Source organism: Polyodon spathula, chromosome 16, assembly GCF_017654505.1.
Source record: "Polyodon spathula isolate WHYD16114869_AA chromosome 16, ASM1765450v1, whole genome shotgun sequence".
NCBI lineage: Eukaryota > Metazoa > Chordata > Actinopteri > Acipenseriformes > Polyodontidae > Polyodon > Polyodon spathula.
In genome coordinates, this window is record NC_054549.1 from 32907177 (window position 1) to 33136852 (window position 229676).

General features: G+C 35.6%; 5 protein-coding genes and 1 long non-coding RNA gene across 25 annotated transcripts; 2 read left to right on the forward strand and 4 right to left on the reverse strand.

Moving 5' to 3' along the window:
- Window positions 1-5654: 5654 nt before the first annotated feature.
- Window positions 5655-9173, reverse strand: LOC121328419. Its single transcript, XR_005951684.1, has 4 exons — window positions 8973-9173; window positions 6297-6427; window positions 6063-6219; window positions 5655-5936 (listed from the first exon to the last, which is right to left on the reverse strand). It is a non-coding gene; the product is annotated as an uncharacterized LOC121328419 (long non-coding RNA).
- A 1492-nt stretch (window positions 9174-10665) lies between these two features.
- Window positions 10666-13190, reverse strand: LOC121328393 (sentan-like). The gene is made up of 4 exons (XM_041273028.1): window positions 13140-13190; window positions 12544-12578; window positions 11775-11914; window positions 10666-10824 (listed from the first exon to the last, which is right to left on the reverse strand). The coding sequence occupies exons 1-4, from the start codon at window positions 13148-13150 to the stop codon at window positions 10666-10668; spliced, it is 345 nt and encodes a 114-aa protein (XP_041128962.1). The 5' UTR covers window positions 13151-13190.
- Window positions 13191-19892: 6702 nt separating this feature from the next.
- Window positions 19893-64218, reverse strand: LOC121328471 (synaptoporin-like). The gene is made up of 7 exons (XM_041273154.1): window positions 64085-64218; window positions 63896-63961; window positions 31255-31379; window positions 26510-26708; window positions 24759-24812; window positions 24002-24163; window positions 19893-21641 (listed from the first exon to the last, which is right to left on the reverse strand). Exons 1-7 carry the CDS (start codon window positions 64100-64102, stop codon window positions 21351-21353), a joined length of 915 nt encoding a protein of 304 aa, XP_041129088.1. The 5' UTR covers window positions 64103-64218; the 3' UTR covers window positions 19893-21350.
- Window positions 64219-78633: 14415 nt separating this feature from the next.
- On the reverse strand, window positions 78634-99420 carry LOC121329382 (nicotinamide phosphoribosyltransferase-like). The gene is made up of 11 exons (XM_041274962.1): window positions 98722-99420; window positions 94853-94988; window positions 94425-94528; window positions 94011-94139; window positions 93226-93384; window positions 86283-86413; window positions 84279-84504; window positions 83569-83688; window positions 83250-83390; window positions 82517-82642; window positions 78634-82198 (listed from the first exon to the last, which is right to left on the reverse strand). The coding sequence occupies exons 1-11, from the start codon at window positions 98767-98769 to the stop codon at window positions 82040-82042; spliced, it is 1479 nt and encodes a 492-aa protein (XP_041130896.1). The 5' UTR covers window positions 98770-99420; the 3' UTR covers window positions 78634-82039.
- A 3723-nt stretch (window positions 99421-103143) lies between these two features.
- On the forward strand, window positions 103144-204072 carry LOC121329030 (calcium-dependent secretion activator 1-like). 20 transcript variants are annotated; one of them, XM_041274243.1, is made up of 32 exons: window positions 103144-104073; window positions 121942-122055; window positions 124480-124812; window positions 140036-140116; window positions 140843-141079; window positions 141931-142052; window positions 148808-148919; window positions 151253-151392; window positions 152261-152327; window positions 154608-154716; window positions 156408-156620; window positions 158808-158819; window positions 162745-162881; window positions 163429-163616; window positions 167715-167816; window positions 168270-168333; window positions 169059-169182; window positions 171596-171664; window positions 178620-178726; window positions 179562-179570; window positions 181240-181396; window positions 182902-183043; window positions 184663-184797; window positions 187603-187758; window positions 188471-188618; window positions 189545-189619; window positions 190252-190335; window positions 190767-190799; window positions 192045-192152; window positions 194579-194626; window positions 201946-202050; window positions 202793-204072. In XM_041274243.1, exons 1-32 carry the CDS (start codon window positions 103744-103746, stop codon window positions 202973-202975), a joined length of 4044 nt encoding a protein of 1347 aa, XP_041130177.1. In that variant the 5' UTR covers window positions 103144-103743; the 3' UTR covers window positions 202976-204072. The 20 variants fall into 20 exon arrangements, with proteins under 20 accessions (XP_041130177.1, XP_041130181.1, XP_041130178.1 ...); XM_041274247.1 differs by having other exon boundaries at window positions 192045-192116; XM_041274250.1 differs by lacking the exon at window positions 171596-171664 and adding an exon at window positions 172482-172499 and having other exon boundaries at window positions 103145-104073.
- A 10279-nt stretch (window positions 204073-214351) lies between these two features.
- Window positions 214352-216907, forward strand: LOC121329336 (fez family zinc finger protein 2-like). Its single transcript, XM_041274894.1, has 4 exons — window positions 214352-215412; window positions 215612-215746; window positions 215885-216017; window positions 216653-216907. The coding sequence occupies exons 1-4, from the start codon at window positions 214543-214545 to the stop codon at window positions 216895-216897; spliced, it is 1383 nt and encodes a 460-aa protein (XP_041130828.1). The 5' UTR covers window positions 214352-214542; the 3' UTR covers window positions 216898-216907.
- The last annotated feature ends 12769 nt before the right edge of the window (window positions 216908-229676 follow it).

Consider the following 229676-nt stretch of genomic DNA (forward strand, 5'->3'; position numbering starts at 1 on the left):
ATTAACAATTGTATGTCATAAATGTACACCTGACAGTGGCGTAATACTATAGATTAAATCATGAAATATTAAATTTAAGCCTTTTTGTATATTTTGCTACACTCCTGAAATTAACACCTCCTTCACTTGCATAATAGTATTGCAACGGGTTAAGGGAAACTTTTCTACCTAATGTAAAAGTTGCATGTTAGCTTGACCATAGCAATACCATATCTAACTCAGACACGGAAACCTGTGTCCTAACAGGAATGTTTTTTTTTTTTTTTTCCTCTCCTGAAATACAGTACAGTGTAATGCATGTGAGGATATTGCAAGCAGACCTGGGAAAACTAGAAAATAAATTACAACAACATGGCACAAAAAAAAAAACTGAAATGCCAGCTAAATATTTTGTTACATCCTCATTGTTAAAAAAACAAAAAACAAACAGGCATTTTAAAATTGCTTGTATAAAGCTACATTTGCTGAAAGCATTTAACATCACTAATACAGAATTGCACCCTGAAAAATTTCATATAGTTTATAGAGTTTCACACTATAATAACACTTAAAGAAAAAACCCAGTGTGCAGCTAATTAACCATGGCAGTGGGTACTTAGGAAATAGACAACTGAAAGCTGCATGATGAAAAAATATATTGCTTTACTTGATGAAATCGAAAATGAACCCGACTCACTAAAGCTTGTCACAGTTTGAAACATTTGTCAACACTAAGAGTTAAATAAAAAGTAGTTTACTTAGTTTAGACCAATTCAATAGAGTGGGTAGATCAGTGAGTTATGTTGGCAGACAATAAGCCATCATATGTCTTTTTATATACAGTAATATAAAGGTAGTTTTAGATAAGCTAAATCCACCAATGAATAAAAGGACACCATATATGTGTTGCATATTTCAAATAAATAACATGCTCTAGTTGGTTGATATGTGTTGTCTTATAGCACACTACAAGATTGGGAAAGTAACAGACTTGTAGAATAACCAATAGGAACGCAGTTTATTTAGCAGTCCTGGATCAATCCCATCACCGAAATGATAGAATTGATAACAAGTCTGGTTGTGGAGGCTTGAATAAATAAAAAAATGTTGCTGATGTGAGCACTAAACAAAACCATTTCTGCAACAGTCTTAAGCACATAACAGGCCAATGCATTTTGAATACACATAGATTGTAAAATTGTCAATTGACAGATTGTCATTGTTTATTTACTGTACTAGGAATTTACCAGTGCAAAGATACTTCCAAAAACCGAGCTGTAGCGAGACAACAAGAACCATTTAAATCGAACAATTCTTGTCAGTTACTTCCACAATTTCTGTTGGCCTTTTTCCAAGTTTAATGGAAGGTGCTTTTAAGACCACAAGTGGCACATAGGGTTATAAGGTTGTCAAACAGTCAATCCCACTTAGCAACTAAAAATCTTTTTAAGAGTCCACTTTTGCAGGCATTAAGTACATACTGTAGAAATGTTGTGTCATTTTGCTAAAACTAAAATTTCAATAAAGAGCCTCTCAGGGAAGAGACATCCCCCATTAGGCAGATCTTTAAATATAAAAAAGAAGAAAAAAGGTATACAGAACTGTTTCCTAAGCAGTCACTGAATACCTGCTATGCATTTAAAAAAACCTTTAAGTTCATATCATTTTTATTTTCACTGCTTAATGATCAAATCAAATAAAACCCCTAATAATATCTTGTTCTGTGCATTTGTCCCTGAGCATGATTGCAACTACACCAGAAAATGATGAAAAACCTGCGTGCATTCCAAACACATACAAATCCTTTATTTTCAACAATCATAGTTGGCACAAACATCAGTGCATTTAGACTAAGCTATAAGGACCTAGACTGCAGATAATGCATTTAGCTTTGAAATTGGATCAGGTAGGTGTTTAGCTGCTCATACTTTGTGTTTAGCTGCTCAGGCATTTTTGAACAAGGGTTTTTTTTTTTCTAATAGAGCTCCTACTAATAATTGATTTCTTCTAATGTTTGAATGATACCCATGCAAAAAGATTAATTCCTCTTATTCTTACTGTGAAAGGGTAACATCGCAGCAAGTCTGTTTGTCACCAGGGTGTAGATTCAAAGTCAGGAAGCTGCTATTAAAGCCAAAGCACAGATTTATTTATTTACCAAGTAAACAGTTCAATCTAAACACAAGCGCTAAACAAATTAATCATGGCCTTCCCTAAAGGTTTCCATAGATTCTACAAACTACTCCAATAAACAAAGGATTTGGCCTTCCTTTTATGCCATGTGGCTGGGACTTGATTAATGATCAAGACCCAGCCACATTCCACATGTGTATTTGGCAGGGATGGAATTAACCGTACCCCTGCCAAACTTAAATTCAAAATAATAAATCTTTATTCAAACAGAAACCAGACGGCCCTTTATTTACACTGGCACACTTCATAACAAACCATGTATGGCATTAATATGCCCATTTGGTGGCCATATAGGTTCACCTACAGTCTCTCATCTTCACTGTTAGTCTAGTGAAGGAAGAAGTAAAAAGACCTCAAAGTAAAAAGAAATGTACATTTTTGCACAGTAAATTGCCCTAATACTGACAACCACATGCTACTTTAATCACGAGTCTCAAATATAAAATATTCTGACTGAAAATCACATTCAACAATCAAAACCCATTAAAAGGGTCTTCATAACCCAACGACATCGCCCCAAAACAACCATCAATAATGTGCCAAAATGAGGTATTTATCCAGCACCCCTTCCCAAGCTGTGCTAAAGTACATGATATTGAAATGCTGTTCTTTTAATTGCCAAAAATTATTACTTCCTGACTTTTCATAAACACGTTTTTTGATGATCGGATTGCAATTATTGCACATTGTCTTCTTGTCCTCAGTGAGGAATTGAATGATTATCCTGCCTGCCCATTTGTAGCGCACAGCAATTTCAAGTAATTTGTTCACCCTAAATTGAACCTGCTTGGGCGAATGGTTAAGGAATTGAAATAATAGACCTTACCACTGGACCTCACTAAAAACTACACTTTCAGTGCACAATTATCCTAGTTAAACTTGATTGCAATCAGCAATTAGTGCGTTACTGACTGAGTAAATCATGGCCCCTTTATTCCCAAGCCACAGTTCAGAGTGAATATATTTCCTATTTTAAATACAAAGATCGAGAAGGTGATGTTGGTGACAGTAAGAAACATTTGTACTATGTATTAAGTACTAGTTATAAGGTATTCAACAGTATAAAACCAGCTGTTAAAATCTGTTTTTAAAGAGTAAGATTTTTTTTAAAACATGTTTGTTTTTAATTTCCTGTATGCGGAACTCATTACTAGATATTCCTACACTGTTCCAGAGCCCTAGAAAAAGATAGTATGGGATTATGTTCTTGGACCCAATATGTGCATATGCATCTACAGTACACATTATCTGTGTGTTGAAGGACAAAATTCGTTTTGACTGGCATAACAAGACCATTTATACTTGCAAATAAAGATAGCAGAAGCTCATTGCATTCTTTACACTGCCCCCCACAGACTTGTTATAAATCAGAATGCTCTAAAAATCATTTGTTCACCAGAATGAATAGAAATGTATCTATAATGCATACATACATGGTCATGATTTGTTTTATTTAGGTACAGGAAAGAGGTGACATTTAATTTGAAATCAGGAGCAAGACGGTGAAAAGCAGGTGCCAAAGGTATCAAAAGCACAAGAGTACATTTTAAGGATATCGATCCCCTACAAAGAAACCTCCGTCGGAAAAACCTTCTCCATTATCATCCATCTTAAAGAATTCAAGCAACCAGATATGTAGACAGGCTTACTGTGTTTACACTTGTAAAGTAGCTACAGGAGCCAAAACTGTTGACTATTTCTGATAAAATTGTTGACTAGTTCAACGATATTGATTGCTTTTCAAAGAATTTCAGAGGATGAGTATAACAAATGGGTAAGTATACCAAATTGTGGAAGAGGCTCAGATTTTAATACAATGCAGGCCTTAGTGTTTACGTGATATGTTTCTTAGTTACAAATTACAGGCCTAATAACCTAAGGGTTACTTTCACAGCAATCTCAAAGATTTGCTATTGACAAAAAGAGCCAAGTTAAAACTAGACCCCGTTCTTCGAGCAGACAAACGTTTCATCTTGGGCTTTCTTCAGTGTACTAGTCCAAACATTTGTCTGCCTGACCTAGTTTTCTACACAGTAGTTTTACCTCAGTGTTTTGAAGTTATGGATGTTCTCCTTTTAAAGAAAAAGCAAGCAAAAAAAAAAAAAGACTTTGGTAAATATTTGAATCTCATCTCATGTTTAATGTATTTTGCTGTTAATTTTCAAATTAAAATAAAAAAGTGGTTGCTAGGGAAGGTTTTTAGGAATCTGGATGATTGGAAGTCTTATAATACTGTGTTTACATGTTAATAGAACAATTTTATAATTACGTTTGAACTAAATAGTTAATGGCAGCAACATATCAATTAAGGCAGAGTCATTTAAATATTGAAACAGTAATTGCACAAAAAAAAACCCACAAGCAGTTCATTTTGTGACATCCTTTATTAAGCTGCAGATTGACTAATAGGCTCCTCATTGTCTGCAAATGGATTATGCACATTATGTTTTTTAATGGACATATTCTAAATACAATATGTGTTGTTTTTATGCAATTTCCTCAAGTGCATTGAACATTTGTTGTTATCTTTATTTACTGTATAAACATTACAATGATATTACTTTGTTACTTCTGGGAAGAGTGCCACAAACACCCATACCATTATTTTTTGCATATTGTTAAAGGTTGCCTCAAGAATGTGAGGTGAAAACTCAATGTGAGAGTGGAAAATGTTAAATGTTTTCACAGATCATTTTTTGCTTTTTTCATTCCATTGTAAATTCACCTGGCAGCATTAGGTTGTGACGATATAAGAGACAAGGACACAGTACAGTCTGTTGTTCAACAAAGTTTACAAACATTAATATTAACAAAACTATATATATATATTATATATATATCTATAATATATATATATATATAATATATATATATAGTTCGTTAACTGTAATTAACTGAAACTATTTGCTGATTACTAATTTATTTATATTTATTTAATTTTATTTAAACTAGGTAATATGAGTCTATTTTAATATCAGTTACTAAAATTGTGACAAGTTGTGACTTTTTTTTTTTTGAAGAATATATAATTACACAGTATAACATCAAACACCAAAACTGCTGAAGAAGGACAAAGACAATTCAAAAGGAGTAGGTGATCACCATACTTTCTACATAGGAACTCAATATTTGAAGGCCAAAGAATATACTGGAAATAAAACCACTGAGGATACCAATAGCTGAGCTCTAACTGAAGCAGATACAACAAAAGTCTTGATCGCCAAGATACCATGGTAGAACAAACTAGACTACCAAACCTAGTTACTGTGCTTGATTTAAAGAAAGCGGCTATACATTTTATTGTGTCCAACACGTTGTACGATTGTCAAAACATTTCCTTCAATATTTGAGCTGATGTTTCACAATGTGTGGACGTCTGCCTAGCACATTGATAACAAATATATATATATATATATATATATATATATATATATATATAATATCAATGAAGTGAAATTTACTCCATTGTACCTAATCTGGTTATGTCACATTAACATAGTTAATAACTAATGTAATACGTAATTATTGGAGGTTTTAATTACTACGTCTACTGTATAGATTTAAATAATTCTTTTGTTTTTAGTTTTTTTTTTAACGTACAGTCAGCTGTTTTTGGTCTCGACTGAGCGCACAACTGCCATATCTACTGCAACAGCAAATTTGGAAAGAAATGACATAAATTCTTTGAAGCCCACTTTCCCGTCTTCATCTGTGTCCAGCATCCTCAGAATGTCTGCTGAACCTTTTCTGTTACTTTGAAAGCACTGCAAAAAAAAAAAAAAAAAAAAAACCCCACAAAAAAATCAGATAGTTCTCCTAACTTTAGTAACTGTATTTATATATTAAAATGTCTCTTCCTAGTTTTTCCTATATGAAATGTTAAGTAATACCTTGTATAGTGTGGGCATTTCTGCCCTGACTAGATCCTTTAGCTCTCTGCTTTCAAGACACAGTGGGTTTCCTTCTCTGCCAGCATACTTTTGAAAAGTCTTTATTAGTACAGCCATGGATTTTTCTGTTGCTGTCTTTATCTTCAGTTTAGTATTTCTGCAACATAGCAAATGTCAGCATGTGTATATTACAACCAACCTGTATGCATGCTCGTCTTTTTTAGGGTGAATTACCTTTTTTCTGTTAACAAAGCTCGTACGTAGCTGTCCCACTTGGTGGTAGTATTTTCATTTATGAAAGTTATAAACTCTTCAAAATCAACTTCTCCGTCCCTGTTTGTGTCTATGGAGGCCAGAGCGTCATCCTGTACCATAAAAACAAATTACATTTGAGACAGCGAACGACAGACAGAAACAACATATCTTTATAAATCCTAATTTAAGATTATATTTTACATTAACCAAAAGAATAACAAAATATATTTCAATAATATTATAAATCTTGCAATAAACATCTTTGCAGAAAAAGGGCTTCAAATTAATGCCCTACGGCTTGTAATAATGAAGCATTAGCTTGCATTGACTAATGGTGACTCTGGTTCAGATTTGTTACAAAGATCTGGAAAAAAAAAAAATACAGTAATATTTTATTTGTAATCCAGTATTTGTTCTATTTTCCGGGCTTACCCATTCTTAACGACATGTGGTGCATATGTCAGATATTGACAGAATCATAATTGTTTTTTGTTGTATGATTTGTAGTAATCACGTTTTTGATCTTTACATTTGGCTACTCTTTGACAACTACTTTATGGGTACCATTCATTTTATACATTTTTTTCTTTATCAACAAATGTATTTCAAGCTTGAATATATGTTATATTTTATTGCCTAATTTAGTATGACAAGTGCTTATTTGGACTGATAAAACCCCAATAGATTCACAGCCTCATGACAAGCATATACAGCAAAAATTGTTGCTAAGCTAAGAGTTGGGAATTGGAACAAATAATTATTAGCTTTCTACTTGGCTGGCCTGCAGGCATATATGATCTCAGACAATGGTTATAGCATAATAATAATAATAATAATAATAATAATAATAATAATAATAATATATAATAATAATAATAATAATAATAATAATAATAATAATAATAATAACTTAGGAGACAATAAACAGTTGACTTTAGTATTTTAAAGCAAAGTGTTTTTTAATTAAGCTATGTTTGTGGACCAGCTTAACCAGTGCCAAGTCTCCTGAGTCAGTACAACCAGAATCAATCTGGCCAATATTGGAATTTCCTTTAGGAAGGTAAAAAACAAAATGTGTTGAATGTGAAAACTATTTTAGTATTTCTTTACTGCAATTTAAGAGGATATTTGTGGCAAATGACCGGAAAGACAACAAAGTCTAGAAATACATAAAGCACAGAGGAGTTTACATATTTAAAAAAAAAAAAAAAAAAAAGCCTGATGTAATTCGTATTGACTTGTCTAATCTGTGAACTGCCTGTCAGATGTTTGGAAGTGGAGCCTATACAATAATTCAGTAATTGATCATTTCCTTTACTACAGCAAGAGTCTGCTGGTAGACTAATATCACTTGAATTTATCACATATGTGGGACTTTCAAATGGTTTCATTCCCCATTAATTTTCATTCAGTCTAGCCCAGGTAGACTCTTATCCATGCCTCAGAAGTGACGGAGTATTGCTTGTTAGGGACTCAACTAGCTTGAGCATATACCTTGTCGAAGTTCAATTCTACTGAAGAAACCCTGTGTTTAATATATGAGAGGCAGTGGAAAACATTTTTTGTTATATATCTCATTACCAGTGCACTTTAAATCCCCAGGTCTAGCTCTGCTTAACTTTTACTAGAGGATGAGCACATGCCACAGACTGGCATTTCTGCTTGCAGCATCATTCTTCTGGGTGGTTACAAGTTCGATAAGTTAGCTATAAAAGGACAATTAATTTGTTGTTTTAGCTTTTTACATTGGCTTCACTGTTTATTGTCTAAACGTTGTGTTACACGTGAGTTGTGGTATTAGATTTGCCTCTGTTTAGATCAATAAAAAAGATCTCTGAGTGCTGCCTGGCTACTCCTAACCCAAGTTGCAATGGATTGGTTTTAGAAACCTCTCCTTGATAAATGTTGCTGGCAAAATTATTTATTGCCTATTTGAAAAGTGATTTTAGAAAATGTCTGAGTCATGCAAATGTTTCAAAACTTAAATTTTTCAAGCATATAAAATGATATAAAAATAAAAGGTAAAACATACTCAATGAACCTCTATTTTGAAGTGTGTCACATATTCTTAATTTCCTTTACAGTATGACACCACTTTGGAAAGGAGAATGCTAAACAAAATAATTGTCACAATGAAAGCTCCTTGTTAGATCACAACCAGTGACTCACTCCATTTGAAATGCATTGATTTAAGGTTTAGAAACTAACAACTGACTGTGGGAATATCTCACATATCTTATTACGAATAATGATATTGCAAAAGCACACCACCTTCTACCCAATGTGCAATTTACACAGCTGGAACACTGATTTTTCAAAATAACAATGAAACGATTAATATATTCAAATGGTGACTCATTGGAACACGGAAATAAGTGCATTTGAAGTCAAGTATCTGCTTAATAAATGATAGCCGAAGAGCGCCACTTATGTATGTTTATACATGTGGTAACCTGGTCTCTTGTGGTGCCTTTTTCACATTCAATATTGCAATAACTTGTGATTGAACTGTTTTGAAAATCCCCACCTTTAATCCTTAAGTTGAAACCCCAGAAACGTGTATCTGTGACCATAAGGTTGAATTGAAACATTTTCTCTAAAGACTATGAAGTGCATGTTGCATTTAAAGTCACTTGTCTCCAATGCATTTCTTACCTGTACAATGGAAGGCAGCTCTTGCTGAAGTAAGGTTGTGAGCTCCTTCTAGTTCAGTTTAAGGGCATCCCCCTCTTTGCCAGAATACTTGTAAAATGTTTCAAGAAGGTTGTAGACAGCCAGCTTAACATTAGCCATGATCTAATATGCTTCAAATTAATACTGAATCATTCAATTGATACATAGAGCTGTGTTCCTTTACTTGGCTGTTGTAGAGTAATAAGGAAGTACATTATAATTCTCTGTTGCCATGTTAACCACAAAGACTGTATAAAGCCAAACATTGCACAACAATGTAGCATGGAGGCTACTGTATTATCAAATGCATACTCTTTTATTTGTACATACTAATCTAGCGATTAATAGATTTTCCACCTAGAATTCTGATATTGTCTGTGTATAATGAATCACTGGACATTTAGGCAATACAATACCAATTGAAATATTGAATAGTACAAACTGATTTTTTTAGCAAGGTTATTTACGTTGCCTTGACTGCCTTAGTTCATGCTTGAAACAAGAGATTCATCTTTTGGGCTAAATCAATTGTAATCAGTCAATAAATATCAGTTGATAGATTTTATTTATTTATTTACTTGTATAATAAAAGTGTCTGCCAAATAAACAACAATAATAATAATAATAATAATAGCATTGTATAAAGAATGCATACTACTTGATGTTTAAATAACTTGACTTGTTGCCAGGTAAAAACAGGTTTGTTACACAATACAGAACCTTGAGAATGTAATGAGGTTTTAAGAGTAAAGTGTTTGATGTTGGTAACACTTTTGAAAACCTTGTTTGTAAGAATAGCAATGAGTTGCCTTGTCACACCTGAGTCTGAAGTCTATGAGATAGCAAGTGGACAAAGTTTGATTATGAGACTTAAACAACAGAAACACACTCCTTTTATTCTTAGGTCTTTTTAATCCTTCTAGATACTCTAAAATCAGACAGCAGGGCATGTCTATTTAGAAACTACAGTGGTATTTTTATTGTATACATTTTAAAATGTTTAATTTCTTCCTACTCATCACATGAAAACAAAGCAGATATTATACACATTCAATTAATGTTATTTATGCACCTGAATTATTCTGAGATGGTTTTATTAATCTTACACAAAGTTGACTGGAGTTTTTGCACACCAACATGCCGGTGACATGTGAGGTCGGAAAATAGGGATTTTATTAGGCTTTACAAAGAATGTACATAAGCAATAGAAAGAAAAAAGAGCACAGACTGCAAGGGCAAGAAAATGCCTTTTTGTATGCAGATCATCTTTTTCTATCGATTTCTTATCCTGTCACATCAGTGGGATACATAACCATCTGCTGAATAACCTCATTTGCTTTATTCATTACAATAAACTGCACATTCAATTAGAATTATGCACCACAAGTTTTCATATATATATATATATATATTGCCTGTGGAGAAATTATGTGCACTCACTGTATCTTACAATTTTACAATTTACATTTATATATCATCATTTATAACACGTCAGTTTACTGTTCAATAAATGATTTAAATTATATTTTATCATTATACAGTATTTTATATTATTTTCAACAAATCCTTCAACCTCCCAACCACCCCCCCACCCACCCAAACCACAAAAAAAATTTACAAAGTTACAAAGCCCAAACAAGCCAACAGCTTCATCTGAACATTAACTGAAACGTATTTACTTGTTGGTTTGCATATCTTGAATATCTTGTATAACATCTGACATGATTGTCAGGCTCATTACCAAGACCATGAAGTCTTCTAGATCCATTTTATTCTCTTTCTCTACTTCAAGATCAGCGAAGATTTCTTTGTATTTTGGTTTCGTCTCTTGTCCCTGTCAAACACACTCGTGTTCAGAACGATTTGAAAAGACCCCTTGTTCATTTGTTATTCATTTGAATAGATTCTGTGACATTGGCACAGCTTCTAAATGAGCACAACACAGAGAGGATTATAGAGGGGGATGCTGGGACTGTTCTAAACAGAGAATGGTCAACTCATACCATCGCCTAGTGTTAGGTTGATTTAGGAGGTACTGTCTTGAAAAGAAGATGTTAATCCTTAGTATTATAAACCCCAGGGCACTTCAAGCGTTTCTTCATATTGCATTTTAGTTGAGAAATCCCCTGAATCACTCCAAACCCTACCCTAGCTATATTAATTCTTAAGTGTCCAACTCATATGAATGGAGACCCAACATGAAGAAAAGATGCTGCATCAGTGTTTGTTACCAGGTAAGCGTTGTCCAGTTTATTTTGGAAAATTTGGGTTCATGTCTGTATCCCATAATATTCATTACGTACTATATGACGTTCAATTGTATATGTTATGTTTTTTTTTCTGTTTCATCTTAGTGTGTGATATACAAATCATTAAACGGAGGACATTAAAATATAGGTGTATGCTATAAACAGGAGACAAATGGGATACATGAGATGAATCATTGCAGCATTCTTTCAATATTGTGTATTTTTTATGTTTTTTTTTTTTCCTGATGTCATTTGATTTCCATAGACACTGCCTTTAATCTGTTTGTTTTCTTTTATTATGTCAGAAAGTGAGAGCTGCTCTGTATTTGCTATTCATAGAATTCCTTTAAGGTTATAAAATCATCAACACTCCCTGTGTATAAATAATAAATACACTGAAATCCTTTTATGTTAGGTGTTATTCTAGTACAGTACATTGAAAGCCCTGCCTAAAGGTGATACAATCATTTTTAAATACCATAATCTTTTGTGAATAGCCATAACGATCATTTATGTTAAGTGATACAGGTCTTACCCTTGTGAAAATCTGAAATTGTGTCAATAATAAATCTTTAGCTCCTGCTTTGCTCAGTTTGCCATCTGGTCCAGCAGAGTTATAAAATACCAGTGCTGCTGTTGCAGTCGCCATTTCTAGATCTGAGGCTTTTCCAAAAGCTGAAAAAAAACCAGAAAAACAAACAGGAAAATGATCTAATCCTAACCATATTAGCAGTGGTACAGGATTAGAGCTAACAAAATAATTCCAGAAGCTCAATTTATAGTACACATATAAAACATATCTGGTACTACAGTAAGTTTAATAAATCTCTGTTTGTCAGGCTTTTTTCAGATAATATTACACTTCCTTGGTCATATTACTTAGAAGGACACATTTGCACACCTTCAACAGCTTCTTTCCTGTCATTATCCAACTTTAAACCAGTAACAAACCTAAACCTCTAGCATTAAATGACCTAGGGAGTACAAGTGTAACAGATTTCCTGAGAGGCGGCATGTAAACAGAGAACTTTCTTCAACCAGATGTCATGTTTTAAATTGAAAATACACGTTTGCCACAATATGTGTTTCTTTCAAAACTGCACATTTGAGACCTATGTCTCCTGTTGAGAAGTATTTGTTAGCAACAATAACTTTAAGACAGGTAGATGCTTATTCAACGCCTCAGTCATTGGAAAAAATAACTAAAAACAAATCTACCCAGTCTGTTAGTTGGTAGATGATAGCTTAGTTCAGGTGATTATAAATATAAGCTTATTGATATTGGAAATAGAGACATGCTTTACCTTTGACAGAAGCAAGCTGCTTGGAAATTGGTAAGCTGTGTAGATGATAAGAACAACATTATTTTATTGTAAGAGCAGCACATGGAATTCACTTGAATTTTGACTTGTATTTTCATATACAGCTATTTTCTGTGCCTGGTATGAAGAAGAAATGTTGTCTGTAATCAACAATATAGTTTACTAGGGATATATAATTAATCTGACAGCAACGTATCCAGTATTTATTGCTGCATACAGACACTGAAGGTACTTTATTTTCACAGCTGCGTGAAATCCTTAGATGTTACACCTCCTGTCCCGAAACATACAATTATGCACTGTATAGAACTGCTTAAAATTATTATATTTACATGAGGTACATATCTGAAAATGTTCTCCTTCACACAGCTTTCAAAACTCACACCATGATGTGCTGTGAAACAACTATACTGGTAAACTGGCCACAGTACTACAGTGAATATATATTATTGTACTATTGTTTCTGTATGAAACTATTTGCAACTTTATAGAATCAAATTTAAATCATTTACAGTATGTGCACTTGCAAAAAATCAATTAATTTTGTGATGTATTTACTATTTCTTAGAAAAACTCACGTCTTAGGCATTTTCAGTGAAGACGATCGAGCGTCCTGTTATAGGAAGCTAGGACTTGTTTATTTGTGGAGTGTTTTTCTTTCTCAGAGCTTGAAGCAGCCCCACAAATCATTAACCTGCCATTTAGTTACCCAAAGTCACTTAGCAACATGTTTTAATAAACTTTTCAGAGAGGCTGCTGCTAACATTCAAACAGAGCCATGTTTGCACTGCACACAGCAATCAATCTGAACAGAGAAAGACTTGATTATCCCCAGGCAACAAACCAACTCTATTCTTTTCAAGCAGAAACACAGCTGTATTTCTGTCACATTATCTCTTAAACATAAACAGAGATATGTTTATCAACTATTTATTGTATTACCATTAGCATAACTACTGGATACGCAATAGTGCAAAAGTTATACATGTTAAAAGAAACTTAATAACTTAAACATAATGGAATGTTTAAATACTGTTCATGAACCCTTGTCACATGCCACAGTGCGATGAACTAACTATATAATAGTAATACAAACACTGAACTACAAGTTAATGAAGTGTGCCACAGCAAGGATATGTAATAAGGGATCATCAGGTATAAAGAGTCCTTTCCTGGCTCACACATTCGTGACTAAGTACTGAATAATAAAACTCATTCAAAGACGTAATAGTCTGCAACAAATTGGGTGTCAAAGTGCCATCAAAAATCACGAAAACCCTGACAAAAGCATAATCTTTATTTTATTGACATTCCATCATCAAAATGAACATGATGAGGAAAGATGAGTAATGATAATCTACACAAATGTTCTACGATTGAGCGGGCATGCATGCCTACTGGGTTGACTGATTCAACATGGCTTTGAATATTGGTTCTGTCCTTCACTCTCAGTGGAGCCAATTCTGTTTCCATCTCATCAATTAGCTCAGCTGTGTAATATTATGTTTCAATCAAAGAGTGGGTAGCTCTATGTGTTCTATGTTAATCCCACTGTTGTGTAAAGGAGAAGCAAATGGCATCTCTGACATGAAAGGCTTTGATAGTAATTGCTTGCAGTCAACATAAAAAAAGACATTAATAATGCTCTTTAAAAAGACAATTAACATAAACAATGAATTGACACAACATTACAATAATATAAAATATTCAACAAGGGTATCTCTCTGAGGGAAACATACTTAGAAATATAAATGCAACCTTCACATCTGTGTTAGGGAGTCAGGCCTGCAATGTAGTTCACCATATGGGAATACCAATAAAAACATCTGGGTTTTAAAAATGGTTCAAATGAGGTTATCTAAATACCTAATGGCTGTTTATTTAGGTACACATTAGGCGAAGCTGACTGCGGTGGATACTGTATACATTTCAGTTTATTCAAACAGTTACCATTCTTCAAACGAATAAGCCCTGCATGAAGTCCAGTGTCTTTGTATCCTGCAAATGCTTTTTTTTTTTTTTAAAACACTTATTTTCATCTAATTAGTGATTGATCAATAACGCAACTGATTCACAGTGCACAATTCAAAAGGCTTCAAAAGGCTTCCTTCCTTTCATTTTCAACCTATTGCATGAAGAAGTTGGTTATAGAATACAAATATGAAATGAAAGACACTGGCACCAAGTCACTGATGGTCTCTGCTTTAGTGACACTAATAAAATAATATATATGTAATATATTGTAATCATTGTTTATGCTGGCACTACATACAAGTGTCCTTAATGTTTCTACATTTGTTTTGCTTTGTGGTTGACATATTTTCAACTGATATAAATGTTATTCATATTAACAACCTTAAAATTGTTTTGACACAAAGGGGAGCATTCCCACAATGAGACTTTTACAGTGTATTGATTTGCACGGCAATAAAAGCTTCTGACAGATTGATACAGGACTCCTATTCATGGCTTCTTGGAAATCCTGGCTCCTGGCATGGAAGTGCTGGGAGCAGCAGATTGCAACAGGTTAAAATATGCAAATGATCTGGTTTATTTACTGTAATTTGTTTTATAAATTACTATCAGCAAAAATAGTGCTCATGATTCTGGGCCATCATTTCTACAGTAATTATTTACTCCAGATCACTTGGGCAGACAAAACCTAATTAGCATTCAAATTAGTAACATCAATTTTCATTTGTATTTCAGTATTCCAAAAAAATTTAAGTATGTGCATGGCAGCATTGACAATATTAAGCCCAGAATTGACTTTGCTGAAGTTTCACCTTGTGCTGCTTTCCCTAGACATTACTCTACCCTGTGATCATATCTGTGCTTTAAGATGTAATTAAAATAAGCCATTTCCAGTTTTGAGCAGAATGTATTTCCTTCTTGTAAGGTTTACTCTGCACTTCACCGTTCTACTTGAACAATTGCTACTTGCAGACTGCATGCTATGAATATTAATGTCACCCCACAATTTAATGTAAATTACCTCACTATAATTGTTTAGCACAAAAGAGCACATAAATCTAAAACTCAGGTAATGATCTATCTATCTATCTATCTATCTATCTATCTATCTATCTATCTATCTATCTATCTATCTGTCTATCTATCTATCTGTCTGTCTGTCTGTCTGTCTGTCTGGCTGGCTGGCTGTCTCTCTGTCTGTCTGTCTGTCTGTCTATCTATCTATTCAGAGTTAAAGCTGTGAGACTCTTAAATTACAATCACACCTTACCTCGCTTTATCGTGTTTCCACGAGAAACCTGTATCATCTGAAAATGTAGCATTGTTTTTTGGATGTGTATTGTATATTGTGAATTCTGTTATAATTCAACTAGTTGTGGTATAATATTTTTGTTAGAAATGAACTAGTACAGGAATATCCATCAGGAAAAGTATTTCTTAATAAGGCATGGTGGTATAGGATTAAAGTTCATCTTATTCACTGGGAGCTCAATTTATGCTACACTTCCTGGAGCTTGTTTTGGGTTTCAGCACTTTCATGGATTTACTGATTGCAGTGTTTCTCTCCGGGCCAATTTTGCTTATTGTTTGTTAAAGGAGGGCACATCAGCAATGAAGAAAGCACTTGGACAAACACAGGGGAATTCAGTTCAACTTTCATTATGTATCCATTAAAGCCGGTAAACTAACCACAAGATTTTACAGAGCAGAGAATATATGTACAAAAATTGTATAATTAGGGTCTAGTCCTGTTATAGAAGCTGATGTGCCAATGAGAGGAATTGACAGTACCACATCCATTATGTCAATATTATTCTCAAACAAGGTGTGGTTGGTACACATTTGCAAAATATTGGTAATAATGAGCAAACTTCCAATCACACTCCCAGTCAGGCTGCTCCACACAAAGAGATATACAGTGCATATGAACATGGCATATGTACTGTAATACTTTTTCAATAACTATAGGGTGCATTGACTGTATATGGAGATAACAAGACAAAGTGAAGGCTATTACTCTAGCAACAGAGACAGCTTTCTTCAAGTACACACAAAGCATCCTCCAATTAAAGCAGTTTATTGAAACCGTCCTATGTTTGTGTAATTGCAGGATAACAGTATTTGAATCCCAATCAAAAATTCCACTTGTCATAAGTGTGTGATATCTTTAGCACAATACCTATCCTTTTGGTAAAATATAAGTTTGACGATGGTTTTATTTGTGGACAACTGTTTCATTACTGAATGCATGTCTACATTTCTATATTTAAATTCCTGTAACTAAGAAATGTAACCATTCAACGTCTTTGATCCTGTGCACTTCGACTGTATGTGTAAAATACTCCAAACTGCCCCAGTACTGGTTGGATAGTAATCCACAGTATACAAGATATTACTTTGTATAGCATAGAAAGTTGAGTTAGTTAGTTAGTGGATAATATTTGCTGCCCTTTATGTTGAGTACTATAACAGGATAAACATAATCTATTTACAATGACTATATTCCAGTGCAAGGAACTAGTTTTGTGCTCTTATATTTCTGAGTGAATGCATGGCAAGCATAGCAATTGGTTTTCCAGCTGTGGTGTTAGCTAGCTGGAAAAGAAAAAGCTAAATGTCTCAGTCGTTGGACCTAAATTTTATAGCCTCTTTCTTTAACACCAGAGAGCATTTCCCATTTGATCTCCAGTCACTATGGTTACCGCTATATGAGATGTCAGTAATATGGATGAAAGGGCCAGCACAGATAACTACCTAGAATAGATAGTAAAATATGTACCCTTTCAGCTAGGGCTTTATTACCCCTTGCATAAAATATCAGTGTATTACTAGTGGGTATTTCTTCATAATGCCATTGTTATGACAATGCAATTACATTTACTGTGGTACCGGTCAACAAATGATAGCTGCCACGATGGTTCCAATGCCATTGCAACTCATTTAGTTACAGTGGTATTTGACTGATAAACTGCCCAGGACCTGATGGTAGGACAGGACAGAGAGCTTTGTCACATGTAAACTGCAATCCAATAGATATGAATGAAAGTAGCTCAACAAAATGACAAAACAAATATATTGTGTGTGTATATATATATATATATATATATATATATATATATATATATATATATATATATATACACATAGTTATATATTTGTTTTGTCATTTTGTTGAGCTACTTTCATTCATATCTATTGGATATATATATATATATATATATATATATATATAGTATATGTATTTAACTATTTTTAAAAAATGTAGTTGTCGCCTATTTTTTTTATTATCATTTTCTCCCAATTTAGAATAGCCAATTATTTTTAGGCTCAGCTCACCACTACCAGCCAAGCGCTGACTCGGGAGCAGCGAAGACGAAATCACGCTGTCCTCCGAAGCGTGTGCAGTCAGCCGAACGATTCTTTTCACACTGCAGACCCACCATGCAGCCATCTCAGAGCCTCAACTTACAGGCAAGCTCGCAGGCGCCTGGCCAGACTACAGGGGTCGCTGGTGCACAGTGAGCCGAGGACACCCTGGCTGACCTAAGCCCTTATAAGTACTTGGCTTATAAGTCTATTAAATGAGCTTTTTGGCACGTTCACAAGTTTATAATGATTTAAAGAAGCGCTGGCTGAATTGTCTTACTGGATAGTTGATGCCAATTATAGGTAACTGAAGGCTAAGTTGAAGACTATTATAACACCATGTGCTATTTTCAACGTATTCTCATTGGCTTCACAAGGGTCATGCATTCTCTCAGTTTTCATAGTGGCTATTTCTATTTCTAAAAAAAAAGTTTTGCAATTGTGTGTCAAAAAAGATCCATCAAGCACTGCTAATGGGGAAATAGAGGAGCAAGAAATAATTTGCAGGCTGCGTGGTGCATTTAACAGAATAATCTTTGCATTGGGGGCTGGTGGCAGAGCATGGCACCCTTGTAAGATATTTACTGCTGCCTTTCCCTGATCAGGATCGTGCCACATGGGTCGAAAGGGAGATTTCATTTGTTTTACTAGTGTGCTCAGTTAAAACCGTATTCCGAAAATGAAATGTACAATGTGCTCATTGTGGAGTGGTTAGGCTCATTACATTGTTGCTGTATAGGTTCATTGCAATGCTACACAAAACATTTAGAAGAACTAGTCCACGTTTTTTGTAAAATTATTTTGTATTAATGTTGCAATTGAAAATTAGCTTCTAGCATTATTGCAGAGGGTAAGTACACAGTGTCCCCTTTTAAATATATTATGTGACTAGAGTATAAATCCATATCCATTTTGACTGATTTAAATACCAACTTTACTTGCATTCATAAAGTATGCCATAAACGCATGTACTGACATTACGCTGAAAATGCCAGACACAAAACAATTACCAATGTGCATGATCTATTACAACCACATAGAATTCTGGTCCAGCTCGTCATATTTAAAAATGCCATTAAGCAGCTGATTATTGACAGAGTCATTTACTTCATGTAAATGTCAACCACAATGACAATGGTCACACCAGTCTGAGATATTGATCTTTATAAGAAGAAAATGGGTGCTGCATACATTATGTTAAACTGGTTACAAATGTGTGAGCCCTCAAAAAAATGAAAGGCAGCCATAATGTGACCTTTATAATACAAAACAGCACAATACCACAATTATTTATTTATTTATTTTTAATTTAGAATACCCAATTATCCCCCATCATTTAGAATGGCCAATTATTTTTCCCTTCACCACACAGCTCAGGAGAACCGAAGATTCAGTGGGCATCCTATGATCTCACAATCAAGCTAGTTTCCTCTTTTACACCCAGGATCATCAAAAAGACTGATATACTGCATTCCAGTAGAGTGGTATTGGTACTGTGCTGTATGTGATCTTAGTCCTTAATGCACAGCACCTGACACAATACCTGAATAGAACCATACAGTTACATATAAAGCTGCATTGTTATAGCAAATGTCACCCCCATTTTATGAGGGATTGGGATTTCATGGGGAGCATCACATTGGTGTGTTAGAGAGGCAGCATTGTTAGGGGCTGTTTCTCCTCACTGCTACAGACACTTGCAGATCTGGCCTTTGTCTTCCAGGAACAATATCTTGCTGACATGTGCTGTAAAGGTGTAAAAAGGCAATCAGCATGGTAGTGGGATCAGGGGAAGGCCATTGACCACTCATGAGAGCTTGTAAAATGTATTATATGTTCAGTGTTTGAGGATATTTTTATGGAGCCTTTTGGAATTATAGTTAATGTACCGGTAGTCATAATACACTGTATTAGAAACAGAAGACAAACCCATTGAACACAATGTTAATATTGGTTGATTTTAAAGAGGAATGCATTATTATTATAGTATGCAAGGTTTATGCAACAACTTTATTAAACATATTTTAAAAGCATACTGATATACAATCTTATTCAGGTACAGCTGATCACATTATAATGCAACACTGAGTTTAGAGCAAATACAACAATCGTATATACCTCAACCAACAAATGCAGTTACTGCACTAACTCACGTCACATGCTTTGGAAGTCAAGAACAAGGTTCACAATTAAGAGAATGTCAAGTTACACTTCTATTCAAACTTACATGTTGTTTTGTTAAAGAAATATGTGATTAATGAATGTATATCAACCTAATTTACAGGTCTGCATATCTTTTAATTTTGATAATATGATTCAACTTACTGTTATTCAAAATCTATAGGTATTATGGGATGTTGGGTGTTTACTATTTAAACACATGTATTTATAAGATTTTCAACACATACCCAGTGTTCCACTCCTCCCTTTTTCATATTTGTGCTTTCAATTCTGAATTATGGCAGTTTAAGCAGCATATTCTAAACATGTGTACTTACTAAAATCCTATGAAAGTACAAAATAAAAGGAATGCTCCTTGTACTATAACCACTAACATCTAATTAGTCACAAAACACCAACAATAAATAACTATTGTTTATGGACAGTTATCAGTGTGCATTATTAATAGTGTAATATCACCAGGATATAAATAAATAAATAAATAAATAAAAAACTTTAAAGTAAGTACAAGAAAATATAATTAGATATTACAAAAAAAAAAGCTAAAACACATCTTAAACAAATAAGAGCTCAAAGACTAAATATTAGATACTTTAGGTATGCGTTGAATAAATTTAATTAAATCCTGCTTGCACTGCTGCTGTAAAATTACTCAAAATGTGCACACACGCACAGCAGATATATAACTTGCAATGTACAATATCATGCACTTTTTCAACACAATAATAATAATAATAATAATAATAATAATAATAATAATAATAATAATAATAATAATAATATGATCCAATAATGTTACAAATGACCACGATTTCTTTCACAAACAGTTCAAAAATACTTTCTGTCAAGATCTGTGGCATAGCATATCACAGAAACAAATACTTACAAACAGCTATAACCACTGGAATACAACATACCAAAAAAAAAAGACGAGAGAGAGAGAAAGAAAGAAGGAGAGCGGGGAGAGAGGGGGGAAGAGAGCGAGAGCGAGAGAGAGAGAGAGAGAACTACGATAACATTACTTTTACAATACCTACAATGTTAACTTTTTAACTTTTGGTTTCACTCCCCAGATAATATCATTGTACCTCTCGCTACCTACAAGCAAGATATGCTGCAGTTTGGAAACAAGAACCACTGCCTTTCTGACACTAGACTACTGACAACAGAGGAAAACACTCCTCATATTGTTGTCTAATTTAGACGTCAACTGATTATCATTTGCCCTCTTAAACTTTGTATCTTAAAATTCAGTATAGATGTTACATCTAATTAGCAAAGGAGGTAGGCTCGTTTGGGGCATACCCTACCTGGCCATAGCCTCCCATTTGGCCATAGTTTGACTGCTGACCGAAGTCTCCTGGTGGATTGGTACCACCAGACTGGCCAATGTTTTCTTGCTCATATCTGCCTTGGTTGTAGGATTGCTGGTTATAGCCACTCGGTTTCTTTTCTGTGGTACTTGTAGGATACCTCTGGGTGGAAGAATGCCATCCAGTCTCCTTGAATACAAACCAAATGTTTCCAGCCCATAGAACAAAGTTTAAAAATCCAAAGACCTGGAAAGAAAACAATAGCAAACACAAGTTATTAATGAGTAAAAAAATAGGCAAATACCTCAGAAATTCCATTGTTACTGTACCTTAATTAAGATAGTTAATCATTTCTTTATCATGTTTTAACTCCCATACAGTAATACAAACCTGTTTATGAAGCACTGTCTGTTGTAATAACACATATTAATAATACTGTCAAGCAAAAGCCCCCTAAAAAAAACTATTAAGGGTGTATTGAGGAATTTCTGTCTGGATTTCGTGCTGCACAGAAAAAGTTGTAAATGATTTGCTGATAAGCTCTGACTTGGGCTTTCCATCAGTTTTAATTCTCCTAGATTTAAGTGCTGCCATCGACACTGTAGACCACTCCATCTTATTGAATCAGCTCAAATACACAGTGGGACTGTCTGGCCTGGTTTCAATCTTATCTATCTGATAGGTATCAATTCTTCTCAATTGGGGAGGAGAAATAAGCACTGACTGCAGTTGACTGCGGTGTTCCACAGGGCTCTATTCTAGGTCCCTTGCTATTTTCAATATATATGCTACCTTTGGGCGACATTATACGAAGACATAGAGTGAACTTCCACTGCTATGAGGATGATACCCAGCTGTACCTGTCTTTAAAGCCAGGAAGTACTTCTGCTGGGGTGTTGCCAGTTGCTTGCCTTGCTTATATCAAGTGCTGGATGTCTCAGACTGTTAATGTTGAATCCTAATAAAACAGAAGTTATGATTGTGGGTACTTGGAATCAACTATATAATGTGGGACAGTATGAGTTTGACCCTAGCAGTCTCTGATCAAAACTTAATCTTGAAATGAAAAACGTGGGGGTCATCTTTGATCCTGATCTATCATATTAGGGAAGTTACTAAAGTATCTTTTTATCATTTGAGAAACATAGCCAAACTTAGACCAATCATTTCCTTATCCGCCACTGAAAGACTTATGCATGCCTTTATTTCATCTAGAATTGATTACTGTAATGCACTCCTCTCTGGTATTCCAAAACAAGTGGTGTCCCGCCTACTGCTCATTCAGAATACCGTCACTAGAATTCTGACTAAAACTAGGAATGATGAACATATTACCCCTGTTCTAGCTTCCTTACACTGGCTCCCTGTACAACATAGAATTGCTTTTAAGATTTTACTATTAACCTATAATGCCCTGAAAGGATTAGCACCTAGCTATTTGCAGGAGCTACTGACTGCATACCTTCCGAATCGCACTCTGAGATCACAGGAAGCGGGACTGCTGGTTATTCCTAGGGTCAATAGAACAAACATGGGAGGTAGGGCTTTTTCTTTCAGAGCTCCTAAACTATGGAAGGCTCTGCCTTCGTTTGTCAGGGAAGCTGGGATAGTTACAATATTTAAGTCGAGACTGAAAACATATTTTAATAAAATGGCATTTTTATCTTAGGGGGTTTTAACGTAACTTATTTCCTACTCGATCTTATTTTTTAACCTGTTATTTGAATATGTTTTTATTTGTAGCAGATAGAGTGTGTGGGAACTTTTATTTTAATGTACTGTGTTTTTTGTTGTGTACAGTGCTTTGTCATACTTCGGTATGAAATACGCTATATAAATATAATAAATAAATAAATCAATAGATTTCCGCATACAGTATAGTACTCCTATACCCACTTATTGTACATGTTATACAGTATATTAGAATTATCACTCATATTCATCCAGCTGACACAAATCTAAACTCTGGCAGGGAGTCAGGTCAACACCATGGTCATGTTACTGTATTGAGTTTTTGTGTCTCAATCAGTTTTTATGACTATTGCATTAAATTACGCTGAACTTCAAATAGCTATGGTCTGCAAAAAATAGGTACCCAGCACAGCTTTAAACATAAGCAGCTAATACAGCTATGGTGGGTAGATTGTGTAATAATTGAAAACTGCAAGAGGCAATCTTCTTAAACTCCAGAGCCACCACTGCTGTGCTGTAATCTCACATATAATGGGAAAAAAATTGTACTACAACCACAAAAATGATTTCATTTAATAATTCCAAAAGGTGGCAGAAAACCTTGTATCCACCCCTGTGGTGATGTACATTCACCGCCTTAGAAGATAAAACATAAAAAAAAGCAAAGCAAAATGTGTAAGAACAATTCTTAGGTCATTATAAACTACTAGAATGTAATATTTAATCACATTCTGTCACAAAATGTTGTCTCATTGTCATTGGTGCTCAACAATGTGTACATTGCAAATGAAGCAAAAGGCTTTGTTTTTTTTTTTTTTGTTAATTAAGACCTTCTAGCTTAAAACACATGGAAAGGAATTATCTGAAAAACCCAAGCAACTGAGAACGTTTCAGTGATTTTACTTCATACTTACAACAGATGTGTTTAAACTTGCCCACACAGGTTTACGGAGAGGAAGGCATTTGTTGGACTGCACCTTACATGCAGATATTAACAAAAGCACCTCATCAGGGTCTGTGGCGGTCTTCACATCCGACAGACCCTTCGCCCAGGCAGACGAGTTCAAAAAAAATAACTAGTTTATTATAAATAAACAAAAATAAAGTGCACAAGGGCAAAATAACAGATACTTAAACACAAATAAAGCAAAAACAAACTCACAAAAATAAAGTTTCCAGGCTGGGCAATGCTTTCACTGGATTTAGAAAATTCAAAAATCACAACCCTGCTTCCTCAGCTCCCTTCTCCCAAATGATAAGCTGAGGCCTCCTTTTATATCAGGTGGTTGGGCGCTGATTGATCGTTAATCAACCCAATCAACTAATCACCCCCAGCCACCTGAATATAATAAACCCAGGCAGGCAGGGGAAGTTAACCCCATCCCTGCCAATTTATAGGGCAGAGCTTTGCTCTGCCACACAACTCCACCCATGTACAACGTACACCTGCCGCAATCGGCCAACTCCCCCTTCCCCCCCCCCCCCCCCCCCCCTCCTCCCCCCAAGAGTCCAATTATGTCCCTTGGTGGGCTGTTATGGTGGGTGGTGGTTGGGCGGCGTTGATGTCGGATCCCCAAGCCTTCTTTGGTTGAGGGGCCCCCGAATCTCCAAGGTAGCACGGCGACGGCGGCCCGTCTCCCTCTGGTGGCGGAGAAGAGTGCCGCCGGGTACCGAGGGCTGGTGGCTGAGCCACATGAACGAGAACGCCACTGTCACAATGAAATCCTGTTGAGGTGTGAGAAAACACAGCTGATTCACTGAGAACTAATGATCTATATAACTTTTAAAAGACTTTTCTACACTAAATTTCCACTCCAATAAGACCAATTTATTTATTTTTTTACCACAACATACTTTGTAGATTGTATGTGGAATACCTAGTATAGTTCAATTGTTAATTAAAGAACTATTGGCTTTTTATTGTATGCCTATTCTTTGTTTTCTTTGAGAAATCACACTTTCCACTGATGCAAGGGACTTGCAGGAGTGTTGATTATTGGGGTGACTGTTCACTCAGACATATTCTAAATATCCTGCCAACTGATAAAATACAGTAGTCTCTCAAGGCAAGTAAAGGTGGTCTGTTCAGGTCTTCTTCTTCAAAACACTTTCATTTACTTCATAAGCATTTCATGACAAGAGACTCTCCAGGAAAGTCACTTTGGCACCATGCTGATTTTCAAAATTATTAACATCAAGTTGTGTCATTTCTCAGGACATCGAATAGTTCATGAAACATGCCATCAGTCAATTCTGCAGTATGCCACGACAGCCCACCTAAAACTCATTTAACTAGTGGTTCCTTTTGGCAAAAAAAAAAAAAAAAAATTCTGAGCACGATTTAATTTTGTGCTTTTCGTTTTATATACTGAATGCTATATTATTTTCAAACTCGGCATACTGTACTGTCCTTACTAGATGGAAACATTAACAAAAGCCTGGTTTAACATAGCATAGCATACAATATAACAAAGACCTGTAAGGGCAATGGGCAGTGGACACGTCATCATACTGTTCTAATGCGAAGTGATATTAATTTCATTAACACTACATGTTCTATGACTTTTTCACTCATAAAAGGAGGCATTTTAGCATAAACAACAGAGATTAAGATGGATGGCCAAGCAGCCTCAGGGAGGCGTCACAGTGTGAGTCTGCATCACTTGTCAGCCTGCCAGCAGGATGTCTACCATTAAAATGAGCCACAATCACCGACTAGAAACAGCTAATTTATTTTCACAAAGCAACTCTCACCCACTCATTCCAGTAGATTGTTAAAGGGAAATGCAACTGATTCATGCAAGCATGAACTACTTATGTGCAAAACCCAGACAAAAATACCTGCAATTCATTGTTAAGCTGACCATGAATTCTCTGCAAACAGATGTGTTGAAATCAAGCAAATTAGGGCATTATCGAGTACACTGATAACATATGTGTACTGAATTGATACAAACACTGTTTGCTAACAAGAACACAATTAAGATCCACTGATACTAATTCATAAATCAGAAATATTGCAATGTATTAACGAATAGCTGAGACATTCTATTACAGAATCATGCACTGTGAAATAGGCCAGTTATGCTTGTATTGATCCACCATTCAATCTAAAACATCAAACATGTTTACACCTGAACTGTGATCCTGGTGTGCTGCAGGAAGAGACTGTGCCTGTTACTGCTTTACTTGGCAAGACACCAACATCAGCCAGTTGTTCTGCATCACTGCTATCGGACTGCTGTCAGAATTCCTAATATCTGTGAGCATTGGGTGAATCATATGCACTTATAAAGGCAGAGCAAAAACAAATACTGCAAATCAGGAATTTGTAATTTAGAACCTCACATTTGATAAAGAGTGGCATTTCACAACCGACTGAAAACACTTATTAAAAATTATTAAAAATTAACATTGCTTACAATAAGGGGCCCCCTGTTGTTCTCTCGGTACTTGTTCTGGTAAAAAATGTACACGACAGTGGCCCCCAATGAGTATAAGAAAGCAAAGACTGCAATAGTAACGAAGAACTCAGCCGAAGAAGAATAGTCTCCTATCAGGAACAGTCTCTCTCGTCTTTTACCATCGCACGTAGGGGCATCAAAATACACCTGGTGCAACCTGAAACGAAAACCAAAATCATAATTTGTTATTACATACTTTTTTTTTATTCAGCATTTCTGGCAATTTTCGTGGCGAGTGTCATGATGTTACATCAAGAAACAAAATATTGTTTGCAAGGCCATTTCAATGTAACTGCACTTGATTTGGCTTACCCAGTTATTACCCTGTAATCTGAAAGTGCTAGCAGTATTTTATAGAGAAGGCACATTAAAAGGTATCAGGGAGGCTGCTGTACTTGCAGACCAACATGAGGGGGCTGCTCGATGGGATATAATTAAAAATGAAGAAAATGATTAAGGTCAAATAATGATATATGACAGATAATTCATGTTTGGCGAATACAAATTAGGTAAAGTAAAGGGGTAAAGATACTAAGCTTGTATTAAAGGTATTGTCAACGCAGTATTGTTGCTCTGTTAGACTTACAAACCAAAGCACCAAAAAAAATCAGAGTTTGCTGAGAATTTTATGTGAAATCGATTGAAAAATAAGCAGTCACAAGCAATAGGCTTTTCACCCTGCTCTATAAAACCTTTGTGACCATTACAGCCTGTACTAATGATACAGTAAGTTCTGTTCTTTCTGATCAATGATGAATGGCATAAACGCATCATGCTGAGCAGACAAGTGATCTTCTACAGATCACTTTTAATGCAGAGGCAAACTTACACTGCACAAATCAAATAGTAGATGTAGCCCTGGCAGCTACACGTCCCTTATGGAATGATTTTGTTTTGGTCTAAATTTATGAGAAAACCCTGCCTCTTACCTGGAATGCATTATTTCATATTAAAATTATGCTGGGAAACCACTTAGTGAAAATGTTCCCACACTGCTAAACGACTCCCGTAACAGAAGGGAAATTCAGTTGAAGTAATTTTTCCTTTTTTTTTTTTTTAACTAGAAAAATCCCCCAAAACTATTATTGTTCCTGTCCTACATAGAAAAGGAATATAAAAGGGATATCATTTTCCCCTTTAACAACTGGGAAGGGAAACCAGGTGCTCAAGAATAGTTAAGCTGACAAAAAGTCAGGTTTGTGAGGATACAAAGTAGAACAAAGACAGTTCTAGGCAGTTCATTTAGGCTTGTGTCAGTATCCTCGCTGCCATTAATGCTAACCTGCTAGCGGGAACCAAAACCAAATAGACTTTATTAAGTGCTGGAATCTTAACGGAAGATTGATTGTTCCCGTGGTGACTGTTAGAATTAAGCATGTAAATACTACTTCAAGGTCTTGATAGCAGTTTAATTGGTTCAATTAAACAATTTAGAAAAGGAATACAACAAAGACCAGAAGTGGAAGGACCAACTGTGGCCAGACACTCCTGCATTAAACAAATAACTCAAATCACATCAGGCTAGAATAGTTTTGTTTATAAAATAAGGTCTAAGACTCCCCAGTCTGTGACCCCTTACTGCAGATAAGTTATTAGTAGTATCATAGACTTTCACTTAATGTTCTTCATGTAGATGTGAGACAAACGTTGCGGTTTCTTTTAAGAGTACCATTAAGGGAATGTTTTGAAAAGGGATCAACAAGTTCTGCTTTTCTTCTAATGGGCATTATTAGTCTACACTTGCTTACTGGGTGCTTTTCTGTGAAATGATTAAGTATACTGCAAATAGATTTCAATGAACAGCTGAAGTAGCCAGCCAATTGATTTGCTAAACTAGGACAAGACACTCGCAGTCTGTTCTGAGCCACTTGCAATATGACCCTGGCCAGTTCCATTTTTTTGGCTGCCATTCCGAGAATGGCCAGGTGGTTAACAGAATACTTGGCAGCATTAGTCCATCAGACTGCAAGCGAGCAGATGCCTTTTCTGATTTTGGAAATGATAATGTTCCAAGCTGCAGTATATAATATATTACCAGTTCCATTTAGAAAACCACAATATAAATGAATGCCCTTATACAGTAAATGTCTAATATATTATAAGGATAAATTAAATAAGTGTCAACTATACCACATGTTCTTCACTGTATGGTATATGAGTCTGATTTGTTCTTTAATGTATATCTGGTTGAATTTATGCATCATGTTAACGGAGACAGGTTTACTGCAGTACTGTACCACTGTTTGTTTTAAATCGTGTTGCACACAATGCTGCCGATGTTTATAAGGCAGTGCCGCTGACCAAAGCTCCCTCTGCATGTTAAGCAGTTTTGCAAGTCTGACAAAACTAACCACCCATACAGATCTCCTTCCTGCATAATAATCATCTGTTTAACTGTATCTTTTTTAACACAAAAATACATTATTCAAAACTTTTCCATAATAGAACATATTGCTCTCCACTTCAAAAGACAATATGTTTTTTTGTGTGTGTATATATATATATATATATATATATATATATATATATATATATATATATATATATATACCTATATATATATAAGAAAATGTACGCATGAGAGAAGGCCGTTCAGCTCATCTCTGCTTGTGTGGTTCCTTGTACAGTTACTGTTGAGTTGGGTTTTAAAGGATCCAAGTGATTCACATTCAACAACATGACCAGTTAACCCATTCCATACCCTCACCACTCTATGTGAAGTGTCTCCTTCCCTCTATCCTAAGACTATCTTCAAGTTCTAACTGTGTCCTCTGGTCCTCTGTGCTGCTTAAAGCATTGTTAAGGATTAAAGTGCCACTTTACATTTGCTGACATTAAATTCCATTTATCACACATCTGCCCAAGCTCATTACTAAAAGTTAAATTAAACTTCTTGCAATAGAATTATGCTGTTTATATGGTTAAAATCGAAATGTTCTCCTGAAGAAAAGACATACTGAACAGTGTGTGATTACTTATAAACCGTTTGCAGCTCACCCTGCAAATAGGTCAAGATATTAAGAAATAAAAAAAAAGCCACATTTGTGCCCCTGTCCTGCTGGTCTTATTTACAGAGCCTATAGAAAGTCTACATCCCCTTGAACTTTTTTCACATTATGTTGTGTCACTGCCTCAGAGTTTCGTGCATTTAAATGAGGATATGTTTCCACTTCTCTACACACCATACTCCACACTGTTAAGGGGAAAAAAGTTATATAATAAAAATACAAAACTGAAAGATCATAATTGGATAAGTCATCTGTCAGTCCCCTCCGTCCCCGCCCCCCCCAGTTAATACTTGGTGGAAGCACTTTCTATAGGCACTGTACATGTGAGAGAACACAACATTAATGTTGTTCATGGTGCTTTACTTTAGCTATTTTAGGGCTAATTGAATGCTAACTCCACATTTAACAATTTTTGTTAATTTACCGGTGTGTTCTGGAGGTGCCCTACTATGGAAGTAAAGTTGCTCACTTTGATCAATTTCTAAACTTTAATGTAATGTTCTGTTTTAACCAATTAAATTATGTTGTTAGAGTAAACATGCAAATATGTAATTCTTTTTTTTTTGTTCAGTTTCAGAGCTTTATTAGGGGGGATTTATTCAATAATTACTGCTTTTAAAACTGCAAATGTCAGGATTAACAATAACAGAAATAAGTCTCTCTGAAGTATTAAAGGTGCATTGCACATACAGCTTCTGTAAACTGTTAAAATGATCTGTACTCTGGATTCAGAATGTCAGTCACAGGAATTCCCAGTTACCTTACCCTTTCTCATTTTAAATATATTCCACAGAGAAAAAAAGTCAATTAAGCTCTGAATTTAGATTTAAATCCCACAATGCACATTAATTGTGCAATTATGGCAAAGTTCCAATGGTCACATGTCTGTTAGTGACATTTATATTGGCCACTATTAGTAGCTCCGACCATCTTAATGCAACTCTTACCCTCATGGGGCTGTAATAGTTTGTCTTTAATACAATGCAATACACAGGTGTTACAATGAAGAATGCACTGTAAATGTGAGGTCAGTATTTACACATGTGTGAATTGCAATTCTCTCAAGAACAGGAAAAGCATGACAGTTCCCCTTCAAGGAATTAACACCATCGGAACCTGTTGAATAACACACTCCCTTCTAGGACTGGCTATCTTCTTGATGAATTGGTACCTCCTTGGCAACAGATCTAGGTGTGTCAAGTGGGAATAAATGTTCTAAGAATCTCCTTTTCAAAGCAAGAAGCAGTGTTTTTCAAATTGAAATCTCTTGTACGGACTTGTTAGCTGTTATAAATGTAACAAGTGCAGAGTTAAGTAATGTCTGCTAAGAAATAAATAATAATACTACTACGACTACAACTACTACTACTAATAATACTATAAGTGCATATGCATTACAGCAGGGTGTCTGGTTAGCTCATCATCAGGCACTGAGCTTTAAAAGGATTATTTGGAGCTCTAATACCATATTATTTCTAATGTAAAATTATACAAAATGGAAGCCTCAAGTGTTTGAGGGATATACTACTGTATGTATTTCACATTTAAAAAGGGTTAATATATACATTGTCATTGTGTTACCTGTTTCTAAAAGCAAGAAAACAGACGAGGCTGAAATCGATTTCAGCATTTAATTCACTGCAAGCATTAGTATGATACAAGATGGTGTAAAAACATTAAGGCCCACTGTCTTACCTGAAAGGGTAAGCAAACTCTATCCCAACATTTAGGTCGCTGTCTGTCTTGTTCTGACAGTCTACACTGATTTTCAGTTGTCCAGAATAACCACCACATGTTGCAAATGCAAAAATTGCAAAAAGCTGTAATAAAACAGAAACAAAATTAGTTACTAGTTATAAATAATTTACAGGGTTTTCCTCAGAACTGTATAATATTACCACGATAACGTTTTATAAGTATTTATACAATATGTTCTGCTCATAACAAGTATAATATAGGCTCAGTAAATTCATCTTATGGGCAATGTTCTGTGCAATTCACAACACTGACGTAGGTATGAATTTACAATTGAATCTGAAGTTATACGTGTTCTCATGAAGCTGAAGAACGTGTTTTTTTGTTCCACTGTTAAAAATCAAACACATAACACAGCAAAAGTAGCTGCCAGACTGAACTGCTGTATCCTTTATACAGCATGGTGTCAATAATCCATTGATTTTAGCAGAAGAGTCCTGGTCCCCACATCAACACCTCCAGAATCTAGCAGTCAGCAGTGCTAACTTTCATCTGTCTTGCTACTGAATGACAGGCTCAAAGAGAGCTTGCCTTGATCACACCCCCACAACTGTGCATCCAGGAGTCTAAAGACATTTTGCTTTGTCATTTTTCTCTCTTTTTTTCCTTGGACAATTTGCATTTTTACAAGGCCAAATTGATCACAGCAATAAGTCCAAGACACATTTCTGTTTGATAAACCAACTCATTTTGGGGATTTAATGTTAGAAAAAACATATATTTTATTTTTATTTTGCGCTAAGTTGGAAAAATAACAGTGTCATCAAATGATCACCACAATATGGATCACACAAAAAATATATTCAATTTACTCTAACGTGAACAGCAAAATAAGTCTGTTGCCACTTTCACTGAGGTAGCTATTTCACATCTGCAGATATATTGATGCCGTGGACTGAAAAATAGGATCTGTGAAATAGGACATTCTTTAAATGTTTTATCATGGATATTTGAACACTGGGTCTTCTCTGGGTGGTTATTACAAGATTCTAAAGATCCTAAGGGCATCTTCCAGACAGAACTGAGTGAGACTCCCTTGCATTGCTGATCAATGACTGTGAAACTGAAGATATCTCAGAGAGGGTATGTGCAGCATCAGATATTTTTACAGAAGCACAGCATGTCAAGGGTATAGAAACTGTGGTAAAACAAAAGTCTGAGTTGGGGGTCAAACAAGTGATTCCATTAATCTGTCTACTTTATCATTGACCACTACTGCTTTTGTACAGCAAGCAATACTAGAGAAACCACACTTACCAATACTACAGGATCTGTGTCAACCTCTATCAGTACTAATATGGGATAGTTGGAGGATATTCACATGCATATTTCAACTCCTAGTATAGTCTCAAAAGTGTCTCAAAATTCAAAAATGCTCAAGAGAAAATCCATCACTTTTATGACAATCCAATTTAACAATAAACATTCCTGCTGTGGCACATGATGTTGAAAGAGTCAATTTATTTGAAGGAAACATTAATAAATAAACTTTCTGCTGGCCATCCCTAAATCTTTCTGAAAATCTGAAGAGTAACTTTTCTTCCAAATTAATTGGGGTTTGCAAGGAAATCTTTACCCTGAGGAGGCTGCTCTGAAGTTTTTTGTAGCTGGAAACCAGCTCTATTCAAAGAGACACATCAATTAAAGCCCTGAGATGTCTTTGTAATCAATGCATCTCCTTCAGGAAATGTTATCAGGCTTCAGATAAAAGTTGCTTTTCAGATTTTTCCAGGTGAGAAACAGAAAGACACCATTGCAAATGGATTGTGAGTCATTAAGACAGCAGTCACGGCTCAATTGGAAGAACAGTGGTCGCACGCACACACTGTAATCATCTTTGGAAGAATGACTGGACAAACTGTCATTGATTAATGTGAGAAGCCCGACACCCTAGAATTCACATTGTGAACATTTACTGCAATAAACATGTAATGAGAAGGCAGAACTGTCTCACAGACAGTCAATCAAGATTGGTAATAAAATCCTGACATTTAGCTTTATGTATTATAAAGCCAAAATTAATTATTATAAAGTGGTATGCTGAATGTAATTACGACACAATACGTACCAATAAGATTCATGTGAGCAATATCCATGATCTATGGAAAGACTGTTCAGACGTTTATTCTAAACTTATTGTAACCTTTCTCGGAAAAGCATCTCCATGTGTGACTCAGAACCAAATTTAATGTGACTGATATTTGATCATACCGTATAAGGTCGCTATTAAAGAGATAAGTGACCTTAATTAACACATAGAGAACTAAGATAACTAATCTCCTAACACTATAATTGTTGTTACTATTTTAAGCTATATGGTTTATGCACATATTAAATATATCATGTGAAACCTCTTCATAGCTTGGGGCATTGTTAAATAAGGCGATTTTTTTTGGCATAAATGCAAATCCCAGTCATTCATTTATTGCAGGAGATGAGGAGACGTATAGCACCCCAGCCTTTCTGTTTGCCTTCAGTTTCCTTCATTTATCTGTAGGCCATTAGGTGGTTAATGTGTGCTTTTCTGCCACCTATAATACAGGTCATTAAAAAAGTGAATGATTTATATACTGCAATCTAAACCAAAATACTGCAGCTCTTGGTCACAAGAAACAAACCTGCAAATGAGCAGCTGCTTTGGTAAATTGATCTTGACACCTTAATATCAGACGAGCACATCAGTACCAGTATCTGTACCAATAACCCTTTCGCTCTGTTGAAATCTAAGTCTGTAACAGATCAAAACAGATAGCTTGAAATTACTGCACTGCAGAAATAAGAATTCCTTAAGAGAATGATTCTTCCCAAGCACCTTCTCTCTCATCCATTTTCTGCTTCAGAGGATTTTAGCAATGTGATACAGTTTTGTTCTACACCACATAAGACAGGTGATCCATTCTGCTGTGATCGTGTGTTATAGAAATTCCATTAAAGTAACTGTTTTTGACAGTTCAACTATACATGTGGCAAGCTGCTCTTACTGAACAGGCAATGAATCTCAGAGTATTAGCATTTTTTTGCACAAGACATCCAGTTCAATTAAAACGCTCTGAGAAACAAATAAAATGTACTGGGTTTAACTGAAGACAAGGCATGCCTGTTAAAGCTACTGTATTACTGGTATTAAAGTTAATGCCTACTTGATTTCTTGTGGTGTTGGCTAGAGGGAGATAAAGACACAGAGAGCATGAGGGTTTGAAATAATAATCAGGAGTTATATACATAAACAGTTTTATTCTTTTTCTTAATTCTTTATGTAATCCTTAAAATTAACTACATGGATATTTTCAGTATGTGTGATTATATTAACAAAGTTGGACTAAAATGTACTACATTAATGCCAATTCTATTTATATTTATCTAAATATGCCTCTCTAACAGGAACAAGGCTTAGAAACACGCTGGATTTTCACCATGTGTTCAACTTCCATGGAATGTGAAATAAAATAACAACGGTGCTAACTGTCATTCCAATGGTGCTGAATAATCTCTTTTCCACCTTCTCTCAAATTAAATGCAGTGCAGCAAGCGATTATCAGGTTACTATGTTTAAGAGACAGGGATGTTAAAGGAGTTTCTGAAATTGTGGACACCAAAATATTAATCATTTTTATCATACAAACCAAAATTAAAACTTGTACATTACTCAAAATTAAAATGCAACAGATGGCAATATCCAAGGGTCCTTTCACACATGGTGTTTTTTTTTTTTGTTGCTGTTTTTTGTTTTTGTTAATGGATATTAAAAAAAAATTGATATTGTGCATTCTAACTGTATTAATCGCAATAGAACAAAAGTATAATGTATCGAACACATGATTGTCTCAAAGTTCCAAAGTGCTACTAAAATCTGTGATTTGCCACATTAATAATCAGCATACCATTTTGGAATCCATATTGCAATATAGGTAATATGGGTTAGTCCATTGATTTGCACACTTGTATAGTCAATTTAAATCATTACATTAAAAATAAAACATTGAACAGTTATTTACTATTGATTGTTCAATTATTCTAATATATCTCCCAATTAAAAGTTAGCAAATAAGAATTTACCTAGAAAACATCAAATAATGGATCAATTCCCTTATACCCCCAAATGCCACTGAGAAAAGGATAAAGAATCAGATCATTAGTGTTCTTCATGCTCGCCATACAGTACAGTGTACCCAAAAATTATCTGAAAAACATTCAAATGTGGCCCATCTTTATATATGTTTTGTCCAATAAAATAACTGAAAAACATACTCAGCTAAGAAAATCTAATTTACATAACATTTTGAGATTCGTCATTTTATTATCTGTGTATATCTTGCATTTTTCAGCACATCCTTCACAAATTCCAATTTTTTTTTTCTTGTTATGACAGATAACATTAAAAAACAAAACATACAAAGTAGGCTGTGAATATTGTTTTTTTTTTTTCTGATATCGGTTACTGAAATGTTGCCGTGGGTTTGTTTATTAAATAGCTGTGATGGCTGTAATTTTATCGATATGACAAAGGTTACAGTTCTGATTGCCATGTCACGGACATGCCTTTACTTGATGAAATGTTCCCAATTTGCAACTTGCATTCAACATCTTGAAGGAGTCCCATGATCCCCTAACCGAGCCAACTGCCTCTTTACATTCAGGAGCTTTACAGCAGATGTCAGCAAGCTACCGCCCCCTGGAGGACAAAGACCAGCAGTGCAGGTCTCTGTTTTTAGCTCACTGTGTGTCTGGCCACTCCCTGCCTGTTTTGCCTCCCTAACATGAATCCCCAGCAAAGATCATCAACTTTGCACAGTCAGGTCACAGATCCCCTGACTGCATGACTCACCCTGCTCAGTACTCAGGGACCCCACAGCAGTATACTATATACATTTTTGTATCTCCAGACTGCAAAGCCATGATCTTGTAATATTTACTAAAGACTCCTCCTCCCTTACCTTTTCATCTAAACCCGTTTTCACACCTAATGCATACGCTCTCCTTCTCTACCTATTTTGACAGGATTATTACTAATACTACAGTAAGAGGTATGGTTACCATATCAACTTTATTATTCACTGAATATGACCTGAAGGTACACTCTAAAAGGTGCCAATCAGTTTAATTTAAACAACATGCATTCTGTGAGAACAATGGTTTAATTGTATGTTGCAATTCAGCTGTATAATGCATTTTGTGTCATATTAGGTCAATTTTGATGTAAAAAAAACCAACAACAAAACAAGCAGATACATTAAATACTATGACGTTCCTTTCTGATCTGAAAGGGTCAAGACCATTTAGTCATGAAATACCACAATATAAACTAAATAATTGCATAAAAAAACCCAACAAAAATAGGAAAACCAAAGTAAAGCATGAAAGCCATGATTTCTCATAAGCAGTCATACTGGGTGCATTAGATGAGCAGTGCCAAACAAAACTAACAGCATCCCGGTAACACGATTCCTCCCAACATTTATTAAAAGGATACAGCACTAACAATGTACAGTCTTTAATTAAACATCCCATCACCCAAGATACCTGCTGGAAGGATACATTTCAAGTGCTTCTGATACTGCCCACTCATAATTCACACCCGGCTGTGTAAAATAAAGCAATTTCCAACACACGATTCCGCTTGTCAGTAGAGCGTGTTTAATTGACATAAATTGGCTTGTGGAGGCATGTTTTAAATTGGCTGATCTGGCCCCCATGTTTCCAGGGTTCATAGTCTTGCACATCTTTGTTTGGCAGCTTTTTAATATAGGAGTCAAGAATCCCTGACAAAACTCTGGACTTGACTGAAGGCTGCTCTATCCAGGGTCGTAGTTAGGAGGTGTCAGTCAGGGACCATCTTTGGGGGAAGAGCTAACCAGGGGAACCTAAGGGGTGCTTATCTCTGAGAGCAGAGCACACAGGAGTGAGATTATATATATATATATATATATATATATATATATATATATATATATATATATATATATATATAAAGCTATCCTAGTGCCAAAACTTGCATGTAATTTTCTGTTTAAAAGTTAATCGTCAAGAAGAAAATCAAATACGTGCTATTTTATCAGAGATCTGGTTCTAAGAGAGCTCCTTTTTGTCTATACATCACCTCCAGCTACAGAATCCTGCAGACGGGTAAATGTGATTCATAAAATGGACTTGACATTGATTTAAACACTTGAAAAGAAATACTGTAACTATCATATTTGCTCAGTGGGTTAATGCAGTACTAGTCTTATACATTTGGTGCCAAGGGTTTGATTCTGGATTTGGGCACAAGAGAAGTGGGTTTGATAATTCCAATTTCAAATAACCTTCTCATATGATTTGTCAGAATTGGGAAACTCTGCTAAGCATGAATGGCAGGGATGATTGATCCTTGTAGGGTTTTCTAGAGATCTGAACAGACAGGAGCAAGCAGTCTTGACTTAAGTTATGTGCGGAAGAAATTGTATTCAGGGATGCTTATATTGTAGTTACTAGGCAAAATGATTTACTGGAATTCCAGTACAGTTTAGGCAGGGTGGCATTAAGAACAGATGCAGTTGGCAAGCGATACATATGTGTTTTAAAAAGTTTGTGAATGTGTTAATTAACAAATCGGTATGTAACATTGATTTTAAAATATTCAAGCAGTCAATATGTGTATTTCATTATTGAATAATCATGCTAATGTAATTTCGGAAATTATGTTGATTTACTAAATCATTTTAATATCTTAACGAGCACTGCTTCTTGCGACTATTTCTTTTGTTTGCGTGGGAATTTAAAAGTAGAAGCAAATGAAATTTTACAGCTTGAGTGCAAGCCTGAGATTGACAGACCCCGGCTGCGACGTCGACAATACAGAGTGAGGGTGTACAGGACCAGGGTTCATTTCTTAGATTTAACAGATGACGATCTATAAACTCGATTGCATCTGGAGAGGGCAGCTATTGTCGACCTCTGTCAGACTGCGGAAGGATCTTGAATTGCCTATAAAAAGGGGCCGTGCTGAACACCCGCAATATGAAGGTGCTGGCAGCATTGTCCTTCTATGTCCACTTAATCAGGAGCAGTTACAAAATATTAAAAGGGAGTTTTATGACATTGCTGGATTTCCCAGAGTAATGGGAGCCATCGATTGCATACACGTTGCACTCAAATCACTGTACCACCACGCATATACATATGTGAACAGGAAGGGGTTCAATTCACTAACCCTGCAGGTGATTTGTGATGCATCCTGTAACATCTGGAACGTATATGCAGATTTCCCTGGCTCCTGTCATGACTTATATTTTGACACAATCCGCTGTGTTTAATCTAATACACCAGATGGCATATTAGTAGGTCAGTCTTATCAGACTACCTAGATAATTCAATATTTGTAGTGATAGAAAATATTTTAGAGTTTTTATACAGGTTATGAATGAGATTTATTCACTTGCTTTAATAATTTGTAACTTTATGGAACACATGTTGTATTGCTAACATGTTATACCGTTATATGCATCCAGTGTAATGTTAGTACAGTGCTACCACGTTATAACGCGACCTGTTATAGTGCAGAATCAGCTGTAACACGGTAAGGTTGTGGCTCCCATTTCTCCCAAAAATAATACAATCTTGGTATGGAAAACAGCATACTAGATATTACAATAATGCTTCCTTAACATTTTCATGACAATATAATTGAATTGACTCTGCAGAATAGAACAGGACTGAACAATATCCAGTGCTTTTTATGTGTTTCCTTACAGGTGATTGCGGATTTGGAATGTGTCCTTGGCTTTTAACACCTGTATCTAATCCACACATGAATGAAGAACAGGCGTACAATAGGGTACACAGGTCCACTAGGAATGTGATCGTGTGGACCTTTGGTTTTCTATAAATTAAGTTTCAGTGCCTCAAAAAATCAGGGGGTGTGCTTCAATAGAACCCCCAAACTGTGGCTAGGATTTTCGTAGTTTGTTGTATCCTACACAACATGGCGACCAGCGAATGCTTGAGGCACTGGAGCAAAGAGTCACAGACAAAATTCATTCAAAATGATTAGAGGAATTCACCAAACAATTATAAACAAATTGTGTATTGGGTTAGGATGTTCTATTGAAATTTTAAAAGCTTAATAAATATATAATGAAGTGTTACACAATTGGTATACATGTATAATAACTAATATAACTACAAACACAAATGGCACTTGAAACGTATTTATTTATAGCCTACAATCGTACATACTAAAATACATACAAAAGTAGATTCAAAATACCCCCCCAGCACTTCATAGTCTCTCCAAGTTAATGCAAAACGACCCCATTTCTTTTACCATTTCTACATTAGTGCTGACATGATCAAAGGGAAAGCTGCTCTAAAAAATAAAATCCAAAGATCTTTATGGCTTATTACAAAGTGGTAGCCTACTAATGCACCACTTGTAAGGTATTGAAAAAAAACAAGCAAATTGAAGAAAAAAGACTTTGAACACACATCAAAAGCTGAACAGTCGTTTTGACGCATAAGGACAACAAAATCATAATCTCTATACCATTTCTGTAATGGAAATGGTGGTAAAGTATTAACAGTTCTATTATACACAATACATTCTATTACTCTCTGCTGCTCCTGCAGCAATTTATAGAATTCAGGACAGAGTTTATTACCCATCGCTACTTCATTTTTAGTTCATCGTGCACACTCATTGATTTCTTATGAATAAATAACTTGAACAAAGTATCGTCCTGGAGTCTTCAATGGTAATTCAGCCATCATAAACAAATATATGAAGAAATCACTTAATAGGAAGAAGGGAATGTAATATTTAAAAACTTGCAGTCAAATCAAATATGTGGCACCAGTGCAAAGCAGTATATAAATTCGCTTAATGGCAAAGTAGCTAAATCCATTATTTAAACAGCCTTTGGATAATTACATATTTACCATTTTAAACATGCAGACAAGACATAACTTGGAAACTAATATCATTTTAACAAGGTTTTTTTTCCCCCATCAAGCTTACAATGGCATTAAAGCACTACAATAATCACATTACCGTCTTTGAAAAAAATATATCAACAATAAGCAACCAAGAATTTAAGTGGTTACATGCAGGGATTCAAAGAAAAGCAATAGTATTAAAAAAGTGATTTTAAAATTCACAGCAAAATATTGCATTAGTTTAGCTCAAGCTGTGCCAGAATACAGCAGTCTCTGGATTAACTAAGACTTGTTTTTTTTTTATTATTATGGTTATGGGCAGATGCTATGGACTATTTAGCACTTATTGTGGATGAGATGGAACACGAATTGTCATATAGAAGGGCAGCAATATTAGCCAATCAATTTGAGATCAGTGTCATCTAATCAGTATGTTCTGAAAGACGAAACATTCTGTGGAAAATGAGAGAAGAGAATAAGGTGCTGTAAAAAAAATGTTGGGATTGTTTAACCCAGCCATGACAAAATTAATGTGGAGTATGGAACAGTGAATTGCAATGCCTACAGCACTGCCAGCTGAGAAGCCCAGTGGGTACTTACACTGACATTCTCAGATGCATTCATGATGAATAACCATGAAAAACAAAGCTTCTATTATCAATGCACTAATTCAAAGACACTTTTATTATTTAAATTGGCAACAGAAGATGGACATTATGAAGTCCACATGTAAAACAAAAAGACATGTCATAAAAGAAATGCATCTTTAGAAAGACTGTGGTATGGAAGCAATGGGGGGGGGGGTGTTGGATGTAGCTAGGGGTATTGCTTTTTAATAACAGAGTCTCAACTATAGCAAACCTATATTAAATTTGAATATTTTTCCTAAGTATTGTTTATATTGCTGCAACATGTAAAAGGAATGAGGAATTCAAAACATATTTAAACCAAGGTAATGACCACAACACTGAACATGATAAATGTATTTACAGTATAGCTTAACAGATTAGCGAGTTAATGGAAACAGACACTCCTGGGGGAAAAAAAGCTCTGCAAAAGGAGAAAACTTAACATAACTAATAATATGTCAAAGTGAGCACTGCAGAGACTAGAACAGCTTCCAATACTTCAGTGCTGTCTTTAAATATTTAATTTCCAGTGAATGCAGCACAAGTAGAATGATGATACATTCTGGTGAGCAACTAATGCTTTAAAAGCTTTTTGCAAACACATCAATAAATACCATATTTACTGTAGGACCTTTGCAGAATAAAAATAAAAAATACAGCATTTATAAACTACACACCAGTGTACTGTAACTACAGAAGTGTATCCAAGACATAATGACCAACAGAACACAAAAGCAATCTACAAATAGTCATATTACAGTCAGTATATATATTGCTACTTAAGAATAAAAATACATTAAAAAAATAAATAAAAAAAAGCCTTACCGGAGCAAATATCACCATACACATTTAAAAAAGAATGTATAATCCAACTTCACTCCACAGAAGAACAGCAACAGCTTGCTCATACTAATAAAAAAAGATGTCCTAAAGATGCCGAGACAGCGCAGAATTGTGTGCTTCAGGTCGTTCCCCCCCCCCCCCTTTTTATGAAGTAAATAAAGAAGCAAGAAATCAATGCTAAGAGAAAGTGAGATGATACACCTATCAGGCAGCAGCCTTAGCCTTATTTGCTGAGGGACAGCGAAGCAGTCATATTAGAGCACACTAACTACAAGCAATTTCAACAGGAGAACCACAGACTCTTCCCACAGTGGGAAGGCCTACAGTATTCTCTATCATACTTTCGGAAACCTCAGCCCACTAACAGCTTGCAGCACAGATGAAAAGATTTCAGGTAATGCTAATTATCCCCTGCAGCACAATCATGCGTGAAACTTATTTGTTCATATGGATCCCTTGAAAACAGTTAATATCACTTCACCACTGTAACAAGGCACAGAAGCAACACTCCAATTCTACTGTATAGTACTGTATTTTTACATTTAAGACAGTTTATCATTGAAAATTGGATATACTTCAATACAGACGTAAGTTAATATCTATTGCATGCACTTCGTACACAAGTATTTGACTGTGAGGGTCTACTTCCTTTTGCTTTCAGTGAAACAATTTGTATTCAACGTGATGTCATGAATATTCTGTTGTGATGACCCTCATATTCCCACAACCCCCTAAATCTACCAGGTTTATGCATTCACTGCTAACTGCAAAAGGTATTATCTTCTTACTAAAACTGCTTACTGGAATACTGTAAAAGTATACCTGTATCTTCAGTGATATTACCTTAACAAACATAAACGCTTCAGTGGTGCAGTGCACACAAAGGTGTGTCGTCACAAGTTTGATTTTCATGGAATATTAATACACTGCTCTAAGATAATAGGGCTGCTGTTCTAAATTTTCCTGAACATTTCAGTCATCCTTGACAGATAAAATACTGAAAGCTACAAAGGATTATGACTCACATGGGTAGCGAGCCTCAGGAACACAACACATCTGAGGGGGCAACACACGTTTCAATAGTCATCATTGTACTGAAAGAACTGTATATTCTCAAATTGAGATATAACAGCGGTATTATCATTCACCGTGGTACACAATGCTTTGCAACCCTAAACCCAGTATGACCACCACTTAATGAACTGTTTCCATCTCCGTAGCTTCTGGGTATTTGACCTTTCCTTAGTCTACAGTTCTGTAAATTGCCAAAGCTATAATATGTGAGGGAATAATTTTGTCGTTTGAAATCTTGTCCAATAGGAACTGGAACTGAAGACTGGTAAAACCTACTTAATTTGCAGATTATTCCATGGAAAAGGAATTGATGTGCTGGACTTGGAAATATTTGTGTAGTTCAGTTTATTTTACTATAAACAAGTTTGTGTTCTAAAAGAATAAAAACATTTACATGCCACTAAAAGTTACTCTTGGTTAGTATGCAATGGCAGTTGACCGTAAAGAAAATATCATGCTAGCAGCATTATGTGTCATGTTTTTTTGTTTTTTTACTATAGGTTGTCAAGAACAGTTGGCTATTGGAATTTGTACGTGGCAAAATGGCAAAGAACTTTCCATAAGACAGACAAGATTGTTCCTTGTGCTGCAATCTGTTCAGTTATATAATGTGTCCTGGTGTAACCACGTTCTAAATATAGCCAACTGTTACGATGTGGGTGAGCTGCTTCTGATGTGGTTTGGGGATATGCATGCTCAACTTTAAGGCTGACATTTCCTGAGGTGCAGTCATTATCTTGAAGTGTGGACATCGAAGCAAGCCACAAGCCAATTGCTTTTATGATCACGCAAGACCAGATACAGTGTTGGTTGAAGAGTACTTGCATCTTTCTCTGTATATATGAGTTTGTGTTCATAATAATAACAATATTGCATCATTGGCAGCCTTGATGGTATTTACAGAAAGCTGTCAATTATAAAGGAAGCATGTTGTGTGTTTTTTTAAAAAAGATTTTTCAAAGAACAACATTTAACAGAATAAAAACAGACCACATACTATTCAACAAAATATACAGAAATGCATCAAATGTGTACCAGCATTTCCTTTACTTGTTGCTCTCCGGGTTCAATAAAACATATCACATCGACATAAACAAAGACCACTAGCTGTCACAGTTCTCCAATGGTATAGATGTATATGAGGGATGCAGGTTTGCAGTGCTAAATCCTACTGAAAACAAAACTACCGTTTCCTATTCACCAAACTGGCTGTCCAGCTGTTAATACAGGAAGCAAGTGGAATGTTAATTAGATGTCAGCACTAATTACAGTGATTATGTCTTTTTAATAGACATTGGAGACATGGTGATGGCTAATCTATAATGTGACAGGAATTAAGTAAAAAAAAAAAAAAAAAAAAACTAAAAAAAGGTTGACAATAACCAAGTTCATGTTGATAAGGGACGTTCCATGAGGATTATTGTAAAGACTGCAGTACAGTTTGATTCTTCACACATTTCTAAAGCAGTTACCTGTAGAAAAGATCACGTTTATCCCATAGCTTGATATTTCTTAGTGTCTGCCCAGTAGTCTTGTACAATATTTTAATTTGTCCCATTTTAGGGAGTGAGTGAAACTTGAAAACAATGTAATTCCTTATATATTAGTATACTAAACCTGTTGAATGAAACATAGTTTTTCACTACATGAATTAAGCACTTTAATTGTTCTCTGTAGTTGGGTGCATGTGACGAATGCTGCCTAACAGAAGCATTTTTTGGCACTTTGTATTGGGATGCGAAGCAACCAATCGGATTGCTGAACTTCCAGTTAACAGGGATTTGTAGATCTATAGGAAAGTAACAACAACAATCATATTCAGTTAATATAGCACGTTACAGCAGTGCCATCTCAGTGCACTTTACTTCAGGAAAAGGCCAGACAACAAAAAAAAAAGGTTTGCAGTTTTGTCACAGTCATGGAGTCACTAATGGCAGCACAGGGAATCCCACAGCCTTGGTACGCAGAAGCTAAAAGCCTTCTAGGAGAGGGTTTGATGCTAGCAATTAGTCAAAAGTGAGAGAAGGATGTTTTACAGGCTTGCCAAACGTGAGCCTCAAAGTGCAGCGCTTAGGCCAAAGGTGATCTGGACAACTAAAGATAAACAAACACAGTGGATGAAATCACTTCCCCTTTAAGTACTATTCTGGTATACATGCTGTTTCAACTAGATACCTTTGGAAATGGAGTATGAAGAAGTACAAAATCTGAATGTTATATATCTGCACAAACCTGAAGGTATGAAAAACATTGTTTTATTTTCAACCCTGTGAGGGACAGGTTGACATAAATATTAATGTTGATAGCCTTGGGTACACGTATGAAAACCAGAACCAAGGTATTGAGAAATACTGAAGTGCTGAGTAACAGAATAAGAAGAAAAAGCAGTAACCTTGTGTGGGAGGCTTGAAAAAGAACAAAAACCAAAGCAAAAAAGAAACTTAACATGAATTCAAATATTGGTAACATTTTCTTTGGCAGTATTTTGAGCAAGTACTCACATATTTAAGTTGATATTTTTAATAAACAGTCAACAGATATGCAACCACAAGATATCTGTCTAATTATGTACCTACATATATGTATAATTATGCACTCATACAGTTTATATTCTACTTAAATAACTTAATTTGACCATTTCTTTGCAGTATCATTGTCAACGTCTAGGAAGTGAAAATCTGATTGTTTGTCTTGGGTTAAAGCCCTAAAGTGTTCAAACTAAATTTCTCCACAGGACATAAAAAAAACTGGAGCATGTATCAACTACATGATGTGAAGGTGTGAAAAAGAATGAATTCCAGGCGTTCCTTTGCCAGTCCAACTTCTCAAACAGAACAGCAGAGAACAGTTTTATTCAGGTACATATCAACTGACTTCACAACCACTTTACAATCCAAGACTCCCAGCTGATGACAAGAATTACTGACACAATACATATTGACAGATATATAACAATAGACTAATAAAATGGCACCCAAGTAATTCTGGTTTTCATTTTGTCATGAATGTAGCAAAGGGGTACATTAATTAAAATAGCATCCTTTGTCTACCAGGGTTTTCAAAACCATAATTTTAACAAACCATTATATTTAAAACATCAACAAGGAGTAATATTACTTAAGCAAAGATTCATGTCATGTTATATAAGAAACAATGTACACCCAGCTGTGCATAATAAGACTGTAATTCTATCAAGGGTTTCAGGTGATATATAAACCACGAGAGCACTAGCTAAAAGCGCTAACTAAGACTGCTTGTGTTATTCTGCTCTTCCACACAGTTTTACCTGTCTTCTACCGATAAAACTTAAATCTGTTGTTTATTTGGTATTGTCTGTGTTTTGATGTATTCATGTACTGGTGGTAGAGTTTGCTTTTAAAAATTGAGGTTAGCTTGTTATTATTATGAGTAACTTAATATTGTTGAAAACGTTCTTCATAATGCACTTAGAGTTGCATTATTGATGGCTTATAAGGAATCTTAAACTAAAGTGTTTAATGCTTTGTTTAAATGGGAAAATATTCTCTCCAAATGAAGCCAGTGGTGTTGTTGTGCATTGTATGTATGTTAGATTCCCCATGCTTGTAAATTATTAAATATAGTCTAACACATGGCCCAATGCCAAGTTGTCTATGGTAACCTAGAAACCACTGATAAAAGCAATGTATATGTCAACCGTCAGTAGATATAATACTGTCTCCTCCAGACACAAGTGTGCTAGTTTTTTTCCAATTATACCCACTTATTTTCATCATCCTAAATTAAGACAGTTGAATTGTGTGGCACTGTAAGGAGATGAATACATGTGTTTCTATGGTGGTTATAGAATTATGCAGTTGGTATGCTTTATTGGACATATTTACTTCTCATTTATGTGTCTCCATGCAACTTTGTTAAACTCTCACCCTCAAAATTACCATTAGCAAGTTGCTCTTTAACACGCTTCTTCACAATTGTTATGACAATGCTAGAGAATGAGGAATGAGGTTTATACACCATCGATGCTGACATTGGCAAAAAGTACAGAAATATGTCAACACATTGTCACGGGCGACCGAGGGCCCACACACAAACTGACAGTTGCTTATGTTGATGTGATTCTGAGCCTGAAACCACTGCTTAATTTGTTTGCATGAAGTTTTCTAGTATTCCCAATCTTTGTTTACTCAAAATACAAATCGTTTATCTCTGTATGTTCATGTACGTTAAAATGTAAATTACATCAACTACACGTTTAAGCAGACATTTCATAGGTATAAATATACATGTTTAAGAGACTTAAAACCTTCAGGAAATCTCTTATTTACCACAACATCTTGGCAGATGCAGAACTGATCATACATAATAGTTTATCATAGTTTCACTCTTAGGATTGCTTTTTTTTTTGTTTTTTTTCATTATTTCTCTTGGGAATGTTATTTCCCTTGAGTGATTGTTTATTTAGTCATTCAATGATTTTACAGCTTAATTAATTCATTGTTGTTATAATACCATTTTGCTGAATTCCTTATACTTTTTAGCAGTTTTTTAATGATGATTTTACATGACATTTTTTTTTTTTCCCCTGCAGCTAGATAATATGAATTGTAGCTCAATTTGTTGCCTGTGATTGAACTGCATATAGTACTACTACATTGTGACCTTGTCTAGGTTTCCAGCTAGTTTTTGATTTTCACACTCTGTTAACACAGACCCACCACTGTATTCTGTTTTAGCACACAAGCAAGCCGCTGATCTTTATCGCAGCTGATCCTGTCAGACACCTTCAAAGAAGCACGCAAACAATCGAGTGGACACAACTGGGTCAACACAACACAAACTTTTAAAACAATAAAAAAAAAAAAAAAAAAAAAAAAAAAAAAAAACCCACACAGGGTGGGAACACTGTGATAGGTTAGCAGCTGGAAAGTGTACAGCACAGGTTTTTATTAGACAAAAACCTGTGTTACTGCTGTAATTCTCAGAATACAACTCATACGGTGTATTACACAGCGGCTTTGGGCTACTATGTGTACCAACCCTATAAAAAAAAAACATAGCATAATACACTGCTCTAAACAAATCAGAGATGGGTAAAATAACTGTTCTAACATCCTGTATTAAGATCATGCCTAACGCCCCCCTTGAGTCATTATAGTCTACACCTACCTTGCCTGGTATTGAATATGCATACAGGAAATGTGTGTGTGTGTCGATGAGTGCATGTATACACTTACAAAGTGTAAAACAGTTCATACTACAAAGATTACGGTAACCCATGTATCACAGGTGTAAACTAACGAATAAGCCCCATTATGCAGTCACAACAAACTACTTAACCTCCCAGAGTGCTGTAAGAGGAATAATCGCAGGGAAGTACAAACCTGCAAGGCTAGAAGATGTTCATATTGGGTGAACAGCATCAGATTAGTGTCACCGGTGAGCATAGGGGAATTGAGTTGATTAATTACCCCTTGTTTAATTTTAGGACTTAAAAATCTCCTTCATCTAGCCAAGGAACACACTTAAAACTGAAAACTGAACTGGAACCAAAATAAACAGTAGAACCGTCAAGGAAGGGGCAATGGTAGTGTCTATTTGTCTTTTTAAAGTTTGTGCTAAAAAGCAATTCTTTTTTATTTATTTTTTGTATATCAGTTTCTTCAAGTTAATTAGACAGCATTTAAGGGGTTTCCATGACTACACACCTGCTTGCTGCTGCAGGTGAGAGAGACAGCAATTCATTGAATCACTAGCCTGGAAGAGGTGGCTATGGTGATAGAATCTTTTCAGCTGGAATATTGAATCCGAGGGAGAAAAGGATTGGTTGATGTGAATCTACAGTTTTATGTCAGTCAACAAGGCTACAATTTGCTACATAAACATTCATAATTAATGTTCTTTTTATTTTTGTTTTCAGGTGTAAAACAACAGGAGGCAAAACACACTACTGGTACATACAAACAAAAATGTACAGCTATGTATGAGGTTACAAAATACATACTGCTATCAGTTTAAAATGTATCAAGTGTGACTCTGTATTGTATACTTTATATAACTACAGTACTCATAAAAAAGTCCTAAATAGCTAGACTTGCTAAAAACTCAGCTTCAGAAATGGATGCTAGTTGGAGAAACGTTCAGTTTAATGGGCAACGTACGGCTAATGTCTGCGAAGCAAACGCTGTCATTTTTAAAAGATATAAATTGGTATTTTTATTAAAATCACATCTAAAACCACGAAATCCAGCACCCAGTAAAACTGTAATCACGGTGAGCTTGTTTATCAACGTCAAGCTTGATCATGGGAGAATAATGAGAATGGTATTATGCAGCATAATGATTGACAGAAAAAAAAATCTCCATATATTAAAAGCTGTACAGCATAGAGTGTCTGATAATATATATTCAGCCCAGGGATTATGACCATCAAGGTGGCTCTATGAATCATTCAGTAAATTCTGAATATCTCAGGGGTAATTTACCCAAACCAAAACATGAACTGGAAAATGCACCAATTGTCATGGTGTATAATAACATTGTAATACACAGCGCATTTCTTCGTGATGTGAACTAAATATGCAAAACTAATGTTGTCAAAAGCTTATTTAATTGTATTTTAGTGAAGTGGGGATTCACAAAACCTTTTGTAGCACCAATTGTTCTGAAAACCAGCTAATGTCACACAAACTAAAGACTGCCCTAAGATCTTTTGAATAAACATCTGAGTTGTTGTCTTTTCTCAGAAGACAATAGAAACTGTGGAGTAAATGGTTTATGAATTTCCCCTAAAAGTGGTGTATGTATTTTATGTTTTGTTTTTGTTTGTTTTTTTAGTTAAGTGTACTGCAACTCACACAGCATGTGATGTACTTATGAAATCCATGGCTTCCAACTGTGCACTCTATAGTGACATAGCAGTTACCAGTGCTGTTCTCCAGATAGGTCTGTTACCAGAAGATGAACTGGAATAATGTGTAAGGGCTCATTTAAACACATACATTATACCAAACTCTATATACTATATTCTTCAAATCTGGTTGCTTTTTGGAGTTTGCGACAGTCCCTTTCTCTCCACCAGATTTCACCCAGAATAATCGTCAGGATTTTGACAAGGTGAAAATAGAGGCAAACTCTTTCCATGTCTCAATATTTTTGGGCCAAGGTATGTACCAATTATAAGGAAGGGCTGACAGTGTTTCTGGCTTGGCACCTGTAATGCAGTGGAATGGAGAACAGCACAAAAAAAAGCCCTTTAAAAACACTTCAAGAATAGCGTTAGTTGAGCTGCTTTGACAGTACTGGGACTGAACAGCCTTCCTCATTCTATTCAAATCAGGTGACAAAATGACCTTTCAACTTTGCAAGCCCCAGTTAATAAAAAATAAAAGTCACACATATGTGCGTGTCTCGAGTGAAACTTATGCTCGGATATAAAGAAATAATACTAAAATGGTCATGTGATCGTTGTATAACAGGTCCTTGTTCTATGTATTTGATAAAACAAGATTACTCAGTAAAGACATTAATGTGTCTGCTTGAAAAAAAATAACAACACTTTTTTAAAAGGCTTCATAACTGATTACATAGCCATGTTCTCGATAGCTGTATATACAGCCTCTCATGTTCCACTCCATTTTCCAATAAGGACAATCAATAGCCTTGCTTTCAAAACATTTTGGCTTCAAAAATAGGATAGGTTTCTTTCTAGATGTATTGATTCATTTTCTAAAATGTATTTAAAAAAAGGCAGTTTTGAACCTTACCGTATCTGTTGATGTATTTAAGGTTCAATCATCAAATTATTATTTTTTTTTTTTTTTACAATACTGAAATTCTAATACTCTGGAATCTAATGCTGGGAGATTTATAAGAGGCAATGACATTTCCTGTTAGCCATCTATACTTGTATAACATAAAGTGACCCTAATGTTATATTTATATTTAAAAAGACATTTATCAAAATATTCAACTTTTCCTAGGCATGAACTGGAAATCTATGTGTCATTGTCATTTTAATAGAAAGCTTGCAAGGTATTCACTGGGTAATCTACAAGCCTATTACCAGCAGTTCTAATTAAACTAAGGAGTATATAACCCTATTGCACAAAGTCAGCCTTGTCGTGCTTTTGAATTACCACCTCCTCCCCAACCACTCCCAGACTCGTCCTGAGGGGTCGGGGTATACGATGCTCCTCTGCCTAATTATTTTTGTTCACCAGGATGAACAGTTTGTATAGATTTTTTATATTGTTTAATAAAGGTGGTTATTTAACACAAGAATGTCCTGACTGAAAACCAGCAGTTAATGAACTACAGTGTAAGAAATAACTGATTGGATTGCGCAGCATATTTTAAGAAAATAATTTTGCCCTTCAAATGACTAAAAAACTCTGCAGGACTCTGAAACACTTTTCTTTCATCATTATACATTTGTTTTTAACAGTGTCATTTCTGTTTTCTTGCACATTTAGTTTACATTACAAATACATATTTATTGTTTAAAGGTGTAGTACAATTCGTATTAGCAAAAATATGTTTTCTCAATAAATGTACAGGTTAAGATATTTAAATCCACATTAATATAAACAAAAGGCAAGGACAGGTCTATTTGCCAGTTTCTTATTTGCAAAAAAAACACACACACACACACACACACACACACACACACACACACACACACACACATATATATAGCATATGAGTGGGGGGGGGAGGTACTAAAACTATAAGAGCAAAATGTATTCCAACATACTTCCTTTCCTGAAGAGAAGCTGCATTTCGGAAATAAATGGACCGTGCAGAGACTTGGGCTCGACTCACTAGTTAAATTATAGCGTGTCGGAGCTGTAACCTTTTAAATTGTCAGTTTAAAACTTTTAGATAGTTATTTAGTAGACAATAATAGAACGAATAAACCCTGTCAGATGTATAACCACCTGGCAGGATAATTACAGGGAACCCTTTCCAAGAGAAACTATGGATGTGATGTGGAAGGTTACATAAAAAGAAAAAAAAAATCAGATGGAGACACCCTCCATTTATCAGCATGATATCCTGTCAGGAAGCAAGTGGCATGCTATTTACTGTCACACTGAGCAACAATATGCTTAATTAGCCTTTAATAGATTTTAGCATAAAATTACTGTGGATCTCTAGTGTGATCTTTAGAAAAGGCACTATGAAATCCTTCAGTTGATATAAAACTAAGCTGGAATTAATAGCAGGTTCATGCACTTTGTTTATGACTTTTAAATTGCTTTTTGAAATAGAATAGTAAATTTCCAGGGAAAAACATTTTTAAAAATGCAAAAGATCACCGGTGGAATAGTTTGCCTGAAGAAGTTATTTTTACTAACATCTTGGCGATACCTGGTGGCCAAACTAATGCTACCTTTACTTTTATTCTAATGATGGTAACCGTTCACTTTTTTTTTTTTTTTTTTTTTTTAAGGGTGTTTATGTAGCAGGGCGGAGTCTGGGTGCGAACCAATGACCCTGTACACCACAAGCATCTTAACCACAATGCAAAAGAGCGAGGCTCGTCTACATTCATGGTTTTAGAGCTTTTAACCTCATCCCATCTCACCGAAGGGACAAAGCCTGTAACGGCAGAGTATCACACAACACTGCCTGTTACATTCACTTAAAAAACAAATTTTTAAATCTTCAACTAAAGGATGCCTGCCTTAAAAAGGTTGTTAGATTCCAATAATGTATCTGCACTGAAGACTTTGACTTTAACCCCAGCTGATGGGTTATATAAAGTGATATATTACGGACACTAAGATTGACCTATTTAAAACCTTCTGGTCAATAATCCAGAGTACAGAGAACGCTCACAGGGATTGCTCATTAAAAATATTTGACCAGCAAGGATTGTTAATCTTTACTGACAATACACTGTGGTGACAGAGTCAACACACACATTCCCTTTTCCAGAACTTGTGTCCATGCTGTTTCTTGCTATGGTTGCTGTTTTCCATAGAAAAGAAACTGGTTTCGAGGATACCCACACACTAAGGATAAAATCAAACGAACAAATATCAAATAGGAACAATATTTATTTTTCCTTATTACTAAGCAATGTGGTTCCAGATACTCAATCAATCATCTGGCTGTTTAAATGGACAGGTAAGGTTAATGTAATGAATATTTAATGTCATAACTTGCTCAACAATGGCACCGGCGTTTGTGTCCAATACTGCTCCCACTGTAACGAACTGATACTGTTAGTAATCTGGCTATAGACAGACAACACCTGTCTGAAATGGTTGAGGGTTAAGAAGGTAAAAAGAAATTCGACAAACTGAAAAAGTTAACAAGCTGCCAGGACAAGACGCAGCTGACAGTCACAGTAGCAGAGAATCCACAGTAACCACTTTTTTAGATGGAATGCCCAGAGACAGTCCAGGGCAATTATCCAGTGATGTACAGTATAGGTTGATCAAATCAACACCTTCGTTTATTAACAATTCTCCATAAAAGAAGAAGCAGAACACATTTTGACATAAATGTCAGCCTTAAAGCTTTATCGTGCCGTGTTTACTCCTTGTAATGAAGGTGTGGTGAAAAGACTGGTGAAGTGTCTAATCAGTGGTGTGTAGGTTTAGTGTGAAGTGGTGAACAAAGTGGTACAAACAAAGGCTTTTACAGGGATTGTGAGGAAGTTACTGCACTAACGAGAGGTAAGAAAAGGTTAGCAGTAACACCTCATTAGAAACCTCACAGATTGTCTCACCCAGTCAGGTTTAGGGTCGTAATCCCACATGTGGATGCACTCTAAAGCTAACTATATAATAATGAAAATCGCTTTTAAACAGCAACACATTTCCCCTAATAATCTTTGGCTCAATTATTAATACACCCCATTAAGAACTGCTGTAACATATTAAATGTATTCCTTAATCATTTTGACAGCTTTTCCTGTTATGTTTCTTAATTCTGAGTTGTAAATTACTGCTATGAAAATGTAATGCAAGAGCAGCAAGATTAATAGGGGAACAATTAGCTCCAATAATTACGGTTCTAGGAGCAAACATTTAGAGCTTCCATTTAATGATCCAACCAAATTTAAAGCTGCACAGTTCAATTGTACATGAAATGATAATGCCTGTAAACTATGCTTCAATTAGTTCAGTCAAACCTGGTTTGCAATAAGATATTTTTACATTACCCAAAAATAGATCTTTTTTATAAATTACATTTTTAAGATGCTGTTGCTTATACTGTTGTCTGTAGTGCAGGAATAATAATAACAAAAATGTTTAACAGATATCATTCCGCATGTGGGTTTTAGGTAGAACAATTGTTATGCTATACCTTTAACATAAGTAATAATTAATTCTACTTACATTACTGAAACATAGCAAAACATTTTTTTATACATAAAAATATCAGCATCAATAATAATATCGTTACCATGACAACCTTTAAAAGAGGCTCTTGCGAATACATTAACAGCCTACAGTGTGAAGCGGTACTAAAATGCATGTTTCAGCTGAATAACACAGGTGCCCTCTGCTGTGCAAAACAGTAATTACTATTGCCACATTCAATTTCTGCACTGAACAAACCTGTCCTTCAAGAACAATAAACAGTACAGCTGGCCTACTTAATATTTTTTTATAATGGAAAATGGTCTTTTTGCATGTTGCAATACACTGGCTTTAGAGTGGTCATATACCATCGTATGAGACAGGATGAACTGTACAAATTACCTTTATGTAACAGAACAGCAGGAATATACACTTTGTTAGCAAATGGAAGTTTATTTCATATATACCTTTACTCTAAATGGTTAGAAGTTGTTTGTTGATTGCTCTCAGCGCATGACACAACTGTTACAACACAAAAACACACTTTAATGTTCTGGAATCAGATGATTTGATTGGACGAGAGGGTAGGTTACCATATGACTCTATGTACACTTGGACAGTTCAAGCTTTACAACTCACATCGCAATGCATTCTGGTACGTTTCATCTGCGTACCTTTCACAGCAGGACTACACTTACCAGAAGGTATAGGGGTGTGCTGAAAAGACTGGACTGTCCTAAACTGTCCTAGTGTAGATGGAGTAATATGGTAACCCTATGAGAGGGGCTTGTATGAAAAATGTTCTTAGTGGTACCAAAGATATGACACCACTTTCATTAACATTTGAAAATCCTGTCCTATATACAAAATAAATAAATAAATAAATAATACAATCGTATGCAAAACCTGTTAGGCACAGCATGCTATAGAAATATGTCCCTGCAAGTTTATTCACATTCCATAAGGAATACTCAACATGAAAAAGTTGCATATAAAGCTAAACAGTTAAAGGATACAGCAAATACATGAGCTGTATGTTGTTATAACAATAAAATGGCAGAATGATGTTTTCACACACTTGGGGCCAGTTGTACTGAAGGGATCCGATCCTGGATCCCATTTTTTTGTATCTTGTTAGTATAACCAGATCCCAGTGGCATTACAATGAGTAAAACAGCCTCTTTGTGCTTCTGTTTGCAAGCTGATCAAGCTGTGAAACAGCACGGAGAGCCCTGTTAAGTACAAAATAAGAGTCAACATGTATATACTGTCTTATTTCCTATCCTGAACAAATATCTTTACTGTTTAAAATTCTTCCTGCCCTGTTAATCTCAAGCAAATCACCAAATTCCACACCCTATAACTCAGTCTCAATGTCTTAGTGGACCCTTCAAATAACAATCGCTCACTTTTAGTTATCTCCAAATTGAATGACTGAGGGCAAGACAGCGATGGGTAGAAAAACGGTTTACAGGCTGATAAAAGTATTTCAGCTCATTTATTTCTCAAATGCGATTCAAACATGCTTATCTCATCACAGCATATAATTAAGCCTGCAGCTAATTTCCAGTTACAGACTATAGAAGATATGAGCTTTCTCCTTTGAATTGAACTTTGCTGATGAATCAACCTAAACTGCTTTTACAATAGTACAATTAAATATTTTCTAGAAAGAAAAAAAAGAGTAGACGGCAGAAATTGTTCAATGTGCTTTGTATTCAGTTGTATTCAGTCTAAGGCCTTCACACGGTTTTATACCTGAAATCTTAACAGACCCTTTTTTACGACTACACAGAAATTTGAAAGACATTGTCCAATCTTAAATTGCTGAACAAAATGTGCCAGTAAAAATTAATAATCAATGTCATCCTCATTCTGGCAAACGGTTGAAAGTTATGGATAGAATAACCTGTCAAACGAGTGTTGTTCCTGTTTGTTGGGCGTCTCTCAGCAAATAATAATAATTAGCGTTTTACAAGAAACATGTCAGCCTGCTCTATGCACCAATTCAAATGCAATATTCTCGATAATGATGTTTGTTTAGCTGGTGTTATTTTACTTTTTTATTTTCCTCTGTAACACATATTCGAGTAAAACGTGTTGCACCAAGGCAATTTAAAACAACGGATATAAAAATAAACTATTAATATACATTACAATAATAAAACGGTGGAACAGTACATGGCCATCTGATAGAATGTGCACAGTGTAACTTAAATGCAGCTCTCCCTACACTTACACTAGGCTGTAAGCTGCACATGAGTTTAAATACTTATCGATCATGGCTGCCTGAGCTTCGTTTTTTTGTGAGCATGAAATAACTGTAAAAAATTAGTTGTACTTGTAAAATGAGTTGCACTTGTATATTTGGATACACATTCTTTTTTTACAACTATACATAATATATTTTACAGGTACACTTTTTTTACGCATTTTTTAAAGTATTTTTGACAGTTACTGTATTTCACTCCGTAGTTAACTCAAAACTGTAATGACCTGTGTTTAAAACCACTACACTGAACAAATAAAATATGTGTTTATGGTCCACATCCCCAAACCTTTAAAATTACTTAAAAGCTCCAACATTGTGGCTAACTGTAATTCAGGAGTAAAATGACAAACAAATGACCGCACAGTTGCCTGGTTAGGAAAAACAGACTTGTTTGTTGATGTTCCATTTTAAGACATGTGTAGCAGTAGTTTATGATGATTAAGCCCTGCAGGTAAAAATGACAATAAAAAACTTCTGTGAAAAAACAATCTTTTGCGAGGCCATCAGAGGACTCACAAAATTGCACAGAATTCATCACATTTGACATGGACTCAATACTCCTAACCTATCACAGTTTCACAAGTACTTTAAAGCCAGGTAATTAAATAAGTTTCAAAACTTCATGTTGTAAAGCGAGGCCTTATTTTCCACTGTGCTAAGCTAACTTTTATTATATTTAGTAAGAACAAAAATTATTATATATTACCACTTCATGGAATTATACATGTTTCAAATGAAGGCACACTTTAAAAACACCAAAGGACAATGTGAAAACCAGCTAATTATGTGCAGAATTATAATGTCTGTCAATTAATAAAAGTAAACACTTGATGCAGCACGCTGTTCTGTAGAAACGTTCTGTCCCTCAACCACCAAGTCATCTGGATGGATTAACAGAAGGTTCTCAGTTAGCCTCTCCTTCTGTGTTCAAGACTGCACAAATTGTTTTACAAGCAACATCCACAGTATGTGCAATCAGTTAATATTTCTGCCAGAATGCTGCCAGCCATTTCACAGCGACCCCATTATTCAAAACACAATGAAAACAGCTGTGACAGGCAAAGATACCAACACTGATTCATGGGTACAATAAAAAGGGTGAATTATGATGATTTGCAGAACACAACTGTGTATGGCTTAATTGATTAATCTGCAACAGGAAATCAATAGGAACCATAGTATTCAGTAACAGGTGCAATGCCAAACTCTGTAATTAAGTTAATGAATGGTTTACAAAGCTTCCGTTATCAGAGCAACAAACAATCCTTATACTGTATAAACAATCCCTGTACACAAGACTACAGAGTTTACGGAATAGAGTTATGATGGTGTCAGACCAATCAAAATGCCAAGATGTACAAACCACTGTATTTATTGTGAATTCAATATCTCTGTTGTGTACATTCATTAAGCAACTAACATAAGAAAAAAATATCAATTTAGTTTAAATATCTGTCCACAGAAGCACAGTATGAATGTAATACCTTTCTTCATATATAAGACTTACAATAATTAGATAGACTGTAAAACCTGATTTGAAATGTTCTGTTATTACTTTATTTACAGTGAGCATAGGAGCACACGTCATTCTAAACTGACCTCTCATGCCTCAAGCCTATTTTCTATATTATAAGTTTTTGCAGAAAATACTATTTTTTGGTTTTATTTTTATTCTCTACTAAGCACACTTAAAATACTCATAAATGGAAAAGAAAAAAATCTGAACATTAGGAAGTTACACAAGACTAGTGATCACTGAACAACATCATAGCTTTTAAACATTATGTTCGACCCATTATCAAATAGCCTTCCACAGGAAAAACCATGTCCCCAGTCCTTGCTTATTCCTGCAGTATTGTTTTGTGCTGAATTCCCCTAGATGAATATGTTCTGGAACTTACCGGTCCTGATAAAACAAAAGCAGATGACATTTGTATTCCTGTGTGTACAGTAATTAGAGAATTATCTTCTGCTTGTTTATCTCCTCTTCCAGATGCAGGAAAGCTGTGCTCAGATGAAAGCTTTCCCTGGATGCATGAAAAGTGCTGTAAAGCATGGGTTACACAACGGCTACAGGGCATCATTTCAACATACAAGATTAGTAGGCTCCATTTTAACAAGAGGAAACATTACTTCTGTAATATACTATACATCGGGGGACACAAATATTACAAATATCACATCATTAAAAAGTTCCTGTTCATGATCAATGCTTTTAAGAGTTTCATATACGTGTGGAATGTGTGATGAATATAGGTTCATTTTTACATATTTATCTATAATAAAATCATGTATAAATTCACCTTTGGTCTTTACAGTTTATAGGTGGTTGGAAATTGATGGATTAAAACAACTACAGAAGTGTATTGTATTATATATGAGCTCTCTTGTTCTCTTTTTTGTACAGCGCTCTGGGATGTTGTGGTATAGAGGGTGCTATTTTTAAAAAATTGTATTGTATTGTATTGTGTTGTAGCATAACATAACATAACATAATTATATCTCTGAATTTCTTCAGAGCAACCCTGTAAAATACAAAAAGATAAATGCTTCTTTTCCAGAAACTGACACTTGATAAATTAATTCTCCAGCATTAAGCCTTGTCTGAAGAATGCACTGTTAAAATTGAGAAAGAAGGAAAAAAAAAAGAATTACATTTCCAATGGAGTGTGCACTGGTGAGGATTAGACATTGTGGGAGATACAATAGGCAATTCATCTATCACTGTCATTTGAAACCATCAAATGAAATAAATAAATAAATAAATGAGACATAATTTTAAGTCTAATCATCTTTTTTATAGGGAAGGGACTTAATTGTAGTCGTGTACTGCCACAGCTCAATGCTGTTTGATTACATGAGCCTCAACCCTAAACCAAAAGGACTGTCCGCTTAATGGCAAGGGGGCAGTCCAGTTCCCCTTGCTTATTTGATCCACTTTTTAACACAGGCTGCCAATTGTGTCAAATAGCATGCCATACCTGTGATGTACTGTAGATCCCAAGACTAGAATTGCGCCTAATGAGACTCAATTCTGTGTTCACCACTTCGCTCAGATGTCCTCCTTCTACACTATCTTACCATGCCAAACGACAATCACTACACTACACTGCAATAACTTTGCTGTTTTGCACAGGGATAGAGCAGTGCTAATGTACACAGTCAAGACATCACACATCATTTCTTCTCCAGGTGGAAAGTTATGTTTTATGATTAACACATTATATGGTTGGTTATCTGTATTTAGGGTTGTTCTAAATGCATTAATTGCTAGTTTAAATTTCGGAATGCAATGCAAATTTATGATAGCTCAATACACGCTGTACAGTCAAAGACCACTAACTAAAGTATATATCCACTGTACATAAAACTAGCTTCATTTATTAAGTATGAAGCCATTTTTTTTTAGATTTTATCAATACTTTAAATACAATCACATTATGAATGTAGGTCCTGATGAGCTACTCTGTAGGATCGATTTCAGTCTGACCAAAGGCCAATACAGATCGCCCTGTGGGCTCAACAAGGCCGTGCACTGGGATCTCAACCAGCATGCTCCTGATCCCACAGTCCTTGACAAGCTACTTTTTAATTATGTAACCGACTGTAATGTTGCTACTCTTCAATAGCAAGGTAATTAAACATTATTCTCCTTCAAAGACCCTCGGCATCAATTATATGCTTTAGTCCCTAAATTCTCTAAAAAGATTAAGAGGAACAAGGCCTTTTTATGAAAAGAGTGAATTGCTTCTATCTCTTAACCCATGAGTTTTCTTACTGAGAACAGTTTTACAGTATATGGTCAGACATACGCCACAGAACTGCCTGCCACTTTCTGATTAACACTTTCAGTCCTTATCTTAGCGCTGTATGTTAATATCACATTGGAGCCTCACGGCTTGACAAATATAATTCAGGACTGAACGGGTTAAATAACAACACAGACAGAAAGAATACAATCACAACTACAGTTGTCAAAGTAATAACTGAATGTGTAGCTTTATTTATACAAACTTATAGTAAATAAATAAATAAATAAAATAAAATTAAAAAAAAAAAACATGAGTTGCCATGCAGCCTTTGCTTTTGTGCCACCTGCATTTTCTATTTATAACTGCCTCCTGACCTAGATGGTTGGCTGATTTACTTTCTTGCTGGTCTTCGGTGTATTTGTTCCATGTTCACAGAGGTGGTTTGTTGTTGTTTTTTATTATTATTATTATTATTATTTTAAGATAGCCTTGACTACTGGTGGATAATGTGTTAGTCTGCATAGAAAACACAGCAAGGGAATTACATTCTTAGTAAGATACCAGAATATTTTAAGAAAAATTAAAGATCGCTGCATGTTTGCAGCCCGTAGCCTTTATTTCCAAGGAATTCTGTGCTGGAACAGGGCTTGCTTGTTTTTACCCAACAGCAGGAAGTCTGTTATACTGCATGATTGAAATTAGAAGTTATATCCAGGTCAGAGGGTGTCTGACCACCGTAGGCTATAACATGCTCAATTCCATAAATTATACACATTTAAACAGAGAATATTTTAAGTAACATATTCTGTATTTACAAAATCTGAATTTCAAATCACCACCTGTGCTGTCTTAGTTCAGACTGTTAATGAGCATTACTCTTTAATATGTCTAACTAAATCATTTCTATTTAGAATTGTGACTTGCAGCTGCTAAATTTTAAGATTGACTTATCTTTAAAACATGCTAATTGGCTTTGGTACTGCTCCAGACAGCATAAACTAACATCTCTGCAAGCTTCACCAACCATTAGCTGGCAGAAAATCTCAACTTATTTTGATAACAGAGGTTTTACCTAAGGGGTTTCCATGGTGACATGATCAGGTGACCCATAAGTAGCCCAACCCCTGCCCTCCAGTTACTGTCACCCACCGGGACTGACCGCAGTATTAAAAGGATGCTTTATTTATAAAGGAACTCAGTATAACACAACAGGTTACAACAGATAACATACAAATCACAACCTAATTAGGAAATGCCATGAGTGTCTACAGATATTGTAGCTGAGCAATGAACCTGGCTAGTTTTGGAAATATTTTATATTCAATAGACTGCATGTTTGATCTGTTTTTAGTGCTTCATAGGCTTCTAAAAGTTTTCTTACAGTAGCAGGTAACATTGATTACAAGCCATTATGCTTGTGACCTAACACATTTCTTTTGGACTGCTAATATTAAGTTACATCCTTACACTTCAATGCTTTTTTCCATGGACTTTGCTTTAAACTGACACAGAATTGCAATCCTAAATCCACCTTCATGCATGCACTGATACACATGAGGGGGGAAACAGTGGTGACAAGATCTAATTAAAGGCAATCCATTAGCAGCTTAAATGTAGAACACTGTGCTTCAACTATGAAACAGTTTTAGTGAAATATAATATTGTATATGGACTTCCAAGCAAGCACAGCAAAAGCACTTGTGACTGACTGTGTTTTAGACATCCCATATTTGAGCTTATGTGATCTAAAGTAGGATCAGCTATATATATATATATATATATATATATATATATATATATATATATATATATATATATATATATAACTATATATATATATAACTTTGTCTAGCCAGAATCAATTATTTGTGATATTAGTACTTACTGATTTTTAACCTTCAAGGTTTCAACAAGAACACATTCAATGTAGTGGACACTTAAGTTCAAATGTCTATTCAAAATGGCCCTTTTTGAACTGAGATAATTCATTGAAATCCTACAGAACATAGAGTAGCATGTGCAAACAATTACAGTGTGGCATAATTAAAAGTGTACATGGGATTAGTAAAACAAAACTTTTTCCAATATTAATTTGAAATTATCCCAGGAATCGATGCCATATTTCGTTATGCTTGAAGTAACCTATAATTACATGCATAGATTACCTACACTGTAAAGAGACATTCTAAGACTAAAGACAGAAAATAAACGAAATCGAAAAATTAAGGTAAATTAAACTAAAAGCTTCTTATTCACACAACAATATAACAAGCACGTTAATGGAAGAATCCCAAGAGTGCTACTAAAGAAAGGGTCCGTGGGAGCACTGTCAGCTTTATTGAACTGATGCAAATTACATGACGGAAAAACCAGAAGATCACAAGTTCCGCTTCACTGAAAGACCATGGAGTGTTGCCCACACTGAACAGAAAGAAGACTTGACAGCAGCACCGCAAGGGCTTTGAAACGTGCTGCATTTCATGCTTGCAATACTCATCTTGGGGTTCGGGTCTTAAAGTTAAGCTAACCCCAAAGCCTGATTGTCTAATGTGAGTATGAAAAGGAGGCTAGTGCATCTAAAACTGAAAGAATAAAAATGCAGTTAGTTTGCCTGTTTGATCACAACTGTTTTTGGTTTACAAATAAACAAAAGCTACACACTGCAGTCTTTTTTTTTCATAAAAGACTGACTGGCTTTCTAAAGCCGCTGCATACTATAGGGCAATTATGTGCCAAACACGTGATTCGACTGGATGTTTTCTAACTGATAAGCCTTTCACTTTCCAGAGGGCACATGGAGTAGAATGTGGAAAGATTAATTTTCCCCAGAGAAGTTATCTTTTTTCATAAATTCTTAAGAAACTGAATGCAGTACATATTAGCTGTAATGACTAAACACGTCTGTATTAGAAAACCAGCAACAACTTTTTGATGTATATACATTATTTTCAGCAAAACACACCATATTTAAAATATATGTATTTAACACATATGATGAAATAATGAGATACGCTTAGAAGCTTTAATAACTTTGCTATTACATAATAATTTAATACTAAAAAGTATAACTTCTTCATAAGCGGCACAGGATAACACATTATGATAACTGTCAGCCCAATCAGTTGATTTAGGTTTAATCAGATCTAACAGTCTAATACCTACACACCGCTGCCAAGCTCTGGGGCACTTAGGGGCGCTCATGGCATAACTGTCATATTTTGCAACAGAAGCTTTACTATATAAACAACACACATTCTCTCTCTCACACACACACACACACACACACAAACTCCACCAGACCCGATTTGACTGAACCGTTGACCTGAACCTAAAAGCACCCCTGTCATGTTGTAAAAACCCTTTAAAAGTATATAGGTTTAGCTCAGAATTAATTACATAAAATTAATTACATTACAACATCTGATCACAAAACAGATTCTTCAAGCATAGATTCAAGTAATTTGGGCATTTTTGTTTACACTATGAGTAACTCAAGCCTAAACAGTAACTAAACATTCCAAGAAAAAGCATGACTTTCTACACCCACATACAAGGAGCGGTTCTGTATATTTTGCAAGTTAAAAAAAACAAAAAACATTTGCGCATTTGCACATACTAGTGTTTACGCATGCATATTTACACACATTGATCATGACTGCAAGGTAATATAACCACGTTCAAACAATATCAACACTATAATTGTTTACAAACAAGAAGCAGTTTTACATTTAAAAGTGTTGGCTTTCTGGCTACATGCATGAAAAAACACAAGCAAACCACGTTTCTCCAAGACGTTGCACTTACCCATTCTAAAATCCGCAGAAATCCAAGAGGCTCCTTCACCACACGAAATGTACCAGTAGACACAAGCTAAAAGGATTTCAAAATAATTAATAAATAAAGTGTTTATGGAATTTTGTTTTTTTTTTAGACTTTTTAAAATCAGGATTCCAATACTTCAATAAAACTAAAGACAACAGCATGAATTCCTACCTGGTTGGCGGTATCCATTTCTAAAGATCTTAAATATTTTCTTGCAATAGTAGAAAAAGAACGGTCACTACATGCCAAACTAAACCCAGCTGATGATCCTGTCTCCAGCAGAAACAGACGACTCTCAGAGCAAAGCTCTGTACGGAAACAGCCGATTCCACATAGTCGGGATAAAATCTTTTTTAAAAAATCATCACGGAGACAGACTGCTATTGGCTGTCCGAAGATGAACGACATATGGAGCTTTTTGCTATTGGGTATCATCGATATCGCTACACAGTTTATTGCTGTTTGCTGTAAACTGAAACGTGAGGCAGATGAAAGAAGTGTTAGAACAGTTCTGGTATTTCAAGCCTCAGATAAAATGCATTTTTATTTATTTATTTATAAACAAAACAAATCAAAACCAAGACAGAAAGTATTGTACCACTTCACGATCGGGCCAGGTTCACGACATTGCTATCTGTGAGGTTCAGCAATTGTTTGAAATGTTCATTTTCCACTACTATAATGAGAAGCTAAAGGAATGCGTTATATTAATGTGTGCCCTGCCTAACCATTTTCCGTTTTCTATGAAAAACATTAGCTAAGTATCATTTCCCCGTCCACCTTGTACATCTATTAACAAAACAACGGTGTTCCCTATTTCATTTGTAGGGTTTCAAGATCTTGCCATTGCAATGCATCTTTATGTGTAATGACGTGACAAGTCTAATCACCCATATACAGTAATATCATAACTTTTTTTTTTTTATAAAGATGCCACTTTAAATGTTGCCAAAAGATAGCGTTTAATTGTGATATGTTGCACTAAAAACCTGAAAAAATAATGAAACCCAAAATGCAAATAAAATTATTCTTATTACTAATTTGTCATTTAGCAGACGCTTTTATTCAAAGCGACTTACAGAGGCTAGGGGATGAACTATGCATCTTACAGAGCCTCTTACAGTAGGACCCACATCCGAAGTGAAGAATACGCATTATGAAACAAATCATTTATTATACAATATTTTTGGAATTCATTTTTGATATGAGCACGGGTTTCTGGAATTATAAATTATGCTGGCTTTAACACCACATCAATCTTGGCGCATCACACAGGGCGAGACAATCCATAGGGCCTGGGACTTCACACTAAAGCATAGCGCCGATACCACTATACAAGAGAGCCGGCACTTTTGCAAAGAGCGTATATCGGGCTTATGTCTTTTGAATGTGATTATGCCACCTACCAGCCATGCTGCAGCCTTCCCCCGTCCACCCTACACTATGTAGATACAATGTGTTACTTGTATGATATGAGTTGGCATATGCTCAGAACAATTCACATTTCAGTGTTTTATATTTTCATTGATACAAAGTACCTTATTTCAGGATGATATTATAAATCAACCTGGTGATCTGACTAAATTTAAGAACTACATTTTTATTGTGTCTCACATATGGAATCCAATCATTGGTGTCTTGGTTGATTTCTCTACTGTATTGTGTGTTCAGTTTAAAAGAACACAGGCAGTTCTGGTAGGCATTTTATTTATGCTTGTATAAATACATATTTTATGTAGTTGGTATTTAATATACTGTAGCATTAATGACCACAGACAGCAGCCAACTACTATAATGAAACTGTGTGATACAGATCTGAGACAGGTTCATAAACAGGCCATACAGATTGGTGTTTCAATAAGCCTGTCTGTATGTTTGTTCTTGCAGCGGAAGCTTGATCAGTGCTACTGATCTTTCTCAATGCAGCAGCAGTGATTTCATTTGAAGTACTGTAGCCTGTGACGGTGAACAGCATGCCTTTTCCCAATCCTCTTATGAAATGACAGCTGCTGTCCTGTTAGCTGTGGTAGAGTGCAAAATACAGTGTTTCTGGTCCCCTCTTTTTTGCAGATGACCATGCATACTTGTGCTTGTAGAACACGTTTATTTAAAGTATTTATAATACAATCATGGAACTGAAATAAGTAATATAAAAAAAGCTGCATCTCTCCCTGTTGCAAGGCAGGTTCAGTCATGAAGGGCAGGGCAGCAAATGTGATTGATTTTGATAGAAGGATGGTTTTCACGAAGAGCATGTATTTCTATATGAGCACACAAGCAACTGTTCACTTTTGTTTTCTAAACAGTGAATATATCCAATAGGAGCCTGTGTTAATCCAAGTGGGCTGCACTGTTTGAAAAACCCATTTTCTCATTGAATTGTATACTTCTCCCCCAGATGGAAATCTTTCCTTATAAATGTTATGCTGTACATTCAGGTATTTTAATAACATCGACCTGGTTTAATAGCAGTTGCCTGTTACAGGTTTTAAAACATATGTATGATATTAAATTTATATCAGCTGTATGATTTATACATTATTTTGTCATGCATAATACTATTTATCCAATAATCTTAACCTGAATCTCCACTGAGTGTGACAGGTAACAAATTATCCAGAAGATGGCGCCACAGGTCATTCTCTAATTAAAAAGACATCTCAAAATATATTCATCCCTTTGTTTGAAAAAAAAATATATAAACCCTGTTCTAGTATTAAACACTGTACTGTAGTTTTTATCAAATGCAAATTGTCAGTATTATATAATTTGCTTGCTTGTTAAAAAATAAATAAATCTTTGTTTTCAGTTTGATTGCGGAGCATTCATTGTTCCAGGCAAAGTCACAAACGATGACAGTCATGCCCTAATTCCACTAGTGCAATGTTCAGCAGTAAAACCCCACTCAGAGTGTTAAATCTGATACAATTTCACAGGGCTTCAGAACCCATAATAGAAAATAAACACTATGCTATTAAATAAAACAAGTTATGTCAACACAAAAACATTATGCAATGCAGAGGGAGAAAATACTGTAAATGTTTTCAAGATACTAAATACTCAGGTTCTGCATTGTAAATGATTGAAATGCTTGCCCTTCACCTCAAAACCTCTATTGTAAAGGATTCTGACCCTTAAAAAAAAATTAGTCATTGAATATCAAATTGCATCCCCAGTTGTGTGTGTATATATATATATATATATATATATATATATATATATATATATATATATATATATATATATATATATATATATATATATATATATAGCTGCTCTGTTTGCTATTGCTGCCCCCCCTCCCCAAGCGCAGTGGAGGCTGAACAATTTGTCATCTAATTAGCCAGCTGAAGCATAACAAAGTGAGTGGGACTGTAAATTCTCTTCCGGCAAAACAATTGCAAACAAGGAAAGCTTCCTGTGCCTGCTAAAGTGATGACAATTGGAATACAAATAAGCGAAAACAAGGTTTACAGCCGGGCTCCCCTACCCCCAACACCAGCCAGTCTCTCATTAAATTACATAGATAAACAAATACTCTTCCAACATTGCATCTATTAAACATATCAATAAAATAAAATTGCACATTGAAGTCGCTCTGGAAATATATATGTGGTGCCTCCATACAGTATACATATATATTCTCATGAAAAGGGCACAGATTTTATTAGATTTTAAATATATGTAGTGCTTTACATCAAAAACAAGTACAGACTATTATGGATAAAGCTTTGACAATTATAAATAGCCAAACTGTCACTGATTTAGTGGTTGCAAAAATTGTTCAAAGCTTTTCAAATTGTCCATCAGAACGGTGTCAGCGTGCTGCATGAAAAATAAAAATCTGTACAAAGACAAAAAAAACAACAACATGCAGTGTTGACACTGGATCTTGACTCTTGACGAATGCACACATTGGGACAGGTCTGTATCCAAAGTCCATAAAAGGAATGACAGCTGTTTCTATCCAGGATATAACCGTTCAATGCAGATAGAGATCAAAGTTTGCTGTCTAATTTCAGCACCGGACAGCTCCCTTGGTTTATGACAACTTTGGATTTCATCCATTGTCATTCTTAGTATCAATGCTGGCTCAAGTGTAAGAGATATATAGCAGTATATTACTTAAAAATACTGTACATAGGAATGTGCCCAGTACATTCCTATCTGATTTCATCTGGTTCCAGATTGATTTAAATTGGTGTCTGGCTACCACTGTATGTCTGTCAGGATTCAACTCTTCTGAATTTTATATATATATTGGCAATTTATAGCTTTGATTATTGATGCACCCTGTATAAGACTTGTTTTTACACACTATAACTTACACATACAAAATGTGAAATAATGAAAACTGAAGAACCAATATGCTATGCAGTACAGTTAATGTACAATTTACTGTCAACATTGCCTAAACGTGAATTCTCCAAATTTGTTAATCCTCCATTAGGAAGTAATATACTGTAGCTATCAGGTTTATAGAGACATTGTTGCAAATGTCCTGACTGCTTCTCACCCATACTTTGGATGAGATGTAAAACAAACTGAGGTCCTATTGTAAATGAATCTGCAGCAGCAGTTATGATGCACAGTTCAACCCCTAGTCTCTGCAAGTCACTTTGGATAAACGAGTTTGCTAAATGACTATTCATAATAATAGTGAATTGATCCTCTCTGAAACAATGCTTCTAGTGCTCTGTGTGTTTATCAGATATACCAGCAGGTGCCCAAGTGAATCACTGTGAGAAATTGCAAAGGCCTGCAGGGTAAAGTCAACCCTGAACAGTGTGGCTGCGATCAACAGAAGGAACTAAATACAACAAGCTGGATTCAAATGTATTTGTGAGAAATTGAAATGCATTTATGTTAGGGTGTCATGGTGGTGTAGTGGTTAGTGCTGCTGCCTCACAGCTCCAGGGTCCTGGGTTTGAATCTGGCTTAGGGGGTCTGTCTGTGTTGAGTTTGCATGTTCTTCCTTGTTCACATGGGTTTTCTCCAGGTATTCTGTTTTCCTCCCACAGTCCAAAGTTATTAACAGTCAGGTTAACTGGTCACTCTAAATTGCCCTCGGTGTGAGAGTGTGTGGTGCCCTGTGATGGATTGGTGTTTCACCCATGGTGTTGTCCTGCCTTGCGCTCTGCATATGCCTGGTTAAGCTGTGACTCTGTAAAGGATTAAGCGGTTATTGATAGTGGATGAATAATACACATACTTTGCAACCTTAAATAAATATAACAATTACTAATTTATGATATTTTGATAAGAATCAAGTGGCTGATTTAAGGACATGTGGAAAGTGCAAAAAAATCTGTGTTTTGCAAACCCGAACCGTTTTGAATGGGCATAAAGTGGAACTAAAAAAAATACAGTTTTTAGCGGCCACAAAAAATATGGTGTGTGTAGAATTGTTTTCACATGGGTGTTATGCACCCACTATCAAATTAGTACTTTGCCATCAGTAATACATTTAAATGATATTGAAATGTATTCACATGAAGAAAAGAGCATGGAATTTGGTGGGAAATCTGGAATACTAAGCGGGCGCAAACATTATAATGAGATGTAAGAATTTTGCCTTGCACTTGGGCAATTGCTGACACTCCAGAAACTTTGCACCTCCTCTTACAGGTGCAAACCATTGTAGAAGTCAATAATTAAGAGCTGTATAAAACCACACACCTTCAGAGACCTGTCATTGGCCTCAGGATGGCTGTTGTGTTAAACTTTCTGATGCGGTGACGCTTGGCTCTTGTTGAGGACAGGCAGGAAAACCTTTAGAGGAGAAGGACAAGATGGAGAAGACCCCGCATATTCAAAACCAGGGTCACTTTGTTTGGGATCCCAGAGGATGCGGCGATAAGAAGTTATCATCTCATTCCGCACGTCATCCTAGACCGAATAATTGAATTTCACCTTTTCATCGCCTGGCTGACTGTCCTCATGGTAACACCAACAGCATTGACTTTCTTCACTATAGAGGATCATATGTCCTCTTTGGTAACATAACTGATGTTGGCTGAGGCTTTTCCAAATAACTCAATTTCATGCTGAGTGATCTCAGCCATAAGGACTCTCAGCTCTCCTCAGAAAACGTTTCTTTTCTGTGTGCCAAGAGGACTGTGCTGCCCTTCTTCTGACATATTTTCTTTGTTTGGTTTGATTTTTGTGCTCCACTAATCCCATACAGTATCTACTGCTCTCTGTACTCCTAACCCACCTCACCTCTGGGCTGTATGTGTGTCTGCTAAATAGCCCGATGAACAGGCGGCTCTCATTGCGACCCTCATTATCAAGCTCCTAATTTATGCCTGTTGAGTCATTTGCATTGCTCTTAAGCTTACATAGGACAGTGCAAAACAATTCCCTGGCTGCTAGGTAACTTGGATTTTACAGCTGCAATTGTTTGCACTTCAGCCCCCAAGGCTCTTCCCTTCCCAGGGCAGAATCTTCTTGATTTTTAATGTTGTAGTGTTTTAGATGCTGCTACTTCACCTGATAAACTATTCTACTCTTCCATACCGCAACTTTTATATCTTGTTGAGGTTATATTTTTGTGCAGTAATTATACATTTTTATAGAAATATATATTCAAAAAGACCTGTCATAAACATACAAATAATTAAATAACAGCAAAGTGACTTAATTCTCTATCAGCACTAATCTTAGGGTAGTTTTAACACAGGACTCAAGGCCTTTGTTGCCATAGCAACTGCATCTTCTGATTGAATGAACTCATCTGATGAGGCAAACCAGAGACGTGGAACACTTACATGATGTGCACAGTAAACCAGAAGAGATGTGTAGATCTAAAATATACAGACAGCTACAATGAACTAAAACCTTTAAAAATGTTACAGTGCTACTTAAAGGTGCTGTTACAGAGAGCAAAAAGAGACCATGCAAATGTGTTTGTTCACACATTAACAAATCCGGGTCAGGTTCAAGCACATCAAGTTAATTTCCATTTAAATGCAAATACATTTGCACTTGCACTTGCATTTAAATGTGAGCAAGAAAAATAAACCCCATTTGCTCTGTAGTCAGTTTGAAAAGTATTTGTACTAGACAGAATGCATTTGAATAATCTATCAAATGCGTTTAGCAGGTGTTACTATTTTACCAACTCCAAGTGCAGTTAATGATACAGCTATTAGTGACACATTGTTAAGGTAATCACAGGGTTAATTGAGAACCTACAAGTGTTTGAAGTCATTTCAGAACACTTAACTAATTACATGAGGCGTATGATTGAAGGAGTTTGTTATAGCATGGAGTAGTTTGAATTGCTAGAGAACAGCTTTCATGAAGGCAACTATTGCTGAGGACTTTCAGTAATTATTTTGACAAATGCATTTACTGTTTAGTCTCAATTGCATAGCATGTATGTTTATATGAAACTGAGGTGCAAGTATTTTCATTTGCATATGTAAGGTTTGTAAGTGTTGCTGTATTTGCATTTAAATGCGCTTGAACCCAACTCTGGTGCTAACAGTACAGGTATCTATGCAGTTTTTATTTTAAGACACTAGGTGGCATCCATATGACATTTGCCACACAAATTCATTTTCAAGATCATTTTGAACTTCATTAGAAGCACACACTTCAAAATACTGCACATGTAATTCAATATATGAAATACATCAAATAATTAATCCGGTAAGTGCATAGTTATATAGTTCATGACACCATAACAAAGAGGATATGGCAGTTTGGAAATCTACCCTACTTACCATACAAAGCAATGGGTGAGCAAGATTGATACTCCATACAAAGCAATGGATGAGCAAGCTTGATACTTACAAGGGCAACTACACAATGGCCTAACATTTTGATTTCTGAAATATTTACAGCAAATTGTGTTAGAAAGCAATGAGAAATACACTCTCTTTATAGAAACTTTCTTTATAAGAGGTTGCAGCACTGCATATACTCTAGATAGATTTACTAAAATGCACTGTGATATAACATTTGAAAGTCATAGCAATGTATAGGACAACTTATATGTAATATATGTGTGTGTGTGTGTGTGTGTGTGTGTGTGTGTGTGTGTGTGTGTGTGTGTGTGTGTAAAACATGACAAAAAGAAACAAATATAGTTAAGTACAGCTTCAGATGTTCATCTATAGAGACGAGTAGGTAGGGCTGACAGAGTTGAAAGGTTGCATTGTCATATGTGGAGCAACACAACCCAGACCCCCTCAGAAAGATTGCCAACACCATAAACTAGTAAAGGATATATAAGAAAAGCAAAAAAGAACATTTGCAGCTACTTACTCTTTAATTACGATTTCAAAGAGCAAAATCCTAGTTCACTGCAAAATGTCTGTACAAATTGACCAGTATAATTATAAAAAAACAAACCCTGGGTATTTAGCATGCCAGTCACTTAACGGCATGTGCTTCAGATAAAGTCTATCCTCAGGCTCTCTGGAAAGCTGACTGTTTTTCTAACAAGCAAAGTTACTTCTTCTCCTACAAGGGCAAAATGAATATCCAATCTGAACAGGCAACTATGTTTCAGTTTGACTTCTGCCATGACTCGATGAGCAGAAAAGAGAAAACATATAAAAAGCTGAAGCCCAAAGCTTCACTGAGCCAGTGCTGTTTTTCTAAAACGCAAAAGAAGACATCAGCAGAAACTTCCTCACATAAACCAAAGGAACTTTCATAGCTCTACTTTCTTTATCTCAAGCAGCCCCTACCAACAAACAATTCCTTTCCAGAATAGTTATCTGCAGAACTATTTAACGAGATCAACATTACAGGACCTGATCTGCCAGTGATTTTATTCAACTGCTTGTTCCTAGGGTACCAACAGTTTTTGATAGTCACTCATTTCAGTGTGCAGCAGCAGATGACTGGAATGAGTTTCAACACAAATTAAAATTAGAACAATTCATAACTGAGGTTGCCTGTAGCCGTTGGGTGGACTCACTGCCGACTGACATCTGTGCCTGCTAGGTTGCTGCTGTGTTTTCTGTTTTATGATTGAGTATGTGTTATTTTTTTTACTCCTTATTTATTATGTCATATGTTGTTTGCTGTGGTGATGCGAGCCTCCTGCCAGGTCGTCATTGTAAATGAGAATTTGTTCTCAACTGACTCATCTGCATAACACAGGTTTTGATGGATTGCCTTACCACACAGGAAGTGATGAAGAACCAGGAAGCACAAGAATCTACATTGTTTTATACTTTCTGAATATTATTAATTATAGACGAAAAAACAATCCATGCATCATGCAGTCATATATTTCTTGACACTGGATGGCGCAAATTTTTCATGCTTGCTATTGGAAGCTATAATATACTTTAATGTCTAATTGAGCACTACTCTTCATCAACAAGTGCATTGCTTGTCAAACAAGGTAAAGAGAATATATCTAAGCTGCAGTAGTCCTTACCATACACTGAACACGTCCTCATGATTAATGGATTGCCACTGCCCGGCTTCATATTCACGACAATATCAGATTTATAAAAAGCAGCAAAGAAGGCAGCAGCCTGACTGAGCCCTATTATCTAGTGTTTTTATATAGGTTTCGAGTGGCTTTCCGAGACACTGTGCTTCACATCCCCCATTCCAAGTCAGTTTATGGCGTTCAGGGGGGTGTGCGTCCCTCGGGCTACAGCAGGCTTGCAATATCTTTGTCAAGAAAAGGGAAGGTTTGACAAGTGGAGTCGATGGAAGTTCCTTCCCCATCATCTGCTCACTACAGTGATCTGTTGGTAACACTGCTTTCGACAGCTGCAGCAGAAAATAGGTTTGCTTATTTATTTTTTCACACAGTAAAATGTCATGACACAATCGAGCACAGACAATGAGCTCAAGTGATGTTAAACACGCTGGTGACGTTCCTTCATCCTGGACTGGATTTGTGAATTTAGAAAGGGACGCATAAGATTAAAAGGTCATTTAAAATAATAACTCTCACTCTAGCAATCTCCTTGTTGACAACTACAATATTGTATGATTTACTGTACCGAAAATGCTGTTAATAAATCAATTGATATATATATATATATATATATATATATATATATATATATATATGTGTGTGTGTGTGTGTGTGTGTGTGTGTGTGTGTGTGTGTGTGTGTGTGTGTGTGTGTATATATATATATATATATATATATATATATATATATAAAAAATACATTAAACCCCCCCCCCCCAAAAAAAAGTATATTCTGCAAAAGCCGACTCCATGCCTGTGAGTTGCTAAATTACAAATCCTACAAAGTGTGCAATACAATAACATGAACAGACAATTACAGACAATCATGGAGGCCATGTTTAAAATGACAATCGTTTTTCTCAGATTAAAACATAGTGTACTGTAAAAAAAAAAAAAAAGTTATTTTAAAAAATGTAAATGTGTACTTGCTGCTTAGATGATTTAAGGTAGTGTAAAAAGGATTTTCATGTTTCATTGTGTTTGAGAGATTTCAAGGTGACCGAAGTCGTGCGTGCCTGTTAATGATTTAGAAAAAATCCCCTTGAGGGAGAAATTAATCTTCCTGGGCACTTCACAGACAGACCACTGATTGGCTGGCTTGTCCTGGGTCTCAGTATGAGAAAAAAAAAAAAACAATCACAAGCATAGATATGTCAAAGTCTGCTCTAGAGCTGTGCTCATACAAAATAGATTCATCTAACCTCAGCAGGATACCAAAGATTACCAAAGATTATCTGTCTGCACTAATAATACAAATCGCATATAAATATATTTAGCTTCAAATATTCTCCCAAATGTTTAACTCTGATTTTTTTTTTTAATTGAGCTTGCTTCTAACCATTAAATGAACTGTTTACATTTTCTAAACATTAAACAATAGTCTGTTTCCTAACTGATCAATAACCCTTTGCTGGGGTTGCATTGGCCTTCTGGCCTTCAGTAGGCACTGGGCCCTGTTTGGATTAATGATGCATTCAGTATTGATTTGAACTGGTATACTATTTCATTAAAATAACCCAACTTTGAAATGATGACTGGCATTGTACTGTTACAGTAATATTTGAAGTTTCTCCAGTTGCTATCTGGATGCATTTCGTTACATAGAGTAGGGTTGCAGTTCTGACTACTGGGATCCAGACCAGCTGGAGTCTTTTGTAATGATCAGTTTTAAAGGTCAGTTCCTCATTTATGAAATGAGCATTAAAAACTGTGTGAAAAACATTCTTATATCATATTGAATCCTAGATCATTAAGATGTATGTTAAATCAATGACTTGCATCATAAGCAATCATTACTCCAATATAACCCAACAGCTTCATTAGTCCAACAACATGAGTAAAGGAATGCAATGAACTTACTATATGGTATCTGCTTGGGGGTTGTGTGGGAGGTGTTTTGGCTATATACGATTTTACAAATATTGGTCTGTGAACCATGAAATGGAAACACTTTGATTCCAAACTATGTGCGGGTATATCGGAAGCGAGTACTGAATCAAGCCAGGCTATACTTCAACTCGTCATGCACTCTTGAGCTTAGCCACAGTATCAATCTACCCCAATGTAATCCGAAAAAGTGATAGTGACAGTGCCCACCCACCAAGGAAAGCTAGAACTAATCATATCTGAAACTCCTCCACACTCTCCCTCTTATCGTGAATATGTGACACTAGTAAGTTAAGATCTGTTTTTGCTAAAACAGAATGGAATTTTCTATTTTTCTCATTAAAAAAATATTTGATTTACATTAGCATGGTCAGTAGGGTTGAATTCCTCCAGAACGATGAATACTGAAACATTACAATTCTGGCTGTACTGGCTGCTAGTTTATATGTTATGCAGTACATTTCTTTATCAAATCACGTATGCCTAACACAGTATGTGAGGTTGCATGTTTGCAGTGAGATTTACATATTGATCCAGTGGCCAGTGGACATGTCATGACCATTAGAAAAGGCTTCGCTGTTCTAAAAAAGGACCAGGTCTTCTTTAATACAACACTTTATCAAAGTCTATCAGATCGCTTGTATATGTTATGTATTGCAGTAGTTTATAACAGGAATACAAATGCAAATTGAACAGTTAATAGATTTTAAATATGCGGTCCGATTAGCTATCCATTGTACTGCATAAGAAACTGGACGTACTTCAGATGGTTCAATTTAGAATACAGGACTCTAGCAAGGCCTAACCTCACAATAACATATTGAACACTTATTCAGAATGCTATTTGGAATTGTCTTTAAATTAACCATTGGAGAATCTGCATAACCGGACGGATTGGGTTATTAATTTCAGCAATTATCAATTTTTGGAGCTGTAATTGTATTTCCGCAAATGACAAGGGAGACATTACAGAATTGGAACCGGGGCTGGAGTCTGACTAATGTATTGCAATGAATTTCACAGCTACAAAACACCCCAGCGCCCTCTAGTGGAATGTCTCATTTTAAAATACCTATCCTCCGCTTGCACCAGCTGCAGCACCCATATTTCACACAGGGTGGAACAAATGCTATTAAGCTTTTGCTTTATCTTCCGATTCATGAAAATTACACAAAATTACATAATGCATTAGGGGATTAAAATCATGAAAACCATGAATACAAGTATAAGAATTTGTGTCTTAACCTAATACAGGAATAATGGTATTTTATGTTAATTGTATGCAGTGACCAAAATAAATTGGGTTGCTTTTTATGCTGTCCCTCAATGATATCTACTGTTTTGCAACATAAAGCCTAAAGGAAAATAATTGACAACTAATTAAATGCTTGTTGCAGTACTAAACACCCCCCCCCCCAAAAAAAAAAAAACAAAAAAAACATATGTCCTATAACTAGAAAAGCCACAAAGTTCTAATAAAAATATGGTTGGTGTATAATATTCTATATACAACATTGTATATTAACAGCACAGTATTTCAAACCTTAAAGTGCAATGCCTTTTACAAACACATGAGGGCGCCCTCTTATTATGCAAAGCCATGTGACTTGCTGCAGCATTATTACTGCTTTTTTACACAGATGCTGGTGATGCTGTTTCCAGGAGATTGCAACCCACCACACACTGGTTTATTTGCTGTATTTGTAAACGGGTTGTGTGAAAGAGACACACTGGTCAAAAGACACAAAATGATTTGTGGAGAACGCCTGTGGTGCTGAATGACTTCATAGTTGATTTATTTTGTCTGTTCTAGCCACCGTATCCCCAAAACACGTGATCACTATTAGATTGATTGACTGGCATCCCTGAAAATGGTCCAGTACCAATTAAAATTTGCCTAAAAAACTCAAATTGCCTAAATCCAGTCAACATGGTTATGTCTAATTTGCAGCTTAATATCAGAATGGTACTGTTTTGCATTGTTACTGCAAATTATCTAAATCTTTTGTTTTTTTTTTCTCTATAGAAAATTGATTCTTAACAAGATATGTGTTAATCAGTTCCAATATCTGCAAGCAAAATACATGCATACATACATGATGTATAGAAAGGCAAATCTTTTCTTTCTCCACAGGAGGTTCTATACAGGGTATACCAAACCAGTTGTACAATTTTGCTTCAGTGGCCCTCGGCCAAGTTCTTTTCAGGACTTAAAGGAAATAATTCCTTCTGGGGTTGTTCCCTGGGCGATACCTTACAAGCCCTGTACAAAAGGGACTGCCAAGTGCACTGACACAGACACACAATATAGAAAATAGAGGGCTCTATGAACACCACACTTCTTTCTGTACGCGTTTTATAACAACAGACATGATACCATAGGCACAAAATCTGTTCTGGGTCCCAAAATAATCTCTCAGTATTAAATTACTCAGGTATATCTGCAACATGAAACCTTGAATGAAAACCTGACATGAAACCTTTGAATTTGAGTACAAGGACTACAGCCTTTATTCTATATAGAACAGTCGACAAAGGGGAATATTGGGATGTCAATATGCTTAACGATGGTGCATTCTGGGATCTGGGACTTAACCTTGGCTAAAGGTGTTTTTTTTTTTTTTTCCTCCAGTTCCTCATGTCTAAATGTAAGTTTCTAGTAGTTTTCTATTTTATTTTTTATTTTGAGCGTGACGCCAAGAAAAGGGTCAGGACATGTTGTAAAATAATTTGTCAGTGGAAAGCAACAGGTGCCGAGTGACTCCCTGCCTTCCAGACAAGGCCGGGGTGTGCATGAAAAGGCCACAAGCTATTTTAAGCTGCTGGGCAAACCCAGAAGATAAATTAAGTCAAAGCCTAGTTTGAAAATGTTTTAATCCAACTCGGTTCTTTCAGCTGGACAACCCATAATCTACATTGCTTGTCACAGACACTGGGTGTTGGAGATAACCACATTGCAAATACAATGCTATGTAAATCAAAACGGTTCACTTCTAAAGTAGAAGCAAGTATGGGTATTTCACAGAAACAATTAAATACATATTCTAAACCCATCCATTGAAACTTTCTTCTAATGATTCTAACAGGTCCCCAAACGTGTAAGATGAATAAAAAAAATATGTAGGAGTTGTCAACAGATCTAAAGGGAACCATTTCTACCAAATTAAAAAGGTTGAGCTTTAACTGAGTGCCTCACATTCCCACAACACTTTATAATTAGTTAATTTTTTGTCAAACTTTAGTGATATAAAGCGGGGTCAAGGACTTGACTATAAACCATTAATACAATCAATTTCAATTTTAAAAACACGCAACTTAAAAACAGTCATATACCACTAGTAACACAACATTAAACAAGGCACTTCATTAAGCTGTTGGTATCATAATTTATTTATTTTTTTATGAGATGAACATGTAAATGGGTTAAAAGCACTAGAGAACTTTTGAAAATTGCATAAGCTTTATTTCACCCTTTTTCACAATCCCAATACAAAATAAATATTTATTCTGTAAAATCAAAAAATAAAATGATATTGTCTTTAGAAACAGCATGCTACATCATAGATACATTGCATTTAAAAACATTAGTTCTTTACAGATATAAAATAGTATTGTAGCCAATTTCAATTTTGTTTTCAATAATCATCAATATACAATAGTAAAATACAATGTGTTAATAGGTGTTTGAACATACTAGTAGTTCACTGCAAAGTTGTAAATAGGCTGAAAATACTTCAACTGAGAAAAGAAAAAAAAACAAACACTATACTTTAGAACTATATTAAAATGACATTTAAAAAGAAGTCTGTTACAGTATAAGGATGGCAGTGCTCTCTAAAACTGAAACAAGCACTCTATTCAGCAATATTATGGCTATTCGATTAAAAAAGAAAAAAAAAAAACCCTGAAACACTGTGCTTGAAGCCGTTCTACAGACACTTTTCAATGACCAGCACTTGATTTCCCCACTATCGTCCTCAGGTGAACACGATAACAGCAAGAGCAAAGACCCAGCTTACCTGAATGCTAAAGAACTTGACACAAGTCACTGAAAAGTCTGGAAGAATCAGCTATATATTTGCATCATATTTGTTAGCTGTATATAGTTATACTGTAAATACTGAAATAATCCATTATAGCCCATCAGCTAACTATTTACTAGCAGGTGGTACATCGTTGTCACTTGGGGTATATCCACACTTGCTGTGGCATACAGCTGCATCTTGGAGCTGGCACAAAACAAGCCACTGCAAACGCAATGATGCAAAAAAACAACTAAACATATCGCTTAGTTAATGAACTATTTTCAATAACCAGTAAATACAGACTCCTGGTTTAACAAGGCTGAATCAAAAGATACAAACCCTCAAAACACACAGTTTTATAGCTGCTTATTCTGTCTTTAATTAACCACATGATCTGCACATACAGTATACCTGTAGGCATCAACAGCATAATTATTGCATTACTGCTTTCACCACGTCTTGTTCTGTGCCAGGGTTAAAATCCACCCCTATGGCTATATAATCTACATGATTGCCCAAAGCCAGGCGACTTTTATACTAGCCCTGTACTTCCTTCTTTGACCAAAATGGCCAAGAAATGAATAAAAAGCATATTTACATTAGAATGTAAATATAAGACACTATTACAGCTATTTAACAAATAGTTTTTCAGTCCAGGTATCTCAAAATTCCTGGTATTTAGTAAAATCCCTGATAATAAATGTAAAACGTTTTTTTTTTTTTTTTGATTGATCACACAATAAATAAGACAAAAACAAACAAACAATGTTATATTCTTATACACATTACTGCTCAAATGTAAATCACTCAGAGTCAAAAAGCCATATCCATTTCATAAACTCCAAAGGCATTAACACGCAAGTAAATACACCAGAATACAGAAAGACAGAAGCTAACAGATACATCAAGAGCCTGAACAGACCCTAGGTTACAGTGGTCACCATAATCAACGGCTATCTAACGACTATTAAACAAATATGTAATGTATGGACTGTTTAATGTGCACTCAAACTCCACATGCTTCTTCTTCACTGCTTTACTTCTCTGCACATCAAAAGTTCTTCAAATAATTCACCACCTTCAGTTCTTCAGACTACCAGCAGGGGATTTTCAAAAGCCAACTGCCAGCCCTGCTTAACACAATGAAGATGCTGTATATTGTGCTCAGAAAAAATAACTTCAAAACTAAGCTACAAAGACAGTCCACTTTCAAGTAACATCTGAGTTCTGTCCTCTTCACTTGGAGCCCTTATTTAAAATGTAAGAAACAGGACCGGATTCAGGTATAGGACACTCAAGCATGCAAAAGGCTACCCTTCTGTCACAGTAGAGGGCTTGGGGAAATCTGTCTTCAGTTAAAGAAAAACCTGAATCCAGTGGATTATTTTTCAAGTGCGAAATATTTTAGTGGATTTGTATAAAAGAGCAATTTGAAGAGACGCACGTTAACATACCAAGAATCAAATACATATTAGGATCCCTCAAAGATGGGATTTTCTTTTTAAGCAGGTGACATGCATACGGTTTCTCTATGATGTGTTGTAGAATATAGAAGGTGAAGCGTGTGCTCTGATTGGCTGAAAGATCCTGAGCAGTGTATAATTCACAGATATATTGAAAAACATACAATCAACCCCCCACAAACCTACATATTTAAGAAAGAGCAAGACCTATTAATTTCACAACTAAAATATAGAACAGCAGCATATAAAAAAGATACATTTCATTATTGATCTAATTTAAAAATACAGAAGCTGCTGCACAACGTGTCTCAACCAAAACAGAAATATGGCTTTCCTGTACAAAATATTACATTTAATCAGTGAGCAGAATTCTTTACTATAGATTTATAAAGTCGAAATCCTATACTGTACCTTAAAATACACACTTTCCAAATTCCAGGAGGAGCAATTAAAAGGCAACATGGCCAGTGTGTGTGGTTTTATGACTGCTTGCTCAGTTATTTGATTTGATTACAGCATTTGCCTTCAAATATTTAGTTAGTACTTTATACTAAAAAACTCATTTATGCCTGAAATAAAAATCTACAGCTTCATTAAAAAGTACAGCAATGCTATAATTCTGATTTAATACTGACAAAACAACTTCTTAGATGGAACAAGGCCTGTTTGGTGTTTTTAATAGTTTTAGCTGTTTGTTAAAACTGGACAACTGAAAGTGATAAATGCTTAATAGGATTGTTATGGGCTATTTATATGAATAGTCACCTACTGTGTGGAATGTAGTTATTCCACAAACGAGGCTGGCCGAATAACTGAAGGGGCAAGTGTGTTGTTATCCAACCTGCAGCGCTGAATACAAAAAAGTTATTCCATCTAGACCTTATTAATAGAAATGCATGTAGAATACAATGAAACTCAACAAAACCCCAGAAAGAGGAATCCTAATGTTATCATGTCAATTGCCCATATTTCTGGAGTATGTCAGTCGGTCTCTCTCACACACATTATAAATTATCAGATCAAAGCCTGAGGTACACCAGTTAAGCACACTTCAGTAAAAACTATACTTTGAAATACAAATCTAGACTGTGATAGTGTAAACAACATGTTCTGATGAATACATGGGATTGGGTTTAGAACAGATAAATGAATTATCCTCAACGTCAGAACAGCTGTCCTACAAAGTAATCAAGTATGCATATAGATTTCGCCCCCATTGAAACAGAATAGTGTATTTCATTGGTCCCTACCAGAAATATGTCAGATATAATGTTAAAATGTGCATCTGCACATGTTCAGTGCATCCCGTTCATTATACATTCCCTATTCAAAGCATCTTCATTATGCTGCAGCTTTGCCAAGTCCTCCTCCCATAACCTGGCATTCTTTCGGATTTCTTCCAGCGAGTATTCTTGAACAATGGTCCCGTTTTCAAAAACCGTGACCAACATGTCCTTGTGAGAAAGAGAAACAAAAGGCAGTTTTTGAAACAATCTAAACGCATAATTGATTTTTTTCTTTTTTGTAAATAAATAAATAAATAAATAAGATAACTTGGCAACAGTTCGGTGACTAATATGCATTGTACTGAATCTGCAAACTGCAGATTTAAACCTATTCATTGAAAGGCATGAAATACCATATAGATACACTAAAAGGATTTTGTCTCTGCCAGGTGCACGCCATTGGAAAAGCCCACTGATGTCCCTGGTCTCAGATCACTATAACTCATTTAAAAAGTTACCAACCATGTAAATGTTTAATAACTTTACCTCCTCAGGCTTTCCATTCCCTCGCTCTATGGTTTCTATAAACCAATTTGAGTTTCTCCTTAAAGATAGTTGACCTCTCTTTGAACCTTTGGATGGGTCAGTGGCTGGCTGCTTATACACATCCATCTGGTAAGAAATAAACAGCTATATAAAATCAATAGGTTCATGCTGTAGCAACAGCAGAGTTTAACAGATCAAGCACTGGATCTTTGCTATTAGCAAGTTTTCCACGTTAGACATGCAAGCTATTTCTACTCATCTGAGTAGTAAAGCAGAATAGCCCATGAGCCTTGCTACAAGGGCCACCTAGATTAGACATAGCAATGTATGGCCATGAAATTCTAATTGCTAAAATGCACTGGGATGGACATCAAGCCAGTAATAAGCTGAAAACATGCTCATGTTGAAGTCAAAGCCGGTTACTATCAAGGGTTAAACATGTATAATAAAGGAGGTTAAGAAACAGAATCCTTCTGGAAAAAAAAAAAAAAAAAAAAAAAGATTTTTATGGTTGTGTTTTTTACCCTAAATTCTCTAAAGTTCAGAACACAATATTTGCATTATTTATGGTAGGTGCTGTTTTACTATATCAGGCTGCGTTTGAGGCTTGTGAATAAATCTTCCCTTCAACTTACTATCAAAAACCAAACTTTTTGGAATGTCTCTCTTAAACCAAAGTATTAAGGCAGCTGCCTATCCAACATATCTATTGGTATTCAACTTGAAATATTACCCCTTTTCCTTTGGTTTCAACATAGCTGCATTTAAAGGCGCAGTTCAGGGTGTCCCTGTTGATCTTCTGTAACAGAGCGCTGCCACAGCCAAAGATGAGATTTTCTGCACTCCAGCCCTCATCTTTCAGTTTTTTCAGAATCTGCATGGGTAAAACATTAAGGTTTATTTATTTTTGTCATAACTGGTTGTTGGATATTGGTGTAATGGTCATAGAGCTCCCCCATTACTTTTGGATCTTAGGTCTTCTGGTAGCTATCACACTAAACGAGAAGCAAAATGTGTGGATGAAAGATGCTTTATAAAGAGAACCTACACACCTTTTCAATGGAGTGAATATCTATTCCATCTCCTTGTATGATTCGGATGCAAGAGGGAAGCAGTTTGTAGCCAACTGAATTCAGTGAACTTCCAAAGGACTCTTCCAAAATCCTTAACACCTGAGTGCGGAACAACAAAAGCTACTACAATATTCAAAGCCTTCGGCTATAGTGCAAAATCATACCATTTCCAAAGGAATACAAAAAACTCCTGCATATCAAGTAACATTTTATGTGCATTTGAGTCCTTAAACTATCTGATCTGCCCCCCCCCCCCCCCCCCCCCCCCCCCCCCCCCCCCCCCCCCCCCCCCCCCAAAAGCACTGGAGCCAAAAGTATTACAGATCAATTTGCAGTGTCATAACATTACGGTCAGGAGAACTAATTAAGGCAATTATATACTGTGATACGTTGTGATGTTTTCCTGGGTACCAAGACAGCCAGGAAACCTGCTGCAGAATATGCTCAAAGAAGGCTGATTCCTTCCACTGCTGAAAAACAACACCTGCAAGCCGGGGTGATCAATTATGAAGGAAACTTCTTTGGGCTGGAAACCACCGTTTCAGCAAAAAGTGAGACGCGATCATACATTCTGTTGCCTGAAGCATGGAATGACTGAAATTAGCTGGAAAATGACTCATAAAGAGCTGAATGCCTTCAATAGCTGCTGAAAAGGAGAGTAATTGATCTGCATTTTACCCAGTCCTTACCTCAATAACAGTCTCTTGTGGATCCCCCGAATCCGGTCTAATAACCACCGTTGAGCCTTCGTTCCGCTCCATGACACGCTCCTTCAGCTTGTCCCCCCAGATGTGTTTGCAGGCCTTGAAAATGTCATAACTGTCACTGACAATGGAGATGGGACCGGAAGGGAATTGTTCCAGCAAATATTCAAAGGCTTCCTCCTCCCGGTTTCTGCCCCATGAGATGATGGTGCTGCAAGAGGAACACATGGTAAATAAATGCTTCAGAGGACTGTTCTGGGTGGTTTCACAGACTCTGATTAGCGCTACCTTACCAAAAACAACATCACAATAGTGCTAATCCAAGTCTGTGAAACCAAGTGTATATTTTCTGTATTCTCAATGGAAACACTGATGCTAAACCCTCTTCTGAAAAGATATCAGTTTTGTTTCCAAATACGATGGAAGGATTGGCAAGAATTTGTCATCTCCGAGGATTTTATTAGTCATTTTTATTCTTTCGCATGATTCCTTCAAAGCAAGTCTATAAATACCATAGTTCTTCGAATTTAAGACGCCCTCGAAACCTGTTCATGTACAGTAAAATACAGCAACACCATCATAGAAGGCATCACGTGTAAAAGAATATACCATATTCCTTAGAATTTAAGATGCAGCCCAAATTTCCCACCCTCAATTTGAGGAAAACATAAAACATCCATAAATATGCATTTACAAAGGCACCTCAACTGTCCATATAGAGGCAGTTTGCGGCCGTCTGCTATCACACAGAGCATTACAGTTATGAGCTGCTTCTCATTACCAGTTGTGATTACTCACACCTGTTTTTCTCTCTTTTTGTGAACTGTGATATCGCTTGGCATGTCGAATACAGGGGTCTGACCAGCATTTCCGATCTGTCCAAGCTGTTCCTGTTTGTTAGAACAGAACCTAATAATAAAATGCTGAAACTGTAAAAGCTTCTCTTCTAATTCCTCAGGAAGCTAATGACACTTCTTTGAAAATGGCTGCCTGTACATTTTTGTTCGTCTTTAATCGGCTGCCAGTCACAATGCTGTTTGTGTACTCGGGTTGTCACGTCTTTTGTTGCCGATTTTAATACACACATCTCTATACTCAAATTTAAGATTGCCCACATGGCAAAAATAAACATCAAAATCAGTCAAGACATTTGCCACATATTCTTCAACAGATTGTAACAGCTGGTGAGATGTATTTTGTACCAGCTGTTTCCCCTTTAAAGCAGGTACCCTCATTTAAACTTCAGATTTGATCATTAGTCAGGTTGCTGCTCAGGTGATAAAATTGTGCTGTTGTTGGCTTGGAAATCATGGCTTCTAATGATGCCAGATGGTGGCAGACAACGATTTTTTGATTGAAGTCCAAAACATCAGAGCTGTTCAAATGTTAGAATCACAAGTGAAGCTGTTCAATTCGGTGTGATCCACTCCGTTTCCAGATTCTGGACACCTTATCAAACTCCAGGTTTGTACACTAGACATCCTGGACAAATCCGTGGAAGACCAACCACACCACCCAATGGCCAATATCCACCCAATATGGCACTGAGGAATCGACTGTCCCCTTACACATGGGCTCAGTATCCACTTCTGGACACTAAAAGCGACTAAAAGTGAGGCCAAGAAGACTAGCTAGCTATTCAATTGACCCCACAACATGGAAGAGTCTACCAATTATTCCCTTGAGCTCCAAAACTAGCAGTTCCATCACTGGGCACCTGTTTTGGCGACTGATGAATCACGATTTCACCTGGCCTTCAATGACAGACATGCTTGAGCCGGAAGAGCAAGAGGAGAATGGTATGCACCATTAACATCATTGAATAGTACAGTTTTGGAGGGGGACTCACTTCTATTGCGTGAGGAGGCAAATGAATTGGAGGTTGCACAGATGTTATTGTCTTCTAAAGGGTGGATTTACAGGATTTTCAGACACGGCACTGCTTGGTTGCATACACACTTTAAATGAACCGATCCAATGGTTCTTTACCTGTGTTCTGCTGCTGGGATTGAGAAACCCGCCATGGGGCAGCTGTAGTACTGCTGAGCCATAAGGAGACCTGCCACTGTGTCCGTGCTGCAGAAATTGAGAAGATGGGCTGCACCACCCAGGGCAGCGGACTGCGAAGAGAGAAAAAAAAACAATTTACCACAAAAAGTAGAGCGTGTTTGAAATGAATTCAAAATCATCACTCACATTCTTAATCAACATAATACTATTTATCCTCCACAATTCCTTACTTAAAAATGGAAAAAAATGACAGTAATCAAATGTAAAAATAAATTATTATTATTAATAATAATAATAATAATAATAATAATAATAATAATAATAATAATAATAATAATAATAATAATAATGCAATTCACCTTTTTTCACATTCTAATATGGAAGACACAATACTCATAAATAAACTCTGGTCCTTTCCTATTCAGTCGTGTTTCAAAGGTCACACTCCTTTAGATGCATAAGCATGTCTCCATGCTGGCCCTCTGCCTACCTACGGTAAGCTTTTTAAAAGGTGAAAGCAAGGCATTAACCAGACTTTGAAAACAACAAGTGCACTTTAAATTACTGATCCACTAAAGCAGCTGAAACTTCATCCATTTGTGCTAATGTTAATCTCTGACCAATGAGAGGAAAATATTCTTGAGTTTGTGTGTGTGCGTGCATGCGTGCGTGTGCGCACGTGTGTGTGCATGCGTTCTTGAGCTGATGGATTGTGGATTAATGCAATGAAAAACTTTGATTACTTTACTCCTTTATTAGTCATAGTGATTTTTTTCCAATTCAGGTTAACATTTTTACTCTTTTAAAACTGCATTAGAAAACATTTTGATTTGTTAATTTCAATTTGTGTGTGTGTGTGTGTGTGTGTGTGTGTGTGTGTGTGTGTGTGTGTGTGTGTGTATGTATGTATGTATATATATATACACACACACACACACACACAAGTTGTTTTTAGCAAACAGTATATTTGGTCAACATCAACAGTTACCTAGGTTAAACATGAAAATGTAAGCAATAAGAAATACAGCAAAATGTTGTCGTCCTTCCCCATTCAGACTTTGTATGGGAATATGCCAACTGATGCCACAAACATCTATTTAAAATGAGTTTCTTGGTTTAACAAAGTAGCTTTGTGAAATAATGTACACAGTCTGTCAGTGTCTGCTGTGCTGACTTAACTGAAAGGAACAATTTATTTTCTAAATTCCATAAAAGTCACTTTGTATACCTTAATAAATAACAAGGAAAAAAAGAACAACTATTGAGCTAACAATAATTCAAATGTGGCATTTTTAACCACACTGGGAAGAACCAAATAGTTTTTTATCAGACCAGAATAACAGAAAAAACAAAGATACTGTAATATCCTGTTGATGTCTTAAAGCACAATGTCAGATTAATAACATGGTATTTTGTACAGCTTGTACTTCAGAAGCCAATCTGCCATTTGTAGTCACACACACAGTAGGACCAGGCTTTATATTTTATTTTAAATGGACACACAAAAACACTTTAAGCTTTATTCAAAAGGCCTGAGACAGTACAATGTACATTTCATGAAATTCAATTATAACTGTCTGAGAATATCATGAATAAAAAGTATTCTGTGTTAAATGAACCTGCTATTCCAATCATCAAAGATTGCAAACAGCCAGGCAAGTTAATGTCCATCTCGGGACCTCATGCTTATAAATTAGACATTTATCAAAATGACAGGTATGTGTTCTAACACTAGAGATTTCCCCCTCTGACTCTTTGTTAATACTTCTAGCAGTGCATTTATATTACAGCCAGCAAATTGTTTCTGCAGCCATGGAGGCGCTATTTTAATAATCAAAACAGTGGTGGAGGGGGGCTCCCGAGTGGCACATCCAGCAAAGGCGCTCCGCGTGGAGTGCAGGATGCACCCTATAGCTTGGACAGCAAGTGTTTGTCTTCGCCACTCCCAAGTTAACACAGGCTGTAACGGTGAGCTGAGCCTAAATCCAGTTTGACATTCCAAAATGGGAGAAAAACAGGGTAAAACTAACTAAAAATAAAAAAAGTTGCCAAATGTTAGCAAGTATGCAGATACTGTAGCATTACCAAGCACTGCTGCCTCCTGAGATTTTGCTGGGCAGAAGGCAGTGGGAACATCTGGTGCATCAGAGCACACTGACTTCCTGTCAGATTCAAAGTCATCTTTATTATGGTAACAGTTGGCATGACACTTACATTCTGAGCCAGTACCAGTTGCATAGACGAGACGCTTTGATTAAACCTTTGATTAAAAATACCTGACTGGATATCTAATGTAACAGGGGTCTACAAGATAAGCAGAGGAAACAAATCACACAAATCAATAAAATAGTATTTTGCAAACACCAGAGAATATTTACTGTACAGTCACTCAAGCTGTTGGGTATTTGCTTCTGTTCGGCTTATCTCTGAATTTGAATTTCTATGTTTATATTCATTGTTTATGGCACTTACTCCACAAACTGTCATTAAAATCAACCAGTTGCTTCCCCAAAGATAAGAATTTGCTGGCAGTGACATGCTTTGACCATAAAGACACTGCTCGTGAAACGACCCAACAAATAAAAGACTAACAGACTACCTGCAAGTAAGACAAACACCTATGGTAATGCAGTATAATTAAATCTGGGGGTGTTATGCATTCAAGATGTACAAACACCAGTTAGCAGTATGCAGAGAGACCCATGAGAAAGAACCCATGACTGATTAATTTATATAGGCTCTATGTGCTTTCTCTGTTAAACAGTCCATTCAAAACTACATACTGTAAAACTATTTGACTAGAATTAAACTAGAATCACCATAATAGTAAAGCAATTGCAGTCATTTCTCAATCAGTGTTAAAGTCCATGAACTTTCAAAAGGTTAAAGCTTAAATGAGAACGTCAATGACATGCTAAAAATAAATCCTACCCTCACACTTGAGACCAGCTAGGCACAAGACTACAGTACAGTACAGTGATATTCCTTCTCACAGAAAAATGACATTCTAGAACAGGGCTGTCAACCCAATGACATTCTAGCTAAATTCTGTACAGTACAGCTCACTGAGCTCTAAGATACAATTCTTTTGATGTAGACTTCTACTATCCAATTTAATGCTGCTGGTTGATTAGTTCAGGGAAAAAAACAAAAACAAAAAAAAAAACCCACAAGGAAAATATATTTAGATCTTATTATCCAGAAGTGTTGAAAAGGAAATCATGAGCTGAATTAAACAGAAAGTAGGTCTAAAACTACATGGTGCACCACCCCTTTAGAAGCACAGATGGATTACAAATATTCATCACATGATATTAACTGAAATTATACAGGTTCTTGCTGTGTTTTAATAGAGGGTACCACCCCCAAAGTATGCACAAAGTTCATTACATTTTAAATGTAAAGAAAATTCAAATCAATTTCCAACACAGTCAGAGCACTAGAACTATAGTAACAAACAACCTGGCATTACACGATTAACAAGGCTGGAAATATACTTCAATTTTCTAGCATGCCATTTCTAAGAGGCTGTACGAACTGATCTGTTTTTGTTGATTACAGGATGACTTTCTACTCCTGAAGGGACTGCATTCCATTCTTTGCACTGCTGTTGAAAATTTATGAGAAATATATATATATATATATATATATATATATATATATATATATATATATATATATATATATATATATATATATATACACACACACACACACACACACACACACACACACACACTCTAGATACAGATACAATTACAGTACAGTATTTAGCCTAAATAATCAAAACACACCGTATTTCATTTGAGACCATGTGACACATGAGGCCAGCTGCTGAAAAAACAGATTTTTCTTGAGCTCCAATGGGGAATGCACCATTTTAATACAATGACATCTGAGTCATAGACCATGTCACTGAAGAAAAGGTCACCTACACTACAGCTCGCTGCTGATACCTCACAACTCATTGATCAAGTGAAGGACATTGCACATCACACGCACAAGCACGCACGCACGCACAAATCAATTCAACACAGTATAAATTAGGCACAGTTAGACAAAGCTATTATACTGCTCAGAATGCAAGCAGAAACAGCATAGCAGCAGGGGCAGGAGGAGAGGGCATAGCGCCTGTGTGTGTCCCTTTATTTTACAGCAAGATGTTACACTGTGTAACACGTTAAAGTAACATGATATCCCAGGAGTAATGAATACGTTGTGTAGGCCTTACTTTACCCCAGTGTATTAACTACAAAACAAAGGATGCCAAATAACAGTTCAAGTTCAACGTTATTTTGTTTATTACCGAAATAATTAGTACATAACACTGAAACCGCATTTTATTTATTTTTTACTTTTTTAACCCTTCTTTGCCATTTCTTCACAGTAAACAGTGGCCATCGACACGTTTTCATAAAGTAATAACATGAGGTTTACTTGTGCCTTTTTGTAGCTGAACAAGCAAACGAAAACTGAAATTGAACTTTAAACACTTCAAACAAAACAAATGTGTAAATGCGTAAGGTGAAGGGGGAAGAAAAAACACCAGACTGGTTCTCGTTTATTACATTCCACAGAACAGAAAGTCACAACATAATATATATATATATATATATATATATATATATATATATATATATATATATCACTACACAACATTTCCAGCAAGTTGGGCACTGTTTAAGAGAGGCATTTCAGAAAATCTTTCTGATCTAGACTTTTGATAACAGTTAAGCATTATCAGTATTTTATTTTTATATTGTGAAAAAATGAATAGTGCAAATAATCAACAAGCTATTTGTAAAGTAAAACAAAACATCCACAAAGAATCCTCTCCTGCATGCTGTATGAACTTTTTATTTACCAGCCCCTCACAGGGGTTGCTCAGTTACAGACAGTTGATGACAACAACAACTACTAAAATTATCAGCTTTTAGTCACTCGACTTTTTTTAAAAGCCCATTTTTGGGGTACTTGGTAGACATTTAAATCACGCTGAGTTTCTAACTGCAGCGACCAAGGATATACACCAGCTGCCTTATTCATGACAACCTTATTTATCTTTTCCTAGAACTGCTTGTCTTGAGCAGACAGGCGTGAGGTCTGAACTGAAGGTGTCTGGTTTTGTAAAATTGTCAACTTAAATCAAAACAAAAGCAATCTGCTGTAGTTATTTAGCAAGAGAAGAATAACATATTGGCCTAACCAATATTATATTAGGTGCCTGGAACCACAGGCAATTAATAATGCATGTTTGTATATAACAGATTTATTAGCATAGTCATCTTGTGCATGGTTAATAATATTGTATACTCAGTGGCAGGCATGTTTCTGAGGCGTTGTGGCAGAAATTCAAATGTAAATACACATTAAAAATATTTAATATTACTTTCTATTGATTCCCAGTTGGCAGTTTATGACGAATTCCACCCATTTTCCAATGATTTATACAGCTATGATCAGTACTGAAATAACAACTGAAATACCGTATGAATATACAAATTAACATGTTCAATGTATTCCCTGGGGTGATAGTTTTTTATTGCCATGCTATTGCTGAAAAAGAACAAATTAGGCCCATTAGTCTCATTGTTATTACTATAATTGCTGTGATTATAGCAGATTACTTCTTCAAACAGAATACTGAAAATTCTAACATTTACTAGGGGTGTGACTGGCTAAACCATCTCTTTAAAGTCAGGTAAGAATTTTTCTGTTCAGAGTTTTCAGCACATACCTCTTTCTGGACGAAGATAAAGAGCACCACAAGAAGTGCACTGCGCTCCATATTAAACAGCACACTTCTGACAGGTGGCATATTGTCTATGTTACGTTAGGATTTTACTGGAGACTGCAAACAGCATAAACAGGAAAAGGTAACAATTATTTTGCTCTTTATTGTGTGTCTCCCCCATTATCCTTTTTGTCAATAACAAAACAGAAAATACGATTTTTTTCCCCCCCCAACTAAAAGTTTATCCCTCATCTCCACGAAGAATCATTCAATGCCAAATACCTAAAATGTTGATTATTTCCTCACCACAACAAAGCCTGCTATACACACACACATATACACACAATATTTTACAGGAAAGCAATCCAGAGTGTTCTTTTACTATGCTGCCTCTGCAGTTTACGGTCACTGATATATAGTGGCAAACCAGGGCACAAACTAATAAATACTAAAACAGGACAGATTTCCAATTTAGCCTTCTAGCTGAGACACAGAATAAAAGCAATTCACAGAGATAAGAATGCTGCTGCCTGGTAACTCCCTTGTGTTTGCGAAAAAGTATGTTTCACCCAAGAAAATAAATTAATAATTACATCTGTTGATTCATATTCCCAAACCAGTCTTATAACTGTACAGTACTTGGCAAGGCCATGGTCAATCTGCAAGCGACAGTTTGGGGGGGGGGGTGACACATAACAGAATGAACAACTAGAAAAGACTAAAACCAACATAAAGAAACGAAAGTGAATGCGTCCCTGCTAAGCTGCCAGTATGAACAACAAATACATGATAATAGCTTTACCCATCTGACTTCGGAATGTAATCAATATTTAATCAAATACAATTCAAAAAATATGGATTAACATCTTTTAAGAAATTGTTGTTGGTTTGAACTGAAAAGACAGTGCAGCTGATTCAGTACTAGCATTAATTCAATACAGCAATCACAGTTGATTTTTTTTTTTTTTTTTTTAAAAGGATCGACTGTATTATACCTTGAAGGTTAATGATGTACCGTACAGTGCCTACGTTGCCTCAAAAGTAGTTTTTTTATTAAAATATATTTCACTTGAACACTGTCTTATGAACAATGAACACTGGCAGGGCTGCAGTTGTTGGCCTTTGAATGGACTTATTAAGTCAGGATTTTGGTATCATTGTTGCAGTCACAATGAAGCACATCCTTACCTCTTGAGAAGAAACACCCCTGTAGCCAAAATCATGTAGTTTATACTCCAGCCCGTCCAGGCTTCCTGAAGTCACCTTCAAATACTTTGCCAAGATCTTTTTAAACTCCCAAGAAATGGTTGCCACAGTGATGGGATACCACATCTGGACTAACATAGTCTGTAAAGCAACAAAAGAAAACTCCAGGTTGCATGGCACAACAAAAGCATACTGAACCTGGTATGGCCATATACATAAAAGGAAGCTTATAGATATATATATATATATATATATATATATATATATATATATATATATATATATATATATATATATATGACACACACACACACATTTACAAATACACTAAATATGTATATTTAGAATGTTTACAATTTATAATTTAGCACTCTGAGTATAACTGGCATTATGTAGATTAGTGTAGCTTAAAGTCTTTCAACCTCATAAAACATTTTAATTGTAATGCACACTAAAACAGGTACACTTTCCACGACAAAAAAAGGTCATAATTCATAACTGCATAGTCATTCAACTCTGAATGATAAAAACACCTTAAATAGGAGAAAATAATATCCATTTTCTGCACATCTCTAGTGGTCTAAAAAGAGGTTTATTCAGTTTATCAGATTATATGATTGAGTGTTTAAGACATGGCTGAACAGTTTCAACATTATTACATTAAAAAAAAAAAAAAAAAAGATCAATAAGAGACCAATCAAGCCACCGCCACTGCTTCACTGTCACCTGTGCCATGTCAGTGTGAGAAACAGAGAGAACTGACAAACCTCAATATAGTTGGTGAGCCAGTAGAATTCAGGGTCTGTGTTCTCCACTGTGAAGAGGACGTTCCCACGGGGAATGATCCTTCCTTCAGGAATGGCTTTGATACGGATTGGAAGGCGACCATCGTGTTTCTTACACACAAAAACAGAAGAAAGTCAATTTAGTCCCATAAGGTTCTTGGGAAAAAACACAACACAAATGGAGAGCATTTTCAAACCAGGCTGGTCTCCAAAATGTTTCTCACCTGATATATGAATACGTACTGTAGCTAATAAACAGCAAATGCCCAAATACTACTTACAGTACCTCAAACAGTATCTAATAAGTATAATTTTCTGCTATGTTGTAATATTTCTTACATCACAATCTTTACACATTCACAAGCATGGCTGGTTAAAAAAAAAAAAAGTTTCTACCTCTAGAATTCGTCTCCAGCCTTCTTCGTCAAAAATGGATTGTTTAAAATGCAACTGATAAATCAGTTTCGCCTGCTGAATCTTTTCTTCTGTTACAACCTGGCCTACAGGAGAGACAAATCAATCGATATTAACAGAGGAGAGGCAACAATCCTGGGCAGCCACTGAAGTGTGGATCATTGAGTGTAAGCTATATGAAAATGGCTGTGAATAGTCACGTATAAATGTAGTCGTCTCGAGACTAATCTATGAGCAGAATGATAGGGACTCTAAAATGTACAGAACACACCTTCACTTCACATAATCTGTGTTTTTTATAACCAGAGAGCTAAATTAACTTGAGGTTTAGAATGTGTTTTTTGTTTGTTTTTTTTTAAATGCTGCAATGTTCAAACCCTCTGCTAATGTCTCTGGTGCTGTAACTATACCTGAAAGATACTTCTTCAGAAGATACTGCAGGCCGAAAAACACAACCTCTTTGAACCGGTCTCCTTTTCTTCTGCGGCACTCAAAGTAAGAATACACTTTACTGATGTCTGGAGGGTACTGCTTGTAATGTGTGATCTGAAATGAAACAAAACACGCAGTCAACAAACAGCACGGTGGACAGAAACAAAACACCTCCTGGAACACACAGAAGTTCATTGTTAGATTAGAAAACGTCACATCAAACTGATGTTTTAGGTTAATTTTAATGTGACTTGTACACCATTGTTTCAGAGGAGAATGCAACGTTGTTTGTATATTTTGTAGGTGGCAGTACATCCTGATATACAAGTCACTCTATGATACAAATCACGAAATACAGGACTTACTTGATGGGCTACTTTGTAATGGACAATATGATAGAGCAGTCTGGGAAAGGGTAGGGTTGTGGCCAAGGCTGGTAAATGTCAGGAACTAGACCCAGAGGTGGACAACTGCAGTTTAAGCGCAGATGCACATTTTTATTAACTAAAACAAACAAAAGATTTAAACAAACACACCCAAGCTGTGCTGACACGGTGTGCAGGAGGAGAACACAGCCTGCTGCTCTCAGCCTTTCCTCGAAACTAACCATTCTTGAACAAAGGATAATTTGCCTCTTCAATACCATGTGGCTGTGGCTTATGACATATACTTTATTTAGAGGCATACAATATGCTGTTGTGCCTTTATTCATGTATCACAATACACATCTTATAAAGAAAAATCAACATTCATCAATACACAATTCATCACTTCACCATCTACCATTACAGTTATTGACTTCAAGGACCATTCCATTACCAGCTACTGTAGAAGGGAACATCTTACTGGTCAGATACCAAGACATTTCTAGTTACCTGAGGACTGTGCAATGCACCTGCTAACCCACAACATTCTTGAATCTACAGTATAAAAAAAGACATCTTGTTTACGGTAAAGCGCTCCAGCTTCCTTGCTAGAGGAAAAGGTGTGGTTAGTTTTAATTTAAATCTCAAGGTCACAGAACTGACAGATAACAAGGCATCAGATGGGGAAGCTGGCACAGACAGAATGGTTTAACATAGACATGAACTGGACATATATCAGGGTTGGACTTGTTAGACTTTGTACTGACATTGCAAAAAGGGGGCATAGTAGTACTGTACATATTTCTTGCATTATATAGTTATAACTAAAGCTGAGGCAATGCGTAAAAGGTTTGAGCAATGGAAAGATTTTATTTTTTTATTACATTTGGAATCAGCAATTATTTTTTGCATTAAGTGCCGAGCTTCTCTGCTCCTGTCAGGTATGACTCTCTGAACCTGCATGTGATTGAGTTCACCTTCTCCCACCTGCCCCGCCCCCTGGGAGTGTTTACTGATTGGACTGCATCTGTGCAGGAGTCTTCAAAGTAACAGAGCGTAAAGAGCGTTCTGCTAGAATTACAAATACTGTATCAACCGAGCTACAGTGCCTTCCGATGCTTGCCAATTATTTTCTAAAGTACGACGGCAAGAAAGAAAAGTAAAGAAAGTAATGTTTGGGATACTCCGGTAACACAGTTAATTTGCATTTAATGAGATGGCACCCTGCAAAACTTCAAACAGAATCTGCATGTATTCATCTGGACGACCCCCGAGCAAAAAGAAAAACATTGTTTCAAAGCTTGTGTCGTTGGTCTGACGAATGAAGCATCCCAGCAACGTCAGACCCTGGTGAACATGTATTCAGTAATGCTGGGCAGATTGTAAGCAAGTGCCAGTCATTGCTTAAATTCAAACAAAATGTGGACACAATTAAAAACAACTACACTCTTGTTACTAAACTCCTGTGGACATTGATAACTTTTTTTTAATTAGTTTTTTTCTCTTGATTGGTTGTTACTCTGACATGTATTTTAACAATTTTCTTTTTTTTTTTTTGGATTTTGCTTTGAATCCCAACTGGTACAAACCAACATGAATAAGGTATAAAATTGTGTGTGTGTGTGTGTGTGTGTGTGTGTGTATATGTTGTAATTACTATATGCATGAACTGATGTGATCCATTTAACATGCAGAATAGTTTTTAAAGTATTACTAGCAATACTGCACAATACTGCGCTGTTTTTTTAGCATTGACTAATCGATGCATCATCTGTTTTGGAGAACGATATATCGATAGTGAAATTTTAGGCATTGCCCCAGCCCCCAGCTACATACCATGTCATTATTAATATATCCACACTGCTGTCTCTTGTTTCATTATTACAGTAAGCCTTTCTCATTATTTAAAAAGGTAATTATAACATATACTTTACTGTACAGTAGCATCCCCTTCTAAAATAAGAGGTATACTGCACATTTATATTTTGAAGACTGGATCTCCCTAAGGTAATTTACACAGTTTGAGATGATGAGTTCTGCTGGTATGCAGTTTGTGTTATCTGTAGAAAGTGTTAATGGTTGTGGCTGCTGAAACTCCTGCTGTAGCCCTTTGGCTTAAAAAATTGCAGTAAGGTTGACCGTAATGCGTACAGGAGGAGATGCAAATGAAATAGTGCCAACTGTTGGAAACAAATTCAGACACCCCTTTACTCCCTCTAACATCTCTCATCCCCACACCTTCTACATGACACTGCTCTGTATTATCTATAGACTCTCTCCCGCCTCCTTTAGGTTATCCAAGTATTCTGTTTGTACAGTCACTGTTTCCCTCAACCACTGAATCAAAAACCTTCAAAAAACAAAATGAAATTACTGTACTGGCTGAACTAGATCTACCTGTTAAAAGGTGTCAATTTTGTAACCACCTCTACCCCACTAGTCAACAGAAAGTCAATGTAAAGATAAGTACTATACCAAGACAGGACACCGATTGTCACAGAGAATCATATATTAAATGCCACTAGCACCAACATAATGAATCACTTTACAGCAGAGTATGCAGATTTTACACCACTAAAAGAGTATTCTGATTATCTTCAGTATACTGGGTAATGTTTGCAAATTATTGGTGCTTCAAAAACAAGAATGGAAAAAAAACAATGTGATTTACAGCTTTCATCAATCAGCCTAAACTACTTTTGTTAATTCGATTACCCTTTGCTTTTACTGTTGCAGTCTTGACTGATCAATGGGATCAATACTGCCTACATTTCCATGCCATTACGACATAATTGGTAACACTGTGACTATATGATTACAAGCGGCAGCAACTGTGAAAAACAGCAACACAGCTGGCTATCACACTACATCTCATGCCCAACTCCCACCCATGTGCACGCACACAAGCTCTATGCGACAGTTGATCATTCTCACTAGCACACTGAATCCAAAAATTAAATCTATTTAGGTGTGGTATGAAATATTTCCCAAAATTTCAGATTCCTTTAATATATATTGGTCACTAAAACGAAACTCAGTGACGCAATGCTAATATGGATCCAAAGTTTCGTTTTCTTTACATAAGACTCCCACTAAAGAATAACGGGAAGGGCACTAGTCTGGTGGTAACTTGCAGCCTCAGTCTGTACCTGCTGAAAATATCCCTTGTTTTGTAACACATGCCGTGCCGTTATCATAACCTCTATCTACAGGTAGTGGATATACACTGGTAACTTCTTTCTTATGATCCCTCCCCCTTATGTACGTATCGTACAGCTTAACAAACAGCAAAAAGTACTGACTCTAGAATGACTGACCGGTCTATATTTTCACATAAACATACCAATATTCAATATTCTGCTGCTAAGGAAAGTACACAAACAATCCAGTAATTATTCAGCTTTTGGTTTGCTGTACAGCTGAACGAATGCCGTGGTCGGCACATAAGATTCACATTGCAATGGAAATTAATTCTAATTTACCTTGTAGGAGTCAGTCGCCAGCAGGAAATTAAAGTCATAAGCAGCCATGTTTTTCTTTTAGATTTGAATACCGTTAAACGTCTCTTCTGCGCTGCGATTTTTTATGTTTTTAATAAGGAAAGTTTAACTTGTGCTGAGTTGAGTCGACAATTTCCTACAGCACAAGCCACGTCCCAAACGTCAGAGCTGAAGGAGAGGAGGAATACTTTTACCATTGGTATGTGCTGGTTGTACAGTAGTTACTGTGAGGAGACAGAGACTATTTTGAAAGAGTGAATGCTGAGTTTCGTTTCTCTGTAAACTCTCCAGCTCAGAGAAAACCACGTGTTTTGAATTAAGTTCAATGTACTAATGCCAGGAAAATACGTGTTAGAACTACTTTACAGTATGCAAAGTGTAAATTGTTATATAAGTAATATGTAATGCGTGTGGAAGAGCTGGTTAAAAACAGTTCATTTTATCGATGGTCACATGACTAAATTAGGCAATTTCTGAAAATAAAAAAGCAATGAATTTATAGAAATCACACACATATTATATTATGTACACCCACCCTTTGCTTCCTTTACAGCTGGCAGTTTTGTTTTGTATTTTGAAACCATTTCCTGGCATATTTCCTGAGATAGTTTTGCCCATTTGCAACAAATACAGCTTTGAGTTCTGCAATCAATGTTGGTTTCCTTTTTGCAATAGCAGCCTTCAAGTCAATCCACAACATCTGGTAGTGTCTCCTTTTTTTTTTTTTTTAGTTTTATCACTGCCATTTTGAGATCGTTGCTGCGCTCTATAGTTTTAACCATTAACCAATTGTGTTCTCATTTTTTTAACTACCCAAATCCTTTTGTCTGCAACTATATATATACTGAGTGAAATAGATCGTATTACTTGTTGTATCCGAAGCATAAGTACAGAGAAACATCACCTGTAATTGACAAACCCAGTACTGGAAGACTCAAAAAGCTGTCTAACAAGGATGAGCAATACTTGAAGATAATATCCTTAAAGAATAGAAAGAAGACAAGCGTTGAATTGACAACAGAACTGGCAGAAGACACAGGTCATTGTCCATCCATCAGCAGTCCAAAGCACCTTTGACCATTGTTCCATAGTCCAATTTTTGTGTTCTTGTGCATATTTTAGCCTTTTAGCCTTGTTCCCCTTTCTTAACAGAGGTATTCTTACTGCAACACATCCTTTAAGTCCTGATTTCAAGAATGACCTTCGTACTGTTGATCTAATGGACAACGACACCTGTGGTACTGACATGTATTAACATGATCATCTCGGTTTGCATGTGCATCACACCATGAGGATGAATTCATACAGTATCACTGCATAATTGATTATTTAGAGGGATTATGGTTAAGTTATAAATGCTCTTCACAAAACCATTCACTCCAAAGGCTCGCAAAATGGATCATTGTGGAACACTACTAAATGATACTTTAAAACATGAATGGTGTCACCATCAATACCAGAACCCCAACTTATAAGAATGTAAAAAAGAAGTTCTAAATCATATGTTGACAATAAATGTATTGATGTCAAAGTGGCCAATGAATGGATTACAAAGTAACTGCTGGAAGCTGTACCCTTCTCAGTTAAATTAAGTACTTACCACTTGCTGCAGAGCGGCACTGTTTGAAAATGGGCAGATCAATTACACCTTTGACACGAGCATTTCCTTACTGATTGAGTTTTGATGATATTTTTAGAGTGATATTTAGCACTGGCACTTGAGTTTCAGTTTGCTTGCTGTCATCCTCATGAGATCGGATTAAAAAAAAAAAAAAAAAAAAAAAAAAAAAAAAAAATTACAAAATGACTCAGTGGGCTCCCGAGTGGTACATCCATAAAGGCGCCACCCACGGAGTGCAGGATGTGCCCTATAGTCTGGACGTCGCAGGTTCGAGTCCAGGCTGTTCCACTGTCGACCGTGGACAGGAGCTCCCAGGGGGCAGTGCACAATTGGCTAAGCACTGCCGGGGGGGAGGGTTTAGGTCGTCCAGGGTGCCCTCGGCTCACTGTGCATCAGTGACCCCTATATTTTGGCTTGGCGCCTGCTGGCTTGCCTGTAAGCTGCCCAGAGCTGCATTGTCCTCCAACAATGTAGCTCTGGGTTGGCTACATGGCGTGCCTGCAGAGTGAAAAGAAGTGGTCGGCTGACAGCACACGCTTCGAGGACAGCATGTGTTCGTCTTCGATGCTCCCGAGTCAGCGCAAAGGTGGTAGTGGTGGACTGAATCTAAATACTATTGGACATTTCAAATTGGGAGAAAAATGGGGTAAAATTAAATGGTAAAAACTAAATTTATAAAAAAATTAAAAAATTTTAAAAAGTGACTCAGCAGCACTGAAGATGAAAACATTATTCAATGCTTGTTGTGTATGGTCATCTTATTTATGGTCACTCTATTTAAGGATATTAAGAACCATAACTCAGAGTCTGCAATGTTTGCATCAGATTAGTTGTAATTATCCAGTGTTTGCATCTTATTGGGTGTGATTTTAAATATCCAAATTTTCTAAACATCAAAGTTTGGTTGTGAGGCTCGGAGACAAGCCTTGGCTTTAATAAAGTGCAATCATCTGACTTTATTATAAATTCTGTACTTTACTCACCTGTACTAAATCTTATCCTGCCATTGAGCCAGTTAATCTCAGCAATGAAAAGGATAACAGACCACGACTTCCAGGGAAAGAGAATCAAGGCCAAGAGAGTATTCTGTGTTTCTGTTTTTCTGTTAGTACACGTGTCGAATTCAATTTGTTAATAAATAAAAAAGTAGACCCATTTCTTGGCTCTGTTATTCTTTGAAACACAAATTCACTAACTCATATCAAACCTCCAACATCTCATGAACCTCTACATTCTCAATTCCATCTCCCCGTTTTCATTCAAAACAAATGTGTAACATTCATTTTCAAGCCTGGATCTCCTACTGGTTGCTCTATTTACACAAATATGACTATTGTAACGAACTGACATCCAGCCCATTGAACTGAATGGAAAGTCAAGGGATGGACACAAACCACATACAGTTCAAAGACAGATGCCACTTATCTCTTAAAAAGCAAGCTCTGTAGTCAAGAGACAAGTATGTGTCTTATGTGTCAGTATTATTAACTCATTACACTATGTTATGTACAAAACCAACATCATTCTCTTCCCATTTCACAAAAAAAAAAAAAACAATAGCAAGACTCACAACCAAACCGACAAACCTTCATTTGGACTCAGGTTTGTTCCATTTGAGGTCCCATAGACCCTGAAAGCAGATTGTTTCTACTTATATTTCTCAAACTCTAATTACCAAATCAAATGAACACAACACTCCACTCCTCAATATAAAACCCACCAACTTTAAATTTTTCTGACAGATCATTCTTTTGAAAGCTAACATCCATCTTGAATAATTTGCCACTAAATCTCAATACAGAACAAATGATTTTAACTATGGCGTTTTGTAACTGTATTCCAACGTACTGCACCTGCCCCTATAACCCTCCTTACTCACCATCCTGAGTCTCATCCTGTCTGGCTCCTCTATCCTCCTTCTCCTTTAATGTCTAAATCCTGCTCAGCTCTACTCCTTGCCATTTTCCGTGGCTCAACTGTTCTTTGTCAATCTGCAAAAGCCCCCTATCCCTATTCCTATGTATAAAGTGTTATGCTTTGGCCATTTTAAATTGGTTTAATATATATGCTCTGTTGCTATGCTGAACAAAAACCCACTTTACAGCAGCTGCTTCAAGCTGTGTAGGACAGCGGGAGGATATATCTGCAGTTGTCCTTGCTGACTGATGTAAATCTGTTCCACCTCTATAAAATAAATATTTGATGTGATTATATTTGCACTTCTAGCTATAGTATGTAAGTGTTTTACTATGTCTAACTGTTTATTATCCAATGCAATTAATAAAACACCTACACAAACACCTGATAAAGTTTGCCAATATATCTAAAAACTATAAGAATTATTGAAAAATGGAATGTGATCAAGTGGCCAACATATTATGACTGCCTCAGTGAGGCTGCCCCATCTAACTGGGTCTGGACTTTGATTAAACAGTTTATTATTATTATTATTATTATTATTATTATTATTATTATTATTATTATTATTATTATTATTATTATTTCAAAAGCTTAAAACCTTGCCAAATAATTTAAATTACAATACGAACAGTGCCAAGTAACTGTTTCATATAGTCCCAATAATGCCAATATAAGCAAGACAGCATTGTCGTTTTAAATTCTTCTGAAACGTGGAGATTACTGGATATATATTGGAAAAACAAATACTGACATGTTGCAGGTGTCCCCTTAGAAAAGACGTCTGCTGTCTAATTGTTCTGTTTTTTTAGTGACGTATTATTGACAGTAACACGTATAGTGATTAGCCCTGCGACGATTCAATAGGCCTTTGGATCTGAATTTGTGCTCCAGCACTGTGGTCAGCTCCCAACACGTCCCACATTTCAAACGCGCAGTACCGCAAATGAATCAAAGAGCAGGAAGTGGCCATCGACCGCTTTGAACTGACAGATCCCAGCAGGAAGCAGAGCTAGTCAATGGATGAGCCTCGATCCTGAAAATCTTTTACTCATCCAACATCCCTTCCCATCCATAATACCTTGTTTTTCAAATCCCCGACGGTGAGTGGAGAGTTAAAATATATAAAGCACGTAAGCAGCAGCAATCGCTTTTGGTTGGGGGAGGTTGCCTTGCCTGTACTTGCAAACAGCTACACCGGCCGCTTTCAACGTCAGGCGTCCTGTTAAATTGTATCGTTGTAGCATTTCTGACGCTGAATTGATCTGCTTGGGTTTGGCTTTCAACAGCAGGATTGGTTTGGGCTTTTGAGTTACAGAAATTGAAACACTATCATTGGACTTTCATGGGCTGTTGCATCGCTAATTCTATTGTCTGCCGACATCTCTGATATTAATACCAGTTCCATCGGTTTCTGTGCGATTTTTCGTTTCATTTGGGCTCACTAGCTACTACAGTAAAGCAAAATGTTGGATCCATCGTCCAGCGAAGAGGAATCTGAGGATGTCGTGGAAGAAGAAAGCAAAGAGGTCATGGCACCTCAGGCTCGGCTTTCCCCGAGCCGGACCAGCGAGAGCTCCGGCGGGCTGCAGCCCAGCAGCCGGAGCAGCAGTGTCCGCCCGTCCAGCCCCAGTCCGTCCGTGGTCAGCGAGAAGGAGAAGGAAGAGATGGAGAAATTGCAGAAAGAGGAGGAGGAACGAAAGAAGAAGCTGCAGCTGTACGTCTTTGTGATGAGATGCATTGCCTATCCTTTCAATGCAAAACAGCCAACAGACATGGCGAGGAGACAGCAAAAGGTAAGGGGAGTTACAGTAAACGGTAAACATACCTTTTAGCATACAAAAGACAAGCGCATTCAGCTACTGTTTGAGGAAGTTCAAATGCATTCAACAGTAATAATAATAAGAAGAAGAATAAGAAGAATAAGAATAAAAAGAATAATAAACATTATCCCCCAGCCCCATTTTAAATTTAGGCTGTAGCAAAACCCGCAACATGTTTTAATTCAAAACATAAGTCTACAGTGGATGAAACAACCCCTGTTCATGATATTTAAAAAAATCAGGTTGACAAACGTTTTCATATGCATTTTAATTTAACAGTTGAATAGCAATGTAAAACACCCAAATAAAATGTAACTAGTAAAACGACAAATACAATCATTTTAAGAGAAGTAACCTGCAGGTAACACGCACACCGGTATAAGAAGACCGATGGAACAGTTGTGCTTTTGTGTCACAAAGGGGTTAGTTATATTTTACTGTGTACTCAAGTAAAGCAAGCAAAAAAAAAAAAAAAAAGAAAAAAAAAAAACGTTTATAAATTCCAGTTGTTTATCGGAAATAATGTAGCTGTGGTGCTGTCAATAAACCCTGCGGTGTAGTTCGCTTTTGTTAATCAGCTGATGTAAGAATTAAGCCAGCATAAAGCAGAGTCATGGCCGTAGATACTATTATCAAAGTGGTGTGATTTAAAATGTGGATTTCAGATACACTGCACGGTTACCTACAAATCATATCAAGAACAAACAAACAAACTAAACAAAGCAGCAACAACAACAGAATATTGTAACGAAATGTATTTTTTTCAATTTAACTTTTTCCAAATCTAAAATCGCCATATTGCGCATTTGGACATAATATTGTGAAGGGGGAAAAAAAAAAAAAAAGCTTATTTATCCAATATTAATCATACGTCTGAGGAATCAAACGAGTCATTCGAGAAAAGTAGCTGTCTGCAGCGTATTTTTTGTTCAGCCAAAATAATCTTTAAATAAAAGGAAAGCCCCATGGTACGGTTTTATTGTAATAAACCTTCATTCACCGCTGCGTTTTGCAATCGTTCCGTAAGGTGGCACTACATTGAATACAGCACATATTTCAATATGGCTTATGGTTCTTTAAACGACGTCTTTACGTGATGTATTTAAAGGTGTGGAGGTCATTAAAGGGATTTTGTAATGTATACAAATTACTTATCTGTGTCATTTTTTGTAGGCCCTCTTTTCAAGGATCACTGAACTGCACGCATTCAGAACAGCATACATGATGGTCACATATGGTGACCGATGATATATATATATATATATATATATATATATATATATATATATATATATATATATATATATATATATATATATATATATATATATATATACCTTAACACATGCTAAAATAAACACAATATAAGTTTATTACAACACAATAAAAAAGCGTGCACTGTTCTATTTAACCCACTGAGATGTTGACGATGCTTTTTCGGTTATACATAGTCATAATGAGGCTCATTGTATAAGATCTATTTTTGCTAATAGGTGTATCATTATGATTTATATTATAGCGAATGTAATGTAATACAGTGTGATACACTCTACCTGTCGTTGATAACATGATCTGATAACATCTTATGCCAAACACGTTGAGGCGTCCTTAATACGTTTTAATAGTGTTATGGGCAATCTGGGCAAAATCATTCAAGTGATCAAAAAATATTACACCTCACATCTGACCTGCTGAGCTAAAATCTATTCACGGCGAACGCATCTTGGCTGTTCAGATCATGTAACGACCAGTGATTGTTCGTAACATTTTAAAGATGAAAAAAATCCCAGATACAACGTTCGATTTTTTTTTTATTTTTTATAAATAACATAAAACTTTATTTTGTGGTGTTTCAGAGGAATCACATTTTAGATCATTTTGACAGGTCTGACTATTCGTTTGAGAGAGCAGCTTTTTATTAGGCGGCTCCCGATTTTCCTACAGTGTTAAATAAAGGGAAATTAAAAAATAATAATTAATAATATAATAATAATAAATAACTTTCAGCCATGGTAGATAATACCTCAGTGTAAGGTGTGAGTGATGAATAGGTTCATGATAGAGAAGAAATGCACTCAGGGCTTGTCCTTATGGAAAATAGCTATGCACACATACCCACACCCTGCATATACAGAACTGCATACATTTACATCCCCTTCAGTGTAACATAATCAGGCATGTATCATTTTAATAATCCTGTATATACCATTTTTTATATAGGTGTCTCATGATTATTCAATATACTGTCTACTGTCTAAATAAACCATCAGTAGACCTCTAAAGAACATGTTGGATATTGTATTGCCTCCGAATCATACTGTGCTTTCTATTGCCTAAGATTTCTGGCATTCTTGATTGTGGCTAATATGGCTAAACATTGTGTATCAATTGTATCATTGTGTGTCCTAATAATTATGTAGTCCTTAACACCTAATATCACATGTGCAATAAATATTACAGCAGGAAAACTATTGATTCAAACAATGAAAGGGAGGTGGTAGAGTTGAACACATGACTGCTACATTTATTATAGGTTAGGGTTAAATGTTTGTCAAAGTATGCCTACAAATCATTTGATTGTGTGTTCTTGAGTACTCGAGGCTTAGGCAGATGGTATATGATCGTATTTCTTGCAATGCAATTTGTTTTATTGCTTTTCTGTAAGCAGTCAGGGTTTAACAGTGCTGTTTCAGGAACTGAACAGAACTGCTATTCCATCCAACATCTAGATTATCTCTTAAACTAGATCTATACTTTAATGTTAGGCTATTTAGTGTAAAATGCTGACATCATCAGAGAAAAGCAAGTGTGGTGTCAAGGATATTTTTACCAATACTTGCCAATTTTTCATCTGCTCTATAAATATGTATTTTCTTTTCTATTAACAAATAAGTGAAACAGGGAAACCAAAGATACACCTTCACTTATCCACCAGTTATCAACTCTTTAGCTGTGGAGAGCTCAAATTTCTAAATATTCATAATATTCAAATGCATTTAAGGTTATTTCATGAAGCTCTAAGGGAATATAAATGATTGCGCTTTTCTCTCTCATTAACATGTATATGGCCTGACAACTAGAATGTATTAAGCCTCTTTTTATTAGCTTCAATGGAAATGAGAAAAGCAGAACAAAATGCCTCCTAAAAGAGTATTGTTGCTATAACTGTCCTTTTAATTTAACAAGGGCTGAAAAATAATTCAGCCATTGCTATGTGGTATCCAGTGAAACAATGATATTATGATATGGATTTTTGTCTCTCTCTCTCTCTCTCTCTCTCTCTCTCTCTCTCTCTCTCTCTCTCTCTCTCTATCTATATATATATATATATATATATATATATATATATATATATATATATATATATATAAGGTGTATGTATGTCTATACAGCAGATTTTAAACCCAATAAACCTTTACCACCTGCTATTAATTCATAACAAAAACCCAGCCAACCTAAATTACAATATTACTGTATTTCCATTCTGTTCATGGTCTAGAGATAACATGATCACAGTATGATTACACCTGTCAACATTTAGATGATGTGAGAAAAAAACAGGAAATTATTCATATATGAGTTTGAACTTTGTTTTTTTTTTTGAAGAGAAATACCCTTCAAAAAACAAGGTTAAATAAACAAAACTACCTTCAATTAACCTTTGTAGTCCCCCTAGTGTAATTAGCATGTAGTTGAGCAGGGTTGAGCAGCAGGGCTTTTTAACCAGCATGAGAGGGTGAAAAGCAACATGAGACTGATACCTGAGTGATGTTAGCCAGAACACGATTATATTGGCGGGCTATGTATAATGGTTTAGACAAGCATACTATAAGCTTTGAGTGAGGACCGTGTTAGTTTGACCGCTGTAAGATAAAATGGTGACATTTTTTATCCAGTTGAGGGACTTTTTTGTTGGTGGATTTGGCCCTGAATTTGTAATGTAGATTCTCACAGTCTAGGAAGTGGAGCAGGGGGGATTAACTGGTAATCACGCTCACCAGACCTAAATCCTATTATTTGAGGGAACACTTTGTGTGGCTTCAACTATGATAACATCAAGAACTTGGTCTTTTACAAATGGCTGCACATTCCGTAACAGACCGTGCAAAATCTCACAAAGAGGGCTTCCCACGACATCTCTGAGTTGTTAAAGTAGTGGATGGTCACGGCGCTCATGAGAAAACATTGAAGCAGGACCAAAAAATATACTGTACAGCATCATTCATCAGATCTGTATTTATTAATATACTTTGTGGTGGATAAATGGGCAGTTATTTAATTTAAGTAGTCTCAGACAGAGGAACGTAAGTTACTGCGGTACTAGGAAAGCAAATTACTGTACCACTGCTACAGTTAGTGGTTGCTCTATTGTGAATTTAATAGTGTTCCCTCTCCTTTCAGTTCAGTATACTGTAGAGAAATATATGCATACATCGAAGCACCAGAATACATCTACAGAAAAATACGATGAGAGATGTGAATCAATTGAGTGACGGTGCTCTCTGTTAGTGTCCTTTGCAGCTGTTATCTTTTGTTATAGAATGGCTAATTCAGGTTTGCATAATTCATGATTACAAGGTGTACACACTTCATGATAAAAGAAGTGATGTTTAATTTATATTGCTTCACACTGGTATCTACAGAGCTCCTAATATATGCACTGAACACCTACTTTAATAAGCACTGGCATCAACAAGACTGTACTCCAGTGGTAATTGTGTGCTTACAGTATGCCATTGCTTCACCAGCAGGTGTGTAATACTACCATGCCCAAAAGACACCAGGACTGGGAGCACCTGTTTATATTATAAGGGTCTTAAAGGCACAGCCACCAAAAGCTTGCTGGTTACTTTGTTACTTTACTCAAAGGCTGATTGGTGGCATACTTGAGTCACATCATGCACAGCGAAGTACATTACATTTAGATTCCCTCAATGTCCTATAGTATGTTATGCCACCAAGGAACAATAACAGTGTATGCTGCATAGTGCTCTCACGTATACCAGTCCCCACGGAAATCTGCTACGTGAAAAGATTGTTTTTGCAAAACTCTGTGGCAATGACTTTTTAATGAAAAACAGTGTTAATGAGTATAAATAAATAAGAAAAAGTAAGTGACAGTTAAATTCATTTTTTAAATTAAATCACATTACTAAAATCTGAAAAAAAAACAGAACAGCCGTGTTTGCCATATTTTATGGAAATCAGAAACACATACAATAAAGCAGAGACTTTAAAAAACCTGTTACAGCACTATGCCATTTTTAAAAATGCACATAAAACATAACACTTCTTTAAAAAAAATAATTAAGTACAGTTATAGCCAAAGCATAGGACTAATTTAATCACATTAGAAATAATAGCATTTGTAAGATTGTAGTTGTGCACTGGGATTCAAATTAGCATTGGTACAATTGCACTGTTTTAGAAATGTGTACTAGGCTTGGAGCATTTTTGAACAAATTTAACAGGGTATTTTTAGAAACATGTTGTTCACCAAAATGTTGTAATTTTAAAACATCACCACATCAAGACAGGACATAGAAATAGTTTGGAAGCTGTGACATACCACAAAACAAACAGGAAAGTAACAATAAAAAAGAGGATTTTCACAAAAATGTTGTCATCCCAAGTAATGGGATAATGTTGATGATGTTTTTCTCTGACCTTTCACATAGGAGTAACAGAGCAACGCTTCGCTTAGTAGGGAGCAAATGTTTGAGTTTTCATCTTTTTGCAATAAATTGGAAATTCAACGGGAGAGCGCAAATTTCCATGAATTTTTCTGCAGTCGCGGAATCACGGAATTCTGGAGGGACTAATATACTGTAGCAAATTCCAGTTAAATGTCACAAACTGATTATGTTCGCTGTCTAGACAATGCTAACTATAATGCCTGAACATATTCTTACAGTGGTTTGTCAATTATTATAATTACAACAATCTTAAGAGATTGGTGTTATTTTAACCATTCTGAGCATATCGAAGAAAAATAAATTGTGTATCGAATGCTATGAACTGATAAAGCACTAGAGAATCACCTAGTAATATTAGTCGTTTTATTACCTCATACATTATATGAGGATCATTACTGTATAGACCTTACTGATACACCAGAGGAAAATATCTTACTAGTGGGACCAATCAAAAGTGAGTCCCCATTCTGGGGATGCAAACAAAGCTGCTTGCATTTATCAAAGAACACCTTACTGTAAGAAACATTCTGACAATCAATAAAATCAACCTTCACAGTTATGTACTTCTTTTTCATATTGATTTGAATACTTTCATTCTCTACATTAAACTTGAAAGTACAGTCTCATACCACACCCACATTGGCATAACATGTTAGCCTTACTGTAGTCTGACACTATTCTTCTATATATACTACCCATTATAAGAAGATTGAGATGAGGTTCACAGTGTTACCGTGTTGACTATAAAAGTAACATATCCACTACAATTGTACAGTGAGATAATGTTTATCGTACAGCGCAGTATTCATGTTTGTGCTTTGTGCATGTGTGGGTCTGTGTCGATGCCTTAGCTTAGAGATGGTGAAATCTGCATAGATTTAAGAGCTGCTTTTCAGATTAAAGTAACGAGCCACCAGAACAAATGGCATTACTAAATGAATATGCACAGTACAGTGTAGTGCATTTTGATGGATAAGGCAGGGTGTCAGGCATTTACTCCTTCTTTTAGACCCACTCTCCCCTTTCATTACAGTTTTAATGGATGAGCAAAGACAGCTCTTAATGTGCTACAGTCAGAGAACTGTGTTCATGTATTCGGCTGGACATTAAAGTTATTTTTCGGCTTCATTAAAAAAAAAAAATAATCAAAAGAACTGGATAAAAAGCCCTCTTACAGTCAACAAGCAGTCTTTCCTATTACATTGTAATATGTAATATACTAATGCATTTCTTTAGGCTCTGACTTGCACTCACATCCTTAGCTCATTAAATGTCACACAATAGACTGCATCTCAAGCCTAGAAGATTTACATTTTCTTCATGTTTTCCAGTGGATTCTGTGTTTTAGAATCCATTTCCCTTTTTGTCCTTGCTTAACAGTGAATACATATCGTACAACAGTGGACTACAATCTGTTTACCTAACCAATGCAGCTGCACATGCTTTCCACACATAGACCAGGCAACAATGCAAATGTGAAAGAGGAACAATAATACCAATAGTGCTGAAGTGACATATCAGCATTCAGATAATCACATGCATGGTGAAATTTGCAGTTTGGGGTCTCTGTTTTCTACTATTAATGCACTACACATCCACAGCAAATCCAAATAATATCATTGTTTTCAATAGGGACATGTTATTTAAAGTGAATCTCCCGTATACATTCTGTTAATGTTCTGTTATACTACGTAAATATTGTATATTTACAGTACTGTACATACACATTGTGTACTGTAGTAAGAGTGAAACACACAAGCTTTAAGCCCTGTCAGATGTCCCTCCTGACCTATGAAGCAGGTCAAATGTCTTGATAAGGAAGCAGCCTTTTTAATGTCCTGGTGTATTTTCATGTCCTGGTATATGTAAATTAATAGCACTCTTATAATTGGGTCAAAAATGAAGTTGCTTGGTAGTGCTTTCTTGAACAGGATGAATGTTGTTATATAAATATTGTTCAGATATAAATATTTCAATACACATTAAGGTGGGCATTAGTGTACCCTAGCATATACATTGTCAGAATGTGAAATGACTGCGTTAACATATTCATCCAGTTATTAAACAAAATGTATGATTGAATGGCATACTGGTAATATTGAATGCAAGGTATTTGAATTATTCTAGAGGGATATTTGGGAAGCTGGTTTTGGAAATTTGCAGCAATGGGAGTAACCCATAGTTTTTTTTAACACTTCAAAATAAATACAGCAAACGTTTGCCTTGTTGGTGCACTACCTGTTACACTGCATTTTGGAACCTGGCAGCTGGTTTAGTTTACTTCTGGTAAATAATTGAACAAACTGCATAGAGCTGCACGATTTCTTGAAAATGTCTTCAATGAAAAAGACACCAGCTGCATCAAAGACCAGAAATATTTCTGCTAAAGATGTCCAGTACAAGAAAGGGACATTTCACGTGTTTCTTGTTATTTGTACTTGTATTTATGGGGGTTTTTTGTGGGTTTTTTTGACAACACACTGATGGTAATAGTCTTTAAGAGGCGGACAAAAAAAGAAAATATTCTACAGTTTAGCATTTACTGTTTTTAGGTAAGTATTTTACTATTAAGAAACATTTGTTGTATAAAGAAACCGATCAATTTTGAATGTGACAACACTATATTTTTCTGCTTTAATAAATATTGTGTTTAATTGTGAAATATCTTGAAATATCTATTTTTAAACTGTGAAATAAGCCTTTTTTTTACAGCTCTAGCCATTATATAAAAAATAATGTAAGGTGATGATTATTATTTAGGTGATAAATTGAAGGGTTTCATTTTTAAAGTGATGGCTTTAGTTTCTATATTCCGTATATAAAACTTATTTATATTATAAGGTTCCATATCTTCCACCGGCAAAATAAAACTTTTTGTAAAAAGGCCATCATAAAAAAACAAACAAAAAAAACCCAACAACTTAATTTGGGAAAGTGGAGAGGTTTGTTATTAAAAACTATAGAAAAATGTATGCTTATTATATAGCTGAGGGACCAATTAAATAATCTCTGATAAAGATTGTGTGTGTGAGAAAGCCTGCAGTTTGACATACTCTCTGTACTCTTTTACAAACTCACTAATCTGGGATTATATATCCATTTGATGTTTTCATTTGTTATTTAATGTTTGGTGGGAGACCTTCCATAAGGTCATTTGAAACGTACAGTACCACTGTGGCATTAAGAGCTCAGAATGGAACATGCTTTTGACACCACTGCACTGTGTAAACCCATAGCTGAGCAGACTGACAGCACCCCATATCCCTGATAAATGAGACCCGAGAAAGTCATCCAGTTGTAAATTAAATGGTAATTGCTTTTTGCTCCTAAAATGAAATCTCCTTTGAGGCGATTACACAGATTAAAACCCTCTACTGAAATGCACTGTTATAAATATAGCTGACGCTCCTCAAGCCAAGACTCTCAAGTGGTGAAAGAAATTTGTGAGCACTGGGGGAATCACAATCTTTGGATGTGGTCTGTGTTAAATATTGAGTTTGAGGTTGTTGGAAACTGTTGTCCCTTGTTTATAAATATAAAATCAGTTCCACTTTACAGACCCTGCCAGTAAATGTAGTCCTCTGCAAATTAATAATTCAAAGCATGGATTGTGTTCCAGTTTCAACATAAATGGGATCATTCGCTGACTCTTGACCTCAGAGGTTGAATGCAAATGTATCTTCTCTAACCCAATTCTCTGTTGTCTCTGTGCAGCATATTGCAGATGGCAGGCCTTACTCTGCACCCCAACGGACCAGTCACAAGGTTACATACACATCAGAGCCGATCATTTAACATAGAAAATTGCATTGAATTAGTCACAAGCTTTGGGACTGCCTTAAACTAACACAGCTGCCAACAAAAATTGTTTACTGTGCTTTTCAGTCTTTTCTTAACCTGTGAATATGAGACTTTTTTGTTGTTCTTGATGTAAATCAAAACCTTATTTACTTAACAATCCGCGTCATAGTGTAGGCAGTCTCCAATGACATATTAGAATCAATACAGTACTTGTGTCTTAGCTGAATACAAATTGCACATTAAAGGAGACATTTTGTACTATAAATTATATAAACACATATTGGAAGGTTGTTAGCCAGCCTTCCTTCACAAATGCATTGTTCTGACCCAAACAAATAGTTATAGCCGAGACACAATGCAACCAAGGAAAGTCTAATTAGAAACAAACCTTTGTTGGGGGAGCCATAGTACAGGGCAGTATTTTGCTGCATTACAGTTTACTGTAGAAAATGTCAATACAGTTGCAATACCGCTCTCCCCATAACCTGCTGAGCTGCTGAAAAAGGTTGTGGCTGTTGACAAAGATGACCCACTCATTTTAAGATTTGTATGGGTGTGGTGGAAAAGTGTGTGTGTGTGTGTGTGTGTGTGTGTGTGTGTGTGTGTGTGTGTGTGTTTCTCTCCTCTGAAGCTTTACGTTGGAAGATCAGAGTTCCCATTAGGGGTTGGTTTGATAGTCAGGTTCAGTAGCTTGGGAGAGGCTCAAAACAAAAGCAGCATAATGTCAACAACATTAGGTCAGTGCTGTTAGTAAAGATATGAAACTATATCACAATCAGTGTCACTTCAATTTTTAGAGTCAGGCATTTTGCATAAGCAAAAAAAAAAAAAAACACTTAAATTAAAATATTCTATGAATTGGATTTTGTTTGCTGTCGCCAAAGCAGATCAGTGTCAGGCTGTTGGGGAACATGTGATGTGAGTGTCAAAAGTCACATGATAGTGGGACTATATAGTTTTATGTGTTAGATTGGCTATCCAATGTGTCAATCACTCTGGGGCCGGGTAAGGCATTGCAAAATGATACGACAGGGGCAGGGCTTTGCTCCAAACAGATATGCTTTGGTTTGAATGTGGGCTAAGTTGTAAGGTTGCACATTGTCTAGGAATGGGGAAAAAATCATTACCAAAGTCATTTATGTGGACTTGACCTTTAGGGACTGTCCAGTCCAATTAGGGATGAGTGGTCACTCTATTTCTAAGTAGGAAAGCATTCCTGTATTCTCTTCATTTGTATTCCAAGCATTAAAAATCTGCTTACAAAGATAACACCAAAGGGTTTTTTTTCTTCACAAATCTAATTATAGCTGCCAACAATTTATACATATACTGCAGTTTGCATGCATTGGTTTAGGTGACATTTAACTCCTTGAATATTCACCTTTTTCTTGAAAGAGCATTTTCAAATAGTTGAGCTGACATATTATTACACACGGAAGTGCATTAAAACAGGACAGACTATTTATATTCCTTAACATAGTAGGCCCTGAAGGAAGCCTGGATTTGTAAACTCTGTTTAGCATTGTTATGAACAGTTTTACTAAGGTTAACTAATTTGAGTTATAATTAATGTGTATTCATTTACTAAATGAAGAAAATGAAACTGATTGTATGGGTTTTGTTTGTGGCAGACATTCAAATCTAGGGACCTTTCCCTCTCAAAATCTCTCTTGAATTACTTTAATTGGTCTCACCGCTCAACTAGTCTTTTCCCAGGTTCAGCCATTTTGTACAACTTCTTACCAAAGACCCTTAAAAGAAGAGCTCAATTTTACACATTATGTAAAAATGGATGTGTACAAATTTGAATTTTGCAAACAGACCGGATGATTTTTGAAGTTTTCATTCTGTCTTAGGAAATACAAATGTGTCTCAGATTGGACTGCTCTATATATAACATTGAACTGTCATTCAGGACTCAAATGGAAAAACAACACGCATTCCCAGTACAGAGTGTTGTACAGTGCGGTATATCAGGTAATGAATAGTGTTCCACCAAACATGACACCAGTGCAATTTAGATAAAAACAGTAAGAGCCTGGGTCAATATGAAAAAACTGCTAGAGGCAGCTACAAGTCCCCATAATGTAATTATAAATAATAACCTTATTTAACACATATTCATATGTTTAGTTGGTGCATATTTTGCTAGGTTTGTTTTAGTTTTAGTGTGATGACGTTAAAAGTGGATACCTATAGTACCACAATCTGCTCGTTTCCAATGCAAGACAAAGATCATACAAAACATGAAAGATGTTCTCACTCGCCACTGTCAACCAGACATGAAGTTACAGGCTGCAGAGCACTGTCGAATACTGAATGCTGATTAACTGAGTAACAGCTCCTGCAAGAAATATATATATATATATGCTATGAGCACTTCTTTCTTGAACTTGTGGCTTTTTGCTTTAGTTCACATTTTGCCCCATTGCTTTCCTGATTTTAAAGAGAAACAAATTTTAATGATAAAAGGCAGCTGCCTTTTTGATCAATCTGCAGGGTCACATTGAGGTTTTTTTTTTTTTTTTCCCTGTTGACGACAACTGATATTGTGACCTGTAAGTTGTTTTTATTGCTGTAGTGATCATGAAAGGTTCATGACCAAAAGAAGAGCATGCTTCTTTGTTTGAGTTGCAATTTGCATATTTTTTTAAGATCATAAAACACATATACCTTCCGTTGGCTACTGCTCCTGCTCCTGAACACATTTCAACGTTATGAGTGTGCTTTTAAGTGATCTACTCTCCACATGAAGTCCCCAGTGGTTACAGAGATGTAGCAGCACGATGCTGTAATCACATGTCGTTTTTTTTTTTTTTTTTGTAGGATTAAACTATGCATGTTGATTGTGAATCTGTCTCACTATCAGTTCCAAACCCATCTAAACATATGGACCTGCGGTGCAGTTTGAATAGGTCTGCTCATTTTGTAATATTTTTTTGTTCTTCGAGCCATCCATCATTGTTTAACTCTGCCACCTCTACAATATTATCACCAGGGCTTTGGTCACAATCTATTTATATCCATATAAAGGGGAAATTTATACAAGCAGATATGTTGAGTGTTTTAGATGCTACATTTTATGTAAAAAGTTGGAGTGTTATCCTGTGGGGAATGATAAGAAGTGTTCTCATGCATGCCCTTCAGAGGTCATACACATATTCAGTACGGTCCCTTAGAGTGGATTGAGTTTCACTGTGCCTGAGAGCAGAATGCTTCATCGATAAACGACAGTCAAGGGCAAACCAAGGAAATACGACACAAGTCCTTTTTTCAGCAGCTTCCAAGCAGCCTTGCATAATGCTGAGACATCACTGTGGTGAAATCTAAATGGTGTGACCACTTTTATAAGGGGATTCATGAATAGTCATCCTGCTTAAATACCTGCTTGCTGTTCAGATCAATGCACGTAGCTCAGTACCTGTATTCTGTTTTAGTCTTTGTAAGTCGCTTTTGGATAAAAAGCGTCTGCCTAAGGACTTATTAAAAAAAAAAATAGATTTGCTTTTGGAAGTGTATTCAAGTTGCTTTATTGGTGAAACAATGGAAAAGAAAGAAGAAACCAATGCATGTTTGTGGTTTTGAAAAAAGATTGTGAGTAAGTCAGAGAAGAGGACAGAATGTAGATAGTTAAGGAAAGGAACATGAATTATATATATATATATATATATATATAATATATAACACACACACACACACACACACACACACACAAACATATATAGCAACAATGCTGCAGTAGATTGGGATGATAAAACATTGCAGTTAGTGTTCTAAACACACAAGGCCATGTTTATGGGTGCTTTCTGTAATAGTGAACCCCTGTTGTATTAGCTGATGATCGTCTGTCTTTGCTGTAAATCTTCACCCAATCATAATATAGTGGACTTTTTTGTATTAAAAGTTTGTGAAGACACAGTTTTCTCCCTGGCTTAAATCATACTTTATTTGGAGAGAGTTCAGTCAACCTTATTTCCAGACAGAGTGTGAAACATTGCTACAAGTGTGAGTTCTGGAACACAGGTGGATAGAATAAACATCATTGCTTATTGCATACAAGGAGGCTTTGACTTCTATTATGCTGCGACAGAATCACCAACTGATCACACACTTGAATGTGGCCCCTTACAGACCTTTACTAGTAAAGAAAACCTATATTAACCGTGCTTATCATTGTGAAATAGTACCTAGATTTATACTGTTAGGCGTGGGCCATAAGTTTTATAATTGAATCTTTGTCTCTGGTAATCTAACTGGGAACAGACACACAAGGAAAATACATTTTATGTGAGTGTATCATTAATATATTACTGAATCAGCTGATTTTTGGCCTCCATTACTGTTCATGGACTGTCAAAAGGTTATTCCAGTGCCATAGCAATGTTTTGAGTATCCATTAGCTGATTTCCATTAGTTAATGAAGGTACCTGCAGCCAAGACTGTTGTTAAGTCTTTATACAGGAGTTTTGTACATTGCTGATACAGCTCAAAAGTATTTCAGTCGTAATTAAAATGTAAAGACTATATTTATTGCTGTTTACTAAGAAATGTTCCCTAAAACAAAACCATTAAATACACTGGATTTAAGATTCTGGATATACGTACATGTACTGTGATGCATGAGGTGGCTGTGTGGTCTGGTGGTTAAAGAAACAGACTTGTCCCCCTGTTAAAATCTCAGCTCACTCACTGACTCACTGTGTGACTTTGAACTTCACTTAACCTCCTTATGCTCCGTCTTTCGGGTGAGACGTTATAATAATAATAATAATAATAATAATAATAATAATAATAATAATAATAATAATAATAATAACAACAAAGTGGTCATTTAAAATACTGTATTTATAAAAGTAGGCTCCCTGTCAGCCATTTTCTACCGCACTGTGGCATCATATTTTAAAATCTTCTATTTTCCCCTTCAACAGAACTAATTGAACTTTATTAAGTCGATATAATCAGTAAAATTTGTGGATTACAAAGAAATTCCTAAATATATTTACACAATATAGCAACACAGATACATATGTACCTTTGGTCTATTAATTTTGCGTATTATTTGCATATCTCACTGGGAAACATTATGCTATGGCTTCTATTTTTAAATGTACAGTGTTAGAATAAGTTAAGATGCACATTAAAAATTAAAAATGAAAGCCATCCAATGAATCACTATACTGTCAAATACCCGAATAAAACAGCAGAGTCGAAGGTAGGGCACTTGGGGCATTTAAATGAATATCCAGATGGCTAGAGACTTTCAAAGGCGATAGGTTTCACATACTTTTTCACTCCTCAATAACATTAAAGTCTAAGACAAAGGACTGTAATGAGTTGTACCACAGCAGTCATTTTTCAATGAGTTATTCCTAGATCTTATTTTCAAAGCTAACCTAGTCAAGATAGCAAAGCAGCGACACATAATACAGTTTATTCAAACTGCAGTTTATTCACAGTACTAACACAGGATAAAATCTAATTATAGTTTGTTTATACATAATGGATGAGTATAAAATAAAATGCGGTACTGTACTGTATCTAAGGTTAGATTTTACATTCAGCCTTCACTGAATGGTTGATTATGTTCCAGCTTTATTTCTGTTAGATTAGTTCGGAGCATATCCTGAAACCACTCTGTGTACAAATTGCATCCAATGTAAGTGCCTTCGGTCTGTGAGTGAGACTTGGCTGTTTACTACAGGGATGAGTATGCTCATTTTGTAACATGGTTTCCATGAAAGCCTAACAGCTGAATAGTGTATAGCTGTGCCATTACTAAAAAAAAAAAAATGTACCATATGTCCATCAACATACAAATTGAGTAGGATGGACCAGAAGCCCAGTAAATAGCTGAAAAATGGTTGTGGTAATAATGGTTGTGGAGCTCAATGGCTGTGCATGTCAGTCTCCCAGTGTGTGTGTTCTTTTAGGTGAAGCAACTATGGGGTGTTACTGTACCAGTTTTTGCAATGCAATGTACCATCTGTTGGTACTATCTTAAAAGTATAAATAACTTACTTCAATCAATAAGCATGCTGTAAACTCAGGTCAGTAGTAATCTGATCTAACAAAAGCTTTTAGGATCTGGGGATATCCTTCATTCGTCTATCATGATCATACCAGATGTGATGCCTGGGTGTAATTCATTTATCTTTTTTTACTTCAGTTTCCCTCCAATAATTATTTGACTTCAGATACCTTTAACTGTGCAATGTGTTTGTTCGTATAAATGTGTGAAATTTTCTCAGAGTTCTTCTTCCAAAGAGTCACTTTTTTGTGTATGCTTCTGCCAGTTTGGTACTTCATTTTCATGTCATTTGAATTTGAAATGAAAACAGGAAAAATGGAGCTGCTTCTTTTGCGCTGCTGCAGCATTTCATGTTTACAAGCCAGGTCTTTGTGAAAAAAGACAGTAGATAATGATTCTTTAGATGCTACTGACGGCGTTGGCCTTTCGTTTCAATCTGCTGTGGCTTTTGGAAATCACCGTACCACAAATTTGAACAATTAAACACAGGTCGGTTTTCCATTCAACAGGATTAGTTTTAATTGAAAAAGAGGTTACACAGTAATATTGTATACTGTGCAGTTACAAAGACTAATATGAAATACAGGACCTATCACGCCAATGCAAGGTACAGTAATTATTTATATAGTAAAATAGAATAGATTTATAAGAATATATAAGACTTAAGGGGAAGTTTCAAGTAATGATTTAATGCCCAAGAGATAAATGTATTTCGTCTCTAGACATTTTGGTAAGCTTCAAAGCTGAGTCTTGCTCAGCTTTAGGGATGAAGGTGTTTCATTTATCAGGGGTTTTTTTTCTACGATGTTATTATTATTTTTTGTTTTATTAAACCCATTAGGAAAAGCATGGGAGAAGTTGGAATCACAATTAATTGGTTGAGTTAAATAACAGTATTGAGTTAGTTTTAAGTGATAACCATTGAGCCTGTCAAATTAAGTGAACAAATGAATTAGTAAATTCACCACTGTGCAGGTGTATTGGTCTGTCCCTCTGGTTGGGTTTGTGTGTCTGTCTATTCCTCTACACATTGCCTTACAGGAACATAAAAAAAGAACATATATTTTTCCTCTCTGTTACCAGAAAAAAAAAAAGCTAATTACTTACTGTTGAAGTCTCCTGTGGTGTATGTATTCATACAATCAGCAATCTAAATGATTAGATTCCATTATGTTACGCCTCAGATGAACAGCATATACCTGTGTCATTTAAAAAAACAATTGGAAACGTTCCTTTTATAATAAAGTCAATAATTGTAGACTCAGTTGTCAGAGCAGTCAACAGTGATGCTTACGTTTACAAAACAACCCTACTACTATTCTGTAAGTGGCCACATTTACTTTTCTCATCTCTTGGTATCATATTATGTTATCATATTGTTTCATTTCCTATTCCTTTACAACACAGAGCAGCAAGCTAAATATGGCCATAGGCAGATATTCACAACAAAATAGTCTGGTGCAGGGGTCTCCAACCCTGGTCCTGGAAAGCTACTGTGGCTGCTGGCTTTCGTTTCAACCAATTTCTCCGTTACTTAATTGAACCAATTATTGGCTTAATTAGTCAAGATTAACAGGTGTTCCAGATCTTTAGTCACTGATGATGTAAAGACACCTATATAACCTGCTGGATAGGGGCTCTCCAGGACCAGGGTTGGAGACCCCTGCTCTGGAGGCTTGCACAGAAGAACTTAATATCTTTATTCTATATAGGACAGTCACCTGATAAAGCCAGTCTGAATTACCTGGGTATTTTTTAATATACTCCCCTCTAAAAGCCAAATGTTCTTTACTAAATTTAAATGTAACTAAAATCTATAATTTGATATTCCACTTAGTCGTGCAAGGACAGGACACAATATGTATTCATTTTTATTTCTTGCCTTTACATGTACAAGCAAGTGGTGAGAAGTAGAAGTATTTTACAATAGGACATAATAATATAATATTACATAATGTATAATATACATAATCGATATAATAATACACAAACCAGCACAATACACACAATTTCAATTAAAAACTGGTACATGTTTGCGGTAGGTTCGTTAGAAATTGCCTAATGCACCTCAACCGATCGTTCCAAGATGAAGCAGCTGATAACAGAAGGAGGTTTTGCCCTGACCAGAAAATGACTGAGATTCAAACAGGGACACCTACTACACATTATTAGTCCCAAAAAACCCTTCAGGAACAGATGAAATGCCTGGTGTTAGAACCCAAAGGTGCTTCTCATCAGGCTGCACACATTTCAGCAAGTAATTGACATAAAAATGAATTCAACTATTTTTCTTCATTGACTTTTTTTTTTTTTTAGATAAGCAAACAACAACTTCAGACAGTGAAAGATCGATTTCAAGCCTTTCTCAACGGTGAGACTCAGATTGTGGCTGATGAGGCTTTTATTAATGCGGTCCAAAGCTATTATGAGGTAAGTTTATTCTTTCCCCAGTGACAGTGTTAAATTATTGTATAGTAAAAAAGAATGAGCTTAGTATTGTTTGTGGGTTATTTGATTGTTGGGCCTTATTGTATACAATGATAGCCAATTACTATCAGGCCATTTTTAATGGATCCAACATATTCAAAATATATGTATTCTATTCTATTATTATTCAGTAATTCTTGTTAAATAATGTGCTTTCAATAGAGTAATTTATTAGTGTTAAACAAGGTCCGGCTTTCATATAGAGTATTATTACCTAAGTAATATACACTACAGTACATTGCTGTTCTCATTCCCATATTTCTTACAATAGCCATGTTGATAAACAGGACCTACCTTTGCGTAATTTCATTAGCATACAAATTCAAATAATAAACATTCAGCTTCCAACGTCTTTCTCTTGGGAGTTGTTTTGGAAGGTCTGTTGGTAAACAAGAATGTTAAGTAGTGTTTTAGCTGCCATGGGATGTTGATTCACCTTAGACCGCTCAAAGATAACTATGCAATTTAAAACGTAGCAATATGCCACACTGCCAGTTGTTTGTTTTAATGTAGGGAAGATTCTGCAGCTGTAATGGAGGATGGGAAGGGTTAAGTGCAAATTATAAATCATGTTTATTGGCAATCAGCGTCTAGGTTTATTGGCCATCATCCCGCTGTCGCACTGCTATAGGTGCACAAAATAAAAAAAAAAGTGAAGTTCAAAGTGGGATCCTATACCAAAGTACACTTTAAAAAAATCTTTTGGACCTTTTTTCTTTTTCTTTTTTTTCTTTGTCTAAGGTCTGTGTAGAGGCAAAAGCATGTTTTTAAAGTGGAATTAAGTAATTTCAATGGCATAGTTTAATCACTCCATCCTGCAACTAGTTATTTCTTACTAGATTTATACTGTTACAAGCAGATTATTCCTCTCAGAAAAAGGCTTTGCCTTTGCACTAACTGACATATCATTTTGAACATTTACCTAGCAGGTTATGTCCACTGTGTTATGCATATTGACTAATGATATACAGAGGTCGTAAAAGACAATGTAGCACTGTGCCATATTGAATGGATTAGTTATGAAGCCCCATACCTCAACAGTTTATTACACTCCTGTGAGCACAATCAGCCTGTGAACGAGTTGTCTGCTACAGACATATATCTCATCATGCCAAATAATAGTACTATACTGTAGACTCTAGACAATGCTGAATATACTATGCATATATTAATTGGTCTGCTTGCACTTGTAAGAGGTGTAGCAGCAGAAAATCTGCCAAAACCTCAAAGAAATAGAGCCTCATCAGTCAGGCTCTATTTCTTTGAGGCTAACAAGATGCTCGGATACATTGTGAAAAGTGTTGAATTTAAATCAAGGGAAGTAATGTTAAAACTGTACAATGCACTTGTAAGACCTCATCTTGAATATTGTGTGCAGTTCTGGTCACCTCGCTATAAAAAAGATATTGCTGCTCTAGAAAGAGTGCAAAGAAGAGCGACCAGAATTATTCCGGGCTTAAAAGGCATGTCATATGCAGACAGGAAAAGAATTGAATCTTTTCAGTCTTGAACAAAGAAGACTACGTGGCGACCTAATTCAAGCATTCAAAATTCTAAAAGGTATTGACAGTGTCGACCCAAGGGACTTTTTCAGCCTGAAAAAAGAAACAAGGACCAGGGGTCACAAATGGAGTTTAGAAAAAGGGGCATTCAGAACAGAAAATAGGAGACACTTTTTTACACAGAGAATTGTGAGGGTCTGGAATCAACTCCCCAGTAATGTTGTTGAAGCTGACACCCTGGGATCCTTCAAGAAGCTGCTTGATGAGATTTTGGGATCAATAAGCTACTAACAACCAAACGAGCAAGATGGGCCGAATGGCCTCCTCTCGTTTGTAAACTTTCTTATGTTCTTATGTTCTTATTAGAAAGACAATGATTTGAAGACATGATAGACTTCAAATTGAAAGGAAATTAAAAAAAAAAAAAATCAATTACAACAGAGTGCTATGTTGCAATTGTCAAAAAGAAAATCTGTGGTACAGAATAACTAGACCGCTTCAGCCAAGCTTGGAAATCTGAAATTAATTGTTGTTTCCATGAAACCCTTCTTGATAAGTTTTAAACAGGGTTTCAGATGATTTTCATTTAAAAGCTATTCGAAAGAAAGATACTGAAGCTATAATAAACTCAGTATAAAAAAATCTATCTTTAGTTTTAAAATCTGTAAAAGGGTACTCTAGGGTCTAAAGTCCAGTCAATCCACAGGCAGTTTCTATATATTACTATTTAAAAAAAAAAACGACTGAACAATTTCAATATGAAGAATGTTTGCACAATCAGTCTACATTTTAGACATGAGAAATTCATGTTGTATTTACCAACATTAAGAATACAGACAGTGAACGTTTTTCTTTTTCACTGCAGGTGTTTATCAAGAGTGATCGTGTTTCTCGGATGGTACAAAGTGGAGGCTGCTCTGCCAATGATTCCAGGGAGGTGTTCAAGAAACACATTGAGAAGAGGGTCCGCAGCCTGCCAGAGATCGACGGCCTTAGCAAGGAGACTGTCCTGAGCTCCTGGATGGCCAAGTTTGATGCAATTTATCGCGGGGAGGAGGACCCTCGCAAACAGCAAGCCAGAATGACAGCCAGTGCTGCCTCCGAGCTGATCCTCAGCAAAGAGCAGCTGTACGAGATGTTCCAGCAGATCTTGGGAATCAAGAAGTTTGAGCATCAACTGCTGTACAACGCATGTCAGGTAAGAACTTCACGCACACAATGTTTTTTGGAAATTTGTCCTGTAAGTCTTAAAGCTATGGCAAAAAGTTTTGCATCACTATAGAATTAACAAATTTTGCTTCATAAAAGTGGAATGAAACCTGCTGAATAATGCTACATTAACATATTGAACTACATACTACTTGTAGTTTTCAATATACTTAACAAAAAAAATGGACAGAAATTGAAAAATGAAATATTGTACTACTATTATAGGTTCCAGTAGACTTTTGCGATATGATTTCGTAGGAGGCTGATGCTTTGGTGGTTAAAGAAAAGGGTTTGTAATCAGGAGATCCCGGGTTCAAATCCCAGCTCACTCGTTGACTCACTGTGTGACCCTGAGCAAGTCGCTTAATCTCCTTGTGCTCCGTCTTTCGGGTGAGATGCTGTTGTAAGTGACTCTGCAGTTGATGGATAGTTCACACACCCTAGTGTCTGTAAGTTGCCTTGGATAAAGATGCCTGCTAAGTAAACAAATAATAATATCTTCTTTGATTACATGAAGTTAAAAAAAAGATCTAAGTTACGTTCATATATATATTTTTATTATTATGTCCTAAAATGATATGTGATGCAATACTTTTAAATAATATCTTCTATCACTTATAGACTATTTTCTAAAATGATGGTAGAAAATCAATATGGTACAAAAAGAGTATTTTTAATAATGAAATGATATAACAAGTAGTGTGTGGGCATTTAGGATTGTCACAGGACATTTACCAAGCCACTTTCTACTTGGATTTTATTGTAGCTTATCAGATTACAGATTGTCAGGTACTGTACTACCCACCCTGAATGCAAATAGTCCCACTGATATATTCTTCAAGGACCACGTGTATGATTGAAATGCAGGGCACGACAGCAGTCTGGGCTGAAAGACGTTAGATTTTCTCATCATTTAATACATTAACAAACTCAATTCCTCCACTTTGAAGCGCATGCCCTTGGTGACCCTTGAATTGTTGAAAATGACTTAATACCTCCTACAATATTAGGCACTTATGAGCTTAACATATTAATATAAACCAAATCTGAAAGTGCTCTGTGAACAAGGAATACATATATAACAAATAGTGTCTGTTATTTTTGGAGAAAATAATGTATAACAAAAGCATTTCTGTGCTTCATTATTAGTATATAATGTATACAGTATAGTGTCACATTGTATTAACTGGAGATGGATAACATGTACAGCAGTCTAGGTTATCGTCATGTGTCTGTAAAGAGATAAATTATAGTTGGTTTAGGCTGTGAGTTTCTTTTTGTTTGTCAGAACTGGCTTATGCTTAGAAAATTCTTTATTTGAAATCCTGATAATAGTTACAGATGCAATTCATTTTTTTTGTGTTTCATGGGCTGATTTAAAAAAACGGCTCTTGTCCTAAGAGAACAAGATCCCATCTGAATATGCTGCCTGTTTCTGAGCACAATAGCTGTTCTTCTTGGCTTTTTGATCACCCAGTTTCAGCCTGTTATCAGCAAAGACAGTAAGGTTCAATTGTGCATATTGACATTCTTCATTTGAAGTAATTCTCAGGCTAACTTTAATGTACTATTGCTGAGAGGCACTGCAGCTGGAAGATCTAGTTAACAAAGGAATGTTTGTAAGTGGATTTACAAAATGGGTTTTAACACATTTTTACCCAAAATTTTAATTTCAATAGTTGAAATTGTGCTTATCTGTGCAGTTTATTATTATTATTATTATTATTATTATTATTATTATTATTATTATTATATTATATTTTTTTTCCCATAATACTGTCAAGACAGTTAAACAATTATTTTCACAATGGTCTTTTTAATGGATTGGACATAATATATATACAGAATATTTCTATACACACGATCATGAAATGTAAAAGGGCAAATGGTACATTTGAATGCATTCATGCCAATGTCATTAACAGACTTCAAAGGTTTGATTGTTGTTACTCTTTACAGTTACCGAAGAAACTAAAAAAATGTTTTTTGGACTACTGCATGTCCCACACTGAAAGACTGAAAGCAAATATGAGTATAATTTGAGTACTTTTTACTACAAAATAGTTATATTATTGTGGGCATTCATGTTCTACCACATCCAGCACACTGGACATTTCATTTGGTAGCATCTTTTTAAATGTTTTTTTTATTATTTAATTATTATTATTTTATTATATTTTTCCTGTTGTATGAAAATAAAATGAAACACTGATATATTCAATTGAGTGTTGAGCAAATGTAACAAGTCCTGAAAGACACCCCTCTCTCTCTCTCTCTCTCTCTCTCTCTCTCTCTCTCTCTCTCTCTCTCTCTCTCTCTCTCTCTCTCTCTCTCTCTCTCTCTTTCAGGGTTTAACACTTGATTAATCTGTAGCTTAGTGGTATTAACATTTGGCTGTTTGTCAGATTTAACACGTTATTATCAATCAGGTCGGATTGAGATCCTGGATTGGAATGGCCTGTTAGAGTCAAAAGTGTCCGTGCTCGAGTTTGTTTTATTTGTGTTATTACTGTTTGCAAAGCAGTAACTGTGTCCGGACCCAGCTGTTTACACTAGTCTTGCTCCACCCTTAAAAAATAAAGCAATAAACCCTGGTTTGTTTGGAGCAGGTATGGGACTGTTCTCCTTAACACAAGACATATTTCTGGTGCAGCACATTTGTTTTAACATGTGTTAACTATCTATAAAATGTGTATATGTGCATGGTCTATTAATAGTTGAAAGAAGAACTTAATTATTTATATCCTGATATATATATATATATATATATATATATATATATATATATATACTATTTATATTATATATATATATATATATATATATATTTCCCATATATATATTATTAGCTTAAATGGAAAAACCCCACAACAACCAATGATTTATAGGTGATTTAACAAGCTCATTTCCAATCAGAAAAAGTGTATCGTCCCCTGATAACGATCACCACCTGCAAAATTGACCATTTGTTTGACAATTGGTAGGAAACAATGCTTAATATTTGATTATTTAGCAGACACCTTCATCAAAGGCAACTTATAGAGACTAGGGTGTGTGAACTATGCATCAGCTGTGGAGTCACTTACAACAACATCCCACCCAAAAGACGGAGCACAAGGAGCTTCTTCACACAGTGAGTCACTGGCTGAGCCAGAATTTGAACAAGGGATCTCATGGTTACAAGCCCTTGTGTTTACTACTGGAACAGCATCTGTCCGTGGTCACAGGCCATTCTCTTGTTCTCCTATTGCAACCAAAAGACTTCCTGGCAGAGTTGAATTTTGCACCACCTAACTACTGTTACATTCCCAATATAATACTGTTTCCAAATAAAGGCAAGGTGTGGGGTGGAATGTGATTCACTGTGGCCTGGTGCCCAAATTAATGCTGTCATTGTATCACTACTTGAAGTGATTCATAATTTTGCATTCCATATTTTCAAAAAATGTGGCAGGGGTGGGTATTAATACAAAAACAATTTAGTATTCAAATGTCAGAATGAAACATGTTCAGAACATTCTTAGCTTTGGTTTAGTCCTGTTTGTAATATCTGTTTGACACACAACACACTTAATTGATTACCCATTTGTTTTGTGTTTTTGTATGTGGGGATAAATGAGAATATTAACAGAATGTTACTGGGCTGTCAGTTTTTTTTAAGAAAAATCTGTTTTAATAGTGCACAAAATGTCAGAAGCTAAGAGACAAAACTGTTTTTCAGTAGTGCCACAATTCACAGATGACTGTTGGCTGATTTTGCTCTAGAGATAATACTTGCTTAGTATTGTAATCAATATTCGCAAGATTCAATTTCAAGTGAATTCAGTTTTGCATATTAATGTAGCCTAATACTGCCAAGTAGGAGTTGGACACATCTGAGAAACAGCCAATTCAATTCCTTAACTGCAGTTGGCGAGTGTATAGAGTAAATCACAAACCACAGAATTACAGGAAAAAAAAAGCTGTTTGATTGGCTGTTATCACAGTTCAAGATGGAGGATCGGTATGGATTGTAGAGGCAACACAAGTTAACAGGGCTTGAGATGACCGTCTGTTTAATTTAATAGGTCAAATCCAAAGGTGTGGAAGTGAGGTGCATGCCTGTCATTTTTAAATGCATTTTTACTTTATACATATAAAATCTATTTAGTCTGCTTAGACTCTGCTCCTCCTCGCGAAGTCCAGCATGTGTTTGTGTTTTTGGTATACACCTCCATTTTGTTATAGTAAAAAAATAAATAAATAATTAGCAAATGCCATTACCATGCCCTTTGAAAATATAAAAGACACTGTGGGTTGTGGAGTAAGCAGAGCTGCCAGTGGGCTGGTGGATTATTTAATTGCTACATTGCTGCTGTTCGGTCGAAATGTGGTTTATCCTTGCTTGAGTGCTTTGATGTTTTCCGTGTTAGTTAGCTTGCCTCTGGTGTAACCAGCCAGGCTCCTTTTCTCATCCTCACAGCACCACATCCTGGTCTCCTGTGTGCACTGTTGGATCATGGGTAATTACCAATGAGTTACTGCTGCTTGTTCTTCCTGAATATATAAGGTTTTGCTGAATTGGTCATAATGATGAGCAGGGATTCGGTTGCCAGCACCCTAAAAAAAACAAAAAAACACCTTAACAGCCAGCTATAGTCGTAACTATATATTGTCCACTTTTGTTCTTAAGAGAAATTGTCTGTGACTCAAGTGTTTGATGAATAAACCAAAAAGGTTCCACAGTTGCTGGGTAGTACTAGCCCTGCTGACTCCTAAAGGTAGAATAAGCTCATAGGGCAGGAGCATTTATTAAAAAAAAAATACTTGTGCAAGGATTAAGATGCTGAGGTACTTACAATGTGAATAAATTAAATAAGTCACAATTCTGTGTAGGAAACAAAATGGAATCCATTACGTTTGTCTGATTACCTCTGTTAAAAAATTGCAGCATATGTGTAACATTAAACTAAATCAATGAGGCACTTCCTTTTTACCCCATGGTGACGGTTATCAAAAGATACATGTGGTCTGCTTCCCATACAGTAGGTTAGAAAGAACCTGATTTCATCTCTTTCAGAGAGAGGAATCTTTGTGTTTTAGTTTTCATTTTTCACCTGAAGATAATTTTGTGGTCTAGGTAAGGGGGTTTTCAACCTTTTTTTGAAACTGTACCCTGTTTGTTGGGGGGGGGGGGGGGGGGGGGGGGGGGGGTTTAGCTAAAGTACCCTTTACAATTTTCGCTCACTGAATGGTACCACAGTTGCAATGAATAATCAGAATAATCTGATTAACACATTGTTTCCGGTTTATTTAATAGATAATTTTTAGCAGCAGTCTGGGACTGACAAATTGCTGGTTTAAGACAGAATACCAAACAGTAGGCTTTCTATTTGGCCAAGCCAGTATACAAAATAGTCAGTACTGTAAACGTTTATCACGTTACCATTTACTCCCCACCTCAGCGTAAGTATGTGTGCCATTTAAAATGTTTACATCAAAAACATAACCTCAAGAAAAAACTATAATACCTAACAATTATTTATATATATATATATATATATATATATATATATATATATATATATATAAAATTTAAAGCCAGCATAATTATTAAAAGGGACGCAATATATTGTAATACAGCGAAACGCGAAAGACATGAGAACTCAAAAGTTTTCTTAATTTATTTTTGTTATCCAAGTAAGAAATGCAGTCATTTCAAACACCGACAACATAATCAGTTGGTCGCGTTGCCACGTTGCGGTAATAATAAAACAAAAAAACCGTTAAAACCGTTAAAGTATGAGTATTGTGATTAGCCTACTATTTATTTATCGGAGCATTTATACTTCTAAAAAAACGAAGAAACATTGTGCTTCGCTGATACGACAAGCTGAAAACAGCAAAAATCACAAGCAACAGTGTTCGCCTGCCCCACCTATATAAAAAAGCCACTCAGTCGAAATCGCGCATGCGTAGAGGTGGGAAATGTGGACGTGGTAGATTCTGTGTTTGTTTTTATGTGGGGTTTACTTTCAGCTGCTAAACAGAGCTTAGCTTAAATAATTATACACAGTGCTTTAGAGAATATATGCTACCGCTAAAAAAAAAATTTATTTTTAGTTTACTCAAATTTTTATTTGTGCATGTCTGTGTACCCCCTGTGACCCTTAGAACTACCCGAAACAGTACGCGAACCTCCGGTTGAAAAACCCAGGTCTAGATAGCTAGTGTGTGTATATTATACAATACATGTTTAAAAATAAAAATCCAATTATATATTTTTTAAATATGTATGAACAGTAGCAGAAACAGGGTATCTTGATGTTTTAAATATTATTTAAAAAATAAAGAGGAACTTTGTTTGTAGACATCTTGTTAAGTTTTCCCCTCGTACAGTACTATGATATAAATTTCATTAAACAGAGCAAATAAAGATGTTCCAGCTAAGAAATGGTCTTTAAAACAAAAGGTACTTCAATAAACACAGGGTGCAGGAACCAGAAGATGGACTGATTGTTAAAATCATCATTGTGTAGCATTTCTCAAGGGAGCAATCTTGTAAAGTATTTCATGACAAGGCATGCAGCAATCTCTCTCTCTCACTCTCTCTGGGAATTCTGCTGCTACCAGATGGCTGGACCGTGTCGCTGAATGAAGGCTCCTGGGCTGTAGGCAGCTAAGGCTGAGCCCATCAGACAAAGTGCAATGCTGAGCTAAAAATAGAACAGCAGCAGATTGCTGTTCAGCTTGTAGCATTTTGGAAGATGTATCTCTGCAGTGTAGTACTGTACACTTCTCTCAGTTTGATCATCAATGTTTTTGTTATCCCGTTGTTGTTTTGTTTTAGCTGTATTGCATGGAACACTCGTCCGTAATAAAGTTGGTACAGCATGTTGTTAAAAAACCTAAGGTAATTATTATTATACCATCAAATTAATTGGGTTACTCTTCATTTACCAATACATTTACCTAAGACTGTCAATATAGGCTACAATTGCATGCCGCTCTTTTTCTGTTGCATGTACTGAGCTACTACAGGTTCAAGTCACATAGAATAGATTTAGGGCTGAAAAAAAGGAACAGTATGGAAAAATTGCATTTCCCTTTGCAGGGTCTGCCATTCACCACCTTTTCCTAAGTGATTACAATGATCTGTCTTGCCACCCATGCCAGGTTCTGTTTGCCACTTCTGCCATCTATATTCTTCGTCGGTGACTTGTACGACCTGCATATGATATATTTAATACTGCCAAATGATTCTATGTCAAGTACAGTACATTTTCTTCGACACTAAGGAAACCTGACATATGCATTTTATCGAGATCCCTTCTTTCACTGGCGCAGCTGTCTGTATCAACCTCAGCTGAACAAGTCACTCATTTAAATTGTTAGTGATGTGAACTACTTGTGGTCTCTCTTGGTCCCAGTCTTTTGAACTCAATTTGCATTCAATCTAAGGGAATTCCTGGCATAGTCTGCAAGTGAACATAATGCATTCTTCATCACGCCTCGATCAGACTTGCTGAATACATTGTACTGTATGTGCTAAGCTATTTGGCAATTTTCAAAAGATGCTAAAAACACACCGCTATTCAATCTTGGTCTCATGCAGAGGCTGACAGCTGTCCACTGAAGCTAAGTTGAGACCATCAGTATTCCATTACACAAAACTTCACTGTTCCCCTTTTGTAGGCATTAAACAAATTAATTTGAGAAAAGACTTAGAAAAAGCTAGAAAAAGAAGATATATTTTACTGTTTTTGTGAGTTATCCAGTCAGGATTGGATGTTGGTGTTTGATAAAATGTCTGTCAGAGCTTCCGTTTCTCACACTGTCCATGTAGTTTAGGGTTATCAGATTGCCAGACTGAAAATGACACTATTGCAAAAGAAGAGAAAACCACATGAGTGTACCACAACTCATGCTCATGAGATATTAAGCCATGCTCACGTGATAATAAGATGTGCACACAAGATAATAAGCCGTGCTCACGAGATAATAAACTGTGCTCACAAAATATGTTGTGTTCACGAGATAATAAGCCATGATCACAAATTACTGAGCCGTGCTCACAAGATAATAAGGTGTGCTCACAAGATAATAAGCTGTGCTCACAAATTACAAGATATTGTGTCGTGGTCATGCAATACTAACCTTCTTTTTGAACTGACACCATGTCCCTTTAGGGGTTCCGTAGATAAGTGTACAATAGCAAAACCGGGACAATTTAACAGTTTTACTGGGACCGTCTCAGTTTTTCTGGGATGTCTGATAACCGTAATGTACTTCCAAAGATGTTTCTTTTTTTGTTCTACTTGTTTCCTCACAATGTGAACTAAACTACGTGCAGAATGTTTACCTTGTGCAACAGGACCGAGTCCAGCAGTTGTTCACATTGAGGTTTAGTGAGCAAACCAAGCTTGTTTGCCAGTCATACCGAGTCCCCCTCTTTAGTGGACTCAGCACAGTTCATTTCACAAGCAGACTTTGTTATTCAAACTTCACACCAAACGTACTGAACCACACCGAGAGCGGACAAAATCCTCTAGGCGCACTGTGAACACAGACTAAATGTCATTCCAAATTTTTTTCTTGACATGCACTTTTCTGTTTATGGTGTTTGAAGTCATTCTGAGTGGCTCTGTGTTCTGTTGATAGGATAATAATGAATTATTTTTCTCAAGATCAGCCTTAAGAATTATAACATTTTCTTGTGTTCAGAAAACAAACTGTTCAACACTAATTTCAATACTATACTATTAAATACTATATCTCAGCTGCAGCTGAAACATTGCTTATGTACTGTATAAGAAACTTCCCTACAGAGTAATACTTTAATTAAGATACAGCACCTAAATCTACCTCTTTGTGGAACATCGACTTTTAAGATTAATCTTTTTCACAAAAAATAAAAACTAAGATGCTTGAGTCATACTCATAATTAAATAAATTCCAAGATAATTTGTGATTTACTTTTCATTTGTAATCTGAACTTCCTTAATCCTGAATGCTTAGAGCTTAGAGCACTTGTAATTTAGTTCAGCCACTCTACTAGAAAGGAAGGGGGGAGAAATCAACAAAAAAACAGAAGGGAGACACAAGGACAACAACTCAGTTAAGACAACCATTAAATGTATTTATCTAAATGCTAGAAGTATCAGAAACAACATTTTAGAACTTGAAGCTACTGCACTAACAAGTAACTATGATGTGATAGGTGTTACAGAAACTTGGTTGTCTGAGAGTGATGGGGATATTTGTGGGTATACACTGTATAGGAAAGACAGGCAGGACAGAATAGGAGGAGGGGTAGCGCTATACATAAGAAACAGTCTTGAAGCCCAGGTGTTAAACCTAGACAAAGAAAATAAAGCCGAATCAATATGGGTCAGAATAACGGACACAAATTCAAAGGGCATAATAATAGGAGCATGCTATAGACCGCCAGATTCAGACGGTGAGCAAAATAATCTGTTATACAATGACATTAGAAATGCGTGTAGCAAAGAAGAAGCCATACTAATGGGGAATTTCAACTTCCCCCATATAAAATGGGAAAATCCGGTGGGGAGCACGACAGATGAAATTGAAATGGTGGAAATGATAAATGACTGCTTCCTAACACAATTTGTCAAGGCACCGACTAGAGGGGAGGCATGCCTTGATTTAGTCTTTTCAAATAACGAAGACAGAATAACTAAAACAGAGGTCAGAGAACCACTAGCAAACTCAGACCACAACATGGTCTCATTTGAAGTGCTTTTTAAAACCCCAAAAGTAATGACTAAAGCAAACTATGATTGTACGAAACAGAGACTTACAGAAGTAGGTTGGAGTAAAATAGAGAAAACATCCACAGAAAAAGGATGGCTGTTCTTCACAAATGTAGTACTAGAGGCGCAAAACAATTGCATCCCTAAAGTAGACAAATCTAAATGCAAAACTAAAAACCAAGATCATGCAACAGTCTTGACACAGCGGTTATACTGACAGACTGGAAAATTGCAAACGTAATACCGATCCACAAAAAGGGAAACAAAACTGAACCAGGTAACTACAGACCAATAAGCCTGACTTCTATTATATGCAAACTTATGGAAACTATAATAAGATCCAAAATGGAAAATACCTATATGGTAACAGTGTCCTGGGAGACAGTCATCATGGTTTTAGGAAAGGGAGATCGTGTCTAACTAACCAGCTTGATTTTTTTGAGGATGCAACATCGATAATGGATAATTGCAAACATATGACATGGTTTATTTAGATTTCCAGAAAGTTTTTGACAAAGTCCCGCATAAAAGATTAATTCTCAAACTGAACGCAGTTGGGATTCAAGGAAACACATGTACGTGGATGAGGGAGTGGTTAACATGTAGAAAACAGAAAATACTTATTAGAGGAGAAACGTCAGAATGGAGTGTGGTAACCAGTGGAGTACCACAGGGATCAGTATTAGGTCCTCTGCTATTCCTAATCTACATTAATGATTTAGAGTCTGATATAGTAAGCAAACTTGTTAAATTCGCAGACGACACAAAAATAGGAGGAGTGGCAAACACTGTTGCAGCAGCAAAGGTCATTCAAAATGATCTATACAAGATTCAGAACTGGGCAGACACATGGCAAATGACATTTAATAGAGAAAAGTGTAAGGTACTGCACACAGGAAATAAAAATGTGCATTATAAATATCATATGGGAGATTAAATTGGAGAAGGAATCTATGAAAAAGACCTAGGAGTTTTTGTTGATGTCTTCATCTAGACAATGTGGGGAAGCTATATAAAAGTCCAACAAGATGCTCGGATGCATTGTGAAAAGTGTTGAATTTAAATCAAGGGAAGTAATGTTAAAACTGTACAATGCATTAGTAATACCTCATCTTGAATATTGTGTTCAGTTCTGGTCACCTCGCTATAAAAAAGATATTGCTGCTCTAGGAAGAGTGCAACAAAGAGCGACCAGAATTATTCCAGGTTTAAAAGGCATGTCATATGCAGACAGGCTAAAATAATTGAATCTGTTCAGTCTTGAACAAAGAAGACTACGTGGCGACCTAATTCAAGCATTCAAAATTCTAAAAGGTATTGACACTGTCGACCCAAGGGACTTTTTCAGCCTGAAAAAAGAAACAAGGACCCGGGGTCACAAATGGAGATTAGACAAAGGGACATTCAGAACAGAAAATAGGAGGCACTTTTTTACACAGAGAATCATGAGGGTCTGGAATCAACTCCCCAGTAATGTTGTTGAAGCTGACACCCTGGAATCTTTCAAGAAGTTGCTTGATGAGATTCTGGGATCAATAAGCTACTAACAACCAAACGAGCAAGATGGGCCGAATGGCCTCCTCTCGTTTGTAAACTTTCTTATGTTCTTATGTACTTAAATCATATTTAACATAAGGTATTTTATTACAGAAAACGAGGCCCACATCCACCATACAATGTTTTGTCTGCTATTTTCAACATTTGACCTGACCATTGCAGAGCTTTGTGCCACAGATAGTTGAGAAAAGAGCATTTATTATGGATAGGCAACAGGAATTGTTTGGTCAGCTTCAGCACTTGACCTTAAAATATTTGTTTTTGTTTGCTTGTTTTTTTTTTTTAACTTGACCTGACTGTTGCTTTTATAGAAAGAAAGCCAACGTTTTGTGTTATTATTTTTAGATACTATCTACATTAACTGAAGCCTTACAGTGAACTGTGAAATAAGATTTCGATTGTTAAAGAAAGAGCCATCAACCTGACAAAGCCTTTGATTTCCCAGTGCTGCCTTAAATAGCTCAGTGCTCTTCGGTTAGACTGTTTTTTGGTGCAGGTTGAGTTCCTTTGATATTAAGGAGGCTTGCTGGTATGGCAGAAAATAATCAATACAGTGTATCTAGTGTTCTGATAGAGTGGTATTGGGTGCGTTATGTTGTAATGACTGAGGTACAAGTCGAATTGATCTGGAAGGCAAGTCTTATCTCATTAATGAAATAAAAAGATAAAAACTTATTAGTAAGTCCAGGGAACTAGCAGTGGATTTCTGTTTAATGTCAAGTAGAAGTATATGCGTATATGATACAACTATGAAATCAATCCAACCCCGAGGGAGTTTAAGACGATTCTGACATTTTATTTTTCTACCCTTCAAGGAAATTTTTTGGTGTTGATGCATCTTCATTTAAACGTTAAGCAATTCAGGTTATCAGAGGGGGTGGCTGCTCAGTCACAATATTAATGCTGACAAGAAATAAATAGGATGCAGAGGGCGCGCATTCCGGTTCCTAGCCCACAGCACTTTCACTGTGTCAGATTCTATAAATTACTTGCATGAGCCGACTGTGAGATTAATTATTAATACAAGAACACTTGTGAATATTTCAGTACTTTATTAATCTGTGATAGAATGTAGGACAACAACCGGGTTGGGAGCTACACTAACAGTTGTTGCAAACCTTTGTGTCGAAACTCGGCCCAGTTAAATATCATCCATTTTTATCCTGATTTTGATCTATTTTCAAAGCAAAAGATGAAATATTGTAATGCCAACAGTAGTTAAAGGTTACATGTCTTCTTGATAAATGAAAAAAATCAATGTCGAAGGCCACAGAGATCTTTTACCTGTGATGAAGAGCACTTTACAAGAAAGCGCTGTGATGTATAGAGGAGCTAGTATGCAGTCATTTATTTTTGGAGACTCGTAAAGACTGCTCAAGGGATCATTTAACAGTGTTCCTTATTTTCTTTATTTTGAGGCTGTTTTACATACAAAATACCTACACCCATCAGAGTAGTCTGTACGAGATAGATAATCCATCTATCCACTTTTTTTCTCACACATTTAACTGTAATCATAATTATCATCATCTAAAAGGAATAACATCTTTCTGATTATGAACGTCACTTCTGTGCAGTAATAAAGACTGCAGTCACTTGGTGCAGAATGTTGGGAGGCTTTGCAAATCAGACACAATCTTTATCACAGTGCTGTGCTGCAAATAGAAGTGGGAACTGGAGCAATTATTAGTTACCCGGCAGGCAGTTTGGTTTCTTGAGTCAGTTGTGTATTAAAGGTATCCTTTCAAGTGAGATCAATGAACTACATTTTCTTACCTGGTTTTTATATAGAACAGATTTATGTATCTGGTGTCCATACAGTAACTCCGCAGAAGGTTTTTAGATGATCAGCAGTCCAGTTTTCAAGAAAGTACCACCTTCTGAAAGTCACTGATATTCTGAAAGCCAGCAGGGGTTGCCAGGGTCAGTTCCCAGCTTGACAAGTGGTGATAGGGTGTTAACACGCTGTCTTATATACAAGCTGGTCAGTACTTTTCATTGGCTAGTTCACAGCGGGCTACTTTCTCACCACAGGGTTGCTCCATTTTACAGCAAATGTTCTGTTGATGAACATCCCCTTTCTCATACCGAGTCAGAATATGGGAATATAATATGGGGATCTGACAAACATCTTTACATGTATGTTTACCAGGACATTTTAAATACTGACGGCTCTAATCTTAAATTAGAAAAAATATAAGAAAAATATGAAAACTGTACAAGCATGACATTCTGTTTCAGAATTATGATGATAAACCACATGAGATAAAAAAAAAAAATATGGAATACCATTTTAGATCTATTTCTACAAGGAGTTAACACTGCTGAAGCATGGACTCCTATCGTGAAATGAAATGTAAATTTAACATCTTCTTACCCTGAGTTGGATTACCTTTACCTTCACATTTCTGAGGCAGCACGGCTCTGACAAGCATTCTGAGCAAATCCAACTCAATTTCAAATAATAATAACTAAATATTTCAAACAACCGTTTCCCCTGGTTTACTCAGGTAAGAATGCAAAAGATTAAAACAAAACGTTTATTTCACGTTCAGCAATGTTGAGTAGGATCGAGCTGCACAGCAATGCAATTCACAGTAACAGATGGCACCTGATTTATGCCTAGACTAACCAGGAAAAATCTTCCTGTTCTCTTTTTCAGAGATGCAGCTCAACCCATTAAAATGCAACCTTGTCTTTGTCATGCATGGTAAATACAGATCTGATTGAATCCACCTCTGACTTAATTTCTCCTTCAAATCTGCGTCTAACACGTAAAGACAGTTGTTGTACAAATATATTTGCTAAGTCAGTCTAACAATACAGTGTGTCAAAGTAATGAAGTATGCCAAAACATAGGTTTTTGTAATGCTGTTGGTGAACCACTTTTAACCTTTTTTAATGCGACTGAAGAGCACTGGCAAAATGGTAATCTGGGTCTAAAGTCTTACTCGTAGATACTCATTGAATTGTGGGTGTGCATACAGTATGCATGTGTATTTGCAAAACCAAAAAACAAAAAAAAAAAAAAAAAAAAAAAAAAAAAAAAAAGAAAAACAAAAAAAAAAAAAAAAAAAAAAAAAAAAAACAAAAAAAAAAAAAAAAAAAAAAAAAAAAAAAAAAAAAAAAACAAATTTAAAAAAAACAAAAAAAAAAAAAAGAAAAAACAAAAAAAAAAAAAAAAAACAAAAAAAAAAAAAAAAATAAAAAAAAAAAAAAAAAAGAACAAACAAAAAAACAAAAAAATAAAAAAAATAAAAAAAAAAAAAAAAAAAAAAAAAAAAAAAAAAACAAAAAAAAAAAAAAAAATAAAAAAAAAAAAAAAAAAAAAAACAAAAAAAAAAAAAAAAAAAAACAAAAATAAAAAAAAAAAAATAAAAAAAAAAAAAAAAAAAAAAAAAAAAAAAAAGCGACAGGAAGTTCCCACCCCCACCACCCTAACTTCTCAGTGCCGTTTACTGATTTGACCCAGATTTCAGAATGAGCACTATATTAGTAACTTAACACCCACACGTATGAAGTATGCATGTGTATTTGCACATATGTCTCAGGGAGGGATGGGCAGTATGGTCATGTACTCGTTTCATAATATATATGATGATATATAAAATAATATGTTATCATTTTAAATAAGTTAAAATATGGAAACATGCCAGCACTAACAGGGTACATTTTTATGATGTCCCCCTTGATCTGTCTATTGTTTTTCTACATGGGTATTTTTGTACTGTTGTACAAGTTACCGTTATTCGAAACTTGAAACTAAAGAACCTACACTCAGTCATTTTAATGATATTGCCTAAACTTCCTGTATCTACACATATTTCTTGTATCTATATATCTGTGCAAGTTTCAATTTAGTGAAGCAGTGATTAACTTTCACTTTTTCTGTGATTTCAGCTGGATAATCCAGATGAACAGGCGGCACAGATTAGACGAGAACTGGATGGACGTCTTCAAATGGCAGACCAGATTGCAAGAGTAAGTAAAACCTATTTTTGTAATGATGAATCCTGCAATGCCGTCAATGCATCAGGTGAGGCAGCAGGCCTCTGCATCTCTTTAAATTGCAGTCCTGCTGCTCTACGAAAATGTGTTTGAGATATGTGTTTGACATGAAAAAACATGATTATGCATGTAATCTAAACAGCTTTCCAGTTAGTTTGTCATCCCTGGAGGAAGTGATGTGTGAATTCTGTGCCTGCCCCTTTAATGTAAACACGTCAATATATGTACGCACATACTCACACAAATTCACATGTTCAGTCCCATTTAAATAGGAGTCATTAAACAAGTTATGATGTAATAACAGTGTAAAAATGGGGGAACTGACAATGGTTCCTGCTGTTACCATGGTAACTTGTGGAAAAGGTTGGAAATGGCCTGAACCATGGTGTTACCATGTAATTACATCAAGTAACAAAATGTTGTTTACTTTACCACTTCCATGCAATTAAACAGTAGTCATTTTGTAAGCACAGGAGCCCTTGATGAATACTCGGTTATTGCACCTGGACAGATGGATTCTCTCTCCTATAGACCACTCTGTATGTTGTATATTAAATAGACTGATCTGTTGAGCAGTCATTATGAGTATAATTACTGCGATGAGGGTCAGTGACATTAGACGTTTGCTATTAGATGTTTTTTCTGTCTCTTTAACAATGACTGATAAGCGCCATCTCTCTCACTTTATTATTTTGAAAGGAGCGCAAGTTTCTAAAGTTTGTTTCAAAAGAAATGGAGAGCATGTTCATCGAGGAGCTGAAGTCATCTGTGAATTTGCTGATGGCCAACCTGGAAAGCATGCCGGTGTCCAAAGGAGGCTCTGAGTTCAAACTGCAGAAGCTGAAACGCGGTCACAACACCTCGATCATCGACATGGGGGAGGAGAACGAAAACCAGCTCTCCAAATCAGATGTGGTGCTGTCTTTCACGCTGGAGGTACAATGACTTGACACGTATTTGCTCTTCATTCGTTCCCCTTTCAGCTGCCACAAGCCTGTTTGACAAGTGTTGTTTTCACTCTGCATGAACAATAAACGGAGGAGGGGGGATTAGTAAAATGCTGTACCCTCAGCCTCCACCAGACAGCATGCAAAAAACCCTTCCAACAAATTGATTTAGACCAGTGCAAGAAGATACGATTTATTCTCTGACAATCTGAGAATATACATTTACATCAAAAGTAACTCTAGAAGATTGCTTTCACTTATTGTTTGTATGGCTGGTTTATAAACAAGGTTGCTTGTGAAGCTCGTGGTTTATTGAGTTGCAGAGCGGGGAAACACAAACCAGGAAGCATAATTTATCATATGCTTATTGTTTAAGGTTTCCCTCTTTGAAGGGCCTCAGGTACTACAGGGTTAATAGTAGTATTTTGATAAAGGAAGGGTGGAATAGCCCATGTACTCTTGTAAACTGATTTCGTACACAAACTAGAACACTTCTATTGATGCTCTTGTTTTATGTCAGCTACTGATATCCTCAAAGTCATTGCAGATCTCCTTCATTGCGTGCTGCGAATGATTAAACCACCTGGCAACTTCTTACTGAGGTCTCCATCATATTAAGAATGTGTGAATTGTGTAACATTTCCACCCTGGCCTTTCCCTTGGGTCTATCACCCCCTGTATCAACAGCACATCCTTTAAACACATTGAGAAAAACATCAACTCGGTTCACTGTAGTATACCACTATATCGACCAGCATACATTCTGTATTAAATCATGTTAAGTGGCAAAGGATATTGTGTTATGTATGTCATGTATAAAGGTGATGCTTTCTTTTGCAGGTTGTGATCATGGAGGTTCAGGGTTTGAAATCGTTGGCTCCAAACCGCATTGTTTACTGTACAATGGAGGTGGAAGGAGGGGAGAAGCTACAGACTGATCAGGCAGAGGCTTCCAAACCAACGTAAGGGTCCCAGTAAGACACATGTAGATAACCTTGTCATTTACACTGTCAGATGATGATCGTTGTTAATAAAACCAGTACCAAAATGGTAAAACAGAACAAAAAAAAAGGCTATAGTTCAAAATACCAGGATGTTAATAAAAACGAATTGCTGCGTAAATATTTGTAAATAAAACTATTCAGTTTACCGGAACATCCTTAAAAGTGAAACCCTTGTTATTTAGAAGCAGATTAAATCGCCTAAGTATCACTCTTGTTACTTCATTTTCTAAATAAATGCGACGTGGTGCCCCACTCTAAAACTGGTTACCTATTATACGTGGTTTAAAATGCCACAGCTTGCATCATTGATTTTCACAGCTGTTTTAATTAAAGTGCAAACAAAAACATGTCTGTGGCAGTCTAATAAGAATCCCCAGGTACTTGAGTTTTATAGATCCATCCTGAGTATGTCTTTTAAATTATCAGTTCTGCTTGTAGCAAACAGACTGTAAACTTATATAAATAATGACCTAATAATTAGCACAATGCAAGTATGAGTGTAACAGTGATAGTTAATGGTCCAAGTCTATAGGATCATGCCATCAATTCCAGCTAACGCAAGAAGCAAAACCCCTGTTGTCTTTGAAAAATTGAAATCATTATGTATTCCTTTTAAGTTATTGATAATGAAGAACACGTTTAGTTCTGGTGATAGTCTTTTTGTGACTTTGTAGGCTTCACGACGGTGCTTTGAAAAATCTGTCATTTTTAATATTTGTTTGCTGCACTAAATTGAAACTACAGACCACATGCACCGATAACCAGATTTGTTATTTTCTCTCTATTTTCATATTTTCTCAATTAAGAGATGGAAGGTTTTGGACTTTCAGCTGCAGTGTTGCCTGGATAGATTCAGTGTGGCTGGTTTAGACTCCAGCATCTTAACATGATGGGTTTTTTTTGTTTTTTTTTGTACAGACAATAACTGCATTTTAAGTAAATATTTATGAATGAAAACATAAATAAACAGCCCCACACAACATCCTATTTCAGAGGGTTTTTTTCAGCAGCAAAGTGATATATATGAGACTGTGATTCCTGAAAATGCCGTGGAAGGCTCTTACTGTATCAGTCAGACAGTAAACAAATCCTAGTAATATACACACCTCCCAGAGTGAGACCTGTTCATTAATAAATGAGATTAAATGATGACTCAGAAACATTGCTCCCTTCAGAATTGAACTGCCAGGATTCTAGAAATGTATTTTGATAAATTGAGTTCTGGATTAGATAACTGGGTTTTGTTTAGTCTTGGTTCGCATTCTGCAGTTTGTAGGCAGTGAACGAGGAGAAAAGTGATTTAAAAAATCCCATGATCCTACTCCTGCCCTGTGATGATGAGAATACCTTAAAGGAATTCCAGGTGCACAACAAAAAATTGTTGCATGGTGATGGACAGCTTATTTACTGCACAAAATTGTGTGCTACGAACGGCCATCTTTTCTGTATTTATGTCCGATTAAGTGTGCACCTAAGCAAGCTGCAGTAATATAAAATCACATTCCTAATAATTAACAAGTGGTACTGTATGGGTCAGATCAGATATGAATGTGTCTTCTTTAGTTTATTGAAGGAATGAATGCTGAAAGTATCACAGTGGGGAAAAAAAAAATATTATTGAAAAAACGTTTTGACTGATTAATTGTCAACATTTGTGTATGTTTGTAGATGGAAAGATTTTGCTTATTCCTGGAGAAAAGCTAGTCATTAGGGTTTTACAGTTTGCTAGGCTGTACAAAAATACTTTATCTTTGTTAAGTAAATAGCAGTTACAGAATTTGTGTCACTAAAGAATGCATACACATCTGCTATCCTGATCCAGGATACTGGTTCTGCTGCGTGGCTCGGATCTAGCCGAATGCACTGCCGCTCCCCTGCTTTCGGAACAGCCTGTCTGTTCTCCCGTGGAAGGTTTGTTATAGAGTTTAACTGAAGTGACAGCTGTTCATTCACCTGACTTTCAATTTATTTTAATGAAAAGATTACAGGTTGAAGTGACTGCTGCAGATAAACAGGCAAGCTGCAGAGGAACAACAGGAATTTCGACTGTCCTCAAATCAATTAAAGTTCAGAGGGAGCGAGGCACATTCTTAAAGCAACAATGACTGATTTACACTTAGAGTTAATTTAGTATTTTGAAGGGTTTTTTTTCTTTTGGTTTAGCGAGTTAGTAGATTTGTTTTTACAGAAAAAAGACAATTCTGTTTTTCATTCGCTTTCAGAAATATATATTATATATATAATATATTATATATATATATCATAATATATTATATATATATATATATATATATAAAACAGTGTTGCACATTCTCAGTTTCTAGCAGGAATATTCTTAAAGCTAGCTGCAAGGTGACTATGCTTTTATTACTTCATCAGTGAGAACAGCCTGAGGGCAAATAAAAATGAAATGAAATAAAAATGACAAAATGATTCTGCTGAGCCACCTTCAGAGCAATTATCCTGCCACGCTTTATCTGCTGTTTGACGCTGTTTGGGATTGTTGTTAATTTGAGATAGCTTTTTTTTTTAAAAGCAGGTTACAGTCAATGAATTTAAATTATGCCTGTCTGTTAATGGTTATTTTTTAAGGCTGGCCTGTAATACATTTTAATTCCTGGGGTGCCATCTAGAGGAATAAATCAGTATAGCACCATGACTGAAAAAAACGCTATTGAGGAAGTCACTGTGGAGCATTGTACTGTTATAAACCTATCAATAAAAATAATATGGACCATCTTAAGAAACAAAAAGACTGTAGTGCACTAAAGCATTTTGTATCGTCCAATGTTCTCACACGCATCAGTCTAAAAAGACAAAACTTGTTTTGATGGTGCAGACAGATGGGGTAGATAAAAAGGAACTTCTTTTGAAGGGACGGCTCAAATTGCTAACTTTACAGAAACAAGCATGTTGTTGTTGTCTTTCAGTGACCCAACTGTTTACTATTGGAAATTAACTCAATACATTTAACATACCAATATTATGAATGAGCAATGTAGCACTTTCACACACAGAATCGTCTCAATCCGACTTACAGAAGAGCATGTGGTTGGCTTGCAACGCCATGAAATGTTTATTCAGGATAAGGGGCTTCAGCTTTGATTTGAAAAGCCAAAGCCTCTGCCGTCTCAGTGACCTAATGCAGGATTTCCTGAGAAAAGGTGCAGCCTCCTCCCACAGTCTTGCTGCCTGTTATAGTCTGTCTCTGGTCTCGGGTCAACAATCTAGAAAGGTTGCTTGAATTCAGTTTCTGTAGGAAGAGTGGTTGTGCATCTGTTCAGGAATCTGAGCTGTAATTTGCCTTGGCAAAGGACTCTTAAAAAGGGTAAAAGAAGATTGAGAGGGGTTTATAGGAGATCTAAGCGGCTTATTGAAGTTGGTCTCATTGTACAATTTAATGAATTGCAAATATATGCAAGAGAAGAGTGGCCAAATCAGTACCGGTATGTAAGCATGTTGTACTGCAAAGTTCTATGCAGAAATGATTGACCAGTATTATACAGTATTTCACTACTCTGACCCGTCAAATCTCCTTTCAGTGCAGCCAGCGCCTGGTTAAAAATGCACTGTATTTTTTTTTTTTTCAATTTAAAGTTTCAGAGTGATCCCTCAGATACAGTACGGTATTAAGAGCTCAGAGCGTATTTATAGAAAATATTAATAAATCAATAAATAAGACGTAAACCTGTGATGCCTAGACTATGACATTTGGTTCCATCAATGTAGATAAATCTGTTTAATGGATTAGTACAGTAGGTGCACTTTGTTTCTGCAGTTTGGTACATTTAGATGTATGAGAAACTGTTACCTGTATCTATTTTTTTTACTCCATTTTCTCCCCAGTTTTTTAAGCCTGGGTCACCACTGCAACCGCTGCACTGACTCGGGAGGGGTGAACACGAGCACATGTGTCCTCCAAAAAGTGTACCATGAGACATCTACTTCTTTATTATTACAATAAGGGGAAATAAATAAATAGCCTACAAACATATACAGTACAGCTGAGCAATTCTGTCACTCGAAATGCAATGCCGCGCAAGAAGATGGTCTTTACAGGAGGAGACACAGTCAACTGGACAAGCATATTTTGCAAACAGTTTTTCTTTTTATGCCAGAAGAATTTTAATGCAGTCCCTTCTTTGGTATGTGAAATGGGATGGACCGTAGAGAGATATCTGCAGATTAAGCTTTTTGATTAGCTTTAGGTGCATGGTGATGGACTGAGTATCGGATTCCATTTTGTGTCATGTAGCTGTATTGCTGTGTTCAGAATTCATTTTGTGAACCCACGCCATGATGCTGCATCAGCATCACTTCACACTGGATGCTTAGAGCTGTCAAATTACTTGAAGAGAGCAAACCAACAGGGTTCATTTCTAACACCAGATGTGTGTCAACATTTTCTACTGAGTGCATAAACAAGAACAGGGAAAGTGATTGGATAATAGACATCTGCTTAGAATTCTGGTGCAACAAATCATAATTTAATAAGTGCCCGGGGTCAACAAACTGCTATAGATGAATTAAGATAAAAAAAAAAAATATTGAACATTTTGATTTGGAATATTGTGGTTGAATGGCTTTTTCATTAATTAACAGAGAAGGTAACACTGCACACATCTCCAATTGGTGGTTATTCTTGTTAAATTAAATTGTAACAGTTTGAAAGCTCTTTACACCCCAATAGGAAATTGCTTTATGTGTGTTATTTAATTATTTCAATTCAACAGATTCCATTGTTACCTTTTTTGCAAAAACCAAGTGGAAGAATGAACGAAGAAAATACATGCTTTTGTTTGTCAGTTCTCATTTTGTTAAATCAAAAGCACAGTCCACAACAGAGCTGATTTGTATAGAGGACTCTGCCTAGATTGTGAAGGACCTTGCTTATGCAATGTCAAATATGCTTGTAAGCAGGTGCGTAACATCAAGGTCGAAGCTTACCGAGTGCCACTTTCAATTCTCTTCAAATGGAAGTCAGCAGTGTATTGCCAGCATAAGAGTGGAGCTAACTGGTTGTGCAGGTGCCAAATTGATAACCAATCCGAAAATATCTTAGGAAAAGGTATTATATTAGTAATATATAACACTGCATGTTATAGAGTGTACATACAGAATAGGAGTCATATTCTCTATAGAGGAGATACTGCAGAACTCAGTACATTTTTCAGATACCTCATTAGCATAGTGAATGGTAAAGTTTTCCTAAGACAAGCATTGCTGTACTGTCCTTATTCCTTTGTAAAGGGATGGGAACGTTACATAGATATATAATGTGTGGCAGAGGTAACCGAATTTACCTGCGGTCATTACTCACCTTCCATTTTAACAGCACAATCATCATGCTTTATTACCTTGAAATACAGGTCCCTTGCTAACCTTGGTAGCTAATTCTAACAATGACGTTCATCCAAAATTCAGTCCACATACAACTTGCACACAGCATGAATACAAATTATGTCTCTGTGGCTTGAATCATGGTCTTGCACTGGCTGTTGCCATAGCAGCTAATGACATCATGCCATATTCCATTCCCCAGTAAATCCAGTGCCTCAAACATCTTTTGTGCAAGTGACATAAAAAATAGCTGATATTAAGTGATTTTTTTTTTTTTTTACAGTACTGCCTATGTTTGATGTTTACTAAGTAGCATTATTTACTTCTAGTGTTATTTTTAAATGCTTTATACTATACCACTCTGCTCAGTGCTTCATATGCGACCGAAGACCAGTTTCAAATGAAAAAAGGATGCCAGTGTTTGCTAATGTCATTTGGCAATGTGTTTGGATCACTTTTGCAAATTAGAGGTTTTGAGTTTGGAAAGGGGAAAAATAACAGTCACAAAACAAGGAAAATGTTACTGGAATTATTTAACTTTCTTTCCAATTATTAATTGAATATTTACGCTATCCTCAGGCTTGTGACGCATTTAATTGTGAAACTACTTCATAATAAGTACACACAAGGTTTCTTATTAGAATAGTAGTCATGGTGATGTCTATGTACAATACTGTAAAACAAATATGGGATTAACGTTTAGAATGTTTTTATACCAGGACCTCAAAGGAACACTACAAGCCATGAAGAAAAGCACTGCCATATTGCTGTATTTGTTCAAATAAATATAGTACTGTCAGTATAAAATCCTGCATGTATAAAAGGTGTAACCTGGTTTATTTAGGTTATCCCTACTCTGTAGGAAGCAGTTGGTACTGTAATGGAACTCCTGTTACAATTAAATTAGCTCTACTTTTTTACCCTGGTTTTCTCCCCAGTTTAGTGTGCCCAATTATTATCTGTATCCCCGACTCACCGCTCGCAGCCCCCCCCGCCGACTTGGGGAATGGAGGCTGGAGTACGCGTCCTCTGAAACCTGCTCCTGCCAATCAGTCATTTTTCGCACTGTGGATCCACAGTGAGGCCACCAGACCTATAGTGCCAGAGGACAACACAGATCTGGAGGCTCCACTGCAGAACCACAGGCGCCCTATCGGCCACAGGGGTCGCTGATGCGTGGTGAGCCATGGATTCCCCTGCCGACCTAAGCCCCTGCACCACCCGCTAGGAACTCCCGGTCACAGTCGGCTCGAACCTGCGATCCCCAGGTTATAGGACACATCCTGCACTCCACGTGGAGCGCCTTTGCTGGATGTGCCACTCAGGAGCCCCTTTTACAGTACTTCTAACCCTATTCCATGCTTGTCTTTCAGCTGGGGAACTCAAGGTGACTTTACCAGCACACACCCGCTGCCCGCTGTGAAGGTGAAGCTGTTCACAGAGAGCACTGGGGTACTCGCTTTGGAGGACAAGGAACTGGGAAGGGTAGGGTCCTCTTTTCTAATTGATTTCTTCAACAGTGGTCCCAGACGCACCCGTCAAGCATTTACTTTTTGGAAAAAAAACCCATCCTGCTATTGTTACACTCATGAAACAACCACAGTGTAGGTATGTAGTTCAATATTATTCACAGTTTTATAACATTCATATTTTTTGTGTAACTAGCTCAATTAGTTTTAGGAACTGATGGATAAATCTGTAGTTTGTAAATAAACAGCTCTTGAGCACATCGCATACATTCACTTTTTTTTTTTAAACAGTACATTGCTCAATCACATAAAATATACTTTTTATATATATAGAATTAAGACAGTAATAATATGTTATGTTCCTCCATTTATTCCAGTTTGTGGTACCTTAAAGTTCAAAAGCCCTGCAAGCACAATGTGAAATGCTGCCTTACCTAAAATTAAGGGTAGCTGGGATGATTACTTCTGTTGTATTGTATTGATGCTGTACCAAGGAATTTAAAGACCTGGTGGGATTTGAAAACGGACTTGTTTACCTGCCAATACTGAGTCATACTGCAGGCTCTCAGATGTCTGGCAACATCAAAGCTGTCTGCAAGATTTAGTACAGAATAGATTTTCTTTGATAAATGGAGTCTGGCCTTTTAAAATATTACAAGTGTTGGCATAGTGTTGACGACTATTACAAATATAGCGTTGCCTGATCTCTGTGTAATAGATTTTGAAAATGTGGGAAGCCTGTTTTCATATTAATAAAATTGTGTTTCTGCTGACTGGAGTATATCGTGAAAAAGTTTTTGCATTTCTTTCGCAGCAACATCTGTCATATGCCATGATAGATGTGATGTAGTATAAAGCTACTACAGCGGCCTTGGTATTTAATTTACTGTATACAATTACCGTTGCAGTAAGCATTTTACAGACATCAAAAATCACATTTTAATGGTGTCTAAATGACAAAAAATTAAAGCGATAGGCCATTGAGTTCCTTCATCCTGTATGACACGGCTGCCCCTGACACCAGCCAGACTGTTTCTTATCAACCTGAACAGCTACTGTCTGTAGCTTAGCACTGGCAAACTCTCGAGTGAGAATAATAGACACATCTACTGCTGCTACCTTACTGGAGAGAATTAGAAACTAATTCTGTAACTGCAGTCAGAAACGTAAACATACCACCAAGCTTCAAGATCAGGGTTGCTTGATGCAGTTCATAATGCTGAAAAACTAGTGAAAGTAATTTCAAGTGAAGATAGGAAACAGTACAGCAAGGTCCAGTACATCTTATAGGTATTGCTGTCTTATATAGACGTGATACTGTCTCTTTAAGATATCCTAATGGCATGACATCTTGTGTTACTCACATTAGTTTGTTTTATTCAAGATATGTATTTGAAACATGATGGCACTAAAGCCCTGCAAGCTTTTAAGCATCAATGAATTCATTAAGCAGTGAGCCCAATAAAAATTAACCCCCATGAACTGATGATACAGGTTTTAAATCTTTACGACACTGGCAGCACTCACTATCAAAGCTCTGAGACTTAAAGATGAATGTTGCATGTTAAGAAGCTTTCAAGGTGAACTTTAAAGGTTTTTATGTGAAGTAATGTACAGCTTATTTCATTTTTTTTTTTAATTAGTATTTATTGTTTTAAAATAGATATTTGCATTGCCAATGCAGGTTTAAAATAAAAAAAAAAAATCAATTTGTAAAAGAGTTCAGGACTGGTTGTTAAATACAATTATGTGTATATAAAAATGTGACAACACTGTGAAGAGTGACAAACAACTCAAATGCACAAAAGGGGTGTGATAGAGCTCACTCCCAGACATTCCATTGCCAAGACAAACGTGTGTCCGTGAGGAGAGGCATACATGGATTGGGAATATTGATTTAATATGCCTGATTTAAATTAAATGCACACTTTTGTTTAATACACATTGTAATTGGAATATGTTCCGTAAAAGCATATACTCTACCCTATGTATACTGCGTACCTGTATAATATTTTCCAATAATCCTTGGTATTGAAATATGAATTATAGGAAAGATTCAGATTATATCCAGAATGGGCACAAAAGACTTGAGGGGAGGGATTTGTTCATAATTAGTTTTCTAGTCAAGCACGGGAGTAGATTTATGTTGTAATATAAAGCTATTGTAATATGACAACTGTTTCATTCTGTATTAGAATATGCCTTTTTAATTCTAAAGAGTGTCAGTCTGCCTGAGTGCCATAAACCATAACACATTTATGAAAGCGCTTGTATACTAATGGGTAATATTTTAATTAATATATATGTATTTTTGTAATGATTGTTATGTAAATTGTGCACTTTGTCCAGGTCGTCTTGCATCCAACACCAAACAGCCCTAAGCAATCAGAATTGCACAAAATGACAGTTTCCAAAAACTGCCCCGATCACGACCTGAAAATCAAACTGGCTGTCCGCATGGATAAACCTCAGAATATGAAGCATTGTGGGTACGTTTCTACAGAGCAACGTAACAGTGCAAAGAGTCAGTAAAGCATGTGGCATGGAGATGAAACATCACAGATAATGCTGCTAATCTAATGGAATCAATCCACAAGAGGGCTATCTGACAGTAACTCGAGTCTGGTACAGTTGGATCAGGCCAGCAGATACTCACAATTGCTGCCCTCTAGTGAGTTTATCATTGTACTCTAGTGCAGCTGGCTGAACAGTGGATTATGTGGGCTTGAATCTCCAGCTCCTGGTGCAGCCACTATTGTAGCTATCCTTAAAATGTTACCAGTAACATGACCAAGAAGTGCATGTCATGATTACAGTGAAGCGACTTCTGTTCACACATCCCATTCATAGAAGAATGTTTACAGCGCTGGATAACACCATGTGTCTGTGTAATAGAACAGCACGTAAGACTGGACATAGCTGGAGAAAGATCACTGATTTAAATCCAATAAAAGTATTTTAAAGCCTTAACAACAATGCATTAAACACGTTAAACATTAGCTCCCATTAAAATAAGTACAGAAGGAAAGAAAAATTAGAAGTGGTAATTATCAGTTTTATCAGCAGGGGGCAGCTACATTTTGTAAGGAGAAAATAATATTGGCATTTCTGAAGAGCCACTGGAACTGGCATGAACTGAACGATATGCATTTATTTAACATTTCTGACAGGTAAAAAAAAGGTAGAGGATCAGGAATTGCAGAAAAAGGGAAATGTGTAGAGACTTGATAATCAGATAGTTAACACTGAAAAAATGAGACAAGAAGGGTTAAGCTTATTTTAAACTCCACACAATGTATGAACAGGCAGTTAAACAACATTTTAATAAATATGTTAATAGATCAATATATTTTTCAGGTACCTTTGGGCAATTGGTAAAAATGTTTGGAAGAGATGGAAGAAAAGATTCTTTGTCCTGGTGCAGGTACGTGAGATTCAAATCATCTATTATAGTAGTGCAGGCTATTGTATGAACCTCTGAGACAGGGCTTGGTAACAAAACATATTATTAATATTTTTGCAAAACCAAAAATGTGTGTTAAAATAGGTATATAAAAAAAAAAATGTATTGGAAGTTGGTAAACATTTTGTCATCTTATATTTTATAAAAGTAATTTAGTCTTCTGCAGTCCAGATAATGTCACATGTCTCCAATTGTGGCTACAGCAAGTATCCAGTTGCTCTGTAGGGCAGTCTCTGTGCCGGCTTCTAGATCACATGACAGTGCTTAGCTCAACAGTTCTGGGTGGTTAGCTAGCTTCAGAATGCTCATTCCCATCAGTCTTTCGAGTTGGATGAAGTTAGTGGCAGATGCCAGTTTAATGCAAACAACTATTTCTTTCACACCTTTTGTTTGTTTATTTATTTTTTTCTTTCTCTGTATCTTCTTTTTATACCATGTACAGTCTCGTGTAAGTATTTACCAACATGTACAGTTTGATTTATTTCTTTTATTCACTTATTATTGTACCTCTATTTTTGTATTATTTAGCTTTTTTTCTGTTTAAAGGGATCTAACAGTTAGAGAGAAAACAATTTGCTCAGCTGGTTTATATTTTTGTATCATTTATCCAAGTAAGTGCTGTAGTACATCCCCTCTGGTGTGGGACTGCTGTGATGTGTGGGTTCCCCCTTCTGCTGATAAGGTGGATCATGAGACGGAAAGTGTTTTGTTAGTGTTGCTGTCAGAAAGGTTCATTTTGACATTTTGGTAAAAAAAATCAATAAAATAAATAAATACAAATTAAAAAGGTATTAATGATTTTCAAGTTGTCTGACCTAATATATCAATTTTGGCTATAGATTTACAGTTTGGGGCACTTCTTTTAACCTTTGTCCCATCTCTATATTACCAGATGTCTTACCAAAAACCCCTTGTCATAACTGGCCAACATTTATGACATCATGTAATTTCAGGAATATTTCTCACAAATTCATGTCATAGTGCTTTACTCAGTTCTAACCAAAATCCATGCGTAGTGCCTTGGGTGGTTGACAAAAATTAATCGAGGTAGTTTATTACTATGACGCATCACTTCAAATTGTGAAACCCTATCTCAACAAACCAGCCCAAGACAAAATAAGCATTTCAATGGTTGAAACAAAATTCGACGTGCAGTTATACTACATCACCACCGTGTGTCACCAGAGTACTAAAATGCAGCCACAAGACAACCTGGTTGTGCAAAGCGGAAACTAATTAGAACAGAGAGGTTACGAAAAAAAAAAGAACCCTTAAGACACCACTACCCCAGTACAGAAAAACATAAAAAAAAAAAAATAAAAAAAAACAAGTACTATTTTTTCAATACAATTTCCATTTAATAGGTGGAAACATAATAACACAGCTATAGACATATACATGTAAGCAAGTGTATAAAATCAATTGGCTTTCTCTTTTTAATACCATTGGCAGAAGTAAACATTGAAAAAATAACAAGGTTATTTCAAAGAGCAGAGCATGTGGTATAATCAAAGCAAAGTCATTTAAAATCCTTTAACTGTCAGTTTGACAGTAGGTCACTAGCCTGTGGGATGTAGAATCCTCTGCTTTATTATAACAGCTTTTTAGTCCTTGACAATCCCAAACTTTAATGCTGAATACTGTTTGGGGGCCTTGATGTGGCCTGATGGCGTCCCGAAGGCGCTTGAGAGCTGGCTAGCCCGGCTCTCGCCCTGCAGCTGGGAAAGCTTGCATCAAGAACATGACATTGAGTTGATCATGTCACACAGAAGCAAACTCACAGGAGTGAGAGCTGCCACTTGCAGCAGAGGTGACGATTGCACTGCTTGCTGGGATTTCAAGATTGCCTTAATATGACTGGCACCTCGCAATCCAGCTCACATTGTTTGTGACAGAGTGTCACTCTTGGACTCGTCTGGGCTGAATGACAGAGCTGGTGAAACATCAGTGCAAGCCACTCTGACAGACCTGGCTACAGTATATAGTACAGTGTGCAGACCCTTACAGTGCCTTGCAGACCCCCTGTTACCATATCAGCATCTGTAAGGTCTTTGTGATGTTAGACGTAGATTATTCTGCTTAAGAACCAGTAGTGTTATCTTTTTTATACCCCCCCCCCCCAAGAGATGTTTAAAACCTCAGATCCTGCCTCCTTCCTTATTACTGTGTTCTTGTTCAAGAATATGTGCTGCCTATGAAGTGATTGTGTGGTGACGTGGTTTCTCTTGTGTTCTGTTTTAGGTTAGTCAGTATACCTTTGCTATGTGCAGTTACAGGGAAAAGAAGGCAGAGCCACAGGAACTGCTGCAGCTTGACGGATACACCGTGGACTACACTGACCCACAGCCAGGTAGTGCAGCAGGTTTACCTCAAAAACCATGTGAAAACAATTTTGAAACCTTTTTGAAAATCACTGGTGTGGGTCATCAGTGTTACTCATAGTCTCATATTATTATTTGTTTATTTAGCAGATGCCTTTATCCTAGGCTACTTGCAGAGACTAAGGTGTGGGAAGTATGCATCAGCTGCAGAGTCACTTACAACAACATCTCACCTAAAAGAAGGAGGTTAAGTGACTTGCTCAAGGTCACACAGTGTCAGCCAGGGTTTTGAACCAGGGACCTCCTTGTTAGAGGTCCTTTTCTTTAACCACTGGACCACACTGTCTCCTGTCGTTTGACCATATAGTTTAACCACAGATTTGAATTTTGTTTAAACATATTTGCTCCGAAAAAACAAGCAATGATTTTGAACAATGCTCATATGTATTTAAAAATCTCTTCTCTCAAGTAACTTCAACTAAATATGTATCTATAGAAACAGCAGGGTGTAAAATATGTGTTTGATATTTGAACTGATGCTGTTGATTTTCCACTGCTGGAAATTTTTTAAAGCTTTAAAGCTTTTTTTTTTACAGTGCCTACTAAAATAATTGTTTACTATAGAAACATTTTCAGTGTGCGTAGGTAGTGTTAGTCAAAGTGTGGAGTGCTGTACTATAGGTAATGGTAACAATCAATGTGATTTCAGTAACATAAATACAATCACTCAGCTCGAGGTGGACATGAAATGCTTAGGTTTCATGTCTTCTTCAGCATTAAAAAATTCCAAACAGAGATCGCCCCATATGTTTCAATGCACTTGAATCATTGGATTGGTTCACCCAAATTACATTGAATGTTATGTAGTAACGAACAGAGAAAATTACAAAAAACACAAACAAACCCAAGCACTTTGACCTATAAGCTATATTCCCCTAGTTCTGTCCCAAAGTCGCACACTGAAATCTAGATTCCTTGTGGACAGCAGAGCTCTAAACTCAAAATCCACTATATATGTATGTTTAGTGGAATAAGCTACAAGAGTAGAACAGCCACAACCTCCCAGCAAAATGAAGACAAAATAATGTAAAACTTAAGAAACTTAAGGGGTTGTTTGTCTTCTGAGTTTACAGCCACCTGAGGGAAAATGACCCAAGTCACATGATGAGGGGCTTGGATGGCTGACAAGAGCTGTTTAGACTCGCTCAGAGTCACTGTTGTGCCAGTGCCATCACATTGTGGAAGGGAGGAGTGGCAGAAATATTAACATGTATTATTGATATGTAAACTAAAGGGATTGTCTGAAAAATCTGACTTTCCCTTTAATATCCTTCTTACACTCGCAATATTTGTCTGCCCTATGTTTTCAGTTGACATTTTTCAATGCCCTCGCAGTTGTCTTGCCTTCGGAAATAACTGCATTAGCGATTCTAGTTGTAGAAATTATTTCTGGAAAAGGATGTTGATATGGCAGTGGCAAGGATGTAATGTTGGTTAGATGGATTTTGAGCTACAGCACGTCTAACAAGTGAAAGCTTACCATTTATGATATAGTGAGTACTTAGGATTAATAGTAGGATGGGTCTGCATCCACCTAACTACATCCAATGTGTAATTTGAGTGTTACAAACCTTGAAACCAGCAACAACCCATTAACATGCACAGTCTGCCAACATTATTACAACTCTAAATAAGTTCATAACTCCCTTTTTGGTTTTAGGGTTGGAGGGTGGCAGAACATTCTTCAACGCAGTGAAAGAAGGAGACACTGTGATCTTTGCCAGTGACGATGAACAGGACCGAATTCTATGGGTCCAGGCTATGTACCGCGCCACTGGCCAGTCCCACAAGCCTGTGCCCCCCACCCAGGTCCAGAAACTTAATGCCAAGGGAGGAAATGCACCCCAAATGGATGCCCCCATTTCCCAGTTTTGTAAGTAACGTAATATTACTTCAGCTTTTCACAAGTCGTAGTGTAGTGTACCATTAGGCAGCCTTTTTCATTTCACAACGAAACACTGTACAGACAATTCTGACATTTTGAAGTTGTTACTTAGTTGGCCTGCCTACATTAGACATTCACAACGAGTTACTAACACAATTACGTTTGTTTAATGGTGGCAAAATGATATATACATTTATTTATTTATTTATTTATTCTCTTCAGAATTTGTATCCAAATAAAAGTGAAGTTAAGGAAAATAAACACATCACATTGCGTAATTTTATAATTACCACAGCTGAATATACAAATACACAATTTTTAAGGACTTAATAAATATAATACTAACATAGCTTAAGGTAATGTCCTCTTCAGAGCTCAATTATTCATGCACAATAACATTCTATTGCAAATAGTGGAGGAATGCTATGTGATATGCTGCTGTTAAACATTGCACCTGTAAGATGTGTACTGTACTGATATCCAAGGGAAGGTAAGAACGTTAAAGCAGTGCTGCTCTTGTATTTAATCATCTTACATTTGCATAAATCATTCATGGTGTTGTATGATAATGGTCAAAAGACTTCAATGTTTATTATTAGTAGATTGCAAGGAATTACCGTACTTTAGTTTTATAAAATTGTATATGGCATCAGATTTTTTTGGGAGGAATGATCCATAGGAAAACCACTGTGTATAATATTAAAAGCCTACAAAAATAGATCCTGCTATTCATAAGAACTGAATGTCTTTTGGTGTGCATCCTATCAATATTGGAGTTTTATACCGTCATTTAATGTAGTTTAATTGTATTTGTTACTTACCTAATGCTACAGCTTTTGTTTAGAATAAATGGGTTGTAGAGAAAATATACCTTTCATGATAACATCCATTTTCCACATATGGTTTGTTGAAATTGAAAACAATAATATCTGTGAACTCCTTGGTAAAATGAGGTCAGTTAATAGGGAAAATCCTTTGATTGTTTACACACTGTCTGCTATGTGATTTACATTTTAGAATACCAGATTCAATCATGGACAAATTAGTAAGTGGCTTTACTAAATTCCAGTGTCTATTTTTTATATTAAATATAAATTGTAGGTTATTTAAGTAACAGTCAAAGGATAAACTATTATGCAGAATGTTAATATATCTATATATATATATATATATATATATATATATATATATATATATATATATATCTATATATATATGTTGTTTGTTCATTTATTTATTTGTCTTAATAATATATGAACATTTTCAATTTTGTAATAAAAATAACTTTATTCTCTAGTCCAGCTAATGTCATTCAAAGTTTACTAACTTAACAAAACTCATTTAGATTTCTTTAACTTGGTCATTTTGAGTGACATTGGCCAGAAAAGGAGATACACCACTAAGAACTTTGCTGCAGAAGATTTGTGAAAATACATGGTTTTTGTTTTATTTTAACTGAGATCCCTCTTTACAGTCGGAAATGTAAAACATGTAAATGATTTAAACAGTATAGTCAAGTACTGAGATTCACCCTTAAAACAGGACTATTATGATGCAGAAGTAGGGGAACAAATGATTTTTGGCAGTGTTACAAATAAGTTTTTATAAAGGTTTGCAACGTTTGTATATGCAGGTTCCCTGTAAACATCAAGTCAGTTGCCTCAGCCTTTGATGACAGTAACTTAATGAAGACTTAATTATGGTGATGTTGATGATAATAATAATAATAATAATAATAATAATAATAATAATAATAATAATCAGTAGTGTGAAAGTTTTTATTACACAATGATATTTGGCTTCAGGTAAGTGTTTCTGTCAGTATCAATATTTTCTCTCACTTCCCATTTATTTAAGGTCCAAATATTTTACAGTAAGCCTTGTTTTTTTTTTGTTTTTTTCTTGAGTAGTAATACTACTACTAATACTTATAATAATAATACATTTTAGTATGTACTGTAAAAGAAACAGCCCCAGAACAAATCGTCTGCAGCACGGTATTCAGTATAAGAATGTTCTGGAAGGTAGAGGTTGTGTTTTATGTTTTCCTTTACATGTTTTACTTGTACCCTAGTACTTTAGCTGCTAGGTTAGGGCTCCTGTCTGCTTTCCTGGGCCTTGTTGCTAGCCTTTATGTTATTCTGGTTTGTTCCTTCTTACCCTGCTAACTTCTAGCTGGACTCAAGGGTAAGTGCTTCCCTGTAACTGGCACTGCTCAGATAATCAACCTGGATTATCTGACATCTGCAATGTGCTTTTTGTCTTCTCAGATATCTCATGATTAGAATTTGTAGATAATTCTTTCCTCAATTTAGGTTTGAAATAATGTATACGATTCCATTCATGCCAGTTAGGATGCATGTGATTTTCTTTCTTTTATTTATTTTTTTTTGTTTGCATAATTGCCTTCTCTCTACATTTTTATTGGTGTCAAATGCTCCTCCTGGTAAAGCTCATTATTACCAGTTCCTAGTCTTCATTCAGACAGGTAAATATTAATTAACAACACAATAATAGTGTAAATAAAACATTTGTTCTCTGGAATCCACATAATTGACTGTTTAGTTCTGGCAAACAGATCATTTTGCACCATGAAATTATATCTTTTTTTTTTTTTTTCTCCCAACAGTAATGTGCGTGCTTAAAGCAACTGCATGGTTACCATAGAGATTTTTTTTTTTTTCAAATCCACGGCTAGTTCAGTTGACACAGAGCACTTTAATAAAAGGGTTTGAAATTATCACATTATCAGCCTTGAAACTGAACCTGAATGATTTTATGGATTTAAAGTAATTTTTATTGGGTATTATAATGTACAGCGATAGGAGGACCAAGTTTATATTGCATCCCCTGAACCAGATTGCTGCATTAATATAGCTCTGGTCTCTGGTCTCTGAACTTTGAAATAATATGAGAGAGTAAGGAAATAAATTTAAATAAATGTGTGTAAACATAGCAGTGAACTTAAGAACAATCCAATGGTTTTGTTTTAATTAAACACCGGTTTTATTTAGCCTGACCTGAAACAATTTCTGTATTTGCAGACCTAAATTTGAGAAACTCAAAACCAGTATGCAAATTTTTAAATGTAGCTGGATAAATCTATGAATGCTTTACTTAAGGGAGCTGAAAGGTTACGAGAGTTGGCAAATATGTATTTGGAGTATTCTGAATGCTAATGAGAAGGAGCTGGTGATGCCATCTCTCCTTACCATAAAATACTCCTGTTTTCATATAGATGTACCTTTGGATAGCAGGCAGAACTATTTTGCCACCCTCAGGCAGGATATTACTACTGTTTCTTTTTCTTTTTTCTTTGTTGTTGGATGCCTGATTAGGAAACTAAAAGTGTGATGTACTACATTCATTGGTGGAAATACAGGATTTTGCCCATATCTTTTTTTAAAGAATGAAGCCACTCTGCTTTACAGCTTCATATAATCCCCATGTATTTGCACCAAAATGCATTGCTATCCTATTAGTATTTCAGTAGTGGTATGCTTTAAGTGTTTTTTAGAAAACCATAAATACACTGCAACATATTTTAGTATTGTCAACTTGCAAATGCTACATTGAAAGGAATGCAATACATGCAGTATAGCGATTCAACAAAAATCACAGATTGCATGCAGTTTCAAAGTACACTGTAAATCATCGTATTTGTAATCTGAAAAGGCGCATGTGACTTTACTATATTTTAATTGTAACTGTATTACTAAATCATTCTAAACGCTGAGCAAGGCTTAATGATAAGTGTTTTATTCATTTAATTAAAAAAAATTAGTTTGTAAATATTCTATATAAATATAAGAATACATTTTCTGGTGTTAACTTATGTTGGCCAGTAGTAGTTTGACCCAAACTGTATTACATAATCAGCATATGCCCTAATACATGTATAAAGGACAATGTCCTTATAGTGACAAAAACATTATCTACAGTGATATACAGTATAGTTCATGTAACTATTAGTAGGTAAAAAAAAAAAAGGCAGTCAGTAATTTGCTTGAACTCTATATAAACACTTATACTGTGTATATAACACTACCCACCCTGTACAGTGTCCTACAACACAGGCAAAGCACTCTTTGTTGTTGGTGTTCTGTCTGAGAAAGGGAAACCTGTCATGCTGCCTTGCCCTTCCTGTAGCAGACTGAGCTCAGCAGAGCAGGCATCATGGTTTAGGGGGTCCAGGCCCTAACCAATCAGTTGGGGGGGGGGGGGGGGGGGGGGGTAATAACAGGAAGGGGAGGGCCAATCTTTAAAAAAAAAAAAAAGAAGAATAAATAAAAATGTGTAGAATAGCCTCAATGTTCAAGTCAAGACTCTTCTAGCAAGTATCTATAAATGAATAGCTGCCATCAATCATTGTCATTTCTTTTCTTGCTTTCTCTAGATGAGGTTGACTAGTGTCATTGTCTGTTACTGTCCAAACCCCATCTTCATTCTTTTAATGTCAAGCAGATGTGACAAGCACAATTTAACCAGATGAGAGGGATAGAAAATCACCTATTTTTTCAGATTTTTTTTTTCAACTGCATCATATCATTGCAAACGGTTTGGGATTTTCTAATCATTTACCTTTGGACAGCTGGGCAGGTTACTACAGAGCTTTCAATGGGAAGAATGTAACAAATCAAAAAACAAAGTATGTTTTGTTTTAATAAAACATTGCCTTTCTAAGTGATTCGTATGTTTATATATTGTATGTTCAAAACCACACTAATCAGTTTTGTTTTTCTTTTTTTATTAACATTTAAGGACAATGGAAGAGCATCCTTCAGTGTAGATATTATAGGATGTTTAAAGTGGAAATCAATTATTACGACAGAGTTAATACTAAACACGTGTTTTCTGAAGATGTTTTTTTTTTTTTTTAATATATAAATATATTTAAAGATGACACAATTGATCAATAATAAGATAGTCCAGGATTTGTAGTTAATTACAAGTGTAAAGTGTCAATAAATGCTATTTAGACAGGTTTTTGCACAAAAAGCCTTCATAGTTACTTAATAAGACAGGTGCCAACATAGCCTACTTGTCCGGCGTAGAAAACACAATATAAAAGGATATGGAATGCAGAGCAGGGATTAGAAATCGGCTTTGTTTGTTCGGGATTTGCAGGGACTTCATGTAATGGGAAGCTCACTTAATGTAATGGAAAGTGAAAATGTGTCTTTTAATTTAGTTACCCCTTAACGAACAAAGCAGCAACCCAGGGGGCAACCACTTGACCACTCCCAGATTGAATTGGGCATTTTGTTTCACTGGTAGACTTGGTGTATGTTAGCTGCACGGGTTGAGATTAATTAGTTAGGCCTTAGGAGGTTGTGCCTACAGGCTTCCCTCTGAAATGAGAAGTGTGAATGCACTCAGGCCATTAATTCATAATAAATGGCAGGCTGTAACCCTTGCTGTGTCAAGTCTGTTCGTCTTTTGAGATGATTAGCAGAACAGGCACTATGTCTAACTATTTTCTCAACCAACTCCAACTATTTACGTGAACCAACGGTTACAGTAAACATCCTTTTGACACATCCTTATGAATTTTTGGAAAGTTGTTATAATTTTTTAATTTTTTTTATTTCTGTTATCTACTGTACAAATTCTGTGTAATTACAAATTCGGCCATTTTTAAATCTTTTTTCTTTTTCTTTTAAGAAACCTTGCTTAGCCGATTTACGAATTTTTTTTTTTAGCACACGATTCATGATTTATTAGGCAAACAGTGAATGAAATTCACCAATATAGAATGGCAGAATCTATTGTATTAATGTTAAAGAGAATGCATTGTATTTCATCTTTAATATAATAACCCACCAGTGTTTATAGAAATAATGAAGATATATACACATCTTGTTTACTTAAACCAAATAATACATGCATGACTGAAAGAACATGTTGGTTGTACGCCATTAAAATCTGCCAAATTGTATTTTAGCTAAGTTTATTTGCTCTACTTTGATGCAAGTTGACAATGAAAGTTTAACACTACAGTATGTACTTTGCAGTAGAGTAGAATAAAAAGCACTGTTATCGGTGAGGCACATTTCAGAATTAATATTATTTCTCTAAATCCTGTTGTTTTCTATGTGCAATGACCAAACAGATGCAGACAGAGCTCAAAAGCATGGAATGGATGAATTTATCTCAGCTAATCCTTGTAACTTTGACCACGCTTCACTTTTCGAGATGGTACAGAGACTTACTTTGGACCACAGGCTTAATGACTCCTACTCCTGTCTGGCAAGTAGAAAAAAAACATTCTGATTCACTGTCTCCACTGTTTACTGAGGTTATGGCTGGGAGTGAATGCTAAAACACCTGGCATGTTCAGTCTCTCATAGTTACAAGGCATGTGTTTAGCTGAAGTCTGTGCTTATTTTTAAAGCCTTTGAAAGCATCATTCAATTTGTGGTTATAATCATATCATTTAAATTTAATTGTGTACAGTCATTCAAAAACATGGTCATGTAGCTGTTTTATATTTATTTTTAATTAATGTTAAAGTTGTAGAATTGTTGTTTTTTTAAATCATATTGTACATACAAGATTGAAATGTTGTATACCAAACATTTCTGACAGACTGTACACATCAAGCATATGTCTCACAAATTCTTTAATGTCAATTTCAGTGGTAATATTTAGCTATTCAGGTTAGCTAAATATACAGAATCTTATGCTGGTAATTCATGCAGTTGATATCTGATGTATAACACATCATGCAGTTGCAGTTCATGCAGTTCATGTATGATATCTGATGTATGTAATGAATCTGTTTTCTTTTAAATAGGGCTGGTTCAGTCCAGGGCAGGTGTTTGTTCTTGATGAGTATTGTGCCCGAAATGGAGTCAGAGGCTGTCATAGACATCTCTGCTATCTCAATGATTTACTTGAACGAGCAGAAAATGGAGCAATGATCGACCCAACCCTGCTACATTACAGCTTTGCTTTTTGTGCTTCACATGTTCATGGCAACAGGTAACTAACTGCAATTTGAAATTAAAAAGGGAAGACTTTGCAAAAATGTGCTACTCCTGTTTCCTAAGAGGTGTGTTCTACACCTAGGGCTGGAAAATTACCTATATAATATATATATATATATATAGATATATATATATAATATATAATATATATAATATCATATATATATGATATATATATAATATTGGGGATATGACTACAGCGTTGCGTATACCCCATTGCTATAGGGGGAATGGAAATAGCAGTTGATCGCTCAGATCATATAGATAAATAAAAGAGCATTAAAGAATAGTTATTTGAAAATGTGGCACTAGTCACGCATTACTAGCTGCAATATAACCTCCACTTTTCTTTTGCTTTACTTTTAATCTTGCCTTTGTTCTTTCGTTATGTTTAATTTATTTTTCTCTTTGTTGTCTTATTCATGATTTTCCAGTTTCTTTCGTTTCCTTTATACTGTTCTTTTTTCTGTTTCTTACTTTATTTTTTCTTATGCTTCTCATAATGTCACTAACAATCACACCACGCACAACCAAAAGTCAGAAAATGACAGATTTACTTGGTGGGTTTCTACAAAATACAGAGGCTGAGGGGGACAAATCACAAAACCCCTCAGTCCCTGAGCCTGAGGCTAACTCAAAAAAGGATTTCAAAAAGGATTCTAAAAAAAGAAAAGATTCCAAATCTCAACCAGCCCCTGAGCCAAAAAGGTAAGAAAGAGTTCTTAATATGGTATCTACTGAAACCCAAACATGGATTAAGAAGTCGCCACACTGATTAAAACAAGCTCAGAAAGCTAGCAACCTGTGCCGTAATATTTCTGCCTATAACATACTGCTCACTCTTGGATAATACAAATGTTAACTCCACTACAGTTAATGATGTAAAATCCCCTTGTTACACAAAGAGAACAAGAATGTCTCAGTGTAAAGCTTAAGGCAAGTGATAAATCCCCAGTTCCTGCTTAGAAATAACTATTTAACTCATCTACAGTAGGTACATTTATTTTTAAATCTACATGCACTTCCACCACATTTTCTATTTGTGAGTGTGTACGACGAGCAGCATATTGTCTTTTAATGTCAAGCCTCTCATTATTTAAAAATAATAAATAGCCAATGGATTTTCTCTTGCATCAGACTACTGACATATGATACAAATCTATGATAGTAAACTATAGTAGAATCTCTAATCATGCATTTACTTAACCAAATTAAATAATGTAATGTGCCTGCATTTAACGTCCGGAAGTCAGTTTTGGTGGATACGAAAACCCGTATTGTTATATTTTATAAATGATTTTGTATCTAATTTTAAATGGCAGTTGACGTTATCTGTGTACTTTACAGTGAGACTCTGCCACGTTTAATAGATGACTTTCACTGCACATGTGTGCTAGTTACAAGTTGGTCTAGCTGTTAGCTGTTAAACATGGCTGGCGTTTGTTAAACAAAGAAGTCTCTTCTATTATGATGAGGAAGGTCAAGTGAAGACAGAGCACCATGTGGCTGTCAATCTGCTGCTCCAGTGATAGACAGTGATGGAGTTGAGGTGGGTTGTCTATTTGTGTTGTGTTATTATCAGGTCAGACAGTGAGACATCAGTAGCTTGCAGTCAGTGAGAGGGTGCAGGGAGAATGTGATTCAGATAGTACAGGACAGCCTGGAGGTCAGGACTGACAGAATGACAGGCCATCACGGAGAAGAAACTAACTAGCCGCTGTCCGAGGTCCTGCTGTACTTGGCGGCCTCGCTATCTGATCAGTGACTGAAACAAAAAGCGGCGCTTAGCCAAGCCCTAACCCTCGTTACTTATTCAATAATGTACAGCTCAATAACGTATCGTGTTATAAAGTGTTAGAATTATCAATGTCCTTTTGGATTGTGTTGTTTTGTTTTCTTAAATATGTTAGTGTGTTTTAAAAATGAATGTGACTCTCACTTATACACATAATAGTATTGTGGTGTTGGTTTTTATGAACTAGATATTGTATGTTATTATCCACAAACTTAGGCCTGTCACATTTTCCCTGAAGCACTTTTTAGTTTAATCTGTAAACTTGGCAGAGGGATGATAACGTATGAAATTCATAATAATAGTAACTGCTCTGAGCGAGGTTTCAAAACAGTGCAGGAAATAAAAAAAAGAAAGTTCTTTACACTATAGGGTTCATTTAAAAATATTAATTTGACATGAAGTACGCCTTTATTTTTACTAGCTAAGCTATTTTGACGAAGGAGAAAATGATACCTTTTTATGTAAAATTGTCCTTTTATTTGCAAACTCCTCCCGTCTCAAACGAAACTGATATATTTGCCATACCTATGTATGTAGAATTTGATGAACAAGCCTTGTAAATATTATTATTTGTGACATGGTTTAAGATGCGTGATTGTGAGGAGAGTAAAGTTGACAGAACTGGTGCTAACCACTGTGACAATAACTTGAAAAGCAACCAACGTGACATCTTTCTCATCACACTGCTGAAAATGTCATCTTTGTGAAGGACAGTGAGAAAATGGTTTGCTGAAAATCTGAAAGGAAGATTCAAGAGATGCGCCTCATGTCAGATACAATATAGTCCACAGATGTTTGAGAAAGAAAGTCAGGCAGATCGTGATGGGTTTTAGTTGGCAGGCCCTTCCAGACATCCATATTGCTTCAAACATGGCTGCAGCTGACCTGTAGAATGCAGTCCCACTCCAGCAAAGTTTATTCACCAGAGCCAATCAGTGTGCTTATAGATAAGTATTTATAGATATAGTTAAATATAGGTACAAATAGTGGAAATTAAGTCATGTTGGTTGACTTAATTTTACTTCAAATGGATTTAATAAGTAATTATGTGTTATGTATATAGTCATAAGCTGCTAGTGGTTTGCAAACCAACCAGTCCAACTATTAAAAGTCTCTCCTAAATACTCTTTATTTCCCTAATAGATGTGTTGCAGTTAAATATAAAACAAACATTGTGCAATGTAATCTCAAGGGTTTGTTCTTTTGGAAATTTGAGGTTTACTAATAGTAACCCAACTGCCTACCAGTAGAGTATTCTTTTATTTTTTAAATCAGGATTTCATGCAGTTTTACCAGAGTGCAAGGGACTAGCAGAAAGCAATTGGTCAACAGTTCTTAAGTTTTTAATTGAGCAAGACAACAGCCTCCAATGCGTCTTCTTTACTGTTTTGATCTGCAGATTCCAAGAATGCCGTCAGTTCATTAATTTAAGACATTTCTAACTTAAAGGTCACAGAAACACTACAGAATAAATTGCAATTTTTTTGGAGCTCTCTGGTTTTGAATCGATGCCTGTAAATAAAGAAAAATAAACCCAGCCAATTAACCCCTGACACAAGGTTTATTAGAGGTTTTGTAATCCTTTACTGGAGCTTTTTTATTGCCAAACTATTCTGGTGGTGGGGATTTACACAGCTTAGGCTGCACACTGAAGGAGGCCTATAAGTAAGTGTTCAGTTTATTCAATTGAAAAGGGTCATACAACACAGAAACAGACACTGTCCTCATAGGGACTGCACAGCAAACCAAAAAGCCTTGTACTTTGCTTTTGACGGACTAAACGTGTAATGATGTTTGCCTGGACAGTTAGTGAATGTATTAAGATGGCCCGCTACCCTCTTATTCTGGATTTCAGGATGATGTAAATATATGCAGGAACGCCTTGTATTGTTCTTGTTTGAATAAATATAGGAAACGCATATTGTGATTTCAATTTGCACTTTACCTTCCACTTTACAAAACAGACTTTGTCTCAAATGCAATCCATACGGGTGAACGGCTTAAGAAAGCTTTTAGGTTTCATATTGGACTTGCTTACTGGTGGTAAACCAGACACACGTTTGGAAGTAATCTGTAAGCAGATTTGACAAAGCCAGTGTGAAATGGGGTTGAAATTAACTCCAAATGAATTCCCAAATATTTTGGTAATATAACCTTATTTTCTCAAGAAATCACCCATTCAGTACTTTAAGATAAGGAGACCTGAACCCCCCACCCCCAGATGAAGCTTGTGTTCAAATACAATGTTACTGGCTGGGTTGTAAATTACTGTGTTATTTGAATCTCATTTGCACCCAGGCCTGATGGAATAGGAACAGTGACAGTCGAGGAGAAAGAACGTTTTGAAGAGATAAAAGAAAGATTGCGTTTACTTCTAGAAAATCAGATCACACATTTCAGGTATGTATTGCAGTAGTTGGATCTCTGGTGCTCTGTCTTCACATGCATACTTTACATACATTTTATATATATATATATATATATATATATATATATATATATGTGTGTGTGTGTGTGTGTGTGTGTGTGTGTAAAGTTGATGATGATATAATAAATAATAATAATAATAATAATAATAATAATAATAATAATAATAATAATAATGAAGCAAATTGTAAAGTATACAGCCCTTTTCATAACTGTGCATTCCATTGAGGCCTGACATCACAATATAACTCTGTCTCCATGTGCTTTATGAACCCCAGTCATGTCAGCACAAAAGTAGTTTCAATGAGGATTTATTATATATATATATATATATATATATATATATATATATATATATATATATATATATATATATATATATATATATATATATATATTTATTTTTTTTTTTTTTTTTTTTAACAGGTATTGCTTCCCGTTTGGTCGGCCTGAAGGTGCTTTAAAAGCCACGTTGTCTTTACTAGAAAGGGTATGCAGCCTCTCCATTACCTTATGTGTAACAACTGTCATACACTTCCATTCGCTACACAATGTAGCTGTCAGATTTGCAGTTTTATTAGAAACACATGTATCAGCAAACATTATTTTATAGCATGAAATTTGGTCCAGACACAGTTCCCTTGTCTTACTGTCAAACAGTCTGTGACTATTGTACTTCTTAAGTCAGTTCACCGTAGCAGCGTCAAAGCATGTCATTGGCTGCAATTTCTGTCAGTCATTGGGGGGAGGCATCATTCCGGGGACAGTTTCACTCCAGGTGAAAGGACCAAGGAGGTGCAACACCTCAATGCAAGGCTTGCCAGAAGTATTTCCAACAATAGTTAACACCAGTGTTTTTCTAAAAAGAAAACAAAACATGGGTGCTAAAACAGTTTGAATAATAAGTGATTTCTTTAGGAGTGCCTACATGTATCATCATTTTATGAAAGCTTGGCTTTCATTTGTCAGTTTGTGTAAGATTTTGACACAGTAACATAATTTCCATGTGAGCTTAATTGAATTGTAACACTTTTTTTTTTGTTAAGACTACGTAATTAATATTTTGTTGTTTTTAATTTTTTAATTAATATTGGTATTTGTTCTTTTTAGCATTCCCTTGTTGTTGTTTATTTCAATAAAACCCTGTGTTGAAATTGTTATTTTAACAAGAGACCATACAGATAGAATATGGTGTTCATTTGTTTTGCTGTAAAGGTTCTGATGAAGGATATAGTAACCCCGGTTCCACAAGAAGAAGTGAAGACTGTAATCCGCAAATGTCTTGAGCAAGCCGCATTGGTCAACTACACTCGACTGTCTGAGTATGCCAAAGTCGAAGGTAACTGGATTTACATTTTCACATGTCAAGAACACTTCATATCAGTGCATAACATTGGGATAGTAAAATTGACTTTTTGGGATTTTTTTTTATCCTGTCCAGATAGAATTCAGAATTTACATATCGTAACTATCAAGGTGGTCCTAGTGAGAGATATGTTCCTGATATGTTTAGGTGCATAAGTAAGGTTATAGATTTGGTATGGTTTAGATTTTTGTAAAGTTAGCCATACAGGTCCAATGCTTTTCTACGGTGGGCAAATTGCCCATTTAATACTATGGAGGGGGGAATTAGTTGTGATTTGCCCATAGGAGAATATTGGCCAAAGACTTTGGTGGTCAGTATTTCAGCTCTTTGTACAGTTGCTATTAGTGTGTATTACATTGCACATTTTGTCTCCCAATATGTTTGTCAGGTAACCTTTTTGGATTTTGCACCTGGGTGAAAATAAAAGTGTATTGTACACATTGAATTAATTTATCCACTGGAGTTCAGAACAGTTTCAAACACTAAGCTGCAGGAAATTATGAAAACTGTATTACATGTACATTAAAAGTGCATCCAATGGACAACCACATATTGGTACTTTACAACATCACCAATTCTGCTTTTAGCTTCCTACTTAAATACATTTAACATTGAGAAAATAGGCATTACTAGGGAACATACTCTAGGAAGAAATGGCAACTAGGAACATGACTATTGATTATCACTGAATTGTTTAGTTTTTGCAAACAAAGATATTTAACAATGGGTATTTAAGGGTTAAAAAAACCTGCCTGCATCCAACACCTGTCTCCAGGACCACCTGAAAGTAATATTGCCTGGAGTTAAAAATGTGCTAGCAAGGCTATATATACTAAATCAAATCAGGTATTTCATGTTGTAAACTGAGCTTGAATTGGTGGTGCTTTTATTTTTTAAACCATCTGTTACAGTGTACGACTATGAAACTCATATAAACTAATATAGAAAGTATATGATATATCATATATATATAAACTAAATATATATATATATATATATATATATATATATATATATATATATATATATATATATTAGCTGTGATTTTACCAGCCGGTCGTAAAGCAGTGGGAAAAGCTGGTAATTCAAATGACAAAGGTGAAAAATGTGTACCAGTAATAAAGAAGACAACTTTCTTGGTGATTTTACATTCTAATATTTGACATATACTGATAATTAGGCACTTAAATGGTGTAAAACAGTATAGGTAGATTACTGCTGCAGCTTCTTAGGTGATTGCATTTTAAATAAACTTCTGGTACAATTAGGAATTCCAAATACACTGTTCCAGTAACAATGGGCTTTGAAGACATGATGGTGAGCACATGCCAGCAATGGGTCTTTGAAGTACAATATACGTATGTTGACTGAAAAGGTTTGTTAATGTAACTGTACCTTTTGTTTCAGATGTTTAATAGTGGTGTAGGCCACATACACAATGTTAGAGATGTGTAAGTAAAAATGCATTCAATTCCAATATAAAGCGCTCATAGTGGATCTTGATTCCCTTTTGTGCCTCAATCCCTCCTGGTTTACGACGACCTGACCTCTTTCACACAGTGACTCTTAGGTCTGGGAATACATTGAAGCAACAAAGGTTTTTTCCAGTTCCCAGTTCAGAGCAGTACCCCTCCCTGCTCACTCCCTGCTCTCTTCTGCTTTTCCTCTTTCCTTGTTTATTGGCTTTGTCACTTTTTTATACACTTTTGTAAAAAGTGGCTATGATGCCAATTTACAAAGCATGCTGGGATTGTTTTTTTGTAGACAACCCAACATCTACCAGCTGCATGTTCAAGGTTTTCTTTTCTAGGCATAGACGTCACATTAAATTGCAAAATTGTTCTTAAAAAACGTTCACTGAAATTGAAAGATGTATTTACCTGTTTAATGCTTATTGTTTAAAAAAATCTGACAAATTACTATACGTGTATGCATATACAGTACATGTATATGTATTCACTGTATATCCTCAATAATGTGACTTATTTGTTACCTATTTCAGTCAATGTCTATAAAGAAATACCTGTAGGTGCTTAAGATACTGAAGGCATCAGCCCTTAGTATCTTGGAGCCTAACCTAGTAAACTCTGTCGTCCTTTACCCATGATGTTTTTGCCATAATATATTTACTAAAATCTGATAGAGATTTGTACTCTTCTTGGTCACAGCCTTCTTTGTGACACATGGGCATGCTGAATGGTTAATCCAAACTGTCAAAAAACAAACAAAAAAAAAAAAACCTGACATGATTCGCTTTTCCTTGTTTCCTTTCCCCAAAACACCACAACTGTTCTCCTTCTGACCTAACATACAACGATTTTCCTCTGACCTCTAACCTCTTTACCTCTGACCTAAGCCTCTTGCATGCCCAAATCCTCTTTTATAGGGAAAAAGAGAGAAATGTATGAGCATCCTGTCTTCTGCTTGGCCTCTCAAGTGATGGATTTAACCATTCGTGAGTACCTACCTCATCCTTTCCACCCAGTCTTTCACTCTTTCTGTTTCCCATTTTATCCAACGAGTCCCGCCCCCCCCCCAAAAAAACCCACAGATATCACTTTCTTGCTTCAAGTCTCTTTTTGCCTTTTGTCTGTTGCTTCTGTCTGTGAAACCAAGTGTGAGAAGTCCAATCAGTTCTTGTCAACTGTAATCAGGAATTCCAACTGATCCATTTGTTTGTGAGACACATGAAATACTTGTAAGCTTTTTGCATTAATGTTTATGTCTGTGAATTTGAATGCATTTTTACTTTGCTTCTATGTATCCCTCAGTTTTTGGAACACTTGTCACTGGTACACAATAAAGAGAATATGACGAGTCTTGTACACTGGGAGGCAAAGGGATTAGAAAGCTGCACATGGGAATACAAAATGAGTTCTGTGTATATACTGTATATATAGATATATACATATACATCTGTATTACGGATCATGAATTTGTCTTTTTTGTCTTCCTTGTTTTAATTTATTTATTTTTTATTATACTTTAACCTTTTTTCTAAGGCTGCTATGACAATATTTGCTTTACTGTATTTGGAATCTAAAACTGTGTTTTCATTGCTTGGCTTTGCATTGAAGTGTGCTGCCTTTGTTGGAGAACATTGGTGATATCCATTGATATTATAGGTTGGCAGCTGGCAAGTGGTGACAGAGTTGGACAGCTAAGGTGCCACCTTCTTTAAGGACATGCATTCTGATTCACTCTCTCATTAATCTTGCATATCTGTTCTTCCTTCTCTCTTTTCTCTCTTCCTTGCTCTCTCTGTCATGTAGAGAATCAAAAGGATACAGGTGAAATATTATGTATACATTGTAGCCTAGTTTATATATATATATATAATATATATATATATATATATATATATATATATATATATATATATATATATTTTTGTAAATTTTTTTTTAAAAAACTCTTAAGTATTGCTCTCCCTCCCTGGAGATGTAGAAACACTTAAAGGGTTAATTTGTGCTGTCTGTATATGGCATATAATATAGGCAACAAAATAACAAAATAAGGAAGTAACATTTTACAAGGAGTTACTGCAGATCTGCATAGGCAATATTTCCTTCATTTTGGCTTTTTAATTATAGAACATTTTTGGACACCTGTAGGTCACATGCACATAAAACAGCATTAGGTTTAATATAGCAAAGTCTTCTTGAGTAATACATAACAACACAATAAATTAAAAGGCAGTTTAGTTTAAAAATTCTACAGAGTATGCAGGTTTTTGTCGACCATTAGCAAATTCGTTAGAAATCTTAATAAATATTGTATGTATTATTATTATTTTTATTTTTTAACTGTGTCTATATTTGTTTCAGGTTGATAAACAAAGCCCTGCACTATAAACGGATACTTATTCAGTGGTTTATCTCTGCTTTTACAATCCTTGGAGACGAAATGTAGGAACCTATTAGACAACACATATATTATATATATAAGATATAGTAGAATATATATATTATATATATATATATATATATATATATATATATATATATATATATATATATATATATATATATATCTATAGAAGGATACCACTGAATAATATACATACCCATTACATTTTTAGCATATTAGCTGATTGCTACCTAAATAAAAAATAAATAAAGCAGTGTGCATTGACATAACCTTGTTACATATACAGGTGTGTAATAAATCATCTGGGCCAAGGAAATGGAATTGCATATATGCAGATATTAAGTATTTTCTTGCACAAATTCAGGCTTATCCAGTAGGTTACCATTGACAAATTAACCAAAGCGATGGTTCTGGCAGAGAACTCACTTTAAACGTAGTTCAAGTCATGTAAATAACAAGCATATGTTAGGCGCTTCCAATACCGGACTGAGTCATCAATCTAACAACTGGGTCCTTATTCATCCCTCGATAAACAATATGTCCAATGATCAACAAGGAAAGGATTTATATTTTACCTCAGTCCGCTACTTCTGTGCTGTGCGCCAAAGTTCGCCTCCTCCTCCCCAGCGATCATGCAGCTATCATGCCCCCCTGCCCATGGCTTCTCTCCACTTATTTGTGAGCTAATTTATGGGTAGGGGTACCTTAAAAAATGAGGCAAAAGGCCAAATAATGTAGTATAAATAACGTGTATTGTAGTAGTGTTGTCTAACTTGCTTTAATAAATAATCCATAATCTATTGCATGAGTTTTCTGACTGAACTTTAGTAACTAACCCAAATTAATATACCAAATCAACATAAGTATTCATTTATGAAAAGCCCAATCTAATCATTTTCTAATCTCCTTTCAATACAGTCCTGTATTTGAAACACTGTAGGACTTTGTTTGTAATGTAGTCATTTGAGGTGAAATCCTAAATATTCATGCACGCATAGACTGGACAAGAGTGACTGGACTACTGATTTCATTTTTATTTTTGTATTGTTTTTTTTTAATTTTTTATTTCATTTGACAGACCAGAGCTGTAACAGCAAGTATAGCAGCCCAGGACACTGCACTCAGTGTATATGGGTGCTCATCTTGGCTCTGGAGACACAGGAGATTTCTCAATCTCAGACCCATTCATTAAATGTGTGAAAAAGCCACGGTCGTCTGGGGAGGAAGATTGGGAACTTGCTGGGCAAATGCGACCAATTTGAAAGCTACACTACAGCAGTCTCCCTCATCTTTTTATATTTAAATAAACTGGCCAGCAAAGCAATTTTGTAGTTGCATTTACACCAGGAGAAAATCTGACAAAACTCATATATACACAATGACTCCAATAATACCGCGGGTAGTATGGGACTTTTAAGAGACAATTTACAAGCAGACAATATAATTTAAAATAAGGAAATACAGTTAAAGATAAAATTATATGCATTTCCATATAGGCTCAGGTGGTTGTTAAAATATAAAGCCAGTCTTTCTGGTTTTATATAACTACATATTAAGTTATGTAGTAGCCGTGCATTGAATCAGGTATTTGTGTGATGTGCATGTTAAGTGCTGGCAGTTTCTAGATAAACTCATTCAAACTGGTTATGAAAAGCTTAATGTATTATAGTAGTTTCAGTAACTGCTGCCTATCTTTACATTAAACTTTTAGACAAAATCTAATGCTTTTGATTTTGTGTGACATAACCAAGATTAAAGAGACTGTGGGCCTTATGTGCACTGCGCTGGAATGTTAAGGAATTATTTATTTCATTTAGTAAAGTCAAAAAATCCACTTCGCTTTGGATGTCCCTTAAACTGGGATGCATAACTTTTATGAAAGGTGCATTTTCAACACAACTTAATAAGGGAAAAGTAGAAAATATGGGGGCAGCAAGGTGGTGTGGTGGTCAGCGCCCCTGCCTCACAGTGCCAGGGTCCTAGGTTCAATTTCAGCCTAGGGAGTCTGTCTGTGTGGATTTTACATGTTCTCCCCGTGTTCACATGGGTTTTCTATGGCTGCTCTGGTTTCCTCCCACAGTCCAAAGACATGCTGTTCAGGTTGATTGGTCAATCTAAATTGCCCTGTGTGTGTGTGATGCCCTGTGACAGACTGGCATCCCATCCACAGTGTAGTCCCATCTTGCGCCCTGTGTCTGCAGGGTTAAACTCCAGCTCACCACAACCTTGTAAAGGATTAACCACTTAATGATAATGGATAGAAAATACAGTCCTTTGTACCCTTTTCATGTTTTTCGAAAATCTAATAGAATTAAATGAAAAAGATGAGTTATTTAGTATTTTTCTTCAAAGAGGAATACAGTCTATTTAATTTCAGAAGTTCAACAACATTTGAGATGCCAATCCCCCCCCCCCCCCCCCCCCCCCCCCCCCACACAGCTACCTGTTACCTGTATGGTAGCACATAGTAAAAAATACCTGATTTAGTACACTGCATGTTATTCTAAAAAAAATAACAGTAGAAATTAAAACCTGTTGCTCTATAGCTTAGTGTAATGACTAATGGTGACCCTAAATAGTTTGAAGAACATTTACTAATACTTAGCTATATGTGACTATAGCAGTGTAAATGTATTTCTAATTTAGCTACATAGCACCCTCTTGCATGTTTTAACTCTCACCCTTTTAGAAGCCAGCAAAACTTTGCTGTTACAAGTGGCAGATATCACTGTGTAACAAAAAATAAATAAAAAAATTTTGTTCCTGGGTAGTAAGTGTTATTTCAAAATATCACTATTTCCATTGGGAAAATGAGCAAATGTGTGTCTTTTCGTTCACATAAAGTCAGAAAAAAACAACATATGAATCCAAATTAACATATATTTATACTAAAGTAATACAAAGATGACTACAAAAGATTTAGAAGTCAGTAGTTTTTCGAGATTTACAATTATACTGTAAATACAGTACATACAGTATAAATACATGTTAATTTGGATTCGTATGTTGTTTTTTTCTGACTTTATGTGAACAAAAAGACACACATTTGCCCGTTTTCCCATTGGAAATAGTGATATTTTGAAATATCACTGTCCTGGTCACAAAAGCAAAGTTTGTGGGGAATAATAGCCATTTTCTATACTTTTGAGGCATAAGCAATTAGGAAATAACACTTACTACCCAGGAGCAAAAATTGTGTTACATAGTGTATTCAGAGGTGCTTAATTGCAAACATCTGAAAAAGAGAACAAAACAACATATGATATGTTCAAATAAATAAATACAAACTTATGAATCAAAGATGTAAAAAAGCAGAAATGTAACACTGCCTGATGATGTCACAAGCCACTAATATAAGGGAGAGGGTTAAATAGAACACTTTAAACCTGTGAATGTTGACAGTGTTATGGAGGCTATTGGCTGAGAAGGTATAGGGCTATATGGGAGAAAGGCATTTAGCTGCAATTCAGCTATCTCTGCTTGGGGAATTCTAGGTTTTCAAATATAAATCTAGCATGAATTCATGTTGTTTTTGTCATGGCTAACCAGATCATGCTGGGGCGAACCTTGAAGTTACTGTACCTCTTTATCCCCTAGCATTGTAGTCTAGGGAAAATACTGTCCTTGAAAATGAACTATAAACTAACTCAAATAAAGGTTGGCAGCATGCATTAGACCCAGTTGTAAAAATCACTTACAAGGAATGTGATTATGCTTAAAAAATTGTGAAATACATTAACAAAAAACAGTTTCTGAATTAAATAAGCATTATCGGTTGTACTACAGTACACAGTAGCATTTTGCATTTAATGGTTTGGTATTTTATAAGCTGAAAAATCAGTTCTCTGGAAAGATAAAGGGACAAACGCATTGGCTAAATTCACTCTTGGGAGTTTCCCGCCAAGCCCTGCCAAGATAATGTACCACAAGCCTGACCTCAAGCCCTACCCCTGTCATTAGGCCTCTTTCCCTGGGAAAGCCTGCCAATAGTGATAACTGTCCGGCAGTGGTGGTTTTGTGATGTGGACAACTCTTTATTCCATGCACCATCTACTCTCTTTTTTTGAAGTTGCTGTTCCTAGTTCTATAGTATATTATATTTTATACAGTATGTATATCAGTTACTTCATATTGTTAACCATTTCTAATATGAAACTAAATCATTAAGAAAAAAAATGATAAAGTAAATAGAGGATAATATAATATAGCTCTTACTAACAAAGAAAATCAGCTTGGATTTGGCTAAACTTTACTTTCAAAAGCCTTTTGTTCTCTTATGTCCCAAAATGGCAGGAATGTAAGTAAAATAATGAGTTTAGTTTCAAGGCATTATATCAGGTTTCTCCAAACCCACTGAGAGAGTAACCATGCATATATTTTGTTCAGTTCTGAAACTCCTTCTCAGTCAATACAATATGAGCAGATAATTGTATATAACCCCTTTTGGTATCATTAGTATCTGTTTATTTTGTCATCCCATTGTTCATTAAATCACATGCATGTTTCCTTTTACTGTCTTCTTCACTCGTGCATGGCAGCTCCACGGTCTAGGCCTAAGCCACCACCAGCACCTTCTCCACCCATTCAGTCGCAGATAGACATGATAAATCAGAGGCTCAAAGGCATGCCTAGGCAAATACCAAGTACTGTAATGGCTTTTATTTTACTTTTCTGTTTCTTTTAACAAGTGTTTTTGTTTGATTCTCTTTTACTTTATTTAATGGGCTATGTTGTGTCTTCTTTAATTTAATTTAATCTACAAATGCTACTGCTACTATTCTTTGTTTAAAGGAACTTGGATAAAACCTTATTTTGCATACTTGATGTTAGCAATGTCTGTCTTATGCAACATTTCCAAATATAGATGTCAGCACAAAATAACATTGTTACAGCATAACATTCTGCATGATACTTGTATTGTAAAGTACTATATTTGAGTTACTTGGTAAACATTTATTTGTATGTAGGTAACAATCTGCTGAATATGTATTAGTGCTCCAGCTTAATAGAAAACTGACTCCTGCATGTTTTTTTTAGCTAAAGTTCACTGATATTGTCCTTTGTTCATATCACTATATACGTTTAAGCATTACCCAACTTAAAAGAGATGTAGCAGCAAAGGTTTGTATGCCTGGTTCATTTCTTTAATACAGTTCAGCAGCAATTAATATCTGTTTTGTAATAATACATGTTTAAATAATGTTTATTTAACCTGATTGGGTAAGAGTTACAGCTACACTGTTTTCTAGGATAGAATGACAGCATAATAGAATGCACTTGATGTGATTTATTATATAATAGGACATTTTGTGAATGGACATTGTGCTTCAGTTCAAACAAGCATGGTGAACAGAGTATAAAAGCACTGTAACAATAAATAAAGCAAAGTCATTAAGTGTCCATCCATTGTATTATTTTCTCCTCTGTTTACTGCATGGAAAGGGAATGCAAGACCCCATCAAACCCATTTTCATTAAATAAGTTAGAAGTTTTCAAGTTCAGTTGTGCCCAGGATTTTAACAGTATTTCTTCTACTACAGAAAATGTAGGCCGCTTAATCACTCCAGCCAAAAAACTCGAAGATACGATCCGTCTGGCTGAACTGGTGATTGAGGTCCTGCAGCAAAATGAGGAACACCATGCAGAGGTGAGTGGTGAGGTTCCACTGATATCTCCTCAGAACAGATGTCTACTGAATGTGAGCATGTCAGTCCTGTCAGTTCTTGTCAATTGTTCAGTGTTTAAAAATGTAATTAGCAGGTCAGAGCAGAGATGCTTGAAGGGCAGTGCTTTGAATGGCACTTTTACAATATTTATTATTATTATTATTTATTATATTATTATTATTATTATTATTATTATTATTATTATTATTATTATTAATAATATATTTAATTTTTTAAATAATAAATCTTTGCTCTGCATAATTTAAGTGCAGTTTATTTATTTATTGTAGATCTGGATATAATACAAATTATACCTTTAGTAGAGCTATACAGAGCATTTATTTACAGTAATGACACTTCTATGGCTATGTAATTCATAGATTGTGGAAACTTTAAAAAACGGTAACATTTTTTAGATAGATTCTATTTCACTTGTAAATTGAATTCAAGTCTGTTCCCTACACACATTGAACTATTGTAATTTGCTTTTAAGATATTGTTTTGTTTTAGTTTCAATAATATTTGATGTCCTGTGCCTCATTAGTCTGTGTTTGTGAAAATATTCTTTTTGTCCTAACACTCATTTTGTATGAAAATTGAATCTGTTTGTTGTAGTTTTTTATTTTATTTTAAGTACTTTGTCAGTGTATTGCAGTTTAAGAAAGCAAAAAAAAACTAAAAAGTTTTGGGATCATTTGCCATTTCTTCTAACTTCACAATAACAACAGACCTAGTTCCCAACTAATGCCTGATTTGCATATTTAAATTTCCTCCCTGTTTCTTTACTGTTCATTCAATCTTGGATGATCCTGGCAGGGAAAAGAGGTATGTGACTGAACTGAATGAAATGAGTCACCTCCCATCATATTTTGTGCATGTCCTACAAATACCCATTTCTCCTAATGGGATTTACCTAGGTTTCCCTTGCTTTGTTACGTCTCAAAACAGTTGGTTGTCAACTGTAGACTGAGTGCTTGTGGAGCTGGTAGTAATATGATTGGTGTGCTTAGGCTGGCCAGCCAGTCTGTGCATGAAGGAGGGTGTGCACTTACAAGCACTGCAGTAGTGATACCCCAGTATTTGCCCTCCCTCTACCCTCTTGAAATCCTACCTGAATCCACTCAATGTATGTTAGTCTGTAATATGTTTGGGTTACTATTGTTTATTTAGTAATGCAATTGGCCTGCTACTGCAGGATCGCACTATTCTGGGTCCCCTTTAGACCCTGAAAAATTGTTTGCTTTAATAATAATATAAGTTCATGTCAAGGTAAGTCAATAAAGGTAAGAGGTGGCTGTTATAAACACAGTATACCCCCCCCCCCCCACAAGGTAGTATAGTTAACCGACTATAGTAGGATGTGCTTCTCATATTTGCCGTAATACAACGCCCACACTTGTGTATTCATATGTATTTTTTGTCAATTCTTCATGAAACTGCAGACGGCACAGTTTTTACCAGCCCCCAGCTTTGTTGTGATTCATTCATTCTTCTTATATATTTCCCCCTTTTGGATTTCTTGAATTTGATATCCGCCCCAGCTGTGTGGCTTCCTGCATAATAGCAGACACCAAATGACCAGTGAACTACTGTTATGTACAATAAAAACCACTGAGTCACTTTGTCGTTTCATAAGGTCCTGTTGCTGGTGCCACACATGCTGCATGCTACCGGCCATCAACAAATTAAAGACTCAGTATGCATGTGTACTGAAAACATTCACATGTGAGAGATTAGTGATGTGAATGCAAACAACTGAAACCTGTGAAGGGGCATTTAGGGCTGAGAAGCATGGAAGGAGTCCACTTGCATGAAAAAGGGTCCCCATTTCGAGCCATTCCACTGATTTCTATAGATTCAAGTTCACACAGAATATATACGTTAATTAACTTTAATTTTATGCTGAGGTCATTGTTGTTCTAGTAGAATCTAGCCTAGATTTGACAATATTTTACTTCAATGTGTAACATTTATCCTAAAAAAAAGCATTGTGTTACTGGTAATTAAAAAATAGCCACCTACTCCCTGGTAATCAATCTGTATGTAAGTTATGCCCATGTACTGCAGTGTGATGTTAGAATGTTGCCAGATTCTACGTGATTAAATGATAGCTAAAGGGGTTTAATAACTGAAAACCTAAAGGAACATGAGTTATAGAACTAAGTGGAGTTACTCTTACAATTCTGATGCCACCAAATTACTGTAAATTGGTAAAAGTCATGACTGTAAACTTAACAGTATTACTTACGTTGTTTGCACTTCATGTGTCTTTGTAAGATAAAACAAGTCAACAATGCAATATGTATTTAAAACATTGTTGGTTCATATTTGAACATGCTGTTCATTTTACAGTAAGCCCTGTTTAAGACCATTTGTCTGTAGAATTACTCTACCAGTTTACTACATGGTGATGGTTGTTCTTAAAATTGAAACTAGATTTTGACTGTCAGTTCCTTTTCTTCCCATATTTTTCCCCTTCTATAAAATCCCCAAGGCCTTTGCTTGGTGGTCAGATTTGATGGTAGAGCATGCAGAGACCTTCTTGTCACTGTTTGCTGTGGACATGGATGCAGCGTTAGAAGTGCAGAGCCCAGACACCTGGGATAGCTTCCCACTTTTCCAACTGCTCAATGACTCCCTGAGAAGCGACTGTGAGTATCATCCTTTAAACCTACAATGAACACGAACCTGTGCTTTAGCACTGCTGTGGTGAGGGGAAATAACACTAAAACAACATACTTATGATGCTAATTGTCCCAGAAACAACTTTTTTTTTTTTCTGAACACTTTAAAAGTACTGTTTCTAACAAGAACCGTAAACCAGTTACCAGTCAGAATATCAGTACAGAATATCAGGATGACAGATGTACAGTAAGATGTTTTTTCTTCCTCACTGCCCAGCTGTGCATACTGATGTAGTAGCACACATAGTACAGTACAGTACAGTACCACAACATTATCATCACAGCTGTACAGTAGTTACTTCACGCATAATTGCTTCAAGCTATGAAGATCAAATGACCTTCATACCTTAAGCACATATGCACTGTTTCTGTTTGAAGCAAGTACCTAGTTTGTTGTTTCGTAAGGGAACTAATTAGCCAAATCAATGCCCTGAGCTGTCAGAGCTGTTGTGGATAATGAACTCACTCCCGATAACCTCAGCCCAATGGCTATTCCCAATGACACTGCCTCCAAAACATCCTCACAAAAGGACTTGTGACTGTGGGAAGAATTCGCTGCTACGGCATCATGCACCTTACCAAGGTACTGTGCCGATGACATTTTATATATATTTTATGCTGTTTATTTAATGAAGTTCTTTGATTCTTGTTGGTTTTTATCTTGTTGTACTATATAATCATTAATTTCTACTGGGTGCTCTGCAGAATGCTGCAACTTCATCAAACCTGAGCCAATAACTGCAGCATCCTTTACTGTGACAGTCAACCTAGCAAGCACTCAAGGATAACAGAGTCTTTTGTTGAAACTGGCTACCAGCCTCTTAACCTGATTATTCTTGTTTAATTTATTATTTGCTCACCAGGATAATTATCTGACTCTTTGAGCACTGAGATAATCTCTCCTCCCAGCTGCACACTGGGTACTTCAGATGGGTAAATGAACTGCCTTGTGAGCACTCCTGCAATCATTCAACTAGTACAAAAAGGCAACATTTACAAAGAACTAAATCTATACTAATTATTGTGTCATAGTCAGATTCTGAAACACAGACTGTACTTGGCGTGTTACAAAACACTTTTACTAAATGGAAACTCCTGTTTTCAAACTGCAGTACTTATTTTGTATAAGGAGCGGTCGGATCTCATAATGTATATAATGGCCAATTAAGTCATAATATATATATATAGTGAACAGTTTTACCTACAGTGTTTATTAAGCACTTTTTGAGTTTTGAAATATTTTATTTGTGCGTGCGTGTGTGTGTGTGTGTGTGTGTGTGTGTGTGTGACAATAATATCAACATTGCTTTGCATCCAGTCAATGTATGTTTTGCTGTACAGTATATGTGTTTGCCAAGTCTGGGCACACTTTGTAATTGGAGCCAGGCAATGAGGAGAATCCTAAATATTCACAACCCCATGCTCTTAGCCTTTAAAAACCATTCTTATGAGATCATTGTTGTCTGTTTCAGATAATCTGTGTAATGGAAAATTCCACAAACACCTGCAAGATCTGTTTGCTCCCCTTGTGGTTAGATATGTCGACCTGATGGAGTCATCAATTGCACAGTCAATTCATAGGGGCTTTGAGCGGGAATCATGGGAGCCTGTAAAGTAAGGGAACTTATTTTGATAATCTTTGAGTTTGGATGCAGACGGACGGAGAATAATGGCTTGGTTTTAAAAACACACAGCGGCAGTTACTTGGCAATCACAATAGAAAATAGAGTCCTGTTAAAATGTGGGAAATCATTTCTACCTACATTCAGATATGTAGTCTCATTTTCTACTTGTGTTCTTAAGATATTTAGTAAGATTCATTATATACTGGCAATCACATGGCAAAAATATACACAGATCATTTTCCACATGTTTACAGTAATTAATAAATGATACGGTAATCAATATTTTCTAAAGATAACACTTCAAGTCCAGAACAGTACTTTTTATTAACTAAGATCTCTGAATCTGTTATCCAAGCTAAAGGAAGTACAAATGGTAAGACGAATAAAATTTTAGCTGAAAAGATTTTTTTAAAATTTTAAATACTCACATTTCACTAACAAGTAAGAAAGACCTATCCAACCTGTCTGGAACAAGAAGACATGAACAGCATATCGATGTGCACAGTGGTTTAATACATTACATACTACCAGTATAAAGACAAAATAATCAAGTCTGAACTCAATTGTATTTATTCTACATTGCAATAGTACATGTATAGCGTATAATATATATCAATATATATAAATATATATATATATATATATATATATATATATATATATATATATATATATATATATATTAAACAATTAATTTTAAATTTTAAGAAAAATCGATTCAGCTAAAGATCTTATTTGTATTTTTATTGCAAATATATAATTACAGAATGTTGACTTCTTCCCCAGTAGATAATGTAAGATTAAAGCCTATAGCAAGAGCATATACATGTAGCTGTGTGGGCAGTAAATTAGTTTGTACAGAACTATCTGTCAGATTTAATTCATTTTCATGTTTCAGTTTTAGAATATTGTGTTTCGTGACAAAAACATGTTTACAACACTTTGTTTCATCATTTTTTATAAATCAAGTATCATATCAATGTTTCCGTTTATATTATGTCATTTAATTGTGTGTGTTGTTTAGGGAATTGCACCGAGTGGAATAACAATATTTAAAAAAAACATTTTTTGTTTAAATAGATATTGTAAATGCTCTGGTACTTGATATTTCCCTGAACTGTAACTGAACTGAATTTACTACATGATGTTATCTTTGATATTATGCATATATCTATATTAGGGATTATGTACAGTACATGGGACATTTAATTATAGGGCTTTAACAAATGTGAAATCATCTTTTTTTTTATTTTCTGAAATAATCTCTGTAGTTTGTGCATTGAAATGCCATCCAACAATGTAAGTGCAGCCAGTATACTGTTTGGAATTAGAATGGTTTGCTTTTTGTTTTTTGTTTGGTTGTTTTGTTTTTGAAGACTGCTGTTTTCTTTCACTTTCGTGTCTTTTTAATTTAGATGCATCTTAATTTAAAGAAGTGTTTACCTTCATTTCCCACATGCTTTTGTTCGAAAGCTGTTCTGCTTTTTTATCTGCCAGTTTTGCGTTGCTGTGCCTTTTACTTACTTGGTTACGTGTCACATTGCTTCTGCTACATCTGCATTATCACTGTTATGGTATTTTCTTTCTTTCTGTCTGTTTCTTCCACAGGAGTTTAACAAGTAATCTGCCCAATGTGAATCTACCAAATGTGAATCTTCCTAAAATACCAAATCTACCAGTTAACCTCCCACAAATGCCTAGCATTTCTACTCCGTCATGGATGGCTGCTATATATGACTCTGAGTGTGTATTGAGTTCCCTCTAGATCTGATTTATTAACAGCAGTGATTTTGGCACGAATATGTCTCATTGTATACCTTTTTAAATTGTGTCTGATGGGTACTAAGCAGTATTAAAGTACTGAACACTTAACATTCCTACTGTATAGGTAATGTGCAATGACACAGCAATTGGCGCTGTAATTCTATGTGTATTTTGTATGGTTTGAATTGGATTGAACTGCAATCAGCATCAAGGACTGACAAGGTCAGTACCTCTTCTAGTTCACTAATACATGTCAGGCAGTTGAGAATGAATATGAATGAAGCACAGGTAATTAGAAACTATGTTTAGATATATTTATAGCAGTTCATTAAAATCTTAACAGTCTTTGTTCTTGGCACTCTACACACGTCGTACTGTGACACATTATTCTGCCTTTCGAAATGAAAGTGAAACCTTTTCAGCTTTGCAGAAAAAAAGGTCTCCAACTGAGCGAGATACTGTCATTACAAATTGCAAATGAAGACACTGTGGTGTTTATAAAACGTGTTTTATAAAATCTGTCAGATGGCGAAATTTCACATCCATTAACCAGGCTTGAGGTCAAAACTGTTTATCTACAAGAACCCAAAACAGACACAATGGAGATCCCCAAATTTGGTAACTAATCCAGAAAATTTGTGAACTGGAACAGTTTAAAGACAGATGCTTTAAGCTGAATACATTAGTTTGTTTTCACAGATCTAGTAAAACCAATGTCATTTTCATGCCAAGTTGACTGTACTGAAGACTAGATTTGGCAGCACTTTAAAATGGAGAACCTGACGGCTTTTCATTTTCTTCTCCTTGCATGCTCTTACAATGTGGTTTGGAAAGATACAAATCAATATCAGAGTTTTATATATATATATATATATATATATATATATATATATATATATATATATATATATATATATATAACAATGTGTGTGTATATATAGAGTTAAAAAATAGCTCAGTGTGATATACAAACTAATATATAAACCAAATATTTAGTGAAACAAATGTATGTTCTGTGAACAATGTTTTATTTTATTTTTTGCACAATTAATAAAAATCACAAAAACACAGATACAGATAAAGAAAACATACAATTAAAATTTTTAAAAGAAAATAGTGCTATTGTTTCTCATGATGCAGCACAGTTATGTATGTAACCTGCCAATAATTTGTGAAACTACACCTGTCAACATACTTATCGTAGCGGAGCTGGCAGAATGTAATTTAGCTGTGGATCTCTCTAGCATCGCTATATCATAGAAACAATGTAACCATGCAGATTTGTATGATATATCAGGCTCCACCCAACCCCTCAGGATAACTTTCTTTGCCACAGTCAACCCCACAAGAAAAATCAGTTCAGAGTGAATCGTAAGATTGAGTGATCAGTCGTCTGCCGTGTAAATTATATTTTGGCCCAACCACCTACCACTCAGTCTTGTATAGCATATAAGTAATGTTAGTCACATTAATAAAATGTATACATTACCTTAACTCAGAAGCATACATAGTTTTTATACCTGATCATGTTGTCTTAAAGCAACATATGGAATACTGTAAAATAAAGAATTATACCTGATTACCCTTATTAGTTTTTGTGGGGTTTTTTTTGCAAAAATTAGGCATATAGTGTAAAAACGTATAATCAGTTTTATACTGGGAATTTTGTCTGATTCTGTATCTTTCCAATAATTTCTGATTTCCTCAAGTATCTTTCCATTTGAAAACTCCTCTTTAATGTCTGTAGTTATACTGTATATCTGAACCGTATTAATGGGTGGAATTAACCCTTTGTTAACCCTGGATCCCCAAATACTGGCCCCCCTTTGGCATGCTGGGAGTAGGGGTTTTCACCCTGCGATAGCTGTGTGTGCATTAGCAATTGCTCTGAAGCAGCCATTACTTCAGTGCAGCTGGCATCCGTCATGGCAGAAACTCACATCCTTATACGTTTCTACAGACGATGCCGGTACCCTCTGATAATGCATGGTGTGTTCAACATCCTCACAAACGCAAGCAGGGTTGCATAAGTGGTGGGCGAGAGCCTGTTCCGTTTCTGTTGGTCGAGATGTAACACTGTTCAAAGAAATACAAAGCAATGTGTCATCCTATTTTGCTTACTTCCTGTTTGGAATAGCTCTAGGTGCAGGCAAGTGGCTGTAATACAGTGGTGTAGAAACCAGATTTAGATGCTAGAATTTACAATAATCAGGGACATTAATGTGGGCTGTTTTGGCAAGTGACAACAAGAAAAACATATTACAAAAATTAATGAGTAATGAAATGCCCTGTGTCTTAAATTAGGATAATATGACTATGTTTATGAAGATAGTAGGTTGTTAAATTATTGGATAAGACATGGCCTCGCTCACTGCTTGTTACCACAAACCACCTAACTGTATTATCTTGAACACTTCCAAGATTTGGATTTGAAATATGCATGAACCCCAATTTAAAATAACCATGGAGTCATGTGTGGTTATTGATTTGATGTAGAAATATGTTTTTTGTGTTTTTTTGGTTTTTTTTTACCATACATTAATTTCCCTAAATTAAATTACTAACTCGTTTTGTCCTGTAACTTTTCCATTAAGTGCCTAGATCTATAAAGCTATTAATGTATGGTAAATAAAAAACATTCCTCTACATGTTTGTAATGGAGACATTCTAGCATACATTTGCATCAAGCTGCTGTGCATCCCAACATGTAGTTTACAGTCTCCACATCAGAACAAAGGATGAGGCTTTGTGTGGGTCTTGACGCCCCCTGTCCTGTGTTCCCAGCAACGGCTCAGGCACCTCGGAGGACCTGTTCTGGAAGCTAGACGCCCTGCAGACCTTCATTCGGGATCTGCACTGGCCCGAGGAGGAGTTTGGAAAACACCTTGAGCAGAGGCTAAAACTCATGTCCAGTGACATGATTGAGTCTTGTGTTAAAAGGTATGCTTTTGAAGGAAAAAGGGTGTTACAGGTTATGTACCGGTTACAGGTTAAGTTATGTACTGTATGAGAAATCAACCAGTCACTGTCAAAAATTCCAGTACATCTTAGTTCTAAAAATAAAAAAACATATATATATATATATATATATATATATATATATATATATATATATATATATATATATATATATATATATATGTGTGTGTCCTTTATAACAGAAATCATTTTGAATGAGATTACAGCAACACACAATGTGTTTACATACACTAGACAGACACCTCTGGAGATGTGGGTTGAAATTAGTTTAGTAGTGGCTGCAAGGCAACCAACATTACCACACAATTTGGGATAATGTTAGTATCTGCTATAGATGACCAGGACTTAAATAGCAGTTGTTTAGGTATAGCAGAGCTGTTGCCTCTTAGTTTGTACATAAAGTACCAGTAGTTAAATATAAATTATTGACTTAAATTATCATATTTCATAAGCTTATACTGTGTCCATCCTTCCAACTTTGGTATTTATTAGTGGAAACGTTATTTGATGCAATTAAAAAGTGTGATAGCAGGGTACATTACTGTTTTTTCACAGAAAGCATCTTAGTACATTAAATATTTTCAATTTTTTTTCTCACTGTTGGTCTCCAACAAAGCTATACAGTTTGCCGAAGGCTCTAATTTAATTCTCTACTGCCTTTACTTGTTTACAGAACAAGGATTGCATTCGAAGCTAAGTTGCAGAAAAGCAGCCGGTCGACAGATTTCCGTGTCCCACAGTCAATATGCACAATGTTTAATGTGATGGTTGATGCCAAGGCTCAGTCTACAAAACTCTGTGCCATGGAAATGGGCCAGGAGGTAAATATAGCCTTCTTTGGTTTTTTGTTTGATACATCGAGTGCTAGAATTGTGTAGGTTCAAGTCTTTTCTATAAGTGAAAGTCCAAAGACTGGGGTGTATGGCAAATAAGAATATTATAAGGAATCCTAGTGGTAGGCAGTACATACATCAGTGCATTTTGTAACACCCCAGTGCCAAAATGGGATCATATTATGCAGCACACACATTCACAAACATGTTAACAAGTACAATACAGGCTCTGCTTTGATTATGTATTCCAAGACTTACACTTGGGACAGAAAATGTGTTTGCTGCTTGTTAGGGTTTTGTAACTATGTGTTCTCGGTAACATTTGTTTGTTTTCAGTTTAATTATGACAGGTTTTATTTCTGTTTTTATCTTAGGAATTTAATTTTCAGTTTTGCTATTTAATTTAATATTCTTTGAACTCATTATGTTAATATTTTTATATGTTTTAATTTTCTTTTTTCACCATTACTTACTTCTTCCTGTCTCCCATCTTTATTTTTATTTCTGTTGTCAATCTTGTGAAAGTTTGTTAAAGAGTGGGTAAGTGTGGCTAACAATTCAATTGAAATCTCTCTCTTCATTCCCCAATGTGTAATTACCACGAGCAGCAGTTTTTCCCCTTCTGTCTACACTTGGATTGTTTTGATTTCATTAGCATATTTAATAGATGTGGTTGAAGAGATGTGGGGAATGATAATGAAAGGCTATCATAGCCAGTGGTATTGTGTCTAGGCATGTAGCAATTCAAATGATGAATAGCAATGTCTGAGTTATATTTCTATTAAGTAGCATAATTTTATGCTGCACATGTTGTATTCAATACATCATACACAATTAAGATCATTTAAATGTAGTAATGTTGATCTTACAGTATGAAATACGAGTGCCTGTCTCTGCTTTGTGCTTTTCTCTAGAAACAGTACCACTCCCAAATAGATACACTTATAGAAGACACTGTTAAAGAAATGATAACCCTCTTGGTTGCAAAGGTATGTACACCAATATTAAATTACTGTATAAACAAGGACACAGATCCACAGTGAGGAAACTCAATGGGACGCAGGTGGTTTCATTGACAGACAATGGTTAAAAGTGAATAAGTTTACTGGCTTATTTAATAATTTTTAAAAAATGTATAAAAAGGGATTATGGTGTATGGAAATGATTAAGTGTGGGTCCAACACATGTATTTATTTGTCACATACTGGATGTGAACCCTGGGTATAGATAGCGTTTTTAACTTATGTGCTTACTATGTGGCATATTCCGGTCTATGTGGATTATCACAAAGAAAGCCATTTATTCTGTTGAGTGTGCTGTTAATGTACATAAATTGTAAGCAATTGTCCTACCAAAAAAAAAAAATCAGATGTCATCCTGGCTGTCTCAGTATGAGTACTAAATGCTGCTAAATTGTAGTTCTTAAATATAAGACTTTTATGAATAAGTGTTTTAATAGCATTTTATAAAGCTTAATGTTTTTTTGTTTTTTTCATATAAACTGAAGACTGTGTTTCATAATACTGGATTCTCACAATTTTTAAACTGCATTCTTTAAAAGGATAACTTCATTCTCCAAGAAATGCATCTATAATGTTAACTGGTTTTATCATTTTACCAGTTTGCTGTCATACTGGAAGGAGTCCTTGCTAAACTGTCAAGATATGATGAAGGAACACTATTTTCATCATTCCTGTCATTCACAGTAAGAACATATTGCCTTATTTTATTTGGCTGACCAAACTTTAGTCTGACAGTATTGAAAAAAGATCCTGTTCATGGTGAACTGATGCTTTTCTTTTTATATCAATACAAATGGAATGAGGTGTAAATAGTTTACTACACGATACGCTTAAATGAGGATATTCTCTGTTAATTCATGAATAATTGCATGTGGTTGGAAATGTTGAAAAATATGCTCTGGTTGATGTAATTTTCTGATCTTTTTCCAACCTATCATTCATTACCAGTGCTTTGTTTATTTATTTATTTATTTAATTAATAACGACAATATTGTAGCTTTCTTACTGTTGAATTTCTAACACTTGAGCCACAGTTTAAAAACTAGATTAAGTGGCACTGAGGAAACATATATGAAGTGTTACCATTTCCACACATTGTTTTTTTTTTTCTAAGGTGAAAGCAGCCTCAAAGTATGTGGATGTACCAGTAAGTAAAAACACAGATATTATCTGTTAATCTTTTTCAGATTTTTATCTATATTAGTTTATTTTTTATATATGTATTTTTTTATAATATCAATGACTGCTCTACATTTGATCACAAAATATTATTACTTTAATGAACAACTATACAGAAATGCTCATCTCAGGGTGATTTACTTAAATTACTTACTAGTGTTAAAGTTTCTAAATATTATAACCATGCACATTTAAAAATCATAATCTCCTCATTCCATTTTTACTTCACAAATATTCTGGTGTAGTTGATCTATGCAAGGTACAGTCAAGACAACGTGACAGACTTTAATTCTTTTTTTACATGTGCAAATTAATATCTATAAAAATGTCAACATGTCAATTTCAGCTCAAATCAAGCTCTTCTTTGTTGTGAAATATAAAACATTTTATGTGCGTGTTAGGAAGCTGGCTAGTTCACTTTGTCTGAAAATTACTTCAAAGGGTATCACTTAACTGCTAACACATTTCCACTGAATGCATTGTTTTTAAATGAATGCCTTGTCATTGAATCACTGAGTGTAAAGTAATGTATCTTATGTCTCAAGGGCCAAAAAACAAATCCTTTAATTTGTAATTGTTTGCTTAATAAAAATACTCCATAAACCTTGCTCATTTTCACCCTTGAAATTATTCAGACGTGTTAACTAAGTGCAATTTACAAAGATTGACAATTGCATTTCCTGATGAATGGATATCTTGTGGTCTAAGATAAATCAAATTACTTATTAACATACATATTGTCTTCAGTGGGGTACTTTAGACATTTAAGTGGAAACTATGTTACATCTTGCTAATGCGTTTCTGATAAATCTGTATGTTCTGGACGTGAGATTCTGAGGGTCATGAATGGAAATCGTCAATGGGATGGATAACAAAGACTTGTCTTATGTTTAGATCTTCAGGGCTGGAAAATGTTGAAAATTAAATGTCCCAAAATAGGCATTTTAGAAAAACGGCTAAGAATTGAATTTTAGTTTTTGAGGTGTCTTTTTGAACAAGCAAGTGTTATTATATTTTAGGTAAATATGAAGGGCATATAAAAACAAATCTTATTTTTTACAAATACAGAGTTCAGCTTTGGTTTCAATAACTCCTAAGGCATTGCATTATAGCGTGTTGTACAATAACTGTGATTTCAATATGCTCTGTTGTATTTTGTAATAATGTTTGTGTCTCTGCTTGCGCCCCTTGTTTCTTTGTTTATTTCTTCCAGAAACCTGGGATGGATGTTGCTGATGCCTATGTGACCTTTGTGCGCCACTCTCAGGATATCCTCCGTGATAAGGTCAATGAGGAGATATATATAGAAAGGTTATTTGATGTAAGTAAATGCCTTCTCCTCCTTCCCAAGGAGGAGACCATCCAAAATATGACAAAACAAATGGACAGAGGGATAAGTCACATTTTGAGACTAATTTACCACTGTCCTGTCCCACTGACTTCTCTCTGTCTGTCTCTGTTCTAAATCTGTACTCCAGTCTACTATGTTCTGGTCCTTGTATACCATAATATCCAGGGCTTTTCTTCTTTTTGTTCTGTATGTTTAAAGCACATTTTTAAAGTTTCTAAAAACCAAATTAGGATATTAAGCAGTGTTCTCTCCCATTACAATTATATTCATTTTCCACTCACAAATAAAACTCAGCTGCCTTTTCGCTCATTTCTAAGTTTAAATAGCGGCATTATCTGTGTCAATACAATGGCAAATACAATGGCAAATTAGAAAAGTTAATGTAAGTAACACACAACATATATGTATTTTATCATTAGGAACAGATCAATGCTACTGCTTTTTGGTATTCTATCGTCCAAGGCTGGCCATCTACTATAAAGGGTAAAATCTGTTTTTATTTTCTAGTCAATGAACAGCAAGTTCAGTTTCAATTCTAAATTCTATACAGTGTCACTCATGGATATTTCTTATAACCCCAAAATAAGCAGGATGTCTATAACAGTAAAAGCTTTTTTTTCCCCCCATTCCCAAAATACAGTGCGCTCTTGACAAGATTTTGGGCTGGACGTAGTAAACCTTATTAAGTTGTGGTTATAATGCTCCTTCATTTAAATTACCCCCCAGTCTAAATGACATGCGGTATGCAAATTCATGTCATTTAGCAGGAAAAGTGAAGTAAGAAACAGATATAATTACAGAATGTGAGTTTATAGCATCATCTTTTGACCTTATTAAATTAAATAGGTCATACCTTATCATTGCAGAACAGGGCCAAAAAAAAATGCATAATGAAATTCATGTTTTTGTAAATAAATTGTAAGTTGAGGTCAGAAAGGTCATGCCCCGGGGCTATTGTAATGAGGATTTTAACACAATAAAGAGAGAACACTGGCTTAAATGACTGTATTAATAGGCATGGTTTTAATCCATTGTGATGCATGTCAACTAATTTGTCTTCCATTCTGTTGGATATAGCACTGTTTTCTGTTGCTTGCATCTTTAAGGCCAATGTTGGTTGTCCCGTTCCTTTTAAAATGGTCCCAGTAATCCTCTATATTGTATACGTGTGTACTTCTTCTATTGCACCTAACCCAGCACTGTTGCTTTTCTACTGTATTGGGGTGTTTCTTAAGTAATAGGCATTCTTCTGTCTTACAGTGGTGTATAATTTCTAAACACTTGCTTTCTTCTTCCTTTTTCCTGCAGTGGTGTTTTGTTCAAAATTCTGGCTTTAGGATTTTGCTGTGCTTTAGAAAGTATATGCGCTTCCTCTCTGGTCCTTCCTCATTTGCTTCCACTTATCATGGCGTCCACAAAATCTGGTTTTTATGTGTATAAATTCTCCTGTTTCTACTTTCTCTTTCTAATTTCAACCTGACTGGTTTTCTGAAATCTTTTAAAATGTCCTTACTCTCCTTTCACTGATTTTCAAGCGATTCAAATGGAACTTATCTCTCGTATCTAAATGTTTTATCACATTATATCAAGTGGCATGATTTGGAGTCAAATAATCTTCCTGTGTACATCTACTAGCATGGCCCACATCCTTTGAGATTGTCTCATACATGCATACAGCACTCTGGTGTCTCCTTAAAGCTCTATGCCTGCATTCCCAACATGAAGTGTGAAGTGCAGAGGCATAAAATGACTAAAAAAAAAAAGAAGAAAAAGACCAGCACTTGATTAAGATATAAACAGCATCAGTTTTGCATTTTTGCCATTTATCTATTACTTTGTGCTGTTATCTCTAAATTGTGGGAAAACTGTAATTTCTTTCTTTCAAAAAACAAAAAACAAAATCATAAGCCAAAGCTATTTATGTCAAAATTAAAAATAATTTGATTTTTTTTTTCAATACTGCATTTAAGAAAACAGCACAAAAACATTCCTTGCTTGCTTAATCCCAATTTACTTTTCTCCTATCTTTATTTTAGATACTAAACACATCTGAATTGGGTGATTGTTAAAGCTATTGAAATATATTATGGCTACAGATGTCTTTCTTTTTTTCCATTAATTTGGAAAGCACACAGTAGCTTGTGTAATGTATATGGTATGTTAACAGTAAGGGACTTACCTGATACATTTTTATTTGAATTATTTGTATAATGATTACATATCAGAAATATTAAATTGATTCAATTAAACATGAAAACCCTTCATTTTAGATTATTCAGGTATTTAAAATGACAGGTTTCTTCTTTAAAATGATCTTTTATTTAACCTTGGTTCCCTTCCATAGCCACCTTCAGCATTTTCCTTTGTTATTTATCCTCTTTGTTTTCCGCTTTTAGAAAAGGATGGATGATGTTAGTTCTTTCATGTACCTGAGAATATTTGAGGTAACGTTTTCTTATTTGAACATGTTTACTTCACCATCCATCCAACCATTGCTTCATTTAATTACCATTTCCCCATTCACATGCTGTACTCTTATACCCAGAGTATAGAGTATTAGTATGGAGCTATTGCTTTATCATTGTGTATGGTAGATGTTAGTGCTCCTGGAAGATTATCTAGCTTCTAATATTTTCAATGTTCTGCATTTTAATCTGCTTGTCTGAGAAAATTAAACCTGGCCAGCAAATACTACCCTACTGCGGTCCATGATATTATAATATAACCATCTGCAAATCAGTTTGAATTGGAAAATCTTAATCTCAATATGGGGGTAGAAGAAGTCCTCTCCCATCATCTAAGTGCCTTGTTTTATGTTTCTCAGCTCAAAGAGATACAGACAGTAATTCAGTTTTGGCCACAGTAAGAAGATCAGACTTATATGGTTCACTTATTTTAAATATATCTGGAGTCTGAAAGCCTACCAATATGCTAAAATCATGAAATGAGATTTAGAGCGCACATATGGGCATACTTAAAAGAGGAGCCTATATTAAAACAGTTATCTCTAGTACAAATTGGTAGTACTTATTGGAGATGCAAATTAAAAATAATAATAAATAAATAAATAAATAAAAATAAATAAATAAATAATAATAATAATAATAATAATAATAATAATCCTTGTATGTCAGAGATTAGAATGGTTTTGGAGAATTATACTTAAAAATAATAGTAATAATCTTGTAGTTATAAATTGTGTCCATTAGAGATTTCACAGCATTTGCTGCTGGTATGTGCACCAGACAATAGGCTTTGTAAATTATCTATTGGTGTTGTTTATTGTGATTTAATGACAAAGGGTATTCAGTATTGTCCTGGAGAAATGCATTTACACAGTGGTTTATTTGTTTTTTTTTCAAAATAGCAGATGAAAATATTGATTAGTATGTCTTACACTTGGAAGTACTACAAACTGCCCACGCTTTACTCAGAAGCGTTGATGAAGTGTCCGGTTATACAGAATCCTTGGGCAAATTGTGAGGCACATGGTAAAGCTGTTTTATGATTAATGGTCAACAATGTTAACATAGATATTAAGGAAGGTATTGATTTGAAATCATGAATGACGATAAGTGCCTACTTTTGATATGAGAGCTGACATAATTGTCTCTTATTCCCCGGCTTAATTTTGTATCCCATTTTTTACATATATTGTACAAGATATTGTTATGGCCAGACTGCTCCTGGATACAGATGAACCAGGATGTTGGATGGTGTTAATGTCACTCTTGCAGGGATGACCCAAAAAGTACAGATGGCTTTGTTGATGTAGGTTTTAGTGAAGACTCATTTAAAATGTAGAATCTGCCTAAAATGTTCACGGCCATTTGTTACAAGAGATGAAATCTTGTCTAGACAGCTAAGGTTGTTAAGTTCAGAACAATTTTTTTTTTTTTCCTTGTAGTTCTTGAAAGAAGCCTAGAAGATAAGGATTAAACAGCTGTGCTTAACACTGGCTCATCTGCTTAATTCCGGCCACCCAGAGATCGGTGATTAAAAAAAGCCATCTCTTTAGCTCTGATCAGATCCACTGCGATAGCGATACACAGGTTTTCTGGATAGTTTTCTTAGAGGCCAATGTAAACTGGACAGAGAGGAAAATGTCAACTACGGATATGTGGATTAGACTGATCAATTATACGCTTAATCTGCGCTCTTGGGATTAAATGTTTATTGATCGATTCTGAGTATTTCCCTTGACCTTAGCAGTTATCAGATCAGTGAGATTGCATTTACTATGAAGTAAGCACTTAATCATGCCGTGATAGGGGCCCAATGCCAGTGAACTAGTTACCATGAGTGGTGATCTTTCTCTAGTGCTCCAGACTTGGAATATCATTTCACTGTTATAGACTCTTAATCATTTTACAGGCAGGCCATTGTGACTGCAGAGAGAACTTTCTAACTTTAAACAGTTGGAGAAAACATTTACATTTCAGTCAGGTACTTAAATGTGCAAAACGTGAATATGCATATAACATAATTTTCGTGCACAGAAGCTAGCCTTTTTAAAAAGCTGTTATTATTTAAAGTTCTTTTTCAGTTTTTTTTCAATAATTAATAGAGTTTCAAATCAGTGCTTACTGTTTCCTTTTCTGCAACCTGCCTTCAAAAGAAATGTAAGGCACTCAGCCCTGTGTTTTGATACAGTACTAACCCTCAATTGCTTTTATCAAAACTCTGTAGGCACACACCAGACTGTTTTGTGTAGTGTTTTTTGGGGGATTCCAATGAATAAGAGTATCGATTTTTTTTTTTTTTGCAGTATGGATTGTTCATTTAAATCATTCCTAAACCTCAGACTGTTTGCTTTGATACCCTGCAGTTACTACAGTTCGGCAGACCTGATCTTTCTAGTACACTTAGTCTGGTAATTGATTTCTTCCTATACAGCGGGTTGCTTGGTGTGCAGTCAGCAGTGGTATAAAACAGTTCATTCAATGCCAAATAGATTTTTTAGTAATAAAACCTAGGTTTATTTTTTTCTGTTTTGATGGGTAATGCACTGTTTATTATATTTTAAAATCAATTCTGTTTGAAAGTGTTAAAAAAAAGTCACAGTTCTTAATGATTTATCAGTTACGAAGCATTTTAAATAAATACAGTAGCTTTAAAAAAAATTATGAAAGGTTGACAGTAGGTCAGGAAAAAATAACTATATAGAAATTAGACAGCATATATTCTGTATGGTTTGAAACCTATGAAATGTTCACTTCAATCATGCTTCTATATAAGCAGTTTATATTATATAAAATGACCTTTTTTATAAAGAATACATATTGTATAAATCAAAAAACATACTATTTGACACCTAGTATGTGTCTAAAAGCATTTGATTGAGGTTAAACCTTAATATCCTTCTTTTTTTTTTTTTTTTTTTTTTTTTTTTTTTTTAAGTGCAGCATCATCAGGCATACAAGTTTGTTTGTTTTATTTTATTTTTTAAAAAGGTGTAAACAGTATATCACTTGAGGAACCAGGCATTAACTAGAAAACATCACCTGTTTGTTTGGCACATCTTGCCAACAATTTAATTATAGTTTGAGGTGTTAGGTAGCAAAGACTTTTTTTTTTTTTTTTTAATGTTTTGATGCCCAGCGTGCCTCCATATAATGTGTGTTTTTTCCCCCCAATGAAAAGTGGGATATGGTGGCATTTGCTTGATTAACTTGCTTGACAAAAGTGACAGCTGCTGCGGGTGCATGTAGATGAGCTGCACAGTGCGGTTCCGCCTTTGTACATCTGTCAGCAAAAAGGGAGAAATAAAGAGTGAAAAGAGACAAATTGGTCCCAAAAGGCAAGCCATTCAACTTCGGAGGTTTCCTCTATTCACATGCACAGTGTGAACCTCAAGTGCTTGGTGGCTTATTTAATTTTGTTCTCTCTATAGAATGCTCCCACAAGTGTTTTATTTCTTATTCTATCCATGTTTGAATTTTGGTGCAAGCATTTATTGTGAGAATAATGGATCATCTCTTGGAGCATTATCTAATTTTTATGAAGGTTTTTTGTTTAATATAGGCATTTGGATCTTGCTTTATTTTAAGGGCTGCCGATTACCAACCAGCTAATAAACATGTTAAGATACTTTCTGTTAATTTTTTTGTTAATATATAATAGGCCAGCTAAAACTGCAAAACACCAAATGTATTATCAATTCAATCATATATTTGAAATCGGTTTAAATTGTTACTGTAGTATTGTTTAGCGAGTTAAGTCAGGTTTTTATTTGCAGGCATCTTAAATACACTGCAAAACAACCTGGCTCGTCTGCATTTGTGGTTTTAGAGCTTTTAACTTCATCTCACCGACAGGGAACAGAATCCATAATGGAAGTGCATCACACAACACGACATTGGATAAAAAGAAACTGATGTTTATAAGTCTTTAATAGATTGCTTATGTAGTACCACTGTGAAGCTTTGCTGTTACTTGTGGATCAACCACAACAAACTATCAAGCTTACATACACTAACTGTTTACTTAGGCAACAGCTGAAGTGAGATTTGTAAGCAAGTTTCTAGCAAACAATGTGAAGTCTCTGCCGTTTCTTCTTTTGTGGCAGTTGTGCAATTATAGCAGTCTGAAGCCCATAGGATTTTTTTGGCACCTTAAATTTATCTCAGTACTCCCATTCAGACCCATTTTAAAAGTGCAGGGTCTGAGAGAGAGAAAGGGGGCCTACACCACGATTTACCAGTGTACGATTGATCACATTTCTAAATAGATTTCCAATGCATGGATGGCCCCAAGTTGGATAGAAAATGTTGAAACAAGGGGTCACTGGTGTGAGTTACTATGGTAATTGAGTAGTATCATCAATAGTTTTCCTCTCATGAGCAGTAAAGCACATAATAATAGACAAACAGCAGCAGTAAAAAGCAAGCAGGTAGGATTACCACGTCCTTTTGTCAGAATTACATAATGTCTTCTAGTCAGATTTAAAGACTTCTCAACCCCCAAATCCACCCTGCAGACACCTACTGTGTCATTCTGTGCCCTAATCTGCTGTCCTTAATCACAGGCCTTTTGCTAATTTGAGGCAAAGGGTGAGCTTCCTGTCTAAATAGTGCAGTAAATACTCTGATGTAGGGAAAAGGACACATTTTTTTATAATTTCAGGAGATGTTTAACACACAAACATACCTTGAACCCCCACCCAGCCAATGGTTTTCAGAGGAAATTGCAAAATTGGGCCCCATGCCACAGCAGCCTCCCTTAAAAAACTTGTCACTTTACGTTGCCATCAACAACTACAACAATAATCATGTCATGCCTCCTGCTAATTGCAGGCACAGCTGGGTCCCAGCAGGCACTCTTGCACAGTCCCAGGCCTTTATAACCAACCCCAATCTGTTGTGTAGCACTTAACAAGACACAAAAAAAACCTACCAGCAAAGGCAGAAAGAGGCAGAGTCACAGGTTGCTTGTAATCCCTCCGCTTCCCTGCTAAGGACCCGGCCCCTTTTCTAGCATTCCTGGTTTTGTTTTAGCCTACACAAAGACTTGCCACTAAAATGCAGGTTTCTGAAAGGGAAACGCGACTCCTTCAGGTGCATTAAGCTGCTGAGCTGCATCTGGGCTTGGTGGATTCTATTTGTTGCACCCCTGTGGTGAGCGATGGCTTCCTGTAACATGTCAAATATGAGTGTGAACTCCGGGTTCAAGGCAGAGAGCAGGAGGTCACACAGCCATTCAGCTCTGGCTATAGAAAAGGGGCTTGCAGATGTTCATGTGTGTGTGTAATGACACAAACTACCTCCCCAGAGCTCTGGAACCCCACACTGCTTTTTTATTTCACAAAGATATGCTATAATCAGTATGATTCTTGCTGATTTATTCATATCAGGTTATTGCTTTATGTATTCAGAGACAAGTATGTTATCTTTTGCTGGTGTATGCCACAGATCATTGGTTAAAGTAGTAATTGTATAACAAAACAAAAATAAAATACACACACTAAAGAGATAAACCAGCTCTAAATTCTAAACTGTTCATACTAGGAAAAAAACTTGAGTTCAGCCTGCTACTGCTCTTACAATATGCAGTATTAAGCTTACAGCTCCCTCTTGAAAATTAATATATGGATTAGAACAACAATACAGTCACTGGGGAACATGTTAAAAAGAGCTTATATCTATATATATATATATATATATTATATATATATCTCTATATTATATATATATATATATATATATATAATATACCCCCAAAGTCACTTAAAATACATTGAAAGAGTGTGTAAAAATTTCTCACATTATTTACTAAATATCTTCTTTAGAAGATTTGTCCAACCCAGGTAACCACAATTGGTGTTAATGTTTTACATGTAACAAACCAAAAAAAAAAAAAAAGAAATATTATTTTTCTTCTCAAATCACCGGCAGAATATATGAGCATGTGTTAAAAATCGCAAACGCTCCAGAGCCTAACTGCACTGCAGGGGTGGCAGCCTGCAACAACACTGCTGCAAGCATTTTTCACAAGGATAGAGCTAAGTTTAAATGCACCCAAGGCGATGTATGTTCACGGCCTCTTGAAATTATATAATCTGTATATTACCAATACCTTTTTATTACAGGCCTCTATCTCAATGCATATTCCGTTTCGATTGAAGAATTCGGTGGCTTTTCAATATGACCTTGCCTGGATAAATGTGCAATTTAATTCATAAATATCTAGTCACATAGCACAACACTTTACTAGAGAGTTACTAAAACATATCATATTTTGGTTATTATTTTGACTTAAATTCAAGTCTAAGCTACTGTAGCAGGAGTTTTAATGGTTTAGAATTTACAAGACCAAAGTGTATATGTATGTGTGTGTCTATATATATATATATATATATATATATATATATATATATATATATATATATATATATATATATATATATATATAATATATATCTATATATCATATAGGATTTAGGAGAGGACGTGCGAATGTCAGGACATAATATGTACATTAATTACACTGTATGTTAAATAATTACTGAATTCACAACATATATATCAATTATGTTTGGTTAAACAGTCACAACATTGTAACCACACCACTTCAGTACATTGTGTTACTAAAGTGTAATGAATCTTTTGTAAAACATTGTTGCCAGTTCTATTCTTCTGATTTAAACAGATCGATATAGTCAGGATTTACTGTAAGCTGAACTAAGTAACGGGTTCTGAAAAATATAGCGTTATATAACCCCAGTGCTGCTACATCTGGTTAAATAAGGTACCTGTATTTTTTCTTCTCATTATTAACATCCTGATAACTTTTCACACATATAACTTTAAAGTTTGCTTCAAAGCTCTTTTCAAAATGGCTGCTCTAGTGCTCTGTAGGCAACTAGTGCTCTGGGATTTGTGGGCAACAATTCTTACACTATCAATGCACTAGAGCGGGCATTTTGAAAAACAAGCTTTGAAACAGACTATAAAATTGTAAGTGTAAAAAGTTGTCTGGGTCTTATCGATGAAAATAAAAATTACAGGTACGCTATTTGAATAGTTGTAGCAACACCTGGGGACGTGGAACGCTCTATGTTTTTGGAACCCGACTACGTACTCTTTAAGGTGTGCCTTCTTCTGATGGGGGATCATCTCTTGTGTTCACAAACTCTACTTCTGATTTCTTACCTGAGCTCAAATGGATTTGAAGCCACCGAGCTCCTGGAGGAGAATGTGTAAACCATTTTACTAGGCAACATGTGATTTAGTGTGCTGGAGAATGCTGTCTGTCTGTTTTTCAGCAATGGTATACCAGTTCAATGAATCTTATATGCACCTGGCTGACTGACCGGATGGATCTGCAACTTCATCTTTATCAGCTGAAAATTCTTATTAGGATTGTAAAGGTAATGTGTATGTATGACAAAAGATTGATATAGGACTTTGATTGCAATGATAGTGATGGTAGTAAGTATAGATTTACAGAAAAATTGGATTTGCCGAGTAATATAGTAATCATTTGTTGTTTTTTTTTTAAATAAGCATATACAATACAAAGATACTGTTAATTCCTTAATGTGGCTAAGAAGTATAAACAAAAGGCACATGCTTCGTACTGATAAACTATACAGTATTCAGCAACAATTTTTGTTGTATGTGTTATGAGATGGGATCCCTTTGTGCAAATTCTAATGTAATGAAACAATGTACTACTAATTGAGCATGCTGCCTGCCAGCTGCCAATAAAGAATGTGTTTCAAAGATCACTTACAGGATGCAAATCAACGCTGTTTTTGGAATAAATTTGAACACCTCTGCATACAATTGGTGTATTAAAATCGACTGCAATGGGTCACAAAGGTGGCATAACATGCCCTGGAAGTGAAATGTTGTACTTGGTTACACAATAAATATTTCAGGGATAAACCTTGACAACACCACATTGTATTTGTTTTTGTTTTTTGACTGGGTAGGCAGATGTATTTCTGTAAGCTTATTACAAGTGCAGCATTGCAGCATGGATTCATCAAAGATCCTTACGTCATTTAAAATGAGTTAAAAAAAAGATTTTATAAGTTAAAAGGCAAAATGGGCATGAACACTTTTTATGTATATAATTTATTTTAAATTTTTTTTGCTGTCTTGTAGAAAAAATATAGGGATTTTCGACTTCAAGGAGTCCTTGATTCAACCTTAAACAGCAAGACGTACGATACCATTCGTAATCGACTAACTCTGGAAGAGGCTACCTCCTCTGTGAGTGAAGGAGGCGCCGGTCTCCAGGGAATAACAATGAGGGACAGTGATGAGGAGGATGAAGATGATGATTAGAGAATCACTTATAGAGCCCCACTTTTGACTTTTGTCTGGTAACCAATGCATGTACCAACTCTGTTATTCACTTAGTCACTCTAGGATTTTTTGTCAGCTGTTAAATGCCCATGAAGGAAAGTAACAGTAATAATAATAATAATAATAATAATAATAATAATAATAATAATAATAATAATATAATAATAATAATAATAATAATAATAAAAGATTGACATTTTAGCTGTGTGATAATAAAGTTAGCACCAGTCTTTGATTCATTCATTTCTAAATCCATTTATATGTTCCTAAGCAATATGGAGTACCATTTGTTTGAAAATGTTAAGTGAGATAATTAGGAATTCCGCTAGGTGTGTCCCTGTTAAACGCAACCCTGTATGGCGCTTCTTTGACGTACTGTATATACTTTGATGGTACATTGTTGTGAAGATGAGTGTAGAGGCCCTTTTTATTTGTTTCATTTGTTTTTAAGTGGATGCCAACTGTTTAAAATAAAATAAGCTCCTGTACTAAGTTAAGGCAAAAAATTATGTGTTTCCTTTTTTTTCCCCTTGCATTTCTTAATGGTCAGTGTATTTTTAGAATTGAGTTCTTCATTTGGCTTGACACGTTACATTATCATCTGTTACTAGCTAAATGTTGTTTAGCCAAGATTTTTATTTTAATGAGTTGGTTCCATTGTGATATCAAAGAAAAATGATTTTTTTTTTTTTTTTCATGTTTTGTAACTTATGATCCCTAAAGTGTTCTATTTTATTTAGGTAGATCTTTTACATAAGGTTTATGAAAACCAAAGTGTCCTCTTTATCTATCTTGTTTTAACCATTCCTGAAATTGAAAATGTCTTTATAATTATTTGTATTTCAATAATATGAACGGTCCAACATTATTTTTTGTTCCTCAGTTGTTTTGTATATATGATGCTGTACATTGCATTTTAAGCAGTAGCTGCATGTTCCAGGATTCATCTCTTCTCCCAAGGCTTTTGTTTCTGTGTGAGTTAGCCAGTGGATTCATATTGCTTTGGCCTTATAAAAGCCTTCAGTTGTAATATGCAAGAACTGTGGCCTCTCAATAAAATAACTACAAATATACAATGTTATCATCTGTTTTTTTTTTGTTTTTTTTATGGTTACATGTAATAAATAAGATTATTAATCACATATTAATCACAATACATTAAAAAGACAAAAACTGACTTTCTGCATCCTCTAGTCCTCTAGCATCACCCTCTTAAGCGCTTTGTGATGGTGGTCCACTATGAAAGGCACAATATAAAATAAAGATTGATTGATAGTCAAAATAATACCACTGTTAAACTTAAGTGCTGATAAGGTTTTCTTATAGTCACATTGTAATCAATATTTAATAGGCTGTATAAACAGGCAGAAGCAGGCATCTATGAACCAATGTTTGGCGTTACTAATGCAGGTAAGAAACCCTCAGGTGGGGTGGCACATTCATTAACCAAAGAATATATCTTTCCCATGCTTAACTGTTTATATCACATTGATATCTGGTGAGAAGAATACATATTTTCCAGTTTAAGATTCACTTCTGGGGATCCTTTGTTATTTTGAAACAGATCTATATTCAGTTTAGCACTGTATTCCTCTCTATTATTCAGGACCCATCACACTCCACTGGTAATATACTGCAGTGAATAAAAGGCAAGGTTATGTCCTTATGCATTCCCGACCTCTCAAATGGATTTCTGAGAAAGTGTTTGTTGGTTCATAGTTGGTCAAGTGTTCAATATACTAGAGGGTATATTATTGTATAAATCTGAAATGAATAGGAAAATATGTGCATAGTTCCTCACTGCCAATATTTACAAGAGATGTACTTTAGATACTGCACTAATTGTATTTAGGGATTGAGCATTATTTTGCACTATGTTGAAAATGTTATATATAACTAGTTTTCCAATAAATATTAATAAATTACTTATTAATAAATAAGTGCATAGATTTTTTTTAAATAATGCATTCTTGTTCATTCTTGTTCATTCTATTTTTAAGCGTGTTACGTGGCCAGATAGTTTTCATTTTGTTGTTTAAAAATGATGTCAGTGTTAATTAGAAAGAAGTGCACAAAATTATTTTTGTGTCTTGCACTCTTTCTCTTCTTCATAAAAATATAGAAATATATAGGGTATAGGGTTTTAGGGTAAAGATAGCTCATCATTAGAGGTTCTGTAACAGGGCGCATTGAGGTTGGGAAAACAGTCAAAGATCAAATGCAATCTGCAAAAATTTCTTAACCGGATTAAAATTATTTAAAGATCAAGCAAGAAGGCATCTCAAAAACAATTTAGTCCAAGACATTACTCTGCAGAAAACAAAAAACACCCATATTGAATAATTTTTTCAGTTACTGTGTACAACCACCATATATGTGTTTCCAACAAACGTTTAACTAAAGTTCACAAAGCAAATCATAGGCTGCGTTAAGGATATGGGGTAGAGAAAGACAAATGAGAAATATGTTATTTGGGTCTCTAATAGTGACCTATTTGTTTTGAATGTAAGGTTTACAGTGGCACAATTTTTTCAGATTTATGTATAATCAAGATTCCCTGTATCTCAACATCCAATCTGACATCTAAAGCATGCGTATTATATATTTAATTTCCTTATAAGTCCAGCCTGAGCGGAGCAATTTTAGAAGAGGGGGTATCACAGCAGATTAATGACAGGAGATCTATTCTAGCACGATCTGAGCTGCTTTGGTTTTTAAGCCTCAATCAGGTTAGGAAATAGAAAAGATAACTGTATCCAAATAAAAGGTTCACCAATTGACCATCACAGCAAGAACTGAACCCATTCTAACACTTTTGTTGTTTATGCAATGTGTTATATTGATATTAAAAACAGCAGGTTACATGATTTTAAAGAAAACTCTTTCTGTGATAATGTTAGCTGTTGGAACAAATAGGATAGCAGAGAAAAACAAAACAAATGCCCATAAATGGAAAATAATATACATTTGATAAGGCACTGACTTGAGTTTTAGGGTTGTAAGGAAAATACCCAATCATTATTATTATTATTATTATTATTATTATTATTATTATTATTATTATTATTATTATTATTATTATTATAATAATGTTTTATTTTTATATTTTCATCTTGACTGAGTATAAAACACGACATAGCCCCAAAACACATACTCATGCATGCTCTTCAAGTTATTTTTTTTTTTAAATTACTAGGAAAGGCACATTAAGTCATTTTTTCAAGTGTGGCTAAATATGGATTATTCACATGATGCCCGTTTAAAGGGAAATCTAATTTACAAGTGTATAATGTATCCAGTTGCCCTCGTGAATAAATGGCATATTTGCATATTCTGATTGCTGTAGGGCAGGTATATGTGCTCTTGAACTCTGTCTGCAGTACTGCAAGTATACAGTATCTTGAGATCTCATGTTGCACACAAAGTGTTACAGTGCAGTAAAAAACACACCAAAAAAAATAAAACAAAAACAAACGAAAAAAACATAGGAAAGCAAGCCCAGAGATTTTTTCTTTTGTTCATAAAACCTGTGTTTTGCAGCAAATGTGCGGGACTCTGGTGCTTTTCAAAAGGCCATTACACCCAAAGGACTATTTTCACATCTCACAGCAATAGAGAAACTGAGAGTTCAGACCAATTTGTTTCATCTTGTCTAGTATCCCTCTTTCAAATCTGGTGGTCATTCATGGCTTGGGGTATTGAATATGTAGCGCATGCATTAAGACGTGAACTCCCAACCAGACTGCAACATTATTTTCAGTAGTATACTAGGAAGAAGGAGGAAGAGACTTTTTTCCATGGTGAACCAGGACTCATTTGCAACACACGGCTACACAAACTGTAACATAGAAGGACATACCAGGATAGAACTAAAAGTGCATAGAGAAGATAGATAGGGGAAGACAAGTCAGGTAAGATCAACACAATCTGAATGAGACTTTAACACGATACAGTGTTTCAACAGTCTGCATTATTTCCTAGCAAGTTGTTGTTAAGTTTAAACTAAGCTGGACTGTAATCAGTCCTGGATCCCACCACTATAATGCTAGAGAAGCACCATCTGAGATAATCTAAAACAAACTATTTTTAGATGTTGGATGTGAGGAATAAATAAATGTTATGCTTCTGTTATTAAGCTAGCAAGTTGTTGTTAAGTTTAAACTAAGCTGGACTGTAATCAGTCCTGGATCCCACCACTATAATGCTAGAGAAGCACCATCTGAGATAATCTAAAACAAACTATTTTTAGATGTTGGATGTGAGGAATAAATAAATGTTATGCTTCTGTTATTAAAAAGAAAAAAGTTTCCATCTTGGTACAAAAAGGGCATTTGACATCATATTTGAAGCAACCTTGTTATTGCCAAAGTCAAGATGGTTTGAAAAACACACCATCTGGCAAACCAACAAGAAAATGGAATTCTGTAAAATGCATGAATTAGCATGTATCAGAAGCCCTCTCCAAACATTTCTTAAGGAGATGTTTTGCAACCTTATGAATATTATAATTAGCTCTACCAAAACATCACCAAGGAATCAGAACAGACACGAACTACACATTATGTATACTCTCCATAAAGAAAATAGAGAAACACATATCTCTAAACCATTATAATAAGAAATATTATTGCTATTGATATGATATACTATATGATAGGCTAAGATTCAATGACTCCTTAAAGACACTGTAAGACAAAAATGCCTTTCTGAGCATTGTGAACTCTATTCTTTACAATGATTAATGGTCTTCAAAATGTGCATTTAAAGAAATCTCAAACCATGAGGCGGAAAGGTGAATTGCACACGAGAAGGAGAGAACACATTCTGACATGAAGTGTCCCTGATGGTGCCGTCTTTAAGGGTGTGGCTTCAAACCACTCTTCCATACACATTACTTTAAGGACAATTTAAAGACGCAATCAGTTAACTAAGTAAGTTTGGAGAATTGTATTGTACCTCCTGAGCATCACAGCTCATCCTAGTTACTGTTGAAACTGTGGTTCCCTGTTCACAAACCCAGGAGTTATTTCCAATCTTGGTAGCTTTAATTAAACGTGATGATCATTAAACATTACTGTTAGGATTTCACCAGGAGCTGTGGTGAATAATGACGTATGAAATATAACAAGAAAACAAAAACCTACGAGGAGTTATTGAGAGTATCATTGTCTTTATTTTTTTTTCTTGGTTATAACTTCCTCCTACTTCCACAAACCCAAACTGTTAATCTGATAATAGAGAGTTTCCAACCCACATCTGGCAATCCTCAAACTACATCATGTGTATGTCGGTGTTGTAAAGTGAATTTAAGGGCATAGCAGGCTGAGACAATGCAGAATGTGGAAAACCATGTTCCACATTTACCTGTGTTATTCTTCATTAGATGCTGTTGCAATATCATTGCGGGCTATTGATATGCAAGCCAGAAAATGACACAACAACTTAGGTAAGCATAACTGGCATAGCTATGTGTGCATTTCAGATTGTCAAATGTGGTTTGGAAACTCACTAATCACACACAACATCTCAACAAACAAGCTGTGTGGCTTCCTGCAAAACCCCAGTTGCTATTTACAGTATTCCTGCTTGAAATATTTAATAACCACTACTTGTGCTGTCAGATACTACCAAGGAGCATAACAGTTAACAACTTTATAAAAAAAAAAAAGGTTACGATTGTAGTTGGTGTGGTCCGCTGGACAGTGCTTAAACACCAAGTCGGCCCCCACCATGGAAAAGTTTGGAAATAACTGACCCAAAGGGAAGCAAACCTCAATTGCTATTTTATCCGAGCCAGATTTCATTTTAGCACGAGGACAACCTCCAATGGAGTTCCTAATAGGCTGCTTGGCAATATTCTAGCCAGAATTTTTTAATGCTGGAGGCTCGCCCCTAGGTGCAGTGTAGAAGAAATTGGGCATCTAAATGGTCCTAAACATGGTGTTTTCATGCTTGTGGATGACCCAAGGGGATGCTGAAATAGAAAGTTAGCCATTTCTAGTTAGATTATTTCTCTGTGAGAATATGGCACCACACAAGTCATATTAAGATACACTAATCTAAAATACCATATAATATAGACTACATTATAGTCTATATTATAATATAGACTATATTAGTATATAGACTACACCTTCAAAGCATTGTTTGTTATACTTCCACTAGGTTTTGTATTAGTGTTACACTTGAACATCCCTGTGTGGTGTGTTTTATATATCGGAATAAGTAACACTAAATCTGCCTGAGAGAGTGTGTAAAACAGATGATGTATCTAATGTATTTAAATACACTCTAACATGTTTATGATGTATTATCAGTCTGGAAGACAAAGTAGATTTAACCATATTGCTTTGGAGTCTATTTAAAATGATGTCTACTAATTGGCTTTTACACAAATTACGTGAGGAAATTGAACCTGCTACTCTGTCATAGCTGCAATAAATAGTTATCATAGAAACTAAGCTGAATTTGTATGCCTGTCAACATAAAGAGCTAATAGAATAAACCATGTGTGCAAAAAAAAAAAAAAAAAGGTTTCATAATTGCTTCAATTCTGGTCCACAGGACTACACATTTCTGTTCCTCAAGCTTGGATATTCATTAATATACAGACCATTTAGAAGTCCCAGTGCGTTACATTAATATAGTGACACAGTCGGTTACAAATTATATTGCAGTCTCAGTGGAAGAATGTGTGAAAGTGAGACCACTGGGAAATAGTTGTGACCTTATCTTGTTGTTAATCTTGTACATCACTTCTTATCTATAACGTGCCAGATATTAGGAGTTGGAAGTGTTGCTAACGTTACAGAATGCAAGATTGCTGAAGTGAAAACTGTGGGATTCTTTGGAAGCTAAACACTGAAATAGGCTAGTGTTATCCTAGTATTCAACGTGCACAATTTTGCAAAGAAAAAAAAAACCCTTATATGTGAAAATGTTATTTGAGAAACTTTGCGCTGAAAAGAAACTTCATTTCCACATCCTAAGTGAGTGAGGGGTGTTAATGCTGTCTATATATTCTTTGATATTGACTGTTTCTGTATTAATATCATCACTCCTTACCCGATTATACATTATTTTTATTTGCCACCAACAAACTCAGAAACTCTAGAAATATGCCCACATTGCATGCCTATAATCAGGTAGGATCATAAGATGGGCACTAAAGCAAATGGGTAAACAGTACTTTTCAGTGTTTACATGGCTTTTAGTTTATCACTTAATCTAAATACAATATTCTGAAATCTGATTCTGTTTTAGAAATGTTTTCTGTAATACCCTAATACTTGTATGTATGTAACTACACTCGTTGTGATTTTGCCTCTGAAACTTGGGGATAACACACAAAACAGTATTTGCAAGCAATTAAAAAAGAAATTTTAATATTATCTTTTTTTGTATTATAAATTATGATGATGCATGCCTGTTTATATTGCTTTATCTTCTACTGTTTTGCTTTCTTCAAGATTACCATAGATATGAAGAAAGAGCCTCTCCTTGTCTCTTGACATTGGATAATAATTTACTGTTGATCTTTTTCCTGAATTGACCTAGTTCTATACATTTTCAGCTAAAACCTTTAGCAGAAGACCGCATTGTATTGTACACTGCATGCTTAACTTCATCACAGTGTCAAGACAATTTGCCTGCATCTTCAAATACTTGGGCTCCCTAATCACTTCTGGTACTAGAGAGACAGTAAACATGCATGGTTTACATGCAATCACAGAAGATCTACAGCATGTGTGCTTATGACTCCATCTCATACAATGTCCTTATTTGTCCAAATAGGAATTCACATTATATTTTTGATGTAGCAAAATGAATGTGCTTATTCGTTGTGGAGCTTTGTTTTTTTATTGTTTTTATTTTATTTATTTTTTTACAGTTCTGTATTTGTACACAGTGCTTGTTTTTCAGATATCTGAGCTCTGCTTGTCCCTTGTAAGTCATAACTTTCTCTGAACAATGCAAAAAGAAGCTCTCTATCTACCAGGGCTTTTCTTTAGTATACAATTCATTACATGTCCATAGTGGACAATTACTGCACCAACACATCCCTGATTTCTAAACAGACCGTTCATTTTATTGAATAACTAGGGTGCTGTATATATCATTACATTTAATACAGTACCGGAATGATCTCGAATGAGCCTACTTGCCAACTAAATATCAAGAATATTCCAATAAGAGTTCTCATTTTCTTTTCATCTGCCTTTTGCTTTATTTTAATTATTAAAATCATTATTGGACACATAATTTAAAAGTGATAGTGAAAAACACAAATTACAAAATGTCTTTGCATTTATTTCAAGATAGTGAACTTTTTATATATATAGTCATTTTAAAAATTTGAACTATAGGACAGGCAATGCATGTGGTCTGTTTGTTTCTCAAAAAACCAGACAGTAAAAGATGTAAATTGCCTAAACATAATGTATTGTCTAAAACCTCAGACAGCCTGGTCGTTCTTGTCTGCTATATGAAAGTGAAATTCTATTTGCTGAAAACTAATTTGTGTTGTGACAGTTGAATTAACAAGATTTCTTCTTGCCAACAATTCACATTCCTATATAAAATAGGCATTTTCATTGTCAAATTTTCCTATATTGTAGTGCAATAGACTATTCAAACAACCTTAAAGAAACATATTTATTTATAAATAAATGACTGACAAGTGCAAATCTAAAATGGTTGTGTATATAGCTTGTTGCATTTGCATGTATGACAGCACTGGTAGATAACCTGTTTGATATATTGCAGTTAATACATTTAGTTTAAGGTATTAATCTTAATAAACGCAGGTTGAAAGCTGAAGCATTCAATAAAACTAACATTCATGTTTACAGGTATGTCATCCTTTCCTGAAAGAGCCAGACAGATTCTGTGAGAATGTGTCTTATTGATATGATAGACTTAATTACTGGAAGTGTTAATACCTAGTTCTATATATCGTAGTGTTTAGCAATAGGTTCAGTGTTTATTTTGTGGGTGAGCCTGGTAATTGTCTCTGAATAAAATGCAATTAGAGTTGGTTAATTAACATATTATGAGTGGCATCAGTGGAACATGGTAAATCCTTTCCTTAGCGCAAGATGCAGGTGGCTAACAGGAGCTTTTAAGTTAAACGTTAACACTTTTTTTTTTTCATACCAGTGAAAACAGACTTACGTTTCCTATTTAAACAACGTGACGTGACTGCCAATCTTCGGAAACATCACAATAACATGAGAAAAAACTAATGAAAACAGGAATTTCGTCAACTAAATGCTTAAATACATTTTATTTATTTATTTATTTATTTTAGTAAAGTATATTCAAATAAAGACTAAGAGGTCTTAAAATGTGTTGCATATTTTTAATCCTTAATATTTTGGTTGCACGAGTCTTTGTTGTGATCATTTTGCAGCCCGTACTAAATTGTTCTTCTAGGAATTTACAATTCTAATGCATTACAAACAACCCCGCCCCTCAAATTAGTGCAAAGTGAATGGGAAAGGAAGTGAAGTTCTGCTCTTCTGAGAGAGAGAGAGAGAGAGAGAGAGAGAGAGAGAGAGAGAGAGAGAGAGAGAGAGAGAGAGAGAGAGAGAGTGTGTGTGTGTGTGTGTGTGTGTGTGTGTGTGTGTGTGTGTGTGTGTGTGTGTGAATAGACCGTTCAGACTGTATAGCTTAAGCAATTTTGCAGGTGCATTTGATCCATTTCATAATTTCAAGCATTTGAAAGGGGGTTTTGTTAACCTTCTTGCTCAAAAGACAACCTAATAGAGAGAGGATACTGGTTTTGTTGAAATATTGACCTGGTGTATTATACTGGTCTGTTAGTTTACCTCAGCTCGTTATTTAATATTTAATTAATTTACAAAAAGGAATGCGTAACCATAAATAACACACATCACACCGTTTTCAATTTTGCTTGGTCAAAACCTATTCAGTATAACGTTACGATCATGTTGGTTGAATTGCACTGAATATCATTAGATAGTTCTTTTAGAAGATTTAGTGGCAATAATTTGTTGTGGCTCTCAGGTGAAATCGTCTGCAAACAAACGAATTCAAACGGCCCTAAATGAACAAAGAAAAGAGGGCAAATGGTCATTGTTGCAAGCCCTCAAAACTCTAGATTCTTACAAACTTTTATGTCGTCTTAAAAAAAGAACTCTGTTCATTGCTTGGTTTACCTCTGGTCAGGCTAAGCCTTTTCTTTTCCTTTTTAATCCGTCTCTTTATTTTAGAAAAACACAAAACCAGGTTCCACGCAGTGCTTTAGTGGCTAAAAGTGAAAGAGCTGCTTTTTTTTCAGAGCTCAGCTCCATGAATCGCTCTGGAAAATTGGTTCTTCTGAATAGGTGAAGGAGGAAAAACGTTTAATAGGATCCGAGGGAGGCTCTGCTTCAGCAATCTGCTCCTTAAACAGGTGGAAGCTGGACCTTCTCAATTATACAAATAGTAAGTATAAACCAGGATGGAAAAGCTATTTTCACCCGCACGGATTAGGGTTTGAATGAAATTGGAACCAGCAAAACAACAAGGACTCAAGGCTGCTAACGAGATTTAAAAAAATCTGTATATGGTTTTTGGTTTTTATCAATACCTTAAATATAAATAAGTTAATAACAACCCAACATTTTTTTTTTTTTTTTTTTTTTTTTTTTTTTTTTTTTATCGTGATTTTTTTTTTAAATATTCTAGTGGACTCTGTATATAAATATTTAAAACGTAGTTGACTATATAACGTAAACATTATATTCAATAGATCCTAGGCGTTAAATAGAAAGATAGCAAATAACAAGCATAACATAGCCATAGGCTTAATAATAATAATAATAATAATAATAATAATAATAATAATAAATATATAATAATATAAGGTTTGTAGGCATGCTGTCTACTGTTATTCAATTTGTAAAACAGCATTATTAAGATATATGTTTGTGCACTATATATAACCATTTAATGTGGGTATTCCCGAAATTAAATTAAACAGATAGTTGCTTGCTTATTTGTTGGCATATTAAAAAATAAAAAAAATATACTAGCATTATTGAAAAAAAAAAGGATGCAGTGTATAAAATAACTAGTACTCTGTAGTAATTATGTATAATGCCCCGTGGGTCTCTCTAATGGGTGGCGGGAGCTAACAAAGGATGTGGTGGCATTTTCTTGTCATCCTGATACAAGTGACTGCTTGTGATGTCAGCTAAGGGTAGAAGACAGTGATCTGTCGCTGATGAGGATGCCTGCGATCCATATGTGACAGTGTAATCACACAGCAATACTTAGATACATCTCTCTCTCTCTCTTCGCTTGAGAAAAGGTAAACTCTATAATGTTGATTCTTCTTCCAAGTTTGCAATCAGATTTTCAATTCAGAAATGATGAATGTGAATGTAGAGGACGTTTCTAACAAGCTCTACAATGTCCTGTTAATTTTGTGTGTGCTAGTTAATGAGCGTTAATCTGGTACCCCTGGGTGCCATTGTTCAAGGGATGTTCATTTGAATGTAAATGGGTGACACTGTAAAAGCAAGGTGCTTATTAAACTGATGCGTGTCCTATGGCTTTTCTGGAATGCAGGAAGGGAAGACTGGGAGACTAATCGACTGCTGCGCATATCAAGTTCTGCAGGGATGGCGAGTTCTCTTCCTTTGGAAACTGTGATGTCCTGTCCAAGGCACGAGACCAGGAATGGAACTTCCACCGCCCCAAAGGCGCTGGCCTTCTCTATTGAACGAATTATGTCAAAGGCTTCAGATACAAAAAGTTCCTTGGAAGAAAGACATGGTCTGGGGAATTCAGATGGAAAGAAGATGGTCAGTCTTTGCTCACCTATACCCTGCATGATTCCCATTCAACCTTTGAGCTACGACCTTCAAACCAAAACGCTGATGAACTATTCCGAATTCTGGAAAGCAAACTTAAGGGAAACGATTTGCGGTTCAGCCTCAATGTGCAAATCGAGCTGTGGCTTGTGTTGTAAAACCGACCCAAGTTTTGTGCATTCACTATTGCCAAACAGCAGGGTTATCAAGCCTCAGGTAATTCACCAGACAGTAACAATGCCAGCTAACGGATCTCTATATTACTTTAACTATTTGGACTCCTCGTATCACCCATCCGATCTTTTAAGAGGACATGTATTTCCTTCCACCATTGTCAGTTCCCAGTCACAAACTTCATTTTCTGCTCACCAGAAATTACTTTTGTTGGAGAATACCAAGCTTGCCAGTTTGACAGCGGAGACGTTTCCTACACCCCAGTTTCCACATAAAGAACGCCTACCGGGACAGTTAGACCAGATTGCGAAGGAAAACAAGAGTTTGACATCAGAAAAGAACGGCGTGAAACCGCACATTAAACTGAGCAACTGTTCTGATGGAAAATCAAAAAATTTCACTTGCGAAGTGTGTGGCAAGGTAATGAATGAGTCTTAAACATATAAGAATATACGAGTTAAATCACTCCTTGTTCGATGAGGGAAAGTATAAAACACTGTATAAACCTATTACATATATCCACGGTTAAAGTGCCCATACGGTACTAATGCGAAATACAGTTGTCTTTATTAAAAATAAATAAATAAAAACACTTATAAAAATGATCCCTTTTTTGCAGGTGTTTAACGCACATTACAATTTAACACGTCACATGCCGGTACACACAGGAGCCAGACCGTTTGTGTGTAAAGTCTGTGGGAAAGGGTTTCGCCAAGCCAGCACTTTGTGTAGGCACAAAATTATTCACACACAGGTGAGTTAAAAGCAGTAGTACACAAATAGCTACGCAACTTTAACGGCTATTTTGTTTCAAATGATCTATGTACACAGTTTTTTCATCATGTTTTTTTTGTTTGTTTGTTTGTTTTGTTTTGTTTGTTTGTTTTGTTAGGAAAAACCACACAAATGTAATCAATGCGGGAAAGCCTTTAACCGAAGCTCTACATTAAACACGCATATACGGATTCACGCTGGATACAAACCATTTGTATGCGAATTTTGTGGAAAGGCTTTTCACCAAAAGGGTATGTCTGATGTAAAATTACCTTTAAAAAAAAGCTGTTTCGGGTTTATTATAAACAAATTAATTATAACAGAGTAGCTACATGCTTTGTTATGTAAAGCGTTGTAACGTTTATTATTATTATTGTACGTATTATATACTGTATTTCTAATGGAATAAAAAAATGGGGGGGGGGGGGGTTCAAATTAATTTCAGAAAAATTGTTTATATGTATGATTACCATAATCCACACTAATTATCATACTTATCTGTAATATATTTCTATAGTCCGTTTAGTGTAATACAGGCTGAAGCTGTAGAGGAGCTCTAACTGAAAAAATATATTTTACAGGCTGCTCCCACCAAATAAGATGTGTCATTTTACACTAACTAACTTTCCCTACAAGATTCCTAAATTCGCTATGGGTCAAAATACCGACCTCTGTCTAATTTTTAATCCGACAGGTTTAGGCTGTTCTAGCACTTGATTTTGATAAAGTTTGACAACTTCTTGACTCTCACATGCAAAACGCTGATTAAAGAAGGCTTGCAAATAAACTCCTTCGTCTAAAATAACTTCATTTTAAACTCTTGGCCTTGGGGTGAAAAAAAATATCTCTTTACTAACTTTATTCCTTGTAATTTCAATCTTTTCAGGAAACTACAAGAATCACAAACTGACGCACAGCGGCGAAAAGCAGTTCAAATGTACAATTTGCAACAAAGCCTTTCATCAGATTTATAATCTGACTTTTCATATGCATACTCACAACGATAAGAAGCCGTTTACTTGTGTAACCTGCGGGAAAGGGTTCTGTCGAAACTTTGATTTGAAGAAGCATATAAGAAAACTGCACGATAACAACACCTCCACTTCCGTTCCACGAGCGGTGCAAGGCTGAATTCTTCTCAAACCACGTAAAATGGACATTTTACCTAAAAGCATATATATATATATTATATATATATATTATATATAATATATATATATATATATATATATATATATTATATTTAGTTATATATGTGACGTATTATTTAAATCAAGTTGTATCACATGTCTATGTTTTGTAATGTAGTACTTGTTTCTAAGGAGTGGGGTGTAATGTACCTGTAGATTGATGTTTTCTTTCGATACGGATTTAAGGCCTGCGAGTGTGTTTGCAAATGATTACAATAACTGACATTTATAAATACATTTCATAAAAGTATCTTAAAACCTTAATAAAATATGCTAAGTTTATTCACAGCTTGGAACTCTTCTTAATATATTATTTTGAGTTTTTTGTTTTGTTTCACAGACTGGACGACTTCGTGTTATCTGTAAAACAGGTTTATAAGATTACAAGTGTAGAATTAAGTAAAACCATTCGTCATATTTTCTGTTTGTTTGTTTTTTTTTTTTTTTTTTTTTTTTTACAATGGTTTAATTTTTCGCATATCCAATTCTATACCTTTATGATTTTATTTTACCAATCATATCGTGTATGTACAATCCTCTTTCTCATTTAATTAAACAAATCTTTCTGGTTCCATTGGATTAAGACAGGGACCTTCAAAAAATGCACGTGCTAAATTAAAACAAAGTGCGTTTGAATAATGATTTATATAGTATATTTATTTTTTATACATCCTACATTAAAAGCCGTTAGGATTAGTTACTCTGAAGTTCTGAATTTGCATTGACTGAAAGTACCAGTATATATGTGTATATTTATTATTATATTTGTTTTTTAGGATGTAGGGGGAGGGGCGGAGCGCTTATGGAACTTTCAACTGCACTGCAAGGGTAACGTCGTTTGTAATACAAACATACCTTACTGCATGTTTAGAAAACATGCATTTGATACATCCGAAATGCATTCATATTCTGGAATATAGTGCCTTTGCTTTCAGCAGATTGTACCAGATCACACACATTATTCTCCTGTGACGGGCAGGTTTAGCTGAAAATATAGTGAAATAACACAATGCCTTAAACAATGTACAGAATTGTACATAGGATTCGGTTCGGTGTTTAGTGTTTAAATATTGCGAGCGCACACCTGTTTGTTTCATATCAAAGGTGGGTTTTTCATGTTGGATTTTAGATATTACATTAAAATCTATCCTGTCGTGCATATGCGACCTATCCACCAATATATAGTTTCCATCCATTCATATGGAGAGCGCTTTAAATGTCACATTTTCATCCATTGTATTCATCAGTATTTAAACACATTTCTGGCATGACAAATTCTGGTGAGGCGATCTTACACTTGACTTCAGAATAATGACACAAATTACCAGATAAAACATGGACTCTTCCAAACCCACTACATTAATTATCTAAACACTCTCAAACGGAGGCCTTGCCATATCAGCTCGTTTTGATCGGAATATGGATAATCAAGTACTTGGACTACATCAACAAATCCGTCCTCGTGTCTCATCATCTTAATGCAGAATCATTATTTCTCCCCACGTCTTCTGGAACAATATTATTCTTGTGCACTAACAGAAATTGTGTTTCGAGCCATATACGTGCTGCTCAATCCTAGCTTCTCAATTACAACGCCCAGGCACTGATTAAAAGGCTAATAGTATAAGATGAATGGCCTGCTTACCTTTTCTCCATGTAATTGATTGGATAAATGCTGGAGATAGAACCGACATTTAAGCATGTGGTTTGGGGGAATTTAATATCGGTTAAAAAAATTATCTTATGCCGGTATCTTAAAAAATACTGCAAATTGCATATAGGGCAACTAGGCCTATATTAAACAAGGAAACATTTGATTTGATTTGATTTAAGCTTGTATTTTTAGAAAATAAATAATTATCAAATGTGTTTGTGCAGGTCTTTAAACAATTTGCATTGCCTAATACCACTAGAGGTGAGCCTGTTTGTTAAAGAAGTGTCGTGATCAATCCTGTTAAAAACACACCTCTTTAGTCCTCATATCAGTTTATATTGCGCATATAGACCCACGACACACCTCAATGCCCTTTACAAAAGAAACACAATATTAACACGTATTTACTGAACAAGCGACTCGAACATTCCTGATCTCTTTTAATCTTTAATTGCCCCTAATCTACTAACCTATAGCCTATATTTCATTTACCAAAAGAGATTTTAAATAAACGTGTATCTATTTCCAGTACAACTGTAAACTCGTTGACCTATTTAAGCGCTCAAGCGTGGACAACCTGTTGAGAACTATAAAACGACTGCGAACGTTTTATTTATTTATTTTAATTTTTTATTATTTTGTTTTGTTTCAACCGAAATACAGTTAAACTGCTTAAAATATCGTACTGACACTACATTTGAAGTTTAGACCCTTCTTATGTTCAATTACGTTCAGCCCGCGGGTGTGTACACACCTCCAGAAAGCTGTTTCAACATCCCATTGACGTTTCTCTGACGTAAATGCTTATAAGGCAAACCTCGGTGAGGTGAACAAGTGCCAGCCTGTCCAACACTGAATAACAGTGCTGGGAAGTAAACAAGCTAAAGACACCAGCGTTGCCCTTTTCTCTGCACTTGTATCTTAAACATCTGAGCAACCAGCTTCGCTCCTAGAAACATGTTAATTGACCACGGAGCTCATTATGACATGCACATGTAAAACGCAGAGAGAAAGACTACGGACAAAAGGGCAGTAATGAACTGTCAACAATCGAGTATATCTACACGACCAGGATCACTTAAGAATGGAGCATTTAAAGGCGACAAAAGATTGTCTGGGACAGGAAGAAAGGAAGACCCGGACTTTTGTTTAGTCAACGCAATTGGTTATAAATGAAAGATTAAAAGGGTAGCTTCAGATTTTAAAAAAGGGGTGAAGAAAAAAAAGCCCAATTAAGAGTCCACCAAATGTTAACTACATCGACCCCCCCAGTTTAGCCCGAATGAAATTCTAATTAAACTGTCCCTCACGATAATTTTGGAAAGCAATTTATCTCCCTGCTGGAGCAGAGAAAGCGAGTTGTATTGCTTGTTAGAAGAAGCGTTAGTTCTTGGCACAAAGAGCTCACAAGGCACATTGTAAAATGCCAAGGGGAAGTTAATGAGCAAAAGAAGAACTCCTTGGATCTATTCCTAGAGAACGGCGTTGAAAAGATGGAATCAGCCAACAGACTGTATAGTGTTCTGCACACTATCCTTTATGGGGATCATTAAAAGGCCAATCTACAATGTTGTTCCACATAAACAGCACAAGGAAAACATTGAATTTAACTGAGAAGAATTATAATTAAAATATGTCGTCATAAATGATTGTTTTTATTAGGGCACTTACACTTTTTCTTTACTCGTATTGAACTTTAAATGAAGATAGTGTTCAACAACACACTAGTACAAACGCGTTCATCAGACATTAACTCGTCAACAGTTGTATATTTTATAGTGACTGGATCTCCTAAAAACATTATATAATTAAATATCCAGAATGCTTCCTTCCCTAGAAAAAAAAAACCCAAACGAATCCATAGTTAAATTAATTAACATTTGACCCCACCTGAACTCCTCTTTCATACTGTGCTTCAAAACAGTTCCCTAGTACTTTACTCTGTGCTGCTTTGTTTTTTTAAGAAAATCCTCCAAATAACTTGAAGTCCACAATGACCGAGGGGGATTCTTATAGTTTTCTGTGAGTTAATATGTTACCATGTGGTGACAGAATCTTCATCTCCCTGGATATACATTCCATTGAAATTGTTACTCTGGAGCTAGCATCTAAACTAGCAGGTAAGTTAGCTTTGAAATGTTCAGTAGGGCGGTAAATGCAGCAGCAGATACATTTACAAAGTGTGTCAGTGGGTTACCCCCCTGTATTTTTTTTTTTTTTTTTAATGAGTAAAAGTGATTTCTGGATATACACCAACTTGATAAAGAGCATACCCAATAAACCTAATCCAGTATGTCAAAATACAATTGATTTTAATTAAATATATATATATATATATATATATATATATATATATATATATATATATATATATATATATATATATATACTGCTTTTCGTCTGAACAAAGCAGAACAAATAAAGGTAATCCCTACAGTGGTGCAAAATCTAATTATTTAATGCTGCAGCAGGTGAGTATGTGTGTATGTAGGGTGCGTTATGTTTCGAATAGAAAGCACTTTAAGCAGATTTGGAGATGCCCATGTGCAACCTTCCAACAATGTGTGCTAACTTTTTTGATAGGCAAAGGGTTAAACATCGTGGACTTCTACAACCCCAAGACAACTTTTTAATTTTTATTATTTCTACACAATTTGAATGATGAGCAGGTGTCGCTGAAGTGTAATGAGGCCAGCTATTCCCAGCCAACCTTCCTCCTTTACCCAAAGTGAAAGACCAACAACTTGCAGTAAGCAGGACTCAGAGGCAGTGCTTTTACTGCAGACTGTTTTATTTAATTTACAAATAATATTGAAGTGGGCTGTCTTTTACTGGCCTATTAAAAATACCTTGGACCATATTCACAAAACTGTGGCAATGTGACTGTCAGATCTCCAACTTCAGCAGTCAGGATGATAACATTTGTCTATTCTTCAGTTTCTGTAAAATATCTTTAATTCCGAACATCCCAAAGAGAGATTCGGGGAACATATCAATTCTGCTGGCTACAGTGTAAGTCAATCTATACCAAGGCCCTGAAAAATATACCACGTTGCAATATTATTATTATTATTTTTTTAAATCATTTTATTAGAATTTGACCAGTTATTTAGAATTGCCAAACTACTGATTCTGATAACACAACATGTGGGACACGGTCCATTCAGAACCCAATTATTCTTCTTCCCGTTCTTTGGGCTTCTTTAGAACCCAAATATATTTTTTTAAACTTACAAAAATAACGATCTGATAAAATGTATTATTATTATTTTAAACCAAATGACTTACAAATAAAACCATTAGGGAGTTCCACACATGAAGCATTGCATTGAACCATCAGAGGTTCACTGTAGAACCATTTCTTTTATTAGAGGACTGCATTTGTTTAATACTGTGTTATGGAAATCTTTGGGGTAAAATCTGATGGCATCCACATATGCTTAATAATATATTCTCAGAATTGTACATTTCATTACGGAAAACGTCAAATGAATATTGAGCACAACTTGACTGTTGTATTTTTATTTATTTATTTTTTTTACTGTTATTCATTTTTATGCAAAAAATTAAACAATGTTAATGCCGAAAAAGTGCATGCCATTATCATATAAACAACATATTTCAAGTCAAACAGGCAATAATAATGAATACATAATGTCGTTTTAAAAGAATGCAGCTATTTGCAGAAAAAAACTGTACATGAAAACACTAGAATCATCTATGAACAACAAACTATAAAATAAGCCTGGTGTTTCAGGTACACTAAGCTTAGCAATTCAGCCTGTAATCAGTATGAGAGAATGTATGCAAACATGTCATGTGAACATTTAATCCTTATATTCTACAACTGATATGAGAAAAATGCAAACAAAGGTTATATTAAACCGATAAATAGTTTATAGGAACTGCATTATTTCATAGCACTGAATTATTTATTACTCATTTATAGTAGCTTAGTGAATATCCATATATTAATACACATTTAAAAAGGTTAACACATACAAAAGAACGGTCACTTACAAAATCAGTAACCACGTGCAAATAAGACACAGCAAAACATTTTTCTTTAGCTTCTCAGTTTTGCACGTGGCGTCGACGAGCGTGTGACATAGACACAGAGCCGGAGCGAGACGGAGGCAAGTCACTCGACTTTGTTTTTTGTTTGTCTTGAGGGGTGCATTTTTTAAAATGTTTTCCAGCTCTTTGTTTCGTCCCTTGTGGAAAGTGTGCCTTTCCTAAAAGAAACTGTTCCCACTGAGGGATCTTCTCTTCAACTGATGCCCAGTATTGAGTCTGTGTCAAAAAATGAAGTAAAGAATTGCTATCTTTTGTTTTTACAATTAATAGCATGCTACGTGTTTAATATTCATTTTAATGTTCTGTTAATTCTTGATTTAATCAGGGATGCCCAATCACAATGCTGGAGGGCCATTCGGCTCCAGGTTTAACAGGTAAAATGATATCTTTAACTACTTCAGGGTTTGGGTGGACGTTTAATTGATTAACAATTGAGAACAGCGTTGGAACAAAGACCAGAAGTGGCAGCTCCTAATTAACAAGATAATTTATTTATGATAAGATATAGAAAGATAGCTATTAGAGAGAGGGACCAAAAACAACTGGGGTTAACCTATAAATAGTTTAACAAAACAAACCAGAGAGATTTCAATATGTAGAATAAGACAGGTTACCTCAATGCTGAGAATACTAGGGTCAGGAAGTAAACATGCACTGGCATGTAATCTTTCTTCCATTCCTTCTAAACCCTGAAACAAATCATACAGATTATTATATACAAGGAATGTTTGATCTGGCAAGGTGTGAGCCTGCTGCTTTCCTTTGACTCCAAAGCTATGTTAGAATTTACCAAACAGCTGACTGATTTATAACACTCCAAGAAACCACCAATTCTAGCTCTCCTATTGGCTCGGCTTTGATTCTAACAACTTTCCATTTGGTGATATCTCAGTGTTCATTCAATATTGTGCAAATGCTTACTGGACTTTTCATCAATGACAGTAATTGATAAACATGGTTAGTAAAGCAAATTCAAAATAATTCTATGACATATTAAAAACCTCAATATGGTTACTCAGTTTTCAGCATTTTTACTACATGTATTAATTATTTGTGTATTGCATTGTTTCCGTTATTTTTTTAATTACGTCCGTAAAGAAAAGGCACTGTAAGTCTGTGTGTCGGTAAAAACAACATTGCAAGGTAGGCAACCCTGCTGTCATACAAGGCCAGTTTATGGTTTGAAATAAGACGCGCTTCTGATTCCAGATTTCGAGCTTCAGTTGTTTTGGAGAAAGAGCAAGGCTTTTCCCTGCGCCATCACCAAAAGTGGTGTTATTTTTTCCTATCTGCTTTGCAGACAACAATGCCTGGAAGATATACTTTGGTTGTGTCTATCTGTTGCACCGCCCGAACACTAAACAAAAACTGTTCCATTGCATCACATGACAGTTCCACTAAGTCGCCACGGGGCGGCAGCATCGGTAGAGAAGTGCAGTTCAAACGACTCAGAAGCCCTTCTTTCAGGCAGTTCCGGTTTAATTTGTTGTTTTGTTTACTTTGGTTATTTCGAAACTTTTAATATTGTCGATAGTAAAACAGTTCTTCCCGAGAAAGATGAAAATATAATACTTTTAGATATTGATATGGACATCTGTACTATTTTTTTATTTCTATTTTTTTTGTTAATCATTAATTCAATGTTTTTAAATAGGTGAGCACGCAGGATATTGGGCCTGTGCAAATTAGGTATTGTGTTTCTCAGTTTGATTCGTTAGTTGTGTGCGCCAATCAGCAGTCAGGTACTTTACTTAGTTTTTTTTTATTTTTTTTTTTTTTTGTGCCAATCAGATTGTTGAAAGGAAGGCATAACAGTTCCACTTCCCAGTAACTTCAAACTTAAAAGGGAAACTAAATTGATTCTTCTTGAAGCAGCCGTTCTACTTAATGGCCACACGGTGGCAGCATTGCATAAGAAATGAAAGCTAAAGCCGCGTCTGTCTCGCTGAAGTTCACTACCTGCAATACTCATTATATACAACAGAGGGCAGCGCAACCGCTTGCAGGAGCCGCACCGAATTAATGATGTCCACCGGGGTCGTGTATCTGTGAAACAGGTATATTTAAATTAATGTTAGTTAAGGAAGTCAAGCGAGCAGGCGTTTGCTGTTGTTTTGCAAAAATTACGATGGACAGAGCTCGTTAAACCAGGTGAATGCACCCCGTTTACTGTGTTTATCATTCCGTGCGCAGGGGCTGTTTTTGAATGTTGCTCAGTGTTTAAGAGATTTAAAAGAAAGAAATTGGTAATACCGGAGCTGTGTGATGAAAATATTATCGTCTCAATCTGCAGCTCCATATTGTACAAATCATTAATTCAAGTACTAGTTAGCATTTTACGAGGGAGTAAGTATCTTTCTGGCTGGCTCAGTCGGTAGAGCATTGCTATCTGATCCGTAAATTAAGTATTAAACCCTCATTTTAACAAATATTGTTTCATATGCCTTAAAATCCAGTTCGTCACAAATGAAATTAAATTTAGAATCCCTAGGACCAGATAATCAAACGTAAAAAAGTACAGTTGCTGGCTGGATGGTACGCTCTGTTGGTAAAGTAGTGATTCTGATCCCCAGGTTAGTGGGTTCAAATCCCATGTTAGGGTCATGTGTTTTTCTTTGCCTTTTTTGGTAGACTCAGTTTTACAGAATGGGACAAGGTGACAGTGGTCTTAAGCATAAAAATAATAATATAAAGAGGCTGCAATGGTAGACTTACACATGGAGCCAAGTGGTGCAGTTTGATAATTAACTAGTGTGCTGTGCTTTTTTTCCTGGGGTTAATTGGTTAATTTCCTATATGTTCAATGAAAAAGCAAATTCTTCTACAGAAGTGAGATGGTGCAGTGGGCTAATTCACTACTAGGCTGTGCTTTTTATCCTTTGAGGGACTGGGTTCAAATCCAGTGATTTCTTTTATTTCCAAATGATTGGTTAATTGACCTTATATTCAGTGTGAAGGAAAGATTTCCTGTGGGAGCTGGTGGTGCAGTGGGCTAAGCCCATGGCCTTCTCTCCCTGAAGACAGCAGTTCAGATCCAGCTCTGGGTAAGTTCCTGGTGTGAGTGATGATTGTTGGTTGTAAGTAATGATGTTGGTTGTGTTTCCACAGGTGGAAGAGACAATAGCAGTGGAGGCAGGAGAGGATAGAAAAGGGGGGGGTCTGGCCCCCCCACCTGGGAGGAGAGTGTCAGGTTGGGGTGTTGCTAGCTTAAGAAATGTGTTTAGTTTTTTTTTAAATGTACATGCAATAATTATTCAACACATTCTTAATGCATGGTCTCTTAGTTCAAGACCGTTGAATAATTATTCAAGAATGTTCAAGCAAAAGTAACTACACCTTGTTTCTCAGGTAGCAACACCCCAACCTTGCATTCTCCTCCCAGGTGGGGGGGCCAGACCCCCCCCTTTCTATCCTCTCCTGCTTCTACAACTGCTGCTACCTCCCCCTCTTTAAACACAACCAACATCATTACTTACCTCAGGTAACTTACCCAGAGCTGGATTTGAACTGTTGTTTTCAGGGAGAGGAGGCCATGGGCTTAGCCCACTGCACCACCAGCTCCCACAAGAAATCTCTGTTTCACACTGAATATAAGGTCAATTAAGCAATTATTAGAAAATAAAGGAAGAAACCCTCTAGATTTGAACCCAGTCCCCCAAGATAGAACAGCACACCAAACTAGGGAATTAACCTACTGCACCACCAGGCTCTGTTTGCCCATTTAGTAGTCTGTAGTTTGTATATGAGATTAACTTCCTCTTTTAGTGATTGCACATACCTGGAGTTAAGAATCGTGGATTTTTGCACAGTTCCTGTTTCATGCCACTGAATAGAGGAGGCATTATCAAACCCAAACATATTATACAGTAGGTCTATGAGGTAAATACCAGGGTTAGGTGTGTGTGTTTGTGCATATATATATATATATATATATATATATATATATATATATATATATATATATATATATATATATATATATATATTGTATATTGTGCCCCTGCTCAAGCTGTGGAAACTGATACTGCACAACAGAAATAATTGTACTTCTAACAGGTTGACTTAGCTGAAACTTTCATATCCCCTACTACTGTACTGCCTCCACTTTGACTTCATTATTATTGATGAAAGAGCAGGAGTGACAGTCCTTCCTAAACAGGCAAAGTGAGCACTGCTGTTTAGTTGTCAACATGCCTTAGCATTACCAGCAACCACTGGTGACCAAAGCAGGAAAATAACCTTGATTTATTGACTTTGCGCGAGTGAAGTGAGCTCTGTTAACACTTTCCTTTCTGCAGAAGTGGACCTGGAAAGAGACAAAGTGGAGTGAGAAAGAAAAGGGAGATTATTACAGAAAGCAAACCCTTTAGAGGATGGACAGCCATTATGATCCAGGACAGGTGAAGGGCTTTAGATGGCTTAAAGTAAGAGTTGAAAGTTTGAATAAATAAGTTGTATAGTATATTTGTGTGTTTGTACCTGCGATTATTGCTTGGTTATTTAGACTAAATAGAGTAAGCATGTTGTTGTTTGTGTATATATACCATTTTAGGGCTTGTTGTTGTTATTATTAATGTTATTGTAATATTAAGCATACATACTTAAATAAATAGTAAACGTGTTGATTGTTTTATAGGTTTTTTTTTAGTATTTGTTGAGAAAAGGTGCATCATTTGGTTTGTCTTACAAAACAGATATAATGCTCCAGTCCAAACTATGAGATAATAGTCACTAAATCACTTGCTGGGTGGGTGTGGTGCTGGTAATAAATAGGTATTCTCTTGCTGAGAGCCACACTTTTCTACATTCGCCAATTTTCCCATTAATATGTTGGCTTTTCCACACATAGTGCTGCACAAATTTTGCAGGTTGCTCAGCGCTCAGCAATTTTTTGTCCCTTGAGAAAGATATGTACAACATATAGAAACGTTGGTAGCTGGCTCTTTGAGCTTTATATATTATAAAGGTATGCTCCAACAGTCTGCTGTTAGAAATTGTATTACATTTTTCTGTTATTTAATTATTCTATAGTATACGTATGTATAGTGTAATTTACTGTTTTGATATTGCCATGTGAATTATGTTACTGTGGCCAGTATTTTTTGTGGAGTTTTTGCCTTATTTATTTTTACCGTGTGCTGTGTTTTTGACTTTTCACAAGCAGACGTCTCTGTAAATCAGACTGCACGACAGTGCTTTTTCTTTGGGCTGGCTTCAGTGATCTTAAATTCCTGTAGTTAACATTATGTTAATCTCTATTACATAATGCAACCTTATACAATAAGTTGGACTAACCCTTATTGCATGCAATGAATTTCTGGCAATCAGTACTTTAATTTATATATATATATATATATATATATATATATATATATGATCAAATAAATTAGAATATGAATCATTTAGATTTTTGCCTTCTGCTTTCCCTAAGCCTAATTCAAAATACTAAAAATGCAACAATAATTTAATTAGCTTTTTTTAAAATTGTTTTTGCATTATTGTTCAATTAGATCCCATTAGGGGCTTGTATTGTCATGTGGAGGTCAATTGTGAAAAGCATTCTCTGGTGTTCTCATTTATCTTGTGTTTTCTGAATAAAATGTGGAATATTGCGTCTTAACCCGATTTGGCTGTGCGCTAGCCTCAGGTATTTATAATAACTGATGTGATTAAAACTGCACTGTTGTCAAGCATCAGCAACTGCACTTTGGGGAAATGTGTTGTAAAAAGGATAATGTACTCAGTAACTAGCTTGCCAGCTGCACAATGTAAATAACGTAACTCTTGTTAATTTGATCAACTTCTTTACAAACATCTGTCACATTCAGCAGTGAAACACCATCAATTCCACAGGCCTTGATACATCCAGATCACATATAAAACACCCATTAATCTCTACCCAGACATAACAGAAGCAGCTGATTAAATAGTTACAGTGTTCTGAATTTAACAATCAGATAAAAAGTCAATTTTCCTTAACTTCTAAATACCAGTACTGTATTGGCACCAGAATCACCCAAATGGAATTAGGTAAAAAAAACAAAAACGTTTGGCTTTACACCAGTAACTGAGTTTTACATCATAATGTAAACCCTTACTGTGCAATTGTTGACAAATGTCAGTTCCATCATATAAATAGGAGAAATGATGGTTCTGGAATGCTGAATAATATCATTGAACAGACAACCCTCACAAGCTTCTTGGAAAATGATCTCCAGAGCAGATGACAGTGGTTGTGTGCTGACGGTTGAAGGGTTTTGAAGCATAAAAGAGTGTGCAGCGTGCTCTGTATCAATACAGGTGGATAAAAAGATGATGTCTCTCACTACCATGGCAGACATAACATCAAATGCATTTCCTAAATGTTTTTTGGGGGGTGGATTATGAACCAAAAGAAAAAAAAAAAAAAAGTACATTCTAAACGTATCTATTTGTTATTTTAAATGGTTGCTAATCAGGTAGTGTTTGCTACCGAATGCAACTATAACGGTTTCTCCATTGCTGTATGCTGTCTATTTTTCTCAGAAACCTTCCAAAGAAGATATGGTGGATAAAGGTTTTTTTTTTTTTAGTATTTATGTTTCTTAGTGGGTCTTTCATTTTACATCCTTGAGCCTGAAGAAGCCACAACAAATGATGTCTTCGACAAGTACAATACAATGTCATGACTTGACTTTTAACTACCCTTTTAAAATCTGCCTCTGGTATTTTCACAGGCAAATCTGGTCTGACAATTACATAGTCATATTTTATTCATATTAATTTAACAAAAAAAACAACAACAAAAAGCATGTCTAATAAGAAAACATATAATGTACAGAAGATTATTGTGACTGATATGCCTAAATAAATTATTATTTTTAATTTTTAATTTATTTTTTTAATATAATCACATTTAATACAGATTCAATGCCAAAAGTTCAGTTACAACTGTGGCCACCTCTAACAGCAATGCTGGCATCAAATCTTTATCTCATACTGTTAATTAG

Coding starts and splice junctions, on each gene's coding strand:
- LOC121328393 (XM_041273028.1), bottom strand. Junction 11,915..12,543: donor GCAGCTTGCTTCTGTCAAAG/GTAAAGCATGTC, acceptor GTTTTTTTTCAG/CTTTTGGAAAAGCCTCAGAT. Junction 10,825..11,774: donor AATTTCAGATTTTCACAAGG/GTAAGACCTGTA, acceptor TGTGTTTGACAG/GGACAAGAGACGAAACCAAA.
- LOC121328471 (XM_041273154.1), bottom strand. Junction 26,709..31,254: donor GAGTTTGCTTACCCTTTCAG/GTAAGACAGTGG, acceptor TTTTCGTTTCAG/GTTGCACCAGGTGTATTTTG. Junction 24,164..24,758: donor GGCTCAGCCACCAGCCCTCG/GTACCCGGCGGC, acceptor ATAATAAACTAG/TTATTTTTTTTGAACTCGTC.
- LOC121329382 (XM_041274962.1), bottom strand. CDS start 98,769: ATGGCTGCTTATGACTTTAATTTCCTGCTGGCGACTGACTCCTACAAG. Junction 94,140..94,424: donor GCTGGAGACGAATTCTAGAG/GTAGAAACTTTT, acceptor TTTGTGTGTAAG/AAACACGATGGTCGCCTTCC. Junction 84,505..86,282: donor ATCCCAGCAGCAGAACACAG/GTAAAGAACCAT, acceptor TTCCTCTTGCAG/CACCATCATCTCATGGGGCA.
- LOC121329030 (XM_041274243.1), top strand. CDS start 103,744: ATGTTGGATCCATCGTCCAGCGAAGAGGAATCTGAGGATGTCGTGGAA. Junction 171,665..178,619: donor AGTGATGGATTTAACCATTC/GTGAGTACCTAC, acceptor CTTCTACTACAG/AAAATGTAGGCCGCTTAATC. Junction 202,051..202,792: donor TTCTTATTAGGATTGTAAAG/GTAATGTGTATG, acceptor GCTGTCTTGTAG/AAAAAATATAGGGATTTTCG.
- LOC121329336 (XM_041274894.1), top strand. CDS start 214,543: ATGCGTGTCCTATGGCTTTTCTGGAATGCAGGAAGGGAAGACTGGGAG. Junction 215,413..215,611: donor CTTGCGAAGTGTGTGGCAAG/GTAATGAATGAG, acceptor CCTTTTTTGCAG/GTGTTTAACGCACATTACAA. Junction 216,018..216,652: donor AAAGGCTTTTCACCAAAAGG/GTATGTCTGATG, acceptor CAATCTTTTCAG/GAAACTACAAGAATCACAAA.